This window comes from Cololabis saira, chromosome 11, assembly GCF_033807715.1.
Source record: "Cololabis saira isolate AMF1-May2022 chromosome 11, fColSai1.1, whole genome shotgun sequence".
Lineage (NCBI taxonomy): Eukaryota > Metazoa > Chordata > Actinopteri > Beloniformes > Belonidae > Cololabis > Cololabis saira.
In genome coordinates this window covers 17,422,107-17,656,197 of record NC_084597.1, presented here as the reverse complement: position 1 = coordinate 17,656,197, position 234,091 = coordinate 17,422,107, and the positions used below count along the sequence as shown (strand labels likewise).

Genomic DNA, 234,091 nt, shown 5'->3' with positions numbered 1-234,091 from the left:
GCTTTAAGTGCAAACTTTTAAACCAAAAATTAATGAATAAAGTGCAAAACTCTGTAAAATAAGTTGAAAAAAAGTTTTAAAAAATATAATAAAATATCAAGTTTTATCTCTGAAAAAAAAATCAGCAAATCAGCACTTGCAAACATACAGTAAGTTATATTTCCAATTAAATAAAACAAGATATTTTCTAATTAAACTAAACTGGGTCTTTGCATGCTAAATAATAATGCAACCCATGAAGGAGGTAGAGGTGTGTAATGTCAGTCATTACATTTGCTATTCACATTTGCAAGTTTTTTGCAAGGAACACGAGCCGGTCTACCGCATCTGGCTTGAGGGATGCCCGGTGGCATATTACAACGCCCCCTCCTACACTAAAGAGCCTCTCCGATGGGGCACTTGTCGCAGGTATTGAGAGGTATTTCCATCAATCATTAATATGGTATCAATCATTAATATGTGTGCAGACAAGGTAAAAAAAAAAAAGTGAAAAATCGATTTTACGATTTTCACGTTTTAACATCGTTCTAATTACATAATCGCGATTACGATTTAAAATCGATTAATCGAACAGCCCTAATATCCAGAAAGATTCAAAACTTCTATAAAGAGATTCCAGCTGATGTGAAATGGCAGTAAAAAGTTGGGTCTCATTGAGAGCGATGGCTAAATAGAGATTAAATGACCCAAACAGCTACCCTTACATGATCCAGAAGAGCTGAAAGTAGCAGTTCCTCAAATGACCTCTAGGCGCAGGCTCCAAATGTGCCCTGACTTTACTTTTGAGTTATGAATACAGGTCCAACTGTGCACAGTCATGGGCTGCACCAGTTCCAAGTCGGACTTAAAGGATCTGAGGAAAGAAGCTTTGCCAAGCAGCAACTATGTACCTGCACATCACGTTGGAAAACAACAAGCACGTGGAAACGAAATGCAGATGTTTTACGATACCTTATTATTCAACGTCAGTAAAAACGAAGCATCGTCCAGTCAATTTAAATAAAAACAAGATAAATACTGATAACGGCACTGTTTTTCCAGTCGATGAGCAGTACCGGTGCATGAAACGACCGGTCTTTTGCTCCCAACTCCTGGTTTCCTGTCATAGATTTGGAGTACTGTTGCTTCTCCAAAACTGACAGGTTTCTATTAGACATACTTTCTAATCTATTGTAATTTCCGTCATTTCATGGGGATCGCAAGACACACCTACTGCTCTGCAGCAGAGTGACAGGTCTGCCATGAGCTTCAGGATCTAAAGATCTAACCTCCACTAATTCACATTGCACTTCACTGTAGCTGTAACGTCATCCGTTTGATCATTTCAAATTACATCCAGAGATCAACAACGTGTGAAAAAAAATCCAATTTCAATCCAAGTGAGACCTTTAGTTTCCTTCAGGATGCATCACGCTCGTGACCTTTCCTTCCAGGATGACACCGGCGCTCGTCTCGCGGCAGTCTTTCATCTGTGCTGACGACACGGAGCTGAGGCTTTTTTCAGCTTTGAGTCTCGTGGCCTGTAACAGAAAACCGTCACATTCTTGGCTTTAAAGGGAATCCAAAATGTCACAAGCTGGAGGGATTGCTGTCCATAAAATTTTCATAAATGTCACGGCAAACGAAACAACCAGTGGCAATTAGATGTTTCCTGAAAGGCCATCTCCTGGTGGCAACCATCCTCCTGGACGACGGGCAGTGAGAGAAAGAAATGGCCACAGGTTGACGTCATTAATCAAGTCATTGAGCTCATTTACACGTCCGTACTAACTTTTGATTCAAAGTCCAACAAAAACACAAAGAAACAGTTAACAATTAAAGCTGCAAACAGCGTTGGTGGAGCCCTCGCACCTACGGCCACCAGCCCCAGGTACTACCACATTTTTGGTCCATATCACTAAAAATTACCTTTAGTCACCGATTCATCATTAACATAGAGAATAACAACATTCTGAAGTTCTGGTATAAATAACCAAATATTTACACACGCAAACAAACACACACAGGCACGAGTGCGATGACAAGTCTGTTGACATTGATTTCCACCATTTTAAACCATTTTATTTCCTTCAGTCTACCTAATTTTGGAATGTCCCTCATGCTGCTCCGTTAACTTCAGTGAACTAAAAAAGTGGTTAAAGGACACAACCTTAAAATACTTTATATATTTCCTAATTCTTCACTAAAATTAGTAACTTTGATCAACTATATTGATAACTTTTGTAATATTTTAAACATTTTGTACGTGTCCCTGAAACTGCTGCCTACCATGTTTTTATAGGGTAATTGACAATTTCACGGATCAACTGATGTAATTAGTAACATCATCAACAACATTTTGTTTTTCTTAAAGGGGAATTGGTCAAATTCTGCAAATACATAAAAATTCCCAATTTTCATCATATTGTGTTTATAGATGGGTGTGTTCAAGCTTAACATTTCCACTCTATCATTTATTCATATTTCAAAATAATCAGAAATTCAAATATATATTTGATCAAGAGTATGCAGTCATCTTCAACACTGAATCACTTTGCTCACTGAAGACCCACCATGTGCTCATTAAAAGCTAAAAGTACCAATAAATGTCCACCTTATCATAGTCCACCCCGTCATCAATGTTTCCATGATGGGGTGGACCATGAGAGGGAGGACCTATCTAAACTTTTTTAGCATTGTGATATATTTTCACATATTAGAACAGTTTTACACATATAACATATGAAATATGAAAAGGCTTAACGGGTCTGTACCAGAAGTTTGCAATATTAACTTTTTAGGTTATTATAATAATGACGATAAACTGTATTTATATATCACTTTTAAATACAGTGGACCCCAGGAAGACTAGTTGGCGTTTTGCGTCCGCTAATGGGGATCCAAAATAAAAAAACAAAACAAAACAAAACAAAACAGTGTTACAAATTGCTTAACACAAGAGCAGAGATCTAACGCCAATAAACAACTTGGAACAGCAGGAGAAACATTATAAAATAAATACATTCTTGTCTGTATAATATCAGTCCCTACAAGTTGTTTTACTTCTTTTTCTCACACACACAGGAAATCTGAGGTCAATGCAAAGCCTAATACAAATCATCTTTCCTGTTGCAAAATGGTGGCACTACAAGTTTTCCTGAATATTACCCAGCTGGTGTGTTCACAGTTGTACTGTGGGTATATTCTTTTTGTATTTTTTTTTGTTCATTTTCTAGTGTGGGATATTTTATTTTATTTTGTTTTAATTTTAATTTTAATTTTATTTATTATTATTATTTGTTGATGCTTATTATCATTATTATTATTATTTGTAGCTGGAAGTAGGTGGTTTACACACCGGAATGTTATATTTTGATGTAATTAATGTGTCTGTGTAATCCCATGAGGGATGGGTCATTTAAATGTCCGGACACGAAAATAAAATAATTCATTCATTCAATTCATTCATTGTACTGCAAACATATGCAACAAATATGGGCAAGATTAATATTTCATTAGTATGCCTGAATTATGGCCATTGACACAATCTTGGCCCCAAAAATGTTATATCTCTCTACTGATTGTAAACAGCAAATATTTGTATAATGGTTACAAAGATGAATCAAAATTCAACCTTTCTCTTAAAGGTCTGTCACTCCTGCTGTTGTTCATTGACTGTGGATAACTTCTTTCTGAGACTCTTCAGTTTGTTCATTAAATAGTTTTGTGTCTTGCAAAGTAGCAATCTGTCATTTAGTAGCCAGTTTCAGATTAACGTTTTGTAATAAACTGAATTATGACATCCACGGCTCTGAAGATGAGGAGCTCACAGACATCCTCATCTTCAAAAAATCCCACCCACGACCCGCCACCCATGTCAGCTCTGTTTATGTCAGCCCTCACCGGCGATTAAGAGCACCCTCAGAAGTTGTTCGCGGTGCCAGCTTGACACACAACTCTGTGTCAATCTATGTAAAAAGGACAATTAACACACTAGATGTAAGTTTTAATGTGGGGTAACCACCAATGTAAAATGGGCAAAGAAAAATGTTTCTTGTCAATTACAGACAGATGTTCACATCACAGTCCTGACACCTCCAGCGTCTGTATCCACCTTTTATCCAACTACAGGCACTGTTTTGAAACTTGTATCTGTTAATTTTACTCCTGCAATTTTCCTCAGCAACAAAATTCTGGTCTTGCCATATGATGTTTTTCATTAGTTGATATGGTGCATTTTTTACTAGGTAAGAGATCATTTTTTACTAGGTAAGTCATGTATCAAGCAGGAATCTCAGATGAGTGGAGCTAAATACTTATGCACTTGGACACAAACCATCACTCGCAGAAACTGACAAAAACACCTGATCTGCATGAACCGGCATGAGAGGTCATATTACTGCAATCACCGCATTTCTTTTTGTCTGACATCTGGAGCTACAGCGTGTCCTCAGTGGGAATACCATGAATTTTCCTTTGAAGGTGAAGGTGTCTGAGAGGTTTTACTGATATTTATCACCAGCTTTTATAATGAAATACTAATTAATACTTCTAGAGCTTGTATGCCTGAACGGCGTCTTCCACATCGCCCCTGCCAGAAGATTAATAGCTGCCATCCATCCACCTCCTTAACAACCCTGGAAACTCAGCTTTGAATAAAATTAAGAGATATTCCTCTCAAACCCATTAAGACCTGAAAAGCAGCAGCACGAGTTTAATATCAAAACTGCCCCTTTTGATTATGTCCAACATCCTCCACCGCCCCTCGTGGCACCGAAGTAATCCCCCCATGAGATTTATGATAAAGAAAAAAAGAGGGAATTAATCTATTTTCTTTGTTATAGCATAAGAATCTCACCTCAGGGCGCCTATTATCTTTAAATTGCATTAAAAGGGAGAGAGCCGGTTAATTAATGTGCTTTAACAGGAGAATATCTGTTATCTCAAAGTTAGCGAGCTGTTCAACGACCGCTGCTAATGTTTGACCACCTAATTAAGAGTGGAGGTGATTTTCCTCTGCAGTGCACAGCAGGATCTTCATCTGCACGAATAAACTCAAGCGACTCATCAGTCTGGTCCATTTACCATCAGAGATACAGTCAGACCTTTACTGCTGTTCTGTGGATCACTAACTGGTCCGCTGCTGCTAATTAACCCACGTTCCAAAAGATAAAAATCACGTAAAACCATTCATCCGTCCTGGTAATTAAGAATTATTTAATAATAGCGTTGGAGCATTTAAAACCACAACGGAAGTGAAGGAAAAACTGAAGCTCTTTTGTGAATAATGTAGAAACGTCTGGTGGAAGATCTGCAAAAACATTAAGGAACAAATCAAGTGAGACGTGCAAGTGATTCACAGATGAGGACCAATTATCAAAAGAAAAAAAGGAAAAAGAAACTGGACCGACCCTTTGTGACATCACCTAAAAAGGTTCCCAGAGGAGCTGCAAGGCTGCCAGTGAACGTTGCAGAAGAAAAACAACAATTCAAATGTTTTGGTGGTGATCCTGGTTAATACAAGACGCCAACTGCTTCACTAATCACTAAACCCCAACGACTGATGAGGTGAAGATGGCTGGCTATTGGCTAACGCAGCCACCAATCAAAAGTTGCCACCTAATTATACTTGAAAATTATTGCTTTGTATAATTCAACATGATATGGTACAAAAAAAAGAAAACAACACCTTCATACAGTTGTTTAAACATAGAGGTCTCTAGAAATTGACTTACTGCTGGATCCCTGGTGGTCGGCAGAGGAACTGCAGGTCTGAGTCCGCAGGTCATCATGATATGAAAGATTAGCAAAGCAATCAGCAGTTTGTAGTCACCGGTACTCTCCGGAGGCCCGGCGTTGCTAAACACAGAGGTCATCTCTGATTCCATCACTAAAGCAAAATGTGAAATGGAATATTCTGCTGTAAAACATTCAGGAGCTCCTCCATCGTGGATGGGCTGATGGAGCTGGTGGCCACAGCTAACATTGACTGACAGAAGGCGGGCGTGTTCCGGTCGTCTTCAGGTTCATGTTTACCTATTTACAGCAAAGCGCAGGCATTCCGAAAAAATTATACATGCTATGAGATACATACGTGTGTGGGAAAACTCCTCTTCAGAAACCCTATGGCGTGACGTTGTGGATCATCTGTCCAACAAGTCTACGGTCAGTAAATATTTACACGTTACCATGTTGCTCCTGCTACGTGTAGGCTATACCCGCTTTCATGTATAATGTGCTGCGTACATTTTATGGTGTACGCGCAAAACAGACCGGAATGTAATCGGTAGAAAAGAGGGTAACCCGGCCGGTTACCCGTCAGTCCGGGCAAGCTGGAAAAATAATAAAATAAAAGTAAAAACAATATCTGCAAATTCCGGTTCTTGGCTGGTCAATCGATGCAAATCTACTCTAACGCAAAAAACAATAATTTATATATTTATATTACCAAGTATGACGACGTAATAAATTCTTAAACAAGTATTTTATTAAAAGACAGCAAGGAGTTAAAGTGCAGCCAGAAAGATAAAATAAAACTACATTTATTTAATGCATCTAAACACGCTTCAGGTGTGAATGTGCACCGTAAAGCTGAATGCACTTCTTTTGTTTAATATTAGATGTATTCAGTCATTCTTATATCGTTTAGGAGAGCACTTTCAGACACATTTCTGATCTGAGAAACTACTGCAGTTCCAGGTGTTCAGTTATACAGAAAGATCAGAGATTAAAAAACAACAACAACATAATCATAATAATGATAACAATATTGGTATGGTGGATGGTGCAACGGTATAAATGCTCAGATTACAACACCCTCATCTTCAAAAGAAATGGTTTCCAATAAAAGCTATCTAATCACAACAACTCTATTTCACATCTGATATGCTTTACATCAGTATGACTACACTTAAAATATTTCATGTGTGGCCAACGTAATGTGAAAGATAACAGCTATATCAGAACTAATGCAGCTGCTCGGCTGAAGGAGCCACGGAGGATCATTTCAGTATGCTGGGACTCACATTCAACCAACCCGTGACACACCCGCAGCGTCGCCCGACTGCAGCTGGTCTAACCCGGATAGCACTAGGACGGGCGTCCCAGTGGAGCTCTGCTAGTCCTCATTTCAACTCTGTCAGCACTTGTTTCAGATATCGTTTTAGTAGCGACACTTGAAACAGACGATCTGAATGGATATAGAGTAATTATGTAAAATTAAATAATGATTAGTATAAAGCTTTAACATAAGCCACATAAGCCAAGCTCCAATAGTGATTGTTATAAGGTGGGTGGTTTCCAGCTGGCTTTCTGTGACTGTTTGTTTCTTCAAAGTGTCTTCAAAAGCACTCTTCAGAAAACCTCTGGGTGATGAAACGCAGTTATATGGTGGGAACTATCACACACATTGCCATCATGACCAAATTAATTAATTAAAGCATATTCCTGGACTTATGAAGCAGGCTTCATAGTTGATAGTGTATACTTACAGTACAACAGCAGTGCTGTATCCACACGTATCTGCTAGGTTTGACCACACTCATGCACACTCTTTAAAAAGCTTGGCTCAGTGTTATTACTCTTAATGAGATCTGACCTGAAACCTCATCTCTGCTCTGCAGACAAACCTCCAGAGAGAGAGCTGAGCCTCAGAGATCCGGCCCACCTGAATGTTTCAGTCAACAGGAAAGCAGAGGGATGAATGCAGCTCCGAGGAGAGAGGATGAAGGAGGTGGCAGATGAAAGGTTGGGAGGCTGTGATGGATGTGTGGGAAGAGTGGTGGAAAAGAAACACACACGCACGCACCCACAAACACACACACACACACACACACACACACACACACACACACACACACACACACAACTGAATATGTGCACTGAGGAAAACTGACATGAAGCGAGGGAACATCTGCTGGTGCCGGTCAATATATAAAAGCAAGGTAATCGATCACCAGCCTGGGTAAGTATAAAAGTAGGATAATAACGGATTAAATAATAAAAAGATGAATACCATTAAGTGTGTCCATCGCAGGGCCTTAATGGATCAGATATGTTCTGGTGCATGCTGCAGCTGCTTGATCAAACAGATCTGTGAAATTCACATCAGTTCTGATATTCCTCGTGGTTTTCCTAAAGAAATTTCTGAGACATGGAGGGAAGTATTATGGCCCTTTTGCACTGGTACCACCTCAGCTCGGTTCTACCCGTTTTGCCCTTTTGCACTAGGGCTGAGACGGGTAGAGCCGCTCCAAGCCGATACTTTTTTCTGTAACCATTTCAGCGAGGTTCTATACGGGGCTGAGCAGGGACTATTTCCGACATCACCACCCTCCGCGCCAGTGATTGGTCGGGGGGCGGGGCCGTCACCACCCTCCACGCCTCTGATTGGTCGGGGGGCGGGGCCGTCAGACATTTGAATCAGGAAGCAGGAGTCAGCGCGAGAGCGACCCGCGGCTCGCGGCGATTTTATTATACAGCACAAACGTCTGTTTGGTGATCCAACTCTGAGGTGCAGATGTTCATAAACCTGGTGGCTGATGAGAGAATTAAAATGGGATGTAGACGGGCTGTTTTTTTCTCAGCCGCTCGCGGCTCCCAGCTGATTTCTCATCTGCGCCGACACAAACAAAGGTGCTGCGCAATCGAGTACGTCACAGCAGCTTCACCCCAACCCCCCCACTTCTCCCCTGGCTGTGGAAAAACACACGTGTGGAGCTGCGTCGAGCCGCGCCGGGCTGAGGCGAGACTAGTGAAAAAGTGCATCCCCTCTATGTCATAGAGTGACAAGCGGAGATCCTGATCATGTGACGAGTGCCCCGATCGCGGATGTGTTTTTGTTTTTTGTTTTTTTGTTTCTAAACTTTATTTAACATTTCAATTTATGGATCGCGGATGTGTGGTCATTGATTACTGTTGATGAGGGGATAGCAGCTGGGCACAGCAGCTTGGCCTCCTTCAGGTCCAGGTCGGTCCGAAGGCATTCACGTCGAGGCAATACAGGGTCCCTAGTTCGGCTTTCTGGGCTCGGAACCTTGTGGGTCACTCGTGCAGCACTGTAAAACGGACGCTCCTTCGGTCACGATCTCGGAGAAAGGTCGGTCCTTGGCTGGTTTCTCCGAGGCAGCCGAGACCTGTAGGGGAGAGGAAAAAGCAGAGAAGAGAGGCAAGAGGGCAGAGAGAGGGGGGCCTTGCTCTTTTATAGCTGCACCCAGGAAGTCAATGCTCCTTCCTGCAGCTTGGGGTCCTTGTCCAATCAGAGGGTTGTCCCTTATCACCAAGGGGCCATATATGCGAATCCTGGCTGAGCTTTGTGTCCATGGGGTTTTTCCATTGTTCCAAGCCGTGTGGCCACGGTGTCGTAAAACTTTAGTCCTGGTCTCAGTCGAAGGCCGAAACCAGGCCTTGAGCTGGTCAAAGCCTGACTGTTCACATAATCACACATTTCATATGAGTTCATAATCACCCCATGAGTTCCTAATCACACATGAATTGATAATCACACATGACTTCATAATCACATGGGCGGTGGCCCAACATATTTATGTACATTTCAGGTTTTTCATTCATCTTATTCAAACCTTTGGCACCTTTAGAGCAGCGAGAGATCTCAAAGCCGTTCAACAAACAGCGAAGACTGAGACATTGAGATGACCCTCTTCTTGACAAAGAACCAGGTGGAGCTCAGGCATTGGATTGTTTGAAATTCTGGAGGCTTGATGATGGGCGGAGCCAATGACTCATAAATGTATTTGGCTCTCGTTCTCAGTCAGACACACATATTTCACTTAAATTAGCTACGCACCTCAAGTCCTCCACAAATGTTGGAGCCAGAATCAGGTTGGTCACCTGTAAACTTCCACTTTTAAAAGACTACTACAGTTTTTTGCTCTTGTGGATGAGAACTGCTCAGAGCCTATGACCATATAAGGAAATTCCACCCTCTGTGATGTCATAGAAAGCAGGTGCTGCGGAAAAACAAGGATTCTCAAAACTCTGAAAACTGCAATGTACAGTATGTTTGTTTGTTTTTTGTTGTTTTTTTTTCAACTTCTGGACATGTCCAAGTCCTGGAAATCATAGTACTGAAATCTTTCAGAAAACACAGAAAAGCATAACCACGGCAAGATTAATGTGACCACAAAAATTACAACCCTACATTCATCTGATGATCAGGTCAATGTCTGAAGATACCAGCAGCTGCAGAGATCACCAGATTAAATTTGTCATTTCTGCGACTCTGCCCTCGTTGGCATCTTGTATTCAATAATGTCCCTGAATGTTTGATTGTTGCATATTTTGCATTTTGTGGAGGCGTCCAAAGAGGCATCAACTGTGGCGGTAATTGATGACTGGGATGAAGAGGCGGTCCCAAGGGGATGCTCTCCACTGCTCTAATCAAAGTGTTGATAGCATCTCCAAAAAGTAACCTCTCACAGCCTCCTTCCTGTTCAGTTCTCTCGACTCCACATATGTTCAGGTACTTGTACCAGATCTGTTGTGTCAACCATGTATTACCCATTTTGTAAACCAATAAAAACTAGTGCAACTACCGAACATATTTGATCTCAGCTAATTGATGAAAACATTTATAGTGAATTTAACATAAGACATTCACTTGTCTGTGTTATTGTGCTGCAGTTGATTACAACCTCATATGTAAACTAAACAGCTGAACTCAGGATGGTGCTTATGTTCTCACGCAAGATGACAAAATTTCTAGTTTTTTTTTTGGTCTCGGTCTTGAGCGGAAATAGTCTTGGTCTTGACTTGGTCTTGGTCCTGTCTTGGTCTTGACACATTCTGGTCTTGGTAGTGTCTCGGTCCCGGTTTAGGCGGTCTTGACTACAAGTCTAGCTGGTAGTGCAGCTACAAGGTCCTGGGTCCTGGGTGCTGAGTGCGTGTTAGTTCCCCCATGACTTCAGCGCCCACACCCTGGGTGGGGTTGGCGAAAGGGCTTTTCTGTGTGGAGTTTGCTTGTTCTCCCCGTGTTCCCTTGGGTAGCTGATATGAGCTACCCTCACAAAAACATGCAACAGTCCTGGGCTATACATGCCCCCTCTGGCCAGCCGGAGCGCCAGATGGGGTGGGGAGGATCTGGCCGGAATAACGTGATCCTTCCGCGCACTACGTCCGGCTGGAGAATCCCCACCCTGTCTGGTGAAAAGAAGCGGCCTGCTCACTCCTCAGGTTAAGGAGGAGACCTGAGCTCAGTGCGGGGACCTCCCAGGGTTGGTAGAGGGGAGCAATGCCCAGGACTGACTTAGCTAGAAGCACTAGGGTGAAAAAAAGGTAAAAATATAAATAAAGAAATCTGGGATAAAAATAAAAAAATAAAAGTATTTACAAAACTTTATCCAGTCAGCAACATTACAAAAAGCAAAGGATATCCAAATGGAAATACAAAATGTTGCACACATTTAGAACAAAAGTAAAAAACAAATGAACATAAAATAACTGACATTATATATAAATGCTGTGATCACGTTAAAGGCAGAGTCAGTGATTGCAGTTTGCATTAAAGTGGACAACTGAAAGGCCCAGGAAAAGTAAAGCGAGAGCTTTGTGAACGCCACCTAGTGGTCACCTGTATAGTATAGGTCGTAAACCACACCTCCTCCACATTAACGGGAGGGCGGAAAAAAAAAAAATAAATTAAAGCTGCAAGCAGCGATGAACGGGCCCTCACACCCTTGTGCACGTTCAGGCTGCAGTGGAAGCGCTTGTATGACTTGCATGTAGATGTCTTCAGGCCTGGACATTTAGCGGATGACACCACCCACGACTCTCTATATCAAACCATTCAAAAGTTATGGCAGAAAGTAGGAACTATCAAATTTGGACCAATCACATGAAGGGGGGGCACGCTTTTTGGCGTCTATCGTCGCCACGGTAAGGCTTTTGACTGAGAAAAGTAATGCGCATCATCGCAGGATCGAGATGCACATTTTGATGTATAACACACCTGGGTGCACGTTTTCTAGGGAGCGCTGTTGAGCCATTAGACCCTCAAATTTTTCGCCATGCCTGGCTTGTGTGCAAAATTTGGTGACTTTTGGGGCACGTTCAGGGGGGCAAAAAGGCCCTCATTTCGTCGGACAAAAAAAAAAAAATTCCTACAGATACAATAGGGCTGTAATAGGGCACTGTAAGTGCTCGGGCCCTGATAATGCAGCTTTTCTACCCTGATAAATCAGAATCAGAATCAGAATCAGAATCAGAATCAGAATCAGAATCATCTTTATTGGCCGGGTTCGAACATTGTCCACAAGGAATTTGACTCCGGTTATTTCGCTCTTTAGGCAGTAAATAAACAAATGTGGTACCTGTTGACATATAGACAAATAAACAACTAAGGTGCAGCAGTTTGAGGTAGAGAAAAATGAGAGCTCTGAATAAAATAACATATACAATTATACAAAACAAATTATACAAAAAATACAAAAAAGTGAGAGGTGCAGCAGAGTGAGGCAGACATGATTATTGCCGGAAGGTGCTTGTTACAGTATGTAACTGCTATTGTTAGCAGTTGCTATTGCTATTGTTATTGCACATGAATGTTTAACGTGAATGTGTAAAGGTTTAAGTGTCAGTTTTCCTAATGATTTGGGTTTAAAATCAGTTATTTTCTATTATTATTATTATGAGTGACAGGGTGTTGCACGCAAACTCAGAACTTCTGAGTTCCTAGTCCGAAGTTGCAACTGGAACTCCCTCTGGTCAGAATTCCAACTCTCTCCCACCTCGACTTCAGACTTCACCACGGCTGCCACTCACATCAACAAAGCAAACAGCTGATTTAACTAATTACAGTTCTGTCTCATTTCAAATCACATTAAAACCAGATAAAACACACAATACTGTTTGTTTTTAATCAGTGGACTAGATGCAGTGGTTGTCTATATGTACTTAAATGTCTCTATTGCAGCTTCTCTTTTTACAATAAAAGTGCATTTCCTGAGCTAAGGATTAGATTTATACCATTAGCCAACCAGCCAAGACATGCACATAGAGAAAGATCAGCATCTGGGGGGAACACTGGAGGATCTGGTCATTTTGAAGAGCTCAGCGACTTTCATGTGCCGTTCCTGAGATATAAGGCTTTGAACCAGCACTCACAGCCCAGCAACTGCTCCACACCGGATCCGCTCACCACACATACCGTATACGTCAGTATGAAATATATGAGCAGAATGAACTCAACTTGTAATTGTTGGGATCATAACGACGCTAAGAATCAAACCTGTTCATCAATCCTCACTTCAGATGTTGCTACTGAACGTGTCCAAACCAAAAGTATTTGTTCCCAGCGAGTTCAACTTCAATACAATTCTTTTAATTGACATTTTCAGCACAAAACTTTGTTGAATTACGCAACGTTCATACACACTAGGAAAAGTTTGTGCCATTGTTTCATTCACATTTTAAAAACACCTCTTTCTCTTAAATGTCACAGGGTTGCAGTCCAGCAAATCACACCCAACACACACATGCTCCAACCATTACAAATGTATGCCATTACTGCTGCACACAGCCAGCTCGTGTGGCCTTTAGCCGGCGTCCTCAGAGACGTGACATTGACAAACCTACAAACAGTAATTGGACCATTATGACTCCCTGCGATGGTATTGATTCCTCTGTTTCAGGAGCAGGCGGGTAATGGGCGTCTAGACAGAAGGGTTCATATTGCAGGCAACGGGGCCCATGCAGTATTAGTTACAGTAATCTTTTTTGCCCATGACTCAGTGTTTTTCTTTTCTGCCTCACAGCCAGAACGGATGCTTCTCAGGACTACAGCCGAGCGCCGGTCGGACAATACTTCTACGTTTAGTTCCCTGTGGCGCGAGCCAATTTTTCAGAAACTGAGAAAAACGTGTCAGTGAATGACAGTTAAGACTTGGATCAACCGCTCACCAATAACAGCCTCTCTCCGCAGCTGACCAATGACCTCAAACTGAGCCGATGTCCAAAAACCAAAGAAGTGCCATGTCCGATTTTAAGTTACAGTAAGGCGGAACAACCGAAGTCAAAACAACTTCTGAGAGACACATTTTCATATAAAGCTGATGCACTGGTCCAACTCTGAATCAAAAAACAGTCAACATGGAAAACTCATCAACAGGAAGGCGTACCTCAGACTTCAGGTGGTACCTGTGACCCAACTGCATCTGGAGTCCACCAAATTCTGATGAGAGAAAATCCCTCAGTTTCTGCGTGCAGAAGAGGAAATTCCAGCCAGAGCAACAGGAAACACTGCATAGATAAAAAAGGGAAGAATACAAGAGTATTCAGTCAGGACTGTTGCTGAAGACTGGAAATAAACATGTGTCTGGAGCCTATGTCGCGTACTGAGATAGTGTTTGGACCAACCAATATTAACTCCAAGGAGTCCTGGAAAATTCTGGCACCATCTCAAAGATTAAACTTTATATTAAAAAGGCCACTCAAAGTGGTCGATAGCGGGATCCTTTTCTTGGTGAAGGAAAACCATTCACACCGTCAACAGAAGTCCAGAACACTCTGAAGAAGGTAGGAGGAACATTGTCAACATCAACAATGCAGAAGACGTCTTCATTAATGCAAAGAAAGAGAGTTTAATACAAGGTTCAAACTGGGGGACATGCAAGAACCAGAGACAGATTAGACTTACCGGTACTACTACTACTACTACTACTACTGTCATTTAGCACACGCTTTTATCCAAAGTGATTTACATCTGATAGAACAACACAAGTAAGAAATCACATAGGAGGGTCCAGCTGGATAAGTGCTGTCAGACTGCTGTGAGTGCAGTTGGACACAAGTGCTGTCACGCCAGTGCTAGCGGTTTTTTAGTTTCTTATTTTTTGTACCCTTCCCGCCCAACACAACAATTCCTTTATACAGGAAAGCTACGTCTAAAAAGACATAATCATGCGATTATTTTGTCATAAGTCCATGCAGCTTACTCAGTGCTGAGCCATCCATCCATCCAGAGCTGGACAAATCTTCTAACTAATTTTGATAAGCAGAGAAGTGTACTTGCTTGCTCTTAAAAGTAGGTACAGACCCTGCAGATCGGACAGAGTTTGGTAGGTCGTTCCACCATTGGGGACCAATGGAGGAGAAGAGTCTAGCTACTGATTTCACGCCACGTGTTGGTGGAAGCAGCGGGCGTCTTTCACTAGCTGAGTGGACCTGTCGAGAGGGAGTGTAGCTCTGAATCAAGTAGTGACGGTATTGAGGAGCCGTTTGGGTAATTGTTTGGTAAGCCAGAAGCAGAGCTTTGAACTTGATGCGCGCTGTAACTGGAAGCCAGTGCAGAGATTAGCAGCGGAGTGACATGAGCTCTCTTGGGTTAATTGAAAACCAGACGTGCTGCTGCATTCTGGATCATCTGCAGAGGTTTAACTGAGCACGCAGGGAGGCTGACCAACAAGGAGTTACAGTAATCAATACGTTACATGACCAGAGCCTGAACCAAGAACTGTGTCGTATTTTCTGTCAGGTACGGTCTGATTTTTCTGATGTTGTAAAAAGCGACTCCGCAAGACCGGGAAACCGAGGCAATATCTTTGAAGGTCAGCTGGCTGTCTAATATGACATCAAGATTAAGAATGTAAGAATGCCTTCTGACTGCCTTCAAGAAGAAGTTTTTCGGACATATCCCATCAAGATGAGGCCTTGGAGGAGACCAGGGACTTCCTGGAGCAATCAGCCAGAGGAGGTGGTCTGAGAGTTGAAAGCTCAGGGAAATCTGTTTAGAAAGTTAGACAGAGAGGAAGTGCCCATTTGTCAGTCCAGTTATCCCCAAAGTTAAAACCGGTCCCAGCAGCTAAATGAACAAACTTTAACCTTTTCTTCTCAGCTTTGAAAACCTCTGTTGTGGAAAAACCTGCCAAACCTCTTTAACACGTTTTTTTTCAATTAGGTGAATAACTGGAACTAAAACTGAGAGTCTAAGTTACCAAGAATAAGACTTGAGAGATGATTCAGATTTTGGTAGATTTAATTAAACAGTTGCATGCAAAAGGGTCAGAACATACATGTTGATGCAGAATGACAATGAAACAGAGGAGCATACTGATATTAAAGTGTAGAGGATGATACAGTCTAGTACACAAAACATTGATGTTCTCACCGCTAATCTTTGTTGGGCCAGAGTACTAGTCTGCATCTGTAGTTGGCCAAGGCTATATTCTGCTGCTCTAAGCAGTTTGGGTTTCATCAAGTATGGGAAACACTTTTTCCCATCACACTCCACACTTTTTTTTTCTCTCTCTCACTTACTACACCACAGAGGGCACATGGGTGTTGCAAAGTTCATATAATCCCTATAAAGATGCAGCATAATTTACCTCTGTGACCACTGGAAAAGCCAAACATCAGACCCCAGAGGTGACAGAGGTCTGTAAAAGACTTTTTCGCGACTAACTACTCTCTCTATGGGTAAAACCCTTTATTAAGGGAAAAAAAAAACAGAACCCACTAAACTACAAAACTAACGGAACAATTTTAAAAACACATCACAGTTCATCTTCTGAGCTCTGCTCAGAACAGATCGGATCTGCCTGCCAGTTTATATCCGAAAGGAAAGTTGCTGGGGCAGAAAAAAGATCTGGAGACACCATAAAGGAAGCACTAACTGCTAAATTAATCAATCACACTGAAGAACAAAAATCATACAGATTATAGTAAATAATGGAAGGCACAGTTTCAGTGTCACAGAATACCAGCAGCCTGACATCAACCACTGCCACGAATCAAACCCCCAGGTTCCCGACGAGTCGTGGTCTTTTTGGGCCTGGAGGAGATTATTAAGATGGGATACTACATGAGTCACATAATCAGTAACATCTGGGACGTATGTGCAACACTTTCCCCAATAATGTGACAAACACACCCCTGGGCAGCCAAGACTTAATCTATTCTGTAATGCAACAATACGCAGGACATTCTGTTCAACTGAGAAAGCTTGGATACCCTCAGCGGTCAATGCTGTGAGTTTTCAAGATCCAGAGCTACCTCACCACCACCAACTGTACCCCACCAAGGAACGAGACCCCCAATGAATTTCTCCCTCGCAGAAGTACGAGGAGTGTGGGTGGAAAGGTCATGCTTACAAACAGTAACTGGAATAAAAATGTGCATAATTAATGTGATGGTACGACAACTTATCATAAATGCCCACGTGCGGAAGAAGGTTTGCTAGAAAACACGTACCACACCATCCCGGAGGCATAACCTGCTAAGCATGGTTGGCACAAACCCACACATGATGTTGTAAACAACTGTATCCATCTGAATTGGGAAACCGAACCTGATCATAATCAAATATTACTGAGGCAGGGTTTCCATGGCTATGACGCACTGCCACCTCCAGACTTCTGAGGATTCAGCTGAGCTGGAGACAAACGTGACCCTCTCCCTCATCTGTCTGCCTTCCTGGTCCCGCCGTGAGCAGAATAGATGAGTAAGCAGCATCTCGGCCACCTTTTCACCTTGCGCTAGTCGTGTACACAGCTCTCTGGAGGGCTGAGCGGGGACAGCATCCTCCAGCCTTGTGAGGTGAGCATACGCTGCACTGCAGAGCGGCGTCGCTGCACGGTGGTACGTAGAGACCATCGATTGTTTTCTCAGAGGCCATGAGCCCACAAAATGTCAGTGGATAGGAATTGTATAAAAGAACTGTTGATCCCCTAATTCAATATTGTAAAGCTTCACAAAAGGTTGCATTGCACGGTAAAAACAAACCACAATATCTTACATGGGTGCTTTATACTGAAAATACAATCATAGGATGTTCAGAGTTTATTTCCAGATGTCGTAAAACATCTAAATAAAATGCATAAAAGGTGTTACAAATAGTGAAGAAATTGATTTATGCCTTGTTCTATTCAAAAAAATCCCCAAAAAACAACTTTTTTCCCCCTCTTTTAATGGAAGGTTTGAGGGTCAACACACACACACACACACACAAACACACACACACACACACACACACACACACACACACACACACACACACACACACACACACACACACACCCTTTCCATGCCTTACCTACTCCCTGCAGGTTCAGCCGTCTGTCTACCTTCTACATGCAAAATTAATCTGGGACAGTGCTGATGGGGGTAAAAAAAAAAATGCTTACAAGCTCATCGCCTTCGGCCCTTTTCAGAGCAATAGTCACCTTCCATCAAGTCAGAGCTGCTTCTGGGGGTAGACCACACGAGGTCTCACACGTACGACACAGATGAAGCATCGTGAGCGGGCATGCAGATATCCATGAGCTGCATCATGCAAGTACTGCATCGATAAGCAGCAACATTATCAATAAATTCAGACCCATCCCTATGGCTCAAAGGATGATGTCAGCGATATTAAAAATGTTAGAATTGATTTCTATGGCCTGCCCCCATCTGACGGGCTGGTATTTTCCGTGTCCTCCTTCTACCTTACTGTAACCAATCAATAAATAAAAATGTACGGCAACTGAAAATACTCGCAAGTATTGACAGCCACTATGATAGGCCTAGTTCAGAAGCTGGGCTGCTTACCAAAACATATTTGAAAGACAAACATGTTTATAGAAGAGAGAATATCAGCAGATGGTGGGCTCTAATTTCAGGGAGGAGTAGAGGGCTGTTAAATGAGATGTGTGCTGGAGTGTGTGCAGGAGCTGCAGGGCAGTACAAATGAGTCTGTCTGGTTCATCATCTTAATTGTCGTATTCTTTCGCAGGCTTTGTCCTGTGGTCACTGGAGGAGAAGACGTACCAACACACACAGAGTTCATGTGTGTTCAGTGGCTCACAGCACCACCCGCAGGTTTAAAACTGTAAAAGCAGCTGCAACCCTGCAGGCACGAGTCAGACCCATCCATGCACAAATCATACATGTGATGTCGTAATTACGGACTGATGTGTTTATAAGATCAATACAGCACATTCATGATGATTTTTTTTTGTTTCCTTAAGATGAATCTGAGCATCTGGACTTCCACACGCTCCTTCATTTAGTGCCATGGGAGTTTTGGGAATCCGAAGTGAAGTTTGGTGGCGCAGAAGTTCTCAGGCACAACAACACATGCATTTTTCATAAAAGACGGATCATGAGAGGCAGTTCTGTGTCAGACAGTAGTGATACATTTTCTGCTGAATACACCATGCATATTTCATGGCAAAAAAAAAAAAAAAAGTTCCATCCAGCAGCTTTGTCAATACAAGGACTCGGAGGATTCAAGATACTCCTCCAGTTGGCACTGTGAGTATATGCGGTGGCTGCTTTTTTTTTTTACTTTTCAAAAGCAAATAGCTTCAGCAGATTCAGAGCAGACTCACCTTATGCTATTCAACCTTACAATGTTGTAAAGAAAAGAAAATACAACAATAAATGTACGACTAAATTAAATATAAATGAATAACAAAGGATACAACAGTACTTAATGCACGTATCAAACCAAAATACAAAGCCTATGTAAGTAAAAGAAATTCCTCGCAGGAATACTTCCATGTTAGTGAGTCCACTTTAATAATAAATATAATCTCTGAACCCAAACCAGCTCTACACAAACCTGGATGCATCATGCGAAATAAAAGCAACGCAGTGTGTGTCTTCATGCTCTCCAAAAGGCTACCTAGATTAAAAAATACAGAAGAGATGGATTAACACGTGTGACGAAGCGCACCCCTCCACACCCACGCTCACACACACACACACACACACACACACACACACACACACACACACACACACACACACACACACACACACACACGCACACTGGGTACAGAAAGTATTCAGACCCAGTTAAATTTGTTCCCTCTTTGTTTCATTGAAGCGATTTGCTAAAATAAAAAAAGTTTTTCATTTTATTTTCCCATTAATGTATACAGCCAAGTACAGAGATATCATGTCAGAAAACCTCTTCCAAAGTGCTCAGGACCTCAGACTGGGCCAAAGGTTCACCTTCCAACAAGACAGTGACCCTAATGGCGCTTTTCCACTAGTACCTACTCAGCGCGCCTCGACTCACCACGTTTTGCGCTTTTACACAAGGGGTGGAGGCGGGTGGAGGCGTGCCGAGTAGATACTTTTTCTGTATCTATTCTGCCGAGGTTCTAAGCGTGCTGAGTCGGCCTGTATCTGACGTCATCACAATACAGGCCACCGATTGGTCGGGGGGCGGGGCCGTCAGACGTTTGAATCAGGAAGCTGGAGTCAGCGAAAGAGCAGCTCGCGGAGATTTTATTCAACAGGCAATGGCAGCGCAAAAGTCTGTTTCGTAATCCAACTCTGAGGTGCAGATGTTCATAAACCTGGTGGCTGAGGAGAGAATTAAAAAGGGATCTAGATGGACGATAAGGAACCACCAGATCCACCAGGAGCTCTGTCTCTTCATAGCTGCTCGCAGCTCCAGCTGACTTTTCATCAGCGCCGACACAAACAAACAAAAAAAAACCGCTGCCGCTTGAAGCTTCTTTCACTCTCATTTTTTAACTTGATATCGAACACAAGTCACAAACCAGCAGCTCATATATCATCTCCTCCAGGTTCTACATCTTTAGTGTTGTTGTCTTCTCCGTTTAGATCACACAATCAAATACATCACAGCAGCTTCGCTCCAACCCACCTACTTCTCATCTGGGTGTCTAGAAACAAATGAGGACAAGGCGAGTTGAGGCGTGGGGAGTCGAGTCGCGCTGAGTAGGTACTAGTATAAAAGCGCCATAAGCACACAGCTAAAATAACAAAGGAGTGGATTGGGAACAACTCTGAGACCATTATTGACTGGCCCAGCCAGAGCCCTGACCTAAACTCAATTGAACATCTCTGGAGAGTTTTGAAAATGACTGTCCACCAACATTCAATATCCAAACTGAGGAATGGTAGAGGATCTTCAAATCCAGGTGTGAAAAACTTGGTGCATCATTCCCAAGACGACTCAAACGAGAGCTTCTACTCAATACTGAGCAAAGGGTCTGAATACTTGTGACCATGTGACATGTTTCAGTTTTTCTTTTTTTAATAAATTTGCAAAAAAATCTACATTTCTGTTTGTTTCTGTCAAGATGGGATGCTGAGTGTACATTAATGAGAAATAAAATTAACTTTTTTGATTTTAGCAAATGGCTGCAATAAAAAAAAGGGGAATACTTAGGGTCTGAATACTTTCCGTACAATATTAAATAATGATGAGGATAAAATAATGATAATGAAAATAATTCAAAAAACAATGTGAGGGATTTTGGTGAAATTAATTAAAAAAAATAAATTGTATAAGTGATCCTCTTTTTTCTTGTATGTTACACAGGGCCCGCATCAATGTGGACGCCGCACCAATCCATCCATCAATCTCCCGCTCCATTCTTCACTTAATCATGAACGAGACCCCCAAGAAGAAAGTGTTCTGATTAAAATAAGGTTGTACTATATAACAATTGCGTTCATAAGATTAAAGTTTTAAACAAAATAAAAATTAAAGAAATAGTCTCTTCTCCCCTTGTGTATCTGCCTGTCATGCCGGGTGCTTGCATGTTGTGTTTACTTTTAAGCCTGAATTATGGTTCTGCGTTACACCAACGCAGTGCCTACGCCGTAGGGTACGGCGTATGGCGCGCGTCACCGCGTACCCTACGCTGTAGGCTCTGCGTTGGTGTGACGCAGAACCATAAATCAGCCCTGAGCAGCTCTGAGGGGAGGGGGGGAACGGGGCTCCGCTCCCGTCTGTCTTCGACAGTCTTGAGGATTTGCAATCACAGGCTGAGCCTACCATTAGGTTTTAAACTGTAAAGTGGGGGGGGGGCAAATACATGATTTTGAAAAGTGGGGGGGGACATGTCCCCCCTGTCCCCAGTGGTAATTGCGTCGTGGCACTAACAGGCAGCAACGGCGTGCTGCCACTCACTCGCTTTATTTTATTGTATACTATTTATATACTTATTCTAACTTTTACTGTGACCACCAAATAATGTGGTTTTCCTGTCCTCCACATCATCTACAACATCTAGATCTAAGTCTCCGTGAAAGTCAGTGTCACGGTGGCTGGACACCCTCTCATTCATTCTGATGCCAAACAGGCTGCAGGAAGCCACTGCGCATACTCAGTAGGCTCATCCATATGCATTTATGGTAAAAAAGTGGGTGTGTAGAGGGCGGGATATGAGGGCAGGATATTCAGCTGCGCAGCCTTCCAGCTGGACTGTGATTCATAAAGAGAATATTGCGTGCAAGTCTGCATGCACATGGTTTTATTGATCCAGATTTTTTTTGGCGCCCGGCATTTTCGGCTTTTGAGTGTACGTGCACTTTTAGTATGACTCCTACGCACTCCATTTTAAATGAGGCCCCAGATCTAGTAAAGCTAACAGACCACATCATCTAATCAAAGATCCAATTCTGAGGTCATCAAACTGGACCTCCACTACTGTTCGGCCGCGCCAAGTTTCTTTCCTCCTAAAGGGGATATTTTTCTTGCCACTGTTTGGTTTAAGGTTTTTCTCCCACTAGGGGAGTTTTTACCTGCCATTATTTATGTAATAATTGCTCGTGGGTTTATGTTCTGGGTCTTTGGAAACCACCTACAGACATTTTGTGTTGTAATAATCAATATATAAAATGTAAATACATAAATCGGATGCTTAACTCAGTTACCAGAACTGTAAACCGCCAATGTGAAACTGGAAATAGTTTATCATCTTATTGTTTGTTAAATATGAGTTAGTTTGTGTATTTTTTTTATTTAGTATTCAGAGTTTATTTAACCTTTCTGAAACAGGTTCCTGGAGTTTTACAGCATGTTTTCAACCAAAAGGTGGCCTGGTCAATCTGAAGGGAGGAACACGATGTAAAAACAAGAAGATTTTGCCTTCTATGACATCATAAAGAGCCAGTTAGGAAAAAAATGTATTTTGTACATAGAAAAACCAAAACATTATTGGTGTTTTTTTGGTTGTTTTTAGCTCTTGTCATGTCTTAGATGATCATTTATAATGCTGCAGATACTTTAACTACATATCTTTTACATTTACAATAGATGAATGTGCTAGAGGAACTTATTTTTGCTTTATATCAATAACCGTTTACTTTTTGAATGGTGTTATTCTCTCTTTTTTATTTTATTGTATGAAGGTACACTGGAGTCGAGAGCTAAATTCCTCTTGTCATTATTTATTTGCTCCCTTCAGGCTTTTCCTTGCTGTACAGGTACATGTACCGGGTTACAGCGTAAAGATACGCTCCCGTCTGCTAGCAAGTCTCCCCGTCATCTTTCACCTGTCATCTGCTGCAGTTTGTCAGATTCGACAGCGTCCCGCTGACTTTCCGGCTGACAGCTCTGGGGCCCCACTCAGGGACATCAAATGATTGTGAGCGCAGCCATTAAACTGAACAGCACACACCCATTTCTGAAATGTACATTTTCATATTAAAGCTGACAAAGAAATGTAATCTCACTTCAGGCCGCAGCTGACGTATTGTCACTGGAGAAAAATTAATTGTTACCCTCTCCATGGCGGCCGGTGACAGTTTTTGAATGGGCTGGAAAATGGCTTCATCATCTCGCCGTGTAGAGCGGCCATATTGAAATACGTGTCGAGCCGTGCGGCAGTAAAGGCCACGCCAGCTGCTGATGTGGGAAGGGTCGGCAGGAAGTAACATGAATCCATCGATTTCTCTGACAGCGCAAACATCCTCTGACAAGACATTGATTTCACAACACGTCGAGAGGTGGTAAAAGTAAAGACGGTAAGCTCTCACGACAGAGACAGGAGGCTCTAAATTTATCTCAACTGATAATCCGAGTGGCAGCAGACGGGTGAAGGAGGGACTGCTGGCTGAGCCACATGACAGTAACCGTCTTATCAGATCAGTGTACCAGATTTCTTGGTTAACCGCAAGTATTTGGTTAGAAGGAAGATCCATCAGCTGGAGTGAGCCAACAAAATTCCCTAATTATGAGAGAAAGACAAGTTTATCTCTGCTTCAAATACATAAATTCATTAATTATCAGTGAAGTTATTTAAATTGGTCAGCATTGGGGTGGGGGGGGGTTAATCAGGTTGCAACACTGAAAGTTTTGACTACTAAAATGAGTCCATCCATGTCATGTGACCGCGGGTCTCGTCGGAGCTCCGCTAGGCCTTGTTTCAGCTCTGGCTACACCAATTTTGGATAACGTTTTAGTATGGACACTTAAGGTGAAGATGTTTGGACAGATCTGATAAGAATCTATGTAAAATCATATCCACCTGCCGTATCTCCTGCATCAGCCAGCTCTGCTGATGTTGGTGAGACCAAACAAACCTGACAGTGTCAAGGCAACCCAACCTCCTGGCCTACAGGGTGACCTGCTGACATGAAGATGACAAATGTTACATTGTGCTGCTTTAACATGAAAATAAGACATTTACGCTCAATGGATACTACAAAATACATTTTCAGTCACCTTTAACCCGTTTTCAAGGAAAAAAAAGAACATCCCTCCTCTTGATTTAACTTTTTATATTTGTGTGCAAATATACTTAAAGCCCTTTAATGATTAAAAACCTTAAAAGATTTACATGACCAATATAAAAAGGAGATCATATTTGTACCTCATTATTTTATCCTGGTCAAAATGACCTGTGATGGGTATGAAGTGAGCAAAGAAAGCGATTGAACTAAAAAGCAGGACAATAAGCACAGATCAGGATCAAATGTCTGCTGGGCATCATTTAAAAATATGGTGATTCCTCCAATTTCTTATTTTGTCATTTGTTTTGACATAATTTGAACAAAAGGCAGGGCTGGATAAAAACGACCAATGAAGAGTCATTTAACCTGGCTGAGCGAGCATGAAGACATAGCACGATGTTAATAGGTTCAAGGTCATTATTCTTCATATAAGAATAGAGTCAAGGGGGGTAGGGTATGTGTGTCGTATGTATACAGCAGCTCAATGTGACCTGTCAATCAGAGAATCACACTAAAAATACAAATTTTCAGATATCAGCAACATCAAGCCAAAGCCAACTTCTAAACACACACACACACACACACACACACACACACACACACACACACACACACACACACACACGCATTCTCCTCTGCCTCATCCCCATTCCTCTGGAGTCCTTCTCTCTTGGGTCAAAAGATTCGATTCAGGCGTCTAGAACGAGCCCATGAAAACATAATGAGCAAACATGGCGGCAGAGAAAAGCCTGCGAGATGAAGGAGGGGGTGGATTTAGTGCTGCACAGCCTCCTACTGCCACTTCAAAGTAAAGCGCCCTTTTTCAGAAGGAGTCTGCGCTCTCTCACCCTCCTCATCCTCGCTTCTAACCCTCCAATAAAAAAGGTCTCTGGCCTGCTCCCTGACAACCCCCGTTACGTGGTGCAGCTTCACAGCTAGTCTAAGCCTGTATGAAGGAACAGCTCATATGAGCTCTAAATTACTTGTTTCACTTAAAATACCAGCTGGACTGGACACAGCAGCAGAGGTTTTTTTTATGTTTTTTTTAAAAGCATACGCAATATGGCTGAGGTTAATGACCAGCCTAACTTATTTTTTTCCTCCTGTAAATGACATCAAGAGATGAGAAAGGAAAGCTCCAACCGCCAGTGAATCCCTGGGGGAGGGACGTTGCAGCTCCAGTGAACAGGACTAAGGGCTCCATTGTTGCCAGAAACCATTACCCACCGACGCTGCCCCGCAGCCGCAGCCTCCGCGATTGAAAAATGAAATCAGTAAAATGGACGGTAATTCGATTGCCCTCTTTGTCCTCACTGAGAACCGCTCAGACCTCGTTCTTCAGCACAGGCCTTCAACATTTGGAAGGAAATTTTAATTAGTCTCCATTACGTTGCAGACGATAGATGATGTGCACTTTCACGGGTCATCTTAGAGTCAACAAACAGCTGGCTTCCAACATGACCGTCCATCTGAACTCACACAAGTATCATCAATAAGATGCATCATTAGAAGATGCGCATCCATACGTTTATCCAGGCTCCTTAGCTATGGAGTCACAAGGTAGTTTGGAGACAGTATCATTAGCTTTTCTAATTATTGGCTACAGATGATTTTTAACTGAGCCATCAGCAATCCAGCTAATCAGAAAATACTTCTGCTCATGTTCAGGAAGACCCCGTCTTTCCGGGTTTCAACCTTTGTTGTTATAAAATAATCACAGGCTTTTAGAGTCATTTTGAGTGCAAAGCTCTAGAGGTATCAAAGATTAAAAATTAGCATTGAGCTATCACCCGAACCCCTGATGGCTCCGTTTGGTGGAGCTGGAGGAGATGATTCTGGTCTGACTTGCCTCTCTGATCTGTCTGTATGGATGAAGGATCACCCCCTTCAACTTACCCCTGCTCAAGACTGAAGGCCCGGTTACCCCTGCCCATAGGGTTGCCACCTTTCAGAAATAGAAATAAGGGACGCCCCGATTTCAGCAGCGCAGGAGCCAAAAAAAAAGCCCCAAAACTTCTAAACTGAATAAAAATGTGTTTATTTTATATGAAAAAACAAAATGCTTTGATTTAAAGTTTAAAGTGCTTTAATAGCATTGAACTTGCATGACTGTACAGACAGCCAACCATACTAGCAACTGAAATATCCTCCTATGCTAGGTATGTCCACATCAGCCCAGATGTAATATAGCCTACAGGAGAAGAATATGGTGTAAAAGTTAATTTATTTCAATAATTCAACTAGAATATGGTGTAAAAGTTAACTTATTTCAATAATTCAACTAGAATATGGTGTAAAAGTTAATTTATTTCAATAATTCAACTAGAATATGGTGTAAATGTTAACTTATTTCAATAATTCAACTAGAATATGGTGTAAAAGTTAAATTATTTCAATAATTCAACTAGAATATGGTGTAAAGGTTAATTTATTTCAATAATTCAACTAGAATATGGTGTAAAAGTTAACTTATTTCAATAATTCAACTAGAATATGGTGTAAAGGTTAATTTATTTCAATAATTGAACTAGAATATGGTGTAAAGGTTAATTTATTTCAATAATTCAACTAGAATATGGTGTAAAAGTTAAGGAAAATACGGTACAAATCGTGTCCCGTATTAGTTCAATACGGGACGCAACATTTTTTTCTCAAATAAAGGACAATTCCGTATTTTACGGGACAGGTGGCAACCCTACCTGCCCATCACTTGCTCAACCTCAGCATCAACAGAAATATCACCCCTATTACCACTGCTTCCTAAAGTTACAAAGAACCTGCCTGAGTGTCATGTTTGAATCGTCTCCCACATCATTCCTCGATGATGGAACAAGTCACCAGTGGCCACAAGAGCAGTCACCCCTCTGTGAGGGTCTGAGGTGACTCCTTACAGCTACCAGCAGTCTTTGTCCCTGAACCTGGTTACATCGAAAACAGCACAACATGCTTTATTATTATTATTATTATTATTATTTATTATCTTTGCTTATATCTGCATTCATAGTTTAAATGTCTGCTAGCTATACTGATGACTGCTAGCCAGAGCTAGAAATGTGAATTTAATTTAATTTAATTAATATATAATGTTCTGTGTTTCAACAGCGAACCAGTGTCATCGTGCATCTGAATTAAAACTACTGTAGGATTCATTTTAACACACATGGTGGGCACCATGTTCAAAAGTGCCCACATCACTTCAATGAGTGCATTTACAGGCAGTGAAAAGCCAAAAGCGATGCCTTGAAAGGTATGGCAGGAGGAAGAGCGGGGAACCTCCCAGTCCCAAACCACCTTCAAACAGATTCCCATATGCAGCTTCTGTGTAGGTCATGAATTATCCATAACTGAAAAATAGATCTCTTGCTTGCACTAGCTGCACTACATGGAATATTGGTATGTAAAATAATGCAAATCATGCCCAGGAATATGTACGCAGGCATAGTCAGCCTGGGTTCAATCAGCATTATTTTCCAGCTCAGGAGCGCGTTTCCTGTGACACTCAAATGTCAGAGCCGGCTGGTTAAATGCGAGGGGTTTGCATCCTTTTATGTGACCATAATTGCTCTCAAAAATGTCACGCAGCAGATTTTGTTTTCACCGTTCGACATGCTGCAGTGCGGTCTGTTCTCATATCGTGCTTATTCATCTTCACACAATACAGAGAATAATCCATTAATCCCTCCGAAAGCATGGCAAACAGAAGAAAGCGTGCTCAGGTCTGACAGCGGGGGCTGCAGTTGCTGGGGAAACGACAGACAGTGATGGCCGGCGCCTCGGGGACCGGATGGACTGATGGGCAGCGAGGGGACGTGTTGGTGTGTCAGTCTCTCTGTGTGAAACCAGAGGAAGTAGATGTTGCTAATAACAGACTGAAAAAGGAAGTGTGAACAAATCTCCCGTCGTCCTTGCACGCTGAAAGGGGGAGTAACAGCCCAGATGACAAATATTAGGCTGAACTGCTGTGGGCACATCGCAAAACTCTCAAGTTTCTTACAGCACTTTTGCCACTTTTAGGGGGATAAAAACATAACTTGAGGATGTCTGAAATGGATACCTCAGGCTGACCTGAATCTACAGTACATAAACAGCCTCATCAATTCATTAGAGTCAGCTCTAGCGATGCCCGCTCTAAATGGCATAACATATCCCATGAGATGTGCAGGATGTAGAGGGAAGCTCCTGCAGGGACCTTGGCTGTCTAAGGCCTGACGAAAGGCAGCTACAAGCAGATTTCCAGGACATGTTTCCAACTAAAGAAGCCAGAAGAGTGCACAAACATGCCTGGAAAACATTGGCCCGCCCCAGCTGGAGATAAAGGGACACAACTTCCAAAAGATGATGTGCTGTATGCTCTGAAAGCCTTTAGCTTGAGCAGAAGATGCGAAGGAATCTGTACAATCGGCAGCGTCCACCAGTACTTTGACGAGTCTGTGATAACATGCATCTGGATTTGATGATATGGGTGACCACTGATTTAGCCAGCAGACTGCATTTCAAAATAAAACAAATCTTCAAAAATGTTTTAAAGGTGACCTATTATGGCATTTAATGTATATTTTAAACAGGCCTTGAATGTCTTAAAAACAATCTAAAGCTTGTTTTTTCTACATAAATCAGAAATCCAGCCTGTGGGCCCTGTCACTAGTTTTACCGCTTCTAACCTCTTTTTCTGCACCTCATTCTAAGGGAAGGGGGGGGTATGATAATGAGGCTCTGTGCTGATTGGCTCCCTGAATGACGTGTAGCAGGGGAGGAGCATAAACCTTGCTCCGCCAGAGCAGCCCAAGCCTGTAAATTATCACAACACTGAATTTTCACAAATGGAAACTTTATTGTTAAAAAAATAAAATATGAGTTGTATATAAATAACATTTATGCACTATTTAAGCCGGATCTACCCGGCGGATGCTGAACGCTGGCCGCGGAGCCACGCCGGGCGCCCGGGAGCAGCACTGCTGGAGCAGCGCGCATCACAGCGGCTTTAACCAGGGAATCTGACCGGTTCCGACCGGCCGGGACCGCAGGAACCGGCCTGGACTGGTAGCAGGGACTCCCGGGGACCGACCAGCGGAATTTCAGCCGGATCTGCCCGGCCGATGCTGCGCGACGGGCGCTGCAACCCCACGGCAGGCGCACAGATCGGCTCCGGAGCGCATCCGCGGCGCATCTCCCGTTACCGGGGATCAAACCGACAGATTTCGCTGAAAATCTCGGAGAGTGAATCTGGTCCGACCTGTGACAGACCCCCGAGGACCCAGCTCCCAAACCACCCGGGAACCTGGATGATTTAACCCGGATCCGCTCCGCCGCGGCGCCGCTGGTTGTGGGCGTGGTTTCAGCAGCAGAGGCTGAACCTATGGAAATGAGCGCCTATGGTGACGTCACCATAGGCGCAGATTCAGAATGGCTCAAAAAAAGGTCACGTGACACTGGGGGACTCTGTAAGGCGGGGGTCAGAGACCCTGCAGAATTTCATGGTATTTTGTCTCCCCTGTGCTGGCAGGGTGAGGGGAGACCACTTTATATATGTTAAAACAAGAAAAAACGTGTTTTTCATAATAGGTCCCCTTTCTGTTCTTTCCCAACAATTTCCTGATGTCTCAATGAAATGTCTGAAGCATGCAAAAATAAAGTGCAAAAGCTCACTTTTGACCAATATCAAAACGGCCCAGCAGAGACTGTACTTGAACCTGAACAGCACACAGAGGCTGCTGGTGTCCTTCTACCGAGCCTCCATCGAGAGCATTCTGACGTACTGTATCTGCATCTGGTACAGCAGCTGTACAGCAGCTCAGAGGAAAGACCTCCAGAGGGTCATCACCACCGGCTGCCCTCTCTCCGCACTGGAACACTTCCACCACTCCCGTTGCCAGAAAAAGGCACAAAATATAATAAAAGACACTTCACACCCCCGACACTCACTGTTTGAACTGCTGCCATCTGGGAGACGATACAGACTCATGAAAACGAGGACAAACAGACTCAAACACAGCTTTTATCCAACAGCAATAACCACTCTTAACAAAAACAGGAGCTAATGTAATTTAATGGAATGAACTTCCAGAGGAAGTCGTGCAGGCCCAGTCTGTGAACTCTTTCAAGAACAGACTGGATAGGTTCTGGTCAAACAAATACTTTTTGTATGATTTTAGAGCTGATAGGTGATGCAAAATGGAATCAATTAATCTGTGTGTGATTTTATGAAATGTTTTGAATGTAAATTTTAGTCCTTTGTATTTATTGTAAGTTATTCTTGATACCGATGTAAAGGACACATGTCATGTATCGGTCAATCTATCTATCTTTCTTTCTTTACTGGGGGTGCAACGAATAGTCAACACAAAAAAAATAAATACAATTTTTAGAAAAAGAAAACAAATCATAATAAAAATAGCCAATGAATTTAATTGTTGACTATTGTTGACAAAAAAAGAGAAAAAACTAACAGAGGCATCCCCTCCCATCTTATCTCTGCTGAGAGTTGCACATGTGCAATAAACTCCATCAAGATTGGGAAAATTAGTCTAAACAAATTTATACTATCAACATACAAGTTACAATAAATGTGACTTCCCAGATAAAACACATTTGGCCTAATCTAAACTACTGGCAAGTGATGTGCACCTGTAGGGCAAGGCATGTCCCATAACTTCATGAACAGGGTCGAACTTGGGTTTGGCATGTGTTGCCAGATAATAATAATAATAATAATGACTTGGATTTATATAGCGCCCTTCTAGGCACCCAGAGCGCTTTACAGAGATCATTATTCATTCATACATACACATTCTCACTGGTGGTGGTAGCTACGTTTTGTAGCCAGAATGTTTACAAAATTAGATAAAAAATTTGATTAAAATTTACAGTTGAGTATGATGGGAAAACAGAGCAAAAACAACATGCAAACTCCACACAGAAAGGCACTTTTGCCAACCCCACCCAGGGTGCTGAAGTCTTGGGGGAACTTAAGACCCAGCACACCATCAGCACCCACATCATCCCCAGTGGGAATTGAACCCAGGACCTTCCAGCTGTGAGATGGCTGTACTGCCAGCTGCTCCACCATTCTGAGTACATCTTGATTGAACTCACCTGGCCAGGCTCAGCTGCTTCTTGTAAGATGTTTTAAACACGTTTACCATCAGCCTTAACAGAAATGACATCCCTTACTGACGACAGGTTCATAAGTCGATGATTCCCCGTGAATTTGATCCCCATCGTGACCCGACGGCACCTGTAGGCCTCAGAGGTGAGTTTGATTTGGGTCAGTTCAACACGGAGCCGGGTGGTGCAACCAGTCAGAATTCTTTAGTTAATCATACATAGACTTTTTTTAAATTCTTCTTCTAACATTGACACAGTTTTCAGAGGTCTTAATGAAAGGTCTGTGGCATGTTTAGGTAAAGGGGAGAAAAAGGTGAAGATACAAGATGTGGAACTGGACAAACCCACTGTGACATCACCTATAAGTTCCTGAAGAGTGTTTTCAGGGGGCAAAGGTTGTGTAATTAACAGAGTTGTGCAGACTTTGATAACACACTGATGATGACCATTAAATACAATCAGGTGTGATGCAGGGACACATCTAGAACATGCAGGACAGCGGCTCTCAAGGACCAGGGTTTAGGACCACTGATCTATCCAATGGGTTAAGTAATAAGGCGGTGCTGTAAGCACTGGATATCTCCGCTCGCGCATGCACATGCGCATGTCAAGTACAAATAACAACAATGTCACGTCTCCTGTGACCCCTGCATGACCCCCGGAAGGGTATAACTTCTGGCGTCGGCATGGGATCGGTTCCTAGAATCTTCTCGCGAGAGCACGAGGACTCTGAGTGACCGGCAGGCCTGGCGGTCATCCGGGACTCATAGAACTGTAGTTACAGTCGTAACTTTCGTTCTATTTCGTCCCTACTGACCGCCAGGCGGTGCTGTAAGCACTGGATGACAAATACCAACAACGTCACGAAGAATCCCGGTCACCAGCCTCACTGTCCAGAGGCAGAAGAACCTGGGAGTAGAACCACGGCCAACGGTTGGGGAGTGGCGACGTTGATCCGGTAGAATCTGGAGAACGTGTCAGGCGACGTCCACGAAGCCGCGTTGCAGATGTTCTCCAGAGGCGCCCCCTTCAGGGCAGCCCAGGAAGCTGAGACGCTTCTGGCCGAGTGGCACCTCACTCTTATTGGCAAGGGGCGACCACTGACCCTGTAGGCGTGCTCGATGGTGTCCACCACCCAGTGGGACAGGCGCTGTCTAGAAACAGCACAACCTCTGTTAGGGCCACCATGGCAGATAAAAAGCTGCTCCAACCGTCGCACAGGCGCGGTAGCATCAATATAAGCAGCGAGGGCCCGTACAGGGCACAAAGGGCTCGGACCACTCTCCGCAGGCTGGGGGTCGAACTGGGCCAGCCGGATAGGCCGATTAGTATGAGTGCGTGGCAGGACCTTGGGCAGGAACACCACGTTCGGCCACAACGTAGCCCCTGAGCCATCCAGGTTCTGTGGTACTGTGAGCTATTTTGTTGTGCTTTTTCTAACAGATAATTCTAAAGTTAAACATTTTAATTTGACCACATTTGTTTTATTTTTTTGTTGTTTTGAGTTTGTAATTCACTAATATTTTTCACTTATCGTGATGTTATTATTATTATTATTATTATTATTATTATTACTATTAATATAATTAGTATTAGTAGTAGTATTGTTATGAATATTAACCTATACAGATTTTTATTACACTTTTATTATAGTGTTTAGTTCTTACCTTAATGACAGACTGTATCATGAAAAAATACATACATTTTGGAGAAGTAATAATTATATGCTGATACATTTTTCTACCAGTTTACTGCACCCAAATTTCCCAGAATTTGGTTTCGGTTGTGTTACAGATGTCTGCTGCCCCCTTGTGTTCAATGAAGGAATACAACTGACAGACTCTCCTTTCTGATCATAACAGCACATTACAAGGGCAGTACTGAGCCAACCTATAGACAAATACACACACCACAGTTGGTGGTAGTGAAGCTAATAAATATCTTTATTTGGGGATTGGGAAATTGTAGACTGTCCCAAAGTAAGCGTCATACAGTCAGTTGCATATTCACGTCAACGTCTTTAGTGCAGTTTAGGTCTCATTTTGATGACACTTAGCTTGTAGTTTGTTGTCTGGGTCTCAGTGGTTGGACAGAGACAACATTCATGCTTTTATGTTTCTTTATTAAGGAGTTATTGACCGCAGAGGTGGGATTCTGTGAATATCTGTCCAACTTTACCGGAGCAAGTCTGTCAGTCCCTGCTCAGAGCACCACCTCCTTACATTTCTCTCTGAAAACCCCGCCGTTGTGCTCAAAACTAACTACATCAAGCGGCGGAAATACCGCCACACGTCTTCCCATTGGTCTGTTTTTCCTTTATTAAAGGTGACCTATTATGAAAAACACGTTTTTTCTTGTTTTAACATATATAAAGTGGTCTCCCCTCACCCTGCCAGCACAGGGGAGACAAAATACCATGAATTTCTGCAAGCTCTCTGACCCCCGCCGGACTGAGTCCCCAGTGTCACGTGGCCTTTTTTTGAGCCATTCTGAATCTGCGCCTAGGGTGACGTCACCATAGGCGCTCATTTCCATAGGTTCAGCCTCCGCTGCTGAAACCACGCCCACAACCAGATCTCTGGCTCTGGCTGGAGCGGTCCATCCTTCAGCCAGTCGGACGCGGCGCCGCAGCGCCGCGGATCCAGGTTAAATCATGCAGGTTCCCGGGTGATTTGGGAGCTGGGTCCTCGGGGGTCTGTCCCAGGCTGGACCAGCTTCACCCTTCGAGATTTTCAGGCAAATCTGTTGGTTTGATCCCCGGTAACGGGCGATGCGCCGCGGATGCGCTCCGGAGCGGATCTGTGCGCCCGCCGTGGAGTTGCGGCGCCCGTCGCGCAGCTGAAATTCCGCTGGTCGGTCCCCGGGAGTCCCTGCTACCAGTCCAGGCCGGTTCCTGCGGTCCCGGCCGGTGGGAACCGGTCATATTTCCCGGTTAAAGCCGCGGTGATGCGCGCTGATCCAGCAGCGCTGCTCCCGGGCGCCTGGCTTGGCTCCGCGGCCAGCGTTCAGACTCCGCCGGGCAGATCCGGCTTAAATAGTGCATAAATGTTATTTATATACAACTCATATTTTATTTTTTTAACAATAAAGTTGCCATTTGTGAAAATTCAGTGTTGTATTTATTTACAGGCTCGGGCTGCTCTGGCGGAGCAGGTTTATTCTCCTCCCCTGCTACACGTCATTCAGGGAGCCAATCAGCACAGAGCCTCATTATCATACCCCCCCCTTCCCTAAAAATGAGGCGCAGAAAAAGAGGTTAGAAGCGGTAAAACTAGTGACAGGGCCCACAGGCTGAATTTCTGATTTATGTAGAAAAAACAAGCTTTAGATTGTTTTTAAGACATTCAAGGCCTGTTTAAAATATACATTAAATGCCATAATAGGTCTCCTTTAAGCTTTGTGACTGAATTATGGGGTGACTGCTGTCTTTCCAGGTTCCTTTGTATATACTCATATACTTCTAATATACTCATACTTCTAAACTACCGGTATATATACACTCATAGCCTACAGAGATTTAGAATATATTTACTATTAAATTTATAATATACATAAAATTTGCACAATAATCACAATATATACCTCGGACCGATCATAACTTCCTTCTGAACCACAGCTGCTTCAGTCTCCTTTTAAAACTTGACATCTTGTTTATTGCAACTATACATGGGGGGAGATGGTTCCAGTGTGTGACTGCTCTATACATTACTGTTTTTTTCAAAGCATTGGTTCTGGGCATAGGCAGAGAAAAGTGATTACCTAGGGCCATTCTGGTATCATAGCTGTGTCTATTATTTGTTGGTAGAAGTTGCATAAACAAGAAGCCAGGGGATGGGCTGGAAAAGGATGTATAAGACGTAAGATGTATAAGATGTATAAGACTTTTTTCTGTTTCGGGGCACGCTCTGCGTTTTATGAGGCCACTAAGAGCAAACAATAGTGCCAAGCAGGAAGTAGAGCAATTAAGGTTGCTGTAAAGCCCTGCAGTCATGGGCAGCTGAAAATAATTTTGAGATGGGGCTTCAGTTCCACTAAGAGCATTTTATTTTTTCCCCTTCTTTAGCTGGAGCTGTCAATAATTATCCTGCCTCCCATTTATTTTGAACATTGTCAGAGATGCATTGGCGTTAGACTGCATTTACCGAAGAAAAGATCCTTTAAGCAACACATTACACACCACTTTTTTCCTTTTTTCTCAAAAAACAAGTTGTAAACTGTCTTTACTTTTTATCATAGTTGTACAAGTTCAAGATGAGAAGGAGCGTGTCTTACATTTAACTGCCCCTGTTCGACGGGGAACAGAACCCTTTTAGTCTACATAATGTGGTAAAGACAAACAACTATTGATCTCCTATGAGGATGGGGAATTTTAAGGAGGGAGATCCAGAAAAACACCGGTTTTATGTGAATGGAAAACTTTGATAAACGTGTCCCTCTCCAGTGCACGACGAATACATGCAGCCTCCTTTCAGCGTCAGTAGTAGTATTCTATAGCTGCTGTTTTGTCAAAGAGTGTGCAATACTGTCTTTACATGACAGGAAAGCAACATTGTAATTTCATACTTTAGGCCTGAAATGTTCAGGTCCATGATGGTATGGAGGCACTTTAACCTCTTGTAATATCAAGTACAAGTGGTGCAAGCTCAGACCAGACTGAAGCACTCTAGTGTTCTGTCCTGCTATCTAGTGAAAAATACACAAGAAAATGGAAAAAAAAATTGAAAGCAGTGACATAGCTCTGGATTTATTTTTAACTAAACATGTGAGGTATTTCATCCACACAACTTTTTCTTTTTTTTTTCCCTTGTCTGCACACATATTAATGGTTAATACCATGCTGGTAAGAACCTAAGGCATATATACAGTATATGTGCATTGTTACTATATTTATCTCATTAATATATATACATATATATATATATATATATATATATATATATATATATATATATATATATATATATATATATATAGGCATACATAAACATACATACTGTATATATACACATACAAACCCAGTTTTTTGTTTTTTTTTGGGGGGGGGGCATCCGCTGCTATACCAGGACATGAGAACACACATGGAGGCACACGTCAAGCACTGGAAATCTGCAAAACGAAAACAGAAAAAACAAAACAGACACAAAACCGGCACGGGACTGAGCAGCAACCGTCCCAAGTCTCGAGATCCAATCATAATCTAAACTAAGCTACCGCAATTAACTAACCCCAAAGACTACAGAGCAAGCATGCAGGTGAACGAGCCGATGTATACGGTATGTCTATACTCCCACCATACATCACCTAATAAAATATTGATATTGTTTGTATTAATCTTACAGCTTTAAATATCATAACGAACGATACAGTATATGATGTAAAACACAATCATTGCAGCCTAACCTCCCCAATAAGATATTTAAGAGTTTCCCAGGGTGTGTCTGTCTCCTTGCTTGTGAGACTTTGAGACTAGGTAGGTGTTCAGGATCTCCATACACACCTGTTAAACACAGTTACATTACTTAAACTGCTGACCAGTGAAATAGAACTGTTGTTGTACAACTAAATAAGAAAAGAGAATTTGTATCGCTTACAAAGAAATCTGACTCGCTGAAGTCGTACGATACATTCTAGCCGATCTTTCCGTTCTTGCGCCTCTCTTGTACCACAGCGTAGAAAAAGGCCAGCACATAAACCAGACTGCTGAATTTAGGGTGTGGGCATTTAGACCAAGGTTGCACATGTTCAGCTTCAGACCACTGGGAGGCTCTGACGCTACCTTAAAAGTTCACGCAAATACATTAAGGCCCTGTCCTAATACACCCACTACCCCTACTTTTCTTCACTACCCCTAAATTTTGCGCGTTCCGTGAGGGTAGTGGTGTCCCAATTCCTCTTTTCACCTAGGGGGAGTGTGCTTATTTAGGGGTAGTGGATATTAATCTGGCCCTTCAGAGCGAGGGTTTTCGGATGCACCCTAGTTGACCTAGGGCCATAAAAATTTCCCAGAATGCTTTTCGTCGTCATTTGCAGACTGAATAAAAAAAAAAAACATGGCGGACATTTCTTATTTTTTAGTGAATAAAATCAATATTTTGAGTTAGTTTCTGCATAAAAATGTGTTTTGATTACATTTCTAGCGAGAAATATATATTTTACTTTCATAATATTCACTCAGTGAATGTACATAATCACTCGTTTGCCCGTTGTTGCGAAGTCTTTTTCAAACCTCGCCAGAATAAAGGCTGATTTATGGTTCTGCGTTACAGCAACACAGAGCCTACGGCGTAGGTTACGCGGCGACGCGCCCCGTACGCCGTAACATACACCGTAGGCTCTGTGTCAATTTAGCGCAGAACCATGAATCAGTTCCCGAGCCGGCAGGCTGTTTTCATTCTATTAAATCAACATTTATTTTCCTAAATGATTTATTTCAGCCAGCGGTAATTCTCCACAGAGCTGCAGGTTTCTCCCCGGGACGACGGCGCAGGTTGACCTGGCCCTGAGCTGCTGTTGCGCCCCGGGCCGGCGGCTCTTCTCAGAAAACATCGGATCAAATTTCTTAACAGGCGTTATTTGGATAAACTGAGCCCAGGTTGGGGATCTTAACAGTTACTTTTACGCCTGAAAAAATATTAAAACTTAATAAAGTGGCATATTAACAGCGCTACAGCTGAAATTAAAACAGCTTTTGGCTCTCGGCTTCCTGATATGATGTGACGTATGTGCAAACATAACTACGCAGTCCCTTACGTACCCGAACGTAAACCACGCAGTGACGTAGCAAGCAAAATTTAGGGGTGGTGCTGAAAAGTAGGAGTAGTGGGTGTATTGGGACAGGGCCCTGGGAAGATTTCAAGTGACCTAAAATCTGTGGCTTCTTTTTTAGGGGTAGTGGTAGTGTATTGGGATTGGCCCTTAATCATGGGACATCATGCTTGAGTGAAAAATGTCACAACTAAGTGTGAATATTAGAAAAGGACAGTTTAGTAAAGAAAAAAAAAGAAAGAAAATGACAGTTTCAGGGCGATAAGTACACTGCTAATACTGAGATCAATTTTCAGCGAGTTGTACTTTCATATATCAAAACTAAAATGACAACATTAAAAAGATTGATAATTAAATAATAACTCCTGTTCGATGAGATTCCTTCACCCACTGACAAATTGGAAAAATAATTTTGCCATCAAGAAAACTGAAAGAAACACAAAAAAAATGAAAGTACAGATTTGTTTCACCTTTAGAGACTTTTGCAGAATGCCAATGGGGAAATCCTTAATGGGGTCGTCGTGATCCAGAAGCGGAACTTGGGGTTTGGCTTAGAAATTCTGTCTAAGACCTTTTCCAAGTCCTTTAGCCACTTCACCAGGAGGTGGCAGTTCTGTAGCATCAACCACTGACCACAAGATACTGTGATGTCCAACAACTCCAGTGCCACCTTTATATGAAAGTACAAAAGGTATTTATCTAAAATGATAACATTTTTCTTATGTAGACATTTTACTTATCACTGATACGTAATATGAGCATTTCAATTGAGTGCTTTTAATACTACATAGTTGAAACATTAAAAAAGTGTTCAGCACCTTCTCCTGGCCTTGGCCCATTGTAAGGAATTTGAACTTGCCACCTCCAAAGCCTGACACCTCTGCTAGTTTCATGATGTCACTGGCTGGGTCAGAGCCGGGCTCAGGATGAAGACAATGGGAGAGAACGGTGTGCTAAGCTCATAAATACCCACCAAGTCCACCACAGGCGGCTGTACATATCTAACCAGAAAAGCAGGAAATATGTTAGCACTTCAAATAACTATACATTGCTATATTTCATCACACTGACAGTATGTTAACATTTTTAAGGAGGTTCAGCTTGTTAAGAATCTGATCCCTCACACATTCCCATTCAAACGGATTATGAATCAAATGTATTCTGCAGCATGGCTATGAAATTTAGACATGTAACCAGAGTCATAAAGAACTATGATGAGGGACAAAAGGTGCAAAGAGTTGAACTAAAAATTAATTGATTTAGACTTTGACTTTAAAAACAAGAAATACTGAAAGACTAAGAACTGGGTAAAAGACTTGCAGAGGCTTGAAACATTAACTATACACAAACAACTGGGTGGAAAATTATGGATGAAATGATTATGAATGCCTTTTTGACATTATTTTGGGAGTTGAGGGTACTGCAATCCAATTGGCTTGAAAGGTGAGTGTGAATGGTTTTATGAGTATGAACAGGATATGAACCACATGCCACCAGATGTTTGTAACTTGATCTCAATTACAAATCTGTAGGAGAATTTAGACAAAGTTCTCAGCTTTTACCAAACTTCAGTAATTTTTGCAAATACAATGCAGTCCTGAAATGTAAATGTTTCCAATATTCGAGAGATCTGGCATGCAAGAACGGAAATGCATACAGTATACATTCTGGACTACGTGCAGTGATTTGTTTTCAGACAGATCCCAAGTAATCTTTTTTGAAGATCATCAAGTGAAACAATGTGTGAATGCAGTAGTTGAATTTCTTCACTATTTACTAAGTCCTGTAAACGAAACACAGTCATTTCTGCAGCATACTCTATATCAGGGGTCTTCAATTCTAGTCCTTGAGGGCCGGTGTCCTGCATGTTTTAGATGTTTTCCAGCATGAATACACCTGATTTTAATTAATCGTCATCAGCATGTCATCAAGGTCTGCACATGTCTGCTAACAACACAGTAATTTGTATCACGGTTTGCTGAAAACATGCAGGACCCCAGCCATCGAGGGCCGCGACTGAAGACCTCTTCTATATGTTACATCTTGCCTTTTGTGCGGACTAGACAAGGACTCCACTGCTCCCCCTCACTTGCATTTCCATCCACCCAAATACACGTACACAAACATCTTCCGGAAAATCTCTGGTGTCGTGTGTGAAAAGTGCTCTTTCCAGTCAGCGACAGGGTTAATTGTCTTGAGGATTTTCTTTTGTTTTGGTCAGTAAATGGTGGCCCAACACCTTTCTACGAAACTGTATATAATTCTTTCCTTCAATTTGTCACCAGTCTGTACATATAAAGCACCACTTGAAACTGTGGATAAACCTCCCATTCATTTTTCCATCCAGTTCACACACACATCTCACTTCTTGCCCATGGTAACGTTGACATAGTTGGTCACAGCTCTAAGGACTCTGTCAACACGGAAACAACGCAGCAACAGAAGTCTCTGAAAGGCTGAGAGGCACTCCCCATATTTCATGGGAAAAGGAGCCTGCTCTGGTGCATCCAAGTCAGACCACTGCAGAGAGAAAAAAACAATAAACCATTAATGACTTAAATTCAAGCAATTACCACCCTACATTTATTTCTGTCCCTGTTGTCACTTACAGATTTCCAGACAGAGAGATTTTTCTCAATGTCGTTTCACCATAGAGGATATGCCCTGATCGGGAAGCCAGTCACATGGCTTTTTATTACTGCTTTTTTCCAAAGATAGATTACCTTTACATATGAAATTGGAAAAGTTATTTTGAGCATTATATAAATTCTTATGCTTCTGTGTCATTGTGATAATTATAATACTTAGATGTTTATCTGGATATCTCACCTTTGATAAAAAAAAAACTCCAACTCCTCCTGTGGCACTTTCCCCTCAGCTTGCTCAATTTTTATTGTCATGATAAAGGAAAAGAGCAGCTTGTGCCTCTCAAATAGACCTAAGAATATGCAGTCGGTTAGATTGACAAAATGTAAAAACTATACATACAGTACATATCTTCAGAAATTGAAGAAACATGTTTTATTTTATCAGTATTGTGTTACCTGTGCAGCCATAGTCATACATTTTGTATGTTAGAGTGTTCATGATGTTCAACAATCTTTGTTGAAGGTCTGAGCTACATAGATATTTTCGCAGTGAAAAGACAAACAACTGTAGGTAGGAGGCTAGTGAGTACTGGTACATGCTGTTAACCAGAGCCATGTCTGTCAGCACAAAGAACAGGGTAGCGCCGCGCTTAGCCGCAGGTTGGTAGTCATCTCTGAATTGCTCAATGTCCTTGGATGTCTCTTGAGCCAACTTGAGCTTCTCAAACACCTGATAATTACGAAAGCAAACAGAGAAAAGCCCTAGCATCACCGATCTTAGTAAAGTACTAATATAAAGTCAATTAGTACTAGCTTTAGCCGCACTGACCTCGCCGGCTTTCGACTTTGTTTCCTCCAGTGTGTGAATGACTTCTGTGTTATCCAACATGTTGCCTGTAGATGTGGCTAGCTCTCTGAGCAAAGAGTCACCAAGTTTTTTTTAGGAACATCTTATTGTAACTTGTCTCTTGGATCAAACGGTGATGCTGTTCTTCCTTCTCCTTCCTCTCAAAGCCCATGATAACACTCAGGAGCTGGTCTTCCAGACCCTTGAGGGTCACTGCAGATGGAAAATTACTGAGTCTGTCTGTTTTCTTTCAATACCATTGTTGATTCTATAATCTGGCCTTGACAGAGCGGTTTGGCTGATTGTTCTAGTCACAATCTCCCTGGTGGAATGTAAACAAGGTGACTCTGCCCCCACTAACCCTCCCCTCTCCAGAACATCTGTGGACCTGTTTTCAGAACTGACCGAGCCGTCTGATAACATCAAGGACATTGGCTGAGGAGCAGCTCTGAGCGAAGTTCACGGACTCACCACTTACACACACACTTGCTGATAACCACACCCCCCTCATTCTCAATACCTTCCTTGCCCCCCCTCTTATCAGCCCCCCCAGCACAGTCTCCGGGTTTCGAGCGCCACGAAGCCGCGGCAATCACCTGGATGTGCCTTTGCACCTTGACACTGTGTATTATACTCAGTGTGAAGATGCCCCCCCCCCCCCCACCTATTCCAGTGTTACCCTTGGAAAAACAGGCGCACAATACCATCGTGTCGCCGCCGGTGTATCCAAAGTCAAAAACAGTTTTCTAAACTGCCTTAATAAACCTGATTCTGATTCTGATTCTGATTCTGATGCTGATGCACATATTCATGTGAACATGTGAGATTATAGCCATATGGCTAATTCGCATCTCTAGTCCCATTGGCAGGTTGGTTTTGAACATAGAAATCACATTATTAATAAAACACACAAAGTTATGTGTTGAGTGCGTATTATATTGTAACTTGCCCAATTGCACACTAGATATAAAGTGCTATTGTAATTGCACAATTCTCAATACATATTACAATAATTAAATACCAACAATGGTAATTGTATTATACTGAGAGAACTCAGCTGTACAGAAATATAAAGTGCTTGTTGCATTGCACATTGCACTACTGCCTAAGAATAAAAGATTTATACAAAAATGAACGAATTTCATGAATTAAATCAAGAAAAGAGTTGCATTGTACTGTTAAAGCTCGCTCTGTTTGTGGACGTACAATGTGTGTTTTAGTTATATTATTGTATGTGTGATTTTGTATTGGGAAATCGGCAAAGTACGGTGTCACCGTCGAAAAACGTGAGCGGTTTCCTTGGTTTCCGGGTTTCTGGGCTCCAGCTGGAGAACAGGAGAAGCTGAGGGGGCGGGCCGTGACGTCACTCTCCTGCGCCGCTGGGATTGCGAATTCGTTTTCGAATTTTGTCCCCTTTTTTGCGGGCAGAGCATGAAAAAGAAAAAGCAATGTCCTCTTTGTTTTCTTTTTGATTATGACATAAAATGCGCAGCGTAAAGAATACAATTAAAATGCAATTCGGATTATATATTATCAATTTAATTTTTGACTCAAATAATGCAGCTACATTCTTAAAATGAAAAAGCATTTCTGCAAATGCATTTTAATTTTCAAATTTTAGATTTAAAATTGAATATTGGGAACTATTTGCTGAGGCATGATTTGAAAATTAAATCTCAAGCGTATTTTTCTTTTTAATTTGAATTAAGTACAGGAATGAGCAGTGTTGAATACGAAAATTAAAATGCAATTTGGATTATATATTGTCAATTTTATTTTTGACTTAAATAATGCGGTCACATTCTTAAAATGAAAAAGCATGTCCGCAAATGCATTTTAATTTGAATATAGTCCCTCATTTGCTTCCATACACGTTAAGCACTGTTATAGCCTTTGAATAAAAACTGTTTTTAATTCTGTTAGTTCGAGCCTTCCGAGACCTGAAACGTGTTCCCGAGGGCAATAAATCAAAGTGCTGGTGAACTGGGTGCGACGAATCCCTTACAATGTTTTTAGCCCTACTAAGACAACGAGAGCTGTACAGTTCTTCCAGGGTGGGTAGTAAGCAACCAATGATCTTTTGGGTTGTGTTAACAACCCTTTGGAGAGATTTCCGTTAAGCCATTATGCTTGCTGGCAAACCACACACACATGCAGTATGTCAGTATGCTTTCAATGGCGCAACGATAGACTGACACCAAAAGTTTCTGAGTCAGATTGTTATTCCTGCGAACTCAGAAAGTACACTCTCTGTTGTGCTTTCTTGATGGTGGTTGAAGTTAAGTCCTCCTGTATGTGCACACGAGAAACCAGAAATCCGTTACCCTCTCCACCTGTTTTCCCCCGATTAATAGGGGTTGACTGTCTGTTTTGGCTTTCCTCCTGAAGTCTATGACCAGCTCCTTGATCTTGGAGGTGTTCAGAACAAGGTTATTGTCTGAGCACCACATTGACAGCTGCTCCACCTCATCCCGGTAAGCTGACTCATCTCCCCCAGAGATGAGCCCCACAACTGTGGTATCATTAGCAAACTTGATGATGGCGTTGCAGGAGTGTGTGGGGGTGCAGTAATGCGTGTAGAGGGTGTAGAGTAGGGGGCTCAGCACACAGCCCTGAGGTGAGCCGATGTTTAGGGCTGAGATGTGGGGGCCAACCTTCACCCTCTGGGAGTTTTCTGACAGGAAGTCCTTGATCCCAAGGCAGACGGAGTTGGATATTCCCAGTTCTAAAAGTTTGGTCACTAGTCTGTTGGGGAGAATAGTGTTAAATGCTGAGCTGAAGTCCACAAATAGGAGCCGGGCATAGCGCCCCTGCCGCTCCAGGTAGGACAAAGCAGCATGGAGAGCTGTGGCGATAGCATCCTCTGTGCACCTGTTGGTTCTGTAGGCAAACTGGTGAGGATCAAACCTGGGTGGGAGATTGGAAATTATGTCTGTACGTATCAGTTTCTCAAAGCACTTCACGATGACTGGGGTAAGTGCTACTGGACGGTAGTCATTAGGCTACTGATGGAAGTCGTTTTTGGGATTGGATTGATGGTTGGGGTCTTGAGACAGGGAGTGACGGCCCCCTGGGACAGTGACTGGTTAAAAATGGTGGCAAAAAACCCAGCCAGCTAGTCTGCACGGACCTGGGGCATCTCTCCCGAGATGTCGTCCGGCCCTGTCGCTTTCCTCGGCTTCCTCCTCCGTGCATCTCACCTCGTGTTCCTCCACTGTGAGGAAGTCACTGCTGTGGGCTGAAAGATGTGGTGTGGCTGTTTCCTATGAGGTTACTTCAAAGAGGGCGAAAAAAGTGGTTCAGCTCCTCTGCCGGTGAGATGTCGCTGGCATCAGCCGAAGTGTTGTCCGGTCGATAGTTGGTGATGTGCTGAACTCCCTGCCACACCTGCCTGAAGTTGTTGCTCTCAAAGCAGTGCTCAATCTTCTTCCTGTAGTGTGTGTGTGTGTGTGTGTGTGTGTGTGTGTGTGTGTGTGTGTGTGTGTGTGTGTGTGTGTGTGTGTGTGTGTGTGTGAGGAAGCAGCAGAAACCGACAGGGGTCCTGACTTTTCTTTACTTTGTACTAGCTCTTGTGACACAGAACTAAGGGTTTTCTAACTTCCTCATCTTTTCACTGGCTATCATACTTCTTTTTACGGCACAATGCAATATGTTAAATACAGGTAAACAGAATGATAATGATGTTATGGTACTTAAAATGAGCTCAATATGAAAATTCAGATTCAGATGACTTTAATACCTTTGGGACGTTCCCTCGGGGAAATTGACATCTCACACACACAGCAAGGTAAAAATAAAAAAAAAGTAAAAAAAAAAGAAGTGTAGTGCCATAAAAAGAATAATAAGGATAGAAAAAATGTTGTGTAATAATGGACAAAGTTATTGCACTGCCCTGGTTATTTATTGCACAGTTATTGTACACTGAATGACGCCCCACAGTCTCTCTGTTCTTCAGTTCTTCAGTTCAAATGACAACAAATGTTAATTCCAATACTGGCACATTTAAAAACATTTTTTTACCTATTTACCAGCACATAACTACAGTAAGCACATTCAGTGATGCATTTATATAGGACTTGTAAGAAGATGCTTCTCAGTTGACTCTGTAGTGGGAGATACCAGTCACGCATGCGCGCCAGCCCCTCTCCTCCTGCCGCTCCTGCAATGACCGAGAGTGACCTCAGCCTCCGCAGCAGCAGGACCCTGGACCGGACCGGACGGTACAATAAATAGCACGCGGGGAGCGATGGCCGGTATTTTCGGCAAGATATTCGTGGGCATTTATGTGGAGATTAAGCGAAGCGACGGTACGTGGCTCTGCCTCTCTCACACAGACACGCACCGCTCTCCATCCCACTGCTCCGGATGAGAGCGGCCACCGTCGCCGGGTGTTTCTAGACAGAAAACTGCTACGTTATCTTCCCTGTTGCTCTTTCTCCGACATGAAGCATTACAATCTCCCTAGTCTGACACGTTGAAGTAATTATGTGGTCTCCGACGTCCTGGTGTGGTGTGCAGGCTCTCTCCGGGCGGGTCCACCTGCTGCCGGCAGCGCCCTGCTCTCTCCTCCGCAGCACGGCTGACAGCCAGCCGGCATGCATGCGGAGGTTTGGACGGACCAAGCTGCACTGCAGCATCCAGGCGGCTGAATCACGGATGGAGGCTTGAATGGGGCCTCTCCCCGTTTGGTCTCCCTGACACGTTGATATTATTCAAAAAGCCGTTTTCAGCATGCGTTGTCTTGGCGCTGTTGTGACCCAGTGAGTCAGAATCCAGTTATCGGTCAGTGAATGCAGCTCTTGTAAGAGTGACTGACAGGGTGAAATCTCATCATGGCTCACCAACCACGCCCAGTACCATCTGAGTGTTTTACTGCTAATATCCAGTACTCGAGTTGAGGGAGGATGAGGGGGGATGAGGGGGGATGGCATCCCCCCTGAAATAAAAAACAGTCAAAATCATCCCCCCTGTAAAACTGCCATCCCTCCTTTCCCTCCCTTATGTCATTTCATCAATGAATGTGGTTTTACTGCTATTTCAACATTTACAGTCATCACCAGAAAAATAACACCAGAAAAATAACTTATTTTACTATTTTTACCTGTTTCAAGTAAATTTTCACTTGAAATAAGTAGAAAAATCTTGCAGTGGGACAAGATTTATCTTCTCATTACAAGCAAAAAAAATCTTGTTCCACTGGCAGATTTTTGTACTTATTTTAAGTGAAAATCTACTCTAAACAGGTGAAAATTGTTGTTTTTTCCAGTGATGAGTCTTGTTTAAAGTGTAATGAGATTTTTTTTACTAAAATGAGACATTTTAACTAGAAATAAGACTAATATTCTTGTTAAGATTTTGAGTTTTTTCAGTGATCCATTTTACTTATCCTGTGAAGGAGAGAGGCATATTGATAAGTTCAGAAAACTGTTTTTTATTTTTGTGTTTTGATGTATTTGATGTAAGCCCAGTGGATATTTAAAGCTTACAGAAGGCTGCATTTAACTGCTGCTATGTCATTCCTGCAGTATTTCTGCAGGTGTTTTGGTCACTGCTATTATTTGTAATATATTATATTATTTGTAATCAGCACAAATTATCTGTCCCCATATGATAAAAATCCACCATCCCCCTTATTTTTTTTTACAACTCGAGTACTGCTAATATCAAACCTGTAAATACTGAAAAATGGAAAACTGCACTAGTTCACATCTTTTACTGTACTCAAGCAAGAGGTGTTGGTTTCTTGGCTGGGTGATCCTGTTAAGTCCTGCCTCTGGTGAAGGACTCAAGCCTGTGAATCCACAGACCCATGCAGCTCTGACGGCAGGGTTCGCATCTCTTTACACCCTCTCTGCAGGACGAATACACCAGGCCATGGTCACATCTCTGCACGAAGACAACGACAGTGTGACGGTGGAGTGGATCGAGAACGGGGACACCAAAGGGAAAGAGGTACCGATGCCTCTGTGGAAATGATAATCATGATAATTTAGCTGAAGCTCCTCCTTAACAGTGTCCCTGGTCTTGATGGCAGATAACATGGAGATAATCAAGTCTTCATATTTGAATCGCATGAAGCATTAGAGCTGCATGATATTACAAAAACATGCAATATCATAGTTAAAAACTCTCTACTTGTCAGCTAAAATGGATCCATGACACTTGCCAAAACATATACAGACAAATTAAAATAAGTATTATTTATTTTCCAGACAGATGGATTTATTAAGAATAGATAAATCAATAGAAAACTATACCTTGCAATAACAACACTTTTCACGTAAATTAGAGTCTAAATTGGCATCTCAGGCAATAACCTAGCACCTGGCCAGATTTATGACTGACATTTAGAGCATGAACGCACGCGATGTTGGAAACAACAAACTACCTATATTGATATTGCGATAAACAATACATTTCTGTACCTGCAGAACACCAAACCAAACAAACAGCTTCAACGTTTTTGGACCACACAGAGGTCTGAAAAAGGTTGTAGATCTGTTTGGACCTGAAAGGGTACGATGTGCGGTGCCATTCAATAACTTGGAGTTGTCAGGGTTTTGACATTTCCCCCAGTTTTTGTTTTCAGTTCTGTCCCTCCTGTTTCCCATCTCCCCTAATTGTCTGCACCTGTGTCTCGTTATCCCCTGTGTATATCTGGTCTTGTCTTTCCCTGCTGGTCCGTACTGTTTCTACCCTCCGTGTGTCCTGTCATGCTCTTGGATTGTTGTTCTCGTGTTTTTGGTCAACCCTGCTCTGCAGCGCTTTTGGTTTTTGTTTAATAAATCCTGCTTTTGCAACTCCTGCCTCCTGCTCTCCTGCGTTTGGGTCCTCAACAAACCACACCCGTGACAGGAGTTGTTGTGGCGGCACAGATACCCGAACCAGAGCAGCGAAGTTCCCCCACGAAGCATTTGATCCACCAGATTCCTTTTCGAAAAGGGGTTGAGGGTTCAAGTTTTCCCACAAGAATCCCACAAGAATCAGTTCAACTTAGTAGTCAGAAAAGTTGTAATTCCTCGACTGACCACTAGGGCCCCAATAATGAGTCGGCCTCTTTTGATAATTTGCAACTTTACAGTAGAAATAAACATCTGATATACCTCACAGCCTGGTTGATGTCAGAGTGAGTCGATGGTTTTTCCTTTCAGTCTCCTGCAGTCCCCCACCTTGGTCATCCGCTGGTGTCTCCTTTAAAACTTTGATGTAGTCATAAATGTAGCCTCTGAAATGCTTGCAGCGAGTTTAAGCAATCCATCGGTTTAATTCTACATCAATAAGCTGCTGGATGAAGAGAAGAGGTCGGAGAAATTGCAAGAAAAGTGGTGGAGGTGTAATTCAAAGAAGAGCGAGCAGATCTGTGCTCTTCCAATTTAAATTTTAAAGCTACGTAACATCGTGCTGCTCAAAGTCCTGCTGCACAATGTCGTGCTGCACAACGTCTGTCGCTTGCAAAGCTTCTCCTCTTTCCTTCAGCTTCCAGCATCAGTAGCAGCATCGGTCGGGGCAGCAAGAGCATCCAGCTGTGAGCCAAATTCAACATGACTCGCTGCATCGCTGAAGAGGAGAGGCCTTTTACTAGATTAAAATCAGAGAAAATGGGTCATGTATAAACCACGGCTGTGGATTGTTACTTTGTCCAGGGATGTATTTTTTTATTCTCTCACATTATCTACAACCCACTCCCACCATAGCTCAGGAAGGTCATGGAGATCCCCAATGCAGTAGACAAAATGCTCGTTCCGAATGATCTGGTTCTATGGACTTTCTTTTGTCAGGATCTTATGAATATCAGATTAGATGAGTCTACATCAGGGGTCGGCAACCCGCGGCTCTAGAGCCGCATGCGGCTCTTTAGCGCCGCCCTAGTGGCTCCTGGAGCTTTTTCAAAAATGTTTGACCTTTTTTTTTTCCTTTCTTTCTTCTTTTTTCCTTTTTTTCTTGTTTTTTTTTTTCTTTTTTCTCTTTTTTTCTTTTTTCCTCTTTTTTTCTTCCTTTTTCCTTTCCTTTTTAATCTTGACATTTCTACTTTTTTCTCAACATTTCGATTTTTTTCTCAACATTTCGACTTTTTTCTTGAAATCTTGACTATTTCCTCGACATTTCAACTTTTTTCCCAACATTTCGACTTTTTTCTCAACATTTCGACTTTTTTCTCAAGATTGTACTTCAACTTTAATCTTGACATTTCTACTTTTTTCTCGACATTTCTACTTTTTTCTCAAAGTGCATCATAAAAAAAAAATCTTCCCCCAGTTATAACTAATATAGAAACATGCAGCAGGTGTTGCCTTCATTCTAAGGCTTATAAAAGACTTTTCATTTTTTGCGGCTCCAGACATATTTTCTTTTTGTGTTTTTGGTCCAATATGGCTCTTTCAACATTTTGGGGGGGCGACCCCTGGTCTACATGAATGAACAAAAGTTGTAATAGTTAAATTTTCTCTGCCTCGTTTGTGCCTCAGATCGACCTGGAGAGCGTCTTTGCTCTGAACCCAGATCTGGCTCCCGATGAAGAAATACCTCAGAGTCCAGAGGCTCCTCTTCCTCCCTCCAGTGTCGCCAAAACCAGCAAGGTCCCCAAGGTCGGCTCCTCGGTCTCTGCCATTGGTCTCTGTTGTCCACATCACACTTGTCCTAATCTGGGATTGTTGTTAAAAGATCATTTTTTTAAGATCAGTCAGTTTTACTTCCCGTACAAATGTTAATAATACTTGAAATATGTATATAAAATGATAGACCAGTCCATCACTCATTTTTATTTTACTAAGGCTAGATTTTTACTGCAGTCACAGCTTTTATCCTGTTTAAACCCCTGGGTTGCAACCAAGATTAATCACTTTGGGCCCCTGAGCAAGGCCCCTAACCCTTACTGTTCCCCGGGCGCTGTACAAATGACAGCTCACTGCTCCTTTTTTTTATTTTATTTATTTATATCCCAATTTTTATTGGGATGTATCGATCAAGACTCGATAGGAGATGAGTAGAAATACTTTTGCAGACGAATGTTAAAAATATAGTAACGGTACATTTTTTCTTTACTCTTGTTGTCTTCTAGGCCAAACGTGCCACAGCCATACCCAAACCTGAAAATGCTCCACGGGAGAACAGAGGTAAGGTCGATCAATCGGTGTCCGGTTTGAACGTTCCCACTCAACTTTGTTAATTCAGCTGTATTGCGTGTAGGATTTTTGCCAAAGGCAGTTTTACCTGCAAAATGTCCAGTTTTGCTTCTTGTATTCGTCACTATTTACATCAAGCTGGGGGGTCTTTATCATTGATCATTTCAGATCTGATCCAAGTCCCAAACCGACCAGTTGGTAAGCCCTTGGTTACTGTTGCTAACTCAGACAATCTATCAGTGTTGTTTACAGTTTTACAATAGGGACTGTCTGTGTGAAAAAAACGATGCTGCAAAATGTTTTAGACAATTGTCGGACACAAAAGGACCACCTTTCACTGAGATGGGGCCCTAAATATGTAACGGTTGAAACAGAACCAGTTGGTAATACAGTTTATTGTCGTCACGATGACAGAGGACAACACCCAGGGTCATCGCTGTTAATGCTCCACAGGGGAAGATTACAGTCATTTACTTCAGAACTTCAGCTCTGGTGCGACACAAGAAGCAGATCTGAGCTATAGAGCTACATAACAGTAGATCTACTATCAGCTACTAGACATGAGATTTGATGTTATAACTTTGCTTCTGGTGCTCGGTAGCTCCATACTCAGAGGTAAACACTCTTTAGCTAACAAGGTCTGTGTTTGTACATAATGTTTGTGATTAAATACGTTTCGGTAATATTAGCAGAGTTAAAGGCATCGTTGCTGATTTATCTTAGAAAAATGTAGACAAGGTTGTTAAACTTCTGGACCTTAAAGGAGCATGAGGCTCCTTTTAAGAAATGAGACTCTATAGCGCCACCCTTCACCACGACGGCCGTCGGGAGTACTGCAGCCAACAGCGAAGCCGGCACGGGAGAACGGGGAGAACGGGGAGAACGTGCATGCAGCGTCATGTGACGTCACATCCGCAGGACAGCGCGGGAAACTCGGCCCCAGCACTGCAGCACATTTTGCAGCACACAGCCTGTTCAAGGCAACGGAGAGATACGCTAGAGGGCTCATTCGTTTTGGTTTGGAACGCTTCATCTGACCTTATTACTAGAAAACTTAAAACGTTTACAAATTTGTTTCATAAATCCTGCCCTCAATCCTGCCTCATGCTCCTTTAACTGGGCTGTTTAAATCAGACATTTTGCTATGTTTTATTTGGATTCAGGAAATTGAATAAAATAAAGTCTATCATCCATCCTCTCTGGATACCTGGAATCCATATTCCAGACACATCAAATTACATAGTTTTTTTGACATAGTATTTTTGGCATCAAACAGATGGGAGTTCAGGATGTTTCAAATGTTTTTCCTGTGGAACTGAAAACTACAGATGTCCCAGTTTCAGTCCCTGTGGAACTGTTCTGAACTGTGTTTGTACTTTTATGAGTGGCAGAAATATTCTGAGTGATTAGCTGGTGATTTGAATTAGCCTGTTTTTATCCTTCGACTGAATGGTATGGAGTCATTTTCAGGTCAAACAGTAAACACATTAGTTTAGGAGCTTAAAAATTCAGTCGTGGGGAAGCATGATGGTTTTGTGAGCACAGGTTTATTTCAACACTTAAAGGTAGTGTGGTAGAGATTTCAGGATGACGTCACTTCTGTTGATACTTGTTTGCAGTTTACAGAGCCAGGGCTGTGTAACAAAGGTTAGAAACTGGATAGATTTGTTTATGATAGCGGTTCTCAACTGGTCCGGCTTCAGGACCCACCGTCCCTCCTTAATGAAAAACCATAACCCAAATCAAAGAAAAACAAAAGAGTTAAACTTCTCTCTCTTTTCTTTTTTTTTTTTTTTTACAAAAAGTTGATGCAGTTTAACTCTGAGATTGCACAGAATTAATTGCGTTGTTCCAAAAAAGACTTAAAAACAGTCCGCTTTAGCTGAGCTCATTGAATAGATAACAAATACTGTAGCGGTAAAACTATTCACCTAATCAAGCTTATAAAGCCGCCGTAACGATCAAAACATTTCAAGACTTATAGACTCACGTCGGTGTCATTCTGCAAAATTCATGAAATAGAAAAGTTGCTTCAACTGAGAAGTTGAAACAGTCAAAAAAATATGCAGCTTTAACTTTACCTGAGGCAGAAACCGTGACCCACTGTCACCGTGACCCATTTTTGGTTCCCGACCGACCAGTTGAGAATCACGGGTTTATTCTACTTTTAAAATGCCAGAAGAACTTTTGCCATTTTTACAGTGGCGTTCCTCTGTAAGGATGGAGGTCACTTTTATGACTCGATCCAACATTTGCTTGGTTTGGTCTCTGGTTTTTCTTCCATTGATGCCTGTCTTCAGACTCCTGGACTCCCCTGCCCGTTTTATTGGTGCTGACATAGCACTTTGTACTCTGGGGGTTAGGGTTTGGGGTTAGAGATGAGAGACGGCGAAACCCCACATTTGTTGTCCTGCAGTATTAGAAGAATGACAGCAGAGACAAATGTGTTTCTGCAAACATGAGCTGCATATAAGATCCAAAGATTTGAATATTGTAAAAGGTAAAAGGAGTTTATGAGTTTAAAAAGAGGTCACTTTTATATTTTTGGTCAGTCCTTCCAGAGTGCAGCTGTGGCAAAATAAGAAAGTCAAGAGACAGCACTCCTCCTGCTTAATAACCATTTTTTGAATGTTTTATTTACCGTATTTTCTGAACTATAAGCCGCTACTTTTTTCATAGGTTTTGAACCGTGCGGCTTATACAAAGGTGTGGCTATTCTGTGGATTTTTCTTCCACCGCTCTGGGTGGTTTAACCAGAATTAGAATCAAAACTAAGACAAAATAAATGCAAAGAAGAATATGCTTCTTCTTCTTTAGCAGATAGAAGTAGGTAGAAGCAAATTTCAAACAGATAAATAGATAAATAAATAAATACTGGTTATTTTCTCTTGGTTCTGTCCCGTTTTAATCAGCAAAGTTGCTGCCGTGTTAAAAGACACTGTTAGGAAAGGATCTATTTAGGTACAAACATGTACATCATTTACACTTCAAAATCGTTCCGTACATGTAGTAAATATCTAATCTAACAACATAAATATCTGCGGCTTGCATATCTTTTTTTAAATAGAGCGGATGCGGCTTATATGCAGGTGCGGCTTGTATATCTTTTTTAATTATTTTTTAAATAATAGAGCGGGTGCGGCTTATATGCAGGTGCGGCTTATAGTCCAGAAAATACAGTATTTATTTTTTATTTCACGCAAGTTCTGCATAACCAGATGGCACACTCAGATAACCAAACCTCACAGAAAGCCTGAAAAAACACATCCGGACGCGTCCTGCAGGAGTCTTGTTGTGTTTTCTTTTACAATGACTGACGAGGTGGACTTTATTGTCCTCAGCTGCATCTGTGGGAACCACCAGAGCTCGACCCAGCCAGCAGAGCCAACCTGCAGAGCCGCCTCCACCCTCCATCACTGCCCAATCTGCAGCCAACCAGTCGCTGATGCAGCTGCAGAACGGTAACACACACAAACACACACACACACACACACGCCTGTGCACGCTGGATGCTGATGACTCCAGCCAGAGCTGATTCAAGTCCACTTGTCTTCCAGTCTGTGTCTTCTGAAACCTTCATGGGTCGTTTCCAGCATGTCTGTTGTTGTTTTCTTGTGGAGGCTCGGTGGATCTGCCAGAAGCAGTGATGTAATGCTTCAACACAGCTGTGTCCTTCAGTCAAAGCCTCTTTCACAGCCTTCAGCTTTGTGCTGCAGCTCCGCCTTCACTTTTCTTCTGTGCCCGTTTGAAGGCACCATAAATGTGGAAATAAGATAACTTCTTCAAATTCAACACTCAAAACTTAACACAGTTAAATAAGAATACTAGTTAGAACTAATAGAACTGGGTCTTTTACTATTTTTAAATACAATTAGAAGACTGTTATTTGTCTGTGGCACCCTCTGGTGTCTGAATGACCCCACAATATCCAGTTCATGAGAATAAAAAACATCTCTTTATCAAAGCTGCATATGTTGTTAAACAGATACAGCTGATAAACTTATTACCAAGTTATAAACTACAAAAAATGTGCCACTCAGAGCTGTCCTCAAGACATTTGTTGAGCCTTTCTCTACGTAAAATGTCCTGAGATTACTTTTGTCGTGAATTCATAACCTTTTTCAGTTTTAGCACATGAGAGCTTTTCCATAACAACAAATCAGCCTGCAGGTCTTGAGAGAAAACAAGCTATGAATGTTTTTTCTTTGCTGAGTTTTGTAAAATTGTGCGCGTTGTTGGCCAGCTGTTTTGCCTGGTTTTTGGTCAGGTCTTGGTATGAAGGAACGTTTTCACACTTATTCACAAAGATTCAACACATGCTGGAGTTCTGAGTTGGAGCTCAGTAAGCATCACGCCTCTTACTGGATGGAAAAGTCAGGACAAATAAAAACATCCGTCTGGTTGACACAGACCAAAGTACCAGCGGCGGCTGACGGTTGGACTCGGCTTTGGTTTTTCGGGTAACTGCGTCGGTCCTCCCAAACATTGGTTCACTGGTCCTGGAAAATAGTTAACGTGAAGCCCTGATCACAGACAGCTCCACTCTTTTCTCCACCTGTAGTAATGTGTTGAAGCAGTAGCACGAAAGCATCACGCTGGTCAGGAGCTGTCCAGGAAAAAAGTTAACTTTTATTTCTTCTTACAAAAGTAGCCTTTTTAAAAAAGCAATAATGGAACATTGTTCTTCTCATAGCATAGAAAACAAATAATAAACTCTATAAACAAACATTGTCAACATATATATCTGATAGACCTCCTCTCCAGTGAGTAGGAGGACAGAAACAATTAACATTGAAACTATACATTTATTCATTTGTTTGGTCCAACAAATAAAAACTAACTTCTGAAATATAAAAAAAGAAAAGAAAATATATTCAAAACTAATCAACAAAATGTATATCATGAATAATCCAGTTTAATTAACCGAAAATATTTCCACCCATTCTACTCTGTTGACCAATCACAACAAAACCCATCAATTTCCGGTCTCCATAAAGAGAGACCTAGAGTCATGCTCCATCTTTCAGCCCATTTCAAGATGGACAAAGGTGAGGAGAGAATGAACCACATTGTTCACGACGTCGTCACAGCAACGGCGTAGGCTCTGCGTTGGTTTAACGCAGAACCTTAAATCAGGTTTAGTCAGGCTATCGCCGAACCAAACTGAATCACTTGAGGTCGAGCTTTTAGTGCCAGATAATGCGATCCTAATTCAAGTTATTATTAATTCGAGCTACTGACTGCCACGGGAGCGGAAATAATAACAGTTACGGCATCACAACAACACGGTAACAGAAGAGGAAGAGGGAGACTTTGCGTGCACCTCACCTGCAACATGATCAGGACTGACTGATGGGCAGATCAAGCTTCATGAAGCATTGAAGCCTTTCATCCAATTGGTTCACTCCAGCACGAAGCTTCTTGAAGCTTCATTTGCTCTAGTAGGACATCTAGTGGACACAAAAATATCAGTAGGCATCAATTCGAAGTGTGTGGCATTTTGCAGAAAGCCTGTAAAGCAAAATATAGACATATGCAAACATGTATATTGAAGTGGTGTCAGTATACAGTGTGTGTGTGTGTGTGTGTGTGCGCATGCGTGCGTGCGTGCGTGCGTGCGTGCGTGCGTGCGTTCGTGTGTGTGTGCGTGTGCGTGCGTGTGAAATTATCATTTACAGTGACGTGAGGGTGGTTGAGGTTGAGGTATGGATTAGGGCTGTTCGATTTTGTCCAAAAATAAAATCTCGATTTTTTTCTCTCAAAATCCGATTTTCGATTACGATTACGATTATTTTGTGAATTGACAAAAGGCAAAGAAATTATTTCAAATATGCTGTTTTTTTATTGAACATTTGCCCCATTGGGCTTTAAGTGCAAACTTTGCTCTTATTAAACCAAAAATGAATGAATAAAGTGCAAAACTCTGTAAAATAAGTTGAAAAAAAGTTTTAAAAAATATAATAAAATATAAAGTTTTATCTCTGAAAAAAAAAATCAGCAAATCAGGACTTGCAAACATACAGTAAGTTATATTTCCAATTAAATAAAACAAGATGATGGTATCAATCATTAATATGTGTGCAGACAAGGTAAAAAAAAAAAAAAAGTGAAAAATCGATTTTACGATTTTCACGTTTTAACATCGTTATAATTACATAATCGCGATTACGATTTAAAATCGATTAATCGAACAGTATGGATGATGATTGTGCTTTTTGCAACATTTAGGTAGGGCCAGTGACACATTGGTTTTTATTTAAAAAACAACAGTCTCCAAACTCTCTCTGACCGCAACTCTCCATCAAACACACACATTTTGATTGGAGCCTAATGGGTTTAAATGGCCGTCGGAACCGGCTTAAAAATCCGAACCACCTCCCGAGTGATTCACGTGGTGCAAACAAGCAGGCAGCGAGGCTTCGGACATCACATCTCCAGCTCCTCCCCTGACTGAAGCAGCCTCTGTGTGCGCATCGCAGAAACCCCCTCCCTTACTAGACACGCGCTCCGAAGCCTCAATAGGAAACGTAACATCACTAATCTTCAACATCATATTTTTTTCCCTTGTTCTTAGCACGCCGAAAATCCAACTGTGTGAAGGAGGTGGAGAAACTGCAGGAGAAACGGGAGAAGAGGCGTCTGCAGCAGCAGGAACTCAGAGAGAAGAGAGCTCAGGTCAGAATGTAAATATGAGCCTCTAAATCTTTTCTTCACAACTGGTCGGTATGAAAAGATGCAGCTGCATCCACCTGTCTCCCTCTGTTTTCTGCTCGACTGCAGGAGGTGGACGTTCAGTTACCCAACTATGAGATTATGTGTATGATCCGAGACTTCAGAGCCAGCCTGGACTACAGACCTTTAACCACAAACGATCTGGTGAGTCTGTTTTCAGCGTACAGCCGCCTCCCAGAGGAACTTTAGCATCATAGGAGGGCAGGAAGTGGAGCAGCAGGTGATCAGGAGAGAAAAGGAGTTAAATAAAAAGTAGTTAGACAAAAGTAAGAGAGGAGTCATGATGGATTAAAAGAAGCCTAGATGAAGGTAAAGAATCAAGGAAGAAGAGGTAAAATGTTGCAGGTAAAGAGCAAGATGAGACGACAGAACAGAGGAAGTGTGACGAGAGAGTTTTACTCCACACATCCATTAACTTCTGTCTACTTAATTCTGTTATAAAAACATGCTGTTGTTTAGTTATGTGAGTTAGTTAGGTTATTTTGTTGGAGCATTGTAGCGTAAATGGCCAAAAAATATGTACTTCTGATGTTTCAGATCGACGAGCACCGAATATGTGTGTGTGTCCGTGCACGCCCCCTCAATAAAAAAGGTGAGTTTCATTCAGACATTCTGTTCTAGGCATGGGGCGATATACGATATTATCGTATATCGCGATAAAAAACGGCCGCGATAACGTTATCGTGGGGTACTGTAATTATCGCCATTTTTTTTTTTGGTCACACAAGGCTACCAGCCAGGTAGAAGCCAGTGTTATTTTTTTCATGTATTTTATTAATATTATTTATTATTATTATTTATTTAATATTTTTTCAGAGAGTAGTACAATCCGTGTGCATTTGACTACTGTGGCACTTTATTTTCACTCAATCTTTGTGTTGGCCATGCAGCTTTTGTTTTGTATACAGAGCAGTGCCTTTATTTTATTATTTTTCCAGAGAGCCGTACTAAGTAGCAGGCAGCCAGCCACTGTTAAAGTTTCAGAGAGTAATACAATCAGTGTGCATTTGGCTCTACTTTGTCACTTTATTTCTATTTGTCACTTATTTCTTTCGACTCTCAGGGAAGTATTTTCTTACAAAAAAAGAAAGTTCAAATAAGTACCGGTACTATAGTTTACACTTTGTAATGCATAACATTTACAGTACACTATTTGTTCTCTACCTCAAGTGTCACTGTGTTGAGAATGATTTGAGAATAAATGTTCTGAAGGAACCAGTGGATCCACGGTTAGTGTTTTTCCTTGCATTTTAAGAATTTTATAAGCGACACGCTAATATCGTGATAATATCGTAATCGTGATATTTTTGTCCACTAATATCGTGATATGAAATTTTCATATCGTCCCATGCCTATTCTGTTCAGACAATCAGGAAAACTCTCAGGAAACATTTACCTGACTGAGATCTGGATTAACACAGTACCAAATAGCTGAACATCAACTAAACCTGAACACTGACTAACCTGAATATTTACTAAATCTGAATAACCCCTCGTGGTCGTTGCGATATTTAACGTTTGAGGACTGTTCAGTTGAGCTCAATCCAAGCTTCATCTGCAGGTTAAACCACGAGTGCTAACAACAGTTCACTGATTCACATGATTTCCTCATATCTCGAAGGGGTTAAACTCTAAACTTCAGTTGAATTAGTGACGGCACACATTGGCCCAGAGTTGTAGACCAGCACCGCTGTAGAGGCAGGATGTTGCCATATCTCTGGATATGTTTTGTTTTTCTTTGTAACTCCTTCAGATTTTTGAAACATTTTGGAAATTGGTGAGGATGATCTTTAGATGAAACTCAAATAAAAATGTGTTTGTCTCTTCAGAGATTTCCATGAAGGATCTAGACGTGATCACCATTCCCAGTAAGGACGTTGTGATGGTCCACGAGCCCAAGCAGAAAGTTGATCTGACCCGTTACCTGGAGAACCAGACGTTCCGGTTTGACTACGCTTTTGACGAGAACTCCACCAACGAAATGGTTTACCGGTAGGCTGTTTGTATTTGGCTGTGCTCCCGGCGCCGTGGCACGTCTAAACGAAACCTTCCTGCAGGTTCACGGCTCGGCCGCTGGTGGAGACCATTTTCGAGCGGGGGATGGCGACCTGCTTTGCGTACGGCCAAACTGGAAGTGGAAAAACACACGTGAGTGCTTTCGTTTCTGCATGAGCGTTTGCTTTTAGTGCATCGGTCATGCTGACACGTGTCTCCTTTCAGACAATGGGAGGTGACTTTTCTGGAAAGAACCAGGACTGCTCCAAGGGTGTCTATGCACTGTCTGGTAAGTTCCTCTGACACCACCTTCTTTCCTGCCTGCCCGGTCACACTGAAGTGTCTGTTATTTTTTCTCCTCCAGCCAGAGATGTTTTTCTCATGTTGAAGAAACCGGCTTATAAGAAGCTGGATCTGCAAGTTTTTGCCACATTTTTTGAGATTTACAGCGGAAAGGTTAGTGTGTCCAAACAGCTATAACCAGTACTCGAGTTGTAAAAAAAAATCAGGGGGGATGGTGGATTTTATCATATGGGGACAGATAATTTGTGCTGATTACAAATAATATATTACAAATAATATAATATATTACAAATAATAGCACTGACCAAAACACCTTTAGAAATTCTGCAGCCTTCTGTAAGCTTTAAATATCCACTGGGATTACATCAAATACATCAAAACACAAAAATAAAAAACAGTTTTCTGAACTTATCAATATGACTCTGTCCTTCACAGGATAAGTAACATGGATCACTGCAAAAACTCAAAATCTTAACAAGAATATTTGTCTTATTTCTAGTGAAAATGTCTCATTTTAGTAAAAAAAAAAATCTCATTACACCTAAAATAAGACTCATCACTGGAAAAAACAACAATTTTCCTAGAAAAATCTGCATGTGGAACAAGATTTTATTGCTTGTAATGAGAAGATAAATCTTGTCCCATTGGCAGATTTTTCTACTTATTTCAAGTGAAAATTTACTTGAAACAGGTGAAAATTGTCAAATAAGTTATTTTTCTGGTGTTATTTTTCTGGTGATGACTCTAAATGTTGAAATAGCAGTAATACCACATTCATTGATGAAATGACATAAGGGAGGGAAAGGAGGGGATGGCAGTTTTACAGGGGGGATGATTTGGACCGTTTTTATTTCAGGGGGGATGCCATCCCCCCTCATCCCCCCTCAACTCGAGTACTGGCTATAACTATTCCAACAGGTAATATCCCGTCAATTATCAGCAGAGATCATGTTGAGGAAATAACGTGTGTATATTTAAAGGTGTTTGACCTGCTCAACCGTAAATCCAAGTTACGGGTCCTGGAGGATGGTAAACAACAGGTGCAGGTTGTGGGGCTGCAGGAAAGGGAGGTGAAAGGCACTGAAGACGTCCTCAAACTCATCGAAATGGGGAACAGCTGCAGGTGCAAACCAGAGGACAACATTACAGTCACATCAAGCAGCAGCTAGAAGCTGAACGACCTCATGTTAAACTTATCTTACTCCTTCAGGACGTCCGGTCAGACGTCAGCGAACGCTCACTCCTCCCGCAGCCACGCCATCTTCCAGATCATCCTGCGCCGGCGAGGGAAAATGCACGGAAAGTTTTCCCTCATCGACCTGGCGGGAAATGAGAGAGGGGCGGACACATCGAGCGCCGACCGTCAGACTCGACTGGAAGGAGCAGAAATCAACAAGAGCCTGCTGGCGCTCAAGGTTCCTCCATTACTGTTGTTGCATGGCTGTGGTGGCCCTGTTAGATTCACTAAATGTTTATTTAATTTTGAATGTTCATCGCATAGTTCACTTTCAGCATTTTAAGGTTTTTTTTCAAGCAGCATATAAATTCAAGCAATCCTGTTTGTGGTGATACAGTCTGATGGTGTCTCAATCGTAAATCTGGAGCTGGAGATGTTTTTAAAAGATCAACGTTAAATTTACCAAAGATTAATAACCACTGATTTTGATGCATTGATGCCAAAAAGTACATAGAGCTGAAATGAAAAACACTTCCATCATTCATTGACCAATCTGTTGGTGATCTTCCGTTAAAGAAAGAAACTGAATGAGTACAAAAATAACTTAAACTGACTAAAGTACGGTAACTATAAATAATAATGTATTTACGTATTTTTTATGTGTGAGTGATGACTCATACATTATCAAAGGTATGTTATTGTACAAAAACAGAATAATTCATATTATTACATAAACAATATTATGTTAACAGAGTAGAGTAGACTACTGCTGGCATGCCCTGTACTTTTGCAATGACAATAAAGTTGAATCTAATCTAATCTAACCTAATCATATTGACTACTGTCTCTCGGCTCCAGAGCTCCACTGGTAATGTGTTCATTCAACCGTGCATTGCGCATGGCACTTCACATCTGAGGAGTAGGTTGAAAGCCCACCATGTAAATGATCTATTTGATTATTTTGTTACTTTTAGTAGGCCTACACTCTAGATCAGGGGTCACCAACCCTGGTCCTCGAGGGCCGGTGTCCCTGCAGGTTTTAGATGTTTCCCTGCTTCATTGCACCATGATACAAGTGACTGTGTCATTAAGAGAATTGTGCAGCCCTGGATGACAAGCTGAGGACGATGATTAATTAGAATCAGGTGTGTTAAAGCAGGGAAACATCTAAAACATGCAGGACACCGGCCCTCGAGGACCAGGGTTGGTGACCCCTGCTCTAGATGACACTCAGTATCACACTTAGTACTATATCACTTTAAATATTAAGTGTAAATCAACCCTAGGCCGCTCTTGTAGCTGAATTTGCTCCCATTTCAGATTAAAAACCATAGATGGGTAAAAACATGCTAGGTTGACAATAGGATGATGCAAACAACACTGCTGCAACTGTGCAGCTCTTTGACGTGTTATCTGTTGCTTCTCTGTGTGGCCAGTAGGGGCAGTTGCTGACTTTGATAAATATTAATTGAAAGATTTTTCTGCAAGTTTGTTAATCTGTTGTTCTGCTTCCATGGTCTTAATCACTGTGGATTACAATCTAACTACAACAAAAAGTTCTTCCATCTAGTTTTACAAGTGTATTTGTAATGACAGGAAAGAACATGAAACAAGTTTATAGTGGGTGTGTGAATGATCAATAATCAGTATTATTGGCAGTAATAGAGGGCCCCAAAATCAAATTTTGCTTAGGGCCCCATGGATGCTTTCCTGCTGTTGTTGCTCATGCACAAACATCCCATAATGAGTACCCTGGGCAGAGGTAGTTTGAGGTTTATTTTAAGGCCAGAAATGAGTAACAAAGCCTGGTATTTTAACATGTCATTGTTGTAGGAAAGAATTACCACCAGGATCCATTTGGACCTATTATTTGGAGCAGGGGTGTCCAAAGTCGGTCCTCGAGGGCTGGTGTCCTGCAGGTTTTAGATGTTTCCATGCTTTAATGCACCCTGACAGTCATGGCTGTGTCATTAGCAGAGTTATGCAGACCTTGAACACAAGCTGAGGACGAGCATTAATTAGAATCAGGTATGTGGAAACAGGGAAACATCTAAAAAAATGTAGGACACCAGCCTCAAGGATTGACTTTGGACACCCCTGATTTAGAGCTCAGAAACACCACTAGCAGAGGTGTAGAAGTATGCACGCTTTGAATACTAAATCATCATTTTAGGCCTCAGTTTATTTATTTATTTTCCCAAATGTTAAAACAGTTGGACAGTTATGTTTTTGCAATAGTTGCTTCTAAGTGGGTGGACTGACCGTGATGCTCGGTTCCTGCAGGAGTGCATTCGAGCTCTGGGCAGAAACAAACCTCACACGCCCTTCAGAGCCAGCAAGTTAACCCAAGTGCTGCGAGACTCGTTCATCGGAGAAAACTCCAGGACATGTATGGTAGGAAGATGCCGCCGCTGCACCTGTGAAAAAAATAATAAATTCCCCAACATGCATCAGCTCAGGATGACCTTTCTCGAACTCTCTGTTGACAGATAGCGACCATCTCTCCGGGGATGGCGTCCTGTGAAAACACCCTGAACACGCTGAGATACGCCAACAGGTAAGCGGACCTGGAAAAGGATCACCTTTATACTTGTGATCGTTTATAAATGTTAACCCAAGAATCCGTCTGTTTAACGTCTTCGGGTTTTTTGTAATTTGAAGGTGCAGCTAACATCAGTGGCTCTACAATAATCTAATCTTTATTCTCCAGGCAACTTTGAGTTGACACTTTCTGCTCAGATATTCTCCTCCCAGGTTTAAAAGTACATGTTACTGATGTGTAAACGACTTCCCAGCACAAACTGATGCCCTCCTGCCTCATTCTCGTGTTTCTCTCTTCTCTTCTCTTCTCTTCTCTTCTCTTCTCTTCTCTTCTCTTCTCTTCTCTTCTCTTCTCTTCTCTTCTCTTCTCTTCTCTGTTCCTGCAGAGTGAAGGAGTTTGGGATCAGTCCATCAGACATTCCTTTCTCCCACGGCGGTGGCGGCAGCGGAGGAGGAAGCCGCACTGAACTCTCCCCGTCGTACGAGTACAGTCTTTTCACTCTGTCCCACAAAAACCATCCGTCAAAGGAAGTTTATCATTTGTCGCCTGAAGCTAGACACACGTTCACTCTTTGTCAAATGTTTCACTGGCTTTAACTCCTTGGTTTTCACGGGTGAGAGGTGGATCTCTCTATGGACATATAAAACAACTATAATGACAACAATATGGACATAAAATATGTATGAAAGCACAACAAAACTGATGTGAGGCCTGACAAGGTGCCGAGCCAGTGAGTAACATGAAAGTGTCACCAGTGTAAAAAGGAATTTAGCATAAAGCAGAATAGCATCCAAACCGGGTTTAGAAGAAAATTGTTGTTTTTTTTTTCAGAAAAAGACCATTAGAAAAATGAAAAGGTGGTGGATTTAAAGTAGGGCTGGGGGATATATCGAGATTTTAATATATATCGATATATTTTCAAACACAATATGGTATGAGACAATATCGTTTATATCAATTTAAAAAAAAAAAAAAAAATTTTTTTTTTTTTTTTTTTACATTTTTTTTTTAATGATTTTGATTTAGCTTATTTTGTGACAAATTGACTTGAATGTTTTATTTGAGATTAGCACAAATGTTTTGTTATTTGCACAACTGTCAACCTCAGTGGAAAAGTCTGCCTGTTACTGTCTACATTGTATTAATTGCACAGTGTATTTTAATTTAATTGTTATGAAGGAAAGGGATATTTGTTTTATTTTATTCAAGAAGCATTTTTATTCTATATATGCAGGCAGTTTATTTTTATTTCATTTGTTTTATACATTTTGATATTGTGCAGACCTCTGTTAATAAATGTACCTGTGTGACATTTGGCACAAGGCATTGTATTAAAACTGACTGTTTTTTTAAGGGTTTGCCTCAGAAAAAAATGAAGCTAACAGAGATGCTATGCTATAATGCTTTGGGGGAAACCCCAATTATGGCACAGAAAAAATATCGAGATATATATCGAGTATCGCCATTTAGCTAGAAAATATCGAGATATGACTTTTGGTCCATATCGCCCAGCCCTAATTTAAAGTATGTTTTAATACTTGTGTTCACAGCAGCCGGTTTTAGTGAGCGGCTGGACTCCATCGTACTTCTGGTATCAGTCGTAAATATGAACACAAATTACAATCGATGACCTTTGAAGCTCTTGATACCACCAGAGAGCAATCTGTACATGACCCGAGAGCTCAGACGTTTCAATCACAAACAGGAAATGCATAAAAAGTCTGCATTAGTGGTTTTCAGCAGTATTTATTTTCAACCCACACGTGGCGTTCTCATCCTAATGTCTGATAACTGACAGCATCCATCCTTGCTAACCCCAAGCCTCACATGCAGTTCTGCAAGTCACAACCAACATATCTATGTTTTAGTGCATGTCCTCCGTTGTTGCTCACCTCAGCCGTGGTTGCAGTCCTCATGAGGATGTTTATCAGCAGCAGTGTTTTGTTGTCAGTGTGAAGGAGCTCGCGGTGGACCCTGCAGCAGCCATGGAGTACCATCAGGGTGGGCCCATCAACCAGCTGGAGGTCCTGGAGGCTCAGTGGGGAGTCGGGAGCTCGCCACAGAGAGACGACCTGAAGCTGCTCTGTGAACAGAACGTAAGATCGTCGATTCTGGGGCTGGGGATCGATTCAAATGTCAAGAATCGATTTGATTCCGATTCTTAAGATTCAGAATCGATTATCAAGATTTGATTCGATTCAATCCGATATTGATTTGGGTTAGTGTTATTAAAATGTTTTTTTGAGCTGTTGCATGAATTATATGACTGTAGTTATGCAAAATATTACTACTAGTATCATATTGAGATTCATCAGCAAGTATTGGCAGCTAATGATGCTGTAAGGACCAATCGGCTCCCAGAATGCTGATAGAACTGCTTTCAGAAACATCGTGGGTCAGAATTACCAAACAGATACAGGGCAGCAAACACAGACGGATGAAATCGGGTTTATTTTTCCCACATTCCGTTTTAATTTGTTCCATTTTCGGTCTATTTTGGTTTTTAATTTTTGAGCATTTGGTTTTTAGCATTTTTTGCAAATGTAACCCCAAGACAGTATATAAAGTAAAGAAATATAGACAATTTATGCAATTATAACCTAACACTTTAATGTTTTCATACCTTTAAACATATTTAAAGGAAAAAACATGGCACCAGTTATTCTCGTGTCCAACAAAACATTCCTTTTTTGGGGATAAACAAAAAAATAACCAAAAGTTTAAAAAAAAAAAAAACATAAATAAATAAAAGAAAATTGAACCCACCCCCCCCAAAAAAAAAAAATTAAAAAAAAATCGATCTTTAGACATATGAATCGATTTTTAGGAATTAATATGAGAATCGATTTAGAATTGGGAAATCGATTTTTTCAACACAGGCCTATCGATTCACTCGATGACAGGAAAAAATTAGAAACTGTATGTGGAAATGGAAGTTTAAGGAGAGAGAATCAACTTTATTCACCAAGTGGGAACTATACATGATTGGTTCCTTTTTGGCTCACTATGGTTCTGTTCAGGTACATTAGCGACTAATGGATCTGGGTCCCATTAACCACATAGATTAACCCAAGTGTTCAAATCATCACATGGAGACAGGATGGACCCATATCTGTCCCCAACTGTAAACCGTCTGTTATTCTCTGTGGACTTGGTTCACCTCGGGGGTTTAAGGTTTTAATAATGTTCCAGGACGTGTCTGCAGGGTTTTAAACCAAAGTAGTCCTTGTTTATTTTAACATGATCTTTTTTTTCCCCCATCAGTCCCGGAAAACCAGCTGAACTTGAGAGAGAAGACGTGACATCTGCTTGTTTTTGTTTCAGGAGGAGGAGGTTTCCCCACAGCTCTTCACCTTCCACGAAGCCGTGTCTCAGCTGGTGGAGATGGAGGAGCAGGTGCTGGAGGACCACAGGGCGGTCTTCCAGGTACGTGTCGCAGACGCTTCACATGTCAATGTCCACAGTTTTTACCTGAGGGTGTGAAGAGTCAGTAGCAGTGCACTGTAGCTACTTTATGTCAGAAGCTCTCTGTTCTGCTTCTTTTTATGTCTGGCAGTTGTATAAACGGTAGACGTTTAGTTAGAGGTTCGTTCCCCCTCTTAGGGCCCGATTTACTAAGATCCTAAATAAAGAGTACTAAATTGCGTGTGCACTGAAACAGTTTGCGCGTGCTGTTGTTGTGTGTTTTGCGGGTGATCAACTAAGATTGCGTGCACAATTGATAACAGGTGCAAACCGCAGTATTTAAATGAGGTGTTGCGTGTCTTCTCGTATATTCAATGATAAGTAGACCAAGAAAAAAAAAAACACACTGACACTTCAATATATTTATATATACACACTCACACAAACACATACTTAGGAGTTTATATTATATATATTGACAAATATTATGGAAGACAACACAGTAAGCAGGCTATTAATTAATGACATCAATAACCATTCACCCGATTTTTGTTATCTGTGACTGTGATTGTGGGAAAGTATGACTATTGTGGAATCCATGAGCGCATTTAAACATGAATCATTAACACAAAACTGGACGCTAAACAGAACGTGACACGGAATGAGAATATCATTTTTGTCAGACGAGGGGGTGCTTTTCATGGCAGGGGTGCTGAATACGGCACAACACCGGGGTATGACAACTGCAGAACAAGTATAGGCGCACAATAAGTTAACTTTTTTCTCCATGAAAACACGTGATTTATTTATTATCACAAATAAAAAAATGAAGGTGCCTCCTGTGGCAACCCTTTGCTGAATAATACTCGATTTAACATTCAAATAAAATATTTCTCCTTTTGCATGTGGAGAATCCTCACCACAAGTTGAGCCATCCCCACCCCAGTCCTCAAATCAGGCACCAACAAGCATCCCTGCGTAATGCTGGGCAGATTAGCACCTTCCTTTCGAACGTATTAAATACAGACGTAATCACAATCCCCGCAAAAACTTTCAGGCTTGGTAAATCTCATTGCGGGTGGTAAATAGACATATTTGCATCTTCCCCTCCCAGTATTTAGCGATTTCTGGCGGGTACGCCCCATATTGATTATTCATCAGGGCAAAAGTACTAAATGAATTGCGTGTGCTATTTTGCTCATTTGAGAGGCGCAGTCCTCTTTGCACGCTGTTAGTAGATCAGCTGGCACTTTGGTTTGCGGGTGCTGTCAAGTTTGCACACGTTTTTACACACGCAAACCTTTAGTAAATCAGGCCCTTAGTGCAGAAAATGTTTTTTATTGAACTTTGAAAGTTTTGCCTGTGGGGGTCAGTATAACACTGAGGATTACAGAAGGTCCTGAACTGCAGCTTGTTGTTTCCAGGAGTCGATCCGCTGGCTGGAAGACGAGAAGGTGCTTTTAGAAATGACAGAGGAGGTGGACTACGATGTGGAATCATATGCAACTCAACTGGAGCAGATCCTGGATCAGAAGATAGACATTCTCACCGAGCTGAGAGGTAAACATCAACCTTCAGACAGTACCGAGAGTCAGCGTGATAATTTCACATGTGCATTGAACCAACAAAAGAAAATTACATGGGACTCCTGCAGCAGGCTGGAGAACAACTGTTAAACTAATGAGGAAAAGTAAAATATTCCAGCCAAACGGGATGTTCTTCAGCTACAAGACATCACAAGACCCACTTCAGTTATTGCTGGAGATGTATTATTCCCTTATTTCAGTAATTGATACAATTTTCTGAGCTCCTAGTGACACATTTGGTCAAAATATATCAGAAATAAAGTACAACAGCTCCTTATTCAAACATCTGTTTACAGCTTTGTTCATAGCAGCTGGTTTTAGGGGCGGAGCCAAACACTCAACTCTTGCCTTACCTTTAAATTTGTTTTATTCTGACTTTAAATCTGTCTTGTCTGAATAAACAAACCCTCTCAGGAAAAAAGGCTCACGTAAACCAAGGAGCACCCTCTTTATAAAAGCTAAAGTCCCGCAATGCAGCCTGTGTGTGTGTGTGTGTGTGTGTGTGTGTGTGTGTGTGTGTGTGTGTGTGTGTGTGTGTGTGTGTGTGTGTGTGTGTGTGTGTGTGTGTGTGTGTGTGTTTGGGGGGGGTCAGGGGTGTTGTTGTTGTTCCAGCCCAGAAAGCTTTCACGGCTTCTTTTTCTCTCTTCTTTCAGACAAAGTCAAATCTTTCCGTTGTACTCTCCAGGAAGAGGAACAAGCTAGCAAACAAATAACCCCCAAAAGGCCTCGGGCGTTCTAGGTCCATCAGATACAACGCTTTGTCCTGAGACAGGTGGAACCCTGCCACGAGGAGGTCCCTGTTGATGAAGGAGCTGATTTAACTCAGCTGTGATTTTGAGACTGGACTGTCCCTTCGTTCAGTCTCCTCCCATCATCCATCTGTCCATCCGTCCGGCTGTTGTCGCTCTGCCATCCTCCTGTCAAATGTATCTGCAAGGTTTTGGTGTTCGGTCACAAGTGCTTCATTGAAAAATAAATAAAAGTGTATTATGATTTGTTTTTCAATGAATTTTTTTATAGCATCAATCATAGTCATATCAATTATATCTTCACCTGGGCCAATTTTATAAACAGCTGTTGCCATTTTGTGCAATATGTGGAGGTTTTTTTTCCTGCTCTTCTCCTCGTTTCAGCTGGGGGGAGGGCGGGTGCAGGCATGTGGAGGTTGTCTGTTAAAAATGAATAAATAAAGTGCAACTGTGTGTTTGTGTTGATGCGCTATGTAAAAATGTTTGAAACAAATAACTTTAAAATACTGTTATGTCGCATCATTTAGCTAAAAGGGTGCACTATAATCAAAGAGAGCATTTCAGGCACAATTTACGAAAAGCAATTTTTCATTTGTGAAAATAAAGAAAAAAGATTACTTGGTGCTGTATGTGTTATTTTCCAGGATGCCAGGAATAAAAGCTTGTGTGCAGCGGTTATTTGTTTAGCCAACAACAACAATTTAAATCAGCAGATTAGAAATTTTAGATTAACTCTCAAGACTTAACATTACAGATATTTATTTATGATTTCTCGTTATTAGAGTTGACTGTTAAGACAACAGTTGATAGAGATATTGATATATTTTTGTCCAACAGCACAGTAATTGATACGTCTAACTGAATTTCCGCTGGTGAAATTATAGATAGATCCAGAAAATTACACTTGACACATCTTAAATCACATGCAAGTATCTGTGTTTTTGACTGTAAATAATTAAAAATACACATTATTTGGACTCCCCACAACTGTCCTGACGCTAACTAGAGTCTTGTTGAGGACAGTACGAATTTCTTGAGGACAGTTGACGCCTGGATGAGCTGCTGCATTAAATACTCTATGGCCCGGTTATGCAGACCGCCTAAGTCAGACTAGTAAAGCTCGGTCATTTAAGTGGCTTGCATGAGCGTGGCTTACATTTGTCTTAGTTAGTCTCAGACTGTGGAGTCCTGGAGTAAACTTAAATGAGAACACCTCATTAGCTTAAGAGAAATGGAGGAAAGTCTACGCTCAAGCAAAGTAATTATCTCCAGTACATCTTCTTTGTACATACGAAAGCGGTCTTGGAAAGTTATTCCATCAAACTGATTCAATGGATTACTCCTGTCCACAAGTTGTCTGGCTGGCCTCTGTAGCGAATATTGGTCTTCATTTAGATCCTCTAAATACTCCATGCTCCCAAATCATCTGTCTTTCACAAACAGTACTAAACTGAAGTTAAACCTGCCTCTTTGCAGGATTAATATAAACTTCAATTTAGTCCTAGAGTAGCTCTAATCCAACCTCTTGCAATTGGCTTTGTTTAATCCAGAACAGACTAAATCTATGACTATTTTAAGATATGTCTGTGCAAGTGACTTAAAGTTAAACCAGCTCAAACAGCATTTTAGTCTGAGACTTGGTTTAAGCCTTGTCTGTGAACATTTGTCATGGAAGCTGCCGTTTCAAATGTTATTTTTATAAGCAAAATCATGACAACTCAATGATGGTAAAATAGTTGAGTTTTTTTTTCTACACAGAGCATTTCCCAACATTTGATCAGTAAAAAGTGAAATTTAAATGTCCCTTTACTGTGTCTTTGGGCTGCTTCATAGTTTTTAATCAATACCAAGATTCAAGGTAAATCAAGGACATTTTAAAAAAAGAAAGAAAGAAAAAAGCCTCAGTTCAAAATAATGTGAAAATAAAAGACAATTTATCGTAATTAGGTACCTATTGCTTACATACGCTAAGACTAAAAGCCAACTTAATTTCTAGAAAACACACTGGCTTCTAGAAGAAAATCTACACATGATAAAACAAGTTGATCTGTACGCACAAGGTGTTGAAAGTCAGTTAAATTAGGCCTTTTCCCCAAATTTTAAGCTTCCTTTCTTTGCTGCTTTGTTGTTTCGCTAAGTGAACATATTTTTTTTTGCAAAAGGTTCACCACTTTAAAGAAATGTCCTCTGCTAAGCTATAACAAATCAAAACGAATTGCTGATCAATGGATATTATAACTGTGTATATGAAGTCATTCTTTACGCCAAGCCAGCTGTTTCTTTTCCAGTTGTGATTTTGAAGAGTTGTGATAAGAAAAGATCCTCATGCTAAACTGCAGAAAATCTAAATTTTTTGTTATAAAGATAACAAAAATATAATATAAATATCGGAACATCTTCAAGATCCAGACTACCTGTTTGTTCAGGTTAAACACAAATAGCCATTATTGTGTTTAGTTTGTATTAAATGAAAAAGTAATGTTTCTGTCCATGCAGTTCATTGTGTGCAACCAAAACCCATTATTTAAATTTTAATGTGGAAAATCAGAAAAAAAAAGTCTCCTCATATTCCAGTAGCATTTTATAAGATTTTTGTTTCACCATTTCTGACCACATAAGGGTAATAAATCAGTTTTAGCTCCTGGCGTGCGATATAGCGCACCTCTAGTAAGACGTGAGTGTAGTTTCAGATTTTATAGACAGAACATGAGGGATCTACCAGTCTTGATAACAACACATTAGCATTCAAAACTCTGGGTAAAACACAAACAGCTCTCCCGATGTCTGATTTAATTATTTATTTTTCAATCCAAAATGGCAATAGTTTCATATGTATTTTTCAAATAATTTTATTATACATTTAATTAAACAATGAGGGTAAAGTGGACAACATAACTGCTTTATCATTGTTAAGTATGAAGGTTAAGTAGTTTCATTTTGATAGACAACATGCAACAGATTGTTAAATAGTTCTACGTTATGAGGTTTGATTTCCCATGCACTTAATCTGACTGAAAAAAGTCTCCAGTTATATTTCAAAGTTTTTGTAAAATATTCCAGCTTGAAAAATAGGTACTGTAAGTCCTATAAAATGCTCAGCAGTTGTCTGCTGTAAAGAATCAGCAGTGGTGTACAGAAGCTTAAATTCAGCTTTCATGAGGTGTTAAACAGCCGTCGTTGGTTCATGAGTGTGTGTGGTTTCAAACCGCCTGTAGCTTGTATCTTGATAGATTGTTCCCCTGCTGTAACTGGAATATTGCACTGGTAAAAACAAAAACCTTGTGTTGGTCCATCGCCTCACTGACAGTCAAACTCACAAATAAAATGCTACATATTTCAAATATAATTCACCTGAAATTTCTCAAATAACATGATTTTTGTGTAAATAAATAGCTCTGAACCATTTAAATCCTACATTTACATCTTTGTACAACGACACAACCATGGCTCCCGAACAGTCTCAGGATCCAGATGTGCAGACAGACATTCAACTTCGCAGCCAAACGGCTGAAGGGGAATATCTTGTTACCCAAAAACCTGTAACATAAATACGGCACAACATGAACTACACATATCAAAGTATTTTCTGATGAAAAAATCAACTCAAAGCAGTAAGAAACACTCTCAGTACACAGTGTTTATCATATTCTGATAAAGGGTGGGTGTAGTTTAAATGAGGGGTTTTCAAAGAATAAGGACCACCCAGACGTGTTAAAAACCAATAGGACGCTTTAGGTGTTTTTGGGCCTGTGATCTCACATTATCCCATAAAACATTTTATAAACTCTACATTATCCCAATTAACAATTTAAAAGCTCTACTTTCTATTTCCAATATCCATCATATACAAAAAAATATGTTATTTTCAACAAAGACGTAATTCCATGAAAGTTGATTGTACATTCAAGGGTGTAAATAAGAACCTTAAACCACCCATTTGGCATTTTTATGCTACAAAACTATAAAAAAAAAAAAAAACAAAAAGAAAACAAAAGAAACCTCAGTTCTTTAAGGATAGGGTAGTTTGATGCTAATGCTAGCCATGCTAATATTATCACCATCAACTTGTTGCTGCCATGGAAGAGAAACATATTTTCTAGTTTCAAACAGCTTACACAATGATAAAAGTATTTTTTTTCTGTGCTGAGTGTGCTAACTAGCCGTAGATGCTAGCATAGCGTAATCGTTCTCTCCAAAAAAATCAAATAAATAGTGGACCCTACCAGGACCAAGACCGGACTGGAGACTTTTATGCCCTATTTGCGGTGGACTAGAATGATCTAGAGCAGTGGTCCTCAACCTTTTTTCAGTGATGTACCCCCTGTGAAATATTTTTTCAGCCAAGTACCCCCTAACCAGCGCAAAGCACTTTTGGTTTTAAAAAAAAAAGACCTAAAACAGAGCAATATGCCATCAGTAACTGATTTATTAAACATAAAAAATATTGCTGCTATGCTTCAACCACGACTCCATCGTTGGTCCAAGATTGACAGGTGAAGCCAGGTGGCCTTTTGACAGGTTAGGTGGAACCATCCTGGTATGGGGGATACTCTGCGGTTTTAGGATAATAAGTTGAATAGCCTACTCCTGAAGATAAAATTCATTTTATGAATTTAGACTTATATTTTCCTCAATTATTTATGAAATATTTATTTTTAAAGGATTTTTGCGTGGATGCTACTTTTTAAATATATGTATATTTTAAAATCTCACGTACCCCCTGTAGTGCCTTCACGTACCCCCAGGGGTACGCGTACCCCCATTTGAGAACCACTGATCTAGAGAATTGGAGCAATTTGTAATTACAGATGCCAGCTGTGATATTAATCTGGTGTGAATGTGCCATGTCCGTGGTTTTTACAAATCACAGAAAGCTCACACTTCTTCTGACTCTTTCGCAGCATAATTTTTGCAGCTACAGTAGATATAGGGATATTATGTAATGATATATCCACACATATAGTCTAATGATATGTTTTTGGTGGATAAAATAAAGAAATTTACATTTAGCTTCAGATGGAGACCTATAAAAACAACGAAGCCCAGAGCATGCACATCTACATGTAGAAAGAAACTTTCCATCTTGCATCAAGATCAATCCTGAAGTAATACTAGTCCTATGTGAAAAGGGTATTAGTTGGTTTTCATGCTTGTTCTTGTTGTATTTTGCTGTAATTACACCGTTAAACACTAGGTGGCAGTGTGGGCTCTTTTTGTAGCACAGTAGCTTTCAATGCTTTATTTCCTTTATGTTCCTCAGACAAAGCAATGGAATAATAAAAGAGTTGGAGTTGCTAAATGTTGAGAAATAGTAACTTTTTCTGAGATTAAAGCAATTTATCTTGCTATCCAACCTCAAAATGACAAAGAAGAAGTTATGCAGCGGGAAATAGAATACAGTGCTACCAAACAGGCCAATCAAATTTCATGCTTCAACCTCATGCATAGTTGCATTAATGGAGAGGTTCATGTCAGGTTACGATGGTGGCTATGCTACGTTACGGCAGCATATGTCGTTGGTTTGATGCAGAGGCATGAATCAGCCATTACACTGGCTTCTGAAGCATGACGTGATCTTAAGTTCAGAAACTTTTAAAGTAGAGTCATCACATTTTGTAAGTAAAACTGGGATCATAGTGGTTATTGATGGTGCTGGGGGTCCACAGTGTCAGATTTTGAAAATCCCTGATTTAAATATTTTCTACTCTTCTCCATCAACCGTTTGGCACATTCATCATACTGACATTGTTTTCATATCTTGGTGAAATATACAGACATGCACATACCTGCACGTACAGTTTACCCTGACATAAATAAAACTGTCTTGCACTACAGAGGTGTTCAAAAGTAGCGATATGAGATGGCAACTACAGTATATTTCCACCATAAACTAGTGCAAAAAATAACAACGAGGTTCTACAGTTGATTACCTACAGTATAAGAAAATGATTTTGGCTTTTGCGGTGGGTTGAAGACACTGCTTATCATAAAGGGTGGAAATAAATACAATACTGGATCATGTAAAAGCTGCAGCTTCACACAAACATCCTCCAAAAACTCACAGGCTTAAAGGAAAGGTTTGGAGATTATTCAGTCTAATAACACAGTTAGGTACTCATCTGAAATCATTTTCTCTTGTTTACGCTTCCAGTGCAAGTGATGGGAGCAAAAATCAATCTTCTGTCTGTTCAAAAACATGTATTTTATTAGACAGCATTTCTCTTAGTTGGGAAGTGATTAGGACCGGAAAAAACGAGTAGCTATGAAAATAAAATAAAAATTTCTAGAATCGAGCCTTTTGGTACACCACTATTTATGCAGTCATCTATACTTAGGCATGGGACCTAAAAAACAACTCTAATCATTGTTTTATATACAGGTTTACATTATTGGGTGCCCTTGTTTTTTTTTCTTGGCTTCAGTCATTAGTGTTAATCTATATTACTAAGAACAGTCCCGCAACAAGGATTTTCAGGAACTTCTACAGGTCTTCCACAAGTCCTTGCCATAGGGTAAGTACTTAAATAAGGTTAAAAAAACTGCTGGGTGGAAGGTGGTGGTAACTTGTGCGGATTGGGTACCCTGTAGGCAAGAGGTGAAGTTTAAAGAGGACCTATTATGGCATCTAATACCTATTTTAAACAGGCCTTGAATGTCTTAAAAACAAGCTTTTGATTGTTTTTGCTAAATAAATTAGAAATTCAGCCTCTGAGCCATGTCTGCAGCTTCCCAGTGTCTGGATTCTGAGTGGGCGGGGCGGCTATGATAATCAGGCACTGTGCTGATTGGCTGCCTGAATGACGTGATACACTGCAACGAAAAAATGGCGGAAGCTCCGGCCGGCGGAGTTACCGTGTCCTAACTGCATGCGATGCGAGCGAGCGTCAGCGACAAAATCAATTCCATTGCTTTATTTTCTATTGGACTGTCCTAACTGGCCGCGAGCGACGCAGCGAAGCAGCGAAGCCGCGACGCAGCGAAGCCGCGACGCAGCGAAGCCGCGACGCAGCAAAGCCGCGAAGCAGCAAAGCCGCGACGCAGCAAAGCAGCGACGCAGTGACGTGGCGCGCCGTTTTGAGCTGAACATTTGTCGGAAGCCCTGCTACTATTTTCTTCCTGTCGCTCGCGTTGAAAGCGCTGTGTGAAACAGTCACGGATGAGGAACGGCTGATCCAGTTAGTTGAAATGAGAAGTTATCTCTATGATACCTCCTCATTTCACTACAAAAACCTCAATAAAGTGGCAGCTGGCTGGAGGGAGATGGACAGAGAGCGTCCGATGTCACGCAGTGCGACGCGATAGTCGGACGCTCGCATGCAGTTAGGACACAGTGTTTAGTTGTGGGCGTGGTTTGCATTTTGGTTACGTAACGAAAGGGAGCAGAATCTGTTCCGCTCGTAGAAGCCACAGCACACTGGATGGCTCATCCGGGCGGCTGTACAGACACTGCAGAATTTGGTTGCTTTCCTCCTTCTCTGAGTTGGCAGGCTGAGGGGAGACCACTTTATATATGTTAAAGCAAGAAAAAACTTGTTTTTCATAATAGGTCCCCTTTAACCTTTCGAGTTTAAGTCTTCTCATTCATCTTCACCATCTCTGTACACAAAAAAAGTGTACACACAAAAACCCTATCAATTACTTTATTGTTCATTTTGTTGTTCTACTTGATTTTTCTTCCCCTTGTTTTGGTAAGGAGTAGTAGTAAGCCAAGTCACTAGATCCTTCCAGGACCAACACTGTAATTGAAAAGATTGAGGAGGAGGTCCACCCGTATACAGCTGCTCTTAAACTATAATTTCTTGGCTGCTTTGAACCTCCATGTTAGCTAAATAGGATGTAATGTAAAGATATTTGCAATCAACTTGTGATCTTGTCCATCATCACTTAAACTGGAAGCACATTGAGAAGTGATATTTTCATGAGAAAAGAATAGATAAAACCTATGTCTGTGATCTTACAGAAACCTGACTAGTGTTTTAAGATCTGAAAATCTGCAGAACTATCCTTTAATGGGTAGGGGTGGCTTCAGGAGTAGGACATTTGTTTTGTGCACATTGTGTTTTTGGATCACAGATGAGGCATCTTCTTCAGCAAGTCTTCTTTGCATGAAAATATACAGTTCTGTAGACATAAGCAGCTAAGCTGGGTGAGGTGAAAAAGAGGCACATTCACCTCTAAAAGGATCAGCCCAGTGTTTGCGACATTCAAGCTGAATAAATTCAGCTTATTCATCAGTCCTTTTGGTACAAATGTCAATAAAGGTCTTTGTGACTGAAAGCTACGAGTAAATCCTGAAATTTGTCCCTCGTTTTTCATGGTCCTCAGTAAGACTCGGTCTGTCCTGTACCGATGAGCAAAAAGGGCAAAAATCTGGGGAACACCAGTGTCTCCCAGGAGCAGCGAGAAACAGATTGCCACCAGCAGGTGGATCAGAGGTATTGCAAGCAGATTAATATATAAAGGGATTGTTGCTGTGGACTGTACAGTTTCAGTTGTTGCTTTAATGCTGCATGCCCTATTTTTTCCTGCTTTCTGTTTCTTCTTCGGAGCAAGTGTCATATTAAGGCCTTGGGTGGCCCCAGAGGCCATGCTGAAGTGAAATATTTACACAGGGTGCAATAAAAACTCCAGCTGCTATTAGAATATGTATTAAAAACAATGACGAACAATACTGTTTTGTGACTAAAACAAGAAGTAGTTTCCTCTCAGAAGCAAGACGTTTCAACGATCGTACTCTCATTCAATCAATGAACAGTTCATCCATCTTTTATGCTTTTTTTTTTTATTTAGGCCACTCTGTATAGCAATACCATTTCTAACCATGTGGGACAAAGTTCTCACAAGATGTGTCGGATCGTCCCAAACCATAAGGACTGGATTTGAGAAATTGAATTAAATACACTCTATGCGCATCCTGTTTGAATGTCTGGAGCTAGTATTATAAGTACCCCAGCATGTTCTCGGCGGGAAATCAAAAATTAGAAAAGTTTAGCCGTCGCTGGGTTAATACAAACCAGACTGTAACTATCTTTATTTCAGCTCTGAAGTTGGACATTTTAACATCGGAGTCAAGGGAGATTGATTGGCTTTTGGTGCCAGTCGAGGAACTGCAACTAAACTTAGTTCTGCATTAGACTCAACCTGGAAGTTAGAGGCACCAACTATGCAGATATTTTGGTGCCATATTTAGGCCAGGCTAAGCCCACTCACTTACATTAGGCTAAGTTTGGAAATCTGACCGGATCCGGTGCCATTTTGCCCAGACAGATGGTACAGACTCCAGCAGACCCAGCTGATCCTGGATAGGATGAGATGGTTACAGACGAGGGATGGACGGCTAGGCTGTACCCAGCACAACCTTCCACTGACATCAGTATGAACCATTTTGCATTTGGGAGAAATTTGCCCAACTGAAAGTTTCATCGACTTTCTTCTTTTCTGAACAAATGAAACCAAAAACTATCTGCAAAGATTTATCCAATATTTTCTTTCTTTTAATGTGGTTGAAGTGATCTATTTCTTTCTTTAATTTGATGTTACATTTGCCTTGCGTCTTTGCATCATGAGGGTTTTTTTCCAGTTGTAATTGCCCATCACTGCTGGAACAGCTGGAACATGTGGGTGAAGATGAGTGCGGTTTTGCAGTTTGTCCTGAGCTCATGAGTGTGAATGCTTGGACAGCACATTGTTCAGAAACACAAATGAAGGGGGTCTCGTTGTACGAGATTAATTTAAGGCTTACAATATTTCCATATATCTTTCTTGTAATTTTCTGTAATATTTAAATGATGCATTCTATAAAATTATCACTGTAAAAGAGTCATGCTACAGAACTGTTTTGTTTTCTGGATCCACCTTGACCTGATCAGTCCATTCCTCCTGGAGAGATCCATCTGCATCTCTTTTGTCTAATCTTTATCGTTTCTTTCACATGGTCCTTTAATTTATAACCCAAAAGACCTTAAATCCATTTCCTCCTTCTTTGCCCCTTCCAGCGATTATGGTGGCCCATGCCAGGTCCTTTATCACCAAAGCTCCTGGTGTGAACTCTTACTTGGGGCCGAGCAACCCCCCACTGCCCTCCCTGGCACTCCCGCTGCGGCCCCAGCACCCCGCTGCTATACTCATACTCCTCTGCGTTGCCCCCGGGCCCCCTCGCTCCCGCTCCCCTTCGCACTGGCTCAGTGTGCGCTCAGTCCGGCCGGGCTGGTTGGCGGAGCCGGACCCTGAACCCCCAGGCTGCTTGGAGGAAATGGTGCGAAATATGTGGTTGCGTTTGCGGAGGAAGTCTCCCCCGGCTGCGCCCAGAGCAAAGCTGCCCTTGCGGAGGACCACACGGGCGCTGGCAGACTTGGTGGGGCGAGACCTCTGGTTGTACTCCAGTTGGGAGAGGTGGGACGCGTATCCGTCTGGAATGAACTGGAACACATGTGAATCCATTAAGTTTATTGACCAAGCATTTAACCTCAAACACAGGAAGTTATATAAACCTTTTTTATTATCTTTAGTAGTATGTGAATTAGGGCTGTTCGATTTTGCCCAAAAATAAAATCTCGATTTTTTTCTCTCATTACGATTACGATTACTCTGTGAATTGACAAAAGGCAAAGAAATGATTTCAAATATGCTGTTTTTTTATTGAACAATAACTGAACAGTGGACACAGTAGTAAATCACAGGAACGGTGATCAGGATGAGTGGACTGGACACGTGTACAAACATACATGCTATCTGGACTGTGAAGGATGAAATTAGACAAATTGCTATGTGGTAAACTATGTATCTTACTGAATTCTGTTGTTGATGTGATCATGAATCTTACATAGAACGGGGCGGGACTTTGATAAGCGTCAGCTTCTCCCGTACCCTTTTCGTCATGTGCTGAGTATGCAATGTATAATGTTCTGGAGATGAAATGTGTCTATATAAACATGCCGAAATAAACGAAATAAATAAAAAAAAAAAAAAAAAACATTTGCCCCATTGGGCTTTAAGTGCAAACTTTGCTCTTATTAAACCAAAAATGAATGAATAAAGTGCAAAACTCTGTAAAATAAGTTGAAAAAAAGTTTTAAAAAATATAATAAAATATAAAGTTTTATCTCTGAAAAAAAAATCAGCAAATCAGCACTTGCAAACATACAGTAAGTTATATTTCCAATTAAATAAAACAAGACATTTTCTAATTAAACTAAACTGGGTCTTTGCATGCTAAATAATAATGCAACCCATGAAGGAGGTAGAGGTGTGTAATGTCAGTCATTACATTTGCTATTCACATTTGCAAGTTTTTATCAAGGAACACGAGCCGGTCTACCGGTGGCATGTTCCAACGCCCCCTCCTACACTAAAGAGCCTCTCCCATGGGGCACTTGTCGCAGGTATTGAGAGGTATTTCCATCAATCATTAATATGGTATCAATCATTAATATGTGTGCAGACAAAGTAAAAAAAAAAAAAAAAAAAAAAAAAAAAGTGGAAAAATCGATTTTCACGTTTTAACATCGTTCTAATTACATAATCACGATTACGATTTAAAATCGATTAATCGAACAGCCCTAATGTGAATGTTAGTGCTCCCTCCTTTAGTCCTATATTTTTTTTCTTAAAGACACAACAAAAACCATCTGATCATAGTGGGTCTGGCCTGAGTACATAAAAAAAAAAACTCCATAATTTCAATTTTCAGTCATTCTGATGCAGATTTGCTGCCTAGTTTCAGGTATTTGGCCTGTCACATGACCTACTGTCAACCAAGCTTTGGCTGTTGGACAGACGGCCTCACATCACTTTTTAAAATACTCCCATACACAGAGGAGTTAGAGGTGGGCTCACCAACTATGAGGTGCCACAAAAACCAAAACAAGCAGATTAAAAAAAAAATCTAAAAAAAAATGATCATCATCATCATCCCTCCACCACCGTGCTTGACAATGTGTCTCCTGAAATTTCTTCTGGCCACCCTACTAAAGAAAAAGTACTCCTTTTCATTGTGATGTGATGAACTTTAACATTTGCATTTAAATTTGATGGGAACTAGGGATGGGCGGTATAGACAAAAAAATTTATCACGATAATTTCTGGCATTTATCCCGATAACGATAAAAAAAATACCAATTCAACTCCACCTTTTCAACTATAAATCTATCTCGCTCTCAGATCTGCCATGTTTGTTACACAAAAACGTCATCAACGGGAATTTTTCTTTCTTTCTTTCCTTGCTCTCTCCTTACTCCTTCCTTCCTTCCTTCCTTCCTTCCTTCCTTCCTTCCTTCCTTCCTTCCTTCCTTCCTTCCTTCCTTCCTTCCTTCCTTCCTTCCTTCCTTCCTTCCTTCCTTCCTTCCTTCCTTCCTTCCTTCCTTCCTTCCTTCCTTCCTTCCTTCCTTCCTTCCTTCCTTCCTTCCTTCCTTCCTTCCTTCCTTCCTTCCTTCCTTCCTTCCTTCCTTCCTTCCTTCCTTCCTTCCTTCCTTCCTTCCTTCCTTCCTTCACGTTGTGCGTGGATTTAACACCATAAATCAGCTTTACACAAAAACGTCATCAACGGGAATTTATCGTTTTTACTGCGAGATGACAAATTCTTATCGTGAGGAATTTTTTTGACGGTATATCGTGAACGGTAAAATATCGCCCATTCCTAATGGGAACCCTGAGGTTCTTCTTCTTTCCCTTTTGCTACAGCAAGTCATCCGTCTCCATTTACCCCTATCCTCTGCATCCTCTTCTCTCTCTGTCTATGGACACGCCTTCCTCCTCTCCTCTTCCTTCAACCCACAGTAGCCCAATTTCGATCAGTTCATCTGAGATTGTGTTTGCCTAAAACCTAAGAACTACTACAATCAGACGATTTTAAATGTGTCGTAACACAAAAAAAAAAAAGAACTGACAAAGAGGGTACTAACTTCTGTACGGGACTGTAATTAAAACAGCGGTGTACTTTTACTTACTTTATGTTTTTCCAATGCATGCCACTTTACACTGGAACGCACTTTGCAGGGTAACTAAATTATTTGGAATCAGCTTAATTACTTTTGACAACGGTTTCAAACTAATCAGCATATTTTGTGCTCTTTGCATGATCTCCAAATTTTTATAAAGTGTAGCAGCTGTAAGTATTTCCTACCGACTCACATGTCTGACTTTCATTTTCCTTGAAGGACCAAAAATGTTGATTACGTAACGTTTAAGGGAAGCTTCACAGTAATAGTCAACTAGGGCTGGGCGGTATGGACTAAAAAATGTATCACGATAATTTCTGGCATTTATCCCGATAACGATAAAAAAAATACCAATTCAACTCCACCTTTGTAACTATAAATCTATCTCTCTCTCAGATCCGCCATGTTTGTTACACAAACACGTAAATTTATCCTTCCTTCCTTCCTTCCTTCCTTCCTTCCTTCCTTCCTTCCTTCCTTCCTTCCTTCCTTCCTTCCTTCCTTCCTTCCTTCCTTCCTTCCTTCCTTCCTTCCTTCCTTCCTTCCTTCCTTCCTTCCTTCCTTCCTTCCTTCCTTCCTTCCTTCCTTCCTTCCTTCCTTCCTTCCTTCCTTCCTTCCTTCCTTCCTTCCTTCCTTCCTTCCTTCCTTCCTTCCTTCCTTCCTTCCTTCCTTCCTTCCTTCCTTCCTTCCTTCCTTCCTTCCTTCCTTCCTTCCTTCCTTCCTTCCTTCCTTCCTTCCTTCCTTCCTTCCTTCCTTCCTTCCTTCCTTCCTTCCTTCCTTCCTTCCTTCCTTCCTTCCTTCCTTCCTTCCTTCCTTCCTTCCTTCCTTCCTTCCTTCCTTCCTTCCTTCCTTCCTTCCTTCCTTCCTTCCTTCCTTCCTTCCTTCCTTCCTTCCTTCCTTCCTTCCTTCCTTCCTTCCTTCCTTCCTTCCTTCCTTCCTTCCTTCACGTTGTGGATTTAACACAGAACCATAAATCAGTTTTACACAAAAACGTCATCAACAGGAATTTATTGTTTTTATCGTGAGATGACAAATTCTTACCGTGGGGAATTTTTTTGACGGTTTATCGTGAACGGTAAAATATCACCCATTCCTATAGTCAACATATGAAATGACAACTTTAATAATCAAGCCCTTTAACGGTTCATCTGATTTTATAAACACTTGCGTCCCGAGAAACTGTCTGGTGGCTTTTATTACACTGAATCTAAACATACCTGACACTGGTGCTGCATCTTCTTCGTGGGCCTTCCCACGATGTAGATTTGAGAGGGAGACAGGCCCATGGACGTGTACACAGAGATGTCCTTGGTGGAGCCGTAGGCTGCAAAGATCCGCATGTGGGCCTGGATAAAAGGAGCCAGGTCAGCGTTTTAGAGATTGAGAGCACTGTGTTGCATTGCTACAGACTCCCGCCCGCCCTCCCTTACCTCGTTGATGAGGGATTTGAGAAAGTTGGCCTTGTGTCTGAGTGGGTCGTGAACCAGCCCATCGCAGAAGGAGACGACGCCGTGGGGAAAGTTATGCTGGGAGAGCCAGGCCACCACACGCTGCTTCTGCATGTCAGGACGACCTGTGACGTAAACTATCAGGTAGCCCAAGTCCTGCCAGTACCTGAGTTAAAGAGAGAAGTGTGACACGGTGTCCACAGCCTTACAATATAAAGATCTGACTATAAGCAGTACTCGAGTTGAGGGGGGATGAAATAAAAAACAGTCCAAATCATCCCCCCTGTAAAACTGCCATCCCTCCTTTCCCTCCCTTATGTCATTTCATCAATGAATGTGGTTTTACTGCTATTTCAACATTTAGAGTCATCACCAGAAAAATAACACCAGAAAAATAACTTGACTATTTTTACCGGTTTCAAGTAAATTTTCACTTGAAATAAGTAGAAAAATCTTGCAGTGGGACAAGATTTATCTTCTCATTACAAGCAAAAAAATCTTGTTCCACTGGCAGATTTTTGTACTTATTTTAAGTGAAAATCTACTCTAAACAGGTGAAAATTGTTGTTTTTTCCAGTGATGAGTCTTGTTTAAAGTGTAATTAGATTTTTTTACTAAAATGAGACATTTTAACTAGAAATAAGACTAATATTCTTGTTAAGATTTTGAGTTTTTTCAGTGATCCATTTTACTTATCCTGTGAAGGACAGAGTCATATTGATAAGTTCAGAAACTGTTTTTTATTGTTGTGTTTTGATGTATTTGATGTAAGCCCAGTGGATATTTAAAGCTTACAGAAGGCTGCATTTAACTGCTGCTATGTCATTCCTGCAGTATTTCTGTAGGTGTTTTGGTCAGTGCTATTATTTGTAATATATTATATTATTTGTAATCAGCACAAATTATCTGTCCCCATATGATAAAATCCACCATCCCCCCTGATTTCTTTTTACAACTCGAGTACTGACTATAAGGCATTTAAAAAGTCTTAAATATGTGCAGTGTGTTCCAGTTATAGATGAATTACACTCCTCGGCATCTCTGGCAATGTTGACCCTGAAGTGTTTGAGAAGAGTCTGACTGATCTTCAAAAATATCCGTAATAAACCTCCCATTTATAACCGTTACGTTCATAACCTTTAACCTTTAGTGTCCTAAGGTTTCCATCTCTGCTTTGTGCAGATGATGTAGCCTTGTTGCCCCCATCTCATAGTGATCTTCAACTTTCTTTTGAGTTGGGTGTGAGGTGCTGCCTCAGATGGAGGTTTTAAGTAAGTTGGGGTCTTCTTCACGAGCAAGAGAAGAATAGAGCGGGTGATTGACAGGTGGATGAGTGTGGCATCTGTGGTAATGAAGACTGTTATATTGAGGAAGCAGCTGAGACAAAAGGCAAGGATTGCTGTTTAGCAGTCGATTTAAGTGCCGACCCTCATCTACGGTCACCGACGACCATAAAGATGAACAATGGGATTATGATTTGAATTTCCTCTGGTGAAGTGAGAAGTTCAGTCATCCCGGAGGGGATCAGAGAATCAGACGTAAATGCAAGGGTACAAGAGTCTCATACATCCAGCAAAATTAAGTCAAGGTCAAGAGTCAAGAGCTAGAACCGTAAATATGTCTGAATAGTTTGGTAACACAGTGAGCACTTTCTTCCCACGGTTCTGTTGTTCAGTTCACGTGTTTAACGCTGGCGGGAGTTGCGTGTTCCTCAGTTGTCATCTCGTCTGCATTTCTCTTGAACCTTTGAAATGTCACCGGTCACAGCTGAAGTTGTGGATGTATACAGCTGAGATTTAACTGTGAAGTATCCCAGAGTGCATTTCTCACCATCGCGCAGCTCTGAAATACAGCACTGCGAAACAAAATGTACTTCTAAGATGTTTTCATGCTCGAACGCAGTTGTGGCTGATTGATTATGATGGAGCCTGTTGGAAAATGTCCTCTGATGTCAGTGAAGCTGTGTGACATCATGAGGTACCTTGACCTTCTCTTTACAGTCGGAATTACAGTGTGAATTGCGTTCAGATTTTTGATTTATTTTATTTCCTAATTAGGCAAACATTTTCCAAGCTTGGAACTTGGGAACGTTACACATTTACTGCTGCTGTCCCAGACCTGCCGAGTGAACCCAACTCAGCCTCCTTCTGGCTGAGGAACCGCTCCAGTCTGGAGAAACTGCAGGCTGCAGGTGTTATATGCAGTACTCGAGTTGTAAAAAAGAATCAGGGGGGATGGTGGATTTTATCATATAGGAACAGATAATTTGTGCTCATTACAAATAATATAATATATTACAAATAATAGCACTGACCAAAACACCTGCAGAAATACTGCAGGAATGACATAGCAGCAGTTAAATGCAGCCTTCTGTAAGCTTTAAATATCCACTGGGCTTACATCAAATATATCAAAACACAAAAATAAAAAACAGTTTTCTGAACTTATCAATATGACTCTGTCCTTCACAGGATAAGTAAAATGGTTCACTGCAAAAACTCAAAATCTTAACAAGAATATTTGTCTTATTTCTAGTTAAAATGTCTCATTTTAGTAAAGAAATCTCATTACACTTAAAACAAGACTCATCACTGGAAAAAACAACAATTTTCACGTGTTTCAAGTAGATTTTCACTTGAAATAAGTAGAAAAATCTGCCAGTGGAACAAGATTTTTTCTACTTGTAATGAGAAGATAAATCTTGTCCCACTGGCAGATTTTTCCTACTTATTTCAAGTGAAAATTTACCCTAAACAGGTGAAAATTGTCAAATGTTATTTTTCTGGTGATGACTGTAAATGTTGAAATAGCAGTAAAACCACATTCATTGATGAAATTACATAAGGGATGGAAAGGGGGGATGGCAGTTTTACAGGGGGGACGATTTTGACCGTTTTTATTTCAGGGGGGATGCCATCCCCCCTCATCCCCCCTCAACTCGAGCACTGGTTATATGTCTAGGTCTGATGGTGTGCAGGGGTTCTTCCTACCTGACCACGTCCACGGCCCCAGCTCGGACTTTGGGGTCGCTCCCCATGATGGACACACTGGCAGCAAAGGACCCGTCAATACTGAAAACCACAAACTCTGTCCCTTTAGGAATGATGGTGAGATAGCTGTCTGCGAACGTATGGTCCCCTCTGGTAGACAAACGGCAGAGGGAAAGAAAAGATGAGAAGAAGAGTCATTATGAACTTGGAGTTAGAAGCGCATGCTTTGTTGTGGGATTCAAATAATTACAGTCCAGATACCTGGCCACCATTTTGACAGGATACACTCCAATACCCAGCCTTTTGCTCTCTGGGATTACATAAGAGACGCGTCCACTGCTGTTGGTGAGCTCTGTGCTGAACAACACCCAGTCTCCAGAGGGAGGCTGGGTCATGATGTGGATGTCAATCTGAAGGGAAAAGGATGCCGTGTCACTGACGCTGCCGTGATGTGATTACGTAACCCTGGCTTTTTGGGTCTCCACAGATGAAATGCATCTAAATAAATGCAATAAATTATCTTTAAATATTAATAAAACTAACTATGTTTTGTTTCGCTCAAATAGAAACCGAAGTAATATTGAAAATATACAGATAGTGATAAATGGTAGAGCTATCGAGAGGGTAGAATTTATTAAATTTTTAGGAATATATGTGGATGAATTTTTAAACTTAAGGAAACATATTGATGAATTAACAAAGAAATTATCAAAATATGTCGGCTTATTTTATAGACTGAGAGATTTTCTTCCTCTTGAAGCTCTCCTAACGCTGTACCGGTCTCTATTTGAGCCTCATTTAAATTATTGTAATGTTTTATGGTGTAATACATATCCAAGTTATGTGGACAAACTACAGATTTTACAAAAGAAAGTGATTCGCGTTATATCATGGAGCAAATTTAATGCTCCCTCTGATCCTCTTTTTTATGGTTTTAAGCTTCTGAAACTTACTGAGTATAACATTTTCCACAATGCCTGTGTAATGTATAATGTAGTTTTTAGACTCAATGATAGACTCTGTCATCTCATCCCCATTTCTGTTCCCACTCATGAACACACCACAAGGGGAAAACAACTTTTAAAGGGAAAGAAAAGGAAACTAAAATGTACAAGTTTTAGTGTAACCTGCAAAGGTCCAAAAATTTGGAATGAGCTTGGTAGTACTATAAAAGAGTCTGGATCTCTCTCAATTTTAAAAAAAAGATTAAAACAAAAATTATTATTAAATTATGTTTCTTGTTAAATTTTTTATGTACTAATACCTGATGTATTATTTTTATAAGAATATATTTGTATCTAGGAGATCTTTTTTTTTCCTCTTATTTAGGTTATAGGGATATAAGGTTATTATACTGTATGTATATGTGTAATTTATAGTCGTTCTGCTGTGTGTGACTGGGCCCCTATTCATAAGCTACAGTAGCTTCTGGGGAGTCCCATTTTACAAACCTCGTTTATTATCTGTATTTGTGTTTTTTAATTATTTGTAAAAAACTCAATTCAATTCAATTCAAAAAGGTTCATTCTTCACCTTCTCTCCTGTGAGAGTGACCATGTCCAAAGGACCGTACATGAAACGTCCCGTCACCGTCTGCACGCCGTCCTCTGTGAACACGGTGTCATTCACACGGTGGTTCGCCGTCACATTCTGAGAGGAAGAGGACACAACAGGGAATCGTTTTCAGCAGAACGTCTGGAAGCTGATTCCCCTTGTAGTCACAATCCTGACAGGGAAATCTTTTTTATGATTTATAGAGGTACCATCTCAGGACGGGAATGTTTCATGATCACTTAGAGAAAATTCTGACTTGATTAACACTTATGCTCCTCTTTAAAGCATACACGGTTACTCCAGGGAAGAAAGTCATCCCTGGCTCCTCTCATCTCCTCATATTACAATAAAACTATTCAAAAATGAATAAAAATCAATTTTTTCAATGATTCTTCTGGTGTTTAATGTTGACTAAACACTGGATGACTGGCTGCATATACTTCATAAAGTTTCTATAAAGCAGAGTCCTGTAAAGATCGGAGATCTCGCAAGGTCACTATTTACACAACTATGACCAGATTCCTTTGTGAATTAAAGGATATGATCGTTCCTATTTGGCTGTTGACACACGATGTGCCATGTGATCATAACACCACGCTGAGGACATCGGGAGTCCTGGACAAGGACACTGTGACGCACTGTGAGCAAACGGATCAGCCACACTGACCTCCCAACTGCAGAATAATGGCCTCTGATCGTCACTGATCCACATTGTTCACTGGGTGAACAATGTCGTCCTATTCTCGTCTGATACCTGACCAACAGTCCTGGGAAGTCTTTGTTGCATGTTTTGCTTTATGATGCATCAAATGTTCTCAGCTGGGGAAAGGTCTGGACTGTAGGCAGGACGGTTCAGTGCTGAAACTCCTTCTATAACGTCATGTGTTTGTAATGTAAGCATTGCTTTGCTGAAAAGATGCAAGGTCCTTAAAGATCCAAGGACTGTATATCTGGGACTTATGCCCGTTGAAGTCACTGAAAAGAGAGACATCTACCTCTTCAAAATATTGACTGTTGCTGCTAAGAAGGCCCTGACAAGACTCTGGATGAGAAGCGATCCCCCAGGACTGAGACAATGGCTCGACATTGTTGAAGAAATATACGCCATGGAAAAATTTACTTTTTGTTTGAGAATTAGAGGAAGGGATTTTGCTCAAAAGTGGCAAAAATGGTCTACATTTAAGGTCAAATCCCAGCCATGCCCTTAAAGAAGGGAAAGAAAAGAATGGCAAAATATTACATCTCCCCCAGGTAGTTATGTTATGATTGTTACTATCATTTTTTTATTTTTATTATTATAATTTTTTTTTTCCTTCTCTTTCCTTTCTGTGTAACTTGAAAAAGACAAAATAAAAAGTATATAAAAAAAAAAAAAGATGCAAGGTCCTCTCTGAAAGAGACGTCTGGTCGGGAGCAGACGTCTCTATGAAAACCCGTAGATGCCTTTCAGCATTGATGTTTCCTTTCCAAATGAATGAGCTGCACTAATGTGTCCTCATACCATCAGGCAGACTTTTAAACTGAGTGCTGATAACAAGCCGGATGGCTCCTCTTCTCTTTACTCATGAGGATCCATAGTCTCCAAAAATATATTGATTCACCTGACCACAGGACAGTTTTCCAGTTACCCTCGGCCCATTTAAAGGGAGCTCTGGTCAAGCAGGCAGCATTTCTGGAACATGTTCGCATTTGGCTTTAACCTGCATTTTATTTCTGGAAGTGCTCCTGAGACCACGCAGTGATTTTTATTAGAGACCACTTTCATTTGCTACATGAAGATCACAGGGATCAATTATTGTAGAAACAAACCTTGAACCTTCTTTTCATCTTCCATTTTTGGACTATTTATCATAAATTGTGCATTTGTGCACAAATAAAAATTATTAGGCAAGTCAAACTTTGCTGTCTACTTCCAGGAAAACTTACATATTAATAGATACAGAAACTCATGAGACGGAAAGAAATCTCACCCGAATTTTAACATGAGTCCTCTTGCGAAGCCACTTCTCTCGAGGTTTGGACGGAGTAAATTCAGATACTTCTTTGCCATCCAGCTCCAAAATACTGGAGTTCTCGTGTCTCATTACCTACAGACGGAAGACGGAATTAAAGAAAAAGTTGTTTTATCATTTAATTAAAAGTAAACTTAAATAGAGAAATATATATTAGAGAAACAAGCACTAACAAAGAAAATATATAAATACAAGGATACATTAATAAATATACAGATAAACTATGAATCTACAAAATGACATTTAACTGTTAATATAAATGTATAAAGCATTGATAAAAAAGTTAATAAAAACAGATGAAAAAGTTGTCATCTTAATTTATATCACTGTTTTATACATTGCTTATGACCTAAATCAATTTATATTTAATACTTATAGGCATATTTCTTAACTTATTAATTTAAATGTTTTCAAAATTCTTTAGTATCAGTCATCTCTAACTTAAAACAAAATGAAAGGTCTGGTTTGTACGTTGTAGTGACATCTAGTGACATGAACTGCAAATTGCAACTAAATGCACTACCTGTATGAAAATTTGAAAAACGCAATAAAAAAAGTCACACACTGGAACTGCAATGGCAAAAAATAACAGTACAGACTTGTCTGAGCAGGAATGAGACGACGTCGGTTGATTCCCAGTAGGAGGCGTGGAAGAGGTGGGGCAGCGCTACCGTCGGAAACGCTGTCAGGGCATCAGGACAGTACAGAGCGTAGTCCATCCTCTTACTGCCCCACCAGCGAGACGTAACTAAAACAGAAAGAGAGACACTGGTGTTCCTCTGGTATGTTAATATCTACTGTATGTTGTTTAGAAAATAAAAGTAAAAGATATAAAAGCAAGAGTAAATGAACACCGATGAGCTCCGTCAGGCTTGAAACACTCGCAAGAACACAACTGCTTCGACTAAAAGTTTTCTCTCCTTGTGTTTACAAATGATTCTTGTTTGGGGATTGAGATTAGGAAAAAACGCACAAGAAGGGTCATGGATTTTCTATTCAACTTCTGGAGATTGGACTATTGAGGAAGACTATCAGAGAGGAAGAGACCAGAGGATGAAGGACACAGTACAGGGAAAGAGGACGGATCCTAACATCCTTCATGTCCTCTTACTACACCTCCCAGGGTACCTTGCTCTATGTTCTTCCGCAACCCAGGGGATGGGGGCACCGAACTGATGCTTGTGATGTCAGACGTCATGTCCGAGGTCATGTCAGAGCTAACGTCCGAGCTCTGCTCAGACTCCACGCCATTGGGTCTCGGAAACACCCGACGTATTTTGTTGCGTGAGCGATTGCTTGGGCTCCGAGAGACAAATCTATTGTAGGGTAGAGGCAGGTGGGACAGCAGGCTGGGCCTTTTAGTGGGGCTGACTTCACATTTGTTTGCTGGTGGAGTGTTCGGAGGGAGGAAACGAGAAGGTCAACATACAGACTGTCAAAACGTGGTTCAGAGTGGAGAGGCTAGAGGTCAGCTTACTTGTGGCAATGTTGGAAGTCGTGTAAGAGTCGGCTACCCCCGACACCTGGCTGGCTATGCTGACCTCGCTGGCCCTGCGACTGCAGCGAAGGTGAGGAACCCCGGGAGATGGGGACGATGGGGACAGGCCGTCCACAAAGATATGCGACTGAAGAGAGTCAGCTGTGGAGACAAATTCATTAATAAACTAATCATTATAACTTTAAACTTGCAGTACAATACTTTGATCTCTGTGAGATGATATTCAGTAAAGTCAAAATAATTAACCCCCCCAATGAACTATTCAGCATTTCCTCAGCTGTCTGGGCACACAATGCTGCTTTTAGGGACCGTTTTACTGCTTGGGGCACAATGACAATTGTTTGGGTGCAGGGGATACTGAAGAAAAAAAGGATTGTCGATTTTGTAGGGAATAATGTACAGAAATCCGCTACCAGTCTAGCTTTAGGTTGCAGCTGGGTCTTTCAAAAAGACAATGACCCATAACATATGTACAAATTTGTTCACAGATTTAAATGACACGTGCATCAAGGTCCAGGAGAAGCCCTCTCAGAGCACTGATCTGTAGAGGGAGTTCAGGTTCAATGTCATGCTTGAAGACCACCCAGTCTGGAGAAGCTGGAACAATTTTCCATGCATGAAGCTTTTATTTAATAATAATAATAATAATAATAATAATAATAATAATAATAATAATAATAATAATAATAATAATAATAATAATAATAATGTATTTAATTTAATAAAGCTTTTATTTATTTAATTATATTTAATTTTATATATTTAACATTGTGTGCTTCTCCTGTCGCGAAACTAATCGCCCCCTTGGGGACAAATAAAGTAATTGATTGATTGATTCAAGATCCCTCAAGAGATATGTCACCTTAAGTCACAAAGCTCTTGATCTCTTCCTCTTTTCTCCTGCCTTGTGAGCTCTACATCTTTAGCACCCTTCACCTCTATTCATTATACTTTCTATTTGTGTCCAAACCATCTCAACCCAGCCATTTTGTCTGCAAGATGTCCATCCCTGGCTGTTCCATTGATGTTCCAATCAATCCTTGTTAGTCGTGAAGAAAGTCTTAACATCTTCAACTCTGCTACCTTTAGCTTCCCCCTTCTTGGTCAGTTCTGCCATATGCAAGCTACAGTGAAGGTCTGGTCTCACCAATGTCTTGAGAACCTTTCCTTTGATGCTCGCTGCTAGTCTTCTATCACAAATAACTCATGCTACTTATCTGGACCCAGTCCAGGCTCTGCTTGACTGACCAGCAACTGACTTTGGCTCCTCTTCTCTCTAGCTCATATCTCCACCTCTGCAGGTTTTCTTCCACCTGCTCTCACTACACATCACAATGTCATCTGCAATCATCTTGGTCTGTGGAGACACCTGTCTGAGCTTGACTGTCAACCTATCCATCACCGTGGCAACAAAAAGGGGCTTGACAATCCTTGACACGGTGGTGCAGCTCCTTTTGACCTTTCCCAAACTTTTCCATCAGCATTTGTCTAAGCAATCACGGCCCTGGTCATGCTTTTCTAAGCATGAAACCATTATGCTGCTTACCAACCATGTACATTTTTTTTTCTGAGTTTCTGCTACTCTTTCCCAGATCTCCACAGTGTGGCTCATCAGCTTTATACATCGGCCTTGTTTTTGAAAATTGGCAATCAAGCGACACTATTGATTAGTGTTTGTCAAGGGGTTAATAATTGCGGGCATAATTGGTAGATTTTTTTCTTATTTTACTTGAACGCATCTATAAATATATAATAGGGGTGTGCAAACAAGGGTACCTCACGATTCGATTCGATTTCGATTATTGGAGCTTCGATTCTTCGATTCTTCGATTATAACGATTGTCGATTCGATTCGATTATTGGTGCCACGATTCTTCGATTATTGTGATTTTTAATGCTTTTTTCCATACAAGATTGATTTTGTCTTCATCTGTGGCTACATTTGTAAATAAATAGCCAATCAATCAACTCAGTTCCTCTAACAACACTCATTAAGTAAATAACAAGGTTTTTTGAACATTTGACATGTATTTTTCAAAGACACAAAATAATTTATTTTATGACTATGTAAACATTTTCTCTTTGACTTACTTAACTTTGACCAGGGAAAGCTGCACTTGCATGAGAGCGCCCTCTATTGGCGGAAAACACTGAAAACGGTCAAGCCCTGGATTTAATGAGTTCATTAATTCAAGTAAACAAGATATGTACTTCCATCAAATGTATTTAGTGTAAACATATCTGCCATATTTCAAGTGAATAATAAGAAATGTGCATTCTTGAAAATGAAATGATTCCGCAGCTTATTCAGTCTGGAATCTGGAATCTGGATAGGATAACTTTTTTTTTTTTTTACTGGACCATAATCGATTACAAATCGTCACGTGACGCATCGCGATGCATCGACACATCGATGAATTGCACCCACCTCTAATATATAAATAAAAGACTGATACACACTGTCTGGGTGGAGCTGTGAGTTTGGCCAGTTGAGGACAGGGACTGGGATGGAGGTCTCGCTGATGGGGCTTTCCAGACAGCGGTGGGATGCTGCGCTTCCAGACTCCATCAGAAGCTGAGGGTTACTCTGCACAGTTTCAACTAAGACGCCAAGAACAGACGAAGGGATAAAAATAAAACTCACTCACTTGCAGCGTCAGTGAATTGTACTGCTGACAAATGTCTTAGGATGCATCCAGTCTCACCCAAGAGAGCCGAGTGTCCATCACCGAGAGGAAAGCGCTGGTAGCGGGGGATGGTGAAGGGAGGCAGCAGGTGAAACCTCTTGTCTAGGAGAGGCTCGACCCGGGAGGCTGAGGGGTCGGCTGGATGAAACAGGTTATAAACCTGCTGACAAGCTGGACGCAGAGCCGACACTGGAAGAGGGACAAAAAAATTAATAAAGGCATGGAATTCAAATGGATTTCCATTTGGATTTCAAGTATGGGAACTATGCCATATAGTCCTGCTAACGACCACCTGCTGAAGTTACATAATCAGTTAAATAAAGTCCACCTGTGTGAAATCTAAACATCTCATAATATCAGTGTTCCAGGTCATTTAGAATAAGTATATATATATATATTAGGGATGGGCGGTATGGACTAAAAAATGTATCACGATAATTTCTGCCATTTATCCCGATAACGATAAAAATTACGATTAAGAAAATAACATTTCACCTCCACCTTTGTAACTATAAATCTATCACCACATTCAGTCTTTGGAGCCCCCAAAACACTGCTCTAAAATAATACTAAATACTACTAAACGTCATCAATGGGAATTTATCTTTCTTTCTTCCTTCCTTCCTTCCTTCCTTCCTTCCTTTCTTTCTTTCTTTCTTTCTTTCTTTCTTTCTTTCTTTCTTTCTTTCTTTCTTTCTTTCTTTCTTTCTTTCTTTCTTTCTTTCTTTCTTTCTTTCTTTCTTTCTTTCTTTCTTTCTTTCTTTCTTTCTTTCTGGCTCATTTCCTTCCTTCATTCCTTCTTTTTTCCCTTCCTTCCTTCTTTCCTCCTGCTATCTCCTTCCTTCTTCCCTTCCTTTTTTCTCCCTTCCTTCCTTCCTTCCTTCCTTCTTTTTTCCCTTCCTTCCTTCTTTTTTCCCTTCCTTCCTTCTTTCCTCCTGCTCTCTCCTTCCTTCTTCCCTTCCTCTTTTCTTCCTTCCTTCCTTCCTTCCTTCCTTCCTTCCTTCCTTCCTTATTTCCTACCTTCCTTCCTTCCTTCCTTCACGTACGTTGTGCGTGGATTTAACGCAGAACTATAAATCAGCTTTACACAAAAACGTCATCAAGGGGAATTTATTGTTTTTACCGCAAGATGACAAATTCTTATTGTGAGGAATTTTTTTGACGGTATATCGTGAACGGTTAAATATCGCCTATTCCTAATATATATATATATATATATATATATATATATATATATATATACACACACACACACACACACACACACACACACACACACACACACACACACACACACACACACACATACATACATATATATACACACTTCTTCTAAATGACCTGGAAGTCTGCGACACCACCAAACAGGTGGCACCATTCTGAGCTCAGGGACATGGTTCTGCATTACTACAGGTCAGACTGGGTTGAAAAATAAATAATATACAGCACTTTCAAAATCCTTCAGAGAACCATGAAATCTATTATAACAAAAATGGAAAGGATATGACAAAAAAGTGCTGCCAAGAGAGGTCATGGACTGAGCAAGGAAGACATTAATCAGAGAGGTAACAGAAATACTAAAGACAACCATGGAGAGCTCCACAAAGCTGGATTTAATCTAAAAACAATAAAAAAAAAAAGAAAAAACATTTCAAACAAGCCAAAACTGGCATGAGTTTACCAAAAGGCATGTGAGAGTCCTCTCAAGTGTATTCAAGAAGGTATTGTGGTCAGTTGAGACTAAAATGTGACTTTTTGGTCATCAAGATATATTATAACTGGTACAAACATTACAGTTCTCATCAGACCAAAGCCACCATCCCCGTATTGAAGCATGGTGGTTTCAGTATCATAATTTGGATGTTTTTTTTGTTGTTGTTTTTTTATAGCAGGAACTCAAAACCTGGTCAGAAATGAACAGAAAATCTTTATTGAGGAAAACCTTTTTCAGTTTAGCAATTATTTGAGACTGGAATGGAGGCTGAACTTCCAGGAGGACGATGACCCTGAGCATTGTGCAAAAGCTAAACACAAGCAGTTTGAGGAAACATTTAAACATTAAAGATTGACATTTACTTTCAGAAACCATCCATCAAGGAGGAGCTGGAACAGTCCAGAAGAACGGCCAGGAATCCCAGCGGCTAGATGAGCTCAAACTTATAGACGCATATTTCATAGAGCCATATTTGCTGTTATGTGGCAAACGTAGCTCTAGAAAATAGTGGTTTTATGCAAGTGAATATTTATGCATGGTTAAATTTGCTATATATTTTTTCCTGTTTGCTGCTCTATGAAAATATTTGGGATCCTCAAAGTTGAGGGCATGTCATGTAAATCAGATGGTACAAACCTTCACCCAAAAACCTGTTTAAATTCCAGGTCCAAAAGGGCCAAAAATAGTAATTACAAGACAATCATTTTGTATCAGTTTGTAGAGTCATAGTACTGTGTGTGCATTTTCTTTTAAATCTGTCCAAACAGCTGCAGGTCAAAGGGATGCAGCAGAGTCAGAGTCTTGCCTTTATGAACTCGTTTTCACATATTCTTCTTTTTCACGCACTGACATGAGAAACAGGACCTATAACCTCAGACATCTGTGTCTCAGCTGCTTGGGACAAATATCACACACAGGAAGAAAAAAAAATCATATGCTACGTGCTCATACAGAAGATGAAAAGAAAAATTAAATGAACTTTCTTACCATCTAAGGAGGGGACCACAGTCTTCCTCAGTGCAAGCACCAGACCCAGAGGAGAGCCAAACAGGAAGAAGTCAGTCACCTCGAAGTCGAACTTCCCCAAGGAGCCTCCCTCCAACATGGTGCTGTTGCTGGAACGCCGTGATCCTGGATCCCCGTGGAGAACACTGGAGTGAAGACTTTTCAGGCAAAAACAAAATCACATATCCGCCCGCTTAAATCATTTCATCTCGGTTTATTTTGTGTCCTTTCCTGCGTCTCACCTGGACAGGAATGCTTGGTGGTGTTTGATGGTGTCCAGTTCGTACGTGGAGGAGTCACTGCGCTTGCGTGGCAGTTGAGTCTTGGGGTCATCTGGGCCGGAGCAGCGGGGAATGTCGATGTTGCTACGGCTGAGATGTCGGCTTCCTTCAAGGGATGGCGAGGATGGAGAGATGCTGTTTATGACGATGCCCGGAGAAAGAAGGTCTGTGTCCTGAGAGACAAGGAACGGTAAACAAAGAACATTTTCAGGGAATCAGGAATTGCTGATAGTTCTGGACTTGTCAAGACCAAAGTACTAATAAGTTCCAAGACAAACATTGATGTTTACTGTTAATTAGGCTGCACGAAGACTGGATTTTAGTGTAAAGTTCTCAAGTTTCCAACTCCCCTCTTCTATTGTAATTTCGACCTCATCCTGAAATTACAAACATCCACCTGCCAGCTCGATCCATTGCCAACCTCTTAGTCACTGCATGCCTTCCCTCTCTGTTGCCCCTGATAACCATCATTCACTCCTCCATAACCTCTGGCTTTGTTCCATCATTTTTCAAATCTGCGGCTCTAACACCTATTCTCAAGAAACCTGGTTCTGATTCCAACAACTTCAATCACCTTCTTCCGATTTCCAACCTACCTTTTCTTTCAAAAATCCTGGAAAAAGTAGTGGCATCCCTGGCTTCATGATCATCTCCACAGCAATAACCTTTCTGAACAGTTCCAGTTTAGTTTCCGCCCACGTCATAGCGCAGAGACCGCTCTCCTAAAGCTCACCAACAACCTCCTAATGGCAGCTGACTCCGGACTATCATCCATTCTCATCCTCCTCGATCTGAGTGCAGCCTTCGAAACCATCTCCCACACCATCCTCCTCAACAGGCTTGCATCTACTGGACTATCCGACTAGGGTTGCCACCCGTCCCGTAAAATACGGAATTGTCCTTTATTTGAGAACAAAATGTTGCGTCCCGTATTGAACTAATACGGGACACGATTTGTACCGTATTTTCATTAACTTTTACACCATATTCTAGTTGAATTATTGAAATAAATTAACCTTTACACCATATTATAGTTGAATTATTGAAATAAATTAACTTTTACACCATATTCTAGTTGAATTATTGAAATAAGTTAACTTTTACACCATATTCTAGTTGAATTATTGAAATAAGTTAACTTTTACACTATATTCTAGTTGAATTATTGAAATAAATTAACTTTTACACCATATTCTAGTTGAATTATTGAAATAAATTAACTTTTACACCATATTCTAGTTGAATTATTGAAATAAATTAACTTTTACACCATATTCTTCACCTGTAGGCTATATTACATATGGGCTGATATGGACATACATAGCATAGGAGGATATTTCAGTTGCTAGTATGGTTGGCTGTCAGTACAGTCATGCAAGTTCAATGCTATTAAAGCACTTTAAACTTTAAATCAAAGCATTTTGTTTGTTCATATAAAATAAAGGAAAAAAAGGGGTCTCCCGCACACTGTAAAGTCAAATGCAAAAAACTTTAAAAGGGTAAACAAATAAGCAACGTTTCGGTTCATATAAAATAAACACATTTTTATTCAGTTTAGAAGTTTTGGGGCTTTTTTTGGCTCCTGCGCTGCTGAAATCAGGGCGTCCCTTATTTCTATTTCTGAAAGGTGGCAACCCTATATCCGACACACCCCTGGACTGGTTCATTTCCAACCTCTCCGGCCGTACTCAGTTCATCCAGCTAAAGACATTCACATCCCAACCCTCTCCCGTCTCCTCTGGTGTTCCCCAAGGCTCTGTCCTCGGCCCCATCCTATTTATCATGTATCTCCTTCCTCTTGGTCATATTTTCCAAAAATACAACATCCATTTCCATTGTTACCCGGACGATAACCAGCTCTACCTCTCCTCCAAACCCACATCCACCTTCCCGCCCCCCTCGCTTTGTGTCTGTTTACAGGAAATCAAACCCTGGCTCTCTTCCAATTTTCTCAAACACAACAGTGATAAAACTGAGGTCCTCCTCGTTGGTTCAAAATCTGCTCTCAATAGCACCCCCTGTTTCACCATTTCCATTGACAACTCCTCTGTTTCCCCCTCCCCTCAGGTTAAGAGCCTGGGTATCGTCCTTGAAAGCTTGTTGTCATTCCAAACCCATATTTAATGTTGTTACCCATCTGAAACCACCTCCACGCGAGCCAGGCCACCCAAACCCTTCCTGGTTGACCTGACTCCAGCAGTCCTTTATTTCAGTTTCAGTAGCAACGTCTGGAGTAAGGACTGTTGGATTAGATGGACCAATTTGATCAGAATCAATGTAAGGGGGCAATAGTTAGCTTAGCATAGCTAAGCTAGGGTTGCCACCTTTCAGAAATAGAAATAAGGGACGCCCCGATTTCGTCAGCACAGGCGCCATAAAAAAGTGGACATTACCCAAACTTCTAAACTGCTAAGAAATGTATTTATTTTATATGAAAAAAACAAAATGCTTTGATTTAAAGTTTAAAGGGGCGGCAGTAGCTCAGGTGGTAGAGCGGGTCGTCCAATGATCAGAAGGTCGGAGGTTCGAATCCCGCTCTATCCCAGTTGCTGTCGTAGTGTCCTTGGGCAAGACACCTTACCCAGCTTGCCCCGTGTGTGGGGCAATGGGGAATGTTGGTGGTGGTCGGAGGGGCTGTTTGGCGCGGAATGGCAGCCACGCTTCTGTCAGTCTGCCCCAGGGCAGCTGTGGCTACAAATTGTAGCTTACCACCACCAGTGAGAATGTGTATGAATGAATAATGATCTAAGTGTAGCACTTTGAGATTCATTGAATGGAAAGTGCGTTACAAGTTAAATCCATTATTATTATTATTATTATTATTATTATTAAAGTGCTTTAATAGCATTGAACTTGCATGACTGTACAGACAGCCAACCATACTAGCAACTGAAATATCCTCCTATGTTATGTATGTCCACACCAGCCAAGATGTAGAATATAGTTACAGGGGAAGAATATGGTGTAAAAGTTAATTTATTTCAATAATTCAACTAGAATATGGTGTAAAAGTTAATTTATTTCAATAATTCAACTAGAATATAGTGTAAAAGTTAACTTATTTCAATAATTCAACTAGAATATGGTGTAAAAGTTAATTTATTTCAATAATTCAACTAGAATATGGTGTAAAAGTTAATTTATTTCAATAATTCAACTAGAATATGCTGTAAAAGTTAATTTATTTCAATAATTCAACTAGAATATGGTGTTAAATTTAATTTATTTCAATAATTCAACTAGAATATGGTGTAAAATTTAATTTATTTCAATAATTCAACTAGAATATGGTGTAAAAGTTAATGAAAATACGGTACAAATCGTGTCCCGTATTAGTTCAATACGGGACGCAACATTTTTTTCTCAAATAAAGGACAATTCCGTATTTTACGGGACGGGTGGCAACCCTAAGCTAAGCCTAACTGAAATAGCTGGCTTGTGGTAACTGATGTAAGGTGTGTGTTTAAACTAACTTGTGAATAAATCATCATAGTGACTTTTGCTACCCAAAAACAATTAGTTTTCCAATGCAAAATGCAAAGTTGGTTGAGACAAATAGTAATAGTTAAACATGAATAATTGTAAATTTTCATTTTTGAATGTGTAAATGTAATGCAGTTATTTAAGCACTATAGAAGAAACAGTGGTCTTCTTAAATGCTCACCTGATCATTTAAGTTAAAATTGTTACCATGAAAAAACAAACAAACAAAACACACTCTCAGGCTTGTTTGCCCCACCTGAAGAAAAATGAGCATCAGAACCTTATGTGTATCATGTGTATCAAAGGTACCTATGATTACATGAACGGTGGGTGATGTTACAGAGGGTTTTGTCCAGGTGATAAATCTCCCTTCTCTTTAGGTGAGCTCAGTTCCAGCTGTGCAATTGTTTTTGGCTGATAACAAGTTCATAGTTTCTTCAGAGGAACTAAAATCAGCCGTATACAGACACACATTCATCCAGAGAAAGGTAACAGAGTAACAGAAACGACTAGTCATGTCCTCTATTAGCTTTATTTTCAGTCTCTAAGTCTTTAATATTTTCGTAGCGTTGGTCTCACCCAGCTGGGTGATGTTCTTCTATGTGGTGGATTAAATTTATTCTCCCAAATGTTTTGGGTTTTTTTTCTCTCTGGGTTATTATTACCTTACAAGCTGTACAAATTGGTATTGATTTTTCAATACTCTGCGCTGATGCATTTACTGACAACATCCACCCCCATCCACCCAAAGACAGGAGGAAACATTGGATTTCTCAGTGTTGTGCATATGATGCACTTACTGAGCAGAAAAACCCACCAGTGAGTAATCACTTCATTCCCACCACCCAAAGCACCACCCTGGGTGTGTACAGAGATTCCAGTTTGACTCTTTATCAACAGTGATACCTGGACACTGATGGTGCTGCCCCGTCTGCTGCTGTTCTGGCTCTCTGACACTGTCACAGAGCTGCTGCAAAGAGCGTCGAAGCCCAGGATACCGCCAACACAGTCCCCAATAACACACACCTGCATAAGACAGCAAAACACAAAATCATGAAAGCACCAAGGCAAACATGTGCATCTGCACGTGCAGGCACCTACACACTGACCTGGCCATTGAAAGACGCTCCTTCTGAAGACTTGTTGAAGTCACTGTACACCTGATTGGCCCGTAAAATGACGGTTGCCACGGCATCTTGGTACTGTGGCGCAGAGGTAGCCAAAAGAGGCAGAGCGGCAAGTGGGATGTGGTCCTGGCTGCTGGACAGATAGCCCTCGTCGTAGCTGTAGGGGCTTAGACTGCAGATCACAGACAGAAGTGTGTGTTGTGTCTGCACAGCAGGTCATGAATGTTATTAGAGAATGTTGTTAAGATGCTGCTTGCTCACTTGGAGACGAGGGAGAAGGCGTCGACACACACAGCAGGACAGGGGACCATCCGGATGGCGATGCGACCCAACGCTGCGGGATAATGGACCCTCATCACAGTCTCAAAAGCCCCACTCAGAGTGTTTACATCGGCTTGCTTGCTGCTCTGTTCACCTGCAGAAAGAAACACAAGCAGAGTTACGTATTTAAGAGAGTTACGAAGCTGAATGGTTTTGCAAAGGAAGTCAAAGGCACCAGTCAATGCTAATGTGCTAACAAATATATAAAGCTTTTTATTTTTGCAGCTTTTTCTTTTCTTTTTGAAATGCCAGCATTTTGCTCAAAACCAAAATATCAAGATATTTTGTGCTTCTGTGGTTATGTTTTGATTATGTCTCAAAAAGTCTGCTAGTACAGTGAGAATTAGACACTTTGTTTGTCAGTTTTATCTTGTGGCATCTCACAATAGCTTTGATCAGAGCTTTTATTTTTTATTTCCAAAACATGTTCAATAATGTGTCAAGGAAATCTACGTCAAGCCTGTAAAATTTCCTTAATCTTTGTGTTATATTGCTGTAAATCGTATCATTTTAGTTTTTTTTTCTTTTTTAAATAGTTGTGGATGAAACAGTTGAGTAACTGAAAAAAATGTGCCAAATATGATTAAAATAACTGTGTAATTTTCATAAAAAAAGAACCAAACAATGAGGTTGCTGCAGTACCAGAACCTGTGTCCAGTATGTTGCCACCATGCAGAACCAGAATGAGGACGTGGATTTTGGACGGCTGAGGACATTGCTGGGATGAACAGTCCTGCACATAAGAAAAAGAAAAGAAAGAAAGGACTAGCATGTGAGGGAAAAGTAAGGGAATAAGGGAATCATATGGAAGGAAATCTGTATTATCGGATTTTGAAAGAAAAAAAAGAGATTTAATTTCTAGCACTGAATATTTATGCATTGAAATTATGTATCTAAATGTTTTTTAATGTAACCTCAAAAAATTCAAGCACAACATCCGGGAACCCAAAGAAGAGCAATTGATTCTAGATTCATTATCGGAACGTGCATCAAGCAAAAAGAACAAGCACAAGTCACCCCAGTACAACTTCAGCTTGCATGGTGACCGGTTTTCAGCCATGTCCAATAATAATGGGGCTTCGGTGTGTTTTAACTCTATTATAGGCAGACGCATAACCCCGACAGTATGCCGGTTATGCTGTTTACATGCACGACGATGCATGTCCAACAATGATGAGGTTTCTATTTGTTTTAACTTTATTATATGCTATCAGTGTGGTTTGTGTCTGTAGCTCTTGATTTGTGTGTGCATATTATCTGATTTGTGTGTATTATTAGTAGTGTAACCTGCTCGAATTTACAGAGAAAACGATAATTATGAATTCAAAGAGCCTCCTACACACACAAATCGTAAAATACGCATGCACGAATCGCCTTATTCACACACATAAAGTTATAGATTCGCACAAATGGTTTTGACACTCTTTTCACTCCTCCAAGAAGCCTCACAGATTCGTCCGTACATGGTGCATTTAAGTACTGGTGGAAAACTGGGTCATCTGAATCTTAATCTGAGTCTAGCCTTATTTCCCTCGAGGTCTGTCAACACTCATTACAGGTGAAAGGCAGGGGGGGTTCACCCTGGAAGGGTCGCCAGTCTATCACAGTACATGCTAACACACACAGCAACGGGCATTTGTAATCATCAGTCAAACTAAAATACATGTTTTTGGACTGTGGGAGGAAGCCGGAGTACCCAAAGCAAACCCACGCAAGCATGAGGAGAACATGCAAAAGATGATAGAGGTTCCTGTGGGAACAAATGGACTGATGAGCGCACCACCTGAGTGCACAAACCCCGGTGGGAACGCGGCATAACTCTCCAGGATCTTTTTCTTAGACAGCTCATACGAATGAAAAACAACAAAGCAGGATAAAAAACATTTGATAAACATATCTTAGTTACTGTATTAACTGATTTCTTCCCATCTTTGTTAACACTAACATCCACTTTCATGAAGATGGAGGAGGCAGAGAGAAAAGAGGCTGATGTAAAACACCATGGGGAAGTCCGACATCCAAAATGAATAAGCAACAAGCCAACGTGGGGACGGGAAAAAAGGAGAAAAAAAAACATAACCGAGAAGTATGCAACGGTGTAAATACAAAGTATAAAAATATACATAAAGTTGACCCGATTGAAAAGAAAAGTGTCATGATGTAGGGTTTTGGTTGGTTTGAGTTCTTCTTTTTCTTGTGAACTTATGTTTTCCATCTTTGGTATCTGCTTCAACAAAGAATCCTGTTTCTGATTGTGAAATCTTCAACATGTTTGACTTCCTCTGCTGGTTCTCTGTCCTAATTAAAACAAGCCTTTATGCTCACTGAGCTGACGTTCTTCCCTTTTCAGGCAGCAGCAGACACAAAGAAAGAGAGCCTTTTTTTCTTTTCTTTTCTTTTTCCTCTAGATATGTAAAACCCAAATGAAAGCTGCGCTACAATTACATGTAAGTGAAATTTTGAGGAATATCATTATCCACCAAACCAAGGCTTTTTGGTCTAATGGAGACAGGAAATAAATGATAGAATACAGAAGAAATAATACCTCCATCTGAGTCTCCTCGTTGTTCAGGCGGGTATACTCCTCACTCGACCCCTGATAGAGAGTTTCTGTGAAATCAAACATCATCCGTTCTTTCACTAATGCTTAAAAGATAAAAGATGAATTAAAGTGTAATTTTATGTCCCTTTGGTCCGGGATCCGGGACGTTTATTTTCATTTACCTTGTGCTTCATCTCCTATCGTTTCTATTTTGTCCATGAGATCATTTGAGTTCCACTTGGTGATCTCTTTGCAGAACATTTCCTCATTATCAGAGAGGGCCTCTGCAAAACACACACACGCAGACTCTCTGAATTACCCGACGACTCTTGTTTATTCACCACTTTAAAAATACTGAACTGGTATCAACTTGTACTTCACGGATTTTAGGCTTTCAAATTTCCAAAATAAAGCAATGTGTTCAATCATGTATGAGCAGAACCTAAGACTTTTTCTTATGTATGATGTCCAAGATGAAATGAGGAGTGCTGGTTCTACGAGGTGAGTGGAGGCTGTGAGGAAGAGTTGCATCTCTGTCCCTGCTGGTGTCCTGCAGGAGCTGATTTGGGAACATGAGGTTCCCGACCCTTCACTGAGGGGTGGTTTGGTACCTAATTAGGGTTGCCACCTTTCAGAAATAGAAATAAGGGACGCCCTGATTTCAGCAGCGCAGGAGCCAAAAAAAAAGCCCTAAAACTTCTAAACTGAATAAAAATGTGTTTATTTTATATAAAAAAACAAAATGCTTTGATTTAAAGTTTAAAATGCTTTAATAGCATTGAACTTTCATGACTGTACAGACAGACAACCATACTAGCAACTGAAATAGCCTCCTATGCTACGTATGTCCACATCAGCCCAGATGTATAATATACATACAGGTGAAGAATATGGTGTAAAAGTTAATTTATTTCAATAATTCAACTAGAATATGGTGTAAACGTTAACTTATTTCAATAATTCAACTAGAATATGGTGTAAAAGTTAATTTATTTCAATAATTCAACTAGAATATGGTGTAAAAGTTAGTTTATTTCAATAATTCAACTAGAATATGGTGTAAACGTTAACTTATTTCAATAATTCAACTAGAATATGGTGTAAAAGTTAATTTATTTCAATAATTCAACTAGAATATGGTGTAAAAGTTAACTTATTTCAATAATTCAACTAGAATATGGTGTAAAAGTTAATTTATTTCAATAATTCAACTAGAATATGGTGTAAAAGTTAATTTATTTCAATAATTCAACTAGAATATGGTGTAAAAGTTAGTTTATTTCAATAATTCAACTAGAATATGGTGTAAAAGTTAACTTATTTCAATAATTCAACTAGAATATGGTGTAAAAGTTAATTTATTTCAATAATTCAACTAGAATATGGTGTAAAAGTTAACTTATTTCAATAATTCAACTAGAATATGGTGTAAAAGTTAACTTATTTCAATAATTCAACTAGAATATGGTGTAAAAGTTAATTTATTTCAATAATTCAACTAGAATATGGTGTAAAAGTTAACTTATTTCAATAATTCAACTAGAATATGGTGTAAAAGTTAATTTATTTCAATAATTCAACTAGAATATGGTGTAAAAGTTAATTTATTTCAATAATTCAACTAGAACATGATGTAAAAGTTAATTTATTTCAATAATTCAACTAGAATATGGTGTAAAAGGTAATTTATTTCAATAATTCAACTAGAATATAGTGTAAAAGTTAACTTATTTCAATAATTCAACTAGAATATGGTGTAAAAGTTAATTTATTTCAATAATTCAACTAGAATATGGTGTAAAAGTTAATTTATTTCAATAATTCAACTAGAATATGGTGTAAAAATTAATGAAAATACGGTACAAATCGCGTCCCATATTAGTTCAATACGGGACGCAACATTTTTTTCTCAAATAAAGGACAATTCCGTATTTTACGGGACGGGTGGCAACCCTATACCTAATACATGTAGATGGTTTACATCCCCAACAGTAAGTTAGATTAATTTATGGTAATTTCTGGGTGAAGCCAGGGACAGAATATTTTCTTTTTTGCTAATGATGTGACCCTGAATCTGTGTCTCTATTAATAAAAAGAAATGCTCTTGAACAACCGTACTACCTGAAAACGTTTATAAATCAAACCTTAAGCTGAATCGTCGAGTCTGACTGTAACATTGTTCCAGTGGTTCATGTTTAAATGTCAGGACGAGCAGCAAGTTTCTGAGCTGTTACTGATGCGGAGTGAGTAATGTGATGGTCTTACCGTGAGCATCGAAGAACTCATCGTCTGTGCTGTCGTCTGAGTCTCTGGCGATGCTCTGCATCCTCCACTCTGAAATGTTCTGATGAGATGGACTCGCTGCAGACACAGACAGATGTCATTAGATTGCTCTTATCTTCACAAAGTTTTTCAGCTGTAACTCATATGCTGGAAATGTGAACAGTTACAAATATCAGTTCAATTTGCTCTGAAGGAGAACTAATAAAGGCTGACCTCCTCTCTTCGATGACCTGTTGGATGATCTGGAGGATGTGGACCACTGCTTGGTGAGCTCCCCCCGAGACTCCAGGGACTCTGCAAACTTCCCTCGAGCCCCCTCGGCCTCAGCGGCCGACCCCGCGGCCTCTGCTCCCTGCTCGGGGTCTTGGCTGACGGAGGAGCCGTTGGTTTCGGCTCCCCCCTCCTCACTGAGGCTGTACTGTGCCATCTTCTTGGCTAAAGCCAGCTGGGTCTCCAGCTCCAGCTGCCGTATGTCCTCTATGGTCAAACCGTACCACTCGTCCTGCCAGCACCACGCCTGCCGGTGAGCTCGAACCATCACTTTACGCAGGCCTGTGGCAGAAGTTCACCCCAAATACAGCAGTTAAACTCAAAAATCAAGTAAAAATGTGGCATCGAAAGAAACTACTGAGATTTACAATCTTTTTCAAAATTGCCCCAGTCAAAACTAGCAGCAGTTATAAATATATACAAAGATAAAATATACATAAGCACTACAGAAACAACAACATGTACCTCAAAGACTGCCTATATAAAAGCTATATTATTATTATCTAAATTATTTTTAAAATCATGGTTCAAGTGATTTTGGAGCTGATTCCAAGTTCAGGGAGCATTTCTCCACCTCAGTTTGGAGGAGTTTTAGGTAAAAATAGAACAAATAAGCTGTTGGAGCAAAGACTAGAACTTCCAGAGCTTTTTTCCAAGAACGTAAGTCTGCAGGTACCAAGAGTAGCTTTGTAAATAAATATATGCCGGTGTCTAGGTCCGTGGGAGGACAAAGCAGATGATGCGACGTGAACATGCTTGAGATCAGGGATGAGCTTCAGAGCTCAAGAGTGAACTGGATCCAGTGGAGGATGACGTTATGAAGAGGGATGCAGATAAATCCCATCACTAGGGGTGGGCAAAAATATCGATATGGCAATATATCGCGATACTTTTCCAGCCGATTCAATATCGATATTCAAAATTTGAATATCGATTTTTTTTTTTTTTTTTAATTTATTTATTTTTTTTTTTTTATTATCCCCGATTTTTTTCCCATTATATCCCCCAGTGCCTCTACCTAAGTGACAGTCCTGGGAATTGCCACTCTCTACCAACCTTGGGAGGGCCCTGCACTGAGCTCCGGTTTTATTTCACGTTTTATTTCATTTTATAATTTATTTTTTATATAACACAATTGCCTGTCCTTAAAAAATGAAAAATAATGGACAGAGGTTTATTTATTTATGGATTTATATCTATACTGACTGATCACTGTGCCTGTCCTTGGTTTTAGTACCCATCTTTCTTGTGTTTATTATCATTTGCCACATAATTAAAGCAACCTCATAGTAAATTTAATGTTATTTCATATGATGTAAATAATATGAAAATATATACAAATATGTTGTAACTTTAGCTTGTATAGTTATAATAAAACATTGTTTTGACTCAGTTTGTCCCATGAATTGTCACTATAATCTGATGAACGTGCAACTCGGATTTTAAGATCCGTCACTATCATCTGATGTACATATATACAACTTGGATTTTAAGATGTGTAATGCATTTTAAAATTTTTCGGTGAACTATGTAGAATATAATAATCGGGATATCGCATAATCGGGATATCGCAATGTGTATCGTATCGTGGCTCAAGTATCGTGATGCGTATCGTAACGTGAGGTTCTTCCCAATACCCACCTCTACCCATCACCACGGTCCAGCATGGACATCAAAGTAGCTGAGAAAAAGTTTTCACATTAGTTCGCAAGAACATCAAGTTTGATGAACATCTTGTACCCATGCGCGTGTTAACTGTCAGTTACGGGTAATACCGGTATGTTCAACTGTGTGGAGTGTTGTTACTAAACTTTACAAGGCTGACGTTAAATACAACATACACCAATGGTTGTGGCGCTCAAAGCTCGTAATAACATGATACGACACGTAAATAAGAACCTGTATCAACATTATCCAGTTCGATGTATTCAGCGGTTTTATCAAAGCCGCTTCATCTTCATCGCAGCCTCTCAACTCCAACTCAGTCAGCTTAGTATCCCCCAGTGAAGGTTTAGCACTTGTTATAAAAATCTGTGTTTAGTTATAACCTGAAAAAGCAGTGTCACTTTTTATTTACAACATTAAAACAGATTTTTAACCCCACAGGAAACACAAAGGCAGCTGCAGTGGGCGTGGACGGTTATCAGACACCCAAGAACATCCCCCTCCATCACCAAGAGAGGAAGGTGATGCAGGATAAAACGCTTGACTGTTACAGACTAGTCAATTACTTTAAAAGATTTGCTGGTCTTCACTTCAGTGACGAAGGTTCAGGTTCACCGGACAACATCCACCAATCTATCCTCGGCTATCTTCTGCATTACACAATATTTTGCAGCGGAGATGGAGACCAGAGAATACGACTCCATCGCAACTCATTTCACTATTTAAGCTGGTTAATTTCATTAACATGTCAAGCCTTTTGTCCAACATTTACGAATCAACACAGAGCGCTGTCATACATGAGCTTGTAGCTGAGCGCCCAGTTACAGATTCTTACATCTGTGGAGGATGAAACGTTGGCAGGATTTAAATCCACTCAACACGGCTGCTCCTGAGCTGATGGACTTGGACTCGCAGCCAGCCGTCGGCCGTGTAACCTCGGCTGATTGCTCTCCTACCCAACCTTTAATACTTTGCCGCACCTCATCTGGCTTTTTGACAACTTTTAGATATTTCTGAGCTTAAAAACGGTAATCAAGAGCAGATGATGGCAGCATGAAGTTACAGGCCAAACAGGCTGAATCAGGAGCGTCAGGGAGGAAAACACATTTTATGCTTGAAGGTGTGTTGATCAGAGGAGCAAGTAAGAACGACATGGAAGCAGAGCAGCTGCCGCTTCATCAGCCTGGAAGTAAAAGCTGCGAGGGAGCGAGAGCCGAGTGCATAAACAGTGTCAGATCACAGCCGTGAAACAGAAGCGGCCGACACAGGCAGGAAATTAATCCAGCGTGCGTCGTTATCTCCAGGAGCCAGGCGCCTCTCGAGAAAAACCTTCTGCACCTTCTCAGCGAGGTAGCTTTAGCATTTTATCTGTATGCTACTTACTTTTTCTCTTTTCACTAAAAAGCCTTGTTCAATTTATTTTTCACTATCTCCTGCTGAGAGTTTTTATTTCATCTATGGCTCAGATAAGATGTTCTTATAGAACTGCTCGTCAACTATGAAAGTCATAAATATCACTGAGTGGTCTTTTCAGTCTTTTCGGGGTTACTGCATGTTTTAAGGCTTGTTCACTGCTGCTGTCATTTACACCACAGTCACATTAGGGATGGGCGGTATGGACTAAAAAATGATCACGATAATTTCTGGCATTTATACCGATTAGGATAAAAATGACGATAAAAAAAATACCAATTCAACTCCACCTTTTTAACTATAAATCTATCTCGCTCTCAGATCCGCCATGTTTGTCATCAACGGGAATTTATCTTTCTTTCTTTCTTTCTTTCTTTCTTTCTTTCTTTCTTTCTTTCTTTCTTTCTTTCTTTCTTTCTTTCTTTCTTTCTTTCTTTCTTTCTTTCTTTCTTTCTTTCTTTCTTTCTTTCTTCCCTTCCTCTTTTCTCCCTTCCTTCCTCCTTTCCTTGTTTTCTCCCTTCCTTCCTCCTTTCCTTGTTTTCTCCCTTCCTTCTCCCCTTTCCTTCCTTCCTTCCTTCCTTCCTTCCTTCCTTCCTTCCTTCCTTCCTTCCTTCCTTCCTTCCTTCCTTCCTTCCTTCCTTCCTTCCTTCCTTCCTTCCTTCCTTCCTTCCTTCCTTCCTTCCTTCCTTCCTTCCTTCCTTCCTTCCTCCTGCTCCTCTCCTTCCTTCTTCCCTTCCTCTTTTCTCCCTTCCTTCCTTCTTTCCTTGTTTTCTCCCTTCCTTCCTTCCTTCCTTCCTTCCTTCCTTCCTTCCTTCCTTCCTTCCTTCCTTCCTTCCTTCCTTCCTTCCTTCCTTCCTTCCTTCTTTTTTCCCCTTCCTTCCCTCTTTCCTCCTGCTCTCTCCTTTCTTCCCTCTTTCCTCCTGCTCTCTCCTTCCTTCCTTCTTTCCTCCTGCTCTCTCCTTCCTTCTTCCCTTCCTCTTTTCTCCCTCCCTTCCTTCCTTCCTTCCTTCCTTCCTTCCTTCCTTCCTTCCTTCCTTCCTTCCTTCCTTCCTTCCTTCCTTCCTTCCTTCCTTCCTTCCTTCCTTCCTTCCTTCCTTCCTTCCTTCCTTCCTTCCTTCCTTCCTTCCTTCCAAAAATCAACTTTACACAAAAACGTCATCAACGGGAATTTATCGTTTTTACCGCGACATGACAAATTCTTATCGTGAGGAATTTTTTGACGGTATATCGTGAACGGTAAAATATCGCCCATTCCTAAGTCACATACATGTCTCCACCATGAAGTGTATATCAGCAGCAACACATGCTGATCAATACTGATTTTATAGCGTCCACTAAAGCCACTCTATGTATTGATACCATTTCTGACCACATGGGGCCGAACATATCTGCTGTGTTCGACAAGAGAATTGTATTTTTCTTCTCTGTCGCCTCGACGCAATGGGAACACCATCGCGTTTCAGAAGGTTTCTTTCGTGAAATCACGTTGACCTCATTGAGTGTTCAACTTCCGGTTTTGCTTTTCTATGCGACAGGACCTTAATGGAGTTTGAACGGGTGGATGTGGAACAGTGTATGCTTTTATTGCAAATGTTGCATCCTAAATAGGGGTGTAACGATACACTAATCTCACGATACGGTACGATATACGATACTGAGGTCACGATAACGATACGATACGATATTATAGCAGTATTTTTTTTTTTTCTGGAAAAATTGTCTTTTTTTTGAAAGACACAAAATACAAAACAATGCTGTGTGTTTGCCCTATTGTTACAGTTTGTAATTCTTTATAACTGTTTAAGTTTTAAAGAGAAAGCCAGGCCAACCATTTTCCACAAACTGAACTAAAAGTAAATGTCAGGTTTGCATTATGCATCTTTAGTTTCATACAAGTACAAATATTTTGCCACAAACTGAATAGTTTCTCTCATGTATGATTTGACTTTTTTCTTTTCCAGAAATGTAACAACTAAAATTAAATAAATAAATAAAAGTAAATAAATACATACAATTTTACATCATAAAAAAGATTGATTCATGCTCACCTTATAAGTGTAAGAGGAGATTTATTTTTGTTAAGAAGTTTATTTTGGTAATTCAGGGTTCATTATTTTATAAATATATTCTTTATATTCTGATGTAAATCAGGGACTATAATGACACTAGTCAGTTTATCTGTAGTGATTAGTTTGTTTTAGATTGGCCGGAGTGATACAGCACTAGGTGATGGGTTGATGTTCTAAAATCCTACGCTGTTGAGGGACATTAAAGTACACTGGAACTCAGCAGAAGTTGCCCCCGTGTTTATCCTACTCACGACCCGAAAAAGGTTTAATTTAATAAGGTAAGGCTTAACTCTACACCAGCCTTACATAAGTAAAAGTTCAGAGCTCAAAACGGGACCGCAAAACGAGACTAGTTTCTTCTGAGCGGAGTAAGATTTTGGTCCGCGGGTCGAGATGCGGCCGCGGTCGTGGTCGGATGCGCGTTACTAGTCAACACAATAGATTAATATTAATAACCCAATATCGCGATACAGTTTGTCACCTCCACGACACGTATTGTGACGTTTTTGTATCGCGAAATTTCGTGGCACGATATATTGTTACACCCCTAATCCTAAACGAAAGAGAAGGTGTGCGAGGAGGTGGTTTCTATGCTCTTTCAACAAATCAATCAGAGGGGGACAGAGCGGAAAAGCAAAGTGCTGGAAATGATGCAGTCCACCGACCAATCTTGCTTGCTCTCTGCGTCGGATCAACACGTAGTCAGAAAATTATGGAGGTGCACTTCGGGTGTGTCGTGACGTGTCGATTCGACAGAGAACCATAAATCAGGCTTGAAGCCACAAGCACAGATATTTGTGGATGGGCGATATTTTATCGTTCACGATAAACCGTCAAAAAAATTCCCCACGGTAAGAATTTGTCATCTCGCTGTAAAAACGATAAAGGAAGGAAGGAAGGAAGGAAGGAAGGAAGGAAGGAAGGAAGGAAGGAAGGAAGGAAGGAAGGAAGGAAGGAAGGAAGGAAGGAAGGAAGGAAGGAAGGAAGGAAGGAAGGAAGGAAGGAAGGAAGAAAGAAATTAGCCTGAAAGAAAGCAAGAAAGAAAGCAAGAAAGAAAGAAAGAAAGAAAGAAAGAAAGAAAGAAAGAAAGAAAGAAAGAAAGAAAGAAAGAAAGAAAGAAAGAAATTAGCCTGAAAAAAGAAAGAAAGAAATGAGTCTGAAAGAAAGAAAGAAAGAAAGAAAGAAAGAAAGAAAGAAAGAAAGAAAGAAAGAAAGAAAGAAAGAAAGAAAGAAAGAAAGAAAGAAAGAAAGAAAGAAAGAAAGAAAGAAAGAAAGAAAGAAAGAAAGAAAAAGAAAGAAATGATGATGAGATAGATTTATAGTTAAAAAGATGGAGTTGAATTGGTATTCTTTTTATCGTCATTTTTATCGTTATCGGGATAAATGCCAGAAATTATCGTGATACATTTTTTAGTCCATACCGCCCATCCCTAGTTGGCATCCACAAGCCAAGACCTTCAGCGCTGACTGGAGCGGTTCGCAATCAAGTGTGAAGCATCGGGGATCAGAATCAGCACCTCCAAGTCTGGGATGGAAAAGAGGGAGATCCCAGAAACAGGCAGCTAAAATGAGTTTCCTCCACAGGGTGGCCGTCAATGGGGTTCTGGTACCTGGTTAAGATGCCTCCTGGAGGTGTTTTGATCTATAACTGGTAGGAGGCCCAGGACACACCAGAGGGGGATTATATCTCATGGATGACACGTTGGTATTCTCCCAGAAGGGTAGTTGACCATGGAGAGGCAGGGTGGGGCTTCTCTGCTCAGGCTGCGACCCCCAGACCTGAGCATGGATAGCTACTGAACGGGTGGATGGATAATTACTGCTTTTAGACTTCCAGGGGCTTATTTTTGGATTTGTCTAAATGTTTTCAGGGTGTTTTTGACATCTCAGAGTTAACTGTAAGACCTGACTCACAAAGGAGGACCTGCGCTCTCTCAGGGCACCTCCCACACTCACCAACGTCGTGTATGAAGCGTTCGATCTTGGACTGCATGCCCCAGTATCTGAACTCCACCTTGCAGAGTTTGTAGGCACACATGACGGCGTTCTGACTGGGATTCTTGTTGATCTCCTCAATCCAGTCCTCTGATAACGGCCCCCGCCTCGTTTTGACTGACTGATACAGTTTAGGGTCCTCTTCCACCAGGTATTCATGAGGAGCGATGTAGTCCTTGACGATGTCTATGGGGTCTGCGGGGGGAGAACACACACAGTACGTGTCATTTTATCTGTTTATGTGTTTTTATGTGAAGGAACGCGTCGGGAGCAGACTCCCTGAGGATGCAACAGCTCAACCAATGCTCTCACAACCCGCTCACACGGAGACTGCAGCCGACCCCTGGATGCTGCAGGCACAGTTTAAAAACAACAATGCAGAACATGTTTGCGCATACAAAATACACTTACCAATGGTCCTCTGTCTCTTTTCGGCGGAGGACATGTTGAAGACATCTGCTTGAGTTCCAGTGTCTGGTTTATAATAAGTTTCAATGTCGATCGAGAATTTCTCTACGAAAGGACAAGTGTACCTGAGAGAACCAGGAAAGCTTATTAGAATAGAAAATACATTAAAAAAAAGGAAAATATAAGACTACTACTACTACCTTGTAATTGAAGTAATTCAAGCTAATTTTTTAAAGAAATAATTTCACCATAATTGTCGTTTAAAGACAATAAGCAACAATCCCAAAACCCTTTCAGACTCCTGAAGGGAATTGGCTCCTTTGTTCTCACTTTATCCACCGTAAACTGGAACAATTGGGTGTTAACAAGTTACGTGACTAAATAAATACATACGTGTTAAGCCTAGTTTATGGTCCATTTTCATCCGTTCGTAAATCTTTTCCATCACTACCGCCTCCATGTGTTATTAGGGCCCGAGCACTAACAGTGCGAAGGCCCTATTGTATCTGTAGGAATTTTTATTTTCCTTCTTCTGACAAAATGAGGGCCTTTTTGCCCCCCTAAACGTGCCCCAAAAGTCACCAAATTTTGCACGCAAGTCAGGCCTGGCTAAAAATTTTATATTTCATGGTTTGCATTAATGGGCGTGGCAAAATGACTCAACAGGGCCCCTTGAAAACTTTGTGCCTCAAGCCCCACAATACGGTTTGACTTACATGCACGAAAATCGGTACACACCTGTATCATGTCGCAACTTAAAGAAAAGTGTCTTGGCGCCATGGCCGAAACCGAACAGGAAGTCGGGCATTTTTTAATTAATCGTGTCATTTTAGCGAAATTTATGCCATTTCTTCAGCCGCTTCAGAGCACGAACCGTAACGTGCACCCAGGTGTTTTAAACATCAAAATGTGTGTCTCCATCCTGCGACAACGCCCATTACTTTTCTCAGTCAAAAGCGTTACCGTGGCGACGCTAGACGCCAAAAAGCGCACCCCCCATTCATGTGATTGGTCCATATGTAATAGTTCCTACTTTTTGCCATAACTTTTGAATGGTTTCACGTAGAGAGTCGTGGCCGGTGTCATCTGACTCGGTTTTAAGTCCTTGAACATAATTGGTGCAAATTAGCCCCGCCCCTTCATCTGATTGGTCGATATCTGATAGTTCCTACTTTCTGCCATAACTTTTGAATGGGTTGTGATAAAGACATGTGGGTGGTGTCATCGGACTCGGTATTGAGTACTTGACCTTCATTGGCCTGACTTAGCCCCGCGTCTTCTTCTGATAGGTCAATATTTGATAGTCCCTATTTTCTTCCATAACTTTTGAATGGTTTGACGTACAGAGTCGTGGGTGGTGTCATCTGACTCGGTTTTGACTCCTTCACTTTAATTGGTGCAAATTAGCCCCGCCCCTTCTTCTGATTGGTCGATATGTGATAGTTCCGATTTTCTGCAATAGCTTTTGAATGGTTTGACATAAAGACTCGTTAATTCGTGTTATTATGGTTATTAAGCGGCTAATGACGTGTCGACTACTGTTATCAAAACATAACAAAAACAGCGCTGTGGACGGCCCACTGAACAATAGTTTTTAGATTAAAGATTCATTTAACCGTCCCTGTGATATCTGGGGCTGTTACTCCGTTTTGTCCGTATTCATGAGCAGTAAAAACTAACTGCTCTTAGCTAAACTTTGCCTTTGGACCCAAAATAAAAGTGTTCAGACTTTATTAACAACTCAGGAGTTACGACCAGAGCTCAACATCAGCGAGTCGCTAAAGTGATTAACACCTAACTGTTGGCTGTGCTGACTACCGACAAAGATAATTGACATAAATATATTTGATATAGTACAAAAAAGAATAATGATCATAATATTTCATCTTTTTTCTGCTTGATAAAAGAACATTCTGGTTTCATAGACTAAACTTTCTGGTGGAAATGCAACTGGATGACGCATGATGACCATATAAACCGGTCAGGTCATGACAGCCTGCAGAGAAGTGTTGCACGGTTCAAATGGAGGAGAACATTGCTATATCTATTTCTGTCCCAAAAAAAAACAAAACAGTTTTTCTCAGGGCCATTTTTTCATTAGTAAGCAAAAGAACACAGTGACAAAAAAGTTCCCCCCTGAAAGCTTGCTGAGGGCATTTAAAAAATAGCACAAGTGCTCTGGCAGCCACAAACCTCATGTGAAAGACTGCAAGTCTGATTTACGAGAATCCTCTCTGCAAACTCGATGCTGTAAAAGCCTGCTGGTCTGGGAGGGCAGATGCACTGGTGTTTAGACTGATAATCTCAGATTTATGTGGCGAGCTGGCAGCTAATTCATATGATTATTCTACATAAACAATTTTTTTTTAAAGTTTCTGTTAACAATATCAAGAGGACTCTATTCATTCGCTTAATTTATGATTCTGAGAGCCATAAAATAAAACCCATTAACAACATTTTATCACTAGAAGGTCAACGTTTCCACTTTAAATGAACCCAGCTGCTTCAAATCACTTGATGTAATGGATTCATAAGTGTTAACGCTCAGAAAATGTTCCCTAAGGGGGCACAGGGGTAGTAGTATGAGCATGCGTGGTGAGTCATTGTGCTGCTTTGCTAGTGGTCGCCTCACCGGGTTCGCGTATAGGGGTAAGCGTTCCAGGACTCCTCCTCCACCCGAAGGGCAGCTTGGGGCAGAATGGCGCAGAACCAGGACGGGATGTGTTTGCCGATGTGATAGACCTTGTGGGTGTATTGACCCGAGCCTCCGGGGCCGTCCTCGTAGGGTTTGTTCTCAAGAATCTCCACGCCGCTGCCCTCGCCGCAGCTCTCCTCTCTGCTTTTTTTCTGCCAGGCAACAGAACATTGACAACACATTAAAAAGTCAAATAACCTGAAAAATCATTTTTATCAGTGTTGGAGGAGGTATACTGGACGTCGGGATATTTGTGCTTGCTAAACCACCGAATAATCTTAGTTTATTCGCTTGGCATTATGTCAACACACCTGAACGTTCAAGACCAGCAGGCTGATGAAAACACCTGCTGATGCACAAATCTGTCCTGAAATAACTCTAAAACATAATCAATCCTATAAAAATTGTAAGGAGGTACGTATTATTTCTAAAATTATTGATTTATTTTCATTTTAATTCAAATGTAAAAAAAAAAAAAATATGGTATGGTGAAAAAAGTAATATATTGTGTGTCAGAGGAACACTAAAACCCACTCTGATGATTTGTATTGTTTTCAACAACAACAAAAAAAACCTACTTACTTTTGCATGACTTTTTCAAGGACAAGTAACATTACTTGTTAGAAATTAATTATTTATTTTTAAAAAGCTTCTTTAAACTTTCTTAAATCAAATTTAAAAAGATTCCCGACTCGTTTCCTGACCAGTGCATCTCTCCTATTTAGGAGAGATGCCAAGGTAAAGCCCAGCTGGATGGAAGGATGGATGAATGGAATACAACTTTATTGAGATTTTTTTTTTTTCAATCAATATTATTTTTTAGACAATGTAAAAGTTGGTGTGAAGGAGTCATTGTGGACTCTGGTGGAAATACCTTTAAGTCCCTGATATAATCACACACTTTACAGAGTAACAGCTCTAATCCAGGAGTTTCTCTCGTGGCAGAATTTCTCCTGTGCTGTGTTTAACCGAACCAGCAGCCCTGAATTCTTCCTCCCGCACATTCTCTCCTCTCCGCGCTTGAAATAATCAACCTCTGCCAGCAGTTTAATTATTGCTGATAAGTTCAGACATTGGAGGTTTTCCTTTCTGCCCAGCATGCGGCTGCCTGCAACAAGCGGCAACAGATGGTTGGAGCCACAGATCCTGTAACTCTGAGTGGTGTTTAAGCCTTCTTCTTCACAGAGGGAGTCTAGGATTACGGCATCAATTTATAAACAACCTACATCTCCTCAAGAGCCTCTTTCACCATCTGTGTTGCAGCACCGAGCAGCAGCGCACACAGAAGAACATGTTTATACGTGGCAAAGCCCCCATGGATCTGATGGAGATAAATTATTTACTTTGAAGTGAAAGAAAGTGAAAAAAAGCAAGAAGCTATTAATTAGAGACTTAGCTTGCAATTTAATAAGTACTCTACTTATTTGGGGAAAATGTTTGTTGCTTTTAAAATCTGAGAAATGTGGAGCTTTGTTCTAATTTTATAGCGGTATAAATACTGAAGATTGTTATGCTCTGTTTGCACTGGACTAGTATCACCGGGGCACCTGCAGTCATTTGTGATAATTACAGTCTAGGTTGTTCTGAAAAAAATGTCCCCAGGTCGCCTGTTCTGCCTCGTACCCTGTGTAATTATGGCACCACGGTGATTATGGTGACATTAAATAATGATATTAACCAATATTCATAATATATACCGGCTACTGGTGCTTCGCTCTGCTCTTTCCGGTCTGTAAATGAGGATGAAGTCTCTAAACTTCTAGTCAGCTCAAAACCAACAACCTGTCCTCTTGAACCTGCAGAGCATTTTACCTACCATCAAACCGGCAATAACCCACATTATCAACTCCTCTCTTAAATCTTAAGCATCTCCTCCTCTGACTTCAAACAAGCTCGGGTCACCCCACTGCTGAAAAAATCCCACACTCAACCCTGCCCAGGTTGAAAACTACCGGCCAGTTTCACTGCCCCGTTCATGTCTAAACTTCAGTCAGGTCTCACAGTTCCTTCGCGGAAACTGACTGTACGATCCACTTCAGTCCGGCTTCAGGCAGGGCCACTCAACTGAAACTTCCCTTCTGTCAGTTACTGAGTCACTACGAGCTGCCAGATCTGCTGGTATATCCTCAGTTCTCATACTGCTTGATCTGTCTGCTGCCTTCGACGCGGTCAACCACCATATCCTCCTCTCCACACTGTCAACAATTCAGGATCTGTCCTCTTATGGTTCATGTCTTACCTCGCAAGAAGATCCTTCAAAGTATCATGGCAAGGACGAGTGTCCAGATCGCATCAGCTGGCAACAGGGGTGCCACAAGGATCGCTGCATGTATTAGGTGAAATCATCAGCTCTCATGGGTTCTCCTACCACTGCTATGCTGATGACACCCAGCTCTTCATTTCTTTCCCACCTGGCGACACTGCTGTCTCAATGTGAATGTCTGTCTTTCTGATATCTCTGCATGGATGGAGGACCGTCACATTCAGCTAAATCTGTCCAAAATCACATTCAGCTAAATCTCTCCAAAACTGAACTCATTGCCTGTCCAGCCAGTCATTCCTTACCTGCTCAGATAAGCTTGCAGCTGGATTCCACCACACTTGTGCCCACGTCTTCTGCTCAGCATCTTGATGTCATATTAGACAGCCAGCTGACCTTTAAGGGCCATGTTGCCTCGGTTTCCCGGTCTTGCCAATTCGCTCTTTGGAACATGAGGAAAATCAGACCCTACCTGACAGAACATACGACATACCTCTTGGTTCAGGCTCTGGTCATGTCACACATTGACTATTGTAAAGTGTACTGTTGGTCAGCCTTCCTGCCGGCTCAGTTAAACCTCTGCAGATGATCCAGAATGCAGCAGCACGTCTGGTCTTCAACCAACCCAAGAGAGCTCATGTCACTCCGCTGCTAATCTCTTTGCACTGGCTTCCAGTTACAGCGCGCATCAAGTTCAAAGCTCTGCTTCTGGCTTACCAAACAATTACCCAAACGGCTCCTGCAGAGGTGCACTCCCTCTCGACAGGTCCGCTCAGCCAGTGAAAGAGGCCTGGTGCCTCCATCACAACATGGCATGAAATCAGTAGCCAGACTCTTCTCCTCCATTGTTCCCCAATGGTGGAACGACCTACCAAACTGTCCGATCTGCAGGGTTAATTAATCTGAAACACAGCCTTTGCTTATCCCACTGCACAAGTGCTGCAGGTTTTCAGGTAATACTGGTCCCATGCAAACAGGACATTAGTAAGTATCAACAAAAGTACTTTTTAAAGAGTAAATGAACAAATAAAATAGGAGCAAAGTTCAGTTTAGCAAAAACATTGTTCTGGCTAGGTGAGCAATTTCTGGATGACATTTTTTGATATTTCAGCAAAACACAGAGAGCCAGCTCCTCCCACCTCCTAGTCCCTCCCCCATTAAGAAAATACACAGCATCAATATTGGCCTCGGCCAGTTTGTACCACCCCTGTGGCCCCTTCACTCCCCGCCGCTGTCAAAGACGCCTAGAATACTGATGGAGGTTGTTAGAACAGACTGGGAACAGACTTTCTGTTCCCACTGACAAAAAAACTAGCTCTGGGCCAGAAAAAGCGGTTCCAAGGTAGCACCAACTCTTTGCTGGGCTAGAGGAAAGAACTGCTTACGTAAGCGGAGGGGGCGGAGGTATTAAGACCAACAGCAATAGCAAGACTGCAAGACGGCGGAGGAGGAGACAACCTGTCTTTTAGCCATATGATCATGGAGGATGCTACGCGGACCAAGTTCGTATTAGAGCAAATACGTTGTTGTTGTTGCTTCAACGTTCGCGCCAATGCAAACGCAGCAACGTAGCTGACGTTTGCAGCAACGTAATGATGTGGCTCCCCTAAGCACCCGAGCTATGAAAAAACAAACCGGTTCTCAGCTGGTTAGCAAGTTGAACGAGTTGTCAACCAGCAGCAGCACTGGAACTAGTTTGGTGGAAAAGGGGTATTATTGATCTGGAAATGGGTAATGGTGGCATGACGATGGCTGCAAACTGGGATGATGGTGAGATCTGGCAACTCCTTATCCTCCACGTAAAGTATAAGATCAGTCAGCACATCGCAGAGATAGAGAGAGACAGTCTGTTGTTAGAACGCCAAGCCTAAACCCTTTAAAAGTGTATGTAGTCTAGCAGGATACAAGCAAACTAAAGATGCTGAGAGAAAGTACCACAATGGAGCAGGTGATGTTGGGATGCCAATCATGAGGGTGTTTACTGCATCTCAGAGTCATCAGTTGGTCTCCAGGGCAGATGATAAATGACCGAACGGACCTTAGTTTTGATGAGTAAATTAGGCTTGCTGGATAGACGTGAACAACCACACGGATGCTCCATCCTGATTTCCAGCTGATGATTGAAAAGCTACTTTACTCCTCTCGTTGTAATGTGCAGCATAGTAGGACGAGGTACGGCAGTACGTCAATACAAACCATTGAGCTCATTATTATCAGCAAGTGCGTGGTGTTCGAGGTCAAGAATGAGAGCTCAGATTGAACAGGGAGCATCTCTCTTTAGGGAAGCCGTATCCATAACGAAGGTCAGAGGAGGCAAACAGGTGGAAAATTGCTGTAATCTAGCAGGTAATGTAATTTAACCGAGGAGCTGAGGGCATCAAATTATGCTCCTTCTGTCTGACTCCCTTCTGGGAAGAACGAGAGATGATCTTTATTAATAACACACATCTCAGAGGCAGCAGAGGACTGAAGTGTCGGACGCAGAGCATCACACACACACAGACAGCTCAAAACCGTCGATGAAAAGCTACAGATGTTCAGACTGTCGGTGGACTGCCCTGTGGCGTTACAGATGTTTTAAAGGGTGGAAGCTTTTCCAAGCCTGGTGTCTGCACTACAGGGGTGTATTCAACAGAAACCCACGTGCACCTGCATATTTGTGCTTTTATCTAGTCAGGTCATTATGTGGCAGCAGTGCAGCGTCGAATTTTGTGGATAACCAAAAAGGCTACAGTAATTCAGACCGTCTACGCCCAGAACGCGAGGATGCAATAACAACAAAAACCAAAATTATGACAGCGGTGATGGTGTGAACAAAACTGTCTGAAGAAGGCATGAAAAAAGGGTTTGTTGAATGGTCCTGAGCAGCCCTGAACATTAATCTCAAGAGAATACCCATCCCATTCACAGCCGCTTCCACCGGTACAGAACCTAGTCAGGGGCGGGCTTTATGCGATGACTCATACAGAAGTGTCTAAGAAGCTCTATTCAGAACAACTAAGATGGCTGTAGAATTGCTAATAACACCTTTGATTAACAGGTTTTTACTCCAAACCCTACGATGGCTTGCTCGGCATGCATTGCAACTGAAATCATGTAAATTCTTACAAATCTTCCAGCTTCTGCTATCCGAACAATGAAAACAAAGACAAACCAGCTAAAGAACAGCTTTTAGCCAAAAACAACAACGTATTGGAACTCAAAATAGATCTGATACCTTTTTCATGTTATTTTTTCCTGTCATGCTTCACACCGAGTTGACAAAAAAGTGACAATGTCAAAGATTTGTCTTATCTTATAAGTTTATATCTTATAACCTATACAACATATTTTATCCTTGACATGCTGTACAAGAATGTTTCCAGTTTTGACTTGCAATGAGTCTGTTGCAGCAAAGATTCAGGTGTAGGAGGAATTTGGAGAGGCCATGGAGAATTACATCCTCCAGGCAGGAGGCCAAGTCTGTGGATCGGCTCACTCATTGCCAGAGCTGAGGTCACCAAGGTGGTTAAAAATGTCCGGGGACGGATGAGATCAGCCCTGAGTTCCTGACGGTTCTGTAAGTTGTAAGACTACCTTGGTTGACGCGTCTCTACAACATCGCATCAACATCAGGAGCAGTCCCTCTGGATTGGCAGGCTGGGATGGTGGCTCCCCTTTTTAGGAAGGGGGACCAGAGGGTGTGCTTCAATTGAAGGAGAATCACAGTCTCCCTGGTAAGATCTCTATATTAGTTATGGAGAGGAGAGTGTTCAGTCAATTGTTGAACCTTGGATTCAGCATTGGTCCTGGAACATCAGGCCAGCTCTATACCCTCACTAGGATGTTACAGGAGTTTGCTCAACCAGTTCACATGTGTTTTGTGAACTTGGAGAAGGCATTTTACCGTGTCCCTTCTTGGGACACTTTGTGGGGGATTGTCCGAGAGTATAGGGTACTGATTCCGTTGGTACAAGAAATCCACTCTCTCCATCAGATCTGTCCTTTCTCACTTATTCTGTTCATAACCTGCATGGCCAGATGGAAAAGGTCTGGTTTAATGGTCAAAGGATTCGATTTCTGCTTTTTGCAGATGATGTGGTCCTTTTAGCTTCATCAAATCATGATCTTCGGCGTTCCATGGAGCGGTTCGCAGCCGGGGGAAGGGGGGGCAGGATGGATGGATGGATGGATGGATGGATGGATGGATGGGTGGTTGAGGAATTGAACTCGCATTTTTGTTAGAACAAGTCAGGTATCTGCTAATTATCACCTTTAAGTTAAAACGGATCATAAAATTCAGATCCCCGATACACAAAAATTCAAACGCTCTGATACAATTTTCTTCAAATTTATATGTGAAATTTTACCCATATTTTAGAATCTAATTTTAAATCCACTTTGCCCATTTTATATTGCACGCAGGTCACTTATGTTATGTTGTATTGCTCGAAATAAAATATGAATTGAATTGAATTGAATGTAGACAATTTCCAAATGTGCTCATCAAAAAAAGCCAGATAAACATGACAATGAAAGCAAAGATGAAGTACATATTTACTAAACATTTAACTGTGACTTTATTCTATTTCTGTATCTTACACATTTTTTGTGGCCTTTGCGGTCAGCTTTTTATTTTAGGATAAAGGACCTTGCCCTTGACAGTCAGGTTTCACTAATAAAACAGCACATAGGTCCTTTAGACTAATCTGTTCAGCCTCGTGTGTGAAATCTCTGTGATATCTACGACTCTGAAATGTCTTTGAAGCGTCTTTCTAACTACTAAGTAAAAAAAACTGTTACTTGTGGTCCCAAAAGCCTGTTTTAAGACGCAGAATGATCGCTCCTAACAAACAATACTCGCTGCCTAGACTTTTGATGTTTTTCTAAAGCAAAGATTTTTGTTTTTAAACAAGCTTTTAGTAGACAAATGGTTTTATATGTTTACTGTTAATTGTTGTAATCCAGCGCTGAATCATGTGTACTCTATTTGTTCTTTTGTTTGTTTGTTCGTAACTGCTTTGTGAACCATTTCGTGACTCATGTCTGTGAAAGGTTCAACATAAATTAAATGTAGGCCTACTTACAATCATTAGAAATGGTTTCAGTTACTCTCAACACCCGCATACAATAATGTATTAAAAAAACAAATGAAAAGAAAGAAAAGTGACAGAAATTCCCATCATAGTCTTTTATTTAATTCAATGTAATATTCAGTTCCCTATTTTTCCCACCTCACCAACATAAGGTGTAAATTGCTTAAAAACTGCACATATTTTTTTTAAATAAATTGCTTTATTTAATACCATCTTTTATGCACTTCATTCCAGATGCCCTTGTCTAATTTCTGATTTAATTCAGAACATCCGTCTCCGACAATTCCTCGTCATTATCTATTTCCCAAAACTGTTTGAATCCTTAACCTCAACACTGTTAATAAGAAATGTTTATTTTCAGATGACTTCACGTTGTCATTGATATCTGATAACTTGATGAGACATGTCAGAGGCCGGTGGTGGACTGACAGCATCAACATCCCTGCGGCGAAACAGCAGCTTCGGCTGAAAACCAAACATAGATCCAAGTCACAGCTGAAATCCAACTTCCACTGCTGTGTTCTTGAAACGCTTTAGTTGACGTGGAAGGATTTTCTGGGAAATCTATTCATAATGTCATTGTGTGTTACCGAGAAAAAAATATGTAATTCAGCACAGCTCATACAGGTAAAGCTCAATAAAGACATGATAAGGAGCTTCCAGAACACTGCTGTCTTCAGATAAATATATAATTGTTAAAAACAACCCGTTTAAATCAAACTTGGCTTCCAGGACAATTCCTGCCTCCCCTGTAATAACCACCGAGCTGAGTCACTTCATCAAAATTTTAAATAAGCAGCTTCGTGGCAAACTTCCATTTGAAGCCCACGAGGAAGTGCAGTTCCTCTATCGGCCACTAGGGTCGGGATCTTGACCTGCAGTTCCTCTACTGAACACTAGGGTCTGGATCCAGACTTGCCGTCCCTCTACTGACAGCTGCATTGTTAGTTGCATGCATTGTTGGCTAATTGTCATCATTTTTGGTGAATGTGACTTCTGACCTGTGAATAAAGAATCCAACTAAGAGCAAAATACAGTAATTATTATTTGAATGATAATAATAATAATAATAATTAGTGATGCACCGATTGTTCGGTAACCGAAATTGTTCCGCCGAAAATGGCAAAAAAACAATTTCGGTGTTCGGTGGAATAAGTGGGGAAAAAAACGAACAATTAATAACGGCGTTGTAATATAAGGAAATAGACTCGCCGCTCCGTAACTGTTGCGCACCACATAAATCGTTGGCCAACCAAAAACTAACCACATAAGAATTTTACCTAACATTCACCAGCAGGTGGAACCAAAACAACATAAATCAATCTATTACAGGTGCGTTTAGATGACGAAATCAAACAGCGAAGAGCGTGGAGTGAAGTGGTGCGGTGCAAACATGTCGGCAGTGTGGAAGTATTTCTGAGTGGCAAAGAATAAAACAAAAATGGCTGTTTGCAATGAATGTTCTGCTCAAATATCTAGAGGGGGCACATCTGCAAAGTCTTTCAGCACTACAAGTTTGATTTATCATTTGAGATGATAAAAAACCCTGAGCGCTTTAATGCATTTTTATTGTTTTAAGGCCTATGTTACAATGTTCAGTCAGTTAAGCCTAACGTAAGCTCAAAAGATGGCCAAAAAATTTATTTTGCTAATTTATTTATTTTAAGTTATTGTTCTTTGCTGGTATAATGTCTGCTGGAATATTTAAGAAATGCTGGGAAATTAAAAAATGTTCAGTTTTTTATGTTCAACAAATGTTTTCTACCTTGTAATTTTGTAAAATATTTTTTTCTTTTAAAAGCATGCTTAAATCAAATTTATTTGATTTATGCAATGGTGAAAAAATTGGCAAAATAAATGAAAAACTGCGAGGAACCATGTTCGGTATTGTTCGGTATTCGGCCAAGTGTTTATTATTATTTTCGGTTTCAGTTTCGGCCACAAATTTTCATTTCGGTGCATCACTAATAATAATAATCTCAAAGTGCTACAGAAACCAGCTAACAAAATAAACAAAAAGGAATAAAATCAAGACACATACAAAACCAGAAGTAAAAGCATAAAAGCACAGAGACAATAGAAACATCTATAAAAGACCAGGGAAAGCCTTCCTGAACAGAAAAGTCTTCAGCCCCTTTTTAAAAGTGTCCACAGACTGGGGTCGACGTAGCTGTTCAGGGAGGGAGTTCCAGATGTGGGGGGCAGCGGAGCAGAAGGCTCGGTCTCCCATGGAGCGGAGTCGTGTGCGGGGCTGATAGAGGAGGTTGGTGTTTTGTGAGCGGAGGTTACGGGTGGATGAGTGAGGGGTCAGGAGATCCTTGAGGTATTGAGGGGCATTACTGTAATTGCAGAGGTGGGTGATGAGGGCAATCTTGTATTGGATTCTTGAGGTTATGGGAAGCCAGTGTAGGTTCTGGAGAATAGGGGTGATATGGTCGTATTTGCGAGTTTTCATCAGAGTTCGGGCAGCACAGTTCTGAATTGAAGTTTCTGGAGGTGTTTGTTGGGGATACCGATGAGCAGACTGTTACAGTAGTCGAGCCTGGAGCTAATGTAGCTTGTTGTGCTGTTAACTGTTGGTCCACAAGGCTCCATAGGTAGGGTTGCCACCTTTCAGAAATAGAAATAAGGGACGCCCCGATTTCAGCAGCGCAGGAGCCAAAAAAAAGCCCCAAAACTTCTAAACTGAATAAAAATGTGTTTATTTTATATGAAAAAAACAAAATGCTTTGATTTAAAGTTTAAAGTGCTTTAATAGCTTTGAACTTGTATGACTGTACAGACAGACAACCATACTAGTAACTGAAATAGCCTCCTATGCTCTGTATGTCCACATCAGCCCAGATGTAATATAGCCTACAGGTGAAGAATATGGTGTAAAAGTTAATTTATTTCAATAATTCAACTAGAATATGGTGTAAAAGTTAATTTATTTCAATAATTCAACTAGAATATGGTGTAAAAGTTAATTTATTTCAATAATTCAACTAGAATATGGTGTAAAAGTTAATTTATTTCAATAATTCAACTAGAATATGGTGTAAAAGTTAATGAAAATACGGTACAAATCGTGTCCCGTATTAGTTCAATACGGGACGCAACATTTTTTTCTCAAATAAAGGACAATTCCGTATTTTACGGGACGGGTGGCAACCCTATCCGTAGGTGAAGGAGTTTCACCCAGAGCAGGCTGCAAACACTTTCAAAGGATGCTAAGGGATGATAGCTCTGCCAGAAGTCAAACCACCTTTTTACCCGAAACCTTCCAGGTTGGCTGGCTGGACTGGAGCTATTTGTGCTCTGGTAACACTGGTTTCAGATGTGACATGGAAGGACGGGTTCATAACAAACTTAAAGTAACAGAAGTTAGAATCACAGGTTAGCAGGTGCTAAACTAAGCTAAAGTAGCTGATTTGAGGTGACTGAGGTGAGGTGGGTGTGTTACAATCAACTGCCAGACTTGGTTATTCAACCAATTTTGGGTTTACCGGGTACCGGGCAGGAGGACTTCCTGCCGAGATGGTGATCACCAATTGCTCCCCAGAAACCGGCGTGTGACGTCACAAAGAGGTTTGTCCATTTCTGTTTATAGATCATGCAGATATGTGTAGCATTTCCGTGGTTGTCAGGTTCCCTTCCAGCAGACGCAAGACACGATGCATCATTTGGAGGCTAAAGTCCTCATGCAGGCAGTGCAGGTTTGAATCCCGGCCTGTGACACCTCGCTGCATGTCTTAACTCTTCTTTCTGCTCTGACATTTCCCATTCAGCTACTTTGAAAGGCTGCCGGAGCCACAAAATCTTAGGAAACGGTGATGAACAGTTACTGCAGCGTTACTGCAGCTGCTCCGGTACCTACTGTTGCTGCAGCTGCCTTAACCGCCGCCCCACGATTAAGCTGAAACCACACCCGCCACTGCAACATGACACAGAATATATGTGAATTTTAGTGGTGTAAAATCCATCGATAAAATGAAGAACGATCCAAAAGCATCAATACAAAATGAAAAATATCAATGGTCATCAATGCATGATATAACGTGGCCTGGATCGTTTTTTTTTTATATATAAAGAAGTGACTATTTCAAATTTAACTGTCTAGTTGAAACCAAAAATTTAAATATGAAATTATAGTTTACTTGCTCACTGTAATTTGATATGAATGAGTGGGACTGGATTCAATTAAGATCAAAATATATTTTATTTTAATTAAGCCAATTTAATGAATGACATTATTGCACGTTAATCATGAGCTGCTGAACAAAATCAAAACAAATCGTATTGTGCAGAATTAAAATCCAATTAAATCAATAATATATTGTAATATTATGATTTATCCAAGTTATTCTAAGGGAATTTAATAAAAAAAGAACAAAGTTTTGTAAAGGCCCAGCGTTGCTGAGGGTCTGGTTTCTGCCCGACGGAGATGACCCGGAATAATTCATGTGACACCACAAGGACAGCAGGAACCAGGAGGACATAACTCTTCTCCTCAGGCCTTCTGGAGCCACAGTGGATCCTAAAAGTCATGGCTCACTGTTCAAAACATGGAAACAACCACTGTCATGTTTCAAACTGGCTAAAAAAAAGAAAAACAACCAAATATGTATCAAAAGCCCAAGGTATTTGGGTTCAGCTTCTAGATTAACCTTTGGTTGTCCTGTTTTCTGATCTAAAAGGACAACCACTGAATAAGCCGCTGCATGTTTGGTGCAGACACTTCTGGAAGACCTGACTTCTTCTATGGTGCCACTGGCAGGCTGACGTTTTTAACAATTAGAGAAATATCTTGAGCTCTACAACAGGAATTGTCATGAAACTCCATAATCTCAAGATTTGATAGGGTGAATGTTTTGATTATTTGGATTAAATTAAAAATTAAAATCTCCCTCAAAGATCTCAACTATCGATTCATATTTCTTACAGCTCTTACATTTTATCTTCATTAACACCCACTGAAGAACTTTTCTGTTTGCCTCTATAATGGAAAGAGAAGAATATCATAACAGGACTTATGATCACGTCCACCAGAAAGCTCACGTCCCATCATAAAACTGTATCCAGCGTTGAGAGCTGTGGACACACTGTTGTCATGGCGACTGTACCACCACATCTCCCTCTCTGTCTCGTCCACACCACAAGTAAAAAAAATAAATAAAAAAAAAAAGAGGGAGAAAAAGTGATGCCAGCAGCTGCCACGTTGCAACTGATGTCACTTGTTGCCATGGCGACTGGCGCCCAGCTGTGACGCTGAGGAGGAGGAGCAGAGGTTCAGTAGTGTGCACATTGAGATATCTATATATATATATATATATATATATATATATATATATATATATATATATATATATATACACAGTATACACACATATATATATATATATATATATACAAAAAAATGTAATGTACATTTTTTTTGCTAATCTTTGAAATGAGCGCAAAACAAAGATGTCTAAAGGTCTCAGAGAACTGCCTTTTTTCTCCCTCTGCAGTATTTTTACTTCATTTCAATGTGACGTGCATGTTCTCTGTAATGAGCTTTATGACAGCATGCCGTGGGCCTAAAATTAAAACTTTTGTTTAATTTTGCCATGATTCATGGCTCATAAGCAGGTTTGCCTTGATCACAGAGGCTGCGCTCACATGGAGATGATTTTTGTTTTAATGAAATTTTAATGATCTCTGAGTCTGTTTGCACATTATGTTATAAAAGGAAATGTAAACTACAGGCAGATGGAGTGCCAGCTGTTCTGTAGGACAACACCGACCCTGTGACCTGCCGGCCACGTTTCCTCACTGATCTTGTTCTGCAGTGCGGTGATGACACCTTAAACCCCGACCACACACACACACCTGGGCTCTGTGACCTGAATAAAAACAACCCCAGCCTCTCCATTAGCAGCCAGAAAACACCAACCACTCTCTTATCATAATGTGATAATATTGGCAGAGTTTATTTATTCCTTTTTATCAGATATTATACACACGATAATATCTTCTTTTTTTTTTTACCTTGTCTGCACACATATTAATGATTGATACCATGCCAGTAAAAACCTAAGGCATATATATGTGCATTATTACTATATTTATTATATATACATATATATATGCATAGATACGCATACACATACATATATATATACACATACAAACCCATTGAGGTTTTTTTTTTGGGGGGGGGGGGGGGGGGAGTGGTGGGTGGGGAGGGGTTGACATCCACTGCCAATCCAGGAAGCAAGAGCACACAGAGGCACACGTCGAGCACTGGAAATCTGCAACAAAAACCACAAACGAAACACAAAACCGACACGAAGCCGACCAAAACACGAGCAGCAATCGACCCAAATCTCGAGATCCGATCACAGTCTAAGCTAGCTAGCTACCGCTAACTAACCCCAAAAACTACAGAGCAAGCATGCACACGATAATATCAAATAATAAAGATGCCTGGATAAAGTAAAGTTCAACCTTATTCAACCCAACAACATTAACTCAGGTTTCATTAAAACAGGTCCAACTCTAAAATAGTAGCTGGTCCCACCAAGTCCACCAGCAGCCAAAGACTTAAAGAAATATTCTGATGAATTTGTATTATGTTGAGCATGTGAGCTGCAGTTTGTTAGTTGTTATTTTGCTTAAATGTTGTATGTGTTAATAAAAAATGAACGTGTCAGTGCTAAACTAAACTGGGACGACAAAAATGAACACATTATTTATTGTAACACCTAAGCATTGACTTCATAATCAGCAGAGAAAGGAGTGTTTCAGACTGTCTCTGCTTCCAGGATGAATTATTTCTTTCTTTATCTATTTTAGAGGTGATATTTGAAGTGCTGCTGCGTGTCACAACAACACCCTCGACGATTTACATATGAGGCGCCGGAGAAGAATATGAACGATAAGCGTAAGAGAGCAGAGCCGCATTGACAGATAGAAGGCAGTGAGGGGAGAGAAGCAGACGGCAAAGATGTTTATTCATCACACTTTTGTTTTCGCTGTTGTGATTCATGGAGCTGCACAGCAAAATCTGCTGTTGTGATGACAAACTGCTGACACAACTGTTTGTTGTGTGCAGGTTGTGTAAATCAACTAAAATGGCAAAAAAAAAAATTCAATAAAGTGAATCTTTTCTGCCCAGTAAAGTGAAACACACACACACACACACACACGTTTGGTGTTACTACGTATTCATTTGTTAACTACTCTTTAGAATAACCCTTCATGTTTTTTTTTGCAGTTAAAGAAGCTTAAAACTAAAAAATGGCCATTAATAATACGAGTTGTAAAACAATACTTTGTTTGACTTGTTCTGTGTGTCTGTTAATTACTTTGTGGATCCAATGTGCTTAAATGTGTACATTTTATTGGCAAGAGAAACCAATTAAAATGCTTTATTTGCTTCAATGCACTGATTGGTCAGCTCTGATCGGTATCGGTCAGTATAGAAAACAATTTTTGCCAACACTGATAATGTTATTGATACGGAATTTCGCTGGGCTATGGCACAACTATGTTGTTAGAATGGACTTCTTTTTTTCAGTGGACATGTCCATGAGGGACTCGACCAGCGTATATCACAGTCCACATCGCCGCTCATTTTCAGCTTCTTAGTATTGGAGATATCATGTTGAGACTAGGGCTGTTCGATTAATCGATTTTAAATCATAATCGCGATTATGTAATTAGAACGATGTTAAAACGTGAAAATCGTAAAATCTATTTTTCACTTTTTTTTTACCTTGTCTGCACACATATTAATGATTGATACCGTATTAATGATTGATGGAAATACCTCTCAATACCTGCGACAAGTGCCCCATCGGAGAGGCTCTTTAGTGTAGGAGGGGGCGTTGTAACATGCCACCGGGCATCCCTCAAGCCAGATGCGGTAGACCGGCTTGTGTTCCTTACAAAAAACTTGCAAATGTGAACAGCAAATGTAATGACTGACATTACACACCTCTACCTCCTTCATGGGTTGCATTATTATTTAGCATGCAAAGACCCAGTTTAGTTTAATTAAAAAATGTCTTGTTTTATTTAATTGGAAATATAACTTACTGTATGTTTGCAAGTGCTGATTTTTTTTTCAGAGATAAAACTTTATATTTTATTATATTTTTTAAAACTTTTTTTCAACTTATTTTACAGAGTTTTGCACTTTATTCATTCATTTTTGGTTTAGTAAGAAAAAAGTTTGCACTTAAAGCCCAATGGGGCAAATGTTCAATAAAAAAACAGCATATTTGAAATCATTTCTTTGCCTTTTGTCAATTCACAAAATAATCGTAATCGTAATCGAAAATCCGATTTTGAGAGAAAAAAATCGAGATTTTATTTTTGGGCAAAATCGAACAGCCCTAGTTGAGACACTAAAACAACAGATAAATCTTTGCTTTGACTTGTTGACTGGAGTGGTTTGGGTGGTTGGCGTGTTAGCGGTGGCTGCCTGGCAGTTGGGAGGTCCTGGGTTTGATTCCAGCTGTGACTCTCGCTCCTTCTCCCTGTGTGCGCAGGGTTGCGTCAGGAAGTTCATCTGGTGTAAAGCATCTTACTTAGTCTGTGTGTTCCTCCATCAGGAGGGTAATAGTTAAAACATGATCACTATAACCGTAAAACTTGAGTTAAACTCCAGGCAGAGATTTGATTCATCTTCATAGAACCAATTCAAACTGATTTGTTGGTTGACTTTGAAAAGACTTGATCTATTCATCTCTAATGTTTATTTGTGTATGTGGACATTAACCAGCCCCTGATGGTCTCCTGAATAACAGCACTTTGTTTTATTCAGATTTTCGTAACTTTTAAAAATTAGCAGTTGCTCCTTGATGTAGAATAGCAATTTTTAGAAAAAAGGCAATCTGTACCACCTATAAGGTTATAATAATCCCTCGGGGAGGAACAAGTCAAAACAGCATCACCCAAATGAGCATGCTCAGTGTTATGTAGCTAACAAATGCTAAGAGGCTAAAAATAAAGCTTGTAGAGACTCTCTTTTAATGTTGTCGAGTTATTCTTTGCAGATAATTTGAATTAGCCATAATCTGCAATCTGTACTGCAGGTCAGGGGTTTTAGAAAGTCAGAAATCCCTTAATTGTCAAAGAGACTTGAAATCAGTGCATCTGTACTATCTGCCCATTTACTGAACATAGGCTATTTATCATTTTTTATTCAACAATTGGAGGACATTAATTGTGGATCTGCATCAGTATTGAAGAACTTAGTGGGAGATGCTGAAATCAATGTCTCCAGTGGATTCTGTCTCTTAACAACGGCGTGTGTGAGTAGAACCACAAGGAAGACATCATTAGCGCGATGTGTGGCGTCTGCCATCTGAGTAAAAACTGCTCACCTGGATCATGTAGAGCTGAGCGATGCGGTACTCCTCCACGCTCATCGGCATGGGGATCCGGTACTCCTTGATCAGCATGGCTGCGCTTGAACTGAGCCCAATCTGTGTCCGTGTGGGTCCAGAGGGGAAGCAGTGCAAGAGGTGTGAGGCTCCTCTCGGTCGGCTCCGCTACCCACACCTGAGACAGAACAACAACAGGCTTTCTCTGGGTGAAAGTAACAGGAAACGCGCCCCTTTAGCTTCCAGATTATTTACAAAACCACAGGAGGAGGTAGTTCACTTGTCTGGAGGATTAAACCCCCCTCACACACGATCCGACATATCCTGTGTGTATGCTCCAGCAGATCTGTTACAAGGTAATCCACTGACCCAGCAACAGCGCTGAAATCCCCCTGCAACCTAAATCCCAACTCTGTCACACATAAGATTCAGCCAAGTTGGGGTCAAAGGAGCTTTTAAATCACTTGTCTTTTGTGTTACTTCTGCTAATAGCTGCACTGAGTCTGTGGTATTTAATTTGTCCTCTATTTCACACGTCCGTAATAATGTTTTTACCTTTGATTGACTGAAACAGTCGAGAGAGACGGGAAGCCCAGGAGCAGAGAAAAGTGGGGGAAAAAGAAAAGCCAGACAGGATTAGAACCGGGAACCCCGTACCACCCAGTGTGTGTGTGCGCTCCTACTGTACCACTGCTGTAAAAGGTCTTTTCCAGATCCTACATAAGAGTAGAAGCAACAGAAAAATCATATACAAAACCATGTGCCCCCTCTTTTAATCCCCCCCAAAAAATGATGTGGGCAAGAATTATTACCACAATAAAACAATGCTTTTGACAGCAGGGGACGTTGGATAACATCAATGGTGGATCCATGGAGGATCTTCAGGCATGTTTGGACTGTACAGACTGGGATGTTTTCAGGACTTCTACCAGCAGCCTGGACGAGCTCACAGAGGCTGTTACATCTTACATCAGCTTCTGTGAGGACAGTTGTATTCCAACACGAACCAGGGTTAGTTACAACAATGACAAACCCTGGTTCTCTTCTAAGCTCAGAAGGCTGAGGCTGCAGAAGGAGCCTGGCGACAAGAACAGGCTCAAAAAGGCAAAGTACACGTTTAGCAAGGAGGAGGTGAGAGCAGCTAAACGACTGTACTCTGAGAAACTACGCCAACAGTTCTCAGATAACAATGCCAGCTCAGTTTGGAAGGGACTGAGACAGATTACAAACTACAAACCCAGAGCCCCCCCCTCCATCAACGACCGACGCCTAGCCAACAACCTGAATGAGTTCTACTGTTGCTTTGACAAACAAAGGGACAGTCCTGATACCATCCCCCGGGACTGCATTCACATTCCCCAGTTCGATCCCTCCAACTGCACGCCCCCTCCCCAGCAGGGGCTGGAGCCTCTCCACCACTTCACACCCCAGAGGCCCCATCCCCCACCCCCCACACCACTGCGACGCCCCCCTCTATCCTGGAGAGGGACGTTAATAAAATATTCAACAAACTGAACCCCCGCAAAGCAGCAGGACCGGACTCTGTCTCCCCATCCACCCTGAAGCACTGTGCCGATCAGCTGTCTCCGGTGTTCACGGACATCTTTAACACCTCCCTGGAGACATGCCATGTGCCAGCCTGCTTCAAAACCTCCACCATCATACCTGTCCCCAAAAAACCAAGGACCACAGGACTTAACGACTACAGACCCGTCGCCCTGACCTCTGTGGTCATGAAGTCTTTTAAACGCCTTGTGCTGCCACACCTCAAAAAAATCACGACCCACTACTGGATCCCCTGCAGTTCGCCTACAGAGCCAACAGGTCTGTAGCCGATGCTGTAAACATGGCCCTGCACTTCATCCTCCAGCACCTGGACTCCACAGGAACCTACGCCAGGATCCTGGACTTCAGCTCTGCTTTTAACACGATCATCCCATCTCTGCTCCAAGACAAGCTCTCCCAGCTGAACGTGCCTGACTCCACCTGCAGGTGGATCACTGACTTCCTGTCTGACAGGAAGCAGTGGGTGAAGCTGGGGAAACATGTCTCTGACCCTCGAACCATCAGCACCGGATCCCCTCAAGGCTGCGTTCTCTCTCCTCTGCTCTTCTCCCTGTACACAAACAGCTGCACCTCCAGTCATCAGTCTGTCAAGCTCCTGAAGTTTGCGGACGACACCAGCCTCATTGGACTCATCTCTGATGGTGATGAGTCCGCCTACAGGTGGGAGGTGGACCAGCTGGTGACCTGGTGCGGTCAGAACAATCTAGAGCTCAACGCTCTAAAGACAGTGGAGATGATAGTGGACTACCGGAGGAACGCAGCCCCACCTGCCCCCCTCACCCTGTGTGACTCTCCAGCAGACACTGTGGAGTCCTACCGCTTCCTGGGGACCATCATAACCCAGGACTTCAAGTGGGAGCTGAACATCCCCTCCCTCACCAAAAAAGCACAGCAGAGGATGTACTTCCTGCGGCAGCTGAAGAAATTCAACCTGCCAAAGACAATGATGGTGCAGTTTTACACGGCCATCATTGAGTCCATCCTCACCTCCTCCATCACCATCTGGTACGCTGCTGCCACTGTAAAGGACAGGAGCAGCTGCAACGTATCATCCGCTCTGCAGAGAAGGTGATTGGCTGAAATCTTCCATCTCTCCAGGACCTGCACGCCTCCAGGACCCTGAAGCGTGGAGGAAAGATTGCAGCAGATCCCTCCCACCCCGGACACAAACTGTTTCAGACTCTTCCCTCTGGCAGGAGGCTGCGGTCCATCAGGACCAAAACCTCACGCCACAAGAACAGTTTTTTCCCGTCTGCAGCTGTCCTCGTCAACAAGGCCCCGGTCCCCCCTCCCTCCCGTCTACCAAAGACTGCCCCCCCACCCCACTCTACGTTACATTAACGTAAATATTCCAACCCCGTAACATTTGTACAGACTCACATCCGACACTTTAAAAACCCCCTATTGTACATTTCTGTTAATATTGTTCATTTCTGGGCCGCTCGGTGGCGCAGTGGGTTAAGCAGCGGCTCATATACTGAGGCTACAGTCGTCCTGCAGCGGTCGCAGGTTCGAATCCCGGCCTGCGCACCTTTACTGCATGTCATCTCCGATCTCTCTCTCTTCCCCTTTCATATCTGCAGCTTGAATAAAGGGCCACTAGAGCCCAAAAAAATCTTAAAAAAATATATATATATATTGTTCATTTCTGTTTATACATTTTATCTGTCATTTGTCATCCTACGTCACTTTTTGTAAAGACTCATATCCGGCACTTTTTAATCCTCATATTGTACATTTCTGTTTATTTCTGTTTATACATTTTATTTTATTCTATCTACTATTTTATCTCCATATATTTGTTTGCTTTTATATTTTTATTTTTATTTTTACTGTATTGCACCAATCACCACAACAAATTCCTTGTGTGTGTTAACAAACTTGGCAATAAACCCCCTTTCTGATTCTGATTCTGATTCTGATCAAGTTGTACCACCACATCTCCAACACAGCACTACAGGAGCTCACCCAACAGCTGCCAGCTTCCCATCTCATAGTCCAACTCCACATCTGCTTCTTTGAACAGGTCCTCCGCCTTCCTCCTGACCACCGGACCAGAGCCATTCTCTCATTAAACCCATAGATGACCTTGCTCCCACTGGCTGGACTTCCATGGGCACAACATCCTGGAACAGGACACCGAACAAGTGGGCCACAGTTGCCAGTAGCAGCCGCCCCTGGTGAAATTGAGCTGCTTGACGCACAGCGCACGCACTGCAAGAGCAGCAGTAGTGGTACATTTAAGTTTACACTTTTCTCTTCTTAGAATAAGATGGTCGTAAATGCTGGAAGATCACCTTTATTCACACCTTTCTAATCAATTTCTTACTTTCTCACCCAACCTATATATCCATAAGTGTTTATTTTCCAACAAACATTTATTTTTGATGGGAGTCAAAGTAATTATTGTCTACATCCATTCCAGTTTTTAAGTAATGCTTTGAAATAAATATATTCTACCCCGAGCTACGGAGGACGCCGCCAAAATCGTGCTTACAGCCCCCGTAGTACTGAACCAACAAACTTGGTTGCGAACGTGAACGGACGCAAACGCTTGGACAAACTGCAAGTATATTTAAGGCCTTATGCACAGTAGTTACGGTCACACCACATAATTTCAGTTAAGAATGAGGTCTTGACTCTGGCTGACCCACTCCAAAGCATTCTTTCTTTTATTATTCTTTTTAAAGGAGCTTGAGGCCGGATTGTGGCAAGATTTATGAAAAAAATCTGTATACATTTTAAGTTTTCTAGTAATAATGTCAGATGAAGCGTTCCAAACCAAAAAGAATGATTCCTCTAGTGTATCTCTCCTTTGCCTTGAACAGGCTGTTGCTGCAAAATGTGCTGCAATTCGGTCCCGAATTTCCCGCGCTGCGGATGTGACGTCACATGACGCTGCATGCACGTTCTCCCCGTTCTCCCGTGCCGGCTTCACTGTTGGCTGCAGTAACCCCGACGGCCGTCGTGGTGAAGGGTGGCGCTAGAGAGTCTAATTTCTTAAAAGAAGCCTCAAGCTCCTTTAAATATAAGGAAAGATTCATCTTTTATACTGTAATCATGAAACTACAGACTGTTGGAAAATGGTTTTACAACCCATAAATCTGGAAAGTGCATTGATTACTTTTCGAAGAGCAGTGCTGATGTCTTTCCCTCTTGGTATTGTGATTACCCACACCTAAACAATCCAGGCCAGAAAACCACAAAAAAGATCTGCTTTTGCAGAAGTCTGCACACCTGCTGCTGATTAATTCATCAAGGGTTGATGATGAGCAACACCTTCCTGCAACTCTTAAATCTTATGAAAGCCGTAAGGAGGTACTTAGGCCGCGTTCAGACTGCCAGCCAATACCCGATTTTTAGCCCATCCAGATTGAAACTGGATGACTCTTTTGAACAGTCCAACAGTCCAAAACCGCATGAGATCCGATTTTTGCAAACCAGATCGAAACCACCTCCGGGAGGTAGTTTCATATCGCATTCATATCGCATTTGGGCAGATGCATCTCAGTCTGACCAGCTCCAAACACTCACATCGGTTTTGACTGTCCGTGACGTCACTCTACGCGATGCCAGACCAGACCCATGCGCCAAACCACCCGCCCATTTCGAGTTGTGGAGCTACGTTACAGGTATGGAGTAGTCGGAAGATGCCAAAAACAGCAGTCCTTTGGACAGAGGAAGAAACGAAATGCCTCATTAATCTGTGGTGAGCTGGCTCCATCTTGTTATTGTTTTTGTTGTCGCAATTACATATTAAAGCCAAGTAGAATATGGTTTAAAAGTTAATTTATTTCAATAATTCAACTAGAATATAGTGTAAAAGTTAATTTATTTCAATAATTCAACTAGAATATGGTGTAAAAGTTAATTTATTTCAATAATTCAACTTAAAAGGTGAAACTAATATATTACCTAGTCTTATTACATGCAAAGCACCTTTATTTGTTATAATTTTGAGGATGGAAATGTTTATTGATTTCATAAAATATTCTCTAATCTGTGTTTTATTTTGTTAATTACTGATAAATTTTGTGTTGATGTGTGTGTGACAGACGTGTGTATGGGGTGTTAATGAAAATACGGGACAAATCGCGTCCCGTATTAGTTCAATAAGGGACGCAACATTTTTTTCTCAAATAAAGGACAATTCCGTATTTTACGGGACGGGTGGCAACCCTAGTGTGGACAGTCAGCCCTGAAAATCGGATATGAGAAGGAATCAGATATGAATCAGATTTGCCTGCAGTCTGAACGCGGCCTTAATGTTGCCAACATGGTTGTTTGTTGTTTTTTTTTCTCTTTGGCTTCATTTTTGTTCTATAAACAATGGCACAGAGAAAAAAAACCCATATGTTGTTACAAGAACATTTCCAAGACCTTAAATGCAGAGTATTTAATTGTGAAAGAGTGTTTGTTCTGAAGAATTACGCCTCAGATCCACCTCAGAGATCAACTACTCCTCTAAAGGCTCACTAAATGTTCAGCTCCTTCATCTTTCCTCCGAGCATCAACAACCATCCATCTGAACACTGAGGCTCCTTCCGTGTCCCACCACCTGCTGCCATTTGAAGCAGGATCACATGACAACCTGTCCTTAATCTCGAACAGATGATGTTGGTCTGTAAATCTGAGAGGCGACGGGGTACAGAGCCAACAGAAACAATCAACGCCAGGTAAAACAACAATAAGGGCAGGTAGAGATGAACACCGTCTGGATTTCAAGGAAATTGATCGGTGGGGGGGCAACATATTTGTGGACGGCAGATGGACCACTCTGATGAAGGTTAAAGACCAGATTTGCCCACTCCTGACAGTGTCTTTACGACCTTTATCTCCTCCACAGGGGTTTGTTTGAACACATTGCAATCATCTTGACATGCACTATGTGAACAAAAGTAGTTGGACCCCTGACCTTTACACCCTCAGGAACTGTAAGGACGCCGTATTCAAATACTTTCATAGTTTGTGGAGTGTTTCCGTGGGAACATGTCCTTGTTGATTCTGTAGCGCATTTATGAGATTAAGCATTGATGTCACAACGTTGGAGGCATAACGTTGTGTAAAATGTCCTGGTATATTGAAGCATTAAGACTGTAAGACTTTTGGGTCCAGCTCCTCGTGGTCGGTAGAAGCGCTGAGTGACGGTGCCGTCAGCCGGCAGACAAACACACGTTCAAATGGTTTTCCCAGAATAACAGAGTGTGATTGCTCACCATTTCTCTTCCATCTCTCCATCAGAGCATGGATCCATTTCTGCTAATTACCGTATTTCAACCCTCTTTAGTTTTATGATCATTTTCCAACAGAGATACCAAACCATAATTATTCTGCTTTTCCTGTATATCTCGATCCACTCTGATCCATTAAACTATGAGGTCTGTAGCTCTTATTGAAGCGTGTGGAATAATCCACCAGCGACGGTCAAAGAACATCTATTACATTATGACAACATCAGAAGAAAATGAGCGTAATTTTAAACAAACTTGCAGTACAAAACAAAAATTAACCAAAAAATTAGCTCTAACCTGGATGAGCTGGGGGGAAAGACCAGGTCCGCTCTCCGAACCACAGAAGATTGTTTTTGGGAGCCGACTTTCTGCCACAAAACATCCCTAATCATCCCGCTCATTCAGATTAAAAGCCACTTGTCTCAGGAGCTCATAAGTAGCTAATAAGACTTGCACAAAATCTAATTCCTTCTTTTGCACTGTCTGACTGTAAAATTGTGTGAGTTTGAGAGTCTGACACATCAGGAGAAAACTGTCCGAAGCCTGTTCACTTGTCCTGGTAGAATACTGTCGTCTCATCCATCCAAGACTGCATCCGTTGATCTGCGACCTGTAACTTAAATTTCTCCTTTTTCATCAATTGTAAATAAAAAAATAACTGAATAAAAGGGAATACGGTCATGGGGTAATCATCAGCATTAACAAACTAAGAAAAACCTCCACCTGCTCCACTTACTGCAATTTGAAACTCGTCATCCCCGTTCACACAGCCGCTCGCTCCTGCCCTGCAGCACCTTTATTGTGCCTCGCTGGCCGTGTGGATCGCATGGAGGTGGGACTCCACAGCCGTCACGCCGCCGTTCCACCGTGGGAGGCAATAACAGAGGTGCAATGGAAGCGATAACAAGCGGTGTGTGAACTGACTACGCAGGAAGAGGTGACAGGGACGACGGTGCTTGGAGAACCAGAGACCGACTGGACTGGTATTAAGTCGTTTTAAACGGGTTATAGTTTCATACCGCTTAATTCCAGTCAAGTAAGTAGAACTGGAGCCTCCGCCAGTCAGCGATTTCATCTTCGATGGAGTCATTTTCATCTTCATAAAGGTTTTTTCTGGTTTCTGTAACACAGTAAATTTTAAAGTAAACTATTATTCTATTAAGAATAATAGCCTTCCTGCTTGTTTTCAGCATTTCTTTAAATTAAGAGAAACAAATTATAATTTAAGAAGGCTGTGGGTCTTTGAAAGATGTTGTGTGAGGACTAATGTTAAATATAGATATATAGATAGATATAGATAATATAAATATATCATTTTTGGGAGTCAAACTATGGAATCAACTTAGTGATGAAGTGAAACTGTGTAAATCTCTGTTGAATTTTAAAAAAATATTGAAAAGTAAAATAATTAAGGATTACAATGCTAAATGATTGGAGTATAATTTGGTTAAGCAGAACAATTTAAAGGAAAAATTTCTCTTTTGTTTCTTTTCATATTGCAGATAATCTGGGTTTTCTGTTGGAAAGTACAGGGTAGGCAAATATAAGCTTTGGCTTCAGCCTATTCCTTTTTCGGTTACAGAGTTTATTATTATTTTTTGTGTGAAACTGATGAGTGTAAACTTGTATGAAAGTGTTTTGTCATTTACACACACACACACACACACACACACACACACACACACACACACACACACACACACAGTTTGAATTGCAAATAATGTAATGTAACCGAAATAAACAATTCATTCATTCATTCATTCAGTTGTTTCTTCTTGTGTGTTTTTTTTTTTTAGTGGTGGGGTCTGGTTTGATCTATCAAGTTCCTCTTTTATTTTAAAAGTGTGTTTCTTGGATTCCTAAGTTCTGGTTTGACGGCATCCTGTTCTATTAACCTTATAATCATCGTATTTGTACGATAAATTCGGCCTCTGTACGATCACTACTTCAACCTAAAAGACCGATTTGGAATCAGATTCAGCGGATTAATTTGTCCGTAACTGATCTGCTGTTTATTTTATCACTTCCTCTCTCATAAAGACACTTCCCTTAGACCCTGCCCCACACTGTGAGAATACAATTCAAACTCGTTTTCTTCCGCTGTTGTCAACGTTGTGGCGTACAGAGATGCAATGGATCCAGGCTCTCTGTGCGCTAACTTGGTTTTGGGTACTTGGCAACACTGTGGTTACATGCACATCTAAATCAAGCTATTGGCAACAATCTAGCAAAGGATTAAACTGGAGTTTCTGAGAAAATCCAGGTATACAGTACAAGTGCGTAGGTCTGCATAAGGACGGTAGGGACATACCAACTTTTCAGGAGGCTCAAATTGTCCCCACCAACTTTTAAGCAACCTTATTTGCATTATATAATGAGTTCCGATATAAAGGTAATTTAGATTGTCTTCCCAAATGTTGTAAGGATAGAATTGACCCTACCATTATTAAGTGAATTATTTTCATTATGTTCAGACTTACATTTACCCCTTTTCACTTGCTGAATTTGCCGGTCCATTTTTTTCCTCAAACGCACGTTTGATTGGCTGATGACTTGACCATTTTTTCCATAATTGCTCAACCCACTGATGCATTTTAGAGATGAAAATAAGGGAAAAGAAGGTGAAAGAGACAACCAATTAAAGCAATGTATTACTCTTGTGGTAAAGGACAATGTAGGCTAACATGTAGTTCCATATATAGGTTAAGTAGTAGTTAAGATATTATTGATAAGTTTGTATTTATTGTGTATGTTAATATAATTGAAATTATGTTCAAATATTGCAATTTAAATTGTTAACAAAATCCTGGAATATTCAGGAAGTTTTCAAAATGTTTCTTTAGTAGTTTTTGAAAACAAAGGTTTGAATCGAACTGTGTATCAGGTGAACCAATACACATGAAAGTTAGTATAAGTCGATACAGATTTATTTTGCATTGATCATTTAGCCTATCAATTAATTAGATTCATATTCGTGACAAATGTAGCCCTGACGCCCGTTCACCCAATCTGTTTGGTCTTATTAATGTCCCGTCCCCAGCAAAAAGTACATGCAGGTTATGCTGTTATATCGTCCCTACCAATGTTGAGACCAAACCTACGCCCTTGATACAGCACATGCGTGAGAAGGTTATCGATTATTGAGTGAGGTGCATTCGACTCCACGATGCTAGGTGGCGCCACGCGCACTTCGGTCGGATTAAGGCAACAATTGAACTTTCTGTTAGTGCATGTGCTGTGCTGTGCATGTACTGAGACTTTTGGTATGGTGCCGTGACTTTTGTTGGTATTTAAGAGCGTTTGTTAACTTCCAGCTTTATTCTACAAACTGAGCAGGTGTAACCTGAAGCGAAGTGAATCCTTCAGCCTGAACGAGTGCTCCTCCACTGGAGGAGATAGATAAATAGAAACTAACACTCCTCCGATAATCATATCCCTGCTTTTCTCTACTTCTGCTTGACTGTGTTTGTACGCGAGGCTGTACGTGAGGCTTTCTACAGCTTTTTTCTCGCTCTCCATAAAGTTCAGACAACTTATTCTGGTTTCACACTCTCATCCTGCTTTCACATCGTCATTTCACACCTTGTTATAAAAATATTGACTAAAAACAGTTTAAGGGACAGAAATAGCTCCTCCTGAGGATGTCTTCATAAGCCCTCGGCTATCCTGGTGAGTTTTCTGCCACCATCAAACGAAGTCACTGTGAAACCCGTCTTTGCAGGTTTTAATCTTTGTTTGATCTGTGACGGTCATGTTGAATTTATTATAATCAAATTAAATTGCCCGGCAGAGCGCATCATCCAATGAATGATCAGAACCACAAGGATGTGAAGGATGTTTGTGAATAAACACCCTGCTTCTCTAATGTTGTAATCATCTCAGTTTGAAGCACCAGGATGCATTTGATAGTGTTTTCGAGCGATTGGAGGTTTGGCGCTTTAAATGGATTTGTCTTTATTAATCACAACACACATGGCACACATGGCCTCCGCAACAAGTGCAGGGAAAAACGCGCAGAGGCTTCTCCTGCCTCCATGAGCATCTTTCATTTTTGCTTCAAACTGAAAGGAGCTTTGCATCATCGTCACCCTTTAGGACGAGATCTGTCGCTTGTTTTGATTGATGCATAGAAAAGGTCTCAGGTGATATTTATAAACTGTGATATAAAACGCAAGATGAAACCAGAACCATGACTCATTTTCCCCTGGATTCAATCCAGACTTTTTTTTTTTTTCGAGGATCCTGTAAATACTTTCAAAGTCAGCCGTCATGTGCTGCAGACGAGACAAATGTGATCTCTAAAATGTTCATGCTCGTCCTCACAAACAAATCCAACACAAACTTCGTCGCTTTCTTCCTGTCAGTGAGACCAACAGGCATGTAATCAGTTTTCATAACGGTGCCGCTGTGAAGGAAGCATGAAGGAAAGCTCTGATGTTGGGGGTTTCAGGCGAACGAGTGGAGGAAGCGTTTACCTCACAGCTGATCCCCTCAGCAGAGGCTCAGGGGCCGCTGCAGATCCCGGTCCTGAAGGGACTCCCCAGTTCAGGCGGCTCAGCCCCCTCCCTCTCGTAGTGTCCCAGCCCTCTTTCCTCTGCGGCCGGTGGCCAGGTCGCAACAGCTCAGCCGCCCCCCCAAATCTGGAGGCTGGTTTTGTAAATCCTTGCTGTGAAACAAGAGAAGGTATCGATTCTGTCTCTCCTCTGCCTCATTTATTCGCTTGCCTGCCTCTCTGTGTCTTCTGCTCTCCTCCTTCCGCCGTCTCCACCTTCCCGGGACCGAGGAAGCTCTGTTACCATGGAGATGCATGAGGCTGAAGCCTGATTGGTGGGGTTTGTTGTGATGCGGCGAGTCTGCCGGTGCAGCCCACCGGATTGATTTGCCTTTTGAGCATGGTTGTGTAATGCTGAGCCAGAATCAGCAGATATGCAGGAATTTATTCTCAGTGAGAATGAGAATCAAAGCTGAGCTCCCAGAGTTTCCCTGCAAGTCCCAGGGCTGAATTAGATTAGTCAAGTCTGGATTAATATAGAAACAGAGACAACTGAGAAGAATGACGTGATCATGCCAAGCTAAAATTAACTTTTACTCAATGGTTCATCAAATCAAAGGAAAGATCACATAAAGACTCCTTATTTAAATTTTTCATGAAAATGTAAAATGTTTAAACTGCTAACATATTTATCAATAAACACCTGGTTTTCACTGACATTTTGTTTCTTTTAACTGCTCTTTACTTATATATTTAAAAAAATGATTTATGTATATATATATATATATATATATATATATATATATATATATATATATATATATGGATTTTTTTGTGCCTTAAATAAATAAATACATCATTAATTAATTAAATTGGGAATGAAATATATCATTAAATAATTAAATGTGTCATTAATTAATTAAAATTAGAATTAAATATGTCATTAATTAATTAAAATACAATTCATTTTAAGTAAAAATATATATTTATTGTTTCAGCATTTAATTAATTAATGACACATTTAATTAATGATTTCGTGTTGCGTGAGAATCATGAAATGTAAAACTGCATTTAATTAATTAATGACACATTTAATTCATGATTTCGTGTTGCTGAATCATGAAATGTAAATGTAAAACTGTCAGTTTCACTCGTCATTGTGTCATTAATTAATTAAATGCTGAAATAATAAATATATATATTTACTTAAAATTAATTGTATTTTAATTAATTAATGACATATTTCATTCTAATTTTAATTAATTAATGACACATTTAATTAATTAATGATATATTTAATTCCCATTTTAATTAATTAATGATGTATTTATTTATTTAATTTTGGCACAAAAAATCCTCCATATATATATATATATATATATACACCGTATTTTCTGGACTATAAGCCGCTACTTTTTTCATAGGTTTGCAACTGTGCAGCTATTCTGTGGATTTTTCTTCCACCGCTAGGGAGTGCTCTAAACGGAATTAGAATCAAAACTAAGACAAAATAAATGCAAAGAAGAATACGCTACTTCTTCTTTAGCAGATAGAAGTACGTAGAAGCAGATTTCAAACAGATAAATAGGTAAATAAATACCGATTATTTTCTCTTGGTTCTGTCCTGTGTTAAGTTGCTGCCGTATTAAAAGACACTGTTAGGAAAGGATCTATTTAGGTACAAACATGTACATCATTTACAGTTCAAAATCATTCTGTACATGTAGTAAATATCTAATCTAACAACATAAATATCTGCGGCTTGCATATCTTTTTTTTTTTTTTAAATAGAGCGGATGCGGTTTGTATGCAGGTGCGGCCGTCATGTGCTATATATATATATGCCTGACACTGTATCATTATTATTACTTTTGCGGCTTTTTTTTTTACCTTATTTATTATTTTATGCACCTTTTGGATCTGCACCTTTAATCTTGTATGTAAAGACAACAACAAAGGATTTAACCTGAATTGAACCTTTATATGGCCCTTATTTTCAGAAGTAATGAGATGTAAATAATATAAAGCAAACCCAGACACAACCAGACTAAGCAGAGGGACATTTTGAACACTGGGATATTATTCAGTTTTAATAAAAAATGGAGGCTCCTACAGTGAAACGTCTGGACTCTAGAGCAGGTGGAAGAAAAACGTTTAATTTCAGCTTCCTCCACTCTTACATTTCTATGACACCCTTCCTATGAACTACCCACCCGCTGTCTGCTATGATGATTTTTGCTGATAAATCATTGATCCTTTTTACTTCCTCCTACTCCTTTTTCGGGCATGAAGGTTTATTTCCCTTTGAATTGAATGAATTGAGTTGATGTTTTGTGTAAATGTTTTTTATTTTTTATTTAAAGGAGCTTGAGGCTCCTTTTAAGAAATGAGACTCTCTAGCGCCACCCTTCACCACGACGGCCGTTGGGGGTACTGCAGCCAACAGTGAAGCCGGCACGGGAGAACGGGGAGAACGCACATGCAGCGTCATGTGACGTCACATCCGCAGCCCAGCGCGGGAAATTTGGGACCGAATTGCAGCACATTTTGCAGCACACAGCCTGTTCAAGGCAAAGGAGAGATACACTAGAGGGCTCATTCTTTTTGGTTTGGAACGCTTCATCTGACATTATTACTAGAAAACTTAAAATGTATACGGATTTTTTTCATAAATCCTGCCACAATCCGGCCTCAAGCTCCTTTAATGCTCGAAATAAATATTTCAATCAATCAATCAATCAATCAATCAATCAATCAATCAATCAATCAATCAATCAATTCTTTCAAAAATGATGCAGCCCATGTCCAGGAAACGCCAGGTCACACGTCACTTAAAAGAACCAGCAGGAAGACTTTTCTCAAAAACCAAAATAAATTTCATCAAACAGATGAAAGCTTGTCACTTTCCCTCTTTGTCTGAAATGCTAGAATTATGGTTTTAATAAAGCTTTTTTTTTAAATGTGTTTTTTGATAAATTGTTTCTAAACTCAAACTCATTGCTGCAGCCAAACATATTCAAATATTTTAATTTATATTGATTACAATTAAGGACGAGCATCTACAGTAGCTAATTCTGCCATGTGACAAGCTGGAACCAGAGAAATGTTTTTATCTGGAAAATCGGATAGATTTATGGTTGCAGTTTACGTCTCATTTTTCAAGCGGCATCTTGGGAAAGCAGTAAGGCGTCATAAAGTCATAAAAACCTTATTTATCTCATTAAAACGTGCAGCGAGCGAGCACTGAGCGGCTTGTGCAGCTTCAGCTGCGACGTCTCCACAGATGCCCGACGCCTTCGCCCACATCTGGCGGTTCCTCAGACCCACGGTATAGTCGTGTTGTCTGAAAGCAACGTTTTCTTGTTGCAGGCGTGCAGAGCAATAGCTGCAATGAAAGAACATGTTTGCAGGGCGGCATGGCCATCCATCGTGCCTCTCTCATTGAGAGGTTCGTCCTCAGAATTTGAATGAGGCAGCTGACCAGTGGTGTGAGCACACGTTATTTGATTGTGAATGAACATTTAACACTTTTCACATGTTCAACAAACGGCACATTTTCATGCAGGTTAATGTGGGGATGTCCTTCATTTTGCTGAAGGGTCCTGTTGCTTCTTCAGGTATCAGGAGGACTGTATTTTGTCACTATTTGTTTACTATCAGAGATCTGAGCATCTGATCACATCTTACTGCCTTGAAATTAGATTATTTACTTGTACATGAAGGGAAGTTTATCCTTTTTAAACACACCAGTGACAAACAGGTGAGCCTTGAGTTTAAAGGAGAATTCCAGGACTGTGGAATTTTCTGGAATTGGAAATTCCGTCAACCAATCCCACCACCCGACGGATCTGACTCAGCCGAGTGGCCACAGGTCCCGCAGACCTATGCTAGTCCTCGTTTCAGCTCTGGCAGCATTCGAATATCAATTAAAATTATAGGTAAAGATAAGTTAAACGAGCAAACTGCGACTGAAATAAGGTGGGCGAGTCCCAGCTGGTTCCAGCTGGTTTCTTCCACCCCTTTGCAACATGGCGCCTCGCAACAAGAACAATATGAGGCTTCAAAAACACTCTTACAACAAAACAAAAAAAAAACTTTAGGTGATGTCACAGTGGGTTTTGTCCCGTTCTTCTTATACAGTCTTTATCTGTAACAACTTTACAAGCTCCTCAGTTTTGTTAAGAGATTTAAATGAATATCCAAAGCTCCATTCAGAGGTATGTTAGGATTTTATTAAATTGTTTAAAGGTTTGAAGGGTTTTTCTATAAGATTCTACAATGGCGGTTTCTCTCAGGGCAAGATCACCTCTTGTTTTTTATGACTACACTGTAAGAAATGTTCGTAAAAATTGCAGTGAAAAACTGTAAAATAGCAACAGTAAAAGACCGTAAAATCCAAAATAGTATATCACTGTAGTAGATACATTATATTACCCTAAATCAAGAAAAAGTACATAACTATACTTTTTACTGTAATAATATGTAGAAATCACACAATTTTACTGTAAAATTATAATTTTTTGGTCAAATTAATTTGAAAATACCGTAATATCACAAGCATGTAATTACCCTAAAATTAATAGTATTATTCTGTCTAAATTACAGATTTAGCTGATGTTTACATTTAAATATACAGTATAAAACTGTTCAACATTCAGCAAAAACATACTGTAATTTCTACATAAATAATATGTTAAAAATATAGTAAAATGTTTTTGTTGACATTACGGTAAAAAACTGACAAATAGCAACAGTAAAAGATCATAAATCCAAAATAGTATATCACCGTAGTAGATACAGTGAATTACTCTAATCCAAGAAACAGTATATAACTTTAATTTGTACTGTTATAATATGTAGAAAACATACAATTTTAAGACTGTTAAGACTGTTTAGCTGAGTTCTCTTCTTTAGGTGAAGACAACAAAGAAAAAGATGTTTTAAAACTAATGGGTCCCATCATGTTTTTCTTCAAGTTTTAGTTGTCTTAGATCTTTTCTGGGTTTACACCTCAAGTAGGAAGAAATCAACACAGATATAAGGCTGAAGGTGTGACATGTTTGGGCTTCTTTCCCCACAGATGGCGTTCACGTACAAAACACCTCCTTTTTCAGTATAAATAGGGCTAGATTGATGACCACTGTGTGCATTTCTCTCCTACCTCTGTGGTTTGAGAAAAGTGCACCTCCGGCTGGAAAATATTGTGCATGATTTAATAAAGCTTGTATCAAAATTTGATTCTTTTCACTGGTTTTCTTAAGGTGCACCAGACAAATGAACATGCAGATCTTTCAGGTGGGTGGGGTTGTCATATGGTGCTGTTGGTCCTGCTGACACCGTGCCAGCAGGCGTTGTGAACCATGGGCCGGCCTGTTCAATGACAGTGGTTCAACCAGATGTGCTGCCGTGTGGTTCAGAACGTCCACTCTGGCTAAACTGGCTAATACGAGAAGGGAATTAAGTGGATTTTCAAAATAAAACACCATGACAAGGCTCTGAGTCGTACAGTGACGTGACAATGACCTGTGGAGGCTTTGGGTAAACAACTCAGAGGGTTTCAAAGGACGAGAAATGTTAGTTTTACAATTTGCGTTGGACTGTTCTTGACTCAGTTTTAGTAGTTTCAGCATCTCCATAATTTGACCTTTCTGTAACACAAGATGTGTCTTCATGGTTTTTAAAGATATAAGGAGCTCTTCACTGCATCAGTTCGGGTTCAATAGCCTGTTGTCGGCTGAAACATCATCACCCCTGCAGTAATTATCCGATTGGAGGCTCTTACCGAATCCAGATGGGGACTTTGTTTTTAGACAGGCAATGCACAAACTGAAGGAATTCAGAGCAAATCTGCGTATGTGAGAGTACAAATTTAAGTATTAAGCATTTCTAGGAAACAAGTTTTTTTCTTACATATTTCTATTAACTTTTAATCATATACAGAGATTTAAATATTCTCTTATCAACTCAGACATTAATTGAGTGCTAAAAAAAAACAACTCAAATTTGTAGCAGGTTCCGGGAAATATCCTTTTTGATTCACAGCTGAATTAAGAGCGATGGGGCTTTGATATAAAGCAATATTCTGTAACTTCAGCCAGAATGGCCGGAAGTGCACGTAATGAAGCGCATATCTTAATTCTGATGCATTTCTCTCCAAACAGCGAAGCTTTTCCGCTCGCGTGTCTCTGGTTTATAAATGTGTCTTAATTACATCCAGCCAACGTGTCTCAGTGGGTCTGAGGTTAAAAATACCTCCACCTGCAGCTAAACGTGCACTGTAGGAGATCGTGTCACTGCTGCGTCATCTTTAACAGGGTTTTATTTTAGGGTTTCTTTTTAACACTGTAACCAGCAGGAGGAAAAACACTTGAAGATAGCGGCCCTCAAAGGCACACAACGTCACGTCAGCTGGCAGCAGGACGAGCGAGCTTCAACGTTTGTGTAGCAGGAGCACATTTGCCGTTTTATCTGGAAGTAAGGAACAAACATCCTCAGCAGGAAAGGACTTGTTGATGGCTGCTCCGCCCAGCACACACTCTCTTTATCTGAGCATCAGCAGATCAACGCCACCAGCATCAGCTCCTGCACTGCAAACACCACAGACCCGCTGCAAGAGCATCTGCTGCCATTAAGGCTGTTAATTTGTGATCATGTCAAACACACCTGTCCTCACCAGACTCGGCTGTTACTCATCCAGCTCCCATCACACTGGCCTGCAGGTTGCTGCAGCTGCCACGATGTAACTGACGGCATTTGCAGATGCTTAAATGAAGCGTGCATTTGCTTAAATGCCCAAAATGCTCTGGTTTACACCTCAAGTAGGAAGCAATCAACAGAGATATAAGGCTGAAGATGTGACATGTTTGGGTGTCTTTCCCCACAGATGGGGTTCACGTACAAAACACCTCCCTTTTCAGTATAAATAGGGCTGGATTGTTGACCACCGTGTGCATTTCCTACCTCTGTGGTTTGAGAAAAGTGCACCTCCGGCTGGAAAATATTGTGCATGATATTATAAAGCTTGTATTAACATTTGATTCTGTTCACTGGTTCTTACGGTGCACCAGACAAACAAATACGTGGATCTTTCATGGAAGTAATATGTTTCCATCCAGAGATCCACAACAGACGTTTTCAGAAAAGCTATTGCTTATTTCGGCAAAAAAATGCAGAGCTACGTTCTGTGCGTGATGCTAGAGTTTAGCACGGTCATAAACATCCAGGTCCCATCTGAGTTGAAATGAGTTGCTTCCATCAGATTAGAAATGAATGCTGGAGAATATGTGGAAAATTTAGAGCAACATACGTTCCCATCTAACCATCCACAGAAAACTTTTTTTCAGGGAAGGCATTATTATTTCAGCAACACAGTTCAGGAGCCCCCGACAGTCACAAAAAAACATCTGTAGTATTAAGTACCTAGGAATAAAAGAGAAAAACAAATGACTATACTGTCAAGTGTCTGAAATCCTTATTTAGTTATTAGTTATAGTTATAGTTATTTAATATCTGTTATGATGAAGCTGATATAGCTTTCCAAAGATCAAGTAATGCCTGGAATAAGAGCAGGTGAGCTCTCTGAGCCAAAGAGGAAAGGAACTGTTAGGATTTCATGAAATTGTTAAGAGTTCAAAGAGTTTATAACGCTGGTGGGTTTCTCTTTATATGCAAAGTAACCTCGTATTCAGCAGGACAGCTGCTTTCATCTAGTCACGGAGTCAACCTGTGGGGTTAAATACAATACACATACCATTTGTTGAGAGAAGACAATGGGGAGAAACAGATGTTTTAGCATTGGGGGGTCTTATCTGTGATCTGGGTTGACACCTGTTGAGGCATTGTCACACCATTGGTGACGTGAAGCTCCAGCTTCCACCCCCTGCAGGGCCCACACCTTTGAACTGGCCTCACCACAGACTTGAACCACGGGAATGCCGTATGACAAAGTTCCTCACTAATTGATATAAACTCATTTAGCCACAGACTTGAGTCACGAGAACACCCTATGGGGTAATTTACAACTTACTGACATTCATGCCGAATGCCCGATATGGCATTTGGCCAGAGATCACATCTGACTGTAAATTGCTTTTTGTCTCTCACCTTTGGCTTGTTGATTCCTGCCTTTTTTGCTTTGAACTTACTGTATAAAGAGTCATTATTTCAACCATTCGTGGTCAGCACACCAACTCGGATACGATCCGTGTAGGTCTGCTCACCGCCGGCTTACTGAATAAAACTCACGACACCACAGCGGACTTCTGAACTGGATTTTGTATTATTCTTCAACAATTTGGTGCTGTGACCTGGATGACAATAGACCTTCGATGGAAACTCCTCTTTCCAGACCAACGGCACACCAGTGACTTCTATCCAAATTATTCAGAGGTAAGGGGTCCTTTTAAAAAATCCCCAAATTATTGTTGCTGGGTTGTTGTTGAATGTCTGTGAATTGGAGTGCCAGAGAATGGTTGACGTCATCCAGAAATGTTAGGTAAGTTTGCTGTGTGTGGTTGTGAGCAGGGGTTATTGAGAAGGTTACTTTGTAGAGATGTTTAGGAATGCTTGCAGTTTCATAACACTTGAATTTGATTGTGCTGTGAGAATGTTTTGCTTCTCCTGCCTTAGAATTTGACTCGCTATTCTAAAAAGGTTTAATATCTCGGGTAACATTAAAGAGAAAATGGCCAGAGTGCCATGGTTGGTCAGGGTACCAAGAGGAATAGTCCGGTGAGGGACTTATAGCATATGCAGGACTTGAGGTCCATAAGAAGTGTTGGGAACACTGAGAAATTTATGGGAAATAGACATATGTAGAGGAACTGGTTTTAATAAGTGGGGATGATTTGCTCTCCCAAATACTTGGAGATATATTTCATTTAGTAAGGATCTTACTCGCTCTCCTTACATCAACAGGAATGATTTGTATCCTCTGAAGTAGACTGTTGATCGGAAGAATTAGCAAGTGATTTGTGGGTAAAAGTAAGTATAATTGAGGGTTTTGTTTTTGGGAGGGATCTTACAGAAAGAAAAACGGGAAGTTTTTTCAGTAGAGAGTCAGATACCTTTTACAGTATTATTGCCTTAGCAGTTCAAAGGGAAGTAGTACAACAGGTTGATTTTACTCCTCTCACAAAACTTAAACAAGGAAAAGATGATAATCCCAGGGAGCTTTATGCTAAAATAATGTTGACAGCAAAAGAAAATTGTGGTCTGTCACAAGATCAGATTGATGGACTTCCTCCAGGTTACATGCAAAATATATTTGCTAACTGCCTTCAACAAAGGTTAGGGCTGGATAACACAGAACAAAAATAATCCAGAATGTATGAAACACTAATGCTTGTCCAAGTGTCTCACTATACAGGTTGAGTGCAGAGAGGAGGACGCAGGGGCAGAGGAACCAACCAAAGCGGAGGAGCGGGTCGGTAGACCGCGCTCGGACGTCGCACCGGCGTGCCTGCAGGATCTCCGACGTGTCACGCAGATGCCCGGCTGCGGATGATCACACGCAGCCGGATGGTCAGAAAAGGGGGGTTTGTGAGCTCTAACGGCCGTTCGGTGGATCGTTCACGGTTCCCACTTGGTTCGGGTCGGGAGTAACCCCACCCGCTCTGAGATACAATCGGGAGCCGTGATCCAACCACTCGGCGGTGAAAGCCCACGTGATCACGCGTACAATACAATCAATACGTCACACAATGTATAACTCTCAATAAACAGGATGGAAACAAACTAAATAAACCTTTAAACTAAATCTGCCCAGACGCTAATTGCCTCTTACTTTGCAGCAGGTCAGGGAGCGCAGCAGCTCTGTTGAGGAGGAGGAGGAGGGGGGTGCGTTAAGCCCGTGGGGCGGTTGCGCTCCTGCGCGCACCCGGGGGACCCCGTCTCGCCCGTCCGACTCTGGACGGGCGAACCTCTTTACCAGCGCTTGACGATTTCCATTGGCCCTTTGTGGCGGTCGGTGCCGGGCCCCGGTGGGGGGTGCTCCGGGAGAACCTTTTTACCGCGGTGGGCCCACGGGGTCGGCTGGCAGGATGCCCGCGGCAGATGCTGCGCTGGTTGGATGCGGGAGTCGGACTAGGAAAAAGAAAAAGAAAACTTGGAGCTAAACTCCAAGTTGGCCTGATGCCAAAAAGATGAGAAGTGAAAAAAAGGTGAAGCGAAGCGGAGAAACGAACCCTCGAAGTCAGGGGGCTCCATTTATAGGTTTTGGGGCGGGTCTGGTCAAAGGGGCAGTAACCCCCCTCCAGGCCTGGCAGGAACCTGGTTTCCTGGGGCTCCACCGTGTCCGACCCCCCCAGGTGTCATAAACCTCAGGGAGTCTGTTCTCTGGTACCTTGACGTTTGTCTTTCCTTTGGACTGGGAGGAACCCCGCTGGTTTTGTGGGGCTATACTGTGTCCGACCCCCCCAGGTGTCATAAACCTTAGTCCTGGCTCCGGGATTTTCGCTGTCCTCCTTTGATCTGGAGCCATGCAGTGGGGGTCATAAACTGACCAAGAGGTCCGCCGCAGGGGTCATAAAACTTTGGCTTCAGGGAGAAGCCAAAGTCTGGCTTTACTGGTCAAGCGCCTGGAAATGTGCTCCCACTCAAGGATTTCATAATCCTTCCCTGAGTCCATAATCACACCCAAATTCATCATCACAGGGTCACATGAGCGGTGGTCCAACAACTATTTTGATTGTGTGGAGAGAACTTCTACTCTCCAAGGAGGTGAGTAGTACCATATCTGTTACAACAAATCAGGTTAGGACTGGTACACACTCAATGGTGTTTCAGGTCCATAGGACTGGAACGGTTAAAGTAGATCTGTGTGAAATTGTTAATTGCCATATTAATGACAAGAGTTTTTCCTCAACACAGATATATATCTGCTTAACTAGTAAGAGACATGATTGGTCACGTGACCGGCCGGACAAGATGGCAGCTTAGGCTCTTCGCGCTTGCCCTAACCTCCCCGTTTTTACCTAGTTTATCCCTTTAAGTCTATTTTTACCCGGATATTTGTGACGTTTTTAATTGCTTGTGACAAAATGACGGAGGCTGGGAAGAAGAACAGTACAGGTGGAGGCTCTACGAAGTCGAACAAAGGAGCTCGTGTTTCCGAACAGGAAGCTATGGCAGACATGCTAATGGAGAGACAACGTGAATATCTAGAGCCGCGGTTCGTACAACTCAACGAGACGGCTAAATCCACAGAGGACAAGCTGGACACGATTCAATCTGAGCTGACCTCACTATCGGCCAGTATTGGTGTGGTGAAAGCGGATATTTTGACTCTGAAAAGCACCGTCAATGATAACTCGAGGACGGTTGCAAACCACGAGGCGGCGCTGGGCGCACTGGAACTCAAGATGGCGGACATGGAGGACAGGAATAGACGCTGCAACATACGCATCATCGGCTTGAAAGAGGGTGTCGAGGGATCGAACGGCGTGCAATACCTGAACCGCACACTCCCGAAGTGGTTCCCGTCTCTTCAGCCTGGGCAACCGGAGATCATGCGGGCCCACCGCATATACAATGGACGTCCTGCAGGAGACCGGCCCCGCACTCTCATCTTCAACGTACTCCGCTACACGACACGGCAGGATATTCTCCGGGCGGCGAGGAAAGACCCGGTCACCATTGACGGCAGGAGAGTGAGATTTGCCGCCGATTATAGTAATCACACAGTCAAGCGGCGTCAGGCTTTCACCCAGGCGATGGACACCGCGCGCGAGAGAGGGGTTGAATTTTTCCTCCTCTATCCAGCGACCCTCAAAGTCAAGGATGGTTCGGATTATCGTGTCTTCAACAACCCCAGAGAAGCGGAGGATTTCCTCAACTCTCAGCCGAGAACGACGCAGGAGAGGTCCCCTCGGGCTCTGGCTGGCGGGGCTGTGAGCCGACACACGCGGGCCGGCGCCGCGCAGGCGGCGGCGGCGGAGGATCCATAGCGTCCCCGTCACATCGCCTGGATGGATGTGGGACTCATCAGCTGATAATATTCCTGAACGATGTATGCCGCAACGGATCACGGTGAATGGACATCTCTTTTTTTTTCACGCTTCATATTCCATTTAACTTTATGCGCTTGCTCTAGTGGTGGAACAAGGTAATTCGCATATAAGACTTTATTTCTGCATTTTGAACATTCTTAAAGTGACTGTTTAGTTTAAAGACTGGATTTCTCCAGATGCGGGTTTAATCCCTCTTATATATATTTTTTTTCTACTGCTCTTATTGACAGTCTGAGTTGCTCTAATATTTTAATTTATTTTATTTATTTATTTTTAATTGATTTATTTATTTATTTTTTCTTTCTAAAGTGTCAGTCACTGCTGTCATAGTTATAAGTTGGCGACGTATATGCTCAGCATTTTGAACTTTCTTGAAGGGACTGTTTAGCTTCAAGGCTGGACATTTTTTATTTATTTTTATTTTATTTTATTTTATTTTTTTTAAATTGATTTATTTATTTATTTTTTTATTTTTATTTTTTTTTAATTGATTTATTTATTTTTTCTTTCTAAAATGTCAGTCACTGCTGTCATAGTTATAAGTTGGCGACGTATATGCTCAACATTTTGAACATTCTTAAAGTGACTGTTTAGTTTAAAGATTGGATTTCTCCAGATGCGGGTTTAATCCCTTTTATAAGGCGAAAATCCCCCTTTTTTTATTTCTACTGCTCTTATTAACAGTCTGAGTTGTTCTAATATTTTAATTTATTTTATTTATTTATTTATTTATTTTTAATTGATTTATTTATTTATTTTTTCTTTCTAAAGTGTCAGTCACTGCTGTCATAGTTATAAGTTGGCGACGTATATGCTCAGCATTTTGAAGTTTCTTGAAGGGACTGTTTAGCTTCAAGGCTGGACATTTTTTATTTATTTTTATTTTATTTATTTATTTATTTATTTTTTTTTTAAATTGATTTATTTATTTATTTTTTTTTTTTTAATTGATTTATTTATTTTTTCTTTCTAAAATGTCAGTCACTGCTGTCATAGTTATAAGTTGGCGACGTATATGCTCAACATTTTGAACATTCTTAAAGTGACTGTTTAGTTTAAAGATTGGATTTCTCCAGATGCGGGTTTAATCCCTTTTATAAGGCGAAAATCCCCCTTTTTTTATTTCTACTGCTCTTATTAACAGTCTGAGTTGTTCTAATATTTTAATTTATTTTATTTATTTATTTATTTTTAATTGATTTATTTATTTATTTTTTCTTTCTAAAGTGTCAGTCACTGCTGTCATAGTAATAAGTTGGCGTCGTATATGCTCAGCATTTTGAACTTTCTTGAAGGGACTGTTTAGCTTCAAGGCTGGACATTTTTTTTTTTTTTTTTTTTTTTTTTAAATTGATTTATTAATTTTTTCTTTCTAAAATGTCACTCACTGCTGTCATAGTTATAAGTTGGCGACGTATATGCTCAACATTTTGAACTTCTTAAAGTGACTGTTTAGCTTCAAGACTGGATAGATTTTTTTTTTTTTTTTTTTTTTTTTCCTTTCTCTCTCTTCTAATAATATCAGTCACTGCTGTCATGGTTATGTGCAATGTCAACAACTTTGATCTTCATGAGTGTTATAAGTTACCGTTGTCACCACAGAATTCCTGCTGGATTTGATTTATCTTTAGTTTTATGGTATATTGCAGCCTTAGCAGAGGGGCATTTCTGTTTTTACACGCTCAAGAGATTTTCTCACATCAGGGGGTAGATCTCAGTTTTGCCCTTGGTGTAGCCAACACTTTAATGGTAAGGCAGCTACCTCAGTCTTATAGTTTTAATTATGGCTATTGTGTTGTATCTCATGCATCATAAATAGGTCGGTACATTTTTACACGCAGCTCCTTGTGCACGGTTCATGCATGTAGTTCTAAGTATTGAAGGGATGACTTCTTTGACATGTTTTTCGTTATTGATACAGTCTGGGAGGGGAGGGGCTGGCTGCTGCTGCCCTACTGCTGCCCTATTTCCGACTATGGTCACGGAATCAAGTATTAGGGAAGGTTTGTTAGTTAGGGCATATTTCTGGCCCTTTCGGGGGGTGGGTTGGGTGGGGGGTGGGTTTAAACGTTTATTTTATTTTTTCACTATTTGTTTTGATGTGGAGCGGCTCACATCGTGGATTTTGTGTTCACATTCTGTTTGTGTGGTGGGAGAGAGGCTTGACTGTTTTAAGTTATACTCACATCTGCTTGGGTTCATCATTTCAGAGGGTCGCAGGGGCTGTTTTCATGTCTCTGTCCGCATCCGCTATAGAGGCTTCATTCTAAATTATGCCTGAACTTAATATTTTGAGCTGGAACGCGGGCGGCCTGAATAGCCCTCACAAGAGGATTAGCACCTTGAGTTTATTTCGCAGAAGGAGAATAGATGTTGCATTGGTACAGGAGACGCATCTCTTGGCTGCTGATGTCAGACGCCTGGCAGATAAACATTATCATGTGATAGCTTCCTCCTCGTCTGGTACGAAGACCAAGGGTGTGGCGGTTGTTGCCAGACGTAACTTTAAAGTTAAAATCCATGACACATGCTCTGACAAGGAGGGCAGGCTGGCAATTGTGAAGACAGAAATTAGCAGCAGGAAAGTTGCCTTCATATCGGTGTATGCACCAAACTGTTTTGATAGGGTCTTTTACGAAAACTTGACAAATAGTATGCTGGAACTGAATGATTATTCGTTAGTGGTGGGGGGAGACTTTAACGCTGTTTGGAGTGCAGCCAATGACAGGTCAAGTAAATCCGAGACAAGGGATCAGAAACTAGCGTCCACAGCTTTACAGACGTGGGCTAGCAGCTTGGGGCTCACAGATCTGTGGCGTTCGACTAATCCATCAATCAAAGACTACTCCTTTTTCTCTGCTCGACACAAATCTTGCTCAAGAATTGACTACATATTTGCGTCCCCTAAACTCTTCTCTAATATTCACAGTGTTTCTCTGCTTCCCATGGCCCTCTCCGATCATAGAGGTGTGCTTTGTTCATCGGTGCTCATTAACGCTTCCCCTCGTGCACCAAAATGGCGCCTTAACACGACCCTGTTAAGACAAGAAGAGTTTGGGGCACAATTTACAGAAAAACTTAAGGAATTCTTGGAGTTCAATGTTGGTTCAGTCGACGATCCTAGAATACTTTGGGACTCAATTAAAGGTTTTATCAGGGGTAATGCCACATGGTTTTCCTCCAACCAGCGCAAGATGCAAATTTCTAAATTACATGAATTGGAAAACAAACTTGCAAAACTAGAATCCGCGTTGTCTGCTAATTACTCAGAACAGATAGTCTTGCAGCGTGATGTGATCAAAAAAGAAATCAATGCCATCCTCAGACGCCGATCAGAATTCTTAATCCACAGGACTAGGCAGCGTTATTATTTTCATGGGTCAAGGCCCAGCCACCTTTTGGCGATGAAGATTAGGTCAAATGAGCAGTTTTCAGATATCTCCTCTATCAAATTACAGTCAGGAGCTATTACCACCGACCCAATGCAGATTAATGACTCTTTTCGCAGTTTTTACTCTGACCTGTATGAATCAGACATACTTTTCGACAAAGATAAATGTGACGATTATTTGGCCCAATTAAAGTTACCTCGTCTTGCGGTGGAGGCGGCAAATGAGTTGGCAAAACCATTTTCTCTTGAAGAACTTAAGAGGGCTGTGCTCAGTATGCAAAGGGGCAAATCACCGGGTCTCGATGGCATTCCGCCAGAATTTTACGCGGCCTTCTGGGACCTTCTTGGCCCGCTGCTTCTCAGTATGATCCATTTTTCGATGGAGAAGGGCTCTTTTTCTAGGGATGTGAATACAGCTGTAATCACCTTACTACTGAAAAAGGATAAAAACCCGACGGAATGTGGTAATTACAGGCCCCTTAGTCTGTTGAACGCCGACGTAAAAATTTATGCCAAGGCTCTCTCTCGACGTCTGCAACCGCATATCTCGTCACTGGTTCACTGTGACCAGACAGGCTTTATGAAATCGCGTCTAGCCTCTGACAATGTCCGCCGACTGTTGCACGTAATCGACGCCGCAACAGAACTGTTTTATCCCTTGACGCGATGAAGGCGTTCGATCGCCTTGAGTGGTCCTTTTTGTGGTCGGTGTTGGGGGCGATGGGTTTTGGAGACGATTTTGTGAAAATGGTACAGCTATTATACTCAAACCCCTCTGCAATGGTTCTTACAGGTAACATTTGCTCCACTCTGTTCCCAGTAACTAGATCATCTCGTCAGGGCTGTCCTTTGAGCCCGACGCTGTTTGCTCTGTCTCTTGAACCCCTAGCGCAGATGATCCGATTATCACCGGTTATTAAGCCCATAACTGTTCATAACACACTCCACCACCTGGCGCTTTACGCTGACGATATTTTAATCTTTCTTGGCGACCCGTTACAGTCTGCCCCCCACCTCTTATCAATGTTGGATGAATTTGGCTCGCTATCAGGGTTCAAAATTAATTGGTCGAAGTCGGCTCTGCTGCCATTGAACAAAGTGACTAGGGACTCTGTTTTACCTCCTAATATTCCCTCGGTTCCACATTTCAAATATTTGGGCATTGAGATATTTCCCTCTTTACACCTTATTGTGAAGCACAATTATACTGAGGTACTGAATAAGGTCTTGAGTGATTTGGAGAGATGGTCCAGCCTGCCCAACTCACTTCAGGCTCGCATTTCTATTGTCAAAATGAATGTATTGCCCAGAATAAACTTTGTTAGCTCTATGGTCCCCCTCCCTCCCCCTACTGGATACTGGGGTAAACTGCAGGCGGCTGTTTCAAGATTTATCTGGAATGGCAAGAGACCCCGCCTCAGATCTGCCACTGTCCAGCGCAAGAGATTAGATGGAGGTTTAGCAGTTCCCAACTTCAAATTTTATCATTGGTCTTTCTCTCTCAGACCCCTGGTCACATGGTTTGACTCTCAGACGTCGGTTTCCTGGCGCACGATGGAAGAAAGAATGGTGCACCCTTGGTCTTTGGCAGATGTTTTATTTGCGAATATCACTGTGAGGCAGTGTCAGCTGCGCTGCGGCCCCATTGTGTCCCATCTGATTCGGGTTTGGCGCTCTGTAGAAAGGATTTGTAATATATCTTGTAGATGGCACCTACAATCACCAATTTTCAATAATAAGGACTTGCTGATCGGGGGGGGGACCTATCACCTATTCTCAGTGGGAAAGGGGAGGTGTACAGTTTTTGGGTGATATATTCAGCTTAGATGGTTTACGCTCTTTTCAGGACATTAAGAATAACTTCAATTTACCAGGCACTTCCTTTTTTTTTATTTGCAGCTGAGAGCTTCTCTTAAAGCACACGGTGTACCTTGGCAGCACCCGCTACCTACACATCCACTTCACGAGTTGATCATTACTAATAGACCCTCGAGGGGAATGGTATCCACTTTGTATTTGTACATGCTTGAGGCCTCCTACAAAACGCTTCCAGTAGACAGGATGTGGAGGGGTGATGTCCCCGGACTGGTTCAGGATTTTGACTGGGACGAGGTGTGGGCCAATATCAAACTTGCCTCTCGAAATCCTGACCATCAACAGATCCATCATAATTTTGTGCATAGGACCTACCTGACCCCTCGTAGGCTACATTTTATGAAAGTTATCAGTGATCCCTCATGCACCCTGTGTACATTAAAAACTCCTGGCACTTTTCTCCACATGGTGTGGGAGTGCCCCCCCGTCGCTCGTTTTTGGCAGGGCGTGGCCGCTGAGCTGACGACACTCATATCAGAGACATTACCTGTGACCATACCAGTGTTATTACTGAATGATCTTTACGCACTTCCAGTCCCTGAACGTCAGAAACGGGTCATATTAGCAGGTCTAACAGCTGCTAAGAAAATGATAGCAGTACGTTGGAAGCCCCCTCATACTTTGTCCATCAAACAATGGATCTTGACTTTTCTTGATGTTACTTACATGGAGTTATCGACAGCCCGTATAAATGGGGCCAAAGAGGCGAATGTGAATATGTGGCTCACCACAGCTGAAGCACTGAAGCGCTTGCTTTGATCCTCGTGTCTTTTTTTTGTTTTTTTTGTTGTGTATTTGACTTAACTTGCTTAGCACCGTGAGGTTCTATATTCACTGTTTCACAAATCCGCGACTCTCTCTCTTTTTTTTTTTTTTTTGTTGCTTGCTTTAGCCGCCCTGTCTCGATTTTATTTTAATTTCATATACAGACGTCAGATAATTGTCCTGGTCTTTAATAGTTTATTTCATTTTATGTGTGTCCGGGTGGGTAGGGTGGGGGTGGGGGGATTGATGTAACATATTCAGTGCCTGTACATCATTGATTGTTGGTTTTCTGTTTGAGTGAAAATAAAATAAAAATTTGATCAAAAAAAAAAAAACTAGTAAGAGACATCAGTGGTGTCCTTATGGCAATGGGTTATCGCTAATACAGGTCGAGATCTTAAAGGACGATTGACAATGGTTCGAACTAAGCCTCTCCAGGATTGCCAAATTAAACAACGTAATCCATTGATCATAACTCTTAGAGACCCTAGATGATCTGATTCTGGGCTCTATGTGTTAGGAGTATGGATTAAAGGGAAAGATATGTTGGGGATGTTTGAAATTAATGTGATTGAAGCTCCTGTAGAAGCAGATATATCCAGTACTGGTTCTGATGTATATGTAGCCCAGAGCGTAAAAGAGATTTCATATAAAACATTAACTAAAATTGAAACTGGTTATACAGAAGAAAATGTTTGGTTGAATTGGATAACTTCTGCTGTGAAATTGGCTTCTGTTAATGACTGTGTTGCATGTTCCCGAGCTCGACCCACATTACTAACAGTCCCGTCACCATTTTCCGAGAACGAGACAGACTGCATGCTTTACTTATGTCTAACTGAAAATCCCCAAACAGCATGCTCTCATTTGGAGAAACCATATCCTCTTTCTCCAATAAATGCAATGACATGGTAAATCTGGTACAATAGTGGGTCATATCCCGTATGATTGGTGCGTTAGGATAACTGATGTGTCCACATGAAAAATGTCACTAAACTATGTTTTGCACGAACTGATGTTTATTGGTACTGTGCTGGACAAAGACTTTTGAACACTCTACCCTCTGATTGGATTGGTGTGTGCACTCTATTATCATTAGTGGCACCTGTTACTGTAGTCAATGCATCTGTTTCTGATATTCTGGAATGGCAGACCCATGTACATCCCATGAATAGGCTCAAACGGGATGTATTCGATCTTTATGTGGATTCTCCAACTTATATCGATGCCAAAGGAGTGCCTAGGGGGGTCCCTGATGAGTATAAATTGGTGGATCAGGTGGCTTCAGGATTCAAATCTATCATCCCAACAATTATGGTGAATAAGAATGTGGATTGCATAAATTATATCCATTTTAATGTACAACGCCTTAGTAATATGACTAGGTAGTTGGTTTGCATGAACAGTTGGCAGGAACTTCACTTATGACTTATCAAAATCATATGGCGTTGGATTTTTTGTTTGCTGATAGCGGAGGAGTATGTGCGCATTTTGGACAGGACTGTTGTCTATTTATCCCAAATAACACAGCTCCAGATGGCTCCATAACTAAGGCCCTATCAGGTCTCAGAACTCTTTCTGAGGAACTAACAGAGAATTCTGGCATTCAGAATGTTCTTGGAGATTGGTTTTCTCAATATTTTGGTAAATGGAAAGGTGTGGTGGTATCAATTTTAATTTCTCTTGTAATGGCAGTGGTTCTTCTTCTTTTATGTGGGTGTTGTTGCATTAGACAACAGCCTCCATTTTCTCAGATGGCTCAGATTAACTCTGAGACTGTTCCCTTATGTCCTTCTTCTGACTCAATGGAGTTTGAATTGGAAGAAGTGCCTGATCTTTTCTCCTTTTAGACTATGACCAAGAGAGAATCATGGGAGTTTATGGTTGAGGTTTTATCTTATAGGGCATTTAGGATATATGCATACTTTAATGGAAGTTTTGTGATAATAGAATATGATTCAGTAATTTTATTTTAGTGAAATGTTCTAGAAGTAGTGGTAAAAAAATAAAATAAATACAAATTTAAAAAAAGAGTGGAAAATTGATGACCCAGTGAAAAATGGTGGTGTGTGCGGTGTGCTAAGTACTCCCCTTAAAAATAGGATTAAAGGCTGCACTGGTTTCCGTGGGACCTTGACTGGAAAGTTACCTCTGGTACAGAAACTCCTACAAAAATCACCGTCAGATCCATCTCCTACGCAAGATTCTGCTTCAATGTGCGGCACTGTTCGTCTTCAGGTCAGAGACAACAAAGATTCTTTGCTGTGTTGGCTGATGATATGGACTTCATCTGAATGCGAGGTGGGCTCTCGCACAAGACGCTGACAAAGAAAAGACTGATGGAAGAGCTTCTCAAAGCTGGCAGTGACATATCATTGCCACTGACCGTGGGGTGCGACGATGAGACTTTGTGGTCACAACAGAGAAATATAACGACCAGGGTCTTCTTCAAAAAGGTACAACCCTGGTATCTGTCAGGACTATGCTTGGACACTGGCAAAAGGACTATCTGATTACAGCTCTGGGGCCTCATTTATAAAGCTTGCTTGCGCACAAAACAGGGCTTGAAAGATGCAAAAGCCACCTTCCACGCAAAGGTTGGAATTTAAAAAGAAAAAACTAACCGAAAAATCTGCGTATCCCTACGGCAACCCTGACCCTCCCGTAGGAACATGCTTAAGATATGGGGAACTGGCGACGCAGGCTGTGAGGTGGTGAAATGAAGCCAGATTCATGTCATACTCTTAATAATGTCATCACATATCACAACATATATCAGACTTGTGATATATTAGCGCTGATCGTGTCCCTTTGTGTTTGAAGCACAGCGTCAGTCAGGACTCTGGTGATGCTGGAGCCGCAGTGCCAGGACACGCCGGGAACCTCCTTCACCCACCGCTTCCAACCGTAGAGTGACTGAGGACAGAACAAATGAGGGGCTCCGTAGAGCGTTTAGGGGCTCTAAGGAGCCCCTAAAGGGACACAGATCTTTTTATATATATATAATGAGTTCTACGCGCGCGTGAAACCTTTACGTGCGGGTGTAAGCCTAAATTATGGTTCCGCGTTAAAACGACGCAGAGCCTACGCCGTAGGGTACGCAGCCACGTGCACCTACGCCGTAGGCTCTGCGTTGGTGTGACGCGGAACCATAAATCAGCCTTGAGCAGCACTGAGGGGAGAGGGGAGGGGAGGAGGGGTTGCGGGGCTGCCGGGCCGTTCTCGCATCGCCTTCGCACAGAGTCTTGATGATTTGCAATTACAGGCTGAGCCTACCGCTAGTTTTTAAACTGTAAAAAGTGGGGGGGACAAAAACATGATTTTGAAAAGATGGGGGGACATGTCCCCCCTGTTGCGCCGGGGCACTCACGGTGTTTAGCGCAGCAACGCCGTGCTGCCACTCACTCGCTTTATTTTATACTATTTATATACTTTTTCTACTTTTACTGTGACCACGAAATAATGTTGTTTTCCTGTCCTCCACCTCTTCCACAACATCTCGTTCTCAGTCTCCGTGAAATTTAGTGGCACGGTGGCTCGACACGTTCATTCATCCTGACGCACAAACAGGCTGCCGGAAGCCGCTGCGCATGCTCAGCAGGCTCATTCATATGCAAATACTACTTTGCATTGCCCATATATGGTAAAAGGTGGGCGTGTAGAGGGCGGGATATGAGCCGAATTCAGCTGCGCAACCTTCCAGCTGGACTGTGATTTATAAAGCGAACATTGCGTGCAAGTGTGCGTGCACGCGGTTTTATAAATTTTTTTTTTTTGCGCCCGCCATTTTCGGCTTTTGGCTTTACGTGCACTTTTAGTATGAATCCTACACACTCTTTTATAAATGAGGCCCCTTGTGACAATGTCTGAGAGAACGGCCTGGGTGATGAAAGGGCAGGGTTTTCTGCGGATGCCTGGTGTTGATGATGAGAGTGATTATGGGTATACTGCACACATTCACTCATTTCCTGCTGTTTTGATTCAATGTGTTATCGGTTTTACACATTATTGATCATAGAGCTGGTTGGATGTTATTTTACGATTTTTTATTTTATTAAAAAAAAAAAAAAAAAAAAAAATCGTAAAATAACATCCATCCAATCCTATGATCAATAATTTTTTTTTTTTTTTTTTTAATTTTAGGGGCAGCACGGTGGCTTAGTGGTTAGCACTGTTGCCTCACAGCAAGAAGGTCCCCGGTTTGACTCCCAGGCCCGGCAGGGGCCTTTCTGTGTGGAATTTGCATGTTCTCCCCGTGCTTGCGTGGGTTCTCTCCGGGTACTCCGGCTTCCTCCCACAGTCCAAAAACATGCATATTAGGTTCATTGAGGATTCTAAATTGTCCGTAGGTGTGAGCGTGAGTGTGCATGGTTTGTGTGTATATATCGCCCTGCGATGGACTGGTGACCTGTCCAGGGTGTAACCCCTGCCTCTCACCTGAAAATAGCTGGATAGGCTCCAGCAGACCCCCGTGACCCTGAAAAGGATAAAGCGGGTATAGATAATGGATGGATGGATATTTTATTTTATGTTTTGGGGGGATTAGTTTGAAAGATGGTTGTCTGTCCAGAATGTGCCCATGCCTTTTGAAAGGGTTGGAAGAATAAGAAAATAAAAATGGGGGTAGTAGACAATGTTAATCGATCGTAGTGATATCAATCATAATGATTTTATATACTTGATTAGTGGATTTAGTGCTAGTTTATGGTTTATATATGATTGACTTGTCTATATGTTTTAACACACGGAGTGCATGAACCTGCACTAAATCTTTTGAATTTATTATTCTCATAACAGCATGTGCATTCAGATATTAGATGTACTACGTCATAGGAATACAGATTACTTGCAGGTCAGCTTTCCAATCACTAACATCTGTTGTTTGAATTTGTTACAAAGGGGACAAGGCTCAACTGAGATTACAGATAGATAGATGTTACTGTGCAACCTGTCCATTCTGTTTTGTCGAGACATACAGGATATGGAGTGTAACCTTTCCAGGCTAGACCTCTCTCGTCTATCGGATTAGTAGAAGGAACCACTATGGGGACCAGTGACAGATGTATCTAGACGTTCCGGGGCCTGAGTAAATGCTTGAGTGAAGGCTACTTGGATGGGACAGCGAAGACTTGGGAGTCATCAGAGGACAACTTTCGTCATCTGGATCCAGTACTCCGATCTGCAGGAGATTAAGGAGTGGGTGTGCTTTCGTCTCCAGAAGAACAGTGGATTTTTTTTGGTTTTGGTTGCCTTAACCTGGACACCCGGACTTGACACATGGTTATACTGATTTATTTGGTTTATTTGTTCTTAACTGTGAAATGCTCATCTATCATGAGATGTACAATTGTTTACAATACGAATATTCAAACTTATACAGCTTTAAATTTATGATTGATGTTGAATGTATTTGTATAATGAATCTATATGTATGTTTTTTTTATATTTGTGGGTTTTTCTTTTATGGCTCTGCTCGTATCTTTACATCTGTTGGTCATGTGTAATATTACAAGATTAGGACTCTGTTTGGATATACAGCTAAGCAGGTTGATCTACTGTATTTTATATAAAAAGGGGGGGATACAAAAAAACAACACATGTTTATATATCCCAGTGGACATTTTTACATGTTTGATTTAAAAAACATGAATTAATCATGTTTTGAGTGGAAATTGTTAGGATTTCGTGAAATTGTTAAGAGTTCAAAGAGTTTATAACACTGGTGGGTTTCTCTTTATATGCAAAGTAACCTCGTATTCAGCAAGACAGCTGCTTTCATCTAGTCACGGAGTCAACCTGTGGGGTTAAATACAATACACATACCATTTGTTGAGAGGAGACAATTGGGAGAAACTTGACATATTAAAAGCTTGTATTAACTTTGATTCTATTTCACTGGTTTTCTTTTGCTTCGCCAGACAAACGAACACTGGATCTTTCAGAACCATGTGACCTGTCATAAGCACAGAGCTCAACAGTCAGCATCTATGATGGTACAGAGATTTATCAAACCAAACAATAAACAGGTAACAGCTGTGAAAGTACCGATACCGCAGAAGGAAATCATTTATAGGGCCATGTCTCCATCCAGACATCCAGAACAGGCTTTTCAGAGAAGGTATTGCGTATTTCAGCAAGATGATGCCAAACTATGTTCTCCGCATAATCTACAGCGTAGCTCTGCCGTAGGAGTCCGGCTGTCGCCATCGGACAAATGTGCAATATGAAACAGCAAACACAGCAACTGAAATCCCAGACATACCAAAGGTTGAAATCTTTCATTAAGAAAATATTTTACTTTCAATTAACACTGTTCTGTCTCCAGCCACTTAAATGTGAGGTTCAATGAAGACTAAAACAAAACGGCACTGAACATGTCTTAACATGTTGCCGGTATACGATTTCTTACATATTTGCTTAATGGGTTTTTTTTCTACATTTTTTTTTCAGGCTCTTTTAAATATCTGATATGATGTGGATAAAATAGCTTTTCAATTAATAAATAATGGTTGAAATAGACCCCGAGACCAGACAGGTTACAGAGAAGACAGAGGAGGCTTCCACTCATCCATTTGTATTTGAGGGGGGTGTGAGGTCACTGCTAAATAAAATGGATGAGCTTGAAGCACGAGAAAACAAAGGGAATATCAGAAATGCAGAGACTCCCTCTGGAAAAACTGACCTATACCCTCCACGACAATGTCAAGGGATTTATCAAGATATGGCAGCCCGTTCTGGACAAAAGTGAACTTTGGTTTACCTAGCTAACATGATGTGAAATAACTACAGCATGCCCTAGCAATTTGGACATCATTATGCCAGCCTGATGGTGTGTGTTTTGTTTTGTCTAGTTTTTATTATTTCCGTATTTGTCTTACTCTGCCCCACTACTACTTTTTGTTTTGTTTTGTGTGTTTTTTTTGTCTTTTTTTGTTTTCCTTACTGGGGTAGTATGTCTGTTTAGTGTGTCCTGCTGAGTTGTGTTCTCCCATTAAAATGTTCAATTTTGGGGAAGAAAAAAAAAAAGTGGTTCTATAGAAGTGCTGAACAGATATACTTGTAATGCTGTCAGAACCTTAATAAAGAGAAGTTTAAAAAAAGAAAGACATGCAGAGACAACATATTCTTGCCGTATTCGTCTGTCGGGACAGAAAGACTGGAGACAGAGCAGTAAGAGTGAAGGAGGGTGGACTGCAGTGAGTTCCTGCCCATATTCCTGATGAAGAGTCTTCACCTCTGTTACCTCCTGGAGCCACATGTAACATCACCAGCTCAGTTGTTGCCAGGCTACAAACACAACCGATCACGCCTCTCCTCCACTACACTTCCAATACTCTGGTGACAACTGATGTCAATTGAAGGCAATAATATAATACCCCCTTGTGGATAAATAAAGCTTTAGTTAGTTCAGCTTGAGGCAGGATTCACAGCTTTGTGGAAAATGGGGTTGTTTTAGCCGGGAAAACGGTGTAAAGATGAGAGTCTGAAGCTTCAGCTTGCTTACACATGATTCAGTAATATTATAACACATTTGAGCAGAAACTTTTCTGCAGCTGTTGCGGGTTGTGACTCTTTGTCACTGCTCAGCTGACGGAAAACATTTGCGCAGTTATAGATACAAAACATTTCCACTGACCTGCAGTTCATCTCCAGCGACAGCTTCCACTCTTCTCCCTATGAACCAGAAGCAGCTGTGGTGAGACTTGTCATGCTTGTGTCTTTCTCAGCTAGTCATACACACAGAAACATGAATTCAGGAACCAAGAACCATCACACAGTTCTGTCAGGAAGTCTTAATACCATATTGAAGAACAGAAGTCGCATCTTGAAGCGGTTTCCTTCCTCAATCCAGTTTCAGAACAGCAAAAACTAACGGTCAGTTCTCAAGAACACCAAAAATGCACTATTTTCAGGGCAAATGGAGTGACCTTTGTCTCTGAAAGTATCCTGGAGCCCATTCTTCCTTGATGGATGCCACTGATGTTCACCCACATCTGATTATCTGACACTGTCAAAAACATCACAACATGAAAAGAGGCGTAAAAGAGCAGTAAAGCAGTAAGCACGGTGCTGACGTGATAGCTGGTTGATGAGAGGGAGGGCAAGCTATTTTTAGCTCAGAGAGGTGGGGGTTGACAGGGGTGGGGGTGAGGCGGGTGCAGGGAGCAGAGTGACGACGGAGGGGCCGAGCGCTGCTGTAGCTGGAGTTGGTTATGACGTTTCTCAGATTGCACTGCTTTCTGCGCTGCGCTCTGGTAAATGATGGCGATGCATCACTGTCTGAGGAGGGCGGGGAGCTAATCAGCGCTCAGACCACGGACCCCCGGCTGCAGCATTGACTGCGAGGTTTCACACTGCGTTCACACATCAGCAGGCAGCTGCAGAGGTGTAGCTGTGCAACTGTGAATGTACTGCTGCAGATGCGCCTTCTGTGACGTTTAGAAAATCAGTTCCATGTTTCAAAAAACTGTTTTCCAACCTACTTGTTAGCAAATACAAGCAAATAATTTATTAACTTATATAGATATGTTGTAATTACTGTATAAATTATGTTTCAATCAAAATTAAAGGATCACTTAAAGCCACTGAATGCAACAATATATTTTCCGACCACAAGGGGGCAGCAGGAAACAAGAAACAAGAAATTTGTAAACCCGACTCAAGCAGCAACAATCTCATTCCCTAGCTGATGCAAATATTAGAATAAGAAAGGTTGCAGTTCTTCTACTGGCCACTAGGGTCTGGATCCAGACCTGCCGTTCCTCTACTAAGGGATGGAGGATTTTTTAGGAAATGTTTTTTATATAAAGATAAAATTAAGTATATTTCTAGCAATTGGCAGCTTGGGCTAACCCCCATTCAGCTAAAAGCAGCATTCATTTCTAAATTTTACCACCAAAGCGAGATTTAAAAGGCAGTGCCGCAGCACGGAGTGTTGAAGAAGCTGGAAGCTAGCTGAGGTTCAGATGATTGAGCCCAGTAACAGCCAATGGCTACGAATATTATAACATTCCATACTATTGTTAAAATACAGGTATGTATAAAAGTATTTGGAATATGACAGAGTTTATACGATTTTGCCTTTATTCACAATAGATTAGGAATTAAAAAGTCAAAATGTGATCAAAATGTAGGCCTCAAGCTTTAATGAGGTTTAATAAAAATATGGAATTTACCATTTAATTATAACAGTTTTGAGCAAAGTACCTTTATTTTTAGGGACTCAAAAGTATTTGGACAATTTACTGAAAATATTTTAACACTCCTGAATCTCTTTAATATTTAATTGAAGAGAAGAAGAAGAGTTGACGACAGTTTTCCAATCTACAAGGCTTTTAATAAATCAAACAGAGATTTAAATGACATTTTACTATGAATGAGATTATATACATGTGGGAAACCGAAACAAGAGTTGGTGGATTTTGTTGCAGAGCGGCGGTATAAAGACCTGAAAGACTGTGATGAAGCCAAATCGGACCACAAGAGGAGCAGTTTCATGATTTGATTTGATCATTGATTCAATTGGATTAAAGTCTCCTGGTAAGATGGTTATATAGATTTCTGTGTCATTTGCATAGTTATGGTAACACATTTTGTCCTTTTTCCATAATTTTTGCGGGTGGGAGCATAAAGGCGTTAAACAACAAAGGCCCCAAAATTAAACCTTGGGGAATTCCACACGTTATTTTTGTTAGCTCTGATTTGTTGTTACCCAAAGAGACCAAATAGTGCCTGTCTTTTACGTAACACTTGAAACTAGGTACCAGAGAGCCCCATCCAGCTTTTCAACCGGTCAATCAGGAGGTTTTACAGCTGTTGAAAAACAGTTTTTTCTATGATCTCTCAAAGAAAGGGGAGGTTTGGTGAACAGGCTCTGCCACGTAGTTTCCACGTTACCCTGAAATGTTTCATAGCATTAGAGCGTGTTTTTATGTCTACATCCAAGTCTCATAAAAGTGTTAATGCTTTCTTCCTAAAGTTAAACATTCTGTAATACAACAAATGGAAAGCTGAGACGTCTAGAGTCAGGTTCCTCTGACGCACCGGCGTCAACCAAAGATGCTTGTTTGAGCCATTAAAGGAACAATAAAACAACAGCCTCTAAAACGAAGGCAGACAAAAATGAGATCAAACGCTTGCAGCAGCAGAGCAAGCAGCATGTACAAAAGAGATAATTAATGCAAAACAATTAGTGCAGCCAGTTAAAATACACTATCAAAGATAAAACGCAACAGGTCATTACTCAGTCTGCCGTTGCATTTAAATGTCAAAAAGAGGCCCCAAGTCTTCTGGTTCATTTTAAGATTAAGTACATTTGATGCGTTAAATCAAACTGGTCATCAACAATTTATTCATTAAAAAAAAAATAATTTATCATAGATTATGCTGCATAATAGCAGCTGTAAGGAGGAAAAATTAAAGTCCTTAGTAACTAGGTAACTACTACTCCAGAAATACGGCAGTCCGGCGGAGGAAGGCGCTGCTTTTAACCGAGGGGAGAGATTTGAAGGACTAGAGATAAAGGAAGGAACTTCCACTCCTCCACCCAGCACCATTAGTGTTTGGAGTCACTCCAGACCTCAAGGTTGGCTGATACACAGCCATCCCAGGCCCATGTTGGAGGGAGACACTGAAGTAGCACCAAGTCTTATCTCACCAGTGCCATGAAAGTGTCAAAATAACATCAATGTGAGTGCCAAAAACCCTGAGGTGCCTGAAGGGTGCTTTTGAAGTCTCTCCAATCACCCGAGCCACGCCGGACAAGCTGTGGTGCTGCCGGGAAAACATTCATAACAGAACAAAGTTGTTTTCATGGTGAAATATGAAATGATAACTGCGTTTATCTGTCGCTTCCAGATCAACGCACGACCACTCACAGCATTCTGTTGGTGAAATTAACAGCACAACAGAACATATTCACTCCCTGTACAGTTGCCATGGATGTGACCAAAAGTGTTCTTTGTGCAGAGCTGTAAATATATGTATTTCTGCTGTAAAGCCAGAATAACTCACCATTGGATTCATCTTTAGAGGAACTGCAGCTTTCCCTGCAACCAGGTTTCTTCAACCCCAATAGGATGAAGGTTTCCCCAGTAAAGTAAAATGTTCTTGCTGAAACAGTCATGAAAAAACTGGTTTAATCCGTCACGGTTTCCAGATGGTGAACTTTTTTACCTTTAATGGGTCTTTGGCTTTCAGTCTACCGCTACTTGGATTTTACATTTTTAATGAAATTTCCGCAGCTGTCAAATTTACTGCTGAGAGGTGAGTTTCCCAGAGGATGTTCTCCACTGATATTTATGGGCTTCATCATTTCATCGTGTAGCACTGCAGGAAGCTTAAAAACTTCATTTTTATTCCTTTTCTGTGAAATATTGAAATAACTAAGAAGAATCCCTATTATGTGGGCTTTTTAGGTGAAAGTCTTGACAACTGCTGGACAGACTGATATGAAATGTACAACCCAGAATGATTATGATAGACTGTATAATAAGAACAGGACAAAATCTGTGTGATGTCACTCATCAACTGGCCAACTCCATATTAGCAGGAACTGACCAAGCCCAACTCCAAAAATGTACATAGAAGAAGCCAGGAATCCGGTTTGCACATGCCCATCCTGTCCCAGTTAGGTAACCATGTCAGCATGGTTGTGCTAGCTTATGGTGCTAACCCATGTTTCCTTATAGTCGTTCTGATTTTCTATCTATGTTGCAAGCTATGTTGAAACGAGCTCTGGCAGAGCGAGCATGCTGATTTGGCTAAGGCTATACATGGTTGGCTAGCTAGCATGAAGCTAGCCAAGCATGTATAGCCTCAAAGGGTTGCCCCAGAGTGTCTAGAGGGGTAAAGACAGAACTGCCAGGGGTAAAGTTGGCTGGTAGAGCAAGAGGCTAACAGGTTATAGGCTATTTACTCAGGTGTCTTCCAGTTAGCACCAGCTATCAACCTTCTACAGGGGCAAATAAGGCTGCTATTCCCCCCTAAAAACACCATCCCAGGAACCAGTGTGGTAGTTTAATTTACACCACAACAAGCTACATTATCTTTAAAATAGGAATGATTATGCTCTGTTATGCCTTCATTCGGAACACAAAAGTCACCAAGTAACTGTTAGGCATCATAGTGGTCACTCATAAAAAAAAAAACAACATTTTTTTTAAATGTTGCGAATAATGCATACATTTATGGTTTAGTAAAATTTGAACGGGTTGAGGATCATATACAACCTCCCTCCACATAATGGAGACTCACTCCCTTCTGGAGCCAGTCCCTAGTGGTGACTAGGGCTGGGCGATACGACCTCAAATTTAATATCACGATAAATTGGGCCGTTTTACCTCAATAACGATAAATGTACGATAACCCTTAGCCGTCAACAAAAAAATCTATTTTCTGATTGGCTGATTGGTCGGTAACTCCAGACAGCTGCTCTGAGTTGAGAGCTCAGCGAAAGTAGCGTTCCGTGACTCGTTAGTAACTTGTTGAAATGCGCAAGTCTCACACTAGACAGCCCTGTTATGTCAGCCGTGTTTCTCTTCTCGTTAAGACTGGATGGATGGAATCACGTGATTACAGACACGCTGTCTTAAAGGGGACCTATTATGAAAAACATGTTTTCTCTTGCTTTAACATATATAAAGTGGTCTTCCCTCAGCCTGCCAACTCAGAGAAGGAGGAAAGCAACCAAATTCTGCAGTGTCTGTACAGCCGCCCATATGAGCCGTCCAGTGTGATGTGGCTTCTACGAGCCGTTCAGATTCTGCTCCCTTTCGTTACGTAACCAAAATGCAAACCACGCCCACAACTAAACACCGTGTCCTAACTGCATGCGAGCGTCCGACTATCGCGTCACACTGCGTGACATCGGACGCTCTCTGTCCATCTCCCTCCAGCAGCTGCCACTTTATTGAGGTTTTTGTAGTGAAATGAGGAGGTATCATAGAGATAACGTCTCATTTCAACTAACTGGATCAGCCGTTCCTCATCCGTGACCGTTTCCTACAGCACGTTCAACCGACTTTCAACGCGAGGGACAAGAAGAAAATAGAAGCAGGGCGTCCGACAAATGTTCAGCTCAAAACGGTGCACCGTGCTGCGCTGCGCTGCGCCGCGCTGCGCAGGCCAGTTAGGACAGTCCAATAGAAAATAAAGCAATGGAATTGATTTTGTCGCTGACGCTCGCTCGCATCGCATGCAGTTAGGACACGGTGTTAGGACACGGTGTTAGGACACGGTGTTAGGACACGGTGTTAGGACACGGTGTTAGGACACGGTGTTAGGACACGGTGTTTGGACACGGTGTTTGGACACGGTGTTTGGACACGGTGTTTGGACACTGTGTTTGGACACTGTGTTAGGACACTGTGTTAGGACACTGTGTTAGGACACTGTGTTAGGACACTGTGTTAGGACACTGTGTTAGGACACGGTGTTAGGACACGGTGTTAAAACACGGTGTTAGGACACGGTGTTAGGACACGGTGTTTGGACACTGTGTTTGGACACTGTGTTTGGACACTGTGTTAGGACACGGTGTTAGGACACTGTGTTTGGACACTGTGTTAGGACACTGTGTTAGGACACTGTGTTAGGACACGGTGTTAGGACACGGTGTTAGGACACGGGGTAACTCCGCCGGCTGGAGCTTCCGCCATTTTTTCGTAGCGGTGTATCGCGTCATTCAGGCAGCCAATCAGCACAGAGCCTCATTATCATAGCCTCCCCGCCCACTCAGAATCCAGCATAGATAATGAGGTTAGAGACTGGGATGATAAAGACATGGCTCAGAGGCTGAATTTCTAATTTATTTAGCAAAAACAATCAAAAGCTTGTTTTTAAGACATTCAAGGCCTGTTTAAAATAGGTATTAAATGCCATAATAGGTCCCCTTTAAAGGGGAATGAAACTAGCCTATCAGCACACAGTCAAAACACACAAAAAGATGTTTATCTTTTTTTTATCAAAACACTGAATTTTCCAACATGGGGAAATTGACGTCGGTCATCGCAGTCAATGTCGGTAACGGTGAAGCTATTTTAATCCCTGATGTTATTAAATCTTAGAAAACCATTAAGACAGTAACAAATACTGAGTGTATGTTTCAGAAATACAAAAATAACTTAGAAAAGGGTCTACTCGAAACATTAAATTAATATGTTATTAAAAATGTGTGAGTTTATATCAACATCTCAAAAGACCACATGTGGATTTTACAAAAGCATTTTCATGCTACAAGAGCATAATTCAGTTATTTCACCCCACAATGTCCTTTTGCATCACATGTTTCAGATTTGTTGGTAATCAGTCTAATCTTTCAGGAAATTGATGCAGAGCTGTGGAAGGATTTATTTTACCTAATGCAGAAACACTCAAGGTATCAACTAATCTGGCCGCTCTGCCTCATCCAAACCAACGAATCTGTGAGCAGCTGAATGTTTCATGAAGACACAATGCCTCACTGCATCTGAACAAAGCTGCAGGCCTGTTAATTAGACTGAGTGCTCAGAACTGGGTACCGCAAACATGGCCGGACGTGACAGCTTGTAGTTCGTGGAACAACACCCCCCCGACCACCACCACCTTGTTCTTTGCCTGCCAACCTCAGTCACATGAACCCCCGCCCCCACACCCCCCTCCTCCAGAGCGACTGGGGATGTCGTGTATGGATCTATATTTAAAGCATTATTGCCAAGCAACAAAGCTGACAGAAAACATTTGTATTTGTAGAGATTATCATCACCCCCCACTTTTTCCTCCCTCTGAGACAAATGTATTTTTTGCAGGTGCTTTAATGAAAACATTTAAATTTTGGCTCATAGCTTGTGACCGTTGTGGAGGAAAATCAAAGTTATTTTCTTATTTGTCAAATTGACCCGTGTCAGTTTTTTTCTTCATTAAAAATAAATCAATAAAAGTATAAGTTAAATGAACTCAATCAAATCAAACATAGCACTAACTTTATACAGTTTAAAAACACATACAAGAAAACAATTCTTGACAAGTATAAAAATGGGGACCTCTAAAGAAAGTAATTTACTTTACATATGTATTTCTTTGATTATTATTTTGTTCATTGTGGATGGATTATATACGATACAAATATAACTGCCAGCATTCAAGGCTGTTTGTGGATCATTGTAGAGGTGACTGGGAGATTGGACTCTTGAATTTAGGATATTGTAGGAGACCGGTTCAATTATGATTATAATTACTGATATTGCTTATTGGTTGTTTGTGTTGTATTTATTTATTTTTTCTTTTTTTTCTTTTCTTTTCTTCTCTTTTAATTTTATTTAATTTTTATAGGTTATATATGATGTGATATTGTGAGGAAGGGACAGGACTAAATAAGCGTTCTCCTTCCTCCTGTTCCCTCTCGCACACATTGTTTTGCTGTGTGTTTTATTTTTGAATGAGACTGTTAAATTGTTTTGCTTTTTTTTAATATTTTGAGGCTTTTAATTTGATTGGGTTTTGTTGTGTTCGAGACAAAGCCAATAAAAAAAAAAAAAAAAAAAGAACTATTTCAAGGTTGTTAATATGATTTTGTTGTCAAAGTTTGTTAATGTCATGGTTCGGTTTGCTGAGGACCCAAGTGCAGGAGAGCAGGAGCCAGGAGTTGCAACAAAAAAGGATTTATTCCACCAAAAGCCAAACTAAAAATGCTGCAGAGCAGGATCAAAAACACAAAGTAACAGGGATCAAAACTTGGAGCACATGGAGGGAACAAACAGTACGGTCCGACCGGGAACAAAGGAATGACAAGACAAGATATACTGAGGGGATAACAAGACATGACGAGACACAGGTGCAGACACAATCAGGGCAGATGGGACACAGGCGGGGCAAGACAGAAACTGAAGGCTGGGGGGAATGTCAACCTTGACAGTTAACCTCATAGTGAAAAATTATACAGTTTTGTTGAAGTTATTTGTCAATCAAATTTGTGCGTGTGGCTTAGGCTCCTCTTTGACTTGCATCTATAAACTATATAAGAAGAACTGGACTAGCCCTCTGTGAGTCTTCTGAATGGTTCTTTTGAAGCTTCGTACTCTAAGGTGCCATATTGCAAGCAGGCAGAACCAACACATCTGGGAAGCTGACTGGCTTTTTTTTACTAAAGTCAAAAATAAAACACAATTTAAATCGTCATTATTTCATTTGAAACTCTGTTTCATATAATAACAGTAAACAAGCCAGCGATTCCGTGAGCCACAGGCTGGTAATCCCTCATAATCAATGTGTCTCAAAACAGCTATGACGAAAAACAACATAACCATGGAAACAAGTGTGACTCAGAAGAGTCACAAAGCCACCTAAAAGCTGACATACATGAATGTAATGGTTCCAAGAAAAGAGGCTGACTCAAATGGAAATGTGAAAGGTCAAAAGGGTTTAGCTTCAACACGACGACAGTCATGCAGATGAAGCTGGTGGAGCAGAAGTGGATTAGTGAAGATGCTGCAGGTGAGCAGACAGGTGGGGAGTATCAGATGAAGTAGCAGAGGAGAAAACAGCAAGTGGCCCATGTGAAGAGACATCAAAGGAACACAAAAAAATGGTTCTGTTCATCCTTTTCTTCCGACAGGTCTCTAACGATGTTTGAAAGAGCCATTAATGATTAATGCCTTTACAAATACAAACAAAGGAGCGTTTTCTGAAAGTCAACAAAAGGCTTGTTCATTTTTAAAACCCTTTTTCGACTGCAAATACAGAGAAAATGATTTTCCGTCTCTTTCATTTTTACGCCATGTAGAACCTTTTGAGAAGTCTGGACTTGATGCAGCAACATGCCAAGAAGAGAGGGGGAAAAAAACATAAATATAATAAAATACTTGTGGAAACTTATATGGTCATTGTGTTATTGGATAAAAGATGAGGCTGCCAGGACTGAGTATGAAACAAGCATCCACCATGGACCAAGTCCATGTTCACACTTCCTGACTGAAACTACCTTTCAAAACTCTCCCGATCCAGGTGAAAAAATAGTTTAGTTTCCTATTATCTTCTTATTCTGCATCTTCCTTCTTTCCTGTGTTTCCGCAATTACACTAAAGGTGACTGTTGTTTAACATCAGTTTTGACTGATTTGCCAGAAACACTTGCTTCTCTGAAACCTTTGCTTATGTCTTTCCCTCTTGGCCTCATGTTACCACACACCAAATTACACCAGACCAGCAAATGATCCTGTTTGTTCATCTCGAGTTGTATTTGTCTGATACAATCACATGATTTTTTTATTACGTTTTTACACAAATAAAATGCAAGACTAAATTTTGCTCATGACTGTAAAATGACTAAAAAGAGTTGCAAGAGACACAAAATTATTAACAGTGTCTCAAAACTGTCACTAATATGCACAAAAACTCACAAAGGGAATACTATGAAGTAAAAAATAATAACCAATTCTAACTCTAATAATTATTTCTGACATTATCATGATATATTGTTTCATATTATTATATTAAGTTATGAAATCTCTTGGGATGTTAAACTATAGTATTATATTGTTATATATAATAGTATGTTGATATAATTTGGTTATATGTTATAATATTTTATACAAATTATGTTATATTAGGATATTACTATATTTATTATGCTATATTTATATGATATCATGCTACACCACTCTATATGATAATTATCTATTTGTTCACTCTCGAATCAATATTCTCAATTTATGTACCTATTTTCATCACCTTATTTACACTCAAACACGGCACGCACACACACACATACTGATGCTGTCTTTTGTCATCGTTTGCACTGTATGTTAATAAAAAAAAAAAAAGTAAAAAATAATAATTATAAATAGTAAAACGGCCGCTATGAGACATGAAGCGACCACTAGGATGCACAAAACAATTACGAAAGGGGACAAATACAATACAAGTGATGGGAACACCACTACAACACTGCACGTGCACAGACTTTAATGTCTTTACGATCAGATATGTAAAGGTTCCGGTGTAACTGGTAACCATGGAGATTATGTCGACCATGGAGCCCCGGGAGTCATGGTAGTAAATCTCTCCCTCATCATTCCTCTGTGCTCTTCACATCGTTATGCTTTCATTTACAAACAGACCTGTTGGTGTGTTTGCGGTATTCCACCTGGATGGAGGCGGTGGGAGAGAGACAGATAGACAGACAGGCAGGCAGACAGGCAGACAGACCTCGCTACAAGAGTCACTCAGTCACATCCACCGTCACACTCATGCAACCTCTCCCCACTCAAAGCTGCCTCTGAAGCCGTGATCAGTGGGCTGGAATCCCTCTGTTTACGCTGCTAAAAATAGATTCCACACACTGAAATGACGTGGGTTCTCGTGACAAGACTCCCCCACCCCCCCCAAAAGCTGGAGTAATGCCGTTATTGGTATGCAGCCCTCAGCCCGGCTGCATGCCACCTCTCCTCAAATCCTTGGAGAGGAACAGCGGAAAGAAGGGGATGGATGGATGGATGGATGGATGGATGGATGGATGGATGGATGGATGGATGGATGGATGGATGGATGGATGGATGGATGGATGGATGGATGGATGGATGGATGGATGGATGGATGGATGGCAGAGCAGAGCGAGGGGAGGGGAAAGTGGGGGCAGTAATCAATACCATGAGTCATTCTTTCTGCAGCGGCCACTTCCTAACAGCATTCATTAAAGGAAACCTAATCATTTTGGCTGGATAATCAGATCCTGTGAAGCTCCCTCTTCTTTCGGTCCCCCTGCACACATTCAAATGATCCACAATCACCCTGAATCAGGAGGAAACATGACCAGCGGTTCATGCCAAACATCTGCTGGTTCATAGGACATCTGTAAAACGCAACCTCAGATAAATTAACAGAATCTCCGCCTCCTCGCCGTGGCATTTAGACTTCAGCACTTAAAAGTCCCCACTAAATCAATGTTGATGTGTTATTATTCAATGTATCCTCATAAGCTGTGTTCTGACCAAAAGCTGTTGTTAATGGCTTTTCAGGGCTTGTCAGTTCATATCATATATTATTCAATAAAATGTTATTATATAAAGCAGTACATTTGTGTATAATTGAGGACATGGACTTTTAATTGATGGATATTTAGTTGGAAGCTTCATCCAACACTAAAATATCTTGTCTTTTGTATCTTTGATAATATATCTGTGTCTCTCCTTTCTCTGCTCTTCATCTTCTCTTTCCTGCTCCCTTTTTTCCTGCTCTGCCCAGCTGGCCTACGGCAGAAAGGTCCCCATATGAGCCAGGTCCTGCTCAAGGTTTCTTCCTTCTAAAAGGGAGATTTTTCTTGCCACTGTTTGGTTTAAGGTTTTTCTCCCACTAGGTGAGTTTTTACCTGCCAGTGTTTATGTAATAATTGCTAGGGGGTCATGTTCTGGGTCTCTGGAAAGCGCCTAGAGACAACTTGTGTTGAAATATGAATAAAATTGAATTGAATTAAATCCAAAGCAGACATTTAGCTCAGTTTTATTTGGATTTAAGAAACTAAATAAAATAAACTCCACTGTCTGTCATTTCTGGAAACCTAGAATCAGTATTAGAAGTACCCCAGATAGTTCATTTTTTTAAATGTATTTTTCTATTTTACTCTTTAATTTGCATAAAATTAAAAAAAAACAGATGAGCGTTGAAGATCTTGCAATGTTTATTTCTATGGAGCTTAAACTTCACAATTAATAGCTCTGGTTCTTGTGCAACTAACGTACAACAGCTATTGGTTCATCTGCATATGGGGTCTTACCTATAGGTCAACTAGTAAATATGGAAAGGTCCTAAAGATGTTGCTTGGCCAGACGATTTAGCTGTTGCAACATGTAGATGCCAGTGAGAGTCCATCTTCGTGAGTCCCAAGCACCAACCACATAACTTAGGTTAAAGTAAGATTGCATGCAATTCCTCGACTGTCCCCTGGAGGCAGGCAGGAAAAGCAAGTCCATTTCCACTGACCTCCGTGTTAACATGTACAACTTTAGGGCTGAAATAAGAATATTTACAGCCTGGTTTGGCCTAAATCGTGTGATTTCACACCCATGACAACTCTGAGGTTGGTTTTCTGTACCACGCCAGAGTTTACAGTATATGAAGCCATACATGTATTACTAATATAATTGTTTGACAGTCGGCTCACACCACCCCACTACAGTTTCAAGTCTTGCCTTGTGGCCCTTACAAAATCTTTAAAAAATGTACAAACTCATCTTTAATCTTGTAGGATACTTTTCTTTCTTTTTTTAAAACCAACTGTACAACGTGGTACAAAATCCTGATGCACAGGTTATGTCCACCCAAGGGGGCCCTGGGGCAGATATTCTCCTTTAGTGTAGGGAAAAAAATAGCGCCAAAATAGAAATATAGGTCAAATAAAGTCCAAAAAGTCATTGAATAAAACTAAAGTAGATGACAGTCAAAGACGAAGTCCACGACTGTGATCCAAAACGTCCCGAGTTTGAGCACAATTACCAGCAAAGATTGAAGGGCTGTATAAATCTCTGACCACCTAAGTTAATTGACTGACGCGTTACTCATGAGCCTAATTGGTGAGAAAAAGGTGAGTTAATCAGCTCAGCGAACCGGTAACCGAGCATCATCATCACGAGAGGCCAGTGGCGTCAATTCAGTGGAAGCTAAGGTATAGCAAGGTTACGAGTCACAGAACTTAGCTAGAGTATCAATCAACACGTCCAGCAAATACTCATCACAGAAGTCTGCTATGTAGCTTATCTGTGTGGTCAAGAAAATTGGAACTTTTTCAAATGCAGTCTTGCTCACACTGCAAAAACTCAAAATCTTACCAGGAATATTTGTCTTATTTCTATTTAAAATGTCTCATTTTTAGTCATTTTTAGTCTCATTACACTTAAAACAAGAGTCATTACCAGAAAAATAACTTATTTGACCATTTTCACCTGTTTCAAGTAAATTTTCAATTGAAATAAGTAGAAAAATCTGCCAGTGGGACAAGATTTATCTTCTCATTACAAGGAAAACAAATTTTATTTTAAGTGAAAATCTACTTGAAACAGGTGAAAATAGTTGTTTTTTGAGTTTTTTGGGTCTTGTCTTAAATGTAATGAGATTTTTTTTTACTAAAAATTTGACATTTTAACTAGAAATAAGACAAATATTCTTGTTAAGATTTTCAGTTTTTGCAGTGTATAATAACTAGTGAAATCGATCATGTTGTTCTGATTTGCATTTGTAGTTATTCTATAAGTAATAGAATAATCAATACAAATAGACAGAGTAATTCCATAAATGTATTTAAAAAACAAACATTTACATTTTCCCTTGAAGCCAAGGTGTGGCGGCTGCCATACCTTGCCATACTGAATTGACGCCCCTGCAAGAGGCTCACCTGCAGCTCTTCATCCAGACCTCTTCTTCAGCTCCAGCATCTCAGGTGAGCGAGTCTGTCCGCGGAGAAGCAGCGCTGCCGCTCGGACTCGCTCCCCGGAGACAGCGCTCCTCTCCGCGGTGTGTCCGCCGCTCAGAGCCGCTGTCACCGCCGCACGTCCACCGCCCGGCGGCCGGCTGCTGTGGCGGGTTCTGGGCTCCAGGTTTAAGCCTCAGCGCAGCCGGCTGCGGATCGAGATCCATCCAGGTTACAGCGGTGACATCACAACGCAGGATGTACTGTACTCCTATCGATGAGGAAGGCGGAGAAATTGCGCCACCTGGCGGCTCGTAGACGAACGTGAAATACTCTGGAATCAATTCAGCAGTGTTGTGCAAGTTCATAATTCTCATGAACTAGTTCAAATTCAGTTCATTTCAATATTTTTAGGTGAGAAGTATGAATGAAACACTACCTGATCAAACCCGAGCACACCCTGATAAAAATGACTGTGTCATTAACAGACTTGTGCAGACCTGGAAGCTGATGACGACCATTAATTAGAATCAGGGGTGATGATACAAGGCAACATCTAAAACATACAGGACAGGGGGCAGGGGCGTCAATTGGGTATGGCAAGGTATGGCAGTTGCCACACCTTGGCTTCAAGGGAAAATGTAAATGTTTGTTTTTTAAATACATTTATGGAATTACTATGTCTATTTGTATTGATTATTCTATTACTCCATACATATAGAATAACTACAAATGCAAATCAGAACAACATTATCGATTTCACTAGTTATTTTACACTGTAAAAACTCAAAATCTTAAGAATATTTGTCTCATTTCTAGTTAAAATGTCTAATTTTTAGTAAAAAAAAATCTCATTACATTTAAGACAAGACTCAAAAACAACAATTTTCACCTGTTTCAAGTAGATTTTCACTTAAAATAAGTGGAAAAATTGCCAGTGGAACAACATTTTTTTGCTTGTAATGAGAAGATAAATCTTGTCCCACTGGCAGATTTTTCTACTTATTTCAAGTGAAAATTTACTTGAAACAGGTGAAAATGGTCAAATAAGTTATTTTTCTGGTAATGACTCTTGTTTTAAGTGTAAAAAGATTTTTTGGCTAAAAATTAGACATTTTAACTAGAAATAAGACAAATATTCCTGGTAAGAGTTTGAGTTTTTGCAGTGAGCGGCTCTGCATTTGAAAAAGTTCCAATTTTCTTGACCACACAGATAAGCTCCACAGCAGACTTCTGTGATGAGTATTCGCTGGACGTGTTGATTGATACTCTAGTGAAGTTCTGTGACTCAAAACCTTGCCATACCTTAGTTTCGACTGAATTGACGCCACTGACAGGGGGTCCCGAGGACCAGGGTGTATACAATCATGTATTGTCCTAGTGTCTTTTCAACTTTACTCAGAGGCTGTAAATCTCCAACAATGTGGTCCTTTATCAATGCGTCTCCTTGTTTCTGGGAAATCAAACCCCTGAAGGCTGCAGGCAGTGTGACTTGGGTCGTTTGGGGCTGTTGGCATTATTATTACATCATTACATGTATTATTATTATTACAAAACCATCAACATACAATTGAAACTCAACGTTTTAACCAACTACCAACATTGAGGCTGACTAGGTGGTATGAAAAGCTGCAGTCCCTCTACTGACCACCAGGGGACGGACTCCAAGCGTGATCTAATTTCCATTCTATGTTAAATTGTCCACCTTTACACCTAAATAAAATTTGTATGGTTTGTCTGGTTCAAAGAATGGTTTTAGTCTTCATTGCTAGAGTTTACCCCCATATAAACTGTATGAGGGGTGGATATATTGTACAATCAGGTAAATAATTAAAGGAGCTTGAGGCCGGATCTAGGTAGAATTTATGAAAAGAATTCGTATACGTTTGAAGTTTTCTAGTAATAATGTCAGATGAAGCGTTACAAACCCAAAAGAATGAGCCCTCTAGTGTATCTCTCCATTGCCTTGAACAGGCTGTGTGCTGCAAAATGTGCTGCAAAATGTGCTGCAATTCGGTCCCGAATTTCCCGCGCTGGGCTGCGGATGTGACGTCACATGACGCTGCATGTGCGTTCTCCCCGTTCTCCCGTGCCGGCTTCACTGTTGGCTGCAGTACCCCCGACAGCCGTTGTGGTGAAGGGTGGCGCTAGAGAGTCTCATTTCTTAAAAGGAGCCTCAAGCTCCTTTAAGGATGTGGAGTTAAATTAGCTGGCACAGAAAACGACTGGCGGTCATTAATGGTAGTTTAGCACTGTATTGACTTCCTGGTATAACTCGTGAATAAAGACTGAGCAGGAATTTATTCATAATTGGCTGTGGGTTGGCTTGCAGGGTCTGAGGACGAAGCTTGCCAAAGACCAGGTAGCTTGTGCGAAGCAAATATTGGCTAAATGCAGTGGTTATTTCTGATTTTACTACAAAAATGACTTTTACAACAGGAGGTTATGTTGCAAATGTTCCCTGGGAGGGAATATAAAGTAGCTACTACTGATTAGCAGTGTAATTTCCACAAGTGGGAGGAGAGTTTAGTGGCCAGGATGTGGGGCTGCAGGGTGTTGAATGCTGAAGAGAAGTCAGCGAACAGAAGTCTGGCGGATGAGTCGGGGAGCTCCAGGTGTTTGTGGATGGAGTCCATGATGAAGGTTTTTGCATCATCCACGCTTCTGCCTGCGCGATATGCAAACTGGAGTGGGTCCATTAGGGTGTCAATTGTTCTGATGATGTGATGTTTGATGATCTTCTCCATGGCCTTCATCACCAGGGAGGTGAGGGCCACGGGAAGGAGATCATTCAGAGTCTCAGGTTTATTTTTTTTGGGGGGATAGGGATGACTGTGGAGTGTTTCCACAACTGTGGAACGGTGTGACTGTCGAGGGAGTATTGAAACAGAGTCCGGAACACACTCCCTAGTTGCCCTGCACAATGTCTCAGGAGTCGGCCGCTGATGTTGTCCGGACCGGGTGAGCTCCTCTCTCTGGTCCACATCCACAGTCCTGAAGGTGAGTGCAGAGCTGCCAGGTTTGAGTGAAGATCTGGACTCCTCCAGCTGGGTAGAGTTGTCCGACTCAAACCTGGAGTAGAAGACGTTGAGGTCGTCGGGGAGGGAGTGCTGCACTCCACCTGGATGGTTCTGGGGGAGGTGGAAACAGTGTTCACAGAGGCCATGGTTTTGAGGCCCTGCCAGGCTGAGCGGAGGTCCCCTGCGATTCATTTTTCCTCCACTTTGTTTTTATAGTCCAGTTTGGCAGTTTTAATGGCCCTCTTCACATGCCTGTTGACCTCCTTTTTTTCCAGTTCGGAGCCGGTGAAGAAAATCCTCTTCTTTTTGTTGAGGATTTTTTTGAACTCCTTGGTGATCCAGGGTTTATTGTTAGGGTAGATTGTGACTGTTTTTGATGGAATAATAGTGTCCGTACAGAAGGAGATGTAAGATGATACTGTGTCGACCTGTACGTTGATGTCATCAGAGGGAGAAAGGAGGCTGTCCCAGTGAGTGGCTTCGAAGCATCCTTGCAGGGTGAGGATACTTTCCACTGTCCACTGCTTGATCTTTTTCTTGGTCTTCTTGATCCTCCTGATGACTGGAGTGTAAGCAGGGGCCAGCAGGATGGTGTGGTGGTCTGCAGAGCCGAGGGGGGGGGGGGGGGGGGGGGGGGGGGGGGGGGCTTTGAATGCGTCTGGTACAGTACCATAGCATTTATCCAGAGTCTTCCCCTGCCGAGTGTTGTGTAGCGGGTCCCGGCTGGGCCGCTAGCAGATAGATAATCCTCGAACCGGAGTACTGGAAACACACAAATAAAATGAGTGACACCGGACCACCTCTGCTCATTCTCCAGTCCAACGGATTATATTTATTTACATATTTTCTTTAACTGTTCACTGCAACAATTAATTCTTTCTGTATATTGTCTGCATTAACGCATTGGTATCAACCATATCTATGAGACATTTCCAGGAAATGTATATCTTAGTTTTTCTTTCAGAAATAAACAACAAAATCCCCAATATCCTTTGCATTAAACCAAAGAAACATTTTTCTTTGTAATCATGCACAAATGTCTATAACTAATCATGTAATCTGAGCAATCATGTACAAACTTTTCTGTCTCTTACTTAGAGTATTTTTGTACCTAAAGTACATAAAATAAATTAAGTGTTCACTTAAAATAACAGAATAATAATTATTGCAGTCACTAACTCACGTTATCTAACATTAACACAAATTAAACAACATAACTGACCGATAGCTGGACCTTTTGGCTTTGAACTCGGTCTTGCGTTACCATGGCAACAGCCGTAACTGCTGTTAGCTTGTAGCTTCGTATTTGAGTGCTGAGCACGACACTACACAAACACTGCTGTGCTCACACACACACACACACACACAGTAATAATGCCCAACCTGAATCATGTATCATACACCCAATTCTTAAAAACAACCCACAAATGCCGGGGAGCCAAAATAAATAAATAAAAAGTACAATCTAGCTGCGGCAGCGGCCGCCATCTTGACATACTCATTTGTCACGTACGCTTGGATTCACTGTACTTAGTTACTGAACTCGTAACTTTTCATCTTTACGTCCGGGGTTTTCATATAAACTTAAAAACATCTGAAGTCACATTAAAACATAAATAACCAACCTGGAAACACACAAATAAAATGAGTGACACCGGACCACCTCTGCTCATTCTCCAGTCCAACGGATTATGAGCTTCCCGTCCTCGCCGCGCTGTTAAGAGTCCCAGTGGCGCGGGCCGGGGCTGGTGCTGCCACCCTGTGTCCGTTTCTGGTACTAAAAGTTCTTGTGTGTTTCCTTCTTGTTCTCAATTTAGCAGGATAAAATAATAAAATAAAAAGATACAAAAACCAAAGATAGCAATAAACCAAAACGTGACTTCAGCGGAGATAAAACAATAATAATGACAATAATAATAATTACTACAAAAACACTTTTGTGAGTATCACATCCACCCCGACAAACAAAAATGGCTCCCGACATTTGCTACTACCCAAAAAAAAACTCTCTTTTGCCCCCTTAGTACACTTGTGTGGTAAGTGGAATGTAGTATGTGTAGGGCATGTACATGTGTGGCGTGTAAGGAGCAGGTGAGATGAACTGTCTGGGCATGTGGGCCATGAAAGGCAGGGAGAATGGGGCAATCTGTGGTGAGACAGAGTCTACATGGGTTTGTATGGAAGGCTGGCCCAGTGACTCATAAGTGAAAGTTGGTCTTGGCCTCCTCTCCCTGGCTGACCTCCTCACCTCCCTGTGTCCATCTTCTGCAGGCAGAGTCCCTACAGGGGGAGAGCTCGATCTTTCCACCTGTGTGTGGTCAGCATGGTCATTTTGTTCATCCTCTTCAAGCTGAGGCTGAGTCTGCCATTTATCATCCACAAACTCCACTTCTCTTTCTTTTACAGGGAACGTTTGTGTGTGCTCACTTTCAGGTAGGTTTGTCACATCCGGTAAGTATGTATCCATTGATTTCCACAGGGTCTGAACAGGAACTGCAGGGGGGAATGGTTTTGACACTGACCTTTGCCCTCCTGTTGGTCTGTCACGTCCAGATTGATCACTTTCCATCTTGACAACAGGTGTTCTCAACCAGTAACCTCCCGTCTCCTCATCCTCTTCATCTGTGTCTGACATCACGTCGTTTTCAGTAGGGCCTGCCCTCTGTTCTGGTTGTTTTCGTCTCTGAGGGGGAGTTACAGCTGGAACAGCTGACAGTGCTGGGCTCTCGACAGGTAAGTCATTGACTAACAGTAGCAGATTTCTGTGCATGGTTCTGTGTCTCGCACTTGGGTCTCCCTCAGGGTGGATGACATATACTGGGTTGTCGGAGATTTGCTCCTTCACCAGGTAAATCCTCTTCTCCCAGTACGAGCGAAGTTTACCGGGTCCACCGCGCTCACCCATGTTCCGAACCAGTACTCGATCTCCTGGTTTGAGGACCACTCCCTTCGCCTTTTGATCATAGTAGGATTTGTTCTTCGCACTTGACGACAAGCTGGCTTTGTTTGCGATCTTGTACGCTTCTTTCATCCTCTTTGACCATTTCTCCACATAACCTCTGTGTGTCATTGAACCATTGTTCTCCAGCAGTCCAAACAGGAGATCCACAGGGAGACGGGGATGTTGTCCATACAGCAGGTAATGAGGTGAGTACCCGGTGGACTCGTGACGAGTGCAGTTATATGCATGTATCATCTGTGGTAAATGCTCCTTCCATCTCTCCTTTTCCCTGTCTGTAAGTGTCCGTAACATTTGTAACAATGTGCGGTTGAACCGCTCAGCGGGGTTACATTGAGGGTGATATGGGGACGTTCGTGAGTGTCCGACCCCTGACAGCCGTCCAAGGGTGCGGAAAAGGTTGTTCTCGAACTCACGTCCCTGGTCGTGGTGGAGGCGGTTTGGATATCCGAGACGAGGTATGTAGTCGTTGTATATTCGTTCAGCTGCAGTTTGTCCTGATTTGTTTTTGGTAGGGTAAGCCTGAGCAAATCTGGTAAAGTGGTCGATTACTACCAGAATGTACTCAAAGCCACCTTTGCTCTTTTCCAGGTGTAGATAGTCTGTACAAACAAGATCAAGAGGGGAAGAGGAAGTCAGACCCCCCATTGGTGCACGGACATGTGTGGTGGGTTTCTTTTGTTTTATGCAGCTGCATTTTCTCGTTACATAGTCCTCAATACATTTCTTCATGTATGGCCAGTAGAAACGTTCTCTGGCGAGGTGGAGCACCCGTTCTGTCCCCACATGACCCATGTTGTCATGGAGATGTTTCAGCGCCACTGACCGGTATTTGACAGGTAGCACCAGCTGTCTTCTTTCTGATGTGCGGCGGTACAGGACTCCGTTCTCCAAATGCAGTTGACTCCACTCATGAAGGAGCTTGCGAGTGAGCCCGCCCACCGACCTCTTGACCTCCTTGGTGAGAACACTTCTGGTTTCTTTCAGCCTTATTATTTCCCCTATCTCAGGGTCCTCCCGTTGGGCTTTTGCCAGTTCTTCAAGGCTTATTTCAGGCAAAAGTGGATGAAGCTGTGGCCTTACATCAGCAGAGGAGGTGTAGAGCGCAGCGACCCATGCCACATCCTTCCTCTGAGCTGCTCTGCCTCCTTCCCAGGTTGCATGCAGAACGTCCTGTGACAGCTCCTCAGTGCATGTTGTGACATAGCTGTCAATATCGAGTGGGATGCGTGAGAGTGTATCAGCGTCGATATTGTTTTTTCCAGGTCTGTATTTAATGATGAAGCGGAACTCTGACAATTCTCCAACCCAGCGATGTCCCACTGCATTGAGTTTTGCGGTGCTCATGACGTAGGTGAGTGGGTTATTATCAGTGTAGATGGTGAAGTGTGGAGCATAGAAGAGGTAGTCTCTGAATTTCTCACACACTGCCCACTTCAGAGCGAGGAACTCAAGTTTTCCGCTGTGAAGCCTGTAGTTCTTTTCTGCTGGTGTCAGAGTTCTCGATCCATATCAGATTACTCGCAGTTTTTCACCTTGCTGCTGATAGAGAATGGCGCCGAGCCCCTTCTCCGATGCATCGGTGTGCAGGACGAATGGTTCCTCGAAGTTGGGGTACGCGAGTACTGGGGGGTTGGTCAGCATGCTGGTTAGCCTTTCCAGGGTGCTTTGGTGGTCAGCTTTCCACTCGATGGGCGTCTTGGACGGGAGTTGGGGACCTTTGGACTTGTTGTGACGTGGGAGGGGTTGGGGCATGGAGGACTTAACTTGGAGCAGCTCATACAGTGGTTTTGCTATCTTGGCAAAATCCTGTACGTAGGAGCGATAATAGCTCAGAAAACCCAGGACCTGGCGGAGCTCACCGATAGTTTTGGGCGGTTTGTCCTTTAAAGCTAGCACTGCGTAGATGTCTTTGGGGTCAACTCGAACTCCCTCGGCCGACACCAAACGTCCAACATAGCGGACCTCCTTCTGGAACATCTCGCACTTCTCTGCCCGAAGCTTCACCCCATGGTGCTGCAGTGCTTGGAGAACCTTTCGAATCACCTCCACGTGGTCACTGAAGGATCTGGAGTAGCACAGTATGTCATCCAGGTACGGAATGCAGCACTCGTCTCTCAAGGAGCCCAACATCTCCTCCATGCTCCTCTGAAAAGCTGCCGGCGCATTTGACAGTCCGAATGGGATTCGTGTCCATTCGTAAAGCCCCCAGGGTGTGATGAAGGCGGTGAGATGGCGGGACCCCTCTGCCACAAACCCCTGGTGGTAAGCTTTACCTTGGTCAAGAATGCTGAAGACCGAATATCCACCAAGTGTGTCCGTCAAATCTTGTATTCTTGGCAGTGGGTGCCTGTCAGGTACAGTCTTTTGATTTAGGAGACGATAGTCTATACAGAGGCGCAAAGAGCCGTCCTTTTTCCTCACACACACAACTGGGGCAGAATAGGCAGATTTAGACTTCACTATCCATCCCTTGACAATGAGATCTTGAATGTATTCCTTTACCTCTTTGAACAGTGGTTTAGGGATGGATGTGTACGCTCTCTGCACCGGGACATCGTCTTTGAGGTTGATCACCATCTGCAGATTTGGAATGCAGCCGATGTCGTCTCCATCCCTGGCAAAGACGTTTGACTCCTCATACAGCATCCTCCTAGCTGCCTCCTGCTGCTCTTCCTCCAGGTGGTCGAGGTTCACAGGCGGGTGCCACAGGGGTGAGTCTGAGCTGTGGACATGAGAGGTGGTAACATCACATTTTACTGCAGGCTTGGATTTGTCAGGGATATCTGCCTCCACAACATTTTCCACATGTTGCAGGATCCCGAGCACTGTTTTACGTGGCACTGTGATGTCATGATTTGTGTTGTTGCCAATAGGAATGGTGACATAGGGTCTGGCTGGATTTTGAATTTGCAACAACCCTGGTCCTATGTCCCACTGTTCAGATGACAGACTGTCCTCATCCGCTTCAAACAACACCAATGGGGTAGAGGTGTCCATGTGTGGCGGGACCCTACACTTCACCCACGACACTTGACCAGCTGGGAGTACAATGTCTCTGGCCCCTGTTCTCAGGCGTCCCTGCTGCATGACTGGCTTTGACGTGTGGACAAAGTTGACGAGAGCTTCAGCTGTTTCGCTGGTGACAGATATAGCATTTCTAAGCAGGCTAGCAAGTACTGGTATTAGCTCCTCTGGTTGGCCACATATTAACACTTCCAAAACATTAAAGCCAATTAATGGTCTGTCCATGGGGTGGCTGCTGATGAGAAATGGGACACTAAGGGACAGGTTGGGATCCAAATTCCCTGGCAAGTTAACTGTGATAGCAACCCACCCGTCATATGGAATGAGGCCACCATTTGCTGCCATGACTCTCAGTTCCTCCTGTCCTAAGATCTCTGAAATTGGGCGAGTGTTGAGGTCAGGTAAGTATTCGTCTTTCCAAGCACGGCTGACTATACTAACTTGTGACCCGGAGTCTAGCAGTGAGGTCACTGGCAAGCCATTTAGATAGCTCTGAACTAGGGCCCTTTTTCCAATGAGGGTAGCAACAGCATTGGCTTTAGCTACACGGGGTAGTTGAGGAGGGGGCTGTGCTACCTGTGTGTAATGACTCTGTGTGTTTGTCATTACTGGGGTCTGGGGCAAAAAGGGGGGTGTTCTTTTGGCCTCACCTGCTGGTTGGGACTTACTTCCAGACTCGGTCACTAGATGTCCCCCTCCAGTGGCCGGTTGAAGTTTTCCTGCTTCCTTGGTCGTTTCAGGCAGCCTGCTGCACGGTGTCCTTCATCTCCACATATGAAACAATGTTTACAATCATGTCTGCCTTGTTCCACACAGCTTGGACAACCATATGCTTTCCCACGTTTAGCTTGTGTTCTATTTTGACTGTACCGATTTTCATAATATTTTGGCTTTTGTTCACTTTGCTTTTGCATGGACATGACGAGTTTGGTGAGCTCCTCTACTTTGGACGTGAGATCTCTCATGGGATCTGATTTAATTTGGTTTGTTTTGGACTCACCACTCGCTGACTTTGAGTTTGGTTTCTTTACCTCATCAGGTTCAAGCTGCACGCTGTGTGTATTTGTTACAGTCTGTCGGCGGGAAGAGCCAAGTCTTTTCATCCGCTCGTTTTCTTCACTGGTGATTTTCATCACATGGCGCAGGATCATCTCGTCTGTGACACCGCTGCTTGACAACAAAGGTTTGAGTTCTCTGCGTATGTCAGTGTGTTTGTGTCCAAAGCCTTGGTATACTGTGTGCAGAAAAACATCTTGTACAGTAGCAGCAGAGTATTTAATGTCTGTGTCAGTCAGCTTTGATGTGAATAGGATGCGTTGTTTTAAACCAATTACTCGGTATAGGAATTGTTGTGGTGTCTCGTTTTCTTCTTGTTTCATGCACATCAACTCTTGGAATAACTCTGTGCTGTTTTTTTCTCTTAGGTGAGTTTGGAGAAACCCCTTGAGTTCAGCTACTGTTATGTCGTCTTTATTTATCAACATCTCCTTGAATATGCCTGGTCTTATGATTTTGAGAACACCACGCACAATCTCTGAATCAGAAAATCCTTCCCTGATTCCATCCTCCATTTGTTTGCACACATTGTTGTAGCTGATGTCAGAGTTTTGATCACCAACCTGACCGCCTTGAACTTTGAACTCTCTCCTGGGTAGGTAGCTGAGTTCCCTCAGAGACACCATCCCCTCGCGAGTTGACTGAGAGGCAGGTTCAGCCAGTGGATTGCTGCTCGGTTGCCTGGGTAGGACAGGGGGCGGGAGCAGATGTGTCTGTGGCGGTGCAGCATGTGTTGGCATACACTGTATGAGTTTCTTGCTCAGCTCTTCATAGCCAGCTAGTACTTTAAGCAAATTAGTGTTTGCTGTGTCAGGTGCAGCAATATCACTAGGTGATGCAGTACTGACTGAAATTGGTGTGTGGTGAATCTGAATGTGAGCGTCTGTTGTGATTTTCTGGGGTGTTTGGTTAATGACAGAACCATCAGACAAATCAACAAAATCAACAGACTGTTCACCATTTTGTACAGTATTTTCCTCAGTATCATTTACTACCTTTAGCAATGGCCTATCATCATCACGACTTTTTACTATTTCATCAATAGTATCTTTCAACATTAGCAACTGGACCATCCCCTGGTCTTCTGTTTCAAGCAACTCTTTGCTATACATGAACGAGTGAATGCAGTCGTAATACACCTCCTGATCTTCTTCCACAAGCTCTGTCTGGTCCACTTTCAACGTTGAATCCACCGCACTGGCGACCCGAAGAAGCTCTTCAACTGACAAAGTGAGTAAGCTCTTCCTGATGCTCCACACCAGGCTTTTCCTCACGCTGTGCGACATGATGGCTCCTCGTTCCCCTCACGGCTGGCAACACCGTCTGATGATGGCACCTTCGGCTCTGGATCACGGACCTCCACTCCTCCACGGCTGCAGTCCCCACGGCTGGATAGGCTGTTGGCTGGCGGCTGGGTGCTGTGGCCCTCACACCCAGTTGCTGGTCAGCGTTGTCATCACCACTTGGCTTCCGGTCCAGTAGAATGGCACCGAAGTATCCCGGACGAGCCCCCAAGAATCTGTAGCGGGTCCCGGCTGGGCCGCTAGCAGATAGATAATCCTCGAACCGGAGTACTGGAAACACACAAATAAAATGAGTGACACCGGACCACCTCTGCTCATTCTCCAGTCCAACGGATTATATTTATTTACATATTTTCTTTAACTGTTCACTGCAACAATTAATTCTTTCTGTATATTGTCTGCATTAACGCATTGGTATCAACCATATCTATGAGACATTTCCAGGAAATGTATATCTTAGTTTTTCTTTCAGAAATAAACAACAAAATCCCCAATATCCTTTGCATTAAACCAAAGAAACATTTTTCTTTGTAATCATGCACAAATGTCTATAACTAATCATGTAATCTGAGCAATCATGTACAAACTTTTCTGTCTCTTACTTAGAGTATTTTTGTACCTAAAGTACATAAAATAAATTAAGTGTTCACTTAAAATAACAGAATAATAATTATTGCAGTCACTAACTCACGTTATCTAACATTAACACAAATTAAACAACATAACTGACCGATAGCTGGACCTTTTGGCTTTGAACTCGGTCTTGCGTTACCATGGCAACAGCCGTAACTGCTGTTAGCTTGTAGCTTCGTATTTGAGTGCTGAGCACGACACTACACAAACACTGCTGTGCTCACACACACACACACACACACACAGTAATAATGCCCAACCTGAATCATGTATCATACACCCAATTCTTAAAAAAAACCCACAAATGCCGGGGAGCCAAAATAAATAAATAAAAAGTACAATCTAGCTGCGGCAGCGGCCGCCATCTTGACATACTCATTTGTCACGTACGCTTGGATTCACTGTACTTAGTTACTGAACTCGTAACTTTTCATCTTTACGTCCGGGGTTTTCATATAAACTTAAAAACATCTGAAGTCACATTAAAACATAAATAACCAACCTGGAAACACACAAATAAAATGAGTGACACCGGACCACCTCTGCTCATTCTCCAGTCCAACGGATTATGAGCTTCCCGTCCTCGCCGCGCTGTTAAGAGTCCCAGTGGCGCGGGCCGGGGCTGGTGCTGCCACCCTGTGTCCGTTTCTGGTACTAAAAGTTCTTGTGTGTTTCCTTCTTGTTCTCAATTTAGCAGGATAAAATAATAAAATAAAAAGATACAAAAACCAAAGATAGCAATAAACCAAAACGTGACTTCAGCGGAGATAAAACAATAATAATGACAATAATAATAATTACTACAAAAACACTTTTGTGAGTATCACAGTTGCATGTAATATATTGTTCAAATCCTTTAAGGGATTTGTCGGGGGAACAGTGGTTGAAGTCACCTAGTATGAATTTAGGAGGGTCCGGGGATAAGTGTTCCAGGTTGTGCAGAGTGCTGGTGAGATGCTCAGTTGCTTTAGCTGCGTTAGCTCTGGGGTGGATGTAGACCAGGATGATGAAGAGCTGAGGGAACTCTCTGGGGAGGTAGTAGGGGCGCAGGGAAACAGCCAGAACAAACAGGTTGATTAGCATCAACTTTGTTTTATATCTTTGAACAAAAAAATACAAGTGAGGTCTTAAGACGCCCCCAGCCTCGGGCTCCTCGATGGTGTGCCAGGGGGTCCCCACAAGATTATTTGTAATATAAAAATATGTATTTAATATAAAAGAATAATAATAAAATAAATATTTTTCTGTAGAAATTAACGAAATACAACAAATTATTCTGTGGCAATTACACAAGAATGTCCAGTAACATGTTCAAAACCGAAAACTTATAAGTTTAAGTTATATACACAAAAATAATAATAAACTGTTGTCAGGTCCAAATGAAAAGAAATACTCCCATTTATTTTTGTGAAAAAAAGTTCATTTATTGTGCAATAACATTACAGGTCCAGTGAAAGTCGTGTTGCTGCGAGAAAACTGCGTAGACGAAAGGAAGCGGCGCAAATCCTCCATGCAGAAGTATCGTGGCTGACAGAGTCAGCTGACTGAAGATTTCAGGGGCCCGGTGACTCTGAGGGAGACTGTGAGAGTGCTGGTCCAGTTCTGGTCCAACGGATCCAGTATTTCAGCAAAAAAAAACCACCAGAAAACACATAAAAGGAACAGAAGCGGAATGTAAACAAAGAAAAAGGCAATTTGATTCAAGTAAACAAACATTTCCTTCAGATTCTACAAATTTGGCCCAAAGTGAAATGAAACAAGAAAAAAAAAACTGACAAGTGAAAACATTAATAAAGTCAATACTTTCTCAAATGAAACAACTTTTAAAATGCTCATACAAAAAAATGGCAGTGGTAATTCGCAGATGAAAAAATGTCTGTGATTTTCTGAATTTTCACATTTAAACAAGCATTTTTTCAGAAAAATTCTACTTCATTAGGTAAAATGTTTATCATTTCAATATTTCAGTGACTAGAAAAGTAAATGACTTTACAAATCTGTGTTTTACTAAAAATATACTCCAAATATTGCAATGTTGTCAACATATCAAAAATATCCCAGAGTAACGAGGAATACGTATAAAAAGGAAGTTGTTGTCGTCGCTGTACAGATGATTGATGGCACAGAAGAAGACCGGAGGACAGTCAATGCTGTGCAAAAAAACCAAGACACTGATGTGAGAGGACGGACACGCTTAGATGTTGGCAGAAGAGCGGAGGACGTGGAATTTCTTCAGAGTCATTCGGAGGGATCCCAGCTCCCGGTTCAGTCTCTCCAGACGGTTCTCTAAGGCCACCTGAAACAGACGTGGAGCAGAAACGTAATCTACCAAGAAAAAACATCAGGCGCTCTGATCCCAGCTTTAAAACCAGTAAAGAAAGATTTCTATGGAAACATGTTTGATGTGTTCAAATGGACACGGCATGCTTGTTCCTGTTTCTTAGTTATATAAAGTATTTTAACGATTAATTCATGACATTTAAATAAAATAGAGAGCCTTTGACTAATTTATGTAAAATTACCTCAATATTCAGCAACACAGTAAAAGTACATAAACATGATAGAGATCTCCAGGTGTCTCACCTCATCTAAACGGGTCTGTAGACTCACTCTGCCGCCTGCTCCAGGCATCCGGCTCAGAGCTGCCTCAATCTGCACACACACACACACACACACACCAATGTGATGACAGCAGGAGGAGGAGGAAGAGGACAGGAAGCAGCAACGTGGATATGAACTGAGCTGTGTGTGTGTGTGTGTGTGTGTGTGTGTGTGTGTGTGTGTGTGTGTGTGTGTGTGTGTGTGTGTGTGTGTGTGTGCACGCTTATGTTTGTGTTTGTGTGTGTCAATCAAGCCCCCCAACTCTTAGAAACTCCCCCGACTCACCTGCAGTTTCTCCTGCGTCAGCTCGTCAAACAGCCTCTCTGCCTCGGCCAGGGACTGGGGTCTGTTCAGGCCCTGGAGAGTCCAGTCCTCGCAGGCGTCCAGCAAGTCGGGTCCACTACACACCTGCTGCTCCTCCCAGCCCAGCCGGGAGTTTCCATCCAGCGGTTTTACGCCGCCGGACGACTCCGGCTCCTGGAGGTCTGAGAAGACAGAACACAGGGAACAAGATTCATGTCTTTTCAATGCGAAAACACGCAAACAAAAACCCATTTTTATCAAGAAACAAAGCTGCAGTCTGTGGTGAGGATGGGATGGGACATCTTGTAATACCAATTTATTCCACTAGAGCACTTTGTTGTGTGTTGAAACATGAACATTATTGTGATCTTGCCGCCCTCCTGTGGTCCGAGTTGGTATTGCTGTATAAAGTGGCTTAAAGAATCAAACAGAAGTACGGTACCCTCTGTTGACTATTATACATTAAAAAGTTTAATAAAATCACATTATTTTAAAACTGTAAAATAAATCTGGAGGATCAGCTGGAACATGTTACCATGTCTGTCCGCTGAGGAGAACTGGAGTCTCTTCTTGGGACTGCTGATGTGGAACGAGTGACGTCTTTTATTAACTGGTTCATCGGGCCTGTGGACGGCAAAAAATTAGAAAATCCACTGAAACAAGAACATCAAAGAAAATACATTTACAGTTAATGCCTTACACTATCTACTGAGAACGAGCTGAAGCACATTTCCTGCTATTTGGCACATTTACTCGTCTCATGCACGCTTAACTGTATAATTTCTTTTCAAGTACACAAGTTGCTCCGCCAACAATTACATTTGTAAAACATAAATTATGTTTTCAATATCTTTCTACTGATGAGCTGAAAGTACATGAAATGCTTCATTCACGCAGATGTCGTATGAGTTCAGGATGTGCATTTAAAAACATCTGTTTGTTGGTTACGGTGATGTGGGTGGGGCAGATGAAGTGAATCATGTCTTTAGTGATGATGCTACAGGACTGGCCTGCTGGACGACCTCTAGACCTCTAGTTTTTTTCGTCAGCATTACAATCCCTTGAGTTCTTGCAAACTGCCTTTGATGCTGTTCAATCCCGTCTGACTCAGCTTAAACTTGTATTAAACGCAGATAAATCGAAGACCATGCTTTTTTCAAATGGCAAGTAGCTTCCATCTCACCTTCCAAGGTTGTTAACTGTTCAGGGGATCGAAATTGAATTGGTTAGTTCTTATAAATATTTAGGCATTCTGATTGATGACAAATTGTCTTTTAAATCTCATATTGATAATCTTGTTTCTAAATTGAAACTAAAATTAGGTTTCTTTTTTAGGAACAAATCATGTTTTTCATTTCGGGTCCGGAAACATTTGATCAAAACAACTTTTTTACCCTTGTTGGACTATGGCGATCTGCTTTTTATGAACGCTCCTGAGCAGTATTTAAAGAAATTAGATACCGTGTATCATTGTGCTCTGCGCTTTATCACCGGCTGCAGCTATCAGGTACATCACTGTTTTTTCTATGCTGCTGCCAATTGTCCTTCTTTGCCTGTCCGTAGACTCTCCCACTGGCTGACTTTTATTTACAAATCCATTTTGGGACGTCTCCCTACACATTTGTGCGTGCACATGTGTAGAAACGTCAGCCATTATGAACCTGCGCTCACAGAACTTTATTCAGATGCAGGTCCCGAGAGCCAGAACTGAACTGGGTAAAAAGGCGTTCAGGTTTTCTGCCCCCTCAACTTGGAATGATGCGCAGAAGGACTTGAAATTGGTTGAGCTTGTATCCTTGGGTAAATTTAAATCCATTTTAAAAGACAGAGAAATTAGCTCTCTTGATTCTTGCACCTGCCCCGTTGTGTAAATTTTACTATTGTTTTTATTGTTTCCCCGGAATGTGTGACTGACTGTGTTTGTATGTATTGTTTTATTCTTTTTATGCTGCCATTTTGGCCAGGTCACTCTTGAAAAAGAGGTTTTAATCTCAATGAGTCTTTCACCTGGTTAAATAAAGGATATATATATATATATATAGATGCCATTTTTACTGTTTTCAACCCATGTTGTCAACATCACTCCCCAACTGTGATTGAAGTAGGACGTTTTACGGGTTTCTGCTTCTGATGGACTGCAGGTGCAGGTGTTTATGACGAGTGATGGGTTGATTACTGAGAGTGGTGTTGGTTCTGATGAGGCGTTTCTTACCTCTGGACCAGGTGTTCCTCTCTTGGCATCAGGTGACCGAACAAGGTGGAGTAGTTCTCAGTGGGGCAGCGTTTGGGGCTGGACTTGGCAGACAGCGGCGCGAGTAACGTCTCCCTCTTTGCTGGACGGAAGAGAAGTGCGGGATGAACAGAATTAAACCACACACAAAAAACACGTTTGCAAAATATAATGTTTTAAAAAGCAGAAGCTCCTCTGCCGCCTTGAATATCAACTATCAAGAAAGGTCCAAGCTTCTTATTTCCAAAGCAAGAAAAGCTGTATTTAATCGACAAAAAGACTTAAGGTAATTTAAAATGGAAAAAGACTTCCTACGTTTTCTTGACTTTGATGGAAAAATGTCATGAGGTCATTGAAAAGATTGGAAATGAAATTCTGAAGAACTCCAGATAAACGTCGGTATCGGCGCCTGACAGGAAAGTTGAGGACACTTGTTCCAGTTTTAGGTCAAACAAGACTCCCAACTTTCTCTTCTATTAATAAATTGGATGAATAAGAATAATCATTAAAACCCAACGGTTCAACTTTAGTCTCATCCCACCCCCGAGAGCGTCTCCTAAAACGAAGATGTTTGTCTCCACGTGCAGCTGCAGACTGAGCAGTGGCTTCCTCCTCGAGGAATGTGGTTTCCTCTGGACTGGTTTCGGCCGGCATCATCAGCATTTGTACATTTGACATGAAAGCATGTCTCCTACCTGAACAGTACGGTGGCTGTTGTGATGTTACTTTAGTATTTTAGTTTGAAAGGTGAATGTGAGGCCTTCAGGCATCTGGAAACTATATCCCAGCATCAACTAGCGCTGTGAAAGTCCACCAGAACTTAAAAACGTCTCTCTCTATCAGCATCAACATCCAACTGACCAAAAAGAGTACAAGTTTCCTCTAAAGACATTTCTTTTTCTAAACTGGATGTGAACTTCTGGGTGCATCTGTGAGGAGTTGTGTGAGAGAATGAGCTCTTTTTCTAAAACAAGGCTGCTTTTTTCCTCATTTCAAAATTTCAAAAAGTTCTGAACATGACTATAAATTCATTTCATTTCATAATTAATTTCATAAAACGTAAAAAAAAAATTACTGGGTGTAGTTGGAGGGACGTTCCTGTGTCCTGGAGGAGGCAGTGAGGAGGATCTGTGGCCGTCTGGAGAGAGACTCCTCTCAGCTCTCAGCAGATTAGCAGCTCTCTCAGTTCCACCGCGACCTTTTGGCCCTCCTCGCTCGGCTCCGGTCCCGGCTCCAACCCCGGATCCAACCCCGGATCCTATCCCGGCTCCAATCCCGGCTCCTCCGGGCTTCATGGCCTCCCTGTCTGCCTGAAGGAGCTCGGCTCGCTCCTGAACCACCTCTTTAAGCCTCCGCTCCACAAACCCGACGGTGGTCCTCTGGTGGCCTGACCCTGCACACACAAACGCACGTGTTAGAGACAGAAGGACCTGGTCCAAATTTCTGAGAAAGACAAAAAATGTTGATTTGAAAAAAAAAAAAAAAGGGACATTGTCACCTTTATCAAATGCATATTGATGATAATATTACATTATAAACACGTTTATGAAGTACAGCTGTGCAGTCTGTGAGAAAGCAGGCTTTGATCAGAGGTGTCTGTGTCCTCAGTGATCTCAGGGACGATAAATCACAGACTGAACGAGCAGCTTCCCACAACAGTCACATACGACTAAACTGACTGCAGAAATGGGAAGAAGAGGAGCCGCACAGCTCACTTGGTTTAGCAGACACCCCACATGTAGAGGAGACGGTCCTCGTGCAGTCGGCATCCTGGCCTGTGACCCCACTCTCTCCTGTCATTACTTGTCAAACTAGCTGAAATCAAGTCCACCGGAGCTACAAAGTCTTTAAAAGCAGAAAAGTGCGTCACTCCTTCCTCTGAGACTAACATCCACCACTAAGAAACTGCTCTTTTCATGAAGCACAGCCTGCAGATGCCTGATCTGACGCCGATGTCTGACTGTTGTAACTGTTGCCAGCCACATGGGGGCAGGGTCACAACTGAAAGGTGAGCTTGTGTTTGGATGGTTCTTCAACTGATGGGGGACAAGGTGACTATGGACAAAAACACTTCAAACAAACAAACACACTTCTGGAAGCTGTCAAAAAGCTGATATTTGAAACAAACAACGCTCTTCCCTCTCCCAGGCCGGTGTTCTGTCAATCCATGCTACCCGTCGAGATCTGCTACTTTGTGGTTCTGCGCACAGTCGATTTTCAAGGTTTGATTGCCACGCCCATAATTTTATGCATCCCTTCAGTCCACGCTGCGGTGAGTAACATCATATATATTTATATATATACAAGCCAGCAGAGATCATTTTAGATGCTTGCCGTGCCCTGAATGCATTAAGTGACGGGAGCATTATTTGATAGGACGTTACTGGAATATCAAATTATGCTACCCCTGAAATATTGATTTAAAATGGATAATATGGGATGTTGAGTATTTGATCCTTCAAAATACACTACCAATGACATTAATTGCATTACACTTTGTGAACATTAAACTATAAAGAGAAAATAAAACAATTCTATCGCTTTATTTGATATTCATTCAGTCATTGGCCTTTATTTAACCAGGCAGGTCATTAAGAACACATTCTTATTTACAAAGACGGCCTGGCAAGCGACAAGGACCACTTGGGGGGAAAAGGACGTGGGCTAGGGAGTAAAACAGTAAAATTGTAGCTCTGCAAAGGTAGAAAACCATTAGGTAGCATTTTTCAATATGGTAGCAAAAATCGACAGATAGACGCTATCTGTAGCATTTTTCGACGAAGCAGCAGAAATCGACAGAACACCACGACCCACCTCTGAGAACCTCCCTTTTTCTACTGAAGGTAAACCAATAATCATCTGACCAATGTAAATCTTCATCGAGGGCGATGTGCCGTAAGCTTTTTGGACAACTGTATGAAAGGTTGTTTGCCCTGGCTGAATACCCATAATTAGGGTTGCCACCTTTCAGAAATAGTAAATAAAGGACGCCCTGATTTCAGCAGCGCAGGAGCCAAAAAAAAGCCCCAAAACTTCTAAACTGCATAAAAATGTGTTTATTTTATATGAAAAAAACAAAATGCTTTGATTTAAAGTTTAAAGTGCTTTAATAGCATTGAACTTTTATGACTGTATAGACAGCCAAACATACTAGCAACTGAAATATCCTCCTATGCTACGTATGTCCACCTCAGCCAGGATATATAATATAGTTACAGGTGAAGAATATGGTGTAAAAGTTAATTTATTTCAATAATTCAACTAGAATATGGTTTAAAAGTTAATTTATTTCAATAATTCAACTAGAATATGGTTTAAAAGTTAATTTATTTCAATAATTCAACTAGAATATGGTTTAAAAGTTAATTTATTTCAACAATTCAACTAGAATATGGTTTAAAAGTAAATTTATTTCAATAATTCAACTATGGTGTAAAAGTTAATTTACAGAAGATTTTGCTGGCCTTAATGTTTCCTGTGTTTTATTTTTTTCATTATTGTTAAATTTAGTGTTGATGTGTGTGTGACAGACGTGTGTATGGGGCGTTAATAAAAATACGGGACAAATTGCGTCCCGTATTAGTTCAATACGGGACGCAACATTTTTTTCTCAAATAAAGGACAATTCCGTATTTTACGGGACGGGTGGCAACCCTACCCATAATCCTTCATTTTGTGTGGGTAAGAACTAGCCTTTTAAATAATCTGCCAGAGTTTTGTCAGCTCACATATAAACCATAAACTGTGGCCAGGAGCGAGTCGTGCTTACATGGGGCCCGGCTCTCTGTGGCTTTGGTCTCCTCCAGCTCTATGAGGGCCCTCATCATGGGCGTGAGGGGGCTGGATCCGTCTTTCCGGCCGGCCTCCCGCTGACCAGCGCTCTGCTCTGGCTGTCTGGTCTGATTCTGCTCACACTCTGGAGGAGAATCACACCTGCGTGCACACCAGGCGCTAATAAATCACACACACTCGTCAATGAATTTGATCAAAGGAGCAAGAAAAATGAAAAACTACCTCCAGTTCCCGCTAGCTGAGGTGGTTTCCAGGGAGCTTCCAGTTCCCGATGACAGACCAGTCAGATACGGCGCCCTCTTGTGGACGCTCGAGTGGTTGTTTGTAGAAATCAGTGACTTTCTGCTTCTGCTCGCCTGGTCGGACGGAGAACAGGGCGACTTCCTGCGCCCAACGTCTGGCTCCACCCTGTTTTTACCAGGGGACAGCAGCAGGTCCGGATGGTGGAAAAGACTGGGGACATTTCAGGAGTCAACAGTGTTAAAAAAATATAAACAAACAAAATCTACACACAAGTAGGAAACAATTTTTTTTTTTTTTTGAGAATTTAATTTAATTTTCTTTCATTTTTCTGTGATAGACAGAAATCAGTGATTCAAATTTCTCATAAACCCATACTTTATTCACAACACAACAATGAAAACATATCAACAGTTTAAAGAAAAAATATGATTTATTATTATTATTATTATTATTATTATTATTATTTTAAATTTTGAACAAAAACTACAAAAGTAACAAACACCTGGAGGAACATCTTGCAACTGATTTAATTAGTTTAATTAATTTGCTTAGATAGTTGTGATCTTCAACAACCTTTCCAGAAATAACACTTGTGTAATCCACAAGTGCTATTAGGTTTAAGCTCTATTTATTTATTTATTTATTTATTTCGTGCATGGTAGTGCATAGTTTGACAATATTACAGTAGTACGTTTGTACATTTCAATCTACACACCCATGACCGAAAAGGAGCAGGAAGTCTTATTTTACCTGCCCCTTATTCAATGCCAAAGCAAAAAGAACAGTCAATGTAACCAATATTTACAATAAAATATACACTTAAATAGAAACCAATCACATATATCAATAGTACTGTTTAAGTCCCAGCCTATTCATGATCATATAACTTAAATATTTCATCTTTATACATTTTTTTTGAACCTAAGTAAATTTGTACATTCCTTTCACAAAAGAACAGGCCAAATGGAGGTGATCCAAAAACCTCACCTCCTTCTCAGGGCCAAAGATCAGTCACGGTGGACTGACGCAGAGGACAACTGTCTAACAAATTAAAACTTTAAATTCGTCTCAGGATCGACGGACGTCACGTCCTCCGTCCTCTGCTGCTCAGCAGTAGGATCAACAGTCGTCTCTGGACATATAACCGATGAACTTCGGTCCATCCTGACTTTGGAACGTGTTTCAACATGCAATACATTTTCCTATTACAATCAAAATGTGGGTTTATGAGATTTAGACATCTTGTTTTCTGTTTTTATTTCCATTTTACTTAGATTTGATAGTCCAGCCTTTTGGATTTGGGCTTGTAGCATCATTTTGACATATTTTTTGGGCATTTGTGAGCACTTACCCAGCTCCTGAAGGTTGAGCAATGCTGTGGGAAGCGTAGCGGATCCTGGCCTGGTTCTCGTGCTCCAGCTGCTTCACCTGAGACTCCAGCTTGGAGATGGCTCTGAATGTTTCACACAGAGACAGAGGAGGTGGTTTAAAACGACAGCGGACAAAGGGTGGCGGTCAGAGGACGTGAACACGTTTCCAGGAGTTGGTCACAGTAACCCAAAGAAGATGGTAGTTGTCCACATTTACTGTTTGTAATGTTAAAAAAATATCTTCAAACTTCAGTTTTAAAAACCACACAATGGATGCTGGAGTCACATCAGTTTATGTTGGGTAAACCCTGGAAACTCATGGACCAGATAGAGTCGTGCAGAAACATATTTGGTAGAGGAAGTTCAAGCCTCCAGTGCACGCGTCTGAGCAGCAAAATCAGGGAGTCGATGACTGGTTGGATTTTATCTGATGCAGTGGTTGATATTTGTTTAACAGATATTATTTCTCTACAGTTAAATAAAAAAACTTCAACATAGTAAAACAGGAATTCGTCTTCTTGACTTTCTAATAGTGGGCGGCCGATTATCGAATTCGATATTCATAACTTTATTAATAATCGTATCGCCCCCCCCAAAAAAAAAATCGAAAATAAATAATTTCGATTTGTTTTTTTGTTTTTTTTAAAGAAAAATTAAGAAATTTACTGAAATACTGCATTTTCTTTTTGTATTAAGAATGTTCAACATGCTCAAACTTAAAGCGACACTACGTAACTTTTCCACCTTAATATCATATTTCCAGAGTCATTGTGATGGTACATCAACTTCCAACAGGTTTAATGACACCTCTGTCATGATCTGAGGGAGTCTGTATCGCCTTCACTGGCACTATGTAACTTTGAGGAGCATGGTAGGAACCCTGCCACACTAAAAAACTACAAATTTTACGGCTTTGACTGCTTTACGGCACATACGTCACTTCCCCCTCCTTCCCGATTCGCAGTCGAGACGAAAATGGGCGGGGCTTGGAGCGCAGAGCTCCGCAGAAGCTGGTAACCCGTTGCTGCAGCAGCAGCAGCAGCAGCAGCTCCACATATAACAGACCAGGGAAAAGATCCTAATGGTTTAACTCTTCAACGGTTTCCTGCTCGGAGGCAGAACCACGCAGGCCAAGTATCTGATATAACGGAGTAAAAGAGTGAAAGAGTTGTCGGCTCGCTTTGGATCGCGGCTGTAACGACCAAACACACAGTAAAGCCTGAATTATGGTTCTGCGTTAAATCGACGCACACCTACGGCGTAGGGTACGTGGCGACGCGCAACGTACGGTGCGTGTCGCCGCGTACCCTACGCCGTAGGCTCTGCGTCGATTTAACGCAGAACCATAAACAGCCTTAAACCACAAACACTCACACAGACGGGCGTCGGATCAAAACACGGGTTTTATTCCCCACTTCTCCAGCTAAACGCAGTTGCTGGCCAGCTCTCTGCGGTGCAATTAACCCCAATCTTCAGATAAAACTATTTTGTTGAGGAAAAAATATTAACTCTTATTTGTAGCTGCAGAGGAAAAAAATAATCTCACGAGGAGCCTCTTCAGCATAATACAGCGGTCAAAAAAATAAATAAAAGAGAATTAAGAGGGATACAAAACATGTACTGTATGTTGTATTATACAAATTTATTGAAACATATGGCTCTTCAGTAGAGATTTCATATGGATCCAGACCGTTAATAATCATTATTTTCTCCATATACTGCTCCCTGGCTTCCTTGTTTAAGGTATCCTGGTAAATTCCAGTTCCTTTCCAGCAGTTTAACATCTTTTTTTTTGCGTTCCGTCTGTTCACTTGGTGAAACAGAAAAGCATCCAGTCTCCTCTCATCAAAACAAATGCAGCGACGGGACAGGAGTTTTCCGGCAGTACGCGCTGGTGCTCATGGGAAACGTAGTGTTCTTTCTGGTAAAACACTACCGCTTTTGTCCAAAAGATGCCGCCAAACTCAGAAAAGCTGAAAGTTACGTTGTGCTGCTTTAAGTAAACTTAAGTAAATATTAGCACTTAAAAAAACAACCTGTGTAGCCATTTTCACAACCTGTACTGTTTGGTTGTTTGTCATGTGTACTAGTTAGCTTACTGTTACTACCTCCAAGTAGGCACTTGCTGTGGTTTGGGTCTGGGAATTGGGAGTATTGTGCCTGAGTGTTCTAAAATTGAGGCTGTTATTCCTCTTAATTTGTTATTTTTTATAGGCAGCTTTTTTTATTTTATGTAAAGAGAAAATTCACTTAATGTTATTTTTAATAACTGAAATGCTGCTTGTTTTGTTTGATGTTCCATAATTTGCACTTTTGATGTGTGAGCCGTGCGAAGTGAATATTGCTGTCCTTCCTAGTTAAAGCAATAAATTGCTCACCATTCATTTAAATGAATTCTTGTATTGAAATTAGTTTTATCCCAAAAAGGTAAAAAAGGGTAATAATCGTATCGGCTGATATCGGCTATCTGTCTTTTTGGTTTCCCCCTAATCGGTGATTGAAATAATCGAAAAAAAGGCTGATCGGTCGGACACTACTTTCTAAGGTTCAAAATCATCTTAAACTGTTACGTAAAGAGATTTTAAGAGTAAAAACAGCTCTAATGTGATGCTCGATCAATATGAATAGGGGACCAAACAGCATTTGTTTGTCTTGCTGTATAACACAGACAAAGATGTATTTAGTAATGCTTGTTTGATTTTTCAACTTTGATTTCAGTGGAAACTATTGCCTTACAATACAAAAAATGTCTACCGGTAATTAGAATAATCCAACATCTTTCTCTCTGCAGAGGGAACACGACCCGCTGGCCTTAACTTCAGCATTTTGTCCGTGTATTAAATATTCTCCCGGTCGTCACGATTTAACTCTAATTACTTATTTTCTGACGGGACTTTGACGCCCTACTTTATCAGGTTTGCATGTTAATTTTATTGAAGGGTCTGCGATGTTCCTGTGATCTCTTTATCCTGCTCTACGTGCCTCCTTTAATTAGCCCCTGGGGATAAATAGTTTTTTCAATTTGAATCATTGGCTGCTTTTTGAACATCTTTTATTTTTATATCAGTGGCTACAACTCATTTTTATCAGAGCAAAAAAAGAAAAAAAACTGCCAAATCACACACTGGTAGACTGATTTTGTGGTTTTCTCCTCTGCTGCCCGCTCAGTAATCCCCCAAATCCAACAGACAGACACAAAAACTGAACACGGAATGGCACTGGTTTGCAGGCAGAGCTGTTATCTACCTTCAACGGTGCATCATTAGTCTCCATTGATCAACTCTTCTCAGTCTCGTATTGATCTTTTACAAAACTTCTACAACTGACAGAAATGACGGCTTTCACGCCAACGGGCACGTTCTCTTTTTTTTTATTGTCTATATTTCATATCCTTTAGGTGTATATTTTTCTGTGACCCACATTTTTTCCCCCTCTTTTTCTCCTGTTGGTACATTTAAACATTTAATTTCTGAGAATCCTGGGTTGGACAATATGAATAAAAATCCATATGATATTATTTTCCTTAATTATATAATTTCAATAACAATATAAACAATAAGAAAGATAACTGTAATCAAAACTCTGAAGAGTCCACATACCTCTTCTTCTATAACATATTAGACATAAAAATAAATCAGTGTCACCTTTTATTAAAACATCTCATTACCATCTGTCAGTACTTATAAATGTTAACTTTTAACGTTAACATACAGTATTTTATGTCAAGCTTCAGTGATTCTTTATAACCCTCGCTTCTCTCTGCTTGACGCTGCTCGCAGCATTCCACGTGCAGCTTTTCCTGAGACATCAGCCCTGCGGCCTAATGAACGTTTATTAATGATTATGCAAATAATGTGAGTTTGAAATATTGGAAATGTGTTTGAAAGTTGTCATAGATACTGAAACCGTTTCTCTTGGAATAAGTCGCTGAAGACTTATTTTGATATTTTCAGGTTGGGTTGCCTCTTCTCTTTTTTCCTGTTTTCTGGCTTCCTGCTGACCTGCTGACCCTCCACAACCAGATTTCAAGAGTTTAGATGTCACTAATCCGGTCAGTAAACCCAGTACATCCAACAAAATAAAAGACTGCAGTGTTAATCTGATACAATAATGTGGGAACATAAAGTTTATGTTAACCGACCCCTTGATTTGTTGTTCTGTTATCAGGAATGAGAAAACATTTTTTTGAGCTGCTACGAGTAAAAAAAACTAAACTAAACACTGTACATCTGTCTTAACATTAACCAGAAGAGACGTTAAAGCACATACAAACTAACCAATAAACTAACAAATTGCTCACCTCTTCAAGTCTGATATCTGATCGTTAGCGTGGCCCAGCTTGTTCTCTGCTGACGCCAGGTTGTTCTGCAGACGTAAAAGTAAAAACTACATGAAGTCCAAACAAAGTGAGACGTATCGAGTGATTTTATGTCTTACATGATGTAACACCTTTCACTGATAACAAATGTGGTGAGTAACCTCCAGCAAGTGTCTCGTTACCTTCACTGCTTCGTGCTCTTTCCTCAGACAGTCGTACCCTCCGAGCAGCTGAGGAACGAAAACATGAGGAAAATGAGGAACATGAGCATTTATGTGAACAGATTATCAGCAGGGACACATGCACTGTGCTTCCTCTGTCTATCAGAGAATATTCAGCTATACTGTACAGCGTGAATATGATCATTTTTCTTAGATTTTAAAATTAAACAAGCATTTATTGCTACATGGAGCATATTTCTCATCAGGGATCTCCTGAGAACAAACGCTAAGTGGACCTCTAACTCATCTCAAACAAACATTCTGCTCTGCAAGCAGAGTCAAAGCTTGGTTGTTAATATTACATTAACTTTATGTTTCTGGTTTCTTCAACTAAGCTGTAAAAGTTGTATTTCTGCTGTAAAGTTTGAACGTGGAGGTTAACACTTAAAATTTTATTTATTGCTTAGCCCTTCCTGGTGTAAAAAGTACAGGCGATCCACTGCAAGAAAACTGGACTCATCCGATCGTTAATGAATCAAACACTTAAAAAGACAGAATGACAAACTGAGGTGGTTCCAGTGAACGTGCTCGGTTTGAAAGGTTACGATGAGAGTTATATTATATTTGACCTTGTTTAATTTCTCTAAAGGCTCCAGACTTACATCCTGCAGCATCTTGTATTCTCTCTCCCTCTTCGCCTCCTTCTCGCTGGCATCCCTGCAGGCCTCCTGCGCCTCCTCCTCCAGCTGCCGTATGCGAGCCTTCAATCGCGTCGTCAGGGCGTCTTTCTCTTTGCCCGAGCGTTTGCTCTCATCTAGCCGCTGCTGCAGCGACTTCACCGTGGCAGCTGCCACGGCGTAGCGGTCAGGCCATTCTGCCTAACAACCACAAGTTGAAAATCAAAATCCCTCCACAGATTTCAATTAAAATCAGTGATTTAAGAAAAAAACATCGCTGATTAAGTTAACAGCTTCTGCTTTATTAAGAAAATGACAGAAAATCATGTCAGGATACCAGGTCTTTCTCCAACGAGCTGTTTGTTGCCTCTAATTCTTGCACACTGCTGGTGGCATCAGCTAGAGCTTTTTCCAGATGTTTGCACCTGTAGGTAAAGAAAAAAAAAACCCAGCTGAACCATAACAATAAAACCAGTAGCAGGCAAAATGTTTTTGCTGGTAAACCTGCAGCCTGTCATTCACATGGATGCTACTTTATTTATGTACTTTCCACCATCCTAAATGTTGCATAGACAAGAACTCTGCAGTGATGACGAGGATCCGGATCTTTTTCTGTGCACATGTGGAGTCCAGCATGGCTCCATTTAAAGCCTATAGTTACACCAACCTTTTAATTTAAACTGGTATTTTTTCAAATGAGAAATAAAAATCAGACAATATAACTATCCCAGCATCATAAGACAGCGTTCACTTCCTTGTTGGAGCCGGTGTGAGTTTCTGGTCACTCGCGGAGCTACTGTGTTGCCTCCTCTCTCTGGATTTGTCCGTAAAAATCAACCTCGCGGGTAAATCCTTCACGCTGCTGCCAGCCTCAAACATCCAGCAGCTTTGGATGCCAGTACTGACGCGGCTTTGGCAGGTCAGGGAAGGATTGTTGCTAATGCAGAAGAGCAAATCAGCACGACTACGTTGTCGTTTCCAAATGTCTGGTGGGCATTTATTATTTTTTTGAAGAAAAGCAATCCCTGTTAAATTCAAAAACATGGACAGCTAGGCTCAACACCAGCTCCTGTGTGATCATAAACACCATAAAGCGACTATGGAGGATGAAAATACAAAAATGTTGAACAACTAAAGCTAAATTAGATTCAAGAGTGTCACCAAAACACCAGACAGCACTGGGATCATCAGCACGTTAACTGTAAACAGAATTGGGGTGGGTGTGTACGAAGCTTTGTGTTGTTCCTTCATTACATCAATAAACAAGGAATCGCATTTCTTACTGCTCCGTACACAAGAAAGCCGATACGTTGTTAGGTACACAGTCCTGCAATAACAGTTTTAACGCAACAGAGGTGGCAATCAATGCTTTGTACAGGTTATATGTCGCAGGAGGAAAAACATTTGGTAAGTGAATTTATTTTACTCTTAGCTGTTTGCACGGAGAGAACTGAGGTGAAAAAGTAAACAGCAAAATAACAGCACACAAGACGATGACTTCAAACCTCTCTGTCAGGGCTTGGTTTCCCTTTTCTAAGTCCTGGGGCAGATCTCTGAGCTTGAGTTTGTCTCGCAGGATTTGGATCTCAGACTCGTAATACGCTTTCAGATCAGCCACGTGTCGGGAGTGCTTTTCTCTCAGGTTCTGTCTGAGTCTGGAGAAAGAAAAGACAACATTTATGAATCTTTGCAAAGTCCCATCACACTTCACTCATGTCAGAAACTCGTCTATTCATATAAAGAAAAATCAAGGATTTTAAAAATGAAATGTGACCAACCTCGTGAAGAAAATATGGGATTTTACAGATATGTTTTCAAAAAGAGAAGCTGTGCTTCATATAAATTACAGGCAAAGACAAAGACAGTCGACTAGAACAGCGAAGAGCTGGAGTCTGCCAGCACTGTGCTCCTTTAGTACTTCACTACTTCTGTATCTGCGTCCTTTTCAACTCTTCTTAGGAGAAATGTAATGTACTTTTTAAAAATGCAAATGTCAATTAAAGCTGCAAGCAGCGATGAACGGGCCCTCGCACCCTTGTGCACGTTCAGGCATGCTGCAGTGGAAGCGCTTGAATGACTTGCATGTAGATTCTTCAGGCCTGGACATTTAGCGGATGACACCAGTCACGACTCTCTATATCAAACCATTCAAAAGTTATGGCAGAAAGTAGGAACTATCAGATATCGACCAATCAGATGAAAGGGCGGGGCTAATTTGCACCAATTATGGTCAAGGACTCAATACAGAGTCCGATGACACCACCATCGACTATGTATGTCAAACCATTCAAAAGTTATGGCAGAAAGTAGGGACTATCAAATATGGTGAAGGGGGGGGGGGGGGTGCACTTTTTGGCGTCTATCGTCACCACGGTAACGCTGTTGACTGAGAAAAGTCCAAACCGCACAATTCATGTATAAAGCTAAGAACAACTTATTACCATCTCACTTGCAGGAGATGTTTTATGACAGAGAGGGGAAGTATAATTTAAGGGGTTCTCTAAATTTTAAGACTCGTAGAACACGAACAACTATGAAAAGATTTTCTATATCAGTCAGTGGAGTTAAACTATGGAACAGAATGGATTCAGAATTAAAACAATGTCCAAACATTAACCAGTTTAAAAACAAATATAAAAACATGACTTTCACGAGGTACAAGGAGGAAAGGGTTTAGCGGTGAACGGGTAGATTTGTTTATATTTATGTACAGAAATGGGCAGCTAATTATATGTGTATGTATGCATGTGTATAGATAGGTGTGTACGTACTCACACACATACATACATACATACATACATACATACATACATACATACATACATACAGTATATGTAGGTATGTATGGGTGTATGCATATGTATGGGTATACATATATATATATATATATATATATATATATATATATATATATATATATATATATATATGTGTGGTGTGATTATGTGTGTAAGTAGATATATACATAGATATAGAGCAGACACATTATAGTGTAAATAAGTATATTTATATAAATATTTATATGGGCATGTGTGTACAAATATATAGAAATATTCAACTATGTGTATGTATGTATGTATGTATGTGTGTGTGTGTGTGTGTGTGTGTGTGTGTGTATGTATGTATGTATGTATGTATGTATGTATGTATAAGTATGTGTGTGAGTATAATTACAGTATATAATAATAATAATAATAATAATAATAATAATAATAATAATAATAATAATAATAATAATAATAATAATAATAATGTTATTTAGCAGTGTGAGTACAGTGTGTGAATATTTATAAATACAGGTTAAATGATCAGTGAATGGGGGTAGGACTAAATAAGTTTACACTTCTTCCTACTCCTTTTTTGGCACATGTAAATCAAGATAGCAAGTTTTAAAGAATGAAATTCTTTGTTTTGTTGTTTTGTTTTGTTAAACTTCTCATGAAGTGTTATTGTTTTGTTTTTACATGTACAAAAATAAAATAAATCAAATCAAAGTAATGCGCATATTCGCAGGATTGAGACACACATTTTGATGTATCACACACCTGGGTGCACGTTACAGTTCGGGCGAAGAAGCGGCCGAAGAAATGGCATAAATTGTGCCAAAATTACACGATTAATTCAAAATGGCCGACTTCCTGTTCGGTTTCGGTCATGGCGCCAAGAGACTTTTCTTTAAGTTGCAGCATGATACAGGTGTGTACCGATTTTCGTGCATGTACGTCAAACCGTATTGTGGGGCTTGAGGCACGAAGTTCCTAGGGGGCGCTGTTGAGCCAGTAGGCCACACCCATTAATGCAAACCATTAAATATCAACATTTTTCGCCAGGCCTGGCTTGCGTGCAAAATTTGGTGACTTTTGGGGCACGTTTAGGGGGGGCAAAAAGGCTCTCATGTCGTTGGAAAAATAAAAACGAGAAAAACGAGGAAAAAAAAAAAAAAGAAAAAAATTCCTACAGATACAATAGGGCCTTCGCACTGTAAGTGCTCGGGCCCTAAAAATACGTTGCATCTCGGCGGGGAGCTTATTCCCGAGCCTGGGGGCAGCAACGGAAAAGGCTAGGCCACCCCAGTATTCATATTTTAACCTCGGGACTTCCAGCAAAAGTTAGTGCTCTACCGGGATTGCGGACAGTTAAAGGTGACCTATTATGGCATTTAATGTATATTTTAAACAGGCCTTGAATGTCTTAAAAACAATCTAAAGCTTGTTTTTTCTACATAAATCATAAATCCAGCCTGTGTGCCCTGTCACTAGTTTTACCGCTTCTAACCTCTTTTTTTGCGCCTCATTTTTAGGGAAGGGGGGGGTATGATAATGAGGCTCTGTGCTGATTGGCTCCCTGAATGACGTGTAGCAGGGGAGGAGCATAAACCTGCTCCGCCAGAGCAGCCCGAGCCTGTAAATAAATACAACACTGAATTTTCACAAATGGAAACTTTATTGTTAAAAAAAATAAAATATGTATATGTATAACATTGTATATAAATAACATTTATGCACTATTTAAGCCGGATCTACCCGGCGGATGCTGAACGCTGGCCCCGGAGTCACGCCGGGCGCCCGGGAGCAGCGCTGCTGGAGCAGCGCGCATCACCGCGGCTTTAACGGGGGAATCTGACCGGTTCCGACCGGCCGGGACCGCAGGAACCGGCCTGGACTGGTAGCAGGGACTCCCGGGGACCGACCAGCGGATGCTGCGCGGCGGGCGGCCGGCGCACAGATCGGCTCCGGAGCGCATCCGCGGCGCATCGCCCATTACCGGTGATCAAACCGACAGATTTGCCTGAAAATCTCGGAGGGTGAAGCTGGTCCAGCCTGGGACAGACCCCCGAGGACCCAGCTCCCAAACCACCCGGGAACCTGGATGATTTAACCCGGATCCGCTCCGCCGCGGCGCCGCGTCCGACTGGCTGAAGGGAGGACCGCTCCAGCAGCGGAGAGAGCTGGTTGTGGGCGTGGTTTCAGCAGCGGAGGCTGAACCTCTGGAAATCTGCTCCTGTCGTTACGTAACGACAGGAGCAGATTCTAATCGGCTCAAAAAAAACCACGTGACACTGGGGGACTCTGGCCGGCGGGGGTCAGAGAGCTTGCAGAAATTCATGGTATTTTGTCTCCCCTGTGCTGGCAGGGTGAGGGGAGACCACTTTATATATGTTAAAACAAGAAAAAACGTGTTTTTCATAATAGGTCCCCTTTAAAAGCTTGGATAAAGACAAGGGTGCAAGGCCAGTAAGAGCTTTAAAAACTTACATCAAAAGTTTAAAATCTATTCTATAAAGGACAGGAAGGAAGTACTGGACTTTGCAAAGAAACTGTGGATTCTCTTGATCACAGCAAAGACGTGTTAGAAAACTGCCGGTTACTTATTGTAGACGGCGGAATAAAATTGTCCCTCTAGGTCAGAATCTAGAAGTGAACTGCAGCTCAACCAAACAGGAACAACTTGCTGTGAATGAGAGTCAGACTCACAGAGACAGGACAACAGGATCCTCCAGTGATGAAGCTCTCTGTAGATGAGGAGTGACGGCGGGCTGCAGACTGGAACCGGAGGCTGAACACGGTTTCAAGGTGCTGGTGTGAGTATGACTTCCCTCCTCCTCGCTGGCTAAGGGGGCACTGGCTCTGCGCTGCTGGCTGGATGTGTGGGAGGTCTGAAACTTATCCCTGGAGGTAGACAGGACTGCTTGGGGTGCAGCTCCCCAGAACCTTTGCACCTTGAGTGGGGAAGGTCCGGCGGCAGAAACACTGGAGGTGTCCGAGATGTAGTCTGTATCTCCCGGGTTGTGACTGCCCTCCACCAGGCTGTCAGGGGTCACCGGCGTCCCAACTCTGGGGTAGAGGTGGGGCTGAGCCGCGTAAGAGGGGCTGCTGAAGTAAGAGGGCGAAGTGAAGCCAGAAGTACGATCTGACTGCCGCGTGGTAGCTGCCGGGTCCAATGTAAATGCCTGAAGCACAAGAGTTCAAGGCTCAGTCAAAGACCAAGATGCACAAATTTCTCTTCCTGTCAAGTTGTAAATATCTCCTAACGTGCCAGCCAGCTGACATACCTGTGGTGACAAGGGTCTGGAAGTGATATACCCTTCCCAGTTGGACCGTTTACAATCTTTTTGCTTGTTCTGATAGATCTCTCTGAGAGACGGCCGAGACTCCTGAGATGGAGGCTGCAGGACACGGACGCAAAACATCCACACGTCAAACCCTTCAGATGTAACATGTCCATCAAAGTGTTATATCTTTTCTCAATAACATGCTCTGAAATATTCACCACTAACGAAGCAGACCGTACAACATCTTTACCAAACCACTGAGATGTTACTCACAAGACTCATGGATGCCTCTTGCAGAAGGAGGTAGGCGCCGCTGTCCATACTGTCCGGTAGAGGGCGGTACAGTTCACACTCATTCAGTCGCCAGTAAGTCAGGCCTGAGAGAAGCAAAGGGTCTTCTGTAACCAGTCATTATCTATTTAAGGAACTGTATGCTCTAGCAGCAAAAAACTGATCTCATAATAGTTTACATTTCCGTTTTCACCGTATGGGCAAACCAAAAACCAACGGTAAATATGGATGAGTTCATGGCTTTTTTGAGCGGCCTATGCAAGATTCTGTTTTGTGTTTTGTAAAACTCCAGTGTGATGGAGGTGTATTTAGTCTAGTTCAGGGGTCGGCAACCCAAAATGTTGAAAGAGCCATATTGGACCAAAAATGCAAAAAACAAATATGTCTGGAGCAGCAAAAAAGTCTTGTATCAGCCTTAGAATGAAGGCAACACATGCTGCATGTAGCTATATTAGTTATAACTAGGGGAAGATTTTTTTTTTCATTATGCACTTTGAGAAAAAAGTCGAAATGTTGAGAAAAAAGTCGAAATGTCGAGAAAAAAGTTGAAATGTCGAGATTAATGTTGAAGTACAATCTCGAGAAAAAAGTCGAAATGTTGAGAAAAAAGTCAAAATGTTGAGAAAAAAGTCAAAATTTCGAGGAAAAGTCAAAATGTTGAGAAAAAAGTTGAAATGTCGAGGAAATAGTCAAAATTTCGAGAAAAAAGTTGAAATGTTGAGATTACAAAGAAAAGGAAACAGGAAGAAAAAAAAAAGGAGAAAAAAAAGGTCAAACATTTTTGAAAAAGCTCCAGGAGCCACTAGGGCGGCGCTAAAGAGCCGCATGCGGCTCTAGAGCCGCGGGTTGCCGATCCCTGGTCTAGTTTGTGCTTCATGTTTGTAGATAAGTACATCTGCCCGTTCTAATCGTTGCTTACGACACCACGTACAGTACCTCCGTACGTAACTTGCATTTATGTGGTTACGCAACAAATACCACCAGGGGGAAGTAATGAGTAATCTCCTGATATCAACAATCTTGCCGACTGCAGTAGAGATTTGTTTTATTTGTGCCAGTTGTGAGTCAGACAAAACAAAAAGCCAAGGTAAGAACAGACCACAGGCGCAAAACTGACATTGAACATAGTTTTCAATACTTTTAAATGTTTCGTCTTTGTCGTTTTCTTGTTTTTAGTTTAACATTTGACTCAGTAGTGCTTATTTGGCTTCCAGTAGTATTTTCCCCAATAAAGGCTAGCTGAGCTGGCACCTCAGTATTTTAGGGCCATTTAAAAAAAAATAAACGGTGGTCTGGAGAGTGCTAAACGTTTTCATATAGATGGCTACAAATGAAGATATGTAATTTTATTCCTCATTAAATGCAGTTTATTGAGGCTTACCTTGTTGCTTTGGCAACCCCCTGTGTCTGCAGGGGCCCGATCCATCTAATAAATATTTTTTAGTACATGGAAAAAACTTTTTCATGATAAGTAGCCTATGAACTTGGTATATTTAACGTAAATGAGGCCTGTAGACTCTGTAAAAACACATCTCTTTGGTTTTTTTTTTGCATATTATGAGCATTTTGGGGCTTGAAGTTGAGGTTTAAGTGTCTCTTAAATGTTTTACAGCCTGTTTGGAAATGGACTTATACCCTTCCCCAGATTGACTGGTGGCAAAAAATAGGTTCTCTTACATAATCACTGATGTCATTCCTCTTTGGTAGTGTGTTAACACTAGGAATGGGTGATATTTTACCGTTCACGATATACGGTCAAAAAAATTCCCCACGGTAAGAATTTGTCATCTCACGGTTAAAACGGTAAATCCCGTTGACGTTTTTGTGTAAAAGCTGATTTATGGTAGAAAGAAAGAAAGAAATGAGCCTGAAAGAAAGAAAGAAAGAAAGAAAGAAAGAAAGAAAGAAAGAAAGAAAGAAAGAAAGAAAGAAAGAAAGAAAGAAAGAAAGAAAGAAAGAAAGAAAGAATCCCGTTGATGACGTTTTGGCGGAAGGCGGATCTGAGAGTGAGGAGTAATTCCAGTTTTGCAGTACAGGTGTAACTCATGTAATTGTTTTTTATTAATTAAATTTAATTGGTGTAGTTTAGTAGCATTTAGTATTCTTTTAGAGCAGTGTTTTGGGGGCTCCAAAGACTGAATGTGGAGATAGATTTATAGTTACAAAGGTGGAGTTGAATTGTTAGGTTTTTTTTTTTATCGTAATTTTTATCGTTATGGGGATAAATGCCAGAAATTATCATGATACATTTTTTAGTCCATACCGCCCATCCCTAGTTAACACACATCTGAAGGATTCAGACCAGCGCACAAAACTGCATGAAAATCCTTCAACTGTCCGTAACCCAATTAGTCCCTGTGATGGGATTATGGGTGTATCTTGTATTTCTGACATGCTGAAAAACTCTTCATAAAAGGCTATATTCCTTATTGTTAACATTGATTTTATGTGTTTATTTTTTACTTTTAGCCTGGTCTTGTTGCTGTGTTTCGTTTGTCTGTGAATTGTTACCTGATGCCTCAGACATCAAGCTGTCGCTCCTCATCAGGGGAAAAAAGCTGGAAGACGGCTCAACCGATTGATGCTGAAACCCAACAGAGATGAGCGGATTAGAGACAGCAGTAGTAATCAAATCTGTGTAACAGCAGCGCAATAATGTGACAATAACACAAGATGCAAGATGGATAACAAGATGGAGAAAACTTTGGATGAAAACTTGTCACTGCTAGCTTTTTTTTCCCCTAAAACCCCATGAACGTCTCAGGCCTGTCAGAGCAGCTGTAGTTTGTGGGCTGTACCTGTTCCTGGGAGTCCGTTCCCTCCAGTGGTGGTGGTTTGTTGGGCTCTCTGAAGCTGTGAAGCTGCTTCTGGTCCATAGGGAGTTGAGATGCCTGTCCCGACTTGCCCTTTCTGGATCTGAGTTTCTGCCTCTGGGCCCAGGAGGTCAACGGCTGGACGTTGCTGCTGCCAAAACAGATACGGGCAACAACTCATCATTTCTCAAGCAAAGTTTTCTAAACCTTAACATAACGTCTGCAGAGTTCAGAGCGTTAAAGAGCATGTGACGCGACCCTGAAAGAGCAGTACGTGAGAACATTCACTCCTGAGTATTTGAGATTTTTCAGCCTGCTTCCAAGTCAAATCTCCAGAAATAAGCAACATCAAAGACTTGTGAGCCTTTACCTGGACTGAATGTGTAAATCCTTAAAATTGTAGCTTTATATTCTCTCTGTTAACCTTTAAATTGGTTCAACAATACTCTGGGTAAGTTTAAAGATATATATGTTATTGCTATCAACACAAAAGACAGTCAACGCTTATATTTTTACTGTTTTTATGTTTATTTATCTTTATGTTATCTGCCTGTCTCCTATTTAGCCTCTCTGTGCCTTTTACAATAAGGTCAGGAGGATAAACTAAGTGACGGCCCTAACAATCATTCCTATAAAAACAATTACAGGAGATGTAATAAACATATATTAGCTGTTTTATGGGAAAATATTGGGAGTGGTTTAAAGGTCTCCAAGTGCTCAAGTATCCTCTGCTACAACTTTCTGGCTACAACATTACTTCTTTGCGTCTCACCTGCTCTTTCATTTCTCTCCCAGTGGTTTCTGTCTGCAGCTGGAAGCTGTTTTCAGAGGGAAAACCTTGAAATGCATCCGAGCACCATATGCTCAGCAGCTACAAACATGTTTACACCAAACTGAACAACAATGTGGACCATTCACCGACTAAAAACCCAAGTAGTTCTCCCAAAAACTGAACAAAACTGTACATGTATGCTATGCATCTGTTTTCTGAGGGTGTCTTTTATGTCGTCAAATCGGTAGTTAAAGAGTTACAAGGTAGATGGAGCTCCACAAAATTTAATGAAGTGACTGTTTTCTCTCATGTGTGTGATGAAAAATCTAGCCTTGGCCACTTGATTAAACCAAAACTGCTCAGAGCAGCAAAATACAGTATAGCCTTGGCCCAACTAAGGGCCTGATTTACTAAAGGTTTGCGTGCGTAAAAACGTGTGCAAACTTGACATCACCCGCAAACCAAAGTGCCAGCTGATCTACTAACAGCGTGCAAAGAGGACTGCGCCTCTCAAATGAGCAAAATAGCACACGCTGTTCATTTAGTACTTTTGCCCTGATGAATAATCAATAATACCCGCCAGAAATCGCTAAATACTGGGAGGGGAAAATGCAAATATGTCCATTTACCACCCGCAATGAGATTTACCAAGCCTGAAAGTTTTTGCGGGGATTGTGATTGCGTCTGTATTTAATACGTTCGAAAGGAAGGTGCTAATCTCCACATGCAAAAGGAGAAATATTTTATTTGAATGTGAAATCGAGTATTATTCAGCAAAAGGTTGCCACAGGAGGCACATTCATTTTTTTATTTGTGATAATAAATAAATCACGTGTTTTCATGGAGAAAAAAGTGTTTCTTATTGTGCGCCTATACTTGTTCTGCAGTTGTCATACCCCGGTGTTGTGCCGTATTCAGCACCCCTGCCGTGAAAAGCCCCCCCTCGTCTGACAAAAATTATATTCTCATTCCGTGTCATGTTCTGTTTAGCGTCCAGTTTTGTGTTAATGATTCATGTTTAAATGCGCTCATGGATTCCACAATAGTCATACTTTCCCACAATCACAGTCAAGTTAACAAAAATCGGGTAAATGGTTATTGATGTCATTCATTAATAGCCTGCTTACTGTGTTGTCTTCCATAATATTTGTAAATATATATAATATAAACTCCTAAGTATGTGTTTGTGTGAGTGTGTATATATAAATATATTGAAGTGTCAGTGTGTTGTTTTTTTTCTTGGTCTACTTATCATTGAATATACGAGGGGGTGCTTTTCACGGCAGGGGTGCTGAATACGGCACAACAATTTGCCTCTTACACTAATATCTCTAACTCCAACTCGTCAAATTTCATTTTGCGCTTGCGACTATATCCTGCTTTCCATCCAGACTCTCCATGGCGCAGAGTTTGCGCCGCAAACCGTAAGACGCGCAACACCTCATTTAAATACTGAGGTTTGCGCCTGTTATCAATTGCTTAGCAATCTTAGTTGATCACCCGCAAAACACACAACAACAGCACGCGCAAACTTTTTCAGTGCACACGCAATTTAGTACTCTTTATTTAGGATCTTAGTAAATCAGGCCCTAAGTGTACAGACTGGTAGTCTGACCTTAAAGATGTTTTTGTCTACTTGAATCGTAATCGTGAATCATCCTTTATGCCTTAAAATCAGTTTGCTTCCTTTGTTTTCATTGTCATTATCGCCTCAATGCGAGCTTTGGCCAATCAACTTGAGGCTACACAGATGGGGTTAGCCAATGAAATCGTACATGGGGTGAGACTTTGACGAATTTACATCAGAAACACCTGCAGCTGCGTTTGCCCCCAAGGAGATGCTCTTTTATACTCAATCAGCCTCCGACTGGCTCTTTAGTACAACTCACTAGCCTTTTATTAGCTACTGCTCACATTTTATCCAGACGTGTTGCTGCCATCAAATTCAATGAGATAAAATATTTTTATGAAATGGTAAAACATGTCACTTTTAAAAGGTTATATGTTTTCAATGTACTATTGTTTATAAAATCTATAGACATAGGTTTTTATTTACATTTGACACAGCGCATTTGACACAATGTTTTTAGAACTTGGTAACAGTTAGAGGTCGAGAAATGTTGCTGTTTTGCTCAAAGAAGAAAATATTCCCTTTTACTACTTGAGGAACCTTGTTCTGTGTAACCCAGCGGCGTAGCTATAGACAGTGCAGGCAGTGCAGCTGCACTGGGGCCCGGCACGCCAGGGGGCCCGTCACGGGCCCATGATGAGTGCGAGCGGGCCCCGTAAATAACTTGTGACTAGAGAAGTCCTACATGAGCCCCATTCACACGTCATTAACGTAACCGCCTCAATGGGAGGACAGCCCGCACTCCCGGTAATTTATACATCATCTCCTCTAATATGTATTGTACACGTTCATCTGGGTCATGGTGTCACCACTTCGGTTGGAGAAAAAGTCAATGAATCACAGTATTAGTGTACTTTATGTTATTTTATATAGAAAAAATATAATAACACTGACACAAACTCAAAACGTGATGAAAAAAGATATATCACGTTATGCAGAGATGAATTATCGGTAATATGTGTATGCTGCATGTTGAGTCGACCAGAGAGAGAGAGAAAGAGAGAGAGAGAGAGAGAGAGAGAGAGAGAGAGAGAGAGAGAGATGCTATTGTTTGTCTCTCTGTCTCATCATGCCATTTAAACATAAAAGCGGATCCAAAAAAAGACAGGAGAAAAGACAACAAGAGGAGAGGATATAATGTATTGAAGGTGGAGAGGCGGAGCTCCCAGCATGCAACGGGTAATTGAATGAGGTTTTATTTTATATTACTTTTTGTTTTCTACTGATTGTAAAGTGAATGTACAGCGATGTATTAATGTTGATATAAACTCTTACTTAGCAAGGGAAGGTTTCGGTGGATAAGAGTCACCGCACGCTTATGATATTAAAGTCTAGTCTAGCCACCGTGAGTGAGAAGGTCTATTCAGTTAAAGACGTTGTCCTGCAGTTTGCGTCTCAATGTACAGTGCGACATACTAAAGGGCCCGTACATCGGTCTTGCACTGGGGCCCGTAGACATAACGTTCCGCCACTGGTGTAACCACATAAAGAGCTCTGACGTACCCAGATGTTTGCTGCTGGTTTACTACAGGTTTTGGCCCAATCACTCCAACAATCCCGTCATTGGTGAAGTCCACCGGGCATCCAGTCACTGTTGTTTCGGTGTCCCCCCGGAGGTTAGGGCTCCACTGATGCTTGTCTTGTCCCTGATCATCCTCCACATCTCCCCCTGGAGACCCAGCAGGTTCCAGACCAGTATCCCAAGCGGACAGGGTGCCGTATCCACTGCTGAGCACTGTGGTCGCCCGCTCCTCCACCTGGTTGTTGGTCTCTGATCTGGGAAGCGGAGGTGAAGGAGAGCTAAATGACGTATGGACAGGGGCCGCCAAACCGCCAATGTCACTTGGCACATTTTTGAGAACTGTGCAGTCACTGGAGATGAGGGGGAAAATAAAGTCCATTGTGGTCGCGGTACTTTTGGTCACTGGAGTCATAGAGAACTCCGTGTGTGGATGGACGCTGGCTTGGCGGTTCTGGAGCTGAACCAGCGCCTTAATTTCATCCTGAATCAGCTGGGGAAAAAAACACATTGTAAAAAAAGTTAAATTTAAAATAGTACAAAAACAATATATCACTTTCACCCAGCACATGTGAGCAGACATGATGATATTCACCTGTATTTGGCACTGGTATTGTTCTTGCTGAGCGAGTATTTGCTCTTGGTATTGCTTTTCAACCAGCTGGAACAGATGCAACCATCGACCCTGTTGTAGAAAAAAAAAAAAGCAGCTTTACTCACAGTGAAATCATAGCTCCCGGTAAATCAGCTGGGGCAAAGCCAGAACCTTTTTATCGCTGTCTGCACGCAGTGAAATTAGTTAGTGTCCATTGTGCTGCCTTTTTGTCTTTATGCTGCAGTGATAAAGCTAACAAACCACTTCTGGTGATCCAAAACTAATGCATGAGCTTCTGTCTGAGAGTTGGGATGCTGCATAAAAAATGTAAAATGTAAAGAGAGGATGAGGTCAGTTTGACAAGGCTCACTTAATGCTAAGTGATACGTGCAGGTTTCAGAGTAGCATATGCCGTCTTAAAGCCAACATCCTTCTCTGAGAAGGTCTTGCTTACTTCAGCTACGTCAACGACATTTGTATTAATAATGACATAATGATAAAACCACATTTTTACAGCACAAAGTACTTCATACAGCAGCAGATAATTAAAGCCAGCAACTTGAACCAGCAATATTATAACTAGGGCTGTTCGATTTTGCCCAAAAATAAAATCTCGATTTTTTTCTCTCAAAATCCGATTTTCGATTACGATTACGATTATTTTGTGAATTGACAAAAGGCAAAGAAATGATTTCAAATATGCAGTTTTTTTATTGAACATTTGCCCCATTGGGCTTTAAGTGCAAACTTTGCTCTTATTAAACCAAAAATGAATGAATAAAGTGCAAAACTCTGTAAAATAAGTTGAAAAAAAGTTTTAAAAAATATAATAAAATATAAAGTTTTATCTCTGAAAAAAAAAAAAATCAGCAAATCAGCACTTGCAAACATACAGTAAGTTATATTTCCAATTGAATAAAACAAGACATTTTCTAGGTATTGAGAGGTATTTCCATCAATCATTAATATGTGTGCAGACAAGGTAAAAAAAAAAAAAGTGAAAAATCGATTTTACGAGTTTCACTTTTTAACATCGTTCTAATTACATAATCGTGATTACGATTTAAAATCGATTAATCGAACAGCCCTAATTATAACAAGCCTCTCAACCGAAAACCATCAAAACTAAGATTAAAATCGGGGCCCTGGATGAGTGGGGGCCATTTGTGGAGGCTATAGTCCTCATGCGGGTAGTGCAGGTTTGAGTCCCAACTTGTCGCTCTATACTGTAATACGCCCCCTCTCTCTGCCCGTTTCCTGTCTACCCACTTTCCCAATAAAGGCCACTAGTGCCACAAAAACCTTTTAAAAAAAAAACAACTAAGATTAGAATCAAATATTACTCCTAAACCAGCATAAAACTTGTCATTTACAGTATGGTCCTGAATAAGCTGACCCAAAGGTAGCATGTAAATAACAGGAGAAGACCAAGGGCCAAATCCACAAAGAATAGATTGCGCCCGCAAATAGCGCTGTGAATTGCGCTGCATTTGCCCCCGCAATTTGCCCCGCTTTAAGGTCCTATTCACAAAAGATTTTGCTCTAATGATATACCAGCGCAAACACGGCCATAAAGTTTTGGAGCTGAGTGCAATTTACACTTGTCTGAGTAAGTGAGCGGAGCTGTTTCCAGTGTTCTCCATATTTCTGCACACAGATTGGTCCATAATGAAAACTGCAGAAATAAAAAATAAAGCGAGTGAAAATAAAACGGCGCGAGGCGCAAGGGCGCAATTTCTACTGGGAACAGGGGGGACATGCACCCCCACTTTTCCATCTCATGCTTTTGTCTCTCTCCCCCCGTTTTTTTTTTTTACAGTTTAAGAACTAACGGTAGGCTCAGCCTGTAAATCATCAAGACACTGTGCGAAGAGCCCCGTTCCCCCTCCTCCCTCCTCCCTCCGTGCTGCTCAAGGATGATTTATGGTTCTGCGTTAAATCGACGCAGAGCATACGGCGAAGGTTACGCAGCCCGCGCACCGTACAGTGCGCGTCGCCGCATCTTTCAGGCCCTTTTTGTTCGCAAGCAAGCTTTATAGATGAGGTCCCAGATAAGGATCTGACGGTAATTCATGTTCTGTGTTTTGCTACACACACCTACAGGTCAGCTGTTAAACACACACATTCTAGATTTATATGTTTATATGGTGGAATTGTTTGTAATAAAGCAGCACCTACTGTATGGATGAATTCTGAACTCTGTCCTGTTACTTTTATTTTTAAATCCGATAAGTCCACAACCCCACTTGATCTGACTGTTTACAGTCATGTCTGACTATAGATTTCACCCTTAATATCATTCAGTATCACACAGGCTTGAATGATATTGAAGAGAGAGAGAATCAGAGAGATGGGGAGTGAGGAGTTTGCGCGCAGTTTAATACACGCTTCTGAAACACGGTATTTGCTCCACTATTTTTGCGTGTGGCAAATAGTGCTGGCCTTTGTGAATTAGGCGCTTTTTGCAATGAGGCTTATTTGCATAGAAAGGGGGCAATTTTGCGCCGAATGTATGAATATTACCTAATTTGCATGCATGCAAATGGCACCGGCGCAGACTGCCACTATTTGCTTGGCAGCGCAGTTTGTGGAGCAATTCGCCCTTTGCGGGTGCTTTGTGAATTAGACGCTCTCATTTTGTCTCATTTGCACCGGTTTAGCGGCCGCAAAAGCCGCGCAATCCTTTTGTGGATTTGGCCCCAAGTACGGTGTACGCCACAACTGAGCTGAGCAACCGTGGAAGTAAAATAATTCAGAGTGACTGAAAAAGTTGTTACAGAGATACAAACATAATAAGCTAGAGCTGAATTCATTATTCCAACCATGGACTCCAAATGATGGAGAACTTACTTAGGTCAATAGTATCAAAAGCAACATGTTGTTGTTGTTCCTCTTAAAAAGGACTGTCTCTGTGCTATGGAGTCCTCTGAAACCAGATTGAAAGTTGTTGAAAATGCTGTTTTCCTTCATAAATCATATCAACTCTGCAGAGGGTAACCCAGTGTTAAAAAAAAAAAAAACGTGATTAAACCTATAAATTAATTCTTGATAAAAAAGAGTTTAAGATATAAAAATGTATTTTGATAGACACACTGAGCAAGCAAGAGCGGTTTAGTCTGATGTGGTATTGGCCAATAAGGTCAGGGTTGAGCCCCCTGGGCCTTGCCCAGCTCTTGCGCTGTCATCTTGGTTCTTGAGCAATGTAGAGGATAACTTAACAACTATAAGTGCCATTTATTGCAACTTTTGTGTTATTTTGGTACAGATTGTTAGATATAAAAAGCCAATGTGTATTTGCAAAGCACTTTAAAAGTATTTTGTGATATTTTAAAGGTGTATCAACTATGCACTTTGAAAAATTGAACTAGTTGTGATGGCAAAAAAGTGTTTCCCATACTTGATGAAAACAAAACTGCTGAGAACCTCTGACTACAGGTGCAGACTAGAACTAACTTCCAAAACCCTAAATCTGTGAGAAGTGATTGTGCACTTTATGTGTCTGTTCTTTGTCGTCTATTCTCTATTTTCTATTTTTTATTACTATTTCATTGATCATTTTAGTATGTTAGTGATTTTATTGTTTCTACACTGTGTACTCTGTTTTTCTTTTGGTATTGTTTTATTTTGTTGTATGCTGTACAGCACTTTGGTCGACCTTGGTCGTTTTTAAATGTGCTTTATAAATAAAATTGACATTGACATTGACAAAACAAAGATTAGCAGTGAGAACACCAATGTTTTGTCTAGTAGACTTTATTTATTCTGACCTCATTCCTTAGGTCACGTTTTTCTGTTTGGATCAGAGTTGTGCACAGCAGACGTGCAAGAGAGCAAATCCTTTTCCAGTACTGGATGGCGAGCCCCAGCCCAAAGAGTGTAGCTTGTAGCCCGACTTGTTACATACACATTACACACTGAACGAACATTTGAAGGACATTGATCAGACTTTAACAGACATTGAGAAAGGACTAATAGGACTATACCTGGGTATATTTTACTTTCTTTTTAAAGTAAAGAGAGCTCATCCTTTTTTTTATTGTGTTAGATTTGATTTCATTAATTTACATTTCAATACAATAACTTTCTGTTTAAACAAAAGTGTTGTATCTAGGGCTGGGCAATATGGACCAAAAGTCATATCTCGATATTTTCTAGCTAAATGGCGATACTCGATATATATCGATATTTTTTCTGTGCCATAATTGGGGTTTCCCCCAAAGCATTATAGCATAGCATCTCTGTTAGCTTCATTTTTTTCTGAGGCAAACCCTTAAAAAAACAGTCAGTTTTAAGACAAAGCCTCGTGCCAAATGTCACACAGGAACCTTTATTAACAGAGGTCTGCACAATATCAAAATGTATAAAACAAATGAAACAAAAATAAACTGCCTGCATATATAGAATAAAAATGCTTCTTAAATAAAATAAAACAAATATCCCTTTCCTGCATAACAATTAAATTAAAATACACCGTGCAATTAATACAATGTAGACAGTAACAGGCAGACTTTTCCACTGAGGTTGACAGTTGTGCAAATAACAAAACATTTGTGCAAATCTCAAATAAAACATTCAAGTCAATTTGTCACAAAATAAGCTATATCAAAATCATAAAAAAAAACATTTTTTTTTTTTTAAATCGATATAAACGATATTGTCTCGTACCATATCGCGTTTGAAAATATATCGATATATATTAAAATCTCGATATATCGCCCAGCCCTACCTGTATCCTATTTTGATTGCACCCCTAGGGTCCTTCGTACTTAGAACCTGTCTGATCTGATCTGGCCTACTCTCCCTTTTTCACTGGTACATAAGGTAAGGGTCACTACATTACCTTAACCAAATAATCCAAAAAGGGTAAAGAAAGCACTATAAGTGCTACACAGAGATCACCTTCTTTAAGCCTAAGATAGAAAGGAGAGTTTAGATATGGGTCTGTAGTTCATTAGAGACGTGGGGTCTAAATTGGGTTTCTTTAGCAGTGCATGCACCAGTAAAGCTCATTTTCTACAGTCTAAGGGCTTTAATAAAAATCATTGATCTAAGGAACATTATTACAACTACCTGATTCTGTAATAAAAGAGTCCTGATGCTAAAGTTATCTCTCTGTAGTCCATACCTGTTATCCTCTGAAATATTATGTAAATAAATTATGAAAAAGGAGGTTCCAACCTGTTCTCAAACAATGTAAGGATCCAAGTTTTATTATTATTGTTGTTGTTGTTATAATTGCAATAGGACAGCTTTATGTAATGAATCGCATAAGAGTGTCCAAGAGGCTCTGCTCAAAACAACCAAGATGGCTGCAGAAATGCTGCTAAACCTCAGATCAACAAGAACAACTAAAGACACTGATACTTTTACTGATACTAGTCTGGTTGTTACTCTGCCTACATCACATCCTTCCTTCTTTCCTTTCTTTCTATCCTCTGCATCTGTTGGCACTGACCCGGTGTATCAAACTTGAATCCAGATGTAACAGACTCATTATTTATAACATAGAGCAGGGGTCTGCAACCCAAAATGTTGAAAGAGCCATATTGGACCAAAAACACAAAAAACTAATATGTCTGGAGCCGCAAAAAATGTCTTTTAAAAAGTCTTTTATAAGCCTTAGAATGAAGGCAGCACATGCTGCATGTTTCTCTATTAGTTAGAACTGGGGGAAGATAATTTTTTTTTATTATGCACTTCGAGAAAAAAGTAGAAATGTCGAGAAAAAAGTAGAAATGTCGAGAAAAAAGTACAATCTTGAGAAAAAAGTCGAAATGTTGAGAAAAAAGTCGAAATGTTGAGAAAAAAGTCTAAATGTTGAGAAAAAAATCGAAATGTTGAGAAAAAAGTAGAAATGTCAAGATTAATGTTGAAGTACAATCTTGAGAAAAAAGTCGAAATGTCGAGAGAAAAGTCGAAATGTTGAGAGAAAAGTCGAAATTTCGAGAAAAAAGTCAAAATGTTCAGAAAAAAGTCGAAATGTCGAGGAAATAGTCAAGATTTCGAGAAAAAAGTCTAAATGTTGAGAAAAAAATCAAAATGTTGAGAAAAAAGTCGAAATGTCAAGATTAAAAAGGAAAGGAAAAAGGAAGAAAAAAAGAAAAAAAGGAAAAAAGAAGAAAAAAAGAAAAAAGAAAAAAACAAGAAAAATATGAAAAAAGAAAAAAAAAAGAAAGAAAGGAAAAAAAGGTCAAACATTTTTGAAAAAGCTCCAGGAGCCACTAGAGCGGCACTAAAGAGCCGCATGCGGCTCTAGAGCCGCGGGTTGCCGACCCCTGACATAGAGGAAAAGAACGATAATAGTCATTATCCAAACACTTTAGGACCAATCTGCACATACAGTTAAACAGACTTCTAACACACAGGACTTCAATAACACCAGACAGAAGTCTTAAACCAAACCATAACTAAGGTTATTATTTGACTGAAATAAGTGACACTAAAGAATTTAGGTCACACCTCTCAAAACTGTCAGGTAATGTAAAAGTTAAACTTAGTTTATATTTTCAGCATCGTCAAGAATCCATGTGCTGCAGAAATCACCATCTGCTCAAATCGGTGTTGGTCCCCAGTAGACCTCCAGTGTGAAACCCAACATGTGTGTACTTGTCTGCACACGCAAACACACACCACAGTATAACAAATACCACAGACACGGTCAATTTATTATGCTGTAGGACCTAAAAATAGTCATGCCCCTTGAGAAAGCTAGTCGAAAAATCATCCATTGCAGTGAAGAACACAAAAAAAAGACAATTTCTCATTTGCCTCCACACTGCATGAGTCAATATGCACCATGTGTTCATGAAGAGCTTGAGGAGGCAGCTGCATTAACGATACAAACCCTCATCAAGCAGCCAGAGGGGATCACACCAGGAGTGATAAGGCCCCAGTGGTCTGGCTGAAGAGTAATTAAAAGCTCTATAAAGAGTGTGTTTTCCTCAGGTATATAATCTAAAGCTGAATGAACTGCCGTGCAGTGGGATCGTGATGGAGTGCATCAGTCGTCTGTTCCCTGCACATCACAACCTTTGTCTGAAAAGATCAGCTGCACTCTGCTGCAGTATGGGGCGTTGGGGTTCAGTAACGTGTATGTGCATGGATGTGTGTCTCTGCAAAACTGTCAGGTGTGATCCAAGGAAAAAAAACAAACAGCAAGAACTCAGAAATGAGGTTGCCATCTGACAAATGCTGCACATGAAAACAAAAGCTGAGGCAGCAAAGCTTGGCTTCACTCTGAATATCATCAGCGTGTGTTTACGCTCCCATTGACACATTCTACATAAACTACCGTCTTCCCGGATGTGTGATAAGTTCCCACCTCACAATCCTTCCAGATCTCAGGGTCCGTCTCGCCGCTGCTCTGGATCTCCTGCACCAGGGCCCTAAGGGTCTCAAGGGAGCTTGGGTTGATGAAGGGGAGGTTCTTCCCTTGTTCAAACACTTCATCTGTGTTCAGACAAAGACTTCTGGAACAAAATCGAAGAAAAAAAAAAGCAATGTAATACATGAACAAAATATACAAGCGATGCAGGCAGGGGCGAAAATCCCGTTTCATAGTTGGGGGGGACAATAAACAGTAAAGTTTTAGAGAATAAATCCAGTGG

At 41.2% G+C, this 234,091-nt stretch overlaps 3 protein-coding genes across 6 annotated transcripts in view; 1 reads left to right on the top strand and 2 right to left on the bottom strand.

Moving 5' to 3' along the window:
• Positions 1–45,881: 45,881 nt before the first annotated feature.
• On the top strand, positions 45,882–69,930 carry LOC133454594 (kinesin-like protein KIF2A). 2 transcript variants are annotated; one of them, XM_061733317.1, is made up of 21 exons: positions 45,882–46,025; positions 47,576–47,670; positions 50,184–50,303; positions 50,777–50,831; positions 54,182–54,301; positions 57,415–57,515; positions 57,621–57,716; positions 58,110–58,164; positions 59,402–59,564; positions 59,630–59,720; positions 59,793–59,856; positions 59,932–60,023; positions 60,851–60,993; positions 61,081–61,285; positions 63,331–63,441; positions 63,537–63,604; positions 63,975–64,067; positions 65,541–65,685; positions 66,914–67,015; positions 68,419–68,554; positions 69,234–69,930. In XM_061733317.1, the coding sequence occupies exons 1-21, from the start codon at positions 45,965–45,967 to the stop codon at positions 69,317–69,319; spliced, it is 2,202 nt and encodes a 733-aa protein (XP_061589301.1). In that variant the 5' UTR covers positions 45,882–45,964; the 3' UTR covers positions 69,320–69,930. The 2 variants fall into 2 exon arrangements, with proteins under 2 accessions (XP_061589301.1, XP_061589300.1); XM_061733316.1 differs by having other exon boundaries at positions 63,975–64,073.
• A 2,080-nt stretch (positions 69,931–72,010) lies between these two features.
• Positions 72,011–185,271, bottom strand: LOC133455042 (membrane-associated phosphatidylinositol transfer protein 2-like). 2 transcript variants are annotated; one of them, XM_061733857.1, is made up of 28 exons: positions 185,104–185,271; positions 171,380–171,417; positions 134,416–134,593; positions 117,662–117,876; positions 115,033–115,154; positions 114,583–114,816; positions 107,423–107,761; positions 107,192–107,287; positions 105,109–105,210; positions 104,930–104,994; positions 103,027–103,117; positions 102,325–102,478; positions 102,046–102,235; positions 101,843–101,962; positions 97,415–97,626; positions 97,155–97,330; positions 94,472–94,642; positions 94,227–94,367; positions 91,746–91,907; positions 91,397–91,654; positions 90,868–91,016; positions 90,227–90,343; positions 88,236–88,352; positions 86,964–87,112; positions 86,703–86,852; positions 83,695–83,878; positions 83,482–83,610; positions 72,011–79,748 (listed from the first exon to the last, which is right to left on the bottom strand). In XM_061733857.1, exons 3-28 carry the CDS (start codon positions 134,491–134,493, stop codon positions 79,380–79,382), a joined length of 4,290 nt encoding a protein of 1,429 aa, XP_061589841.1. In that variant the 5' UTR covers positions 134,494–134,593; positions 171,380–171,417; positions 185,104–185,271; the 3' UTR covers positions 72,011–79,379. The 2 variants fall into 2 exon arrangements, with proteins under 2 accessions (XP_061589841.1, XP_061589842.1); XM_061733858.1 differs by lacking the exon at positions 91,397–91,654.
• A 13,244-nt stretch (positions 185,272–198,515) lies between these two features.
• Positions 198,516–234,091, bottom strand: part of LOC133455040 (M-phase phosphoprotein 9) — a 41,522-nt gene continuing 5,946 nt past the window's right edge. The window contains exons 3-24 of one of the 2 annotated variants that reach the window (XM_061733855.1): positions 233,806–233,953; positions 226,485–226,574; positions 225,874–226,382; positions 221,954–222,119; positions 221,667–221,739; positions 219,138–219,241; positions 218,865–218,978; positions 218,287–218,762; positions 214,318–214,467; positions 213,150–213,237; positions 212,798–213,013; positions 212,157–212,204; positions 211,957–212,021; positions 207,638–207,739; positions 206,266–206,496; positions 206,021–206,184; positions 203,327–203,644; positions 202,234–202,354; positions 200,557–200,645; positions 200,004–200,203; positions 199,701–199,769; positions 198,516–199,413 (exon numbers count right to left, since the gene is read on the bottom strand). In XM_061733855.1, the coding sequence (XP_061589839.1) occupies positions 199,312–199,413; positions 199,701–199,769; positions 200,004–200,203; positions 200,557–200,645; positions 202,234–202,354; positions 203,327–203,644; positions 206,021–206,184; positions 206,266–206,496; positions 207,638–207,739; positions 211,957–212,021; positions 212,157–212,204; positions 212,798–213,013; positions 213,150–213,237; positions 214,318–214,467; positions 218,287–218,762; positions 218,865–218,978; positions 219,138–219,241; positions 221,667–221,739; positions 221,954–222,119; positions 225,874–226,382; positions 226,485–226,574; positions 233,806–233,953 (3,643 nt within the window). In that variant the 3' untranslated portion in view covers positions 198,516–199,311. The remainder of the gene's footprint in view (positions 199,414–199,700; positions 199,770–200,003; positions 200,204–200,556; positions 200,646–202,233; positions 202,355–203,326; positions 203,645–206,020; positions 206,185–206,265; positions 206,497–207,637; positions 207,740–211,956; positions 212,022–212,156; positions 212,205–212,797; positions 213,014–213,149; positions 213,238–214,317; positions 214,468–218,286; positions 218,763–218,864; positions 218,979–219,137; positions 219,242–221,666; positions 221,740–221,953; positions 222,120–225,873; positions 226,383–226,484; positions 226,575–233,805; positions 233,954–234,091) is intronic. The other variant, XM_061733856.1, reaches the window with a different exon arrangement.

Excerpts from the sequence above, each read along its gene's own strand:
- LOC133454594 (XM_061733316.1), top strand. The coding sequence starts at position 45,965 with ATGGCCGGTATTTTCGGCAAGATATTCGTGGGCATTTATGTGGAGATT. Across the intron at positions 50,832-54,181 it reads TGCTCCACGGGAGAACAGAG|CTGCATCTGTGGGAACCACC; the intron begins GTAAGGTCGATC and ends TATTGTCCTCAG. Across the intron at positions 61,286-63,330 it reads AGAGCCTGCTGGCGCTCAAG|GAGTGCATTCGAGCTCTGGG; the intron begins GTTCCTCCATTA and ends CGGTTCCTGCAG.
- LOC133455042 (XM_061733857.1), bottom strand. The coding sequence starts at position 134,493 with ATGCTGATCAAGGAGTACCGGATCCCCATGCCGATGAGCGTGGAGGAG. Across the intron at positions 94,368-94,471 it reads TGGACACTCGGCTCTCTTGG|TTGAAACTGTGCAGAGTAAC; the intron begins GTGAGACTGGAT and ends TTGGCGTCTTAG. Across the intron at positions 87,113-88,235 it reads TCACTCTCACAGGAGAGAAG|ATTGACATCCACATCATGAC; the intron begins GTGAAGAATGAA and ends TTTTCCCTTCAG.